The sequence below is a fragment of the Castor canadensis genome, chromosome 9 (assembly GCF_047511655.1).
Source record: "Castor canadensis chromosome 9, mCasCan1.hap1v2, whole genome shotgun sequence".
Lineage (NCBI taxonomy): Eukaryota > Metazoa > Chordata > Mammalia > Rodentia > Castoridae > Castor > Castor canadensis.
In genome coordinates this window covers 145969235-146257592 of record NC_133394.1, presented here as the reverse complement: position 1 = coordinate 146257592, position 288358 = coordinate 145969235, and the positions used below count along the sequence as shown (strand labels likewise).

At 38.5% G+C, this 288358-nt stretch overlaps 2 protein-coding genes and 1 long non-coding RNA gene across 9 annotated transcripts; all 3 read right to left on the bottom strand.

Moving 5' to 3' along the window:
- Positions 1-99668: 99668 nt before the first annotated feature.
- Rab28 (RAB28, member RAS oncogene family) lies at positions 99669-207426 on the bottom strand. 7 transcript variants are annotated; one of them, XM_020177059.2, is made up of 8 exons: positions 207154-207426; positions 202714-202810; positions 197603-197691; positions 180833-180962; positions 144988-145091; positions 140657-140734; positions 133030-133124; positions 130903-131845 (listed from the first exon to the last, which is right to left on the bottom strand). In XM_020177059.2, the coding sequence occupies exons 1-7, from the start codon at positions 207226-207228 to the stop codon at positions 133035-133037; spliced, it is 663 nt and encodes a 220-aa protein (XP_020032648.1). In that variant the 5' UTR covers positions 207229-207426; the 3' UTR covers positions 130903-131845; positions 133030-133034. The 7 variants fall into 7 exon arrangements, with proteins under 7 accessions (XP_073898704.1, XP_073898705.1, XP_073898703.1 ...); XM_074042603.1 differs by lacking the exons at positions 130903-131845; positions 133030-133124 and adding an exon at positions 99669-99719; XM_074042604.1 differs by lacking the exons at positions 130903-131845; positions 133030-133124 and adding an exon at positions 102657-102701.
- Positions 207427-214774: 7348 nt separating this feature from the next.
- On the bottom strand, positions 214775-233249 carry LOC141410783 (uncharacterized). The gene is made up of 3 exons (XR_012435567.1): positions 233109-233249; positions 215123-215239; positions 214775-214862 (listed from the first exon to the last, which is right to left on the bottom strand). It is a non-coding gene; the product is annotated as an uncharacterized lncRNA (long non-coding RNA).
- Positions 233250-258607: 25358 nt separating this feature from the next.
- On the bottom strand, positions 258608-262794 carry Nkx3-2 (NK3 homeobox 2). The gene is made up of 2 exons (XM_020177062.2): positions 261691-262794; positions 258608-260263 (listed from the first exon to the last, which is right to left on the bottom strand). Exons 1-2 carry the CDS (start codon positions 262154-262156, stop codon positions 259728-259730), a joined length of 1002 nt encoding a protein of 333 aa, XP_020032651.1. The 5' UTR covers positions 262157-262794; the 3' UTR covers positions 258608-259727.
- Positions 262795-288358: the final 25564 nt, after the last annotated feature.

Genomic DNA, 288358 nt, shown 5'->3' with positions numbered 1-288358 from the left:
ATCTATTCAGATAATTAGTGTTTTGTTATTATTGTTCCTGCTGCTGCTGGAAATATCCAAACAGAAATACTGTTTTCTCTACAAGGAAAACTATACACTTCTGAAGAAAGAGATTGAGGAAGACTATAGAAAGTGGAGAGATCTCCCATGCTCATGGATTGGTAGAATCAACATAGTAAAAATGTCTATACTCCCAAAAGTAATCTACATGTTTAATGCAATTCCCATCAAAATTCCAATGACATTCATTAAAGAGATTGAAAAATCTACCGTGAAATTTATATGGAAACACAAGAGGCCACGAATAGCCAAGGCAATACTCAGTCAAAAGAAAAATGCAGGAGGTATCACGATACCTGACTTCAAACCATATTACAAAGCAATAACAATAAAAACAGCATGGTACTGGCACAAAAACAGACATGAAGACCAGTGGAACAGAATAGAGGACCCAGATATGAAGTCACACAACTATAACCAACTTGTCTTTGACAAAGGAGCTAAAAATATACGATGGAGAAATAGCAGCCTCTTCAACAAAAACTGCTGGGAAAACTGGTTAGCAGTCTGCAAAAAACTGAAACTAGATCCATGTATATCATCCTATACCAAGATTAACTCAAAATGGATCAAGGATCTTAATATTAGACCACAAACTCTAAAGTTGATACAGGAAAGAGTAGGAAATACTCTGGAGTTAGAAGGTATAGGTAAGAACTTTCTCAATGAAACCCCAGCAGCACAGCAACTAAGAGATAGCATAGATAAATGGGACCTCATAAAACTAAAAAGCTTCTGTTCATCAAAAGAAATGGTCTCTAAACTGAAGAGAACACCACAGAGTGGGAGAAAATATTTGCCAGCTATACATCAGACAAAGGACTGATAACCAGAATATATAGGGAACTTAAAAAACTAAATTCTCCCAAAACTAATGAACCAATAAAGAAATGGCAAGTGAACTAAACAGAACTTTCTCAAAAGAAGAAATTCAAATGGCCAAAAAACACATGAAAAATGCTCAACATCTCTGGCAATAAAGGAAATGCAAATTAAAACCACACTAAGATTCCACCTCACCCCTGTTAGAATAGCCATCATCAGCAACACCACCAACAACAGGTGTTGGCGAGGATGCGGGGAAAAAGGAACCCTCTTACACTGTTGGTGGGAATGTAAACTAGTACAACCACTCTGGAAAAAAATTTGAAGGCTACTTAAAAAGCTGGACATCGATCTAGCATTTGATCCAGCAATACCACCCTTGGGGATATACCCAAAAGACTGTGACACAGCTTACTCCAGAGGCACCTGCACACCCATGTTTATTGCAGCACTATTCACAATAGCCAAGTTATGGAAACAGCCAAGATGCCCCACCACTGACGAATGGATTAAGAAAATGTGGTATCTATACACAATGGAATTTTATGCAGCCATGAAGAAGAACAAAATGTTATCATTCACTGGTAAATGGATGGAATTGGAGAACATCATTCTGAGTGAGATTAGTCTGGCCCAAAAGACCAAAAATCGTATGTTCTCCCTCATATGTGGACATTAGATCAAGGGCAAACACAACAGTGGGATTGGACTTTGAGCACACGATAAAAGTGAGAGCACACAAGGGAAGGGTGAGGATAGGTAAGACACCTAAAAAATTAGCTAGCATTTGTTGCCCTTAATGCAGAGAAACTAAAGCAGACACCTTAAAAGCAACTGAGGCCAATAGGAGAAGGAGACCAGGAACTAGAGAAAAGGTTAGATCAAAAAGAATTAACCTAGAAGGTAACACACACGCACAGGAAATTAATGTGAGTCAACTCCCTGTATAGCTATCCTTATCTCAACCAGCAAAAACCCTTGTTCCTTCCTATTATGGCTTATACTCTCTACAACAAAATTAGAAATAAAGGCAAAATAGTTTCTGCTGGGTATTGACGGGGTGTGGGGGAGAAGGAGTGGGCAGAGTAGGTGGTAAGGGAGGGGTTGGGGCAGGGGGGAGAAATGACTCAAGCCTTGTATGCACATAAGAATAATAAAATAATAAAAAAAGAAACACTGTTTTAGTTTAGGTTTTTGCACTTTTGTTTCTCCCTCCAAACTTGTCCAAGCCTTTGGGTCTCTCAACCTTAGGGGCAGAGCCAATTCAAAAGATGCTTGCAGACAGAGCAGACAGCTTTCCCTGGAGTTGGAATAGAACACCTTTGAAGGGGTGGGATGGTATTTAAACTATAGGACAGAGTGGGGAGATGACCCATTACTGGAAATAAATTATTGAAGATGCTTCTAAGTGATCTCACTGCTTCAGCTATTGCCCTCTACAACCCCACACACCTTTAACATGGAAATCAGATCACGATTCTCATCAGTCCAGAGTCCTCTCATGGCGTCCACTTAACCTCAAAACCAAGGTGGAGTCTGATCTGGGCCAACGTTCTCATCTTGCTCCACTCCAAGCTCTTGGTTCTCCCCAGCACACGTCCAGCATTCTGTTTCAGCTTCTTAAACCTCTGCATGTCCATTTCCTACTGCTTGGGAGTCTCTTCTTCCAGGTACCCCTTTGGATACTTTATCCTACCTTTGGGCAGAGCATGAAGCCCACCCTGACTGCCCCCTTCACCTACTTCCCCTTTCCCTCCTGTACTTTCTCTGTCGCACCAAAACCTTCTAAGGTGTTCTGTAATTAACTTGTTTGTTATGTGCCCCCTGAATCCCCACCACTGCACATCCTCAGGGCAGGAGTTTCTAAGGATTTTTTTTCCTTTGCTATCCTCAATACAAAGATGGTGCCTAGCAACCAATAAATATTGGAGGAAGGAGGATCCCAGAAATCTGAAGAGTGAGGAAAATGTAAAACCCACACTTTCCTAGTCCTAAGGAAGTTGGCAGGGCCTTTGAGGGATGTATGTGTGTAGCTTCAGGCATACCAAGGTCTGAGCTGGTTTCTGTGACTAGTTGGCACTGAATCAGTCAAGAGGTCATCTGACCCATAAGGGGCAACAATAAGGTCTACTGGGTTTCCTAAAACTGTGCTCCACAGAGATGACACTTGAAGTATTCTTAAATTCTAGGGAAGAGAAAGCAGAGAAACAACAGTGATAGAGTGAAACTGAATTTCCTACCAGCATATGAGATGGAGACTTTCGTATCTTGGTACTGGTGAGTGATGGTACTATAAAGAAGTTAATATGTGGTATAATGCAGAAGGGAGTGAACCTCTAGGGAAAGGAAGGAGGCAATGAGTTTACTAAGGCACTCAAGGAAGTCTTCTTAGGGAAACCTTACTAACAATAAGGAGATTGCCATGGAAAGATTTTGTCCCAAGAACAGGAACAAGAAAGTGAAGACAGCCAGAGTTTAAAATGAAATGTCTACATTTAAAAATCAGAAGCAAAGCCAGCATGATTAGATCCCTGTGTACAATGGAGAAATCAAGGACCAGGTACTCAAAGAAGTAGGGTTTTGTTGGTCAGGGTCAGGAAGTGAGTTTTCATTTGAACCATAGTGGAGAGCAAGTGCAGAGTTAACAACTTGAGAAACAATCAATAGTGCTTTAGCCAAGCTAACTTTGAGATGCCTATAAAACATCTGAGCAGGATCATCAAATAATGATTTAATACCAAATCTGCAGTTCAAAGGAAAATTCAGACCAGAAATACAAAGCTGAAAATCATTAACACAGGACTTAAGAATAAAATGTCTTCTTAGGGAAACTTGAATGGCCTCCCTGAAGCATCTACTAGCCAAAAATGTCAACGTTGCTTAAATCAAATAATTAAAGAGATGTTACCATTGGAAAGCATTCCCTTGGGCATGTCATTGCAGAATCAGACACCTTGCCATGCCAAATAGTAAATGCAGAAGTTGTGAGAAGAAATGTGAAAAATGGTGCGAATGGTCTTATCATGAAGATGTGTGAATTTCCAAAAAGGGTAATTTAGTAATCTGAAAACAAGCTCTACCAGTCAGGATAAGTGACATTCTGCTGTGATAACAACCAACCTCAAAATATTAGTGGTTTAAAAAATGGAGGGTTTTTTTTTTATCATTCTACATATCCATCAAGAGTAAACAGAGGGCCCAGCTTATCAGCTCAATCACTGTGGTAGCCAGGCAACATCTGAAACATAACCATCATCTCAAACAAAGCCAGTTGCAAATAAGGGAGTACTGAAGGGTGTTACTTCATAATTTATTTTCCAGCCCACAAGGTCCTCCCAAGTCACAAGGGGACCAGGCAGCATAATCCTACCATGTCTATTTCCCTACATTTCTGTCTCTTGCCCCTCTTGACACCTTTTCTTTTTTTTAACTGCAGACAACCCTCAAAGCTTTCAGCTTTTCAGGATTATTTTCAAGGACAAATAACTCATGATGTCATTTAATTTCACAACAAACTTACTAACTAGTTTTTATCCTTCACATTTGCACATATAGCAATGGAGGTATAGAAACATTTGGTAGCATGCCAAGTCCCACAGCTAGTACATAAGAGCTAAGATGTTGGGCCAGGCACAACTCCAAAGCCATTCTTATTCCTTCCACAACACCACCCTGCCATTTATGACCACCTACTTTCCATTTAAAATGAGTGGCCATTTTTATCCTGACCAAACCAAAAAAACAGGCACTTTATTTGAATAATATGTTTGAATGAGAAAGAATAAGTATAGAAAATGTTGAATTGGCTCAATTTTATTTGTTGTCTTTGTCTTCTGGGAGAGAATAGAGGAAAAAAGGGAAATAAAACATAGGGTAGATAAGAGACCTCTGAGACTGCTAGGGAAGCTTCTGCTTATTTTTAAAGGTTCTGCAGGGATTTGGACATGTATAGTCCTGCTCAGTCTGAAACTCAGGTTTCATAGAATTGACTCCTTGTGAACCATAAAACAGTTTTCACTCCTCTGTCCCTAGTGTCATTTATAGAAATATGTATATGAGAGATCAGAAAATGATTATATGTTGTTTCTTCAAATGGACTCAATAATCAGTCTGCTATATTTCTCGTTAGGGCAGTATATTAGATTGTGTTTCAAGCTCCTGGCATTGGGGCTGCTTTCATGCAAAGCCTTGTAGAAGGTTAGCTTTCTGCTAGAACACAGAAGTATCCATGCTGCTTTGGGGATCTGACTTATACTTTCTACAAATGGATTTTTGAAATAAGTTTTTCATATTTATTTGTGCAATATTTTCTGTTTGTGGCAATTAATCTGCACAACCCTCAGTTTGGGCAAACCCCACCAGAGGACAAACTATAGAAAACAGAATCTTAGGTTATTATGAAGCTATAGCTCATTGAGTTGAAACTACTTCTCTTTTATTTCCCAGACCTGCAAGTGGGTCTTCTAACCTCCAAATTGCACACCAATAAAGCAGAACTAGAAAAATGAATGATCTTGGGTTGAATCCCTCATCAAAGGCAAAATTATCTTTCCACTATGAGTCATACCCACCAAGTGTTTGAGCAGAAGAAAACTTTCTGAACAATGTGAATGACAATCCATAATATCTCCCCTATAGCAGTGATAAACTGAGGGCAAATCTGAACACTGAAGGCAAGTCACCCCACATTAGGAAGGGGGGAAACCTTGGATACTATCATACACCAATTCCTTAGCTCACATAGGGAAAACAAAAAGGAAGCCCATAGAGGTGAAATGACAGCTCTTTTTTTTTAATGTTTATTTTTTTATTATTCATATGTGCATACAATGCTTGGGTCATTTCTCCCCCCTGCCCCCACCCCCTCTCTTACCACCCACTCTGTCCCCTCCATCTCCCCCCACTCCCTCGATACCCAGCATAAACTATTTTGCCCTTACCTCTAATTTTGTTGAAGAGAGAGTATAAGCAATAATAGGAAGGAACAAGGGTTTTTGCTGGTTGAGATAAGGATAGTTATACAGGGAGTTGACTCACATTGATTTCCTGTGCGTGGGTGTTACCTTCTAGGTTAATTCTTTTTGATCTAACCTTTTCTCTAGTTCCTGGTCTCCTTCTCCTATTGGCCTCACTTGCTTTTAAGGTGTCTGCTTTAGTTTCTCTGCGTTAAGGGCAACAAATACTAGCTAATTTTTTACGTGTCTTACCCATCCTCACACCTCCCTTGTGTGCTCTCGCTTTTATCATGTGCTCAAAGTCCAATCCCCTTGTTGTGTTTGCCCTTGATCTAATGTCCACATATGAGGGAGAACATATGATTTTTGGTCTTTTGGGCCAGACTAACCTCACTCAGAATGATGTTCTCCAATTCCATCCATTTACCAGCGAATGATAACATTTTGTTCTTCTTCGTGGCTGCATAAAATTCCATTGTGTATAGATACCACGTTTTCTTGATCCATTCGTCAGTGGTGGGGCACCTTGGCTGTTTCCATAACTTGGTTATTGTGAATAGTGCTGCAATAGGTGTGCAGGTGCCTCTGGAGTAAGCTGTGTCACAGTCTTTTGGGTCTATCCCCAACAGTGGTATTACTGGATCATATGGTAGACCAATGTTTAGATTTTTAAGTAGGCTCCAAATTTTTTTCCAGAGTGGTTGTACTAGTTTACATTCCCACCAACAGTGTAAGAGGGTTCCTTTTTCCCCGCATCCTCGCCAACACCTGTTGGTGGTGGTGTTGCTAATGATGGCTATTCTAACAGGGGTGAGGTGGAATCTTAGTGTGGTTTTAATTTGCATTTCCTTTATTGCTAGAGATGGTGAGCATTTTTTCATGTGTTTTTTGGCCATTTGAATTTCTTCTTTTGAGAAAGTTCTGTTTAGTTCACTTGCCCATTTCTTTATTGGTTCATTAGTTTTGGGAGAATATAGTTTTTTGAGTTCCGTGTATATTCTGGTTATCAGCCCTTTGATGTGCAGCTGGCAAATATTTTCTCCCACTCTGTGGGTGTTCTCTTCAGTTTAGAGACCATTTCTTTGATGAACAGAAGCTTTTTAGTTTTATGAAGTCCCATTTATCAATACTATCTCTTAGTTGCTGTGCTGTTGGGGTTCCACTGAGAAAGTTCTTACCTATACCTACTAACTCCAGAGTATTCCCTACTCTTTCCTGTAGAAATGACAGCTCTTGACTTGCTAATAATAAAGCAGACCTGAATCTGAATATTTCCTGAAAGTTATATAAATGCATTTTAAGAAAGGGCTTCAAGTAGAGGGTTATTTCCCAGTTGTAACTGATCAACATGTGGCCTCAGATAGTTCCAAACTCTCTGAGCCTAGGTTTCCCTATCATTCAAATGGAATAATGATATTGACTCCACAGACCTGGTGGGAGCATGAGAGGAGATTAGGGTTCTATAACGATCTGTTCATATTTCTTTCATTCCAGTAACAGGTGTCATATAAGGGTTACATATAGCTGTCTGCCTAAGAGCCTATCTACCTCACTACACTGACCCAATCTCAAACACAGGCCCCTACCTATTCCCCTAAAGATCCCTCCACTGGCAGAGGGCATGTATGAAACAGTTAACTATTTGATAAATGAACTAATCAATTAAATGGCACAAGTAAATTGTCCAAAATAGTGTCTGATAACTTAGAAGTCACTTAACATATCATTCTAGTTTTCTTTCAATTCTAATTTCAGTTCTTTGCACTCTATAATTCTATTCGAGTTGCCCAGCTATAAAATTCCAAAGTACTTAAACATTTAAAATAGACAAATCTAGCATAGTCTTTTCATTTAGTAACATTTATTCAAAACGGGTAAAGCTACTGACCTGAGTTATAAAATAACTAATTTTTTTTATCTTGGTAATAAATAGCTATTGCTAACCTTATGCTCATCCCCATCGTGGGCTCTTCTACTAGAGCTCTTTGTACATGCAAAGTCACCTCTGCTGCTCCTTCAGTCAACTCCAATACCACCTGAAAGATTCCTGTGAAGGTAGACTTCCAAGTGACGTTCTCCAGTCAGATGGAGATTCTCTAAATTTTTATAGGGATATCAGTCTATACCACACAGTCTCCCAAGCCTTCATACATGTATAATGTGCTCTTTGCATTCAATTCTCAAAAGTCTCACCTATCAAACTGTCTTTTAAACTTATCCAGGTCAAGAAAGTTTCCTATTTCACTTTGGGGTCCACTAATCTCAGAATACCAAGAAGGTTCCATCCTATGAAACAGCCTTGATTATTGGTAAGAGCTGTCTAGGGCTCTAGAAAGCAAGAATCAATTTTAGCAAAAAAGTTAGGTAATTAATTAACAACGTCAATTAATGAGGCATGAGAGGAGGGAAATTGTTTTGACCCTCTCTAAATGATTCCTAACCTAGCACTCTATACAGAATTGTGAATCAAAAGCAGCATAGACTTACTATCATCTACATATCTGTAAGACAATCTTACACACACACACACAAGTGGACTCAGAATTAGTTCATCCTATAAAACAATGGTCCAGAAATCAACTCCCTTATTTTATACACTAAGAATAAGAAATTGAGATAGTTAATCCCTATGTTGATATCCAAAGAATAATCAGATGGAGCCAGAGGTCAAGAATGTAACTCAGCCACTGTCTTTATCCTTCACTAACAAAGTTTGAAGAAAAAAACAAGGGATGGAATATCTAGTGAAATCATCATCCTTACTAAGTTAACTGTGCAAAAACTTGACAGTTTTAAAAAAATCATTAGGGTCTTCTCCCCTTTGGAGAAACATGGCAAGAATATCAATTGGGAGAACTGAGCCCCTCAGAGCTCCTCATCTTACCACACAAGTGTTCTAACAAATTTCTCTCTTCATCCTCACCGTGAATGCCTTGGTCAGCTTTCCACCAAAATAATAAAAAAAAAAAAGTGAAGAGAAAAATACATGGCTGTACGAGCAGAAATTTAAGCGGTTGTAAGTGTGTGTTAAGTGAGTGATCACAGTGATGGAGCACAATCAATTGGAGACAGCCATGCCTCAGGACTCTAGCCCAGACTTTGGGGAAAGGAGGTTCTTAACCCATCTAGTCCAAATCACAGGGTGCTTCAGTAGCCTGGTGAGAATTTGGTCTCCTGGTCTCCTGAAAATCAAGTGTCCGATCTCAAGGGAGCCTTGGACTCTGCCTGCCTATAACTCTGTACCCCCAGATTTCTCTCCTGGTTTTGCCAGTGCAACATGTCATACTTTAACTGTGATAAATTAAAATTTGTACTAAATTTAAAATAAATTATTTCCTAAAGAATAGCTCAAAAGAGCAAAATATCCCAAATGAAGTCACTTCTAAATATTTCTCAATTTTTCCTTCTACGGAGAAAGGGAATTAATCAAGGTGCCCGCCAATGGATTCATTAAAATTAACCATAGTTAACATGATCAGTCACAGTCCCAGGACATATGTCAGCAAGTTTATAAACACTCATTTATTTAAACTTCATGGCAGGTGAGAACATAAACTCACAGGTGAATAAATTGCCCAATGTTGTACGACGAGGCCAGACTGCGGTAAGGAAGTAAGATACCTAAGTGCAAAATTTAAGGAGGCACTCACTCTTGGAAATGTGCAAATACAGGCTCTTCACCTGGGTGTGAGTAGCATTTTAAAACTTCCATCCCATGAGTCTCTTTTGCCTCATCCTAGATCTATCCCATGCAACAGAACAGTAAGAAAGATAAGATTCATAGTACATCACCTGGTGCCAAAACTCTTGCTCACACCACCCATCTTCTTGTGCGAACAAGCAGCTCTACCCATGATATCTTGCTCTAAAATGTAATTCCCTGGGACCTGACTGAAGGACTACTTCAGTCATCTGAGCCCCGTAGAGCAGTGTGGTATGTGCAGCCTATGTGTATCTTCATACATGCACACACACACACAAACACACACACACACACACCACAAGAGACACCTTCTTGTCATAAAAGAACTAACCATAAATCATGTTGAACATCATGGCACAAACCAATACCCTAAAAGGAAAAACCATAGCTATCACCATCCCAGAAAGAATCAGGAGAGCAAAAGAAATCTGCTGTATTTTAAACCTATGTTATTAATCAATTTGTTTTAGCACATTTTACATCCATGTAGAAAGTTATGACTGAGTACCATGCTCAATTCCCCAGCCTCAGCTCTACCCTGCCTCTGGCCTTAGCTGTAAAACTTCTAATTGCTCACCAGGGGTAGAGTAAAACATGTTTCTTAAGAGCAGTAAGCTTGGCTGCCGTGAAGCTCAATACCTTTCTATGGGCTAGAGAGGGGAGAACAGCTTAGACTTGCCTTGTAGACATGGCTTTTCCCTGACCTGGAGCATGGAGGACGTGTGGGAATTCTACAATGCCTGAGTTTGTCAAAATTACTCCAATTATGAGAGATGTTACCCAAATGGCTCTTTTCCCTTGCCAGCCACGATTTCCCATTGTAATTTTCATTTTCATCTGAAAAGCATTTTTACCAAAAAGAAAATGTATTTGCTCTCAAAATGGGTATCAGCCAGATGTTGAACACAATGCCAGGCTTGCATGTCCTGATTAAATTGGTCTAGCACACATCTGTCAGAAGTCACTGACCTCTCCTGAAGATGGTAAAGGGGTAGAAAGATGGAAAATGGGAGACATGAGGAGAAATAAAGTGTGGAACAGCACATAATGGAGGAAAGTTTCTAACATCAAAATGCCAAAGACTAGCCTGTCAAAACTGACAGGAAATTGCCCTTAAAATTTTAATCTAAGTCTAATAAACTAGCATTATGATATTTTAATTAGGGTTTCCATTCCAAGTATCATATTTTCATCTTTTACAGCAAAGAAACAGACAATGGTAGAACTTCCCCGGTATGTAAGGTGACATTTTGTGACTTTGGTTCAAAAAGATTCATTTGAGCTTAGTGTTTCTAGGCAACACCTAGGAGCTGGGTAGAAATTCAGACCTCTAGTCTTACTCCACATCAACTTAATCAGAGACTGCATTTTAACAAGACTCATAGGTGACTCAAGCACTGCATTAACTTGAAAAATTGGGGGTAAAATTGAAGAGGTAACAAAAATAATAATCATTACATTACCAGCTGTGAAATGCTGACAATGTGCTAAGCACAGTTCTATGCCCTTTTCCACATACTGGCAAACGATCTTTAAAGTGACCTGACAGGAATGCATTATCTTCCCCATTTTCAGATAAGAACTTTGACACTCAGGAAAGTTAAATGACCTAGCAAGAGTCATTGTTTAGTTTTTTTTTTTAATGACAGAGCCAATATTACCAAAACCAGCATCATACCTACTAAGTCATATTGCCTTTGGGTATGTTTTGAAATGTTTTTAAGATAAAGAAATGATGAACCTTCTAGAATTTCTTGGATTTGATGATGTGGTTCTTGGGCCTGTGAATAAAATATCACATTTCTCTCTGTAGCTCTGAAATCTTTCCTGTGTAAATAAAACCCTCTTCAAAACTTCCCTAGATGTGGACACTTCAGAAAAAAAAAACCTGCCTGCATTCACCCCACCAAAAAAAAAAAAAGTCACAGGCCATAAATGTAATCAGGATACTCTAAACTATTAAATAAAATGTGATCAGAGAAAATCAGTTCAATGTATCAGTCCACTGAAAACTGTTAGTCCTATAAACTATTTAACAGTTATATCAAAACAAGGATCAACAAAACTGATAAGCTCTCAATAACAAAAAACACATGAACAAACAAACAAACAAAAATCCTCCCTCTACCTCAGACCATCAGCTCCTTGGGGTTGTAAAGGTATCTCCTTTATTTGTACCCTTCATTTCTAAATTATAAGACACAGCACCCATGTCACAGCTAATGTTCAATAAGTATTTGTTGAATAATGAAAGAATATATTACATTCCTTTTCCAATCATGAGTATTCACTTATTCAACAAATATTTATGAAGTATCAAGAAACTAAAAAATTCTGTTAAGTTTTAGGGACATAAAATTGAAAGACTATTATAAGCTTAATTTTATAATGTTTAATAATATATAGAATAACACAGGCTTTATGTTTTTCATAGCCAGGGGCTATCCTTCCCCTGTTACCATGTCAATCCTTTAAATCTTTGTTGAAGATTTAAAGCAATCAACAAAGAGAATAAAGTTGGGACATCACATTACCTGATTTCAAAATCTACTACAAAACTATGTTAATAAAAACAGCATGATAGTAAGATAAAAATAGACATGTAGATCAAAAGGACAGACTAGAGAGCCCAGGAAATACTTATTTATAGTCACATGACCTTGTGCTAAGAACACACAATGGTGTCTCTTCACAAGTGGTTTCGGGAAAACTGAGTATCTACATGCAGAGAATGAAATTGGACCCTTATCTTACCTCATATACAAAAATCAAGTCAAAATGGATTAAAGACTTAAACATAAGACCTAAAACCATTTCTAGTGAAGAAAGCCAAGGAAGAAAGGCCCTTGATATTTGAGCAATGACATTTGAGCAAAAAGATTTTTTGGATATAATACCCAAAAGGCAGGCAACAAGAGCAAAATTATACACATGGGATTACATCAAGCTAAAAGGTTTCCGCACAGTAAAAGAAACAATCAACAAAAGTTTGCAAGCCATATTTCTGGTAATTATTTTTTATATTTCAAAATAAAAGCTGCATTTTTGTTTTTCTTTTTTTTTCAGTTTTCATTTTTGTACAAGAATTCATAGTTACCATATAACTTATACTCAATTGGATCATCTCTGCTGCCCTCCTCTGTGTCACTGCAAGTCCCCAACATTGTGTCCTGATAAATATATTACCACAGTTTGATCTAAATATACATTATATAATACTTGTCTCTGGGAAAAATTGATTTTAATATGCAAACATTATTTTATAATATAGAAATGGAAAAACTACAGTAGACACATAACTTAATTATGACTTGTAGAGATGATTTCTAGATACTCCTACTATAAATGAGCATTTAAAATAGTCTTAATAAGAAGGTTTTATTTATACGAATACTTGTGTCCACATTATCCCATATACTGTACATGTCTACTGACAATGTGGGAATTTAAAGGTGCAGCCCTCAAGAAGTAGTTAAATTGCTTATGAAAAAAGCAACATTTGAGCTCTATTGGACAAGGAAAACACTCACAAAATTTCCAATTTTAAATTTCAGATCAGCAGGAAAATATTAAAAATAATTTTCTGTATATACATATGGGTATATATTGACTTATACTTATGTCTCACATTATCAATACAATTCAGTTGGAGACATTTTGGTGAGTTATTTTCCCATTAAATGACAATTATGTCAAAGTTTAAAAATATTTTATTATATCATTAAAATAATTCACTTACCATTTCAACAGTTTACAGTTATTTTTATTTTTAGATTATTTTAATTCCTCATAACTAAATTCCCTGATCCTTAGTGCTAGTCTCCTATTTAAATTAAAACCTGGCATCCTTTGTTACTTGAAAATTCATGGGTAAAATCATATCTACTTCAAAATTCTATCTATCAAATCAATTTTATTACCTGATTTATCAGAGAAGTATCTCAGCTCTGAGCATGTGTACTTAAATTATTCTCTGTATAATAAATAGATAAGGAAAATATCCTAAAATATATGGAGGCAACTTATATGATATTATTGCACATATAATACATTATGCATGTCAGAGACAACTGAAAGCTCACTGTAGAAACTAACTTTAGAAACAAACCTTGTATTTTTCACTCTAATGTAAATTAGTATGCATGCATTTATGTACATACACATGAATATAAAACAAAATTATCTAGTGTTGAGTATTTGTTTATGAGCGAAAACTGATTACAAATTGATAATTAGCTTAATTTTGTACTTAACAATTCAATCATTGGGGGTACAAACAAAAAATCAGTGCATTCATCGACTCCGCAGAGTGAGATACTCAAGCACACACTAAGAATCCTCCTCAACATCACAGGCATTGTACAGCAAGAATATATGTACTCTGATGCAGTTCCTACTCCATAACCAGACCAGACAGTTACTTTTAAAATAACTTTGAAAAAGAAATATATAAAGAAATGCATATTTGCTAAAAGTCTTTTAAAATCACATCAATGCATTAAAATCTGCTCCCTGAAAAGAGCCTGTTGAATATAATTCCTGTTTTGAAATGCCTAGTTAGCAATTCAGAATATTGCCTTGTGAGGTTTGGATAAGATGTGGTTGATATGAAGAACCAGACAGAATACATGGCTCCATCACCATCTGCTATGGTCACAAGTCAGATACAGTTCTCTTGTCAGCTATTCGATGTAAATTGGATGCCCTTGAAATTATCTATACACCTTAAAATTATCTGTAATAAACAATTCCCCAATAACCATTATTATTCATAAATTGAAATGCATTGATCATTTAGAAAAGATTTCTTGCAAAATATATAAATAAATGTAACTGCATACTTTCTGTAAATATACCTAACATTGCTAGACCAGACCACCAATGACAGGCTGCTGTATTTTAGTTGTGTGTCAAATTTATTAGAAATTTAAAAAGAAAAATTTCTGAGGGACTCAGCTGCCTTTGTTAGTTGGCTTATCCAAAATATACAAGGAATTCAATTCAAGAGCAAAATAACTAACTTGATTTAAAACTAGGCAGAGGACTTTAATAGAAATGTCCAAAAAACACACACAAAAATGGCTAATATATATGTAGGAAAATGTTTAAGATTTAAACATTGGGGCAATGCAAATTAAAATCACAATGAAATGTCATCTCACACTTATTGGCAGATGGATATGGAGAAAAGGGACCCCCATACACTTGATGAGTATAAATTCATGCAGGTATTATGGAAACAGGTTGGAGGTTTCTCAAAAACTTAAAAATTAGAACTAGTATATGATCCAGAAATTCTACTCCTCAGTGCCTAGCCAAAGGAAATGAAATTATTATGCCTAAGAGACACCTGCACTCCCATGTTCACAAAAGCACTATTTATGATAGCCAAGATATGGAATCAACCTAAGAGTCCATAGTGGATAAATGGATAAAGAAAATATGGTATTTATACACAATGGAGTACTCTTCAGCCTTTAAAAAAGAAGGAAATATTGTCATTTGCAACAATATAAATGAACCTAAAGGACATTATCATAAGTGAAATGTGACAGTCACAAAAAGACAGCATGACATTTCTTACATGTGGAATCTAAAGAAGTCATACTCATAGAAGCAGAGAGTGGAATGGGGGTTACTATGGAATGGGGGAATACAGAGATGTCAGCCAAAGGATACAGAGTGTCAGTTACACAATAAGAATAAGTTCTCAAATATTTATTATGCAGCATAGTAACTATAGTTAATAACAATAGATTATACACTTGGAAATTGCTGGGAGAGGAGATTCTAAATGCTCTCACCAGAAAGAAATAACTGGTAAACATGTGAGACAATGCATATGTAATTCATTTGACTTAACTGCTCTATAATTCATACAGATATCAAAATACCCCAGAAATATATACAAATTTTATTTCTCATCTGTAAATAAATGTTATAAATTCATATCCTTCAAAATTTAATTCACTTTTTAAAAGGAAATCATTTCATAGATCAAGAAAATATTGTATTAGGAACTCAAGGTGAAGAGATGGATTCTCAAATGTCATCTAGTGATCCTGGCTTTGGAGAGGCAAGGAAGACTGGGAAATCCAAGGCAAGTTACATGTGGGAAGCGGGGCATCTCTTCATGGGGTGGTGTCTCCTGACCCATGGCTCCAGCAACAGATAAAGTCACCCTTGCATGGGTCTGTCACCTCCCAAGGAAGCAAAACCTTTCTCCATAGGCATTAGCATAATGAGAGGAGGAAGTCCTCTTTACTACAGTCACTGAGTGTGAGCCCGTAAAAGAGGAGCTACCAGCACTATACTGTTTGTTACTGAAATGGCAAACTGACCCAAGTGACTTGTCAGTACTGTGGTCATTTCTCAACAAAAAACAAGCCAACTTAACTCTAAGAGATCAAGAAGACCTCACCAGGAAGCAGCCTTGGGACATAAAGTTTCCTTTGCATTGTCTTCAGATGCACAGTTACTAGACCTGTATGCTTTCCCCTATCCTATACAGATAAGCATCTCTCTGCCTTATGAACATTCACTGTTTCCAGAGCTCCCTCAAAGGAAGTTCCATGAGAGCTACCTCTATAGAGGTATATATGTAAATCAAGATTCAAACAAATCTAGAGATTTTTCATGCACTAGTAACAAGAGTGCATTTGAGAGTGATAATCATTGTATCTGAGTGTGAGTCTGCAATGAATGAGCCATCTGAAAACTCTGGAATGGGAAACTAAGTCACATGCTAGTACTGTGGCACTTTCTCTCTAAAGTTTCTTTAACAAAAAACCAAGCCAACATAAGATCAAGAAAACTGTCAGCAGGAAGTAGCCTCCTTGATACAGTGCTTCCTTGGCATGACCTTCAGTTGTGTGACCTTAAACAAACTATTTGCATTTCTGTGTCTCAGTGTCACCATCTGTAAAACAGGTATAACAATAACATCTAACGATAGCAAAATTTTCAAGAAGTAAACAAACATGGCACATGCAAATATGGACTGGATATCTGCCAGAGCTTTGTTTAACTCATTAATTAGGGAACCAATAGATTGGTAAATAGTTTAAAGGCATTTGAGATGTTATAGGCACTAGAATATGAGGTAAGATTTCAAATACACATAAAAGTGGTTAAGGTTCTATAGGCAATAACTCTATACCCTGTGGAGTTATTTCTTGCACTAGACAAAAAATATGTTGTTTCTACCAAATTCCTACACATTAATGGATGTCTCTAACTTCCCCTTTGCTGTGTCTCTCTAACACCATCTGCCTTAAAGATCTCAAGTAATCACATTGTGCCCACCTGACAGTCCAGAATAATCTTGCAGAAATTCTGCAACTTTTATTACATTTTCAAAGACCCTTTTACCACACAAATTCACAAAATCTGAGACTAGGGCATGGAAATATGCAGAGGTCTATTCTTCTGCCTACTACAGCATTTTCTTAGACAATGCTAAATGTGATTTTAAAAAGATTTCAGTCCTCAACAAACAACAGCAAATTCTGATTAGGATGTGGGGGGAAAGGAACACTTATGCCTGTTGGTGGGAATATAAATTAGGGTAGCCACAATGGAAATCAGTATGGAGGTTCCACAAAAAGAAAATTAAAGATATAACTACCGTATGATCCTGCTATATGACTCCTGGGCATATATCTGAAGGAACGTAAGTCAGCATACAATAGTGACACCTACACATCCATGTTTACTGCAGCACTATCCACAAGGGTTAATCAATGGAATTAGCCTAGGTGTCTATCAGCTGATGGATAAAGAAAATGTGATACATATACACAATTGAGGTTTTTCAGTCATAAAGAAAAATGAAACTATGTCATTTGCAGTAAAATGCATGGAAATGGAGAATTTTATGTTAAGTAAAATAAACCAGACTCAGAAAGATAAATATCACATTTTCTCTTATGTGGAATCTAGCTCTAAAAAATAGGTAGGTGATAGGTAGATAGCTAGCTAGATAGATAGATAGATAGGACATAAATGTGGAAAGGGGAATGACAGGGGTAGGAACCAACAGGAGGGGGAGCAGGAAAAGGTGGAAGGGAGTTAAATATGAGTGAAGTACATTATATGTATGTGTGAAAATAGCATAGTGAGAACTAATAAAGTTATAAAAGTGAGGGTAGGTGGGAGGCAAGATAAAAGAATAATGGGGGTAAATATGATCAAAGTGCATTATATGCACAAATGGAAATATCACAATGAAACTGCTTTGTACAGTTAATATATACTAATAAAAATATGGTTACTAGGGAAAAAAGAATGTTGATTCCCCTTTCTCCTTATTTCCAAGTATTGGATAGCTTTTCTTAACAACTCCTTATGGTTATTGTAAAGATTTAATGCATGAACCCACAGAATGTGTAAAAAAAAATGTCTTTCTGAGTCTCAGTTTCCACACCTGTTAGATTTGGGCAATAATTCTACCTATGGTATAAGATTATTGAGAGAATTGTAAAAGTTAGTACATAATTTAGCATAGTTCTATATGCACAGAATGGATTCAGAATGCTGATAGTACTGGTGAAGAAATCAAAGTGTCCATGCTGGCAAACAGTGGACCTACCTGCACAAAGAGGGAAACAGAAAGTTTTAACACTTCCCTTCTCCACCCAGTCCATGGCATCCTATATTTCAGGCACAGAGAGAGGGAAGATAGTATAGACTGAATATTTATCCCAGTAAAATTCATATGCTGAAGTCCTGACACCCAATGTGACTATATTTGCAGGTAAGATCTTTACTAAAACAGGTAAAATTAAACAATATCAGAAAGGTAGGGCCTGGCCCTCTGGGATTAGTGTACTTTACAAGAACCATCACACTCTCTCCTCAAGCACTGAGAAAATTTGTGTGAGTACACAGTGAGGAGACACAGCTCTTCAAGCCAGGAAGAAAGCTCTCACCAGGAACTAAATTGGTCAGCATCTACACCTTGACTTCCCAGCCCCTAGAACTATGGGAGATAAATTTCTATTGAGTAAGCCTTCCATTCTGTGGCAATTTGTTATGGTAATCCAAGCTAGAACAGACAGCAACTCAAGGCACAAAAGCTCAACAAAGACAACTCAGGGTGAACAACACCTTTCTTAGTGAGTATCTCATGTTTCCTCACCTAGAGATGAGGCCAGTGGGAATCTGCTGGAGTTTAGGCCAGAGAGGGCTGAGCAAATGAAAACTAATGGACTAATGCCTCATGTTTCTTCCTGTGGAAGTCAAAATCTGCTCAGGTAGGTTTCAAGTCATTCTGTACATAGCCTTTTGAGAATTAAAAATAAATGTGCAAAGCCAAGGGCCAGTGTCTCATGCCTGTAATCCCAGCTACTTGGAAAGAATAACAGTTCCAGACCAGCCTGGTCAAAAAACCTTTGAAAGACTCCATCTCAATAGAAAAAAATCTGGGCATGGTGGCAAAAAGCATTGCCTGGTCTATGTACCTGTCATCCCAGCTATGGCTGGAAGCTTAAAATTGGAGAATCAAGGTCCAGGCCAGCTTGGGCAAAAACAAGACCCTATCTCCAAAAAAATCAGAGCAAAAACTACTGAACCTGTGGTTCCAGTGATAGAGCACTTGCCTAGCAAGCACAAGCCCAGAGTTTAAAGCCCAATACCACCAAAAAAATTTTTAAATAAAACTAATATGTGAAAAAGGCAGCTTTTTACTGGCCTACTGTTAAAAACTAAGCTCAAGCCATTTTCCAGTTTTGATCTCTGCCTGGTCTGTGACTAGTTTCCTGCCTCCCTAGGAGAATTCTCATTCTGTCTTTTATGTCCCTGTCACACCCTACTGGGATCTCCAGCAACTGCAATTCTGTCACTCCATTTTATTTGATTTTGTTGCAGATACAAATCGCAAAATACAAACCCACACATGCAAGAAATGTGCCTTTCTTTGATGGAATACAGTGTAACTTCTATTCGGAGCACCTTATTTATACCATGAGGCTCATATCAGTGAATATAGGAATTCCCAGCCCTCTCTGGTGTCTTATGCACAGCTTGAGGTTAATACAGGTCCAAAACTATGTAGGTCTGGGATGATGACAGACAGCTGGCCTTCAACTGCCACCTAACCACACTCCCTCAGCTGATGTGTCCAGCATCCAGAATGTCCCTCAGTAGTTGATTCCTGAAGGACATTCCTGCTTTGATCACTTCTCCCCCCAAGAATGACTTTCCTGTAAGTATGTTCTGTTCTGAGTACACAGAAGCAGTTTGCAATTCCATGGTCATTTAGGTCTCTTCAGAGTCATTCCACACCCATCTTTCCAGGTGACCTATTCAGCCATTTTTATTCAACTCATGAAGCTTTTGCTGGCATTGATCTTCCAGCACTAATACATGCATGCACACCACACTCCACCTCTCTTAGTTTTCTCTAGTTAAGGTGCTGCTAACTAAACCCTTATCCCCCAGCCCAGAAAGGTGAGTGCTCCCAGACTAGTCACATGGATAATCACTTAAAACTAATTCCTTGCTCGTGTCAGAGAGATGGCCCCTGAACATCTGGTTCAGATATTCTCTCCCTCCTCCCCTAGCCAAGTCTGAAATGTTCTACCAAATGTTGCAAGAGGAAAAAATACAACCTGTGCAGTGCTGCAGCTGGCCACTGACCCAGTTCTGCAGACTGACACCCAGGAACAAATTCACACTTGGCAGAGATTTGATTTCAGTGTGCTTGCTTCCATGATTCAGGACTAAACTCTTCTCCCATTTCCTCCCTCCCCATCACCCTGAGAAGAGAATGACTCCTTACACAAAAAAACACAGACCATAGGGAGACTGTCCCGTAGCTCAGTGATAGGAACACTTTGCACCTTTCATGGGACCCCTCCCCATTGTTCATTTATTCAGAGGCCTTTATTGGGATTCCCAATGCCTATCAGACTAGGCCTAGGAGTGATAAAGAGCAAGAATTTCAGAGAAAACCTCAGAGATCACTCATTAAGCCAAATTTTGTTCTAGAATAGTCCCCAGAGGAGATATAACACATCACCAGCCTCAAAACTACTTCAGTGGCATGGCCAGAACTAGAAACTAATGTTGCTGATCACTCACATCACTGTGGAAACTGAGGCCAGAGACTTGAAAGGGAGGGAGAAAAAGAAGAGAGGGAAAGAGAAAGGGAGGAAGGGAGGGAGGAAGGAAGGAAAAAAGGGAGGGAGGGATAAGAGGAAAGGAGGAAAGAAGGGAGGGAAGAGGGGAGGGAGACAAGGATGGGAGAAGAGAGAAAGGGAGGGAGGGAAGGAGGAAGGAGAGAAAGGAAGGAAGGAGGGAGGGATACCCTCACCCTCTGTGTGTATCTGCTACTAATAGTGTGTGTTCGGTGTGTAACTCCTTAGCTTTGGGGACTCTAGATGAAGGTGCTAGAGCAATATTTGCAGTGCCAGACTGAATTTTTTCCTATACACTCCCATTAAGGCCATCAGTAAATTAGATTAGTGGTTTTGACATTTTTCTGCCTACTTGCTGACCTAAGCCTGTACATAGAGCACCTACAGTCCTTTCTCACAGCCCATCTCAGTGTTTATAAGGTGGGAGAAGTTGTGGGGCTTACCTGTCACTGCGCCAAGGTCAGAGGAGCAAAGCATAGCTTTATTAGACTTTGGAAAAGCTCCCAATAGCAGGCTCCTTCTCACCACACAGACGTTGTAACTGGTAAAATACCTTCTAGCAGCTTCTAACCTGCTGAAAGAGTGGGCTGTGGCCAGTAACCCTCACCCAATACATCAACTTGAGTCTTATACCCCTCACCTTTAGTCTCTCTCCTCTGCAGCTGCCATATGAGGTCACCAGGAAGTTGTTCTTGCTCCTTCCCTCAGGAGGGAGGAACACATGTCATACTGTAGTTTTTACTGCTCAGATTCATCACCACACAGGGATTAGGAGTTTATGTCAGTGTTGTAGCAAATCAGAGGCCCTTGGAATCAGAAATCAGGGGAACCTTAAAAAAATCATCTGTCTAATCTCTCAGTTCACAGTGGAGGGGGCAGGAGCATGTGGGAGCATGAGCCTTCTGATGTCATGAAGCTGAAGTGAGCAGGCTGCAGTAGTCCTAGAAAAGCTTACCAGTCAGTGAGCTGGTTTTGCTCACTGGGTACCAGCATCTTTACTGCACTAGATAGCTCTGTGAAAGTAGTGCGGGTGTTTCTACAAGCCAATATGGGGAGGGGGCTTTAATCAGGACCTTGTCATAATAGTGTTCACTGTAAAGGACTCATCCCCACTCTTGCAAATGAAAACTGGGTACAGTTGTCTTAAGTGACGACCTGAGCTTGCATTCAGGGAAAAAATGCAGTCTTTCCTTGTTAAGAAACATATGCAGGTCCTGAGCTGGACAGAGTAAGGGAAGGTTCTCTGGTCTGGTTCACTCTGGACTCATCATCTTCTTGGCTGAGTTGACCCTCTTTGGGCCTCACAGTTTCTCCTCCCTATGATTTGCCACTTCTTTTCCAACATAAATGTCATAATTTCAGCTTCACCTTCTGCTTTTCTCTAAGCTTCCTTGTTAGATCAATAAAAGGTCAGTTTTATATTTGACAGCTTTTTGCAAAGTAGTCAAATAAGTGGGATATGCTCCATAGGCTGGAAGCAAGGAGACTTGATACTTCCTGTAAGTGTTAACAAACACTTCCCCTATGTGGAATGGGTCAGAATTTTCACTGCTTAACAATTTCATACCTCTGCTTCCCTGTCTACATTACCCAGGAAGAATGAGTCCATAGGGAAATGTTGAGACAACGGGATTTCTTTTTCAATATAGCTTGATCTGGTGTAATAACTTTTCAGAAAATAATTTGCTTAAATTAAATGAATGATTTCCCCTAGATAGAGTTCTAAATCCCACTCAAATGAGGTTGGGAAACTTTGAAGTACATTTAACTTACCAAATGCTGGGTATTAACTCCTTTCCCACAAGGCACTTGGGGTCAAGAGTTTACACTATTGCAATCAACAGAGTGCAGAGACAATCCACAGGGAAGGGGGAAAGTTTTCAAATTTTACATGTGGCAAATGTTTGATATCCAGAATATATAAAGAACTACAAAAACTCAACAGCAAAAATAAATAACCTAATTTAAAAATGGGCAATAGATCTAAACAAATATGTCTCAAAAGAAAACAAGCAAATGGCCAACAGATATTGGATAAATGCCCAACCTCGTTAATCTTCAAGAAAATGCAAATCAAAACCACGTTATTCCAGTAAGACTAGCTATTGTCAAAAAGACCAAAGATAACATAAAGATATAGGGAAAAGGAAACACTTGTGCACTCTTGGGGAGATGTAAATTAGTATAGCCATTATGGAAAACAGTATGAAGCTTCCTTGAAAAATTAGAAGTAGAACTACCATATGATCCAGTAATCCCACTACTGGGTATATTTAAAGGAAATAAAGGAAGTCAGAAACATTGACACTCCTGTGTTCATTGCAGCATTATTTGCAATAACTCAGAAATGGAAACAACCTCAGTCTCCACCAATAATAATAACCTGATATACAGATTAAAACGTGACACTTACACATAATGGAATACTTTTCAATCATAAAAAAAGACAGAAATCTTGCATTTGGATGGAACTGTGATTATCATGGCAAATGACATAAGCCAGGCACAGGAGAAAAGCACATGATCTCACTCATGCATGGGACCTAAAAAAGTTCATCTCATAGAAGTTGTGAATTGAATAGTACTTACCAGAGTCCAAGTAGAACAGTGGTGGATGGAGGGCTGTGGAGGGGCTGGTCAATGGATATTAAGTTACAGTTAGGTAGGAGTAAGAAGTTCTGGTGTGCTGGTTGTGCAGTAAGGTAGCTATAAGTAACAATAACATCTTGTTCACTTCAAAACCCTAAAAAGATTTTGAGAGATTTCACCCTAAAAAAATAAGTCAAGGCTGCATGAAGTGGTATGCACCTGTAATCCCAGTTACTTGGGAGATGGAAATCTAGGGGATAGTAATTTGACAGCAACCCAGGGAAAATGTCTGTGAGACCTCCATCTCAACAAAAAAGCTGTGTATATTTGTAATCACAGCTATCAGGGAAGCCTAGGTAGGAGGATTGCTGTCCAAGACTGGACTCAGACAAAAAGTGTGAGACTTATATGGAAAACAACTAAAGCAAAAGAGGGCTGGGGGCATGGCTCAAGTGTAGAATACCTGCCTAGCAAGCACAATGTCCTGAATTCAAACCCCAGTACTGTCCAAAAACGAAGTTAAGTTGAGGATATAAATATGTTTAACTTGATTTAAACATTATGCAATGTATGCATGTATCAAAACATTACATTACAGCTCATGAGGATGATAGTAGGTAAGTGACATCACCAGACATCTCTCCTCAAGAATACACCTTATTGAACTGACTTTCCCTCACTCAACTTTGCAGAACTGCAAAGGAGGTCAGTGCAGGCAGCACAGTACCTGCAATTCCACCAGCATTTCACAGCTCAATGCAGTTCCATAGACAACACAGACTGAGCACAGACTCTGGAAGCCATAGGGAGAGAGCCATGGAAAAGCCATGGGCAGCCAAAAGCTCTGGTCTAGCCAGGACAGCCATATAGTAAAAACCAAGGAGAAAACAAGAACTGCATGATAGAAACCTCTGTGAGACAAAAGATAGAGTCCTGAGGACAAAAACTGCCCTGCCACTACTCACAGCTCCACCTAAGAAATCTTGGTGTTGAACCTATGTGGAATGACAATGGAGAGAGCCATCAAAGTCAGAGCACAGCACAGTAACCTGTAACCTAGAACTGAAGGGGGCCAGCCTGTGGTCATCCATTGTGGTCATCATGTGAACTTAGAACATTAAGTCTAGTTTTCTGTGCTGGGAAACTGAGGGCTGTGAGGGGTCACTGTCCTGCTAAGTGAAGCCTCCAAACCAGGCAGCCCTTAGCAGAATAACTGGTTCAAACTTTACAAAAAAAAAAAAAAGGCAGTTGGGATCAGGGGTTCACACCTATAATCTTAGCTACTAGGGAGGCTGAGATGGTGCTTCAAGTCCAACCTGGGCAAAAAGTTAGCGAGACTTCATTTCAACTAACAGCTGGGCATAATAACATGCACCTGTCATCCCAGCTATGTGGGAGGCTGAGATCAGGAGGATTGTTTTTCCAGGCCAGGAAAAAAAATTTACCAGACTCCACCTCAATGGAAAAAATGCTGGGCCTGATGGTGCATGCCTGTCATCCCAGCTACAGCAGGAAGCATAAAATAGAAGGATCACAGTCCATACCAGCTTGGGCAAAAAATGTTACCCTATCTCTAAAATAACCAGAATAAAAAGGACTGGAGGTATGACTTAACTTGTAGAACACCTGCCTAACAAGGGCAAGCCCTGAGTTAAACCCCAGTACTATTCCCCACCTCCCATAAAAAAGGCTGAACTTCAGGAGAAAATACTGAAGATTGTTTTTGTCTTTGTCTTTTTTTCCATGATGAACAAAAACGAAAGGAATTTGTGATCATTAAAACAGCATTGAAAAAGATACTCAAAGGAATCCTACATACAGAAATGGAAATAAATGCAATCCAGAAAATACAGGAAAGAGTAAATCTCACCAGATGAATAGATAAGCAAGTGAGGTTTAGTAAAGACACAAATATCACAAAGCAATGAAATGAAATAGAAATATCATATAACTTTTAATAACACTGAATGTTAATAGTCCCAATTCTCCACTCACAAAACATGGAATGGCAAGTTGGATTTTTACAAAAAACAGCCATTTGTTGCATACAGGAAATGAATCTGACTGATACAGAGAAACATTGATTTAAGTTGAAATAACAGAGGAAGATTTTCCAAGTAAATGCACCCCAGAAGCAGGCAGGAGTAGCTATACTTGTATCTGACAAAATAGACTTCTAACCAAAAGTAGTCAGAAGAGACAAAGAAGGTCATAAGGGAAAATCTCTTGAGAGGAGATAACAATTGAACACATATAAGCACAAAATGTCAGCAGACCCAATTTCATAAAACAAGCACATATAGACCTAGACACAATAATAGTAGATGACCTTATTATAACCTCACTATTACCAATAGATCTGTCATCCAAACAAAAGAATCAATGAAGAAATCAGATTTAAATGGCACTATATCCCAAATGGACTGAACAGACATCTACAGAATATTTCATTAAACAGCTAAATAATACACATTCTTTTCACCAGCTCATGGAACTTTCTTCAAAATAGATCATATTTTGGCATAGAAAGCAAGTATTAACAAATGCAAAAAATTGAAATGGCCCCATGTATTCTATCAGACCATGATGGAATAAAAGTAGAAATCATCAGCAAAAGAAACTACAGAAAATATTCAAACACATGGGCCCTCAACAACACACCTTTGAACAACTAGTAGATCATCACAGAAATAAGGGGGAAAAATGTTCCCAGAATCTACCGAAAATGAAAATACAACCTATAAGAAATTTTAGGATGCACAAAAGGTAGTGCTTTGAGGAAAGTTTATATCTCTGAGCACCTACATTAAAAAAAGAGATCTCAAATAAATAACCTAATAATACATCTCAAGCTTCCAGAAAAACAAAACCAAAACAAACCCAAAATTAGTAGGCAGAAAGAAATGATAAAGATTAGAGCAGAAATTAATCAAATGGAGACAAATTTAAGAATACAAAGCATCAATGAAAGAAAAATTGGTTCTTTGAAAAGATAAACAAAATTGATGAGCCCTTAGCCAAACTAAACAAAAGAAGGAAGGGGAAGACACAAACTAATAATACTAGAGATGGAAAGGGGTACCTCAACAAATATCAATGAAACCAGTAAGGAATATTTAAAAAACTTACATACTAATAGCCATAAAATTTAGAATAAGTGGATAAATTTCCAGGTGCACTTGACTCACCAAAATGGAATCAAGAGGATATAAACCATTTAAACAGATTTTTAGCAAGTAATGAGATTGAAGAAGTAATAGTCTCCCAACAAAAAAAGAGCCCAGAAGTGGATGAACTCACTCCTAAGTTCTACCAGACCTTTTAAGGAAGAACTAACATTATACTTCTCAAAATATTCCGTAAGCCAAAAAGATAAGAAATGTACCAAACCCAGTCTATGAATCCACTATCACCCTGATGCCAAAATCCAATAAGGATACACATAAAAATTGTAGAACAATTCCCTTGATGAACATAGACACAATAATTCTCAATAAAATACTTGCAAACCAAATTCAGTAAACCTTAAAAAGATCATACACCATGATCATGTTCATTCCATTCCAGGAGTGTGCAGATGTTTCAGCATATGCAAATTAATAGCAGCAAATCAATAACAACAAATCAAAAATAGCATAAGAATAAAATCAAGGAAAAAAAAAACACTTGCTCATCTCAATAGATACAGAAAAGGCTCTTGAAAAATTCAACATCCTTTCATGATAAAGATATGAAGAAATTAGAAATAGAAGGAATGTATGCCAACATAGTAAAGCCTATGTATGACAAACCTACAGCCAACACCATACTAAATGGGGTAAAACTGAAATCATTTTCTCTAAATTCAGGAATAAGACAATGGTGTCTACACTTCCCACTCTTATTCAATATAATGCTTGAATTCCTAGCCAATACATTAACTCAAGATAAATAAATAAAAGTGATACAAATAGGAAAGAGGTCAAATTTTTCTCAATTTCAGATGATATGATCTCTATTCAAAATGCCCTAAAGACTCCACCAAAAATTTCCAGATCTGATAAACTCTTTCAGCCATGTGGTAGGATACAAAAAAATAAGTAGCTTTTCTATATACCAACAATCAATAGGTTAAGAAAGAAATCAGGAAAAAATCCCATTCACAATAGCGTCAAAAAATACATAGGAATAAGCTTAACTAAGGAAGTGAAAGACCTCTCCAGTGAAAACTATAAAACCTTAAAGAAAGAAATTAAAGACACTAGAAGATGGAAAGACTTTCCATGTTCATGGATTGGCAGAATTGTGAAAATGGCTATAATACCAAAAGCAATCTATAGATTCAATGTAATTCCTATCAAAATCCTAATATCATTCTTCACAGAAATAGATAAATCAATGCTAAAATTCATATGGAAACATACAAGACCCTAAATAGCAAAAGTAATCCTAACCAAAAAGGGTAATGCTGAGGCACAGTTTAAAAAACAGCATGGGAAAGGCACAAAAACAGACATGCAAACCAATGAATGAAAGAGAAGAAACAATAACAAATCCATGCACTACAGCCATTTGCTTTTTGACAAAGGAGCTAAAGTCATACATCGTAGAAAAAAACAGTCTCCACAAATGATAAGAAAGTGGATAGCCACATGTAGAAGACTGGAACTAGACCTCCCATCTCTCACCCTGTACAAAAATCAATTCAAAATGGATCAAAGATCTTAAGGTAAAACCTAGACTTTGAAACTACTGAAGGGAAACCACTTAAAGATATAGTGACAGGCAATTATTTTCTGAATAAGACTCTGACTGCCAAGAAATAAGAGCAACAATTGACAAATGGGATTGCATCAAATTAAAAGGCTTCTGCACGGCAAAGGAAACAATTACCAAAGTGAAGAGATAGCTCATGGAATGGGAGAAAATCTTTGCCAGTTCTTCATCAGATAGATTAATATCCAGAATATGCAAATATCTCAAAAAACTAAACACCAAAGGAACAAATATCAAATTAATTAATGGAAAATGAATTGGACAGTTCTCAGATAAAGAAGTACAAATGACAAATAAACACATGAAGAAATGTTCAACATCTTTAGACATAAAAGGTATGTAAATCTAAACTACATTGAGATTCCATCTTATCTGTCAGAATGGAAGTCATCAAGAAAACAAGAAACAAATGCTGGTGAGGATGCAGGGGAGAAAGTAACCCTTATCCACTGCTGGTGGGATTGTGAAATAGTGCAACCACTATGAAATCATTATGGAGGCTCATCAAAAAACTAAAAGTAGACCTACACATGACCCTGCCAAACATGGTTTGGCATATATCTGAAGGAATGTAAATCAACATACAAGATACACATGCATATCCAAGTCCATTACAGCATGATGTACAATAGCCAAGCTGTGGAATCAGCCTAGTTTCCCAACAATCAATGAATGTGTAAAAAATGTGGCTATAAACACAATGAGGTGCTCTGCCACCATAAAGAACAATTACATTATATTATTATGTATTATAACAAATTATGTTATTGTAGGAAAATGGGTGAAACTGGAGATCATAATATTCATCAAAGTGAGCTAAACTCTAAAAGCCAAATGTCTCATGTTTTGCTGCATGTACAGAATCTAGACCTAAAAATATACAATTGATAAATAGATCTTCTCAAAGTAAAGAAGGTGAATATGGTTGATGAACTTTCTATACAAGTGTGAATATGGAACATTCAAACCTGTTGAAGTCACCATAAGAAGAGGACTAAGGTAGAAAGGAGAATAATGGAGGAGAAAAACCATTATTCACAATGAAATGTCACATTGAAATGTCACAACGAAATTCCCCTTATAACCATCATAAACAAACAAAAATGTCATTTCTGAAAAATGAAGAACAGAAAGGTAAAACAGGTCTTATCCCGGGTTTGGTACCAGTAGGAGGGGGAGGGGATAAGGAAAGGGTAAAAAGGGGTGAATATGGTGAAAGTATTATGTATTTATGTACAAAAATGGAATAATGAGACCTGTTGAAACTGTTCTATTAAGAGGGGAGGAGGGATAAAGAAGAATGATGGAGGGGGGTGAATATAACTAAGCTATATTATAAGCACTTTTGTAAATGTTGCAGTGTACCCCTGGTATAACTATAATATACTAGAAAATTTTTTAACTGGGCTTTCTCAGAGACAGTTCTAGTGAATGCTTTATCCCCCATGTAAGGGTCGTGCTTTCTTATTTCTTTGTATATCTCATAATTTTTGTCAAAATTGACTATTTTTGATAATTTGGTAATTTTAGTTTCCCCTCCACCCTTGCCAGAGTTTTGGCTATTGCGATTTGTTGTTTCTATTGCTCATTTAATGACTTTACTAAGCAAATTCGGTATTTATCATGAAGTCTGCACTTCATTAACTTAGTAGTTAGCTAATAATTGGACAGAGAATTCTTTAATGCCTGAATCAATAAATCTTCCATTGTTTGGTAAGGAATTTTGTGTGCACGCTAATCATGTCTTCCACACTCAAGAGTATGGAAGAGTTAGCAAGTGTCTTACCCTTTATTTGTCCCTGAGCAGAAAAAAAGTCAGCTACTGGTGAGAACTTAGAGCCTTGTCTTTACTGAGTGAGTATCATATCCTAAAGCATGTACTTGATCTTCTAGTCTCTCAGAAATTTTCAAAGTTCCTCAGATCCACTACTTCAGGCAGCCAAGACATTAAACAGTTGCCCCTGATAGTTTTCAGTAAATGACTCTAAAGAAAAAGCTGTTCAAATAGGAAATCTCTGATTCAGTTAAATAAGACAAGGGAGTAGTTTCCTGGACAGCCAACAGACTGGTCAATTATGACAGTGATATATCTCTGGAAATAGGAATGTGAAAGAGTTTCAAGCCTGTTCTGACCCCTGTAGTTGCTGCCAGGTTTCTGTCTCTTGCTGTGATTCCAGGCTATTGTTTTTCAAGATTATCATGGAAATGAGGATGGGGAAAGTTCAATTTACACTGTTCATACCAACTTTTCTTACGAAGACTTTCTTTAATAAAGACTCCCTGAATTTCTCCAAGCCTTTGGTTAATTTATAAAGCTTTGAAGATGTTGATTCTGATGACTTTTTATTAGTAGTCTTGCTTTTATGGAAGCACTGACATTCAGAGGTCTACCATTTTCACTGAGACTCAACCCACAGTAATTTTATGTCACTGTTTCTCGGCTCTGTTTAATGCAGTGTTTTCTGACTGCTCCTTTTACTTCTTTCCTCCTTGTCCACTTTCAGTCAGAACATATTTCCTATGTAAAGTCTTTCTTCACTCTGCTGCCATTGTCCTAAGGAGGGGTTTTATTAACTTTTACCTGAATTTCTTCAACAGTGTCCAAGCCAACTCCCTGCAGCATATCTTATTCTCCTCTATTTTCACCTCACAGCCAGATTGATCATTTTGAAATATAAATCTGTATGTCTTCCCATGTTCAAGCCCTTTCTTTTTTTTTTCTTTTATTATTCATATGTGCATACAAGGCTTGGTTCATTTCTCCCCCCTGCCCCCACCCCCTCCCTTACCACCCACTCAGCCCCCTTCCTCTCCCCCTCCCCAATACCCAGCAGAAACTATTTTGCCCTTATTTCTAATTTTGTTGTAGAGAGAGTATAAGCAATAATAGGAAGGAACAAGGGTTTTTGCTGGTTGAGATAAGGATAGCTATACAGGGCATTGACTCAAATTGATTTCCTGTGCGTGGGTGTTACCTTCTAGGTTAATTCTTTTTGATCTAACCTTTTCTCTAGTACCTGTTCCCCTTTTCCTATTGACCTCAGTTGCTTTAAGGTATCTGCTTTAGTTTCTCTGCGTTAAGGGCAACAAATGCTAGCTAATTTTTTTGATGTCTTACCTATCCTCACTCCTCCCTTGTGTGCTCTCACTTTTATCGTGTGCTCAAAGTCCAATCCCACTGTTGTGTTTGCCCTTGATCTAATGTCCACATATGAGGGAGAACATACGATTTTTGGTCTTTTGGGCCAGGCTAACCTCACTCAGAATGATATTCTCCAATTCCATCCATTTACCAGCGAATGATAACATTTCATTCTTCTTCATGGCTGCATAAAATTCCATTGTGTATAGATACCACATTTTCTTAATCCATTCGTCAGTGCTGGGGCATCTTGGCTGTTTCCATAACTTGGCTATTGTGAATAGTGCCGCAATAAACATGGATGTGCAGGTGCCTCTGGAGTAACAGTCTTTTGAGTATATCCCCAAGAGTGGTATTGCTGGATCAAATGGTAGATCGATGTCCAGCTTTTTAAGTAGCTTCCAAATTTTTTTCCAGAGTGGTTGTACTAGTCTACATTCCCACCAACAGTGTAAGAGGGTTGCTTTTTCCCCGCATCCTCGCCAACACCTGTTGTTGGTGGTGTTGCTGATGATGGCTATTCTAACAGGGGTGAGGTGGAATCTTAGTGTGGTTTTAATTTGCATTTCCTTTATTGCTAGAGATGGTGAGCATTTTTTCATGTGTTTTCTGGCCATTTGAATTTCTTCTTTCGAGAAAGTTCTGTTTAGTTCATGTGCCCATTTCTTTATTGGTCCATTAGTTTTGGGAGAATTTAGTTTTTTAAGTTCCCTGTATATTCTGGTTATCAGTCCTTTGTCTGATGTATAGTTGGCAAATATTTTCTCCCACTCTGTGGGTGTTCTCTTCAGTTTAGAGACCATTTCTTTTGATGAACAGAAGCTTTTTAGTTTTATGAGGTCCCATTTATCTATGCTATCTCTTAGTTGCTGTGCTGCTGGGGTTTCATTGAGAAAGTTCTTACCTATACCTACTAACTCCAGAGTATTTCCTACTCTTTCTTGTATCAATTTAAGAGTTTGGGGTCTGATATTAAGATCCTTGATCCATTTTGAGTTAATCTTGGTATAGGGTGATATACATGGATCTAGTTTCAGTTTTTTGCAGACTGCTAACCAGTTTTCCCAGCAGTTTTTGTTGAAGAGGCTGCTATTTCTCCATCGTATATTTTTAGCTCCTTTGTCAAAGACAAGTTGGTTATAGTTGTGTGACTTCATATCTGGGTCCTCTATTCTGTTCCACTGGTCTTCATGTCTGTTTTTGTGCCAGTACCATGCTGTTTTTATTGTTATTGCTTTGTAATATAGCTTGAAGTCAGGTATTGTGATACCTCCTGCATTGTTCTTTTGACTGAGTATTGCCTTGGCTATTCATGGCCTCTTGTGTTTCCATATAAATTTAACAGTAGATTTTTCAATCTCTTTAACGAATGTCATTGGAATTTTGATGGGAATTGCATTAAACATGTAGATTACTTTTGGGAGTATAGACATTTTTACTATGTTGATTCTACCAATCCATGAGCATGGGAGATCTCTCCACTTTCTATAGTCTTCCTCAATCTCTTTCTTCAGAAGTGTATAGTTTTCCTTGTACAGGTCTTTCACATCTTTTGTTAGGTTTACACCTAGGTATTTGATTTTTTTTGAGGCTATTTTAAATGGAATTGTTTCCATACATTCTTTTTCCGTTTGCTCATTGTTAGTGTATAGAAATGCTAATGATTTTTCTATGTTGATTTTATATCCTGCTACCTTGCTATAGCTATTGATGATGTCTAGAAACTTCTGAGTAGAGTTTTTTGGGTCTTTAAGGTATAGGATCATGTCATCTGCAAATAGGGATATTTTGACAGTTTCTTTACCTATTTGAATTCCTTTTATTCCTTCTTCTTGCCTAATTGCTCTGGCTAGGAATTCCAGTACTATGTTGAATAGGAGTGGAGATAGTGGGCATTCTTGTCTGGTTCCTGATTTTAGAGGGAATGGTTTCAGTTTTTCTCCGTTAAGTATAATGCTGGCTGTAGGTTTGTCATATATAGCTTTTATAATGTTGAGAAACTTTCCTTCTATTCCTAGTTTTCTTAGAGCTTTTATCATGAAATGATGTTGGATCTTATCAAAGGCTTTTTCTGCATCTATTGAGATGATAAGTCGTTTTTGTCTTTGCTTCTGTTAATGTGGTTTATTACGTTTATTGATTTTCATATGCTGAACCACCCCTGCATCCCTGGGATGAAGCCTACTTGGTCGTGGTGAATATCTTTTTGATGTGTTGCTGAATTCAGTTTGCCATTATTTTGTTGAGGATTTTTGCATCAATGTTCATTAAGGAGATTGGCCTATAGTTCTCCTTTTTGGAGGTGTCTTTGCCTGGTTTTGGGATAAGTGTAATACTGGCTTCATAAAATGTGTTTGGCAGTTTTCCTTCCCTTTCTATTTCGTGGAACAGTTTAAGGAGGGTTGGTATCAGTTCTTCTTTAAAGGTCTGATGGAATTCAGCAGAGAATCCATCAGGTCCTGGACTTTTCTTTTTGGGGAGACTCTTGATTGCTGCTTCAATTTCATTTTGTGTTATAGATCTATTCAGGTGATTAATTTCCTCTTGGTTCAGTTTTGGATGATCATATGTATCTAGAAATCTGTCCATTTCTTTAAGATTTTCAAATTTATTTGAATATAGGTTCTCAAAGTAGTCTCTGATGATTTCCTGGACTTCCATGGTGTTTGTTGTTATCTCCCCTTTTGCATTCCTAATTCTACTAATTTGGGTTTTTTCTCTCCTCATTTTAGTCAGGTTTGCCAGGGGTCTATCGATCTTGTTTATTTTTTCAAAGAACCAACTTTTTGTTTCATTAATTCTTTGTATGGTTTTTTTGGTTTCTATTTCATTGATTTCAGCTCTTATTTTTATTATTTCTCTCCTTCTATTTGTTTTGGGATTTGCTTATTCTTGTTTTTCTAGGAGTTTGAGATGTATCATTAGGTCACTGATTTGGGATCTTTCAATCTTTTTAATATATGCACTCATGGCTATAAACTTTCTTCTCAAGACTGCCTTAGCTGTGTCCCATAGGTTCCGGTAGGTTGTGTTTTCATTTTCATTGACTTCCAAGAACTTTTTAATTTCCTCTTTTATAGCATTGATGATCCATTCTTCATTAAGTAATGAGTTATTTAGTTTCCAGCTGTTTGCATGTTTTTTGTCTTTACTTTTGTTGTTGAGTTCTACTTTTACTGCATTGTGGTCAGATAATATGCACGGTATTATTTCTATTTTCTTATATTTGCTGAGGCTTGCTTTGTGCCCTAGGATATGATCTATTTTGGGGAAGGTTCCATGGGCTGCTGAGAAGAATGTATATTGTGTAGAGGTTGGATGAAATATTCTGTAGACATCTACTAGGTCCATTTGATCTATTGCATATTGTAGATCTTGGATTTCTTTATTGAGTTTTTGTTTAGATGACCTATCTATTGATGATAATGGGGTGTTAAAGTCTCCCACAACCACTGTGTTGGCATTTATATATGCTTTTAGGTCTTTCAGGGTATGTTTGATGAAATTGGGTGTGTTGACATTGGGTGCGTACAGATTGATGATTATTATTTCCTTTTGGTCTATTTCCCCTTTTATTAGTATGGAATGTCCTTCTTTATCTCGTTTGATCAATGTAGGTTTGAAGTCTACTTTGTCAGAGATAAGTATTGCTACTCCTGCCTGTTTTCGGGGACCATTGTCTTGGTAAATCTTCTTCCAGCCTTTCATCCTAAGCATATGCTTATTTCTGTCGGTGAGATGAGTCTCCTGTAAGCAACAAATTGTTGGATCTTCTTTTTTAATCCATTTTGTCAAACGGTGTCTTTTGATGGGTGAATTAAGTCCATTAACATTAAGCGTTAGTACTGATAGGTATGTGGTGATTCCTGCCATTTAGTTGTCTTAGTTGTTTGAAGGTTTGATTGTGTGTACCTAACTTGATGTTACTCTCTACTGTCTTGCTTTTTCTTATCCTGTGGTTTGGTGCTGCCTGCCTTTTCATGGTTAAGTTGGGTGTCACATTCTGTGTGCAGGATCCCTTGAAGAATCTTTTGTAATGGTGGCTTTGTGGTCACATATTGTTTTAGTTTCTGCTTATCATGGAAGACTTTTATTGCTCCATCTATTTTGAATGATAGCTTTGCTGGGTAGAGTATCCTGGGGTTGAAGTTATTTTCATTCAGTGCCTGGAAGATCTCACCCCACGCTCTTCTTGCTTTTAATGTTTCTGTTGAAAAGTCTGCTGTGATTTTGATGGGTTTACCTTTATATGTTACTTGTTTTTTCTCTCTTACAGCCTTTGATATTCTTTCCTTAGTTTCTGAACTTGTTGTTTTAATGATGATATGTCGTGGAGTAGTTCTATTTTGATCTGGTCAGTTTGGTGTCCTGGAGGCCTCTTGCATCTGTATGGAAATATCTTTCTCTAGATTTGGGAAATTTTCCGTTATTATTTTGTTGAATATATTACACGTTCCCTTCACTTGCACCTCTTCTCCTTCTTCGATGCCCATGATTCTCAAGTTTGGTCTTTTGATGGAGTCAGTGAGTTCTTGCATTTTCTTTTCACAGGTCTTGAGTTGTTTAATTAATAGTTCTTCGGTTTTTCCTTTAATTACCATTTCATCTTCAAATTCTGAGATTCTGTCTTCTGTTTGTTCTATTCTGCTGGATTGGGCTTCTGTTTTGTTTTGCAGTTCTGTTTCGTTCTTTTTTCTGAGGTTTTCCATATCCTGGCAGTTTTCTTCTTTAATGTTGTCTATTTTTGTCCTGAGTTCAGTTTATTCATTGTGTTCTCTCTTTCACTTTGGTGTTTATACAGTGCTTCTATGGTTTCCTTTATTTCTTCTTTTGCTTTTTCAAATTCTCTATTTTTATTGTCTTGGAATTTCTTGAGTGTCTCCTGTACATTTTGGATGACCCTATCCAGTATCATCTCTATAAAATTCTCATTGAGTACTTGTAGTATGTCTTCTTTTAAATTATTCTTGTGGGCTTCATTGGGTCCTTTGGTATAGTTTATCTTCATTTTGTTGGAGTCTGGATCTGAGTTTCTGTTCTCTTCATTCCCCTCTGCTTCCTGTACTAATTTTTTGCTGTGGGGAAACTGGTTTCCCTGTTTTTTCTGTCTTCCTGTCATTGTTGTTGGTGTTGTTACTGTCCCTGTACTGTGTGCAATTAAGTATTTTCTAGCTTGTAATAATAACAATGGTGATATTTAGAATGGAAGGGTGAGCTGAGATGGAAAGCAAGAAGTTAAAGAAAAGGGGAACACAAATATACAGACAAGAGGGAGAAAGCAGAACAAGGTATCAGACAAGAGAGTTTCAAAGGTATAAACAGGGAGTGTTAGTGTACTAATCGACAGTAAGCTGAACAGACATTAGAGAGACAGAGAGAGGATTGAAAATCAAAGATAAAAAAAATAAAAAATAAGTAAATGAAAGAAATATCTATATATAAAAATGAATTAAAATAAAATGGAAAATAGAAAATTAAAAAGAAAAAAAAAAACCCAAAAAACTTCCAAGTTTATATGCAATGCAGTTTCAGTCTTAATAATTTGGGTGTCCGTCTCAATCTCCTGCCTCAGATGTTGTTCTGTAGTTGTCTCATCAAAGGGGATGCATAAAGTAGAACAAAACTACACACACACACACACACACACACACACACACACACACACACACAAAAGCCCCACCAAGTGTCCCAAGTTCAAATGTAATACAGTTTCAGTTTTTTTTGGCTTGCAGGTGTAATTCGGTTGTTCTCTCATCAAAGGTAGGGAGAAAAAGAAAAAAAAGCATCTGGAGACAGTTCTGAGAGTGGTATCTGCAACTGTGTCTTGCCTGCCTGCTGCTCTCAGCCTGTAGCTGGCGGCGTTATTTATGCTGATCTCTGGGGTGAGCTAGCACTCACCTGGTCGCACAGGCTTTGTTTGCTCAGATTTCTCCTGTGCGGGAGCTTCTGCTACAGGCTTTCCCCTTTCCAAGCACTGGGAAAGGTGACACTGCCCCCGCGTTGTCAGGCCTGCGTGTTTATTTACAGTTCATGTGGGAGGTGGGTCTTCCCCCCTCTCCTCTGAAGTTTTCCTCCCACTGCCACTTTCAGAAGCTTTCCTGCTCCTGCTTACTGGGCGGTGCTGCTGCTCCTGCCGGCCGCCATGTTTATTTACAGTTCATGTGGGAAGTGGTTCTTCCCTCCTCTCCTGTGGAGTTTTCCTCCCTCCTCCACTCTCACAAGCTTTCCCACTCCTGGTTGCTGGGCGCGCGCCCCACTCCCGCCAGAGCCTCTCCAGCCGCACGGCTTGTTTATTTACAGTCCCGGGAAGGGTTCCCTTCCCCCAATCTTCAGCGCTCAGTGCGCCCCACCCTCTTTCCAGCATGTCTTAACTGTTCTTATTGCTTATTACTCAGTTTCTCTTTTTTCCCGGTGGAGGTCAGTCTGTCCAGGGGGCTATGCTGCTCTGGCCCAGGCTTGTCTGAGGGGGTACCGCAGTACCGCAAAGCTCACCTGGTCTGCGTCTTCCCAAGCCGTATGGGCGCCGGCAGCCCCGGGGGCCCTCCTCGTTTCTCCATTTAATGTGAAGTGGAGATTCTCTGCACCGGCTCTAGCCGCCATCTTGGAATCCCGGAGCTCCAAGCCCTTTCATAAACATGTATCACCTCCAGTCGTTGCTGTGACAAGAAGACAGGCTGTCTGGGTCTGAATCCACACATGCTCTGGCAACTCTTACCATAGCCATACACAAATATACAATTCCATATTAGTTGTACGCTCACTCATTAGCATTCTTGTCCCTTACTTGCCAGGAGAATCAATTAATTAATAAACTCAATACCTATTTTCTAAGCACAGCATCTATTATATGTGAGGCCCTATGCAAGGCACAAGGAAAATGAAAGTGAAAAAGACAGGCAAGATTCTTCTTTCTGTGGATTTCACATTCAGAGAAAGAAACTGACAATAATTAAGTAAACAAATAAATAAAATTGACAATTACATGATGATGAAACTACAATGGGGGATAAATGGAATAGTAAAAACAATTAATTAAAAAATTTGGAAACAAACGTTCTCTCCAGTAAACAAACATTTTGAGCTGAGACCTGAAGGATGACAAGGAGCCAATAAAGCATGAAAGAAAAGAGATACTTAGTAGAAAAGTCCTCAAACCAAAACGGAACTCCAAACAAAACCTAGATAGAAATTAAAATAGAGAAAAATTGTTCTAGTAACTGCCACATATTCTAGTGAACATATAACACACACACACACACACACACACACACAGTGCACACTTAATTTTGGTTCCTCAAGTGAGTAACTGCTGGATGGACCAGTTGACAGATGGGAAATCCTTGCACAGAGCTATGACAAGGGGAAGTCTGTGGGAAAAGGTGCTGTTATTTAGCTGGCCCACCCCTGCTGAGTGAGTCCAAAGTTTCCCTTGGACTCATTCCCACCTGAACTTCCACCCTCATGAGCTAAAAAGGCCTTTTACATTCATGTTTTATACAAAGAAAGAGAGGAGGATTAAGTAGCAGCTGCTTAGGATTGAGTATAAAGAAGAAACACACATATATGCTTGGTTGTGAAATGATTATATTTTGAAAAGAAACTTGAAACCTCTCATCCACGCTCCTCAGAGTTGTGATCCAGCTAAGGAGTGTTGGGTAAGCAAAGTCCTTTATGGGAGATGGCAAGAGGAATGAGAGAGCATTCCACAAAGAGGGGTGCTGACTGAGAAGAGGATAGACTCTTGTCACGGACAACCCAGAGGCACAAACTCTGCTGACATTTGGGAATTTCTTATAGAAGTGGAACCACAGTCTGTTGTACCTGGAAATGTTTCCTGATAGTGGTACTCTATGCATTCATTTATTTAACAAATAACTACTGAGTGATCTAAATTCAAAAATACATCTGCAAACAAAAACAAGTTGTTATAGAATTATATCCTAGTTGGGGGAAAGAGAGACAATAAGTAAATAAATGGGCATCAAAATGTGTCAGATGTTAATACATGCTATGGATAAAAACTAAAGCCAGAAATAATAAAGAAATGCTTAGAGGTCTGCTTCCAGCCAAATGGAATAACAGAAACCATATTTACCCTTCTTCTTAAAACAACTAAAAATCAAGACAAAGTAAATGAAACAATAGTTTTTAAGTTACTGGCAATGAATGACAGTGATCCCCAAGAGAGAAGAAACAAAGTGAGCTTACTGCTTAGGGAGAGCTTCTAGACTGAAGTTAAGGAAAAGAAACACAGGGAGCCCAGACATACCCTCTGATTTAAGAAGATGATGCCGAGTCTGGAGGGACCAGGACAGCTCAATTTTTCAGGAAATAGTAACAGAGAGGACAAAGCTGTTCAGAGAGAAACTCTGGAGGTCTACAAAGAGTCCATTTAGAGCAGGATACAACTGCTGTGAAGAAATTATTCAAGGCTGAGGAAAGAATGACTTTGACATAGTAGTGTGTCTGTTGTGCTTACGAAGCCTCAAGCAACTTCAATGATCGAAGAGAGAAAAATGGAAAGCAGCAAACTACAGAAAAGACTTTGATTTTTGGTCCAAATGAGACAGGATCCATGGAAAGATTTTGAGCACAGGAATGGCTTAATTATATTTTAATTTGAAAGAATCAGTCTGGATACTTACTATGGTTTGGATGAATGGCTTACAAGGACCCATGTGTTAAAGGCTTGGTCTCCAGCATGGTGCAATTTGGGAGGTGCTGTGAATCATTAGAAGGTGGGGCCTTGCTGGAGGTCCTCAGGTCATTGAGAGTATGCTTTCAAAGGAGGATGTGAGAGCCCAGTTTTTTCTCTTCTCATCTTACTTCTGCTTCCTGGCTGATAAGGCGTGACTTGCTCTGTCATGTGCTTATGCCACAAAGTGCTACCCTCACCAGAGCCCCAAGGATTGGGAGCAATTGGACTGCAACCTCCAGAACCATGAGCAAAAATAAACCTTTCTCCCTGTGGGTTAATTGCTGATGTATTTCATTATGGTCATAGATAGTGGACTAATACATTGCTGAATAGGAAATGGATTTTAGGGGTAAGGGTGAAACCAATGAAACACAATGAAAGTTATTGTTATAATATAGACAGAAGCTAACAGTGGCCAGGACCAATAGAGCTATGGAGGTATTGCTAGAGTTAAGGTGGCATTCTGCAGAATTTGAAAAACCAACAGGATTTGTTAGTGTATTTATTCCTGATCTTTTGAATAGACTTGCCATCTAACATCCCTTTCTATCTGCACAACAGAAGTCACAGCTAACCTGCGCCTCCAAAGAAGACCATCCACCCTCTCTCCTGCATTTTCCTTTCATTGCCATTATGTAAAGATATGAGACCTGGGTTTGGTGGTAAAAATAAAACAGGAAGAACAATTGTCATTGCCTACTTTAACATGAAGTCTAACTCACTTAGGAAAATTTGGTGTTCTCTCCAATACCAACTACCTTATAGAGTTCTTTAAATTAGAATGTGATCTTCCTTGCAGTTTTCTCTTATGCATATTTTCCTTTTAGAAACCTCAGTTAGGGTTCAAGTTAGTAAAATAACTTGAAATAGGATTTAGATATTCTTAGTTCCTTAGACCAATTGCCATCTAGTTTTACTGTAGAGTCACACATCATTAGTAACAAGATACTATTAAGATTTAATTTATCACATCAATGAATAAACAGAATGAATCAATGTACCATTTTTAGAAATTCTTAATGTACGATAAAATCATAACATATTTATTTCTAATTTTAAATCTTTGAAAAGGTGAATAATATTTTTAGTAGGACAAAGAATATTATCTTAAAATTAATTAGAATCATTCCTAAGTGGAGTTATCAGATGAATTCCTATTAAAGTCAAGGATAATACAAGAACAATTGATACCCTTGATTTTATTTACCATTCTTATAGAACTTCTGAACAATGCAATGATAGAAAATAAATAAGGCTTATAAGAATTAAAAGCAGAGGAGGTAGATTTATTTGGAGAATGTATCATTGTATATCTAGAAAACCCAGAAATATATAATAATAAACTTTTGAGCTAATGAGTTCAATAATGTGACTTATTTCACAGCATGTGCTTTATCTAAAATCTAAAATAATAAAAGGATACAATATTTTTAAATCTCTTTTACAATAACAAAAATATTTTAAATTTCTAATGAATAGACCTCAAAAGAAATATACTGGGTTTATATTAATAGCACTTACTATTTATGAAATTTATCCTATAATGGACATGATGCCAGGTGCAATTAACACTTTGATCATGGGGGGAAATCAAAGGAAAAGAGAGTAGAGCCTGGTAGGCCAAGTGAGAGAGCTCTGGTATATTCCAGGTAGAAGATGATAAGGCTCTGAAGTAGGAGAGTGACAATGGGTATGATAAACAGGAGAAAATGTGACTAATATTTCAACCTAGAATTTGACAGAGGGTTATAACAATCAAAAAGAGATGAGGGGAACAGTCCAGCATAATGCTGCTCTCCTAGTTAAGCCTCAGCTTGGAAAATGTGTCAAACTGGAGACGATCAGAGTCATGAGAGTATTAAAGAAAAAAAAAAAGACAGCAGTGAAAATGCATCCTCAAGGTGAGTTTTACTGCCTGAGGTGGACATTTGGGAGAAGGGAGAGCATCCAGGAAGAGGAACAGCAAATGCAAAGGCTGAGAGCCAGGTGTCAGTTTGCTCAGGCTACCATTAAAAAATACACAGACTGTGGCTTTAAAACAACACAATTTTATAGTTCTGGAGGCTGGTAAGTCCCAGAGCAAGATGCCAAGAGATTTAGTTATTAAAGAACCTACCTTCTGGTTCTTAGATGGCACCCACTAACATGATATAAGGCACAAAGCATCTCTATGGGATCCTTCTGTAAAGAACATTAAGCATCGCAGTTCCATCATCATGACCTAATCACTTCCTCAAGACTCCATCCTAAAACCATCACATTAGGGGTTAAGATCCAACATATAGATCTGGGTCCAATCTTCAGACTACAGCAGTGGGAGAAAAAAATGTCATGGGCATACAAAGGATAAATAACAGGTCCACCTAGCTGAAACCAAATTAGACTGAATGATGGACAACTGGGGAGATCAAATTGGAAGCTTAATAGTGGGAAGTCAAGAAATATTTCTGAGCTGATGAATAGCAGATAGATAACAGGACATCCCAGAAGCAAAAGAAACTACAGGCAAGAAGAATTTTTAGAAGGCTAGTGAATCACTAAGCCCAAGGGAATGTACAAGACCTGTGGCAGAAACCATAAAAGTAATACTTGTGAGGTATCTGAAGCAAAGCCTTGAAAGCTCTTAAAAAGGGATTACAGGGAAAGATTAAGAGAAATGTTTTCCAAAAACAAAAGCCTCTATCTCTTGGGCTTTGCCAATAAGTCTATGCATTAGTATTCCTGGAAAAATTAGGACTGTTAATATTATAACTATTTTACACTTCTCCAAGCATTTTCATACCCATTAGTCATTTGAATTTTCATAATCACTATAAGAGGCACAAAGGAGATATTTCACCATCTCCATTTTAATGGTGGGGGACTGTAGCCCATACTGGTTATCTGGCTTCCCAAGATCACATAGTTAATAACAGGATTACATTCACCAGATCATATTTTCTTGGCCAGGGATTCTCTCCCACATAATAGGCCACATCTCCCATGTGTCATTCTCTAATAATGACCCATCAACTTGTTGATTAAAATTATTACAAGAGTTGAATTGGCTTAATATTTCATGAAGAAAGCCCATTCGAAAGGTCACTGTGGCTTGGTGTAAGTTTATTTAATAAATATTTTTCTTATTTGGAGGTTTTAATTTTAAGTATGTGGTCTACTGTTTTTGTATGATTATTTGCTCAAAAAAATTTTAGTCAGCAACACACCTCATAAAAATTTAATATGTTTCAGAGTGCCTTTTACTGTTTAAAAAAGCACAAATCAGGCATTCTTGCATTTTGAATGTGCTGCCCCTATAATTGGGCTCTTTCTGAGGAAGGCCCTTCCAGAATCTGGAGTGAAATTGCTCTTTTTTTAGTGGAAACAACACTCAAATGGAAGGCTGTCTCAGCTTATTTCTCCACTCACATCAGGGTCTGAAGACCAACCACTCAGATATGTCACAGCTTTCCTATCACCTGTGAATTTATTTACCGAATCTGAAGACACCCTGCTCCCAAGTGTGGCTTTCAGGGAAGGAGGACAGGAAGATGATGATGCAAAAGCAGGATATCCCTGAATTTGAGTCCTAGCTCTACCTCACACTAGATATATAACCTTTAACAAGTTAACTCATATTTCTGAGAATTGTTTCCTCAACTCAATCATAAAGTGGTTAAGCTTCATGTCATAGAGTTATAGCATAGAGGAGAATAGTAGAGTGGGTTCTCATTGAATATGTACTGCCTTAGAGTTCAAAAGACAAGATTTGTCAGGAAAGCAATATTGGGCTCTTCACTCCACTTGCTTAGAGGATTAGCACTTTGACCTTCTGGCCACACTCTCTTACCAGGCCCGGAGATGTATCCTCATGGTCTCTTACCTGGTCATATTCCATAATCAACTGTGTTGAGCAATGAACTGGTAAAGTTTATTCAAAATTGAAGATCAACAATCCTGACTTCTTCAATTCCATCAACAACTATCTTGGGGGCAGTTGCTATTCTAGAAATTGAGGGTATGGAAATATAGACCATCACAAATATCTTGTTCTACTAGAACTTACTTTCTAGTAAGCAACATATACAATAGGTAATCAAGCAAATAAATAAGAAAGAACATCAGGAAGTGATAGGTATATTGCAGAATATTAAAATGAGTGGTATGATAAAACACTGGAGCCACTTTTAGAAAGTATGGTCAAAGAAGGCCTGCCTAAAGAAGTAGCACTTAATCTAAGAATCAGCTAATTCAAAGGATTGACTAATGTGAAAATGAAAGAAAAAAATTTCCTCAGACAGAGGGAACAGCTTAGCAAAAGCCTTAAAATGGAAATTTACTTGTGGTTCCCATGGAATAGAAACAGCACTGGTGTGTCTGGTAAGTGTAACTGAGTCTCAGGATGAGCAAGGGGTAATGGGAAATGAGTACAAGGACGGAAAAAAACATATCATGACTTCATGATGGCCTTATGGACCTGGAAAAACAGGTAGGGAGTTGTTCTAAGAGGAACTGAGTCTATTGAACAATATAAACAGAGAAGTGTTACGATTTAAGTTTTTTCAAAGTTCATTTGGTTTGCTCTTTGGGAGGCAAGAGAAGGGCAGGACATCTCTTTAATGACAGTGCACATAAAAACAGACATGAAGACCAATGGATTATCATAAAAGACCCAGACATAAACCCACCCAGCTACAGCCAACTGAGCTTCAACAAAGGAGCCCAAAACACATGATGGAGAAAAGACAATCTCTTCAACAAATGTTGCTGGGAAAACTGGATATCTACATGTAGAAGACTGAAACTAAATCCCTGTCTCTTACATTGTACCAAAATCAACTCAAAGTAGATCAAAATATAAGGCCTAAAACTTTGAAACAACTACAGGAAGCAGTAGGAAATATATTGGAACAGATAGGCATAGGGAATGACTTCCTAAGCAGAACTCAAAAAGCTAAACATCTAAGAGAAAGAATGAGAAATGGGACTGCATTAAACTAAAAAGTTTCTGCACAGCAAAAGAAACAGTCACTAGACTTAAGAGACAGCCCACAGAATCATTTGATGCCCAACACATTGCTGGGAGGGTTAAGTAAGAATTTGTGCACAGAAAGGCTAATGTGTTCAGCACATAGTAGGCCTCCCATGGAGACAAGGGATGGCTTACTAAAAAGCTTAATAGCAAACATTTATTGTACACGTTGTTCTTCAGTTAGTATCTTTTATTTGTTTTGCTTCCTCTTCTGTGCTGGTTTTCTTTTAATTAACCTGGATTGTGCTTTAAGGGGAAAATGGGAAATGACAAGAAAAACTTATTTAAACAAACAAGTCACTTTTAGAATGTGTCTTGGAAGCAGGACTAATTCAAGCCAAAACCGACTTCTAGCCTGGTGGGCAGGACAGGTCTTGAGATCCTCATTTTGTAGTCAAAGAAAGTGAGTCATCAACTAGCCAGAAAGAGGAAGAATCAGGGCCAAACCCTGAGCAGTAGGAGTGGATCCAATACAGTGGCTTTTCTCTTCTGGACAAAACAAGTTGTTCCAAAGATAGGCCAAGTAGACAGAACAAAAGTAGTGTGCATCTTTTCTCATCCCTTCAGTGTGGAAGTGGCAAAGCCACAGCAAGGAAAGCATTCCAACCTTGGAAATGCAAATGGGAATGACATTCCAAATGCACAGAGCTGCTGATTAGTTGGGACAGGAGATCAAGTATCAACAGTCCTTTAAGGCCCAGAGCTGTGTCAGGAGGCCTCCCTGGGATTTGCAAAGCTCTGAAGCAGACCACAAACAAATAAGACTTGGGTCCCCAGGACTGAAGTGCTGAGATGTGCTTCTTAGGGGTGGGGCAAGCAGATTTTATTGCTGGCCTGAGGGGTAAGAGGTTCCCATATATGGCCCCAAAGAGAAAGAGGGGTATGTTGTCCTAGAGGCTTGAATCCCATTCCAGGTCTGCTTTCCAAGAGGAAGGATGTTCTGACATGTGTGTGTCCTACCACTTTCAGACATGAGCACCATGGGCAAGACTTCCACTAGACTATCAGCAAGAGTGGAAAATAGGTCAAAAACATGTTCTTCATTCTTCTTCACCAGAACCTGGAGATGAGCTCAGATAAGTAAGCACAGAGTCTGTAGCCCCATGTCAAACCATCAGAGAGGCACCCATTCATCCTACACACTGCTGATCTACACTCAATTATTTGTCATTCACTCATTCATTAATTCTGCAAGCATCATTGGTCTATGACTTCAAAAGCTATATTCTAGAGTTGCAGAAGCAAGCAAGACTGATCTCACTCATGACCTCATGGGCTGACTGTCTCAGGGCTAGAAGACATTTCTGGGGGCCAGTTTCCCTCAGTTTAAAGCCTTTAAACAAATGGCTTGGTCTCTCTGAGCCTCAATTTCTTCACCTGTAAAACAGGCATTATCAGGCCAGGCTTGGTGATACACAGGCTTGATAGGCAAAGAAAGGAGAATTATAGTCCAAGTTCTGCCAGGGCAAAAATGAGAGACCCTACCTGAAAAATAACAAAAGCAAAAAGGGCTGGAGACATGACTCAAGTGGTAGGGTGTCTGCCTAGCAAGAGCAAGTCCCTGAGTTCAAACCCTAGTACCACCTTGTAGTCATTATTATAACTCTCCCACAGGGGTACCATGAGGTTTAGAAATAAAAAACCTGAATTCACTGGATAAGATCCAATCTAAGACTCAAGCTACTATTCTTTAGGGATAGGGGAAAGGCTTATAAATTCCCTCCGAGCTATTTACCTACAAAGAAGGCACCAAAAAGTTGTATCAAGTTACATACTCATAAATGGAGGAATGGGAATTTTATAAAGAGACCACTGTGAGTGCAGTGACTTATTGAGTGTAGAAGACTGTAAGGCTGGGCAGAAATCACTTCCAATTACATTTGAACATTTGGGGGTTTACAAAAGCATTTTTGTAATACATAGAACACCTCCACTGGAGCTGGCCTTGCTCAGGTGTTATTCTGTCAGAGCAGAAACTGCTTACCTGGTTTGCCCACCTTGAAAATAAGATGAGTCTGCATGATAGAAGTTAGCAAGAATAACTGAATCCATAGGAAAAAGAGCGCCATGTGAATATCACACAAGTGATAGCAGGCAATGTCCAGATGGTGGAAATGGGTGTGTTGTTGAGCCTTTTCATGCCGTTACCTCATTATAAACACAACGCATGTCTATTCGTAATAGCTCCTTTGCATGTAGAAATTTTCATTTCATTGAGGTAAGTGGAGAGGAAGGGGAAGAGAGATGACACAAAGGAAATTTTATTAAAATCTGCCAGGGGAGAGAAGCAGAAACCATTTAGTAAAGACTTCTTGGAAGTTTTGACACTATCTCCCCACTACCCCAAACTGAGAATCACGATAGGATGGAGAAAGTTTGACATAAATACAGTCACTCAGTGGGATTCTGTTCCATTTCCATACAATTTTTTGGCACCTGGACACTGTCTGATGATGCTTTATACTTAGCCTATCTTCATTGGAATAGTCCTATCCTCACTTGGAACAGATATGCCTTATTGGTGACAATTTTCCATCTCTTTTTTGACATTGCTCAGGTTTTCCGGTTTGCTTCTTTTACTGTATTTTTAAGGTTGTCACAATGCTTGCTTAATATCTATAGCACAGCCTCATGTAATGACAACACTTGAGCACACCTGGACTCTTTCAGAAGACACCCTGCAAAGACACCTGCATAGTCACCTGAACCCTGAGAGTGACTTCTCCCTGTTCCTTCTTGTGATGTAGCTGTGAGAGGCAGAATATGGATCACTGTTTTTAGAACTAACAGAAGATTCTGCCCCAAAGCATATATGTCAACAACTCCTATAAAGTGGGGGAAGGGCCCTCCTGTCTGAGGAAGACTATGGCTTTCTTGACCATCTTCTCCCCACTCCTGCATGGACCATTTTTAGGAGGATTGAGGGTTCAAGGACAGTTTGGGCTACATAATTAGACTTTATCTTCAAAAAAAATACTAGTTATGACCCATAAAATTCATTTCACAACCCACCAATGAGTCACAAATCTTGCCTCACTAAAGTGATTCTTTAAAGATGAAGAGGAGTGAGCCCCATTCAGTTTTTTAAAGAAACATTTGCTGCATTCATGCATTCTGCTGACTTTGGGGAGTGAAAAGATGGTAATGGCCAAAGGACTTCATGATCTACGAAGGGCTGAAGGGTTACTCTAGCCAATGACTTTCTTAAGATCAAACCTCACTAGGGCAGCAGCTAGAACTAATACTACCCATAGTTTTTTCAACTTATTTATATGCAATTTTTTTCAAATTGAAAAACATTTGTTTTCACTCTAATAGTATTAATGAAAAATGTATACATTTATGGTATAAGACTTAATGCTTTAATATACATATATAAAGTGATTAGATCGAGTTAATTAACACATCCATGACTTTTATGATAGGAACTTTAAAATCTACCATCTTAGCATTTTCCAAGTGTACCAATACATTATTATTAACTATTGTCATCATGCCACACAACAGATCTCCAAATCTCCTAACTGAAAATGTGCCTTTGACCAACATATCCCCACAGGCTTTTTTTAAAATTTTTCATGGGTTTTGCTCTGTATTTATAAATCTGCTAGAGGCAGAGGACCAACCAGAGTAGCATAGGAGAGAATGTTTGGCCTTCAGAAGCCAAAGAATACAACCTTAGTTTTTATAGTATTTAATAGCTGAAAATACTCTCCAATATAACATTGTTTATTTTGCTGCAATCTTAACTACAATTCCATCCTACTGTTATTCCCCTTTTATGGATAGAAAGCTGAGGCTTAGGCAGTGGCTCACCCAACCTCACCCAACCACAAGTAATATGAATGATAAACCTTCATATGCTTGTGATAGGAAATGAGGCAGCATAGTTAGAAATGGTTCAGTGGAGGTCTGAATTTCTCCTGAGGCAACAGATATGAAATACTGCATAAATTCAAATCATTATGAAAATCCTCTATACATTTCAAAGTATCATAAACTATTCTAAAACTTTCTGTTTTATCATCTGGTTCTTAGCATGAACTTCTGTTCCAGGAGTTGATGCCGGGAAACCATGCTCCAAGACCACTCACAACTTTAAGTCTCAAAACAAGAGATCCAAGACATAAGCCAAAAGTCAACTGACTCCCCCACTCCCTCAGTCATGGCACTGACTCACAGTCTCCACTCTTAGAATGGGTTTCCTTCTTCAAACTGTTTATTTATTTGCAGGAATTCTCACAAGGCTAATGACAAAAAAAAAAAATGACATTTGTCTAAAAGAGCTCAGACTGGGAGAAAATGCAAAGCCCCTGAAGGGACAGTTGTATGAACTTGAGAAAGGGCATTTAAAACCCTAGTTGCAAATCAGAGCAAGAGGTCATTGTTAGAATCAGACAGGAGACAAGTTCAACTACAGTTGATCTTTGCAAGGTCTAGATATTTGCAGAAAAAATGTAAATAAATAAAGCATATACCTCCATTTGTTGGGCTTATAGAAGAATTCTCTCTTAAAGTTCCCTTTGTCAGTCATTAACACACACAAAAGTAAACACCTTTCACACACCCATAGTTGAGAATTTAACATGACTATTCATAAATAATAGTTTGTAAGTTTACAAAGTAGTTTATAAAGGTCACAAGTCCATTAGCCTGTAAATTGTTTTCCACATAGAGGTAGCTCAAAAAACTATTATTATGATGCTAAATGCAAGATTATAATAATTTTAAATGCCAATCATCTTCAGCATTAAAGGGGGAGAAGTCTGAAAAGACAGAGCTTTGTGTATGGAACTGCATTAGAGGAAGATAGTGTCTATTTCCTCCAGAACAAATGGAAGCTTTGCTCACAGCTAGGGAAAGTAGAGATGGAATCTAAACAAACCCTCACCTCCAGCAAAGAGTAGAGATGCTTACTGTCCACTATAGAAGACTTTGGCTCCCTAGGATCAGGGTACCCCTCCCGTAATGTGTGCACAGGTGTCTCCAGCTTACTTTGCATTATCCTGTGGGAATTGGGGCTTGGGGAAATGGCACAGTAATGTTGACATTCTGGCAACTACTATTACTGTGAGCAATAAATTGTCCTTTGTCTTTAACTCATAGGTCTGTGTCTTCTACCAGCATCCATGAAACTTTGGCAGTCTTGTTTGTTTACTTTTGGTTAGGGGAAAATCTAAGTCTCTTAATGGTTCTTAACACTGGGATATAATTGTTACAGAAGGAATGAAGAGAAGGAAATGGATGTGAAAGATATTTAAGAGATTTTGGCAGTAAATAGAGAAAAATATTAAATTTGAAATTAATGCATTTTTCCTTTTCAATGCCTTTCTTCCTTTCCAAGGACATTTCTGTGAATCTACTCAATTTTTAGTTGTTTTGTTTTGTTTTGTTTTGTTTTTGTGGTGCTAAAAAAGGTTGGAGTTGTAGGGGCGAGGAAAAAAGAGCAGAAGGTTATGGATTTAATTTCTATCAGAAAGAGTCCAGAAAAATCATGAAACAACAAAAGAGAAGGGGAAAAACAATCCTTGGGTTTGGGACATATAAAGCCGGGTTCAAAGGGTTTGGGAATGTTTCAGGGGAAAAAGATGAAAGGAGTTATTCAGGTATAGGAAAAATAGAGCTGGGTATGGTGTCACTTGCCTGTGATTTCAGCTACTCCAGAGGCAGAGGAAGGAAGATTGCAAGTTCAAGGCCAGCCTAGACAAAGGTAGCAGCAAGATCCTGTCTCAAAAAAACAAAAACAAAAGGGCTGTTATGTAACTCACTGGTAAAATGCTTACTAGCATATGCAAAGCCCTGGGTTCAATCCCCAGAACCTCAAAAAAGAAAACGTGTAGATACAGATAGGTAGATAGATAGATAGCTATAGATAAAAATAGAAACAAAAATAAGTAAAATAGATTCCAAAATTTGTTGTGTATTATAAAAGGAATCTTTTTTTGTTGTATAGAAATTCCAACAAAGATTTAAGTGTATAATTTTTGTTGTTTTTTGTTGCTTCCACACTGCTATATTTTTTCTATGAATCCAATCCAAGGTTAACATGAAGAAAAGAAAAAAATGGGCCAAGATATATGTGGGTTACTAGTGCAAAACTGATGAGAGGATGATTAATTAGTTGTACCCAATTAATTTTAAATAGGAAGAGTCTACAATAGCAATGAAGTTTCTGGCTTAAGTATATGATTTTATAGGTCATCATTTACTATGCTGGATAGACAGATGGAGATCAGGTTTGGGAGAGTCTTAGGGTAAGAGCTCCAACACGTTGAGAAAGGAGCACCTAACTGGCATGCCATGGTGGAGCAGCTCAGCTGGAATTGGGAACAACGATGGGCACTGTAACCATGGAATTGGATGAGAGACCATGGCTCACTTGCATGGTTCTCTGCAGCGGTCCATGAAGAGACTGAGAAGGGCCAGAGAGGTTGGGAAAACTGTAAGGAATGATGTCACAGCTCGAGAAGGAGCATCACACGCAGCTGTGAGATATATGAAGACAAAGACTAGGATGGTTCCATTACTTTTCAGTCAAGATGAAAATTAAACACATTTTTCTAAAAAGTAACATAACAAAGAGGAGATAATATGTACAAGACATTTAAAAGCATAGCCATATTTCAAAACAAGGTATTCAGCCTGTAGGCTACACAGCGGAGAGAAACACCCCACAATAAGTGGGAAGAGAAGTGAAGTCTGCAGGGCTCTGGGCCAAGAACCACAGCAGGCAGGGAGTTCACAGGTGTGATGGAATGAAGCCCGTGAAATGTGACTGGGCCAGTGCTGAACTCAGTGTGTGAAACCTGGAGCTGAGCAGGAATCTCCCACCCATGAAAGAAGGCACAAGAAGTTGTGATCTGGCCAGAGCAGCAGCAGATAGCAAACTGCTGCCTGGGCCAGCAGGGAGCAGAGGCTACCAGGAGGTCAGCTGGCTTTGCTACAGGTCACCAGCATGCAACTCTCTCTCTCCAGCATGGGCTCTGTTTACCTTCTGCGCTTTCACCTAGGAGACCGCCAGCCTCTGCCCCAGCTGCCCCATTCCTGCACCACACCCTGGAAGCCCTCCAGGCTCTGTACTGCCTAATATGTAGTTTATGAAAACTGGTTTTGTTGTTGTTGTTGTTTGGAGGAGTGTGCAGGTTTTCACTTTCTTCAGTGTGAAGTTGTATCAGGTTCCAATTACTCCATCTTGGCCAGAAATTGCTCCTATGACTTTAAATGGTGTCTGTCTGTAAGCTGCTGATCCCCAAGTTGAAGATTCCAGCCTTGTCTCTTCTTCTTCCTCCAGGGTCTACATCTTCATTCAGATGCCTAATCACTTCCTCAAACACAGAAGGCCTAGTACAACCTTGTTGACTTTTTGATCCAAACTTGTACCTGTTACTCCTTTCCCTTGGCTGTTTCTCCTTTCCACGGTCTGTAGCATCCACATCTTCTCAGTTACACAAGGCATCATGGCCTGCCTATTCCTTTCCCTGTCCCTCTGCACTCATACACCCTCACATTTGAATCATCAACACGTGCCTGGTGTTTCACCAAAATGCTCTCCATTTATTCTCTTCTATCTCTGCTTCCCCCAAATGTCAATATGGCCTCTCACTGGTCTTCTCTGGTCAATCCTTGCCCCTTCCACACACTGTTCCACATTGCAGATGAAATAATATTCCAAAGATATTAATCTAATTAGTTAATTAATAGTAGGTAATAGGTGGTGGGCAGACTTCTATATTTCCAGCAATTTGAGAAGCGGCAACAGGAGGAAGACGAGTTCAAGGCCAGCCACAGCACAGGTAGCAGTGGCAAAACCCTGCCTCAAAAACAAAATATAGGCTAAGCACAGTGGCTCACACCTATAATCCCAGCTATATAGAAGGTAGAGACAGGAAAATTGCCATACAAGTCCAGCCCAGGCAAAAAAAGTTACTCAGATGCCATCTCAACAAACAATCTGCATATGGTGGTACACATCTGTAATCCCAGGTAGGCAGGAGACTTAGGTAGGAGGATCAAAGTTGAAGGCCAATATAGGCAAAGAAACTATGAAACCCCATCTGAGAAACAAAACAAAAAGGGCTACGGATATAGCTCAAACACAAGACCGTGAGTTCAATTCCAGTATTATCAACATAAATAAATTAATTTAATCAAAATTTAAAAAGCATAAGGACTGAGGGCACAGGTCAAGTGATAGAGCACTTGCCTGGCATGGGCAGCGCCATGCGGTGGTAGTTCGATCCCCAACACCGCAAAAAAATATTTAGCATGTAGAAAAATATTTGGCGAATAACCTTGATGACTGCCACATTTCCCTACAGAGCTCACAAAAAATTAAAGGAAGGAAAGGAGGAAGAAGAAAGGAAAGGAGCCAGAAGACACAGGAAAGGAAGAAGAGCACAAAGGCAGAAGGAAAAGAGAATAAAGAGTAGTCATCAGAGGAGGAAACAAGAAGGGAAAGGGGAAGGAGGAGGAAGGCGAGAAGAATAAGGGAAACAAGAAGAAGAAGGGGAAGAAAGATTTAGAAAGATAAAAAGCTTCCTGTGCTAAGGGACTAGAAGGCTTAAATTTTCTTAGCGAGATGGGTGATCTTGGGTGATTTTTCTTTACCTCATGAAGTCTGTTTCCTTATCTATAAAGTAAAACTAAGAACAGCACCTCCCCAATAGGGTGCTGTGGAAGTTTAGGTCAGTAGTCCACAAAATGCTCCCCACACTGGCAGACAAAGTAATGTTCAGTAAACAGTGGTGATTTGCCTCATGGATTATAGTTTTCAAATAGCTTTCAAGTCCATCAGCATGCCTAGCCTGCAAATTCAATAATAGGATTATTACTACCCATATTTTACAGATGTGGATACAGGGATTCAGCAAACTGAGCTGCCAGAGTTGTTACACATAGGATGAGGCCAGAATGGAGCCTGCCTCTCACGTCTTCTTCCTCCTCCCTCTCTTTCCTGGTGTCTATTTAAAAGTTCACTCAATACTAGTGAATATTTAGTCATATATCAAAGTAAATGACTGAAAAATAAGAATGTAAACTTGTGATTTGGCCCAGGGCAGAAGACTTAACACCTGTGTTAGCAGAAGTCAGTGAAAAGCCTCAGGACACACTGGTGGAACGCTTTTCACACATGTTGGTTTAAAGCTCACTCAGGCTGCACACAGCAGACAGACATCCTAAGGACCTCACAGGTCCTCGGTGAGCTCATACCCTCCATGGAAAGAGGCCCTGGAGACTGGGAATCACACTGTTGTGTCTTCCATTCAGGACTGCACGCACTGTTGCACTTGGTAAATATTAAGCCATCATTTGTATATAAGGATGAGCTATGTGAAAAGGCAGTTGGAAACAGATGCAATGCAAATACTTTTGCATTTCTGCTGTAGTTTGATTTCTCAATCCTGAAAGAAAAAGTAGACACATCAACCGAGAATTCAGACTCCCCAGGTGGACAGACCAAGCTTCTTTGCTACCTCTTCTCATTCCCAGCCAGCTGCTTAGTGAGTGGAGTGACTCCAGGCCAGGGCTTAGTAAGATCCACTGAAGTGAGGATCTGCTGAACACAGAGATGAGCGCATAGATTGGTCCCCTACCCAGCAATCCACATCCCCTGAGGAGCCTTTGGAGGCCTTTGATGCCTTCCTGGAGTCCATCTTTAGGACCCTCTACCCCAATACTCCTGCCCTGATGGCCTGCACACACCTTCACCTTTTTTGCATCTGCCTCACAAGGACCTCATAGCTTGGTGGTTTTCACTGTTTGATACAAAAGGGGAAATCTGGGGAAGGCTTGACACCTGGATGAGGTTAATATCCAGGGGGCTATGCCTAGGCAAGTAGACATTCTGTAGTGGGAGATTTGGAAGACAACAAGCCCGAGATGAAAGCCTGCAAGATAAAGAAAAGCTGGGTGCTGAGAGAATTCTTTACTCTCCCATCTTTATTAGCTTACTAAACTCACAAAATTTATCTGTATGAAAAGGGGTTTTTTTAATATATATAACTAAAATGGCAAAGGGACCAGTGTGTTTCCCAGTTATCCCTGGACCAATCCACAATGGTGTACGTAGACCAAGTAAGTAGCAGACACAGAGGAGGTCATGAAGAAGATGATGGAGAATTTACAGAAATTGTAAAGCAGAGCTCTGATTCTTACAAGCAAAAAATTCACAGATCAAATTCAGTCTACCTAAAGCCAAGAGTCTGACAAGATGCTTTGGGTGTTTCTGTTGGTTTAGTCTTCCCAACTGCAATGGCAAGAGCTTTGACGGTAGAAATCAAGTCGTGGTTATCACTGAATCACCACTACCCTAATATCTTTCTCCACGTTTGGTATTAATAGCTACATTAAATTGTCTTTACATTCCCCTATACACCCATGGACTGAGGAAGGGGTAGAATATCTCCCAATGCTCTGACTTAGAAGGTAGACTTCTTGAGTGTTTATTGCTGCTCAGTTGTTTGCTAGTTATGTCAACTGAATAAGGCACTTAGCCTTTCTGAGCCTCGGTTTCCTCCTAAGCAAAATGGCATTAAAAATCAAATTAAAGTACCAATAACTACTTGATTAGGAGAAGCAAGAGTGAAAAAACTGGCTATAGAAAGAGATTTATAAATTGCCATACAAATGATTTGTTTATCATTGAAAATACTGCTAACGTTTTGGGAATGTCACTAGGAAAGATGATTTTCAGTACAAGTCCATCATATGTTTGTATGCCTGCAAGAACATTCTTGCTCAGAATGACCTCTTAAGCACATTGAACACAAGTCCTCCAATGCACCTTCTATGGCCATTCACTGTCACCCTCATGCCACCTCTTGCCTCTCCTGCCAGCCACCCTCTCTGTGTCTCTCTACCTCTGAACCATCTCTATATATGAGCATCTGTGTCTCTTTCTCTCTTGTTCTTTTGTCCTATTTCCATAGTTGCAGCATCTCTGCATCTCTGACTATCCCCCCACCACACCTTTTTAGCCCTGCTTCTGCCTTTTGGTTCCAGTCTTGTTACCTCTTTCCTTCCTCCTATCTTTGCTTCTCTCCCTCAATGGCCCTGTATTCCTCTGTTAATTTCTGTTTCCTCTACCTTCCACTGTCTTTCTCTCTTACCTCTTTCCTCCATCTTACAAAACTCAACAATTTTTTTCTTTTGTAACCTATACTTTCGGTGTTGAGTATAACAGGAAGTTATAAGTCCAAGATCATATAGACTTTTTCCTGTGTTTTCTTTAAAAGTTTTATATTGGCATTCTTGTCTATGATCCTTTTCTGTTACATTTTTTATGGTATAATCAATAACAAAAAATCACACACATTTATCATAAACATCTTGATGAGTTGCCTCCCATCTGTATCTGTTTCTCTCCTTGACTGTCTCATTCATCTTCTCTTCTATGTGTCCCTGTCTTGTCTCTGTGCTGTGACTCTCCATTGGCCCAGCTCTCCCTCTGTCACACTTTGTCAATGGAGGTCTTGGACTCTGAGATCTTATCTGCAGTGTGACTGTTCTTGTCAGCCTATTCCTGAATTCCCCACACTTACCAGGAGCATTTCTCACTAGATCCCCAGGTCCATCTAAATCTCCCTTGTTTTCTTTAGGCAGTAGCTGACCTTGTGTTCAGCCACGTAACATGGCTGAGGCAGAGACGTGAAGGAAGATGGAAGGAAGATGTGACACGTGCCTGCTTTGCACTACATGGAGGAGGAGTCCAGCTGGCCTTACCCTTGAGGAAATCAGCTCAGTGTGGATCCAAAGCAAGGTTGTCCTGGGTCCCCACAAAGCACTGGAGAACACTTATCTTCCATCAACCTCAGGGTTCTTTTTTTTCTATATTTTTCATATTATCAAACTCACATGTGTTCACAATAGAAAAAAATATAGACAGTATGAGAAATAGTAAAGATGCAGAAAGAAAAATTACTTATTATACCACCACTCAGAGGTAGCCATTGCTGTCATCTGTCATAATTTTTTCTAGGCATTTTCTCATGCATTTTTTTTGTTTTTACATCAGTAAGATCATACTGCATACTGAACTGTGCGCTTTTTGTTGTTTTAGTAGTCTGTATATTTGTTTTCTTTTGTCCTTGAATGTTTTTCACAAACATGATTTTCTCTTTTGTAGGAGTTGAAGAAAAAGAAATCTTTTGTTGTTCCCTATTCCTCACAGGAAAAATTTGAACATTTAAACATGGTTTACCACTACAGCATCACACTTTCAGATTCCAAAACTCCCTGAATGACAGCTGGTTGAGCTTTTTCAGTTTTCCAAGTGTGTAAACTCTTCTTGATCTCCAGGCCTTTGCACATGCTCTTCTCTGTATAAAACACAGCACCCACCTTTCTTCTAGAAATCATTCCCTAAACCAGCAAGTTTTCCTCCCTTCCTTGACATTTAGGAATGATGCCCTGTAACCTCTCACACTTTCCTTCCTGGGAAATGTTGTCCTTGTTCACTTAATATTGCCCTCAGTAATATTAAGGTATCTTTACTAAATGGCATCAAGAATATTCATTTCAATTCATTCATATATCAAAATTCATGTATTAAATTTTCCTTCATATTGAACTTTGGGTTGCTTTCAGTTTTTCCAAATGATAATTAATGTTATCAAGCAGCTTATTCACAAATCTTTATCATTTGCATACAGGGAATATTTGCTGATTCTGCAAAATATCAAACAATTCATGCATCAGTATGAATTAATGACAAGAAATATTGGTATTTGAAAACTTAGTATCCCTGCTGTGAATTTCTTTTCCTAAAAGCTCCTGCAGGGATATCTAAGATTACAGATTTTGCAAAATTCAAAACAACTATAAATTAGCATCTTTGAGTGGAAAGACACTTTACAACCAAAGGTTTCAACATGAGAAAAAAGAAGAAACACCAACTTATAGGACTTACTCAAGGTCACATAGCTCTTTCTGTTGATGGCATTTTTAAGCATCCCCCTCTTAGATAATTGTCACACATTCATTCAACTCAACAAACATGATGAGTTTGGCAAGGACAATGGCCAACAGAAGGCATAAGCTGTCTTGAATGGAAACCACAGTGACTACGCCAGCTCCCTAACTCTGTTGTAATTCTAGATTAAATCCTAGACATTGGGGCCATTGATTCAACAAACACTTACAGAACATCTACTAGGTGTCAGGTGCTGTTCTACTTTGCTGAGAGTGAGAAATTAAGAGTAAGAAATAGTGCATGCATCCCTGCAGGAGATCCCTGTCCATGGGGATGTCTCATGGTGTTAAGAAGTCTAGACAGCAGTAAAGAAGATATATTATAAGAGTGCAAGGTAGCACATCTAACTCAGAGGACAGATAGGATAAGGGAGAGACCAGGGGAGATGTCTGGGATGTGTGTTCATGCTTAACAGTAAAGCACAAAAGGGTAAGAATCTCTCTGGAATCCCCTAACATCTGATGACCAGGTGTTACATGAGGTGTTGGATGTGCAGAGTGCATTTTAATCTTCACAACAACCCTATGAGGATGCAATTGTTATCCTCATTTTACAGATGAGAAAACTGAGACAATGAAGATTATCCAAAGAAAGCCCCATGAATGAGTTTAGTAATGAGAATTAAATCAGATGTGTGTTGATCCATGTTACTTTCTAATGTATGCAATTCCTGTTCACTCCCTATAAGGAAGAACCAGACACTTGGTATATTTTTTAAAACACTATAGATTCTACTACAGGTCATGAAATGTTCTTGAACACATAAACCTCCGTGAAGACCTAATTCTGCCTAGAATGAAAGAGGATATGACAAGGAAATTCAGAGTAAAAGGGACATTTGTCTTGGGGCATAAAAGTGTTCTCTACAGAGAAGAAAAGACAAGGCATTCCAGGCCAAGATGGGAGAATTAAAAAAACCATCACAAAAACTGACTTGATGGGCTGACAAGTCAGTTGGATTCACTAAAACATTGGCTGAGAAGAGATGAGGGAGTAAGAAGGGCTGGCAGAAATAGAGAAGGTTGTTTGTCTTTATTTCAGTTATTTATTGCCAAGAATCAATCTACTGCAAAACTTAGTGGCTTCAAGCAGTAGTACATGGTCTCCCATGAATTACAAGTTGACTGGGAGGTTCTGCTGCCCATGGTGTTGACTGAGCCACTGAGGTGGATAAGGTCATCTGGAGGCCCCAGTGAGAGCTCAGCCAGGGCTCAGGGCTAGGTCCTTTGTTCTCCCGCCCTATAGGCATTTCCATATGGCAGCTTGAGCTGCTTCACTGCCAATAGCAGATAGATTCCCCAAAAAAACATTCCAAGAGAGATTTTGGAAGCTTCCAGGCCAGTAAACTTGGATCCAGCACAGTATCAAGTCTGCCATATCAAAGCAGTCACAAAATCAACCTAGAGCAAAGTGGCAACCTCACCAGATAAAAATACTGGTAGATTAGGGCCCATAGTCAAAGTCATAGCAATAGCTATCACTAAACAATGAAGGACATCTTTGGCCAACCCAAAGAATCTGTATTTTATAATGAGGTGGGTAAGGATACAGCTCACCAGTTAGTCATAAAGTTATATGACAAAAATAAAGGAGCAAAAGAGCTTTTTTTTTTAAACAAATTTAAGTGTATATAAGCTAACCTCCCATATGTTACTTGTTTTCACTTTCATTCTGATGTGCTTTCCTTCCTAGTTGTCAAGAAAGTATGGTTAATATTTAGCCTGGCATACCTGAACATCCAAATGCCTTCATCTATATGGTTACCCCATTTCTATAGGCCACTGGGCCCCAAAAGAGCAGTGACTGGTAAGACAGACTTTGTTCTAGAGAGATCAGTCAGACTGCTGTGAGGAGTGAAAATCTGAAAGGGATCAACTTTCTTGCAGAGGCAAGAATGAAGAGAAAAGATGGACTGGAGAGGCCTCTCTGAGAGATACCTCTGAGGCTTATACTCAGTCCTCTTGCCTCATTACTGCCACATCTGTGAAGGAGTTATAAGTCAAGTGATTTCCCACCCCACCAGCAGGGTCTTTCTTAATTCTGTCTTGAGGTCTCTGCCTTTGACAGGGAGCTCAAGAATAGTGGTATCCTAAGGACAACACTTACAGGTATGGATATGTGAGACCCTGAGAGCAACACTCACCTGAGGGTGGTGGTCACACCCTACTGCTCTAGTGTGCAGCACTGCAAGTCGTTCTGTCCATTTCTCAGAGGAGCTGCTGTAATGGAGCTCACATTGCCTGTGGCAGGGACTTTGACCATGTACATTGGCTTTTCCTCTTCCCTATTCAGCTCCCTCTTGTTTTCTGAGATTACCTTCCAAATAAACTTCCTGTTGCCAAGTTCTTATCTCAGGCTCTACTTTAGGGTTCATGAAAATGAAGACAAATCTTAAGATAGACTTAATAGGATTTGATGACTGCTTGGACATGGAGGATGGTGAAGAGATGAGCATCAAAACTAACTTTGGACTTTCAGTGGCCTTTTCAGCCTAATATAAACTGAGCTGTACTTTAAGTTTAGAAGGATGTCACCTGTATGACACTCTACAACTTGAATTTCAGGTAAACTAACTGAAAATTGTTTGTATTTGGATTTGGATCCAAATCAAGACCAACCTGCAATCAACTGGCCTCTTTTTTTAGGTAGTAAACATTCTTCCAGGGAATAAGTACAACATAGAGAAGTATAGCATGGAATACTGCTCCTGGAAAGAATATGGGGTCTTGTATAGTTCATTTTACTTTATTACAGAGAAGTAAATTGAGACTGCAAGAAGCAGCACCATGTCCCAAATTCAGAGGTCTGTACCCTTGCCAGTGAAGAAACGAGGAAGAGCCACACATGAGTCAAAGCTATAATGCAAAAGAGGTTGAGAAAAAGGCCAATAAAGAAAAGAGAGCAGGAGAAGGGGTAGGTAGAGAGAGAAAAACTGATCACATAGTGAGGAGTAAAATTCTTTTAAAGGCAGAATACTACAAGGGAGTCACCATACTACCATACTCATGGTCTCAGGAACTACCTGAGCTCCAGAAAGACCAAGTCATTCTTACTTCTCCAGAAACTTTGTTTGTTCCCATGAAGAATGTAATATAATACAATGGGGTACAAGAAAACTATTTGAATTTTTAATTCTTTACCTAAAAGTAAGACAAAGATTATACCTTTCTATTTAAATTTGGACACAGAGGTAGACATAAGGACACACCGAGGGAAGATGATGTGAAGAGATAAGGAGAAGATTGCATCTACAAGTCAAGGAATGCCCAAGATTATCAGAAGCTAGGAGTGAGTGAGGCATGGAATAGAACATGTTCCTCAGAAGGAACTAACCCTCCCCAAACTTTGAACTAACCCTCAAAGTTTTCAAGCTTTGAGGCAGAACTTTGAGGCAAAAAAAAAATCTCTGTTGCATAAGCCATTCAATATGTGGTACTTTGCTATGATCGCTCCAGGAAGCTGGTACAAGGACCATTTGAAACAGAATTAGATCCTCTGCCATTAATGATGAACCTTGCCCAAAGATAATAGCTAATGGCAATAACTACATTTGTTAATTGTGATGGTCCAAGTTTTCAATTAAGCATACACACACACACACAGAATAAAATATTTATTGGTAGGACTGTGAAGTCAGAACATTTTTCTTGTTTTGCTAAAGGTGGATTCTTGAGATAGACTTTCCTCTGTGAGTTCTTTAAAATAAACCCCTTATTACAAAGTATGATAGTCAGCTTTCATTACTCTAAAAAAATACTTGAGATTATCAACTTTAAAAGAAAAAAGTTTATTATGGCTCAAAGTTTCAAAGGTTCCAGTCCATGATCAGTTAACCCCATTGCTTTTGGGCCTATGGCAAGCAGCCTGTCATGGTGGGGAGCAATTTGGGGAGCAACTTTCTCACCTCATGGCAGCCAGGAAGCAAAGAGAGGGGAAGTGGAAGGTCTGTCCTTTAAAGGCATGCCCTCAATTACCTAACTTCCTTACATTAGATCCCACCTCCTAAGGTTCTACTACCTCCCAGTAGAGTCAAGGGCTGGGGACAAAGCCATTAACATATAGGTCCTTAGGGAACATTTAAGATTCAAGGTAGTCTGGAGAGGCCTCTTTTCCCTAAAACCTAGTCAACCTCCAATCCTCCCCAGATCCTCTATTCCAGACACATCAGGCACGTCTAAAGTTAGGTTGAACTTCTGCATCTCACAGAGGGTATCCCATTCCAGTAACTTTTGTTTAGAACAAACACATCTCATCCAGCAAACAAACTTATATCCTGAGCTAAATGATCCACTTGACAGGACCTGGCCTATGTGTAGGAGTGGATAGTCAAGATGTAGTAGGCGGGGTGGGTTCCTTCTAAGGGCTTTGAAACAGAATATTTTCTAAACCTCTCTTGTAGTTTCTGATTCCTCACTTAAAAATTATTCAGGCAATATATTTTTCATGTTTTCCAGTTTTCTTTTTCCTTTTCTATTTCTATAATATGTGCCTACTCACCTGTTTCTGTAAAAACTTTAAAAAGACCATGTAATGTCAACTAAACCTAGTGCAAACTACCAAAAAATTTCAGATTATGATTCATCCAAATGAATTAGTGAGGATGAGGAAATATAATAAGGTGATACAACAAATTTGAGCAGATATAATAACTTATTTTCACTAATAGCAGTCATATGCATTAAGTCATTGTTGTATGCAAGTCGCTTTATTGTTTTACTTTCAGACATTTTTTTTGACTGGTAAGCTTATTTTAATTATTTTTTTAGTTTTTATTTTATTCATATGTGCATACAATGTTTGGGTCATTTCTCCCTCCTTCCCCCTGCCCCCTCCCTTACCCCTCTTTACCCCTCGCTACCAGGCAGAAACTATTCTGCCCTTATCTCTAATTTTGTTGAAGAGAGAGTATAAGCAATAATAGGAAGGACCAAGGATTTTTGCTAGTTGAGATAAGGATAGCTATACAGGGAGTTGACTCACATTAATTTCCTGTGCATGTGTGTTACCTTCTAGGTCAATTCCTGTTGATCTAACCTTTTCTCTAATTCCTGGTCCCCTTCACCTATTGGTCTCAGTTGCTTTTAAGGTATCTGCTTTAGTTTCTCTGAGTTGAGGGCAACAAATGCTAGCTAATTTTTTAGGTGTCTTACCTATCCTTATACCTCCCTTGTGTGCTCTCACTTTATCATGTGCTCAAAGTCCAATCCCATTGTTGTGTTTGCCCTTGATCTAATGTCCGCATATGAGGGAGAACATACGATTTTTGGTCTTTTGGGCCAGGCTAACCTCACTCAGAATGATGTTCTCCAATTCCATCCATTTACCTGCAAATGATAACATTTTATTCTTCTTCATGGCTGCATAAAATTCCATTATGTATAAATACCACTCAAGAGTCAGGCAAGATACCAAGAAGCAATTATATAGCTAATTAGACTTTGGAGACAGTTCTAGACTTGAAAAAACATATCTGCTCATGACACTAAATCTCATCCAGAACGGACCTCCAGAGGGAATAGCCATTACAGTAGCCTTCATCCTGTATTGATCACTGGCTTCTTTCTTGTTTATTTTGCTGCCTATCAGGACTTAGAAGCAGACACTCAGAGAGGCCAAGGGAATTAAGAAAGAGTATAGGAGAAAGATTTAAAATTAAGAAAAGATAACACGCACAGGAAATCAATGAGAGTCAATGCCCTGTATAGCTATCCTTATCTCAACCAGCAAAACCCCTTGTTCCTTCCTATTATTGCTTATACTCTCTCTACAACAAAATTAGAGATAAGGGCAAAATAGTTTATGCTGGGTATTGAGGGGGGGGAGCGGGAGGGGGTGGAGTGGGTGGTAAGGGAGGGGGTGGGGGCAGGGGGGAGAAATGAACCAAGCCTTGTATGCACATATGAATAATAAAAGAAAAATGAAAAAAAAAAAAAGAAAGAAAAGATAATCCAGAAGAACCCAGGGATTGAGTGAGATCTCCTGAACTTTAATCCTAGTTCTACCACTTCTAAGTTTACTCCATAGCTCAGCTTCATTAGCTGCAAAATGGGGATAATATTTATAAGTACCACCAATGGTTATTAAGAGAATTAAATAACACATATAACATGCACCAGAACATAAGTGTATTTTTAAACTAAATAGTAAATAAATACTAGCTATCATCCTAAACATCATAAATTTGGTTTTCACCAAATTAGAAAGGTCTGCTGCTATTCTCGGTTTGCAGATGGACATCTGCCTTCTGCAGGATAGTATCTGAGGATGTTGCTCCAGTTTAGTTTATCTATTAACATGAATAAATAAAATACTACCAAGGATCGCACTGGTTTGATCTTGAAGATATCAAGTGTGAGGCTAAAGAAGACATTACAGTTTGTATGCAGAATGTCCTGGAAGAGACCACATGTGAACGGCTTGGTCTCCAGTCTGGCACTATTGGGAGGTGGTGGAAATGTTAAGTAGTAGGGCCTAGTGGGAAGGCATCTGATCATTGGGAGCAAATCCTTGAAAGGGATAGTGAGACCCCAGATCCTTCCTCTTTCTCAATTTCATGTTCCATGTGGACCAGCTTGGCTCCACCACATGTGCTGCCTCGCCACAGGCCCCAAAGCAATAAGGCCATCTGACCATGGGCTGACACCTCCAAAACTGTGAGCCAAAACAAACCTTTTCTCTTTATAAAAATTGACTATTTTTTTGGTATTTGATACATTGATGGAAAGCTAACCAATACTGAAGGGTATGGGGAAAGATCATAAAATTTTCTTTCAATAACCTTATTTTTGGCTTGCTGAAACAGTATATATTGCTGTTGAATTGTTTTTAATCTAACAAGATAAAAATAAGGTTACCATGACTTTGAAAATCAAAAAATAAAATCAGGTCTTCCTTTTCACTACATCATCCCATATTCAATAAAGTCAGGGATTAGGTCAATGGAGATGGAAGTGATAATAAGAAGAATGAAGACTGAGAGCACAAGTCACTGTGCAGGATGCATCCCAGGAATGTGCTCATTGAGACCTTAAGAGACATTGTACATATTTCAATATACAAAAACTGCATTGCTGTTTTTGGGGAAAAAAAGTAGAGTAATAACAATAAGATATTTCTGCCTTTCTGACACATGGCTCATTTCTCCTTTATGATCAGTGGGCTTCAATTTCCAGCATCCCCCTCCCTCACTACTTTACTCCCCCTCCCCCTTCAAACAGGATGAATGAGAGAGAAAATGCTCCCAGCACATGGGAGGCAGAGGACAGAGTTCAGCCTGTTAAAAATCATTAATCATCTTGAGGTCACCAGCCCTGAACACATTTCCTTCTTGAAGGCTGTCCTGTGGGCGATCTGTCTCCTAACAGGTTTTGTAATGCGGAGTTGTAAAGTGTTCCTGATGAATTATTGTTGGCACTCAGTCCAAAGACTTGAAGGCTCAAGTCCATGAGAAGAAAAAGCAGACCCTGTCTCCTGTGCCTGCTGTCCATGGGGCCAGCACAGAATTTGCATTGTGCATGCAGGCAGATGGTCTGGGGCCCCTCATCCCTACAGCCTGGTCTCCAGGAAGGGCCTGAGACAGATTGGGGTTTATCACTAAAGTGAGGAATAGCGGTGTTTGAAGGCAGGTCACCCCTAAGTCTATACATCAGTCATAGCATACTTTCAGATAAGGACAGGATTTATGTTTCCACTTGACAGGTAAGGAAACTGAGGCCAGGGCTAGTATATGGTACATTTAAAGCAATCTAGCTACTTGGTAGCACAGCCAAGATTAGAACTTGCATCACTAAACTATTTACCTGTTTCCTTCCTCCACACTGCTTGCTGTGGGCTGTATGGCTTCCAGAGACAACCCTCCAGAGATAAGGGCCTCCCTGAAGGACCAGCTCACACCACCTCTACCTCATTTAAGGCCCCTACTCCAGCTCTTTCTGCCTGGACTGCTCTGCTCCAAGACCCCTCACCCACTTCCTTCCGGCCCATGAGAAGGCCAGTATAAGGTCCCTTCTCAGAGAATATGACCCCCTGATCTAAAATAGACTATTGCTCTGGATCACAGCCCTATTTCATGTCAGCACTCAGCATTGTCCAGTGCTCTCCTGCTGGTTCATTTGTTGTTCTTTGTCTCCTTATTAACCATTGAGCTCCACTCCATCAGATTGTAATATCAATATCTTGTTCTATACTACATGACCAGCATGGACACAGTTACTGGCTTGTGGCAGGAATACAATAAAACTTTGGTTAAGTAATTAAAAAATACTAATCATTAATAATGTCATACCTTCATGCAAAGCTTTTCCAAATATGTGTGTGCATAGATACCTCTCTGACTCTTTAAATGTGTGTGTATGTATATACTTATATTTTATATTTATTTATATCTTATACACTTATATGTTTAATCTATAAAAATATATTTATAGATTATATATATTTTGTATATGAATTATATATATATACATATCGATATATATATTCCAAAGCACTTCCACAAGTAATATTTTATCATTATTTGTCTTATCAGTGATAGGAAAAACAGAATAGGCATTATAATTGTTTTACAGATAGGGAAATCGAGGCTCAGGCACATTTGTAACTTTTTCTCCTGACAGTAAAATTAGGAAACCTGGAGTCTCCCTCAAGTCTCTTGCTGGGTAAACTTAGGAGGGTCATTCTTTCCCCACTGGGACTCAGTAACCCTACAACAGACAATTATAAAATCAAAGATCTCTAAGTTTCTCTCCAGTAATCATATCCTCGGGTAGTATATCCCAAACTGTGTGTTCGGAACTCTAGTATATAAGGAGATGGTAGTAGCTGTTCTGAGAAGCTGTTTGGTAAATACTATTCTAGTGTTGGCTTTAAGTTTACTTGGTCAAGGAAGGGGCTGTCTCCCTGCATGTGAGGTGTCTCAAGACCAAGAAAGTAGTGAAACATGCAGAAGAAACTCAATCTTTCAGCCCCTCACTGTGCCCAGCAGGTGCTAAGTACTTCGTGAGCATCACCATTTTACCTTCAGACCTCTAGGGAGTGGGCATTCTTTTTACCTCGATTTCACAGCTTGGAAACTAAGTAAAACTGAGGGAACCCAGAGAGATTGTGTATATGATGGAGTATGGTTACTCAAAGAAATGATTTTAAATGGTTCATTCATAAACCTTAAAGGGAAGTAAAAAGCTGAGTTGTTAGGTATTTGATTTACTGTCAGTTATGGGGAACTGCTGCTTCACTTTCATGTTCCACATCTCAAGCAGATGTATCTTGTAACTAAACCTAAGTTGTAGCAGCAACAGCTACACAGGAATCTGGGAAATATAATTCTTAGCTTTAGAGCCCCACAGTCCAGAATGGCAAGACTGAGGAGACTGGGACCGATGCTTAGTGCTGTTGGCCACATTCATCATTCATCCTGTGTGAATGTGAATATCAAATTCATTCTACCATGGACTCCAGGTATCTTGAGATGTGAGCTGGGAACTGGAGAGGGGAGAAGGAATGAGTGCAGGAATATATTTGTGATGAGGGTGACAATCAGAGATCAAAATAAAGACACAAAGTGCCTTCCAGGCAAAGGCAAAACAGAGATGAAGAAAAGGAAAAGGAATCAAAGTGGTAACAAGTGAAAGGTTAGTTTTCTCAAAAGTCATCTGAGGAACCCTGCCCTGGCTCCTCCTGCCTTGCCATGTGGTCTTACGCACCTTCTTCATTTCCAGGAGATATAGTTCTCTTATCACATTTCTTTTCAGTCTGGTTTTAAGGAGCAAATGAATCATAATACACAGACATAATTTGTTCACTCCTAATGGATGCACAGATGAGAGAAGCTGGACTCATCTTCCTACCAGCAGTACCAAGTGTCCTCCCGTATGTATCTTTTGAGTTCATTCAACATGAAAAGTCTTGCAAGTGACAGTTGTCTTTCAACATAATTTCAGTTCAGAGGAGCATAATTTCAAATGATTTCTAATAACAAATGTGTCTGATAATCAAGAAAAAAATGTTTTGAGCAAAAGACAAAATGTCCAGATGTAATCTGTAATATAGCTCTTCCCCTTTCTCATATTTTGCAATCACAGCTGTGATTTCATATGGGATCACTGGATGTTTGAGCCAGGAAGGACCTAAGAGGTCATGTGGCCAAGTTGTATCCATTCATGCTCTGAAAGGATCCCGCCTCTTCCCTTCAACAGAACATCTTGGTTTTTGTCTGTTTCATTTTCCATTTGCCTGTAGATTCTACGTGAAAAGATTTCATTGCAACATACACATAAGAATGAGAACCCATGGATGGCTCAATGCTACCTAGCTTCTGACACTTTTTCGGATGGGGAAATCTAAAGCTCAGAGAGCCAAAAAGCCCACTGACAGTTGCACAGAAGTAGAAAAGTAGAGTCTGGAAGTGGAATTCTGTTGCTTAATCTGTTTTTCCCCACTGCAACAATCTCAGGCTGAGCGACCCAGACAGATGGGGCTCTGATCCAAGGTCAGATCATGGTTGGTGCTGTTTGTTTGCACAATATGTAATATTGTTTAAGTGCTGAAGCTCAGAGGCATCCCTGGCAAATCTTGCTCTCGGAGTTGGTGCCCAAGGAGTGCACTGTGGTCTCAGATGAAGAGAGCCTCAGGGAGGACAGGGTGGCTCTTTGCAGGGCTGGTGCAATCTGCTGTTACGCGTCACATCCCTTCCCAGTACTATAAACACAAGTCCGCTGTATGTTTTTAAAACGTGAGAAGAAGCAGGATCTTACCCTCATGTTTTGACATAGCCTGCAGGGAGGGAGAATGGGACCAGCGGATCTTGCCTGTGCAAAATGTAATTGCTTTCCCCACCTGATGGTTAATCTCAGGCAGTCAGGCTTTGGACAGCCTATCGACCTGAACTTCCAGCATCCCGTGCAGAGCAGAGACCAGGGACCCAGACTCTGGGCCATTGCAACTTTGCCACTCCTGGGCTTTGTTCTTCAATTTCCTCTCCTGGAAAATGAGAAAGTTGACCTAGATCATGGTTTTCTAACTATCAGACACTCCTGTTAGGTCCATTTTACAAAGTGGATATCCTGCTAAGATTTAGGTTGAAGTTTCTGCTACTAAAAGGAAGTTGGAAATCCACTTAACTCACTCTTTTTGTAAAGTAAGCCCCAAACATATCACAAATATTCAGGAAAAAAATGAATATGTACTGAACATGTACAAACATATTTTTCTTCTCATTAGTGCCTAACCAATCCAGTATGACATCGTTACATAGCTTTTACATTGTATTAGGTACTACAGTTCATCTCGAGATGATTAGAAGTGAACAGGACGATGTGCATAGTTTCTATGCAAATATGAGACCATTCTACATAGGGACTTGAGCATCTGTGAATTTTGGTATCCTAGGAGGTTCTGGAATCACTGCCCCACAGGTACTGAGGGCTAACTGTAGCTTTTTTGCTCTGAAATATTCTAAGTGAAGATTTCAAGGTACGAAAAGATGTTTTACCTCCACCAAGAGAGATGGAGAGGCATCCTCAATACTTGGAAGGTTAGCTGAGGACCTCAGCGTCTGTAAGGCTGATATTGCTTCCTCTCCAAGCATCACTTCATATCCATGGACTTAGTTACTCCCTCCTCTGTCTCATGACAGTGCTGATATTGTACCACTATCACTGCCATACAGTTAAGATGTTGCTCCAAACCATCCCTCCTGCAACTTCTGCCTCTTACCTGCATTTCCTGTGAGCTGCCTGAAGTCCATGGCTGTGTCTTATTCCTGGCTGAAATCCCAGTAGCCAGAAGAGTACCTGGTATATTGTAGTTCTAACCAATGGGTGTTGCACTGAGTGACATTCTGAACAATTGCCTTTCAAACTTAGCATTCTAGAGTTAGACTTCAAATGTATGCAATTGCAAGAAAAACATACTGGCTTAAAATAGGGATGGTATTTGTTCAATCACTATGCAGATGTTGAGTATTATCTATAGCTCAAATCCTTCTCCAGAGTCTATAGACTTTGAAGAATAAAACTGAGTCAGTTTGTTGGAATGCTACTAGAAGAAGGAACTAAGGATCCAGTGATGGCTGGCAAGGACTGGGTTCCAAGACAGGACATCTGACTGCTGTCATGAGTTATGAGAAAAACTCAGGCCTCAACTATAAAGGATGAGGGGAAGAGATGTCATCAGTGTAGATTCCTTTAATGAGACAAGAGCCTCCCAGAAAGGAACACCTTGAAATAGTAAATAGAGCTCAAAGACAGCACCACAAAGGAAAGATATGAAACAAGAGGGAAATACTGGATACATTCCAACCCACTTCTTATCCCAAAGACCATAGAAAATGGCAGAATGACTACGGACTTTGGCAATACTGGGTTTGAGTCTGGATACTGTCACTTGCTCACTGTGTGATAAAAAGCAAATTGCGTGAATGTTCTGCAAAAAAAGATCATGAATTTGGTTGGTGATGTATTGAGCTGTAAGTGGCTTTGAGATAACCAATGTTGGGGTGCAGGAGGTACATGGAACAACCAGGTCTGGAGTTCAGGAGAAGCATCTGAACTAGGGTACTGGGGGGTTAATTTACACATAATATGTTTCTTGAAACCACTGGTTTTTGTGATGACATCCAGAAAGAAATTGTGGAGAGAAGAATGGAAGTGAGTAAGGGAAGGAAGCATGGGGACACTGCTTAGACCATCAATGGGGAAAGAATTTCTCCTCTGGGCTCTCATAGGACTTTGTTTAGGCTGCTATTATAGCTCCCATCAAATCACCTAGGGAATCTTTGTTTTTATGTCTCTTCTCTCTTCACTGTGAACTCTTTGAAGGCAGAACCAAGATGTAAGCATTCTCTGCATCACCAGCATCTAGCCAAGTGTTTGTTTGTTGAATGAATAACCTCTAGAAATCATGAGTTATAAGAAATAACTGAAACATACGTAAATGTTGTCTTGGAGAAGACTTGCCTTGGAGAACTCAGAAAGAACTAACATATTGAAAATGGCAGAACACCAGGGTCACAGTATTGAAAGAAAATGATTTCAGCTCAGTTCTGGAGCTGCCCAATGATGAAATTGTGAGATCTTCATGACTGAAAGCATAGAAGTGTAGATGGATGACATTCCCCCAGACCTAGTGCCATGTATAGAAGGCTGACTGAAGCTTTTAGGGCAGGCAGCTCTAGATTCTATTATTTCAACATTGCACCTAGGCAGTTCCCTGTCCTGTGCTGACTGACTTCAGAAGGGAGGAATGCAAAATGAAACAAAGGAGAGATATCTGCATACTTTGGTCCTTATTCTATGGAATTTTCAGGATACTCACTGACTCATCCTATCCCTCAGCATTTTGGACCCTCAGAATCTAGCCTCTGCCTGCCCCTCTGGCTATTTGTCCCACTGAGGCTTATCCTATAGATACAGACCTATCTATACATCTGTTCCACTCCTGATGCCAATTTGATGGGAGGAAAGCCTTTTGAGAAGAGGGACCATGACTCATTTATTCATCAGGCAGGTGTAAATGAGAACCCAGTGCCATGATCAGATTATTTCCATTCCTTAGTCTGTGGTTCTGTGACATTCGTTAGACTACTGAAAGGATAAAATGGTTAATACAGATACTGTTCTAGCATGTAAAAAATTCTAAAAATAAGTTAGATGCTACTGTTGTATGAATTTCCTCTGTACATGGAATAACAGCAGTCAATGGTTTCACTGAACTTTAAAAAATGAATATGATTGTAAATAAATATGGATGTTATCACTGCCCAATCAACACATTTTATACAAAAGGGTTTCATTGTGATATTTCCATAAATGCACACACTTTGATCATAGTCACCTGCTCCATTAAATTCCCTTAACACCCCCTCCCCACCTTTCTCCTTTGTAAACAACATTTAGTGTGTTTCATCTTGCTGTCTTCGTGTGTGGGTATAATGTACTTGTACTTCACTCATATTCATCCTCCAATACCCTTTCCTTTCCTCTCTCTCCTCTCACAAACAGTCCCCCTTTTATGCTAATTTCTAATTGTTATTACTATAATTATAATCATTTTAGGTCTATATTCTGCAAAAACCTGTGATATTTGGCTTTTTGAGTTTGGTTTATGTCATTCAACATGATAATTTCCAGTTCCACCCATTTTCCTGAAAGCAATCTAATTTTATGGCTTAATAATTGTGTGTGTGTATAACTTTTTTTATTGTTTTATTATTCATATGCGCATAAAAGGCTTGGGTCATTTCTCCCCCCTGCCCCCACCCCCTCCTTTACCACCCACACCGCCCCCTCCCTCTCCCCCCACCCCCTCAATACCCAGCATAAACTATTTTGCCCTTATCTCTAATTTTGTTGTAGAGAGAATATAAGCAATAATAGGAAGGAACAAGGGTTTTTGCTGGTTGAGATAAGGATAGCTATACAGGGAGTTGACTCACATTAATTTCCTGTATGTGTGTGTTGCCTTCTAGGTTCATTCTTTTTGATCTAACCTTTTCTCTAGTTACTGGTCCCCTTTTCCTATTGGCCTCAGTTGCTTTTAAGGTATCTGCTTTAGTTTCTCTGCATTAAGGGCAACAAATGCTAGCTAATTTTTTAGGTGTCTTACCTATCCTCACCCCTCCCTTGTGTGCTCTCGCTTTTATCGTGTGCTCAAAGTCCAATCCCCTTGTTGTGTTTGCCCTTGATCTAATGTCCACATATGAGGGAGAACATACAATTTTTGGTCTTTTGGGCCAGGCTAACCTCACTCAGAATGATGTTCTCCAATTCCATCCATTTACCAGCGAATGCTAACATTTTGTTCTTCTTCTTGGCTGCATAAAATTCCGTTATGTATAGATACCACATTTTCTTAATCCATTCATCAGTGGTGGGGCATCTTGGCTGTTTCCATAACTTGGCTATTGTGAATAGTGCCACAAAAAACATGGGTGTGCAGGTGCCTCTGGAGTAACCTGAGCCTCATTCTTTTGGGTATATCCCCAAGAGTGTTACTGCTGGATCAAATGGTAGATCAATGTTTAGTGTTTTAAGGAACCTCCAAATTTTTTTCCAGAGTGGTTGTACTAGTTTACATTCTCACCAACAGTGTAAAGGGTTCCTTTTTCACCGCATCCTCGCCTGTTGTTGGTGGTGTTGCTAATGATGGCTATTCGAACAGGGGTGAGGTGGAATCTTAGTGTGGTTTTAATTTGCATTTCCTTTATTGCTAGAGATGGTAAGCATTTTTTCATGTGTTTTTTTGGCCATTTGAATTTCTTCTTTTGAGAAAGTTCTGTTTAGTTCACTTGCCCATTTCTTTATTGGTTCATTAGTTTTGGGAGAATTTAGTTTTTTAAGTTCCCTATATATTCTGATTATCAGTCCTTTGTCTGACGTGTAGCTGGCAAATATTTTCTCCCACTCTGTGGGTGTTCTCTTCAGTTTAGAGACCATTTCTTTTGATGAACAGAAGCTTTTTAGTTTTATGAGGTCCCATTTATCTATGCTATCTCTTAGTTGCTGTGCTGCTGGGGTTTCATTGAGAAAGTTCTTACCTATACCTACTAACTCCAGAGTATTTCCTACTCTTTCCTGTATCAACTTTAGAGTTTGGGGTCTGATATTAAGAACCTTGATCCATTTTGAGTTAATATTGGTATAGGGTGATATACATGGATCTAGTTTCAGTTTTTTGCAGACTGCTAACCAGTTTTCCCAGCAGTTTTTGTTGAAGAGGCTGCTTTTTCTCCATTGCATATTTTTAGCTCCTTTGTCAAAGACAAGTTGGTTATAGTTGTGTGGCTTCATATCTGGGTCCTCTATTCTGTTCCACTGGTCTTCATGTCTGTTTTTGTGCCAGTACCATGCTGTTTTTATTGTTATTGCTTTGTAATATAGTTTGAAGTCAGGTATCGTGATACCTCCTGCATTGTTCTTTTGACTGAGTATTGCCTTGGCTATTCGTGGCCTCTTGAGTTTCCATATAAATTTCACGGTAGATTTTTTAATCTCTTTAATGAATGTCATTGGAATTTTGATGGGAATTGCATTAAACATGTAGATTACTTTTGGGAGTATAGACATTTTTACTATGTTGATTCTCCCAATCCATGAGCATGGGAGATCTCTCCACTTTCTATAGTCTTCCTCAATCTCTTTCTTCAGAAGTGTATAGTTTTCCTTGTAGAGGTCTTTCACATCTTTTGTTAGGTTTACACCTAGGTATTTGACTTTTTTTGAGGCTATTGTAAATGGAATTGTTTTCATACATTCTTTTTCAGTTTGCTCATTGTTAGTGTGTAGAAATGCTAATGATTTTTCTATGTTGATTTTATATCCTGCTACTTTGCTATAGCTATTGATGATGTCTAGAAGCTTCTGAGTAGAGTTTTTTGGGTCTTTAAGGTATAGGATCATGTCGTCTGCAAATAGGGATATTTTGACAGTTTCTTTACCTATTTGTATTCCTTTTATTCCTACTTCTTGCCTAATTGCTCTGGCTAGGAATTCCAGTACTATGTTGAATAGGAGTGGAGATAATGGGCATCCTTGTCTCATTCCTGATTTTAGAGGGAATGGTTTCAGGTTTTCTCCGTTAAGTATAATGCTGGCTGTAGGTTTGTCTTATATAGCTTTTATAATGTTGAGGAACTTTCCTTCTATTCCTAGTTTTCTTAGAGCTTTTATCATGAAATGGTGTTGGAGCTTATCAAAGGCTTTTTCTGCATCTATTGAGATGATCAAGTGGTTTTTGTCTTTGCTTCTGTTAATGTGGTTTATTACGTTTATTGATTTTCATATGTTGAACCACCCCTGCATCCCTGGGATGAAGCCTATTTGGTCGTGGTGAATATCTTTTTGATGTGTTGCTGAATTCGGTTTGCCATTATTTTGTTGAGGATTTTTGCATCAATGTTCATTAAGGAGATTGGCCTATAGTTCTCCTTTTTGGAGGTGTCTTTGCCTGGTTTTGGGATAAGTGTAATACTGGCTTCATAAAATGTGTTTGGCAGTTTTCCTTCCCTTTCTATTTCGTGGAACAGTTTAAGGAGGATTGGTATCAGTTCTTCTTTAAAGGTCTGATGGAATTCAGCAGAGAATCCATCAGGTCCTGGACTTTTCTTTTTGGGGAGACTCTTGATTGCTGCTTCAATTTCATTTTGTGTTATAGATCTATTCAGGTGATTAATTTCCTCTTGGTTCAGTTTTGGATGATCATATGTATCTAGAAATCTGTCCATTTCTTTAAGATTTTCAAATTTATTTGAATATAGGTTCTCGAAGTAGTCTCTGATGATTTCCTGGACTTCCATGGTGTTTGTTGTTATCTCCCCTTTTGTATTCCTAATTCTACTAATTTGGGTTTTTTCTCTCCTCATTTTAGTCAGGTTTGTCAGGGGTCTATTGATCTTGTTTATTTTTTCAAAGAACCAATTTTATTTTCATTAATTCTTTGTATGGTTTTTTTGGTTTCTATTTCATTGATTTCAGCTCTTATTTTTATTGTTTCTCTCCTTCTATTTGTTTTGGGATTTGCTTGTTCTTGTTTTTCTAGGAGTTTGAGATGTATCATCAGGTCATTGATTTGGGATCTTTCAATCTTTTTAATATATGCACTCATGGCTATAAACTTTCCTCTCAGGACTGCCTTAGCTGTGTCCCATAGGTTCTGGTAGGTTGTTTTCACTTTCATTGACTTCCAGGAACTTTTTAATTTCCTCTTTTTTTCATCGATGATCCATTGTACATTAAGTAATGAGTTATTTAGTTTCCAGCTGTTTGCATGTTTTTTGTCTTTACTTTTGTTGTTGAGTTCTATTTTACTGCATTGTGATCAGATCGTATGCATGGTATAATTTCTATTTTCTTATATTTGCTGAGGCTTGCTTTGTGCCCTAGGATATGATCTACTTTGGAGAAGGTTCCATGGGCTGCAGAGAAAAATGTACATTGTGTAGAAGTTGGATGAAATGTTCTGTAGACATCAACTAGGTCCATTTGATCTATTGTATATTTTAGAGCTAGGATTTCTTTATTGATTTTTTGTTTGGATGACCTATCTATTGATGATAATGGGGTGTTAAAGTCTCCCACAATCACTGTGTTGGAGTTAATATATGCTTTTAGGTCTTTCAGGGTATGTTTGATGAAATTGGGTGCGTTGACATTAGGTGCATACATTTTGATGATTATTATGCATTTCCCTTTGCTTGCACCTCTTCTCCTTCTTCGATGCCCATGATTCTCAAGTTTGGTCTTTTGATGGAGTCAGTGAGTTCTTGCATTTTCTTTTCACAGGTCTTGAGTTGTTTAATTAATAGTTCTTTGGTTTTTCCTTTAATTACCATTTCATTTTCAAATTCTGAGATTCTGTCTTCTGTTTGTTCTATTCTGCTGGATTGGCCTTCCATTTTTTTTTTTTTGCAGTTCTGTTTTGTTCTTTTTTCTGAGGTTTTCCATATCCTGGGTGGTTTCCTCTTTAATGTTGTCTATTTTGTCCTGAGTTCATTTATCTGTTTATTCATTGTGTTCTCTGTTTCATTTTGGTGTTTATACAGTGCTTCTATGGTTTCCTTTTTTCTTCTTTTGTTTTTCAAATTCTCTATTTTTATTGTCTTGGAATTTCTTGAGTGTCTCCTGTACATTTTGGTTGACCCTATCGAGTATCATCTCTATAAAATTCTCATTGAGTACTTGTAGTATGTCTTCTTTTAAATTATTCTTGTGGGCTTCATTGGGTCCTTTGGCATAGTTTATCTTCATTTTGTTGGAGTCTGGATCTGAGTATCTGTTTTCTTCATTCCCCTCTGTTTCCTGTACTAATTTTTTGCTGTGGGGAAACTGGTTTCCCTGTTTTTTCTGTCTTCCCGTCATTGTCTTTGGTGTTGTTACTGTCCCTGTACTGTGTGCAATTAAGTATTTTCTAGCTTGTAATAATAACAATGGTGATATTTAGAATGGAAGGGTGAGCTGAGATGGAAAGCAAGAAGTAAAGAAAAGGGAAAAACAAATAAACAGACAAGAAGGAAAAAACAGAACAAGGAATCAGACAAGAAAGTTTCAAAGGTATAAACAGGAGCATTAGTGTACTAATCGACAGTAAACTCAACAGGCATTAGAGAGACAGAGAGAGGATTGAAAATAAAAAATAAAAAAAAGAATAAAAATAAGTAAATGAAAGAATTATATATATATAAATAAAATAAAATAAAATGAAAAATAGAAAATTTAAAAAAAAAAACAAAAAATCAAAAAATCAAACAACCTCCAAGTTCAAATGCAATGAAGTTTCAGTCTTAATAATTTGGGTGTCTGTTTCAGTCTCCAATCCTGGAGATGGTGCCTCAGATGTTGTTCTGTAGTTGTCTCATCAAAGGGAACGCATAAAGTAGAACAAAACTATACACACACACACACACACAAAAACCCCACCAAGTGTCCCAAGTTCAAATGCAATACAGTTTCAGTAAGTTTTTCAGCATGCAGGTGTAATTCAGTTGTTCCCTCATCAAGGGTAGGGAGAAGAAGAAAAAAAAGAGTCTGGAGACAGTTCTGAGAATGGTATCTGCAGCTGTGGCTTGCCTGCCCGCTGCTGTCAGTCTGCTGTTGCTGGAGGGGTTATTTATGCAGATCTCTGGGGTGAGCTTAGCACTCACCTGGCCCCGCAGGCTTTTTTTGCTCAGAGTTCTCCTGTGCGTGAGCTTCTGCTACAAGCTTTCCCCTTTCCAAGCACACTGGGGAAGGTGACACTGCACTCGCTTTCTCAGGCCTGCGTATTTGTTTACTGCTCATGTGGGAAGTGGGTCTTCCCCCCTCTCCTGTGCAGTTTTCCTCCTACCACCACTTTTACAAGCTTTCCTGCTCCTGATTACTAGAGGGTGCTGCTGCTCCTGTCAGCCACCATGTTTGTTTACAGTTCACGTGGGAAGTGGGTCTTCCCTCCTCTCCTGTGGAGTTTTCCTCCCTTTGCCACTCTCACAAGCTTTCCCATTCCTGGGTGCTGGGTGTGTGCCCCTGCTCCTGCCAGAGCCTCTCCTGCCCACCCAGCTTGTTTATTTACAGTCCCGGGAAGGATTCACATCCCCCAATCTTTGGCGCTCATTGGGCCCCACCCTCTTTCCTGCATGTCTTTATTGTTCTTATTGTTTATTAGTCAGTTTCTCTTTTTTTCCCCCAGGTGGAGGTCAGTCTGTCCAGGGGGCTATGCTGCTCTGGCCCAGGCTTCTCTGTGGGAGTACCGTGGTACCATGAAGCTCACCTTGTCCGCATCTTCCCAAGCCATCTGGGTGCGGGCAACTGGCAGCCCGGGGGCCCTCCTTGTTTCTCCATTTAATGTGAAGTGGAGATTCTCTGCACTGGCTGGAGGTGTGGAGGGGTCAAAGTTTTGCCTCTTCTTGGTGATTTTTCCTACAAAGTGTGTCTCCAGCGTCTCTCCAAGATTTCACTATAGGAGGCTTGGTTTCTGCTTCCTCCTTCTAGCCACCATCTTGGAATCCTCGTGTATAACTTTCTTTATCCATTCATCATCTATTGGGCAACTAGGCTGAATCCATAGTTTGGCTATTGCAAATAATACTGCTATCACACTGGGTGTCAAGATATCTTTCTTAAACTACTTTATAATATGTGCCCAAAAATGATACAGCAGAGTCATAACACAGGTCTATTTTTAGTTTCTTAACAAACTTCCATACTTATTTCCATAGTGGTTGGTCTAATTTACCTACCAACAATGTATAAGGGTTCTTTTTTCCTGTGCATCCTCACCAGCATTTGTTGTTTATTTTCTTGATAATAGCCATTCTGACTGGGTTAATATGGAATGTCAGAGTTGTTCTGATTTTTATTGCTTATAAGTAAGGATATTGAATGTTTCTTCATGTATTTATGAGCCATTTGTACTTCTGCTTCTGGGAACTGTTCATTTCATTTGCCCATTTATTAGTTGGATTATTCATACATTTAATTTTTGAGCTCTTTGTATATTCAGGATATTAATGCTTTATCTGTTAAATAACTTACAAAGATTTTTTTCCCATTCTCTTGCTTGTCTCTTCATTCTGGTAATTGTTTCCTTTGCTGTGCAGATGCTTTTTAATTTGGTGGAATCCCATTTGTCAATTCTTGTTCTTATTTCTTGGCAATAGGAGCCCCATTAAGAAAATAATTTCCTATTTTTGTGTCTTCAAGTGGTTTCCTGTAGCAGTTTCAATGTTTCAGGTCTTACATTAAGACTTGACTTTTGTGCAGGGTGAGACATAGAAGACTAGTCTTCCACATGTGGATATCATGTTTTCCATCATTTGTTTGAAGAGGCTGTCTTTTCTTCAACATGTCTTTTTGGTTCCTTTGGAAAAACTGAACAGCTATAGCTGTGTGGGTTTATTTCTGGGTCTTCTATTCTATTCTACTGATCTACGTGACTATTTTGTATGCCAATATTATGTTGTTTTTGTTACTGTGGCTCTGTAGTATAATTTGAAGTCAATTGAGACACCTCCAGCATTGCTCTTTTTATCAGAATAACTTTTGCTCTTCAGCATTTTAGGGTTGATTTTTTATCTCTATGAAGACTGATACTGGGGTTTTGATGGGACCCGTATTGATTCTGTGGATTACTTTTAGTAGTACAGCCATTTTCGTTTTAATTTTGCCAGTTCATGAACATGAATTATCTTCTAGCATTTTTTTCAAATTCTTCAGTGTTTATAGATTTTGTTGTAAAGACCTTTAGTGAATTTTTTTTCTAGATATTTTATTTTTGAGGCTATTGTGAATTTAATGTTTTCCTAATTTCTTTCCCGACATGTTTGTTGTTGGTATATATAAAAGATACTGATTTTTATATGTTGTTGTGTATCTTGCTACTTTCCCAAAAGTGTTTATCAGATCTAGGGTGTTTTGGTGGAGTCTTTCAGGTCTTTTATATACGGGACGTCATATGCAAATAGGAATAATTTGACTTCTTCCTTTCCTATTTATATTGCTGTTATTTATTTCTCTTGCCTTATTGCTCTGGTGAGGAATTCAAGCAATATAATGAGTAAGACTGGGGAGAGAGGACACCCTTCTCTCGTTCTTGAAGTGGAGGAAATGAGTTCAATTATTCCACAGTATGATGTTTGTCATAGATTTATTCTATAGAATTTATAATGTTGAGGTACATTCCTTCTATTCCTAGTTTCTTCAGAGTTTTAACATGAAGAATGTTTACTTTTGTCAAAGGTTTTTTTTATGCATCTATTGAGGTGATGATGTGGCTTTTTTCTTGATTCTGTTTATGTTCTCATTAGTATTACTGATATGCATATGTTAAACAATCCTTGCATTCCTGGAGTGAAACCAATATGATCATGGTGTGTAATCTTTTTAATTTGTTCTTGAATTTATTTGTAAATATTTTATTGAGGATTTTTGTATCTGTGCTCATCAAGTGGATTGATCTATAATTTCCTTTTTTGTTGTTGTTGTGTGTCCTTATTAGATTTGGATATCAGGGTAATACTGGCTTCATAGAATGAGTTTGTTAATGTTCCTATATTTTCTAATTCATGGAATAGTGTGAAGAGCATTTGTGGTAGTTCTTCCTTGAGATCTGGTAGAATTTGACAGTGATTTCATCTGGTTCTGATCCCTTTTTGGCTGTAAGACTATTTTAAACATTTCTGTTTAAATGGTTTTATATCCTTTTGGTTCGATGTTGGAAGGTGAATGCATCAAGAAATTCATCCATTTCTTCTAAATGTTCCAGTTTATCAGAATATAAGTTTTCAAAGTATTCCCTAATGATCCACTGAATTTTATTGGTACTTGTTTTAATATCCACTTTTTCATCTCTAACTTTTAATTTGAGTCTTCTCTCTCCTTTTGATTAGTTTGACTAGGGTCTTATCAATCTTGTTTACCTTTTCAAAGAATAACTTTTTATTTCATTGATTCTTTGGATTTTTATTTCATTAATTTCTGCCCTAATATCTTATTATTTCAGTCCATGTACTGATTTGGGGATTTGCTTGCTCTTGTTTTCTAAGAGCTTGAAGTGCATTATTCATTCATTCATTTGGGACCTCTTTATGTTTTTAATGCAAGTGCTTATAGCTACAAACTTTCCTCTTATCCCAAAGGATCTGGTAATTTATGCCTTCTCTTTCATTTGATTATAGGAATTTTTTATTTTCCCCTTAATTGCTTTATTCAACAATTCAGTATACATGTATTTCAGTATCCATAGGTTTGATATTTTTGTAGCTTCTTTTGCTGCTGTTTTTTTCCATTGTGATCTGAGAGAATACAGGAGACTATTTCTATTTCTTGTATTTGTTAAGTCTTAAAATGTTATCTATTTCAGAGGAAGTTCCATGGGATACTGCAAAGAATGTTTATTGGGCAGCTATTGGAGGAAATATTCTGTAGACTTCTGTCCACTTAAGACATTTGGTCTGTGGTGTAATTCATTATTGAAAGACAGGTGTTATTCCTGTCATTTTGTTGTTTTGTGATGTTTGCTTCTTTCCTAATCCTCATTTGCTTATCTACTCATCTAGTGAAATTATTCTTTCCTGTATTTTCATGGTTACATTTTTCTTCCACTTCTTGTTATAGGATTTCTCTAAGTATTTTCTGCAGTGCTGGTTTAGTGATCATGAATTCCTTTAGATTTTGTTCATCATGGAATGTTTTTATTTCTCCTAGAATTATGAAGAATAGCTTTGCTAGTAATCTAGGTTGACAGTTATTTTTATTCAGAGTTTGGAATACATTGTTCCATGTCCTCCTTGCTTTTAGTTTCTGTTGAGAAGTCTACTGTTATTCTGATGGGTTTGCCTTTCTATGGGACCTGCCACTTCTCTTGCAGATTTCAATATTCTTTCTTTATTCTATATAGTGTTTTAACTATAATATGCTTGAGGAGTTTCTTTTTTGATATTGCCTGTTTGGTGTTCTGAAAGCCTCTTATATTTGTATGACACTCTTTCTCAAGATTGGGGAAATTTTCTTATTTTCTTGAATATGTTATTGATGTTTTAGCTTGCACCACCTCTTCTTCAATATTCATGATTCATAGGTTTGGTCTTTTAGTGGTATTTGAGAGGTATTACATGTTTCACTTGTACTTCTTCCTATTTTTTTGTTTTTCTTTTTCTCAGTATTCTAATTCTTGTACTCTATCTTCAGTCACTGATATTCTATTTTTCAGCTTATTCAATTCAATTAGCAAGGCTTTCAACTGAGTTTTTTATTTCCATCATTGACCTTTTCATTTCCAGGATTTCAGTTTGATTTTTTTGCAGGAGTTCTGCATCTTTACTGAGTTCCTCTTTCATGTTCTACATTATCTTCTTTATTTCATTCAGCTGTTTATTTGAATTCCCTGAGTTCACCTAGCTGTATATCTGTATGCTATTTGAATTCATTCAGGTGCTTATCCATGTCCTCTTTTATTTTATTGATCATTCTTAACATTGTTCTTTTGAATTCATTGTTTGAAATTCCATCCATTTAATTATTGTTGGATTACTTTGTGAAACTGTTGGCTTTTCTAGGAAACATGTTTTTCAGTTTTTTTGTATAACTTATGTTTCTATGTGGGTATTCATGCATCTGAGGCTAATTTTTTGGTTGGAGATTTACCCTTTCAGTTGAAGTATTTATAATGATTAGGTATAACTGGGTAGTAGCCATCTGGTGGTGTATTTTCTAATCACTGGAGAACAGGTGTGGATCAGTTATCAAATAGTCCTCAAGACAGTGCCCTCTACTCTACTCTTGGAGGAGAAGATTAGCTACAGAAGCAATCACACTTGATAGAAACACCCACTATAAGAATATAGGAATCCCTAATTGAGAACAACCACTGCCACTGCTCCAGTATCTTAACAGGATGTAGAAGCCAAGGTAATATTTTGTGAACTAGGTAGCCATTCCTAATAAGGGTAATAAAGGAAAGAATATAAAAAGGATAATTCTAATGAATAGGACAAGATGTATGGTGTAAAAAGGATGGAAGGGGAGGTGACTAAAGTTAATAAAGGAGGTAATGAAAAAGAGTAAGAAGATAGATTAAAAAGAGACATAGATAAAGGTACCATTAGAAGGAAAGGAGAAAGAAACAAAGAAAAAAATGATCTGGTAATCTAACTATCTGCTAAAAATAAAAACAACAAAGAAGGATTGTTGATGGGGGAACAGAGAGATAAGAAAAATAAGAAAGAGATATACTGTAATTGTAGACATAAAAGGTAGAAATAGGGGAGGAAAATAGGAGAGGTAGAGAGAAGATATGGTTAAAATTTATTATTAAAATGTGGGTGTTGTGGCTCACACATAATAACTACAAAAGGAAGGAAGAAACAGAAGAAAAATAGAAAGCAAAAAGAGAGAGAGAGAGAGAGAACAAAATACCCAAAACAAACAAACAAAAAGAAAAATAACAGTCAATAATTTCTTTGTTGCTTCCAGAGTAGTTGTTTTCTTGTTGTTGTTGTTTTAAATTCAGAATCAGTTAGACCAGTAGTGACCATCTTATTTGGAAATTTAGCAGGATAGTGGCTGCACAGATCACTGAGTTGAAGCCCCAGCACAGAAAGGTTCTGATGCCCCAGCACAGAAAAGTAGACTTAAAGTTCTAATTCAAGTTCCCATGCTGGCTCCCTCAGCTGGGCTCCTAACCTCCTAGACACCAGATACTCCCTACTTGACATGTGCCATCCACATCTCCCCAGGCTCCACCAATTCACAGGTTGTTCTATAGACCAGCATAATTGTTTTCCTAAGTCAGAGACCACTGTGCTGTGCTTTAGGTTTGCTGACTCTCTCCATGGTCACACCACTTACAACTGTGCCGTGATTTCTACACTGCTGCTGTGGCAAGAGGCAGGGCCGTCTTGATCTTCATTACTCCACCTTTTGACTCACAGGGGTTTCTGCCATGCAGTTGGTGTGGTCCCCTTGGTTGGAAGTTCCCCACTACAGAGCTAGCCAGCTGAACCAGGGATCTTAATCACCATGGCTTCCCTCACTATGTTTCTTCATACCCTGTGCTTTGTCTGCACTCACCAGGTCCCCAGTTCTGTGCCCTCCAGCATTTGCTGGTTTGCTTGTGATCCAGCACTTGCTGGTTTGCTTGTGACCCAGCACTTACTGGTTTGCTTGTGATATGATAGTGCAATCAAATCTACTGTACAACCAGCTCTGACTTTTTTAGCTATTCTAGAGGAGGTTTGGTGTGAGAACAGCTGTCCAATAAGGTATGTTTGTGAAGAAAAGTGCCAAGGGATGTCACTCAGATGCCATATTGCCCTCAATATCCAATCAACACTTACTACTCTCTATACACCTGGAACTGTGATGTATGCTTAAAAGACAGAAGTAGGGGAAAATACATAGTTCTTATTTCCAAGAATTTTGGATTCTGGTGATAATGAATCATATTATTTTTAAATTAATAAGCAAAAAAACTAGCATACCTTATAAAGTAATGCAAACTGTGTACAGATTTGATTACATTCTAAATTTTGAGGAACCTCCAGTAAATGTGTCAAAGCCAAAAGGAAAATCATATGGACTTCCACAATGGGGAAGGTTTTGAATTTCTTAAAAAGTATCCTTAATTATTTTTTAATATTCTACAAGCTTCACAGAAAGAGTCAAACAAGGCAAAATAGAAAGGTAAGGAAAAGAGAACTCGACCTTAGCAGTGTGACACACATCGGATTTAAATTCTTTATCAATGTTAGTTCATTTGATCCCAACCTTAAAACTATCAAGTGATGGATCTTTTCACTAGGTGAATATAAAGTCAACATTCTCCCTCCTCCCCAGATCCACTGAGATGCTTTCCTGGCTTAGGAGAGAACTCTTAGGGGTCTTTCCCATTGACCTACCCAGAGTCAAGGAACAAACTGAGATTTGGCCAGTTGTTCAGGAAAGATACCCCATATACACAGCATTGATGGATTCTGGTGAACTCACCCTCAGTGTCCTCACAAAAGAAAACACAAGCACCATTGATTACTTTCTAATAACCATTTTACTACACATTTTATATTTATGAAAGGGTGTGGGAAAAGGGCTGTTATTATTTCTCTAATGCAAAGCAGATGGGCCTGACAGAGGTAAAAGGAACTTTCTGGGTGTGGCCCTGAAAGTTTGTGTTTTCCTGGAAGGTTTTGAGCCAGGGCCAAACCAGACCCAGAAGTTCCCATCCAACCCTGCTTCCACACATGACTTTCATTAAGAAAATTGCATTGCTCTTTTCTTCAGAAAGTGGTACCATTATTATAATAAAAACATGTCCATTATGGATCACTTGCCACCTACATGGTGGTGAGGATTCAAGAGGGAAAGAGCAAGAATTCTGGAGAACAGAGAAGGGACAGCCCAGCCACTGGGCCTCCTTCTGAGCACTGGGGTTGAACAGATAAAACCAATATCTATAGCAAAATCACCCTGTGGCTAATCTCCTAGAACTTGACCCCCAGAGAATTTCCTTCCAATCATTAAGTCATTCTATCCCCATACAGGCACTTTGTCAACAGAAGCTAGGACCAGGCTGCTGGTTGCTCTCCCTCCAGGACCTTTCTCTGGGCTTCTCATGGACTTGCACTTTTTTCCTGACTTTGCTTCCTTGTACCATCCTAATAGATGTCATCCAGTTTCCAGCCTCATGCCCACTTTCAAAATTTCTTTTTCTATTTTTTAATGTCCCCTCTCCCACTGGTACCCACTCCCAGACTGGACCTGCTTTACCTTCATGGACCTGTTTTACCTTCCTGTGCTTCATTTTTAAAGTATATATTCAAAATGCTAGTGAACCTTCCATTATAAAAAAAATAACATTTTATCGACATCAAAAAAAATAATAAAGTGTATGTTCATTGTTCAAGGGTGTTTTACCTTATTTCAGACATGCATATATCATACTGTCATTGTATTAGCCCCCCTCTATTATATTCTCTTTCTCTATCACCCTGTGTTCCTATTATTCAACAGGTTACAGTGCATTACATTACACTATCTTTGTACATAGATGCATTGTTTCAAAATTATTTACCATCAATCTCTTTTCCTCTCCCTGTAGTTCCCTTCATGTGTGTATCAACCTCCTTCTGTCTCTCTCTCTCTCTCTCTATATATATATATATAGATATATATAAAACATATATATGTATATATTTATGCATATGTATTTGTATATATTGGGGTTATGGGGTGAACTCATATATGTATTTAAGGGTACATTTATCTCATAGGTATAGCTTCCATACATGAGGGCAACATGTTTTCCATCCTTCTCCCCTTCTTAGAAAAATTTCAACAGGTTTCATTCTTGTATTTTTCATATATGAATACAAAATACATTCATCATATTCACCCTCATTCACCATTTTCTTATGCCCTCCCCCCTCCCACTGGTACTCTCCCCCAGAAAATACTCTCTTATTCTTCATTTTTTAAAAGAGCATATTGATAGTTTTGCCTTGGCATTTCAGATGTGTATATATTGTGCTTTAATCAAATTAACACCCCTATCATTCACTCTATCACCATGCTCCCCTATTATTCAGCAGCTTACAGTGCATTATATTCGTATACAAATGGGATGTTTCAATATTTTTCATTCTCTAACATTTTCTTTCCCTCTCCCACCTCCTGTGGTCCCCTCAGATGGATCCTCTAATACAATCTTGCTCTCTCTCTCTCTCACTAAATATATATGTATGTATGTGTGTGTATATATATATATATGCATATAAGATTATGCCTGTATTTATATGGTCGTTGTACATTTATCTTATAGGTCCAGCTTCCACATATGAGGGATCTCATATGTGATCTTTGACCTTCTGAGCCTGGTTTACTTTAACATGATCTCCAGTTCCAACCATTTACCTGCAAACAACATAATTTCATTCTTTACAGTTGAATAATATTTCATTTATATATATATATGTATATATATAATATTTTCTTAATCAATTCACTAGTTGTAGGGCATCTAGGCTGTTTTCAAAGCTTGGCTATTGTGAATAGTGCTGCAATAAACATGGGTGTGCAAGTGGCTCTATTGTATCCTGGCTTACTTTCTTCAGGTATATGCCCCAGAATGCTATCTCTGGAACTATTATTAGTTTTTTGAGGAACCTACAAACTGCTTTCCATAGTGGTTGCAATCATTTTTATTCCCACCAACAGTGGATAAGAGTTCCTTTTTCCCTGCTATATTGCCAGCATTTGTTATTGTTTGTCTTCTTGATGACCGCCATTCTTACTGGAGTAAGGTAAAATTACAATGTCATTTTCATTTGCACTTCCTTTATGGCCATGGATATTGAATATTTTTTTTTTTTTGGTCATTTGTATTTCTTCTTTTCAGAACTGTCTGCTCAGTCCATTTGCCCATTTATTCAACTAGCTGTTGATTCTTTGAGGGGTTAGTTTTTATCTCTCTGTATGTTCTTGTTATTAATCCCTTGTCAGATATAGAGCTGGCAAAGATTTTCTCCCATTGGGAAAATGGTGACCCTTCAGTCCAGTCATTCTTATGTATTAACCTTTGTGTGCAAGCTGGCATTTTTCTCTTGAAGCTTTCAATATCCTTCCTTTCTTCTCTAATCTTGGCATTTTAATTATGATATAGCATAGACTTGTTCTTTTCTGGTCATGTTTATTTGGATTTTGAAATGCCTCCTAGATGTGGGTGCCTATATCATTACAAAGAGTTAGGAAGTTTTCTGCTATGATTTCATTGAACAGGCATCTCATGCCTTTAGTTTGTATTTCAGCTCCTTCCACACAGTGGGAATTCTTAGGTTTGGTCTTTTAATCACATCCCAAAGTTATTTTATGTTATAATCATATGCATTCTTTTCTTTGTGATTATTTACGTGCAATACATCCTCAATCTTGTTCTCTGTCTCTGATATTCTTTCTTCTGCTTCATCTTGTCTGCTGATAATAATATCCACTGTAGTTTTTATTTGATTTATTGAGATTTTCATTTCTAACATTTCTACTTGGTTACTTTTCATAATTTCCATTTCCTTTGGGAAATGTTGTTGACTGTCTTGTGTAGGTCTTGCACTGATTTCCAAACTTCATTGATCTATTTATTTGAATTCTCTTTGAGGTCACTGATCATTTTTAACAGTAGGCTTCTGAATCTCTCATTCTGGTCAATTCATTATCTTTAGATTCAGTTGTTGAATTATTGTGGTGGGGTTTTGGAGCTGTACATTGCCTTGCTTTTTCATTTTTGAATTTCTATGCTGTACATTTGTTGGTCTACTTCACATAAGTGAAGGACCCTCTGCAGTAACAAGGTTAACAACTGAGCAACAAAAAAATTAAGTATTTGAATGAAGAGAAAACTATTGGAATCCTTGTCTGTCTTCCCACAAAGGTTTTATGTATGGGAGCAAAACTCTGACTTCTAGGATGATGATCTGGGAGCTTAACACCAGTTGAAAGGATTGGAAAATGAATAACATAGGGATGGGCATGGGAAAGGGAGGGAAGTGGGAAGACAGAAAGAAGGGAGGTAGGTATAGGAGATAATAATATGAATGAGCTGTATATATTTATAACAGAGAAATAAGGAATGATTTGGGAAATAAGAAAAACATGAGAAAGGAAAAACATTTCAACAATTAGAAACCAAATTTTTAAGAAGGGAAGGAAGAAAGGAAGGAAGGAAGGGGAAAACAGCAAAAGAAAAACAAACTGGATGAAGAGAAAAAAGAAAGAAAAAGTTTGTATTTTTTCTCTTACTGAAGAGAAGTGTTGGTATTTTCTGTATTTTGTACATATTGGCCTCTCTTGCCCCAGTTGTTATTGTGGGGGGGCAGAACTCCAGGAGGATGGAGCTGCACTTCTAGCTTAGGGTGCAGGTGGAGGCCTCAGCAGGTGGAGGCTGAGACTGTGTGGCTGACACACTCCAGATCAACTCTCTTAACAAAGCACTTTGCTGGTGGAGTTGTTTTGGGTCTGCATGACCTCTGCAGATGCCAGGAGGAGTGCTACTTCCTGTTCAAATGCAGAGAGATCTGAGTGGGGCCACTCATTCCATGGGTAGAGTGCAGGTAGCTGGGAAGTTAAGGACCTGACCTTTGAGGTTTTTTCCTGCGTTTCAGATTGCCCCAGTCAAAAGCTCCTTCTCTATATATCTGCCTCTGGTGGCAGCCTCCCACACAGGCACTGTTGTTCTGAGACCTGGAACTTAAGTTCCCAGAGTTACTCAGTTTCAAAGCCCCATGCATGCTCTAACTTGATTTCTCAGTCAGTGGGGCTCTGGTGCTTTTTGTTTTTTAAATTGACCTTATTCAATGGAGCTGCTGTGGCAGGATTGGGTGGGGCCACCAATGTCTGGGCCTTTTGTTGCTTCCTGGGCTCCTACCAGGAACCCTCAAATTTGTCCTGCTTAGCTCTCTCCCTATGTCTGCCTCTAGTGGCACACTCCCATGCAGACACTGTGGCTGGGCATCTAAGAACTCTCTGGGCTGTGTCTCAAACTAGTCTGCTTGCAAGGAGCTTCAGAAATTTGATCTCTCTGCCACTGAAGGCTAGATGCTTTGTTTTAGACATTTTCCACTAGGAGTTAGGAGTTATAACATCAATGTTATGCTTTTCCCTTCCCCAGTTCACTTTAACTTCTCAGCTCTCATCAAGTCAAAGTCTCTCCCTCTACATAATTCTCTTCAGGTCATCCCCCCCCATAATACACACACACACACACACACACACACACACACACACACACGTACATACACACACACAGTGCAACCAGGTATCTCAAGATGCCCTAAGCAGTGATAGTTGCTTGTTTCCAAGATCCCCTGGGTACTTCGGTTTTAATCAGAAAGGTCCTCTCTCAAGATGGTGCTTTGCCACAGCTCCCTAAGATATGAGGGATGAAGGGTTGTCTTGCCTGCTACTGGCCTGTCATACAGGGGTAGTCACCGTTCTGTCATATCCCTGCACTTGGGTTAGGGCTTGTGGGTGGTATAGTTTTTGTCCTGTAGCTGGTTCTGCCAATCTGTCATGGAAGCCACTTGGCTTACTCTGAGGTGGAAGCTTTGGCTTCCCCTCCATCTGGGGTGCTGGGGCTGGAAACACAAACTGTTTCGTGATTTGCTTTGTCATCTATTCTCCTGTATTTTCCGCCTGTCAGTGGTCTCAGTGCTCTTCCTCTCTTTGCTCTTCTGTAGGTAGTTGCTTCTTTATTATTCAGACTCTTATTAATCACCAAGCCCAAGGGAAAAAGCTTCTACAACTCTGCCATGTTGTCCCTCCTCCCCTCACTTTTAAAAGTTAATTTGGATCTCCTGCTTTGTCTTGGGATTGGTACGTACAACCCCTGATTCACATTCCTAGCATGCTCACTTGACCCCTGACTGACCAATATTCACTCTTGAGCCCCCACCTAGAGGTCAGCCCATCCATCCCTTTCTTAGCCAGTCCTTTCTACATAGTAGGGAACCCAAGATGTGCCTACCTTGGTGGAGGTGTTCCCCCATACCTATGATTCTCAAAGATTTAGGTGTACAAAAATTAGTTAGAGGGTAGTAGAAAATCTACTTCTAATTTTTAGTATCGTCTTTCTTCAAAAGTTCTGATTATACAGAATTTCTTTATAATACTGGGGCTTGAACTTAGGGCCTCATACTTGCAGGTGGGTGCTCTACCCACCTAATTCTATAGATCTAAATAGGCCAAGATTCTGTATTTCTTATGATTGTTGATCTGATGTAGGAAGAACTTGGGGTGCATTTTGAAACACTCAGCCTTAAACTACCTCACATCTTCACTAGGATGTGGTCAGCTGGAGAAAGAGCATCTATGCAATGCTTAACCCTTTCTAAGCATTATCCCACACATTTGTCCTGTCTGTCTTTTCTGATGCTTTCTACTGTATTGTGTCCACTTTACAGGTGAAGAAACTAAGGCTAGGGTGTATGAACTTCCCAAGTGCTACTTCTGGGATCCTACCATAGATACCTGCCTCCCATCCAAAGCATCTCCCCTGAACTCCACAGTACCATACCTCAGCCAACTAGATACAATTATCTCTGCTTACAATGGCTTAAAGGTGTCCAAATGTAACAAATATAGGAGCAACAAAATATCACAGTCTAAGTGACTTTAACAACATATACATATTTCTTTCAGTTCTGCAGCCTGGGAAGTTGAAGGTGAAAGTAACTACATATTCACTTCCCGGTGAGAACTTTCTTCTTGTCATGCCTTCTCTGTGTGTCTTCACATAGCAGAGGGCTCTGGTCTTTCTTCCTCTTCTTAAATGAACACTGATCTCAGATAGTTGTAGTAGTGCTTGCATTCCTGTAATTTTAGCACTCAAGAAGCTGAGGCAGGAGATCATGAGTTCAAGGGCAGCCTGGAATACATAAAGAGATCTTGTCTCAAAAAACAAATAAACAAAGTATAAAACAAACAAAAAAGGGCACTAATATCTTGGAGTCCCTACCCTCATGAGTGCATAAATAAACTAAAGATCTTAAACAGCATTCTACTCTACCTTCCCTCATCTCTCTGCCACTTCACCAAGGCCAGCACCCTCCCCACCACTCCTAAAGTCAGCGCTCAGGAAATAATCTGCCCTGAGCCCTTGACTTTGAGCTCCTAGAGGATAACAACTTTGTGCCACTCACTTCTGTATCCTCCCTAGTATTTAAGATGGGACCCACTACCCACAATGTGCCTGATATCTCTACGTGGAAGTGTTAAATGTGATTTTTGGAAGGGTATGTGCATTGAAATCTAGTTTCTTGCCCTAAATAAGAATCTCCTTGGGGGTGAATTCAAGTATGATATAGTTGGTATATTGTGAGAACCTTTGTAAATATCACAGTGTACTCACAACAACAATAAAAGAAAAGAAAAAATAATCTCCTCTCCGTTGGAAGAATTTCAAGCTACAAAGAATAGAGAGGAGATGGCCTGGTGACCTGAGAAACAGCTCTATTTGAGGCTCATGTGAGCTTAGAAGTGTAACCAATAGTGTGACCTCAGGCAGACAGCAGGTTTTAGGAGACAGGCCGGGGTCAATACTGGCTCTCCCTACTTGCACTCTGTATACATTTACAATGTCTGAGCTTCCATTTCTTTGTCTGCAAAACAGAAACAATCTAGCTCTCACAGATGAACGTTAGGAAACGAACTTTTAGAAAGTCCTAGCACTGAATAGGTACTCAGTCAATGGTAGTTTTATTATTAAATTCTGGTCCCTTGCTTTGAGAATATAATTTGAGGGAGAACAGAAAATGGACGTCAGGACTAAATAGCACATTCCTTGCCAGAAGAGCAGCAAGGACTTGGGAGAGACTAACAATCTGCAAAAATCCTTGGAGGTCATGGGATCCCTCTGAACCTCAAACAATGGGACAATGAGAGTGACTTTGGCCCACGCTATAGCAGAATCACATGTTGATTAAAAGCACTATTTGGGAAAGTTGGCATTATTTGAATTTGTAATTGCTTCAATGCTAAAATGGTTTGAAAAAAATCAGCACTAGAAGGACTTTATTTCTTTCAAGTAGAAGAAAAGACCAAGAATGGGGGAAAAAAAGCCAGAATATTGAGGCCATGAAGGCCACATCACATCTATCTTGGGGGACCATCGATTTCACCCTAAGAGTCTAGCCCACAGGGGAAGGAAACTAGAGGCAGTCTGTCTTTCTTTCTTTCAGGGAGAAGGAAATATATACCCTGTTCTTCAGAAGATGGAATCTCTTTTCCTATTATTGAACTGGGAAGGAAACTTCTCATTGCATACAGTCATTTTAAAGCTTTATAACTTCTGCTATACTCATTTTATAATAGGAGGTCTACATAGTTATAATTAGACTCCTTCTATAACAGAAGGAAATATTACTTCAAGTCCATCAGGACAGAGAGGATAGGAAGACACAGCCACAATTCTATCTTTCCACTGTTTGGAGTAATGTGGCTGGCCTCTTCTTTGTTGTACACTGACAATGGCCCCTAATATTGAGTTTTCAGTGCTTTCTCACTGTTTTTCACTCAGGAAAGTCTGACCTCTTTACCATGGCCTGCAGAGATCATAACTATTTGGGTCCTTTCCACCTCCCAGAGTTTCCTTTCCACCACTCAGCACCACCACACTCCAGGCACACCAGCCTTCAGGAAAAGTGTCAATCTGTCTCCCATCTCCAAGTTCTTACCCTTCTCACTCTACTGAAAGGGCTGCACCCAAAGATTTTCAGGTGGCTGTTGCCTCCATATTCTGCAAGTCACAACCTACAGTCTCTTCTTCCCCTGTGTCTTCCCTACCCAGCCCTCTAAAATAGGCTTCTCCATTGTTCTCCAGCTCATCTCTAGTAGTCCTCCTTCATGCCACCAATCTTTTATTCATGAACTTAATAAGGTATCAGTGTCTCCCTGCTAACAGTAAAGAGCAGGAAGCTTGCCTGCTTTTTCTCTGTCGTATCTCCAGGATCCAGTATAGCACCTGATACACAGGAGCCCAATACATAGTTGTTGACAAATGAAAAACCAAGTGTTCTCTGGTGAGTCCTGAATGACAGGTTTTCCTGCATTGAATTCTGGCTTAAAAGATCCGATCATTCCAGAAGATATTCTTCCAAGGAAATCAAAGAACCCAAAACAACATTCACTCCAAGGACAGCCAGCCAACTTCAGCACAGAGATGGCTCAGAGATCTCTGCTGATGAGCTAGATTTCTCCCAAGAGCTTTTTCTGGGTTGAGCCAAGTTTGTTCTTTGCTGCAGTCTTTGGCAGTGGTGGGGCGGGGCACAGCACACAGAAGGATAGAGGGATTCTTTTCTTCTATCCTTTCCAACCCAACTCCAAAAGAAAAGTTCTCCCAGCAGGATGAAAACATACTTCCAGTCCAAAGGTACCAAAGAGTACTACATGGTGTAACAAAATTAAAAAGAGACACTGTCTGGACATGAATGAAAAAAATCCCTTACTTGGCCCTTTTCTGCTACCTGGGTCCACTGGCATGACTGCATAGCCAAGGGCAGCAGCCTCTCTTGAAGCAAAGCTTCTACCCTGTCCCACAGAGGGAGAGGCCACCCACGGGTGCCGGCAGCCCAGACTGAACTGAAGGCTTATTATCACAGCCGGCCCTCTCTGTTCTTTTTGGTTTCCTCTTTCTTTCCCACACTCTTCTAAGCTCCAAACGGGCCACCTGGAGCCCAAACCTAAATTCCTCCTCTCCAGTCATCTTTTTCTACAGACACCTGGAGCTAGGAACACAACCAGAGAGTTCTCCAGCTAGACACCAGAGCAGTGTGGTCAGGGACGTAATTCCTGCTGGGTGACTCTCGAGTTGTGGGACCTGAGCTAAACCATGCCTTGCTTTGGTCTGTAAATGAAGTGAACTGTTCTTATTCATGTTTCACCTTTGTGACTGTTACTGCTCCTTCATAATGCCTGTTGTGTTTCAAAAGCATGACTATCTAATGTTTACCTTTATACTTGCACACTTTAAACAATAATATCTGGGAACTCACAGGTATTCTATCTATATTTTTCTAGCGTACATTCAAAATGCGGAACTATTAAAAAGCATCTCTCACCACCAAAAAATATTTCATCCATCAGCCCAACATACGCCCATCTGGAGAAACAGTGGATTAATTAAAAACCTTTTAAATAAGTTCTTATAGTGCATGACTCTAAGTACAAATCTAGAACATAGAGGAACTACTTTCATTCTTGAGGGTATAAAGAATAGCTGGGATTTTATCACATCCAAAGTCCCCAAATCTAATGCTGACTATAACATCCCCAAGAGAGAAAGTTCTACTGTTTGCAGGACTTGATTTGTCAAGTCTTTAAATCTCTGTGTGTCATACCTAACGCTAGATTCTGGAAACAAAAACGTTAGAAGGCATAGCTCTTTCTGCAGTAAGGGTCAGGAACCAGGTAGGATGCAGTCTAGGGGGAGATACCATACGTAATAAAACTTGCACTATGCTATGGTAAGAAGACCAAGCTATAAATGCCTTGACTTACCTGTGAGTCCTTACCCTAGCACAGTGCTGAGCACACAATGTGACTTTACTGGCTTATCTGCTGAAGTTCTATAATGGGATATTCACAAGGTACTCCAAGGGAATAGTGCAAGATTCATTCTGCAGGCAAAGAAGGCTATAGAGCGATCTGGGGAAGTCTAGACATATTAGTCATTATAAATGGTGGTCTCTGAGCAAAGGAGAAAATGAGGCGTGAAGACATGAGGGAAAGTGACCACAGGAGAGGCATGAAGGTGAAGGAAGGACTTAAATTCATCCGCTGACCCAACATGCAGAGTGTTAGGCAGTGAACGCTCAGAGACAGAGCTTCTTGGCAACTGGGAGGTGAAGCATTCAAAGGGCCCAAAACCCTGTCAGCCTCTCAAAGTCAATGCATCCCAGTTCTCTTGTGTAAAAGCCATTTCATCATCCATACACTTTGACTCTAACTTTGATTATTTAGTGTGGTGAACATCACTATTAATGATTTAACCGAATTGGCATTTACCACATCCATCAATGTTACCATGTATTTACTTTTCAAGTACATATATATTATTAACTAGAATAGATCATATCTGGGTTATTAAATAAGTGTCAGTAAGTACAAAATAAATAAAATGATTAAATCAGTGTGTTCTCAGACTGTACTGAAATAAAATTAGAATTAAATATCAAAGTTTATCTGGAAAATCCCCAAGTATTTGTCAGTTATTTCTAGATAATCCATAGGTTAAATAAGAAATCAAAGGGAAATATTTCTACCTGCATGATGATTTAAAATATACAACATATCAAAATGCATAAGATTTAGGTAAATACTCCTTAGAGGGAAATTTATGGCATTGAGTAGAAATGCTTAATATCTCTTAAGATTATCAAATAGCTGGATGTGGTGTCTTACGACTGTATTCTGCTCTCAGGAGAATGAGGCAGGAGGAGATCCAGTTCTAGGCCAGCCTATGCTACATAGTAGATCCTGTCTCAAAAAACAAACAAACAAATAGCAAAACAAAAAAAAATTAAGCACATGTACTCTTTCCTCCTATTCCTCCTACTAAGAACAGCCAAAAGTCATGGATAATATAAGCCAAAAAAGAAGAGGAAAAAAGGTGCATTGTCTCAAGCCTCAGGCCCAGGCCTCACCCTCCTGGATGCTGGGATTACAAGTATGCACAGCCACATTCTTCTATTTTTAAAAAAAGTTACATTGCCAACTCAATGAGTAGCAAGCATAGCACTTTTTCACCTGATACACTAAAGAATTAGAGCACATCCACAATATGCACAGGCACAGTGACTGTGTCTCCCAAAATAACATGAGGTTTTGATGTATTTTGACTCTGAGAGATCTCCATTTTCTTTAAACTTTGGTTTGAATAGCTCTATTTGCTATTACTATGTACTTAAACTTTAGCACCTTTTGAAAAGGTAATCAAGAATCTGAGATGTGATTAAATATGGAATTCTTTGGAATTCTATGGAATTCTTTTCTATATTTCTTTCATTATATTACAAAATAAGACCTAATCATCTCTAAGGTCTTGCTACCTCCCTCTCCCCCACCTTGCCTCAAACTCTCTATTCTCCTGCCTTCACCTCTCAGATAGTTAGGATTACAAGTGTACATAACCACACTGAGTCATAAAGTTTCTTATGATTAAATAAAACATTGTTATGTGACCACGGTAACTCCCAGGTTTAAAACAAAACTGGTCATCTCGAGTCCTGGATACTGAACCACTAGATACCTTTTACCTTCCCCTGTAACTTACAGAGTGAGCAGCAAAGCTGTCTCCCGACCAGGGGAAAGTGCTGCTTCTAAGACTAAAAGGTAGGACTAAGGGAAGCTAATGAGCTCAGCAGGAAAGAACAATTAGTAGTGCTGATCAGTCAAGGCTGTGTTTGCATGCTGACTGCCAGCTTTAATGGTTCAACTCCTGTCTGTGTTTATTGTAAGCATTAGTGCCTATCAGTTCTTCATTTCTCAACTGGGAACCGAGCTCAGCCAACATTTTCACATGAGAGCAGCAAAGAGGAACTGTAACAGTGGCCTTTTTGTGCTTCTTCCCAGTGCATAATGGTCTTTGATCTCCTGAGAATCTCTCCCTACCTGGCTTCTCCTGCATCCATGTGTGTCCTCTAACTACATCTCTGGCTATGGTTGCTGGAACAGAAGTGGACACCCTCCCCAAGCTCATTGTTTCTGAACCAGGACTGTGTGTCAGGCAGTCTGCTTATGGTTGCAACTGAGGACATGCAAACTCATGACCTTAAATGCAGTCATAATTATGATCAAGACAAGCTGGGCAGGCAGCCGATAAAAGAGAGCAAACAGATGCACAGAAAAGTAGAAACAAGAGAAGAACGAGGACTGTTTATTCTCTAGTTCTTGGCTCCAGTCCCTCCCAACGCCTAAGGTTCTGGCATTCCAGGAGCTACCTAGCCATCTTTGCCCGCTCAAGCTGGTTACTTGCTATAATTGCAGCTAAGCAAATGAGGTTACACTGCACAAAAGAATTAAAAATAGACAGGGTGTGATAACCTGTGCCCAGGTACTCCAGAGGCTGAGGCAGAAGAATCACTTGAGCCACAGGGTTCTGAGCAGAGCTGAGCAATATGGCAGGACATCTATCTTAAAAAAAAAAAAAAGAAGAAGAAATATAAAGAAAGAAAAAGAGAGAGAAAAGAGTTAAAATAGTACCTTAATTTATTTACTCATTCTTTTTCCTCAACTCATTTAATAGTGTCAAATATAGTTATAAAATTCCTCACAAAGGATTCTGATTACAATAGCCTCATAACTGACCTCCAGGCTCTCCAGTTCATCCTGCCTTTGCTTCTTCCCTAAGTACAAGACTTATCGAATTATTTCCAAGATCCATAATTTTGACCAGGTCCTATTACCTTTAAAATAAAGCTCAGGGAGCCAGGTGTGGTAGTACTCACCTGTAATCCCAGCTACTGGGAGGTGAAGGTACAAAGACTAGGGTGTAAGGTCAACCCAGACAAAACCACAAGACCATATCTGAAAGATAACTGAAGCAAAAATGGCAGGGACAAGGTTCAAGAGGTAGAGTACTTACCTAGCAAGCATAAGTCCCTGAGTTCACGCTCCAGCACTGCCAAAAAAATAAAGAATAAATCTCACAAAAAAAAAAAAAAAAAGAATAAATCTCAGGAGCTGTGGGTACAGCTCAGTGATAGATCACATGCTTAACAAGTGCAAGGTCCTAGTTCCATCCCTCACATACGCAAAAAATATTTAATTAAAAAATAAAACAAAGCTCAAGTTCCTCATGTGACATTGATCACTTGACACCATTGTTCTGTCCCTTTCCTCAGATCTTTGGCTCTCACTCAGAGCACTCACACTACAAAGGAAGGGCTCCCGAAGCCCAAGATCCTGTGGTCAGGATGTTGACCCTCCCCAGGGCTATACTGACCGTTATGGCAGCCTCTAGTCACATGCTGAAATTTACATTTAAATCAGTTAAAATTGAACAAAACGGAAATTCCATTCCCTTGGTCACACAATTCTGGTGTCCAGTAGCATATGTGGCGTTTTGCTGCCAAATGGATAGAAAATATCCCTAGCATGCAAAAAGGTTTAGTGGACATATTCTCAAAAGTCTGCCTCCTTCTCCCTTTCTGCTCATCAGGTCCTATTTATTCTACTGCCATGCTCCTCCACATGAAAGCCACACAGATGTTCAGTGGAAGCCTGGAATCATGAATTTCTTTTTTTTCTTAGTAATTAAGTATCCAGGCTCTGAATTCTGACTGGAAATCTTTCCACTGGTCACTAACTGTGTGACCTTGGTTAATTCAGTAAGCCTAATTGTGTTTAGCTTCTTCATCTGTAAAATAGAGATAAATAATTGTACTTGTCTGGCTGCATTGTTGTAAGCATTGGTAGATAGTATTAATGTATGAAAAGCCTTAGCTTAGAGTCTGACACCAAGTACACTCCCATAGAGTGCCACCAATAAATGGTAGCTGTTATTGTAAATATTATAGCTATTTCCATCATCCAAAGAGATTTTATATAACTTTACTCTCTGTAGTGTATCATACAAAAGGAAGTCATTCTCATTTTCTAGAGGTAAAATTGTTCTAGCATTAGATTTTCTACTAAAACGGCCTGCACCATTGATAGAGCCATTCACCTGGGGCTGGGACATTGAACATCAGGTAGAAAATCTCTTTACATACTATTGTCTAATTTTATCTTCTGAACAGTCCTCTGAATAAAAACAGTTGTTACTTCCAAAGTGAGGTGAGGATGTGTCTACTAGGGGGTCTGGACTAGCCTGGCATGTTGTAGGACCTATTACCTGGTCTTTTTAAAATTACTGTCATTGCAAAACAAAGGAAAAAAATGTAGTACTCATCAATATAGGCAGTTATAGGTTTTGTACTTTGATAACAAAATTCCTTAGATCTCATGAGCTACTTACAACTGCCCCATAAATACGGAGGACTCAGGCGAGTTCAGGACAGAGGGCCTCCTATGGAGACCCAGAGGTTCATCCAGCCTGGATCTTGTGGAACTCCACCTCATGTGGTGCTTCCACCATAGGCACACAGTGGAGGGAGCCAACAGAGTCTCCACTGGTAGTTGAGTCCTCAGAGTGGAGGTGACATGGCTCTCATGTGCTCACAGCCCACAGCCCAAGGACTACCACATAGCTCCACCTACCCCAACGTGGAGAAGGGTAAGAGACTAATACAGGTGACACCAGAAGTCTCTAACTGGAAATTCCATTTGGAAATAACTTTCCCACTTACAGTTATGAGGTCCATAAGTTCTGGGGACTTAACAGACAGCAAGATTACCTTAGTTAATAATGCTGAATTGTATACTTGAAGTATGCTAAGAGACAAGAAAAACAAAGGTAATATGAGGTGATGGACACATTAATTGATTTTTGGTGATCATTTCAAAATGCATACATATTTCAAATCATTACATTGGACATCTCAAATGTGTACAACTTGTATTTTTCAATTACATGTTAATGAACCTGGGGAAAAAAATGACTTTCTCAAAGTCACACATCTAAGCATTAGGAAGATAAATACCTCAACTCCAAAACCCATACCCTTCCCCCAAGCCCCATTCTGCTACAACAGGCTCTTTGGCAAATAAAAACAGTTCCTCTTGAGGGTCTAAATGACTTCTGAATAAAATGAGTCAGAAGCACTGCCAAGGGCATCATATTCACAATACACTCAGAGGAGCTCAAAAGAGCAGAATTGCACACAGAGTATATCAAAGAAGGAATTCTCTCCCAGACTTGGGACCACGGTGACCTGAGCACGTCTTTAAAGCACTACATCGGATGCTCTGGGAATACCTCTTGTCAGCAACATACTCTGCTTCTTGCTAATAACCCACTTACAATTTCTGGTGGGAAATGTCAGTTACTGTCCTCTTATCTCTGATAACATCAAATATCTGGCTTGTGTCTCTTTTATTGGACAGATGCAAAAGACACCATCACTGCTCTGGCATTCCAGCAATTGATCAGAGCCTGAGACCAAGTGGACCCAGTGTGGAACAGCTTCTGCTTGCTTCGGTCATCCACAAAGTATGTTGGTGACCAGTCCTGCAACTAGAGAGCCTGGAACAAGGGCTCATTTCTAGACAAGATCCCTGTAGAAACAAGTATCTTTTGACAAGTCCCTCCAAGTTAGTAAAAATGCTCACAAGGTGTTCATGTTAAACACAAACCCTATCAAATGGAGGTCAAAAGTGTCTGAGGATGTGTATTTTGGTGCAATCTCCCGAGCTGATACTTTGTCACTTAAGAAGAGCTCTTTACTGGAGTGCAACTGTGTCAAGCTGCATTTCTTGTCCTTCATCATCTGTTTCAAATGCAGCACTGGTGGCAAAGAGGAAGAGCACTGTCTTGGCACCAGAGTCCTGAGCTCAAGGGCCAGGTCCCCACTCCAGGCTGTGAGACCAGAAAAGAGTGGCTTAGTTTTTTTATGTGGAAATACTGCTCATGCACGCTTGAATTAAATAAAAACCAAACTGACAGCGATTGCACATCTGGCAGAGTACCTGGTCCAAAGCAGCAATTCAGTATACTGTCCCTGTCTTCTTAGGGACAGTGGCTACACTGAATTATTATTTTTTTTATTATTATTATAGGCAGTGAGAATGAAATGACATCAGCAGGTAACCATCCAGTTGGTAATGCTCAGGAAATATCTTTTTCTGGAATGCTGTTCGCCCAGGTTCCAGTCCTTAGTCTTTGAGGAGCATGCTGAATGAGATTGGCATTTGAATTGGTGGACTCAATAAAGTAGATCCCCTTCCCCAACATGGGTAGGCACTGTCTAATCTGCTGAGGATCTGTATAGAAAAAATGGTGTGGTTGGGGAGGATTTCCACCTTTTGCTTCCTGCCTGCTTGGTTGAAAAAGACTTCTGTCCTAGGACTGAGATTTACACTATCTGCTTCCTTGGTTCTCAGATGTTGGTTATCAGACTGAATCATCACTGTTCTCTTAGATCTCCAGCTTGCAAATATATAAATATAAATATAAATATATATATATAAATATATATATATATATGTCTCACATATTGATTGATTTTATTTTTCTGGAGAACCTTGATGAGCCGATTTCTATGTCCTGTGACCAATTTCTTAATATGCACAGAAGTTCATCCCTTACTTGAATGAGATAAAAGCATTTCTTTCCTAAATGTCAAGGATCAGTCAAGGAAATCATCACAGGGTGAACATGATGATACAGAAGATCGTAAGCCAGATGTCATCATGTCCACTGCTCTCCCAGGATTAAGTTTTCTCTTAAATTTTAGTTGGTAGTCTTTAAAAAGTATATGTTACATCTGCAACACCGGTGGCTACTCCAGTCTTAAGTCCAAATCCCTAAAATGAAAGAAATTTAAAATTCGGTTTTTCCATCACACTAGCTGTATTTCAAATAATCAGTAGCCAGTATGGCTGGAGCCTGCCACTTCACACAGCACAGGAAGACATACAGATGATATTGGTCCAGATCATGTGGATATTGTGTCATCATCAAGTGTCACCATAAGTTTTCAGATTTCCAGTTATGATTTGTGATTACCACTGAAGTAGAGCCAAAGGATACATCTCTGACAAAGATCTCTGAAGAGCACCAAGCACCCAATCATCATGATGTCTTCCCAGCAGCACCAGTGGCTGTACTAATAGTTGTCATAGGAGCACAGTGGTGGCCATTGCAAGGGCAGTAGGACCGTATCTGCAGCCCTGACCACAGAAGCAGCAGCAACAGAGATCTGATTTGTGACTTCTCGGGGCCACCCCAGCCTAAAAGCAAAATAGTGAGCACAGAGAATTGTCAGGCTCTGCGTCCTGAACATTTCCCAACCTAGTCAGGAAGTCTCCACAAGTATTCCCTGTGTGCCTGTGAACAACGGGCTGTCGTTTGAGATGATCCTCACGGCTATGGTACACAGCATGTCATGGCATCTTTTCCTGCTGGGGCTGTTCAGGTTACACCTCTACCATTTGCTGCTCCGGATACAGGATGCTCTGTCTCTCAGACAGGCCCCATGGCTTCCTCACAGCCTGAAAGTTAGTTTGCTGCCTCCAAGGTAGAAGACATATCTACTTCTTACATTGCTTTGTTTCATTAAATGCCATCTTGCAGACATTTCAGTGATGCACATTTATTATTATTGTTGTTGTTGCATCTTCTTTTTACAAGAAGCAAGGCCAAAAGACTAACCAAGAGTTAGGTACCACACCACATTCACCCATACCACCCACATCAAAGTACCTGAAAAAATGTGTGCCATCATTTTATTTTCCTTTGAGGTACACTTCTTTAAACTAAGAAGGGAAAAAAATAATAGTAACTATACAAACAACAATGTAAGATACCTCTATATAGAACTATGTTAAATATATATACAATGGTAGCAGTTAAGCGAGGCAGGCACACTTAGGGGCAAACTCTCATTTTAAAGCACCTTCATCAGTTGCAGCTAAAACCTTTTTGATAAACGAAGCTAAGCGTACCCACAGGTATTTCTGTCTGCCATCTTTCCTTCTCAAACTATGACCTTAAACTGAGCGTGCTCAGTAACGCACATCTTCAATTGAGTACGCTCAGGAAAGTGTGTACTCTCAAAGTGCTTTCCCATGTGAGTATGTCTAGGCTCCCTGAGTAAAATGCTTCCTTTATTGGAGTAGCTGCATTGCTTTGGAAATAACTCCCATTTTCTCCTTAACTGCTGTAGGTAATAAATCTTTCTCCACTCTTATTTCTTGGCCATGCTTGTTTGCCTTTATAGGTGATACAAACCCAATGAGTTCAGTTACAAATTGACCCTCTGTATCTGTGGATTCCATTTTGACAGATTCAACCAATTGTAGCTCGGAAAAATTTTTAAAATGTACCAAACATGCACAGACTTTTTTCCTGTCTGTCCTTATTCCCTAAATAATACAGTGTTATAACTATTTACATTGTTATTTGCATTGTATTAGGTCTTATAAGTAATGTAAGAGGAATTAGGTACAGATGAGTGCTGCTGGAAACAGAGTTCAGGGAGGGCCTTACTGACACAATATTTGAACACAGACCTGAAGGAGTCAAGGAAATAACTCAAGTTCAATGCCATGTTGAAATTCCTCTTCAGCCCTCTCTCTTTCAAACCCTCACAAGTCACCTCTGTCTTCTTGAGTACTACTTCTTACCAAATTTTGTTCTGTATTACTTTCAGGAATGTACATTAACAAAATAAATACCTGCATTGTTTGCTTTGTTTTTTGGCATTCCAAATATAAAATTATGTTATGCTATTAATATGTTCTTGTAAATAAAACAGTTTCTGCCCAGAAGTTCTACCATGCTGTGTCCCCAAATATCTGACTTATCAAAAGCAATTCTAATGGCAGGCTATATTTTTTAAAAGCCCACTTTCAGGCTTCAGACTTTTTGAAAAAAAAAAAGATTTTAGCATTCTCTTTCACATATAGAGGTGTTTGCAGGTATATACCTTTATTGTACAAGAAAAAGAACAGACAAGTTTGTGTTCTGATAACGTAGCAGGGGGAAGGAATGGCATAGCAGAGATAAAACTTAAAGAATTGAAACATGAAAAAGGTCACATAGCACTGGGAGAATGAAATAGCCAATAAGTCACATGCAACCACATATACTTTTTGCTTCTGTAATCTGCTTGCAAGGGTCTATAAGGTGAGACCCCTTTGTTCTTGGGGCTCAGCCTTTGGACACGAGTCCGCTGGGTCTGTGCCGGCACAATAAAACGTTGCTTTCTGCTGATCTGCCTCAGTGTTTCATATCTCACCTTGAGATTCCTGTAACATTATTAGCAGAAGCAAGGTATCGGTCAGAAAAATACACTTCGGGCATTTCAAACAAGAAGGGAAACAGGACAGCTACTCACAGAACCATTAGAAAACAGTGGGGAGGGAGCTAGGGAGAGCTCTGTTAGGTTCACCAGCAGTTTTTGTATGATCACAAAACTGAAGGCATAACATAAGGAACCCTAGTGACAACTGCCAATAACAATGAGTCAGGTCACTTATAAAACCTGCTGGCCACTGCACAGCTTCACACTTGTGAAAATCCCCGTATCTGCCCACCACTGCCAGAAGACCAATAATGTTGATTCTGTCTCAGCACACTAAGTCAATCCTTTACTGCCTGTCATTGGTGAAGTTTAATCTGGAACCTTGGCTGCAAGGAATTCTGGGAAATGCCAATCCCAGGCTCCAGCCCCTGGGATTTAGGGAAGACCATGGACTCTTCACCCTAGATGGGTGGGAATGGAACTAACATTTCCTGCTGACTCTCCTGCACAATCAAATCACTGTGACTTTTAGAAATGTCACTTACATAATAGTGGGATCCCTTTCTATCACCCTAGCTCAGGGTAGGTCTGTGTCTGCCTAGATGCTCAGTTTAGTGCACCAAGTCAAGTACTATAGCTTTTTTTTTCCTCTCCAAGATATCCACAGGTCTCCTGAATCTTACAGTTGTGTTAAAAGAAAGCACCTACCTAGCAAGTGTGAGGCCCTGGGTTCAAAAACTCAGTAACACTAGAAAAAATAGGTAGAATTCTGCCAGTGATAAGACTTAGCTCCCTGGGTGGGTGGGGCATGGAGCAATGTTTTCCCTCAGTTAAAGTAGCTGACCTGCCAAGGAACCAGCACACCTGATGTTTAGGCTCCTCCCTGCTTTTCCTCTCTTCCTTGCAGCTTCATCATCCCATCCCTTCCCACTTGACTTTCCATACAGAATGCCATGGCGTTTCATTAATATTCCTCTCAATAGATTTTAGGTGCCATCAGAAAGTGTCTCAATGGAACATTAAAACAGATTCCCAAAGTAATAGCAATGAAAGCTGGTTCCTTTCATTTCCCTTGAAGGACCCATCTGTACAGAACACTGTCCAACTTCTGTCCATTGTGGGAGACATTTTCTATGAGTCCTGAGAAAGATTAATCCTCACATCTTTTAATTCCAAAACAGGAACACAAAACAAGTCAACTGTCAATGACATGCTATAAAAGTTTAATACTCATGGTGCACACCCTGCTGCATTGGTGTTCCCAGGCACCAAGACTGAAACAAAGAATGATCATTGTGCACTTCAGGTCTTCCTCGTTTGGGTCTCTCCTGGGTTCTGGGTGATGAAAATTGGAGCTGTTATCCAGGGATATGCATTCACAGAATGATTGGCTGTAATAAAGTTCCATTGCATCCAAAATACATTTTGCAGAGAACAAAATTGGTTTTGTTTGTTCCAAGTAAATTGACAATATCCTTATCGGTGACTCTGCAGATGAAGTGCACCTGAACACAATGTGTTTCTTAATAAAGTAGTAGACTCACAAACACATTTGTATTGCACAGTGAATATTCAGAGCATACTTGTGTGGATGAAGCAAAAAATGGGTCCCATGTAAAAACCAAGTTCTCTACCACCTTCAGTCAGGTTAGCAAAGCATTCACTGTCCTCCTCCAGGACAGTCACAATGTGGCCCCTGTTGCTCAGAGATCCTTTGAGAATCTGGTGAAGGGCTACATAATCACCTGTTTGCCCTAGTACTTTCTCCTCCTCATGCCTTCCCATCTCCCTTCTCTTAGTGCCTTTGGGGAACTACTCCCCCATGCCATGTGTTTCTATAAGACTGTTACTATCGGTACTTAGTGATGGGAAGCAGAGGTGACCCAGGTTGATCAACCAGAATGGCTCCATGCACCAGTCCCAATGAATGGTGAAGGCTTTCTATGTGATCCATGGAGGGATAGTCATTTTCTTATCACTAGGTGGTACTAAGCTGGGATCTAGGAGTATTGAATCCCAAATCAGAATTCAGTCACTGTCAAGCTGAGCAGAGAACAAGAAATAACACAGCCAGATTCAGCCAGTGTGAAAGTTGTTAGGGTCCTGGGCATGATCTCCTAGAAAATAAGCCAATAAATTACTATTATTCTCAAAGCTTGTCTCATCCAACTAAAACAGTCCAGATTTAAAGAGACCCTCTCCCTAAATAAAATGCAAAAACATCTCATGCATGAAAAAATTCATATAACAACTTCACGATCTTGGTGCACATAACATCAAAGGCCAAAGCCCTTCTAGGATAAGAGAGCCTGCCCATCAAGTCTCCTATATGGTATTAGAATTCAGTTGTTTTTACCACCAAAACTTTCTTCTTCCAATATGTCACAGTCCTGTTATATGTTAAAATGTTAGACCCTGGGAAAGGAAATACCATGAGCCCCTACTAGTCAGTACCAGCTATTTATTAACAAAGTCTGAGGATAATAACGATAATTCAGAATTACCTGTATACGATAAGCTGTTGAATATTAGGGGAGCATGATGATAGAGAAAAAGTAAGTCATGGGGTGGGTTAATCTGATTAAAGCACAATATATACAGGCCTGAAGTGCCAAAGCACTTGTACCATCAATATACACTTTTTTTAAAAATGAAGGACAGGAGGGTAAAATAGGTCTTTTCTGGGGGTGGGAGGGGGGTGAGCATAAGGAAAGTGTGAATGAGGGTAAAAATAGTGGATGTATTTTGTATTCATATATGAAAATGGAAAAATGAAACCTTCTGAAATTGTCCTAAGAAAGGGAGAGGGGGAGGAGAAAGAAGGATGGAGACAAAGCTAATTATATTATAAGCATATATATAAATATTATAATATATACATACCTCTGTACAACTATTAAATGTTAACAAAAATGGGGAAAAAGAATTTCCTGCATAGAGTTAAGTTCTAAATGCCTGTGCATTCTGTACATAATGCACAAAATAGCACTTTGCTCTTGACTTGATCTTAAACAAGTCATTTTCCCCATCTGAAAAGTTCCCCTATTTATGTAATAAAAAGTTTGGATGGATTTCTAAGGGTCTTTTCACTAATGGATATGTTCAATTAACCATAAGTGCTCCTATTTTTTATCATAATACAATTTTAAGCCAAGTCAAAAAGGAAACTATTTCTTCAATGTGCATAGCACTTTACCCATCCCCCAGCTGTGAGTCCCAGTGTTAAAACAACTAACTTTGGTTTCTTCTCCACCCAAGGAATTTGTCAGAATACTATGCAGAGTCTGTAGCAGAATAGTAAATGTATCATATTACTCTTTAGTGGCTGTTCCTTTAGTTATTCCAGGAAAAGCACAAACTTGATTACATTCTCTAGGTTCCACAATCTCTCTGGGAGGGATGAGAAATGAATACCTTAAGATGTATATGTAAACCCATTAAAAGACAGAAGAATATTTTAAGATAAAATGCCAAAATGTTTTTGGTCCTCATTCTCATTGGAAGAATAAAATGTAAATCTTGCAACTTAAAATATGGAACCACCCCAGTGTGTTAGATTCATCCCAGGAGGAAAATGAATTGATGAGAAACTAAAGTTGAAATGTAGTGGTTTCCCTGGCAAAATGTTGTAGTGGAATTCCAGTCTGAGCCTAATCTGTACCCACCCTGAGATTTATGAATAACTGACAATGATGGAGAAAAAAACCCAGTGGGGCCCCCAAAAATACATTTAATAAGGGAAAGAAGAAAGAGTATCCTGGTAGGAGGATGTGCTGCTTTTTAGGAGTTTGGCCAGAAAACACTATGTTTGCATCAGTAAAAGTGAGTCTGTGGATGGTTCATGTATCTATCCATCAGACAGCCCCTCACTTCTATTGGCAGGAATCATGTCTGGCTTGTAGCAAATACAAGATAGAATGAGACAACATAAGTGTAAGGGTTCCACAACCTTGAAGCCAGGAACCTAGGCAATGACTGGACATTGTGAATTTGCACCCAGGTTCAGCAGTCTTTATGCAGTCCCTGGTGGGTATCAGTAGCTGTTGTGAAAGCTTAGGCAGGCACTTCTTAGCTCCAAAAGTTAGTTAAGTGTAATGGAGGAACACAGCCAAAGCCAAGGATAAGTCGCTAGAGCACACGACAGGTACCTGTTTCTTCAGATTCTCAGAACCATTAAGACACTGAGGGGTGTTCAGGAAGGCTGGAGTAAATAAAGTAAATTTGCTTTATTTTTCATATTACAGGCATTTGAAACACAGAGCCACCCTATTTTTCCTCAAGATGAAATGGCCTGCAAAGGAGAAGTGCCAATAAGGGAGGCCAAGTGGAGTTTGCCCAACAGTGGTCAGAAGATAATTAGAACATGGAAATCTTGGGCTGGGTTCTAGAATTCCAGGCTCTCTTACCAAATTGACATTAGAGATTCAAACTGAGACTAGCTAAAGATTTCCACCTCTCCTCTCTCTTGGGATCCCCTGTTTCTAAACAGATGATCTGCTGTTAGCATGAATGCCTTTGGTCTGAAACTCTGGTGATTGCCAAGGTGATGAAATGATATAGGAATGTTTCAGACACAAAAACCTTGGGCTTGAAATGACGGAATGCCAGGAAGACCTGTTTCTGATGACAGAACACTCTAAAAGCCATGGTTATCACTAACATTTGATCTTTAATCCAAAAACCTGCACTTCATATAATTTAAAAATAAAAAGTAAACAACCTAATCAAAAATGGGCAAAGGACATCAATGGTCATTTCTCCAAAGAAGAAATACAAATGATTGGTAAACACAAGCAATGATGCTCAGCGTCACTAGGCATTAAGTAAGTGCAATCCAAACCACAGCAAGATGATCCAATAACCCCACTACTGGGTATATGGCCAAAGGAAAGAAAGTCATCATCTTGCTACCTGCACTCCTATGTTTATTGAAGCACTATTACAATAGCCAAGATATGGAACCAACCTGTATCCATTGACTGGGGAATGAATAAAGAAAATATAGTATACGTCAGATGGAATACAATTCAGCCATAATAAAGGAATGGGTTCTGTCATTTGCAATGACATGGATGAACCTGGAGGATATTATACTAAGCAAAACAAGCCAGGAACAAAAAAACATATATAATATGATCTCACTAATATTTAATATCATAAAACAGATCACATAGGGGTAGAGAATACAATGGTGGTTTACTAGAGGATAGGATAGGTAAGAGGAGGTAGGGAAGGTAAAGAATCAGACTTGATTGCCCTACGCCATTCATGAGGATGGATGCCCTATTACCAGACATAGCTTTCATCACCTGGATGACTGAAGTTCACACTTTGAAAGCTCTCATTTGCAGACATGCCTAAGCAGATTCATTCACATGGTCTTGTTCAACCTAGGCTAACCAACCATGTGGCAGAAAACAGGAAGGGACAATGAAAAATTAGACATCAATGTCAAAATGTTAAGCCCATGCCATCTCAAGTGGCTGAAGGAGCTATTCAGTGCTTAGCAGAGGGGGAGGGAGGAGCCAGGGATCGAATCCACCAACTTCTCAGCCTGCTCAGCTCTGTCTTAAAGATGTTGCCTGTATATATGCACCACTGATGGTTTACTGAAACACCACACCACTCTGTATGCTTTCAAAGCCAGTGTTTAGAACAGTTTACAAGGAAGTTCTTGGTCTATAATATCTTTCCTAAAAATTCTTTCCAGACTCCCTTCAACCTCAGCACTGGGTAGAGATGACAAGTGTGTATCCAAATCGCTTCCTGTTTTCCGAGGCTCCACCTCTCTTTCTGGATGTGGCTTCTCAGTTCTCTGGCTTTTTGAACGTCCTCACCTCCCTTGAACTCACATAGCTAATTTTCTAGCTTCCTTCTTGTTTACCCATTTTTTAGTTGGTCTCATTTTTACTTCACCTATGTGCCTGAAAGATTTGGTGAAATGCATTTATACATAAAGGTTAGCAAAATATAACTAACCAAGACCAAAGAAGAAAGAGGGAAAGAAAATACATAAGCTGTAAAATTTAACAAAGCTGCAACAGCCAAGTTTCAAAAGGAGAAATATGCCAAGTAGAAGGCTGTAAGTTTCTAAGGGAAGCAATGCTTTTGTGGGTAGTAAATTCTGAAATCTCTCACTTTGTAAAAGGAACATTGAGTGGTATGGTGGATATCGTCAACACCTTTATGGGATGTGAAAATTTTCACATGGCTTTGCCTTGTTCTGATTTCTATTGCATTCCTGTTGGAGCCTTCCATGAGACACTTGAGAGACACAAGACCATTTTCCCTTGGGTTTTATTCTTTTTACAGTGACCAAGTTGGAAGTCAAAAGGTCTTCCCATTACAAACTTTTCTACACCATATTTCCCACCATGTGGAAAAAGTCTCACCCCATGGCATGGCCAGTGGAGAGCTGTTTTGTCAGCCTTACCCATGAAAATCTTCTCCTATAGCTAACTCTACTTTCTAAGTCAATGTGTCTGACTGTCAGATGCCAAAACCCTTGCCCACTGCCCTCTCCCATGACAGGGTCTAACAACAGAGAAAAAGAGCTATGGGGAATAAATTTTCCAACATGATAAGTTGTGGGCTGGTAAGGCAACTTGGTCAAACAAAAAAAAACTCATCCTATGTGCTCCTCCATGGTTTAAACAGAATTGTGGACAACCTCTCACCCACCCCATGTCAGACAAAAAAATGAGCACAGAGACTCATCTCTTTGGTCTATTATATGCCAAACACTGGTTGGGAAACTTGGAATAAGCTTATATCTAGGGGGGAAGGGGACAGGAGGGGATCATACATTAGCAATGACAATAAAGTAAACTCACACATTACCAATTCAAAGTAATAACTTGGTTTGAAAAACTAATTCCAGTAAGTTAAGTAGCAGACTATGAGGTATAGACCCACGTAACTATTTATTATTTCTCAGTGAGGCTGACCCCAGTGTCATTTCCTGCCTCTACTATCTTATCTACATTTTCTATATTGCTCCAAAAGCTAAAACTTGATCTCCCAGTCTTCCATGCAGCTAGGAGTGGCTTTGTGACAGTCCAGCTCCAACCAGTGAGATGCAGAACATAGTCCCTGGAGACTATGGGGACTGTGGCAGGTAGAGTAATGAGTTCCACAATTGTTCTAATTGTTCTAATCTCTGGAATCTATGCATATGTCACCTACTCTGCAAAAGGGACTTTGCAGATGAGATTAAAGTGAGGATCTAGATATGGGCAGGTTAGCCTGGGTTACTCAAGTATCCCAATGTAATCACAGGGTCATCTTATGTGAAAGAGGAACACAGAAGAGTAAGAAATGGAGATGGGGCCACAAAAACAGAGTCTGAGTGATGTGACACGTGACAGACTTAACCAGTCATTGCTGACTTTGAAGATGGAAGAGGTTCACAGCCACAAAATGTAGGCAGTCTCTGCAACCTTGCAGGGTCAAGGAAATACATTCTCCCCAGTGCCTGCAGAAAGGAACTCTGCCCACCTCAGCTTTAGTCCAGTGAGAACTAATTCATTCTACTGCTTTCCAGAACTGTAGGATAATAAATTTGTAATGTTTTCAGCCACTGTTGTTTTTGTGTTAAGTGTTATGGTAATTTATACAGCATCCTTGGCCAAATAAACACACTTCGCTCTTTTTTTTCTTCCCCCTTCTTCCTGTATGCAATGTTGATATGGAACCTGGAGGGAAAGAAGCCATCCTACAATCCTGAAGCAATATCCACAAGGATGAGACCCTTATGCTCACAGAGCAGAGAGAGTCTGGGTCTCTGATGGCTTTACTCTTTGTTACATGAGACAAATACAGTGCATTATTTTTAGGTCACTATCATAGGACTTTGTACAATGGTGTGCTAAAACCAACACCCTAGCTTGTGACAGGAAATCGTTAAGTTTCAGGAATTTGTAAGCCAGTTGTTAAAAGTTAAGTTGTAGAATCCTAACAATTAAATAAACTACATTTAAAATAATGATAATAAATATTCAACATTTATCACTTCCTAAATAGTTTACAAAATGCACTAGCATCTGTGCTGCTGGCTTTAATGTACCTATTGGCTCTGGGTAATGGAGATGTTGTAGATTGTTGTCCAACTCGGTTACTATGTTGTGTAGGACACACCATACAAGATGCATATCAGTAACATCACATTGGTAGTGTGGAACCAGCCATGGCAGGAGAAAGTACACCGTGGACATCAGAAAGCACTGCCAATTAAGGCTTTACTTTTCTACAGAGTCTATTATTGAATATTTACCATCCTGCCACTGTTTTTGTTGTTGTTGTTGTTCCTGAAGTCAAATATATTTAAGACTTTTTAATGGACACATGAAGATTGTATATAACTGTAGGGTACCATGTGATACATGTATTCATTGTGTAATGTTCTGATCAGGGTAAGCGTATCTAGCTCCTCAAATTTATTATTTCTTTGTGGTGAAAACATTAAAAAATCCTTTCTTCTGGCTGTTGTGAAGTATACATTATTTTATCTACAGTCACCCTACTATGCAATATTGCACCAGAACTTTTATCTCCTATCTAACTATAACTTAGTACCATTAACCAACTTTTCACCATTCTACCCTTCCCTCTACTCTCCTCATCCTCCAATAACTCTCAATTTCTATGAGATCAACTCTTCTAGATACTGCATTGAGTAAGATCATGCAGTACTTGTCTTTCTGTGCCTGGTTTATTTTCACTTAACATTACCTCCTCCAGTTTCATCTATGTTGTGGCAAATGAAAAGATTTCACCTTTTTTATGGATCAATAGTATTTCATTGTGTATAAGTATCACATTTTCCTTATGCACTCATCTGTTGATGGACACTCAGGTCATTTCCTCTTCTTGACTCTTGTGAATAATGCTTCAGTGAACATGAGAATGCAGAAGTCTCTCTGACATAGATTTCATTTTATGAACCCAGTTACAGAATTACTGTTTCATGTGGTATTCTATTTTTGAGCTGAATATATACCTAATAGTTTAAAAGTCTCCTTACTGAACATGCTACTTGTAGTAACAGCCATGACTTCATGTCAACTCAAATTATATTTATACACAATTAGATTTTTCCTAGTTTTTCTCTTAAACAGACATTTAGGTACTAGGCATTTTGCAAGGCAGGCTCCTTTTTATTCTACCTAACGTAATCCCTACTATTTTCCTTAAAAGCAAATATCACAACCCCATTTTACAGGTGTTGAAACAAGGCACAGAAGGAGCCATGGGGTATCACAATAACCTATGACCAGTTAGGGACCAAGACAGGATTTGAACACATTTTCATCTGACATAGAAAGATGGGTTTGTTCTTCAGCAACACAATGTGTTTTGAACATGGTTGGCATTGAATAAGTATTTGTTAGTACATATAAACAAAAGATAATTCTTCCAGAGAATTGGGGAACCCCAAATGCTTAGCCCACGAGCAAGGTGGTGTCCTCTTCATATGTGCAAAAGACGTTGGAATCAGGCTATTTTCTCTAAACATCAAAGCAAGCCCTGAAACATTTATGGTTAGAAGATTGAATTTCATAAAAGTATTAAATTTATGTTTTTCCGAACGGCATCTCTGGAGGAGGCACCGTGGTCACAACTCTCTCATCTTGAAATAGACAGAGAGTAATTTCCTCCTTTGCTGGTTGTCAGGCTGGCTCCCAATCATCCCCCCAGAGCTGGCAGAATTTCAATGACTCTAAAATTAATCTGCTGGGCAGAGAGTCTGTCTAGTGCCTTGAAATTCCGGGAGCTTTGCTGTGGTCTCAAAGTCAGTGCCTGGGATGGGAGATCAGCAAGTCAAAGGTGAAATTCAAATTCTTTGCCCAACCGGGGAACCTTGGAAAACCCTGCAAACATATTTTCCCCTGGTCTTATGATGGGAACCCCAAAAATTATTCTGAGTTAGAGTGATCAACAACTAATAGTGGATGGCAAGGAACACTGATGGGGTTCTTTCAATTAATTCTTTGAATTAATGTATTCAACATTAGAATTCCTAAGGTGGACAGAAATAAACAGATAAACAAAATGACACATCTAGTGAAAAAAACATGTATAGGCTGCTAGGATCACAAAGAACATGAGGGTGACAGCCAAGTGAGCTGGGAGGGAGATATCAGGAGAAGCTTTCTTCAGGAGATGGTGCCTGAGGCTGTGTATAAAGTGGAAATGGTTTAGTGAGGCAGTAAAACAGAAGAGTACAAGCAAGGTGGTTAAACTGTGCAAGCACTTTAGAGTTATAAAACATAAGGTATAAGACCCAGAATGGCAGAATATAGCAACAATGTAAGCAAGGACCAAGATCTGTAGGGTACATGGACTTGCTCCCACATGTAGTGGAAATCCACCAGCAGTTTTAATAACATAGACATGCTTATGTTTCAGAAGCATCCTAGAGGCTCTAGATCCATTAAGAGTTTATTGCAAAAGCATAGGCAGGAGAGGAGAACCAAGGACGGAGCAGTGGTAAGAGAGTTGAGGACACCAGCATGTAGACTCATAAGGATTTGTTGACAATCACTGGACATAGGGGCTGAGATTAGAGCTAGTCTAGAATAATTCTTGAGTTTCTGGGTCAAGTAACTATCTGCATGGTGGTATTGCTAATTAAGCACAGCTAGAGAAGCAGGTCTAGGATGAGAGAGGGTCTGTGGAATGAGTTCAATACAAGTTATGTGTGTGTCACCCAGATGGAGGTATACCATGGCAAATGGATGGGTAAGTCTTCATGAAGGACTATGATTTATTCATATTTGAATCCAACAGGAGAAAAACTTTGGCACACAAAATGCTCTTGACAAGTATTCATAAAAATAGAAGAGTAGAGATTAAACAAAGCTCAGAAGAAGGGTTAGTGGTAGAAATTAAGGTTTTGGGATTTAGCAATTTACTGAATGTGATGGCTAAGTGTATGTGTCAACTTGAGTAGGCTAGGGGATGCCCACAAAGCTGGTAAACATTATTTCTGGCTGTGTCTGTGAGGGTGTTTCCAGAAGAGATTATAATTTGAGTCAGTAGACTGTGTAAAAAAGGTCTGCACTCACGAATGTGAGAGCCACACAGAACAAAGAGGCCGTGAAGAGCAAGTTCTCTTTCTTCTTGAGCCCTAGCTTCAGTCCATAGGACAATACTTATATCATCAATTTTTCAGACTTTTGACTCTGGGCTGAATTACACCACAGACTTGCCTAATTCTTCAGCTTAAAGACAACAGATCTTGAGACTTCTCAACCTCCATTATCATGCACCAATTCCATAATAAATTATCTATCTACCTATCTATCTATCTCCTTCAACTATGTCTGTATTAATCTAGAGAACACTGAAGAATACACTGAGAATAGTAAAAACTGAGTATGAATGAAACCTCAAAGACCAAAAGTCTCTAAACTAAAAAAAGAGCCAACAACAGGATCTTTTGGAGAACCATGTCAGGAAGAGCTGAGACAGATCCAAGACAATGGCTGAAGAAACAGAGTCTGAGGTGCACAGAGACCAAAGACACAGGAACATCATAAAATGGAAGAGACAACTCCTAAATAAACCTTGAGACAGGCCTTGAGAAGTCCACAGGGCCCTTTGCAAGACCTGACTTAGGGGGAAAGAAGAGCCAGGAACAAGAATACTGAGATGTAATATGAAGGTGAGGAGCAGGATTAAGGGGAAGAGTGGGTAGGTTCACTTAAGGTCAAGGGATAATGTTTTAGGGAAGGAAACTAGAAGTGTTAAACCAATTGAAAATACAGGGTGGTTCATGCTTGTAATTCCATCTACTTGGTCACATGTTCAAGTTCAGCCCAGGCAAAAGGAGCAAGAGCCCATCTGAAAAACAAACTAAAAACAAAAGGGTTGGGTGCACAGCTCAAGTGGTAGAGCTCTTACTTTTGAGGCACTAGGTTCAAAACCCAGTATACTCCTCCCCCCCTAAAAAAAGAAGAGTTGAAAATATAGGGGGCGTGGGATTGCCCTATAAGATGCCATAGCAGACACACGGACAGGAAACTGAAAGCACAGGGGCAGGAATGGCCTGAGACAGGATGAGTGAGGCAGCTTTGCCTGAGTCTCAGAGAGTGACAGGACTGAAGACTGCTGAGATGGATGCTGCACCACTGACCACAGCCAAAAGCTAGGGAAAGATTTTATGTCAAAAAATCAGGGAAACATTTTATACTCAAGAAAAATAAGTTATGAAACTATATGATCATGTTTTTAAAGTTTTATAAAGTGGTGCTAAATGAAAAGGACAGAAGATTACAAATGCAAGAGCTACAATTATTTTTAGAGGAAATGTCAAAAAAAAGTTCTAGTACAAAAAATATGAATACCAACCGTGATCATGTCAGAATAAGAGAGATTTTGTGGGTGCTTCTTACATGCTGTTTTTTATTTTCTACCATTTTACTAATTTTGAATTTGTTTAATTAAAAAGAGAACTGACTCAATGATAGCCATGTTTTTCCATAAGCAGTAATTCTCATTCTTCTAGCTTACTTAGCCAAGAATTGGAAGTTCTGGTAGCATTTTTCTCTGTGTAAAATCTTTCTTCTCCCCGTCATGTGTAATGTGATGAGGCCTTCCTTTCTGTCTCATAACTTGCTCCTCACTTATTCTTTGCAAACCTTCTCCTGGAGAACGCAAAGCTGCCTCAGCTGTGAATATGGCCTTTCAACTAGTGTGTCCAGAGAGCTGCAGCCAACTTACAGAAAAGCTGCTGTCCACACCACAGGGCAGGTGGCCGAGGTGCCGACCAGCCCTGAAGTCATGACATGTTTCATTTGACACTTTGCCTGAAGTCTCGCCTAATTCTGAAAATGTAATCCAGACAGACTTCAATGGGAGAATCCAGGGATTAGATTGAGACAACTGGGTTGGAATCTCCAAGATTTCTTCTTAGGGAAAGACAAGTATGAAAACAGAGCTTCATTCTATGGATTTGTAAAAAGGGTAGTAATGAGGCCTACTACACTGACTTTTGAGAATTAAGAAGCATCACATATGTAATGTCTTATTATATCTATATATGACTATATCTGTATCAACTGTGCAACACTGGCTTTTGGATATGGTCATTTACAAACTGTGTGAGATCCATAAAAAAGTTACTTCGCTACCTTCTCTCTTCATTCTCTCATTTTTTGGGGAATAAAATTACTACCTTCATGGTGATTCAAAGTGCCTAGCATGTAGAAGGGTCAAAGAAAATACGTGCCTCTTTTCAAAAGCAATACAGTTGTGGCCAGGAACACATCTTGCCTGCTTCTGCTCAACAAATCACTAGAGTTAATAGGCATTCCAAACTTGCTTTGAGGTACCTTTTGTTTCAGAGTCAGCACACTGGCTGTGCTGCATGCCAAAATGTTATATACGCAATCAGAGTGCAGTGAACAAGAATGGAGCCTATGGTGTCAGCCAGTAAAGGCAGAGAAGAAGCATGGGTGAAGGCTTATGAAGGGAAATTTCCCTACAGAAAATCAAATATGGGAGCCTAGCTGCAAAGAACATTACGACATTTGGTATCAATGCCACTCATAATTTATTGAATATCCTTCTACTTACTGATAATCTCCTACTTTAGGATGTCCGCTCCCCAAACCTGAAGACAGAAAGCTTGCCTTCCTAGGCTTCCATGCAATCAGGAACATGTAACCTCAGTTCTGTCAAACACATTCCTTCTATTCAGAAGGAAACACGGTGAGAAATATGACTCATTAGTCATATGACTCATGTGCAATGCAGAATCAATTTGAGGATGACAATAGTAGATGTCTTAGCAGTAGTGTCCTGTACCCATCATGCATGGTGCCTGCTGTGGGGTCTGGGTCCTACTACCATAGGATTGAATTTGCAAACCGTTGAGAAGTATGGCTGGAGTTTCGCTCCTGTCTGCATCATCTACAAGCATGGTTCTCTGGTCCTCTAGACTCTAAAAGCAACTCAAGTAATGGTTTAAGTCACTTAGAGTGAATTATATTGTTTGTAACTGAAAATGCTGATTAATGGAAGAGTGCTTCCATCAGGGCATGTGCCACAAAGCATTTTGCTGTGTTGTGAGATGAGGTTTTGAAACACTAACTGGATTTCTGTTCTGGTATTAATTTTTGTACATGTGCTTTTCCTCCTTACATTCCACCAAATACAACACCTTTCTCTGCCCATTTTATTTTAGGGGAGTTATGAAAAGAAAAAGAGTACATCTCTTTAGGCTTTCAGTTTTAAGATCCTAAGTTATGAGTAAAATGGATAGAATTTAGCGCACAGATAACAGACTGTAGAGAAAATAAAACTGGTGAGAAAAATTACCCACATGTACACAAGCACACCCACATGATAAAAATTCTCCAATTTAGGAACCTGTAGTGAGCCAGAGGGAAAGCGAGGGGGCACAGATGTGGGGTATTTCTGAAAAGTTAGTTTTCTCCCTAGGATGGATGGATCCCAAGGAGGCAGTAAATTCCAAGTCTACCTTGTTGGATCTGAAAGAAGAGGAGGTCTTTTCCTCTTTTCCTGAATCAGACCCACAGTGGCAGCTTCTTACCAGGATGCTGGGCCTCACAGAATTCAAGAACAGACATGTTTGGACTCCAAGACATACTGGAACTAGATAATCAAATGCCACCAAAAATGTTTTGGGGCTGGAGGCATACCCAGTGTAGAGCACTTGCCTGGTGTGTTTGAGGCCCTGTGGTTCAATCTCAAGCACTGCTACCCACCCACCTCCCCCAAAAAACCTCTCTCCTTCTACTTTTATTTCTTAGTCACTGCTTCATTCTTACATTCAGTAATCCTAGGTAAGGTGAATCACAGTGGAATGTCTCTGCTTCCGTTTAAGCATGGTGTTGGTGACACTGAGGCCAGCTGCCTACACTGAGCACAGTTTTTAGTGTTTATTAAGATAGGGCTCTGTGGTAGGTTCTGAGAAAAAGGGCAAGGAAGGATCCAGAAACTTGGAGAAGAGCCAGATATCTCCCTCAACAAGTCTTCCACTTTAGAAGGGAAAAAAATGACATAATAAGGCCTAGGAAGTTGCCATCACCATACTGGGTAGCTAGAATGGAATGTCATTTTGCACAGGACTTGGATTCTGAAGTTAGAAATCCTGATTTTAAAAAAGGCCTATATTTAGATAAGTATATGCTAAATGCCCAAATCAATACAAGCTGTACATAGCGTGAGAGTTGGGCACACCTAAAAGTGACCAGACAGCCCACGTTTGCATCTTCTCTTTTACTCTGGGTTTGTGTTCCCTGAATAGACAGGCAGACAAAACCACCCATTCTATCTCTAGGTCTTCCACCTTCTCACTCTCTTTTATCAAGTGCAGAGTTAAACCTATGGGATTAAAAGCTTGAAATATGACTCATTAGTTTACCAAAGGCCAGCAGCATGGAGCTTGAGAATGAATTTTCAAGCCCAGGATTGCCTGAATTTTCAGTCCAAGATCACATCCCTCACCCAAGGCAGTACCAAAGCCTCCCCCATTCTCTAAGCCTGTTAAAATTGGAGGGCATCTGCTTCTCCATCTTGGAATTCCTGACCCCTATTTGAGGAAGCTGAGCTCTGTGGGTCCACATGACGTGGGTGGAGTTGGGTTAGGTTTAGCTGAGTTAGAAGGTCATCTGGACAAGCAGTGGGTTGACGGCAGCTGGTGGTATGCCATTCATTTTCCTAGGTTGTATATGCTATAAAGAGCTTATCAAGGAGTGTTTACAAATGGGGAGACCTTGCTGTTTTTAACAGATTAACCATAACATATTGGTTGAGTGACCTGACAGCCCATTTACATGAGCAGTTAGTTTACACTTGGCTCTTTTCCTGGACAGTAGGCAGATATAGAGGCCACCGGGTGGACAAGGAGGAGGCTGGCCATGCCTAGAGTTTCCATTAAGCAGTTAAACATGGGCTCTGCGGACTCTGTACACTCTAAAATCCAGCCAGAACTCACATTTCACTCTTTCCTAAGTAGAAATAGAAAACCTGTTTTCCAACCCTGCCCATGGCCTGTTTCTGAACAGCTCCAATCAGAAGCTCATGTACAAACAACATAGAGGAATTTTAAAGTCAAGTGAAACTATCAGCCAATATTTACTTCACAACCAGGCAGCCCCAATTAGATTTTCTAATCTGGCCTAGAAAAATTTGCCCCACAATGAATTTACTGAACATGCCCCATGCCACCACCTGTGTCAGCGACTTTCACTTCCTTGGTCTCATTTACCCTCAAATAAATTACCAACTCTAGGGCATAGGTATTGTTCTCTTCCTTGGGTAGATAAGAAAACTGAGGCTCAGGTGGTAGAAGTGGAGTCAGTCAGCTCTGCCAGTGTCTTGGTCTGGTTTGTCTTACTCTAAACAGAATACCAAAAGCTGGGCAACTTAGAAATAACTGGGGTTTATTTGCGCATGGGTTGTGGAGGCTGGGAAGTCCAAGGGCATGGTGCTAGAATCCAGCAAAGGCCTTTGTGCTGTGTCATCCCTGAGGAGAAGGCAGAAGGACAAGTGAGCCTGAAGACAGAGAAGGGAAGCCATCCTTTTTATCAGGAAGCCACTCCTGGAATGAGTTAAACAATTCATGATGGTGGAGCTGTCATGACCTAATCATCTCTTAAAAGTCCCACCTCTTCATATAATTATAAAAGCAATGAAGATTCAACCTTCCTTTGAGGCACATTTAATCACAGTAGTCAGGTTTCAACATGTATACTTCTCACCTCTGGCCTAACCCACATCTAGGAAAAGAAGGTGTCTGTCCTTTCTGAAGCCTTATGGCAGTGAAAATCCAGTAGCAGATATTATTTTCAGTCAGCAGTGTGCAGAAGAATCAAGTAGGGAGCATGTTGAAACTGCAGACCCTAGACGTTTAGACCATGTATCTGTAGTTCTACCAGGAAAGCTGTATTTGCAATAATTAACAGGTGCACTGGTTCATTTCAGAGCTGCAGGATGCCCCATTCTCTCCAGGAGTGGAGGGTTTAAAGGTCTCTGGTAAAAGAGGCTATTTGCTCCTGTCTCATTCCTTCTTTCCAGAGCTTTCCTAGCTCCCTATTACTGTACCTATGTTGGCTGGTTCTTCTGGATGTCTAATAGCCATGTTCTCCCTTCTAGAACTTTACCTGTTTCAGATTGTGCTTCAGTGGAGTATTATACTCTCCCCTCCTAGGAGGTGAGACATGAGCAGTCTAAATACGACTGAAATCAACCTTAGATGCTCACCTAAGCTCCTTGGAATGTGTGCACATGTGCAACAGGACCTCAAGTGAGCCCAGTGACATCCACCTCTAAGGATGGAACTTAGCCATCTGCATATCTTTTAATGATTTCCTAATCTGCTCTCAGCAAAGATTGAGAATCCTTGAACTTAACTATTTCCCTTCCAACTGGTCTGAGATGAGCATTTGATAAAATTTTGGCCAAGAAAAGGGATACAAAGTCTTCTGGGAAGTGGAGCTTTAGGGAAATTTCTCTTTCTTTAAAACAGATGTGACAATAGACTCGGCCCTCTTTTCTTTTTCTGACCTTTAAATTTTGTGGTGTGAACCTGGAGTTATTGCAGCCATCTTGGGACCATGAGGGAATTAGCCTGATGACAGACTGATGCCAGAGAAAAAAGGAAAGAATCTGGAAACTTGATGGTAACTTGTGACAACTTATTTAAAAATCCTGGAGTCACCATACCCTACAAATACTTGTGATACTCTTAAATTGTTTAAGACATATTAACTTGGACTTTCTGTTGCTTGCATCCAAAAGAATTTCAACACACATTCCCGCTAATGTGTTTCCCCTGCCTACTGCCTGAGCAATTGCTTACAGGGGCAGAAGTACATCAGCAGATGAGCCTTACTGACAGTAAGGCCTCGACTTAGTCTTGCTGCCCACAGGAATTTACGTGCAGTGAGCTCTAGGCATTGGCATTAAATAACTAGTTACTTTGAGAGCTATTCTATTAATGCTCATGACATTTGTGTGTACTCACCTCACGCTGCCAGGAACTGTGCAAAGCAAAGTGCTATAATATGCTACCTCATCCCAGTCTTAAAATTACCCAGTGAATTGAGTAGTCTTATTCATGTTTTGCACATTAGGAAACAGACACAGAGAGGCTGAAGAATTTGACAAAGGTTGCATAGCTCATGAGTGGCAGAGCCAGAATGCTAACTCCAATCTGTCAGCCTCTCCAGATATTTCTTCTTTCCAGGAGGCCATGTTGCTTCATTTCCCTGTGACTTATGGAGCTCTGTGTGTTCACACATTCACCCAAGTGCTTAACGATGCGAATAAAAGGCATCCATCATTGTAATCCCTAATGGAGATAACAGAAATATTAGCAAAGGCTGAAGTGAAAACAGTTCAAGTGAGGCCTACTTTTTTACAAGGCTAAGGAATGATTTACTTAATCACAGCACAGAATTTTATTTGACAAATGCATACTTTATCATCTCTGGTCTGCTGAAAACCTAAGTTTACATTTTTTCCAGCCATAAAATTAAAATAATTTTGGCTCCAAAAACTTAAAAGAAATCCCATTCTAGATTCAAGTAGCTCCCTGGAAATGTAAATGCTAAATATGGAGCCTGAATAAGTACCAGGACTCTGGTGTTGGAAGGAGAATGTTCAAATCCTGGTTCTGCCTCTTGCTGACTATGTGACCTTGGATGAAATATTTCACTGTTCCATGTCTCAGCTTCCTGATCTGTAAAATAAAAATGGCAACTATCACTGCAGCCTGGGTGAAGACTAAGACAGATGATCTGTGTCCTGCATGGCAGATCAGGTGTACTACAAAAGTTGACCATTAACAAAACATACAAAGTGCATAGCATTCACCTGGTGCACAGAGGTTCCTTCCCTCATCCATTCTGCATCTTCAACTACCTTCACAGGTGGGCCTGCAGGACAGCACCAAAGCCAAAGCAGGTCCAGTTGGTTGTGGAGGAAGTAAGGCAACAGTAAGCAAATCTTGGTTTGCTCAGCTTTCTGGCAGCTTTTATGACCTCGTACCCACCCAGCAATCCAATCTGTTAGTGGGCCATCAGCCAATTTAGAAGACAAATTTGAGAAAATCAGAGGATGGTGGGGATAGGGCTGGAGCAAGGGGACATAGTTGTTAGTTCCAAAGCCAAGGTCTCTGGGAAGCTAGAAAGAGACAATCCTCCACGCCTAAGTTAGAGTGGATTTCTGGCAGCTGTAAAGAAATGCAGGCTTTCAAGGGGATATGGACTTCTATGGAAAGCTGCAAAGGCCAGGGCCTCATCAGGGGAATAACTATCCATAACAAAGGAGAGCGTCAGTTCTCACTAAGAGGACTAGTTACCCCAAACTCAGGCTGAAATAAGCTGACAATCCCAGAGTTCACCTACTTGTTTGGAGTTGTTTTGTTTTTGACATCACCCCCACCCCAATCACAAGAACCTCACCTCAGCCCCATAAAAACTCTCAGGGCTGTCACCATGGTCACTGTCCCCATTTTACAGATTTACAAACTGAGGCACTGGCAATATATTCTCAGCCAAAAAAGGGAAAGGGGAGACACTAAGAGGCGAGTCTGTACTGTGATCCCCAAATAGACTCCAGGGCCCTGTGTCTGGGCCTGAGCCTAGAGTTGGAGTGCTGTTAAACTTCCCAGGTGAGTCTGATGATCAAGCAGCACTGGAAACTGCTGTTGTCATCCAACAAACTCACTGCAGGTAAAGAAACAGCCAGAAGTGGTGGCTCAGGGTCAGCTGTTCAGTGACTAGACCTGCCATCTCCTGGACACAGCTCTTACAGCTCTTCTACAAGCTGTTTGACAGCTCATGACAACCTACAGAACACACAGGTTTCATCCATTCGATAAACTGTTATCAGGTGCATCTTCGGTGCAAGGTACCAGGTTTTAGGCTTAGGGACTTCAGTGGGACAAGTTGCCTCCTGACCGCAGTGTGGCAGTGCTTCGAGAAGAAAATGCTTTAGTGCACAGCAATGGGGTGCAGGGAGGGTCAGTGACATCTGTCTGGGAGGCTTTAGGGAAAGGGAGGGAAAAATAAGGAAAACAAAGGCTCCTTTACATGGGAGGTTGGTTACTTTGGTTTCAATAAACCATTGTGTGCTGTGACTTTATACAATTCATGGCAGAATAAATTTTTGAATGATTTCTAAGGATATTTACTATGTGTATAAGAAATAATTTGATGTAACAATTTGATAAAAATATGTTAAAACCAAAATAGAGGCACCAAGAAAACCTCACAGGCATGGGTCTTCCCTGCCTTTGCCCAGACTGTTCGTGAAGCCAGTAATCATCAGTGCTGTGCAAGAGACAGAATCTACAGGAGGAACTTAACTGTTTCTAGCGATGGCACTACAAGTGTTGGAACTTACTGTTTCTAAAGGTGTGATACAAGGTCACAGAGAAGCTGACACTTCATTTATGATTAGCAAGATAACTTAGGGCATTATTTCTGAAGGGCAGTTTGTCAAAATTATGAAAATATACATTTTCACAATACCCTTTGAAGCAGCCACTCTACTTCCTGAGGGTAAATATAGAAAGGAAAATAGAAAAATATACACAGGATGGTCATCCCAGCATAGTTTATAATAGTGAAAACATGGGAGAAAAATGCCCATAGGCAGAATGACGAAATGAATTATGTAAGTATACATTTGAAAATCATAAAGTCACTTGGTGAGAAAGGTAAATTCAAATTATTTATTTAATATAATGCAACTCACATGTAAGTATAGCTTTTGGAGATATGTATGTATGCATAAATGTTTAGAAGATGACTTTTCACCAAAATGTCAACAATAACAAGCAGGGGAGGACATGATCATAATTTCTTTTTTCTCTACATTTCATGATATTTATGTAATTAGAATAAATAATAAGGTCACCTTCATTTGGAGTTTAACATTTTTGAAGAAATTAATTCTAAGCAACAATAAACTCCAGCTTAAAGGAGATTGTAAAAATTATTTTTGGTTTCCTAGTAAATATATACACATATAATTCATTTCTATATGCAGAAATGGAAACCATCTGTTATTTACTAGGAACTGTTTAATAACCACCACCTATGAATCAGGCACAGGGATGCTAAGGAGTGAGGAGTATAGTCAGTCACTAGCTAAGAGGTCAGGCTTCTGTGTCGGGCAGTCTGGGTTTGCATTCCTGCCATAACTCACCAGCTCCACTTCATTGGCTTATTAAACTGCTTCAGTTTCCTCATCTGTCAGAGATAATACTAATATCCATTGTGTTAATTGTATATTGCTGTGATGTAAATTACCCCAAGACTTGGATGCCTAAAACATTTATAGTAATTTATTATTTCTCATAGTTTCTGGGGCACTTCTAGCTCTGGGGTCAGATAAAAGCCAGGGCTGCAGGTAACCATGGTCTGACTAAGGCTGGGGGATTTGTTTCCAAGCTGATTGTATCAAGGGCTTGGCAAATCAGTGCTGGCTGTTAGCACATGTCTTCTCCACATATTCCCATTGCCAACGAAGTGTCCTCACAGCATGGTGTCTGGCTTCTCCCAAGAGGAGCAATTCAAGGGGGTATGGTAGAAGTCACAATGCCTTTTATGGCTTGGTCTTGGGAATCACACACTGTCACTTCTGCAGGGTTCTACCAGGGTTAGCTGATTTAATGAGAGGGGTGACACAAAGGTGTGACAGGAGTTGAGAATGCTAGGGGCCACCTGGAAGGCAGACTACCACATACCTCAAATGAGAAAATGTCTACAAAGAGCTCACAATACCTGCACCACGCCCAGTGAGCCCTGGTGATGATGCAGAACACACAAACAGCACTCACAAATGGGCTCATATCCCTGCTCTGGGGGCCAACCTCTGCTCTGGGCTGGAGAGGTGAAGTGGTCAGACCGTTTGTGCTGGCAGTGGTTTTCAAACAGGAGAAGTCAATTTTTCTAACTGGTCTCTGCAAAGTCTCTTTTTCTCCAGGGAAAGTCCTAGTAAAGCTACAAGTGTGGGACCCCACCTGCTGGAACGAAGTGCTCCCCAAGATGAAGAACAGATATTTTAACAGGAAGGGTGAGAAAGCTGAGAGGATCCTGAAGGTTGCACTGGGGATTCATTTTCCTTTGATGACAAGGGACTGTTGAGGGGTTTTGAACAAGAAAGGATTTAAGGCTGTGCTAGGATCATTCTCCCAGAGACCTGTCCAGCTAATTGGAGCCTTCTTGGTAGAAAGGGGCCAGTGGAACAATGCAGGCCTCAGGGCACGAGAGCAGTGGTCATGGAAAGGAAAGGGGCCTAAGAGACTTAGGTCTATGAGTTCCACTTATGTACAATCTGTGGATTGCATGCTAATGAAAGATTAAAGGGGCAAGTCAAAAGGTGTGGCTAAATTAACTGGCATATGGGTAGTGCCAACAGCATCTGCCTCCGGAGGTACCACATACACTGAGCTATTCAGTCTGCAGCAGGGAAGGCATAGGAACATCCAATTCAACTTGAAATCAGGAAAGACAATCTGCCTTTCCTCGTTTCCAGTGTAGAAAGCTGGTGCTTTGAAAGGCTAGTCAGAATGGAATGTGCATGGTTCTGAGCTCAGTGCCATGGTCCTGCTCCACTCAAATGTTCACTTCCCCATCAGCCTAACAGGGTAAGGTGATCGGTCCAAGCCTCACTTCCCCATCTAATCTGTCCCGACCAGTCCTCACTGGAATTGACTTGCTGTCAGCACCCTGCACACATTTCCCACAGATGGAGTTTTTCTGATATGGAAGATGCATGAGACTGCACTAACCCATCTGCTTCCTCCTCCAAACCAGTTCCCAAAGATAGATTGACATCATGGCTGTGTATCCCATGTCCCTAGGTCTAGCCTAAACATGATTTTGCTCTCTGATAAAGCTTGACAAATAATTTTCTTTCCTGATTTCAACAGCTTTCCATGCAGACTGGGGTTTACTATCACTCAGCTATAACCTGGCCTAAAGAGGTCTGATCCAGGCCACCACAGGATCATCATTCACAGAACGAGTGTTGTAGACTCACCACCTATTCTCCAGAACAATGAAACGCCTTGTTCCAACAAAACAATGAAATGGTTTTCTAAAAGGAATGTAGTGACTTGAGAAAGGTATAGGTATTTTCTAACTGGCATGAAGGTTCCTTCTGGGCCAGAAGTGACTCTATCCATATGTAGGTTTTAGTTGGCCAACAGAACCTTAAAAACTGGATCAGGCCTGCAGTTTATTATCAATCATCACCACTCCTTACTGTCTTATACTCTTAACAGCTTTTTACTCATTTTTACCAGCATAACCCCTGAAGGCATGAGTTTGCAACTCTGAAACATGATACAATTCATTGTCAAGTAATCTCCAGGAAGCAAACTGTTTGTAAGGTTTTCTTAGGGTGTATAGAAATCATCATAGTTTCTTCCTACCCATCCTACTTTCTGGGGTCTGTATGTTCTGTAGCACAGCTAGCCTTCTCATAGGACATACTAATCTATCTGAACATTACCAGTGGAATCTAAGGCCTTCTATCTTCCATATTAATTAAGTATAATGTGTTCCTTCAACTGTCTCATATGGCATTGAATTCCCTCATCATTATCATGTGCTGTTATCCTCCTAAGGGGATAATAAGCAAGAATCACAAAATAAACTAAAAACCACTAGCCTAAATGCTAAAGGAAAATTGACATGTGCTGCTAAACAGTTCAAGGTATGGTTTCACCCAGGGCTCAAACGTGGTAACAGGAACTCAGACACTGCAGAAACCCCTCACACAGCATTCTGCCTCAGCTTCCCTGGAGTCAGCCTGGGCCTTGTCCATGGTCAGGCTTTCTCTATATGGCTTCAAGATGGCTGACAATGTTGTTCAGAGCTATATTCTTTCTCATTCTAGCCCGGGGGGAAAGTCTCTTCTGAAAACTTCTGGGATGAGAGGTTTCTTCTTTCTTTTTCAGAAATGTCAGCAAATGTGCCCTGCAGTTTCATCAGCTCTGGTGGAGCTATCAGCTCATTTCTGACCACTCCTGAAGCAAGGCTGATTTATATCTTAGTATTTTTAAACCAATGAGGATCCACTCCTAGAACTAAGTGTTGGAGAGGGAGGAGGGCACCGTCAGGAAATCAGGAAACTGATGTTGGGAAGTAATGTGGCTGCTGGGAGGCCATTAACAGATGTTTAGCATAATGTTTAACAGATCTGCATTTCTGTTTTCTTTGAATCTTGCAGCTTTTTGGGACATCCAACATCACAGCAGTACTAGCACGGGTCATGGCCAGAAAAAATTATATTTCTAAATGGTACGCAAATTATTATGCTCTATCACATTGTTTCAGTGATCAACTTTAAAGGGGCCTGGCTTACCTCCTCCTGGAATAATAAAGCAGTCACCGGGGTTCTTTGGGCCACTCCAAAAACCACTCCAGAGCGGTTTGTCACCCATAATAGAGGGTGCACTTGAAAGGCAGCATCCAATGACCAGTTCTGGTTGAAGACTTTTGTGTTTTTCAAACGCTCAATAAGCAGAAGTGACCACAATGTGTTTGAAACCTTATAGCATGTGTCTTCAGGAGACAAAGTGCCTAAAACTAGATGGAAAGACTTGTAATTTTTTAAATTAAAAACTGTAGACAGGAGAGGTAATTGTTGAAGTAAAATAAGCATGAATCCTACGTGTTTTTGTTTCAAAAATAAAAACCGAGGTATGGGGAAAATTGTAATATGGAATTCAGAAATCTGCTTTTGCTACTCTGCACGTTCATTGTGCCTGCTTTCCTTGCACCAAAAGGCTCCTACTGACTAGTCATGCTTATCTGAGAGTCAAACCCAATGAGAATGCAGGAGAAGGGGGGAAAACAATTTCTGTCTTCGCTTCAATGGACAGAAGGCAAATAACCACCACAAGCAAATCTGGACATATGCTGCTGCTCAAGGTGGCTGATGTGAGAGAGTGAATGGGCTAGCACAGGCCCATCACTAGTTCTCTGAAGAACCAGTTACATCCAGAACTGCTCAACTCCCAGGACAGATACCAGCCAAATGGAACAATACAAAGCAGCGAAAATCCAGTACCAGCACTATCTCAGAAGCATCTTATGTGGTTCCTGGCTCCACCATTTCCCCAAGGATAATCACTTACTCTCAGCTCCTTTATGAGAGGGGCCATGGATTCTTCTCTCAAAGACTGGTATAAAAATAAAATAGTACAGTGACAAGTGCCTAGAAAAGTTCAGGACAGAATAAGACAAACAAGGCCATTTTTACCCTGCTCCTGCTCAGTCCCTTTCAGTGCTCTAACTTCATAAACATATAACTACAGGATTTTGTTCTCATCCCAGACCTTTCCTTTCACTGTCTTTAGATGCCCACAGCACTCAGTTTGTACAATCATATGTATGTGTCAAGCCATACTGTATAGCACTGTGGTAACTATATTGGGAGAGAAATACTTTTCAAAATCCTAAAGTTTTCACAATGATGTAAAAACAACACAAAATGACCAAAAGGAGCATGGTCCTACCCTTTACTGAATGTAAAACCTTGGGCAAGTTTAACTTCATAGTGGGCTTCAATAAACCACAGAATTTAAAATAACAGCAACAACAAACATCTCTCCTACAAGGCTGTAAAGTCCTTGAAGGTTGAGAACTTGCTTATTCAACTTTATTTGCTCCTAAAGGCCCTAGTCTGTGTGCATGAGGAAGATGTTGAAAGGAAGGGTAAACTGAACTAGTGTGAAAGGCTTATCACCTTGAAGGGCTTAAAAGGGTGCTAAATTACTATAAAATGAAAAAATATGGAAATAAAAATAAAGAGGTTGGATCCACTACCTATTGAGTACAGTTATAATTTTAAAATCTTTAAATTTTTTTTAATTTAATTTCTTGGCCCAGAAACAGGCATCCATCAGGTCTAGTTCTGAGTTTCAAAGACCTCTGGAGAGTTACTTTTTCTCTTCTTACTTCAGTTCTCTTAACCACACCACAATGTGAAATAAGTTTTCTAAACTTAAGATATCCAAAATTTCTGCATACACGTGGCCAATCTCCTGTAAGACAGACACACAGAGAGGCATGTTAAGGGATATGAGAGAGGAAAGATCCACTGCTGCCTTTCAGTGAGTGCCCTCATGGCTTATAAAACACTGAAGGACAGGAACACAATCAGCTGTGGTGCAAGACAGAAAGGGGTAGTGGCCATCTAGGAGGTATGACATGGAACTTTCAGTTGTGGAGATGAGGATGACTTTGGGGACATCTGAACACTCCTGCTGCAGTGAAATAAACATAGCACACCCTCCATGTCATGCACTGGGTCTTAGCACAAAACACAACAACTATGACCAAGACAAACAGAGCCCTGACTTCACTATGTCTGATGTCTGATAAAAGGAGGAAACAGGGGAAGGGAGAGAGGGATGTTCCAAGAGGGGTCTGTGGAGCAGCAACAGGCAGACAGAACATCACAAGGCAGACAGGAATGAGTCCATAATTCTATTTGCACAGAGGTAAGAGAGTAGCATGAGAAAAGTAAAAAGGTAGAGGATTCAGCTGATATGGTACACCTGAAATACTGGCCTATGAAATATGGACTATAATTGGTCCAACCATACAAACTAACAACTCTGAGTGACTAAACTCCACAGGATTGTTGACTATGTGTCCACATACTGTTTTTCTGTAACAAAAAGGAAGATCGCTGAAAAACTGCAAACAAAAATAGTAACTTAAACAAATTTATTTGTAAGAGAAAACATCTGAACATCAGGTACAGTCAGTTCCACAATGATCCAACAGGATGTCATAACTCACGCTGGAAGTACTCTTGTGCAATTTGTAGAAGAAGTTCCATGTGGAGCATCAGCTGAACATTTATTAAAATCCATAAAACATCTAAGCTGAGTATGATACAATATGTAATGACCATGATACAGTAATAAAAATACAATATCAAATACTGCCTACTTTGTGAGTTATAAACTACAATATAAACAATTTAGGTTCCTTTAAAAAAATGAAAAAATACTTCTATTACAGCCTCATTTCAAGCATTTTCATTTTGATATAGCTTTATATGTTTTCACTTTCAATAGACAGCAAAGGAATGCCTTCTTTAAGTAACTGGCGGTAATATATTTTACTTTTTTCAATATTTGCACTCTGAAGTATACTTTGACATACATGAGTTCAGATAAGAGAATGAAACCATGCTGTGATGAAATCCTGGCTGATGATCAGGAGGAGCGTTTTCATATTTGGTTAAAAAAATTTACATCAGGGAAAAAAAGAAGTGAGGACATAAAGAACCAACATCATTCTTTTTCAATGAAGGAGTTTAACTCTAAAGAATGGACTCTCCATTTTGATTTCAAAGTGTGTGGTCCTGAAGTTGAATTCTTTCCAGTCCAAGGAGCTGCCGGCGGCTGTGAGGCAGCACTTAATGATGAGGGAGCTGGAGGAAAGTGTGAGCTGAACTACAGAGATGGTCACTGATAAAACATGTTCCTAGACAGCCTGGGCCCACTCAGAGGTGAAGGGCGGCCACAACTATCAATACAAAAAAAAAATGCGCTCACTGAACTGCACACATCGAGCTTCTAGGCCGGTTAACAGTTCTTGACATAGGTTCCTGGTTGTAGTTTACAATATCTGCCTTCACCACCCTCTGCCATAAAAGAACAGAGTTATTATCAGGACATCAGAAAGCGCTCCTAAAAGCATATTTTCATTTTCTGAACTTTGGTGAACTCCTGATGACAAACTTCATAAATGAAGCAGGAGTTGATATAAAAAGAATCAGCCAGAACTAATGAAGAGTTGGGGTTTTTTTGTTTTCTTGTTTAAGAACTCAGTTATTGAATTACCCTAATTTTATAACATTAACTTGAGGTTATCACAAGTGTCCTTAAAAATTGACAAATCGATATAAAAATTAAACTATGGTTAAAATTTAAGCAAAATAATTAAAATTAGCTACTCAAACATACTTAATTCATAGATAAAATCTCATCATTTCAAAGTAAAGATTTTCATTATTTATTAGTATTTCCATAAGCCATTATACTCAGCCATAACTTTTCTTAGAACATTTATAGCAGTGTGTGAATTACTAAGAAGAAGCATGCTCAAGAGAACTCACATATAAAGCATATGGTTCTTTTTTTCCAGTGTTTAAAACTTTCTTCCTAAATCCCTAATTTACTTCTAAATAGCTCACCATTGGGTCATAAATAATGACTAATAAAATGTGGCATAATGACAAATTCAGAAAATCAAATCATATTCATGTCTTTATAATTTAGAACAAAAAACATTTTCAACTATTCCTTCCTTTCCACTAACGTACACTTAAATATCTGAAACAATGAATTTAGCAAAATGTTCTAACATTCATCTCTAAGTAAAATTTAAATTACAACAAATCCTTTACTGTTTTTAGCTCTTTTTACTAAATCTGCATACATGCAGACAAAGAAGGGCAATTGAAGGCAAATTTTTAAAACACTCTTTCAAATGCTAGGCTATTTCGGGAAAAAATGGTAAGGAATGAATAATGACATAAGTGCCTCAATTCTCCACTTCACTGCACGTGTAATAAACACAACCATAAAGACAATTATGTCTGACAGTAACTGAAATGGTTTAATTTGTTCTCAATTTCTTATTTAATTTTTAGGTCACCTGAACACTGAAAAATATTTCAATGTTCTAAACAGTAGACACATAATAATTCATAAAAATGTACAATAAACATCTGAACTTTCCTATCCATAGGAACAAAAACCAATGTAACATTCACTAGTCCTCCCCTCCCACCTCCCCAAATTTCATTAATTTTTCCATTAATACCTGCACTACTGTACTGAACAGATTTTACTCTGAGAAGAGCTGGCAGGTTGGTTCTCTTCTTCCGGGTACTTCACTATTTCTGCCCTGACAATATGCTGTCAATTCCACACAACGTAAACAAGATGAAGGAGAAAGAATAAGAGACAGACAGACAGACAGAGAGGGAGAGAGAAAATGAAAAGTATGTTCAATGACTGAAAATAGAAAGGAACACCAAAGTAGAAAAAGAAATTAACTCATAAATTTAAACACATCACAAAAGATATAGCAGAATGTATGCACACAAAAGGTAAAAAAGGAATAGAGATCCAATAAACATTGTTCTTTGTAATTCTATTTATTGAAATACGTCCACTGAATCCTAACAAATTATGAGTTCTGTTTTTGGCATTACAATTACACATAACCTACATAATGACCAGTATTTTAGAGAACTATGAAGAATTATGAGGCTTTTTTACCCTAAAGTGCAGCAAAAGTATTAATTCCATTTCCTTTGACAAACATTACTGAAAATCTACTATGTGCCATTCTATCCTAGGACTGCACAGGTAAATCACACAGGATCTACTCACACACAGATCTACTTAAAGCAAGTTAAGTGCTTTACTAAGCACTAAGTTAGTGCTGTAGAAACATAAAGGGAGGAGTAATTAATTATCTTTGACTGTAGGGACAATGCAGATTCAAAAATCAGAGGCAGACATATGCCATTTATAATTTTTATATGTAGTAATACTTATTACTTGTCCATAATTTCCTTTTGCTGCTTACTCCCCCATTCCTCCCAACTCCGTTAATTTCTATACTTCCAAATTTCACAACAGAAATAAATAAGTTGAAAATGCAGTTGTTTGTTTGGGGGAGTAGCAGGAGTGAGAAGAGGGAAGGAGAGGGTGACTGGGGGTGAATATAATCAAAGATCATGCTATTTTTATATATACATATGAAAATAACATAATGAATTATTTTAAAGGGGTGGAAAATAATAGAGGGGGTGAATTTGATCAAAGTACATTATATGCATGTAATAGCACAATGAATCCCCTTTGTACAATTAATGTACACTAATTTTTTAAAATGTAGCTTGGGTCATGTAAAAAGCCAGAAATATTATATTTAAGTACAACAGCTATTGCTTTCAAATATTTAAAATTTTTCTAAATAAAAATCAAATCCATAGTGCTGTTTCTAACTGCTGTATCCTTAGGATGAAAAGACCACATGGGATGAGTATGTATGACAGAGCAACTTTTTATATTTGAAACAATCTTCATTTTTGCATGATTGCACACATTTTATTTCAGAATATATTTCCTTCATAACAGCTTTCATTTCGCTTATTAACACATACACAAAAACATTTTAATATGGGCTGCTGCTTGTGAAGACATTTTTAAATAAAGATCAAACAATTGAGAGAAAAGGAACAGGATGCTGGAGTATACGAGCGTATTACCTTAGGTGGGTTCTGCTTAAGTTCTCTAGCAAATGGAAAAGAGTTATGATTTATTAGGCACTCAGCCTGATGCTATCAACAGAATCATTACCAAGCACTAGATGAGATGAGGAACATCTCAACACTAGTGAAATGTTGTTCACCATTATCTGACCTCCCTCAACCTAATTGTTTCATTCCAAATGAAACAATGAGTTACAATGAAGAGAAGGGATTTTCATAATCATTAAGAAACTCATTAATTCAACAAAAAACGATAGGCTTAAACCCTACCCTATAAACACGACCAGGTTGCTGACATGTGCTCAAGACATTTTGGTCAAAGTACTAACTAACATAAATTATTTGGGTATTCATCATTCATTTTTATCAAATTAATGAAGAATTAACAAGGCAACATCTTTCCTGGGGGTGTTGATTATTTCACATTAAGCTTTGTACAATGTTTCCAAACTTTTAACCATAATGAAGGCTCTGCAGATTCAAAACTTTGCTCACTATGAGTAGAAAAATATAATTTCTATGTCATAAACTACTTCATGGTAGGTATTTCACAGCACCACTTTGTTTATAAGCCATTTACTGATTTTTTTGAGAGACATTGCCTACAAAACACCAACCTTTATTTTTAGAGCCAGAAAGTACACCCAACTATTCTTTGCTATTGGTCAGTGGCGTATAAATAATAAGGTGGTCCTAAAAGGCAAGAAGACATGTAAACACCAGCTTAATTCTGATCATGTCAAAGAGCACTTGCAATTAGATACCAGAAACGGTCAGGATCCAAAGCACAAGCAAGAAGGTAGCCTAAGGGTTGGGTAAAAGGTATAAAGAATATAGATGAACTTGTGAGAAGATACTAAAGATAAATTGGTCAATCATGTAACTTTGCCTTATTCTAGATAGTATTTACTGCTGCAAAAGCTGTAGTTTGTCATAACCAAGATAAGAAGTACATACACACTGAAGACTCAAACATTTACTATCATTCAAAGTCAAACATTTGTTACTGTCATTATTCTACATATTACAGACATTTACATAAACACATGATTTCTGTTTCTGAGATATGTTAACTGTTTTTAAAAAGAATATTTTGATTGGTTGATATATATTCAAAGTGCAGCATGATTATAGAATATCCTGTGAAGCATGGATTACAGCGGGTTAAAAAGCATAGGCTGCACGTAGCAGGAACAAAAGAAAATTGAGTTACTCTTCTTCTTCTTCCACACAATGGGTCACTAACATGTTGCTAGTAACATCGTAACTTTGGACAAGTTATTTCACCTCTTCTGTCTTCACAATCTCCTAATCTATAACATACAAAGTTTATTTACATTGTGTCAAAGATCCCACCTGATTCAAAATTTTGTAAAAAATAAAAAATAAAGGTGCATAGCTTTGCATTCATATATGAAAATACAAGAATGAAACCTGCTGAAATTGTTCTAAGGTAGGGAGGAGGGAGAACGATGGAGGGGGTAAATCTAACTGAGATATATCAGAAGCACATATATAAATATCACAATGTATCCCACTGGATGACTATTATATGCTAGTAAAATTTTTAAGAAGTGAATATATAAAAGAAAAATGGGTATGACATGGAAATCCGCTGGACAATGTTCAGTAGCTCAAGGTTGAGTAGTACATACAAAATGAGTGAATATGTTCTTCAAGGACGGCAAGCAGTACTTAGGAAGAGAATGGAATTCTAGTACATTCTCCAAAAATATAATGGAGAAAATGAAAGAAAGAGCAATATTTGAGTAAAAAGAATCTAAGTGACCTAAGGACTCCTTAAAGAGACAATATTCAACTCTATGGAACATGGGAAAAGAAGGAAAGGAAAAGAGAATGATAGAGCATCAGTAATATCATAAAGCATAACAGCCGTGAAGGTGGAGGATATAAGGGTGTGTGTTGAAAGCTGTTGAAAATGGGGGATGGGAGGTAAAGGGGTAAGGGAGAGTAATGGGAGGGGTTTAATGGACCAAAGTAAAGTATACCCACAGTGGGGATACTGTGAGAAACTCCTTTGAACATTAACTAAAATATTAATAACAAAAAAAGGGACTGTAAAATAGGTACAGTGTGTTTGGGAGGAGGGAGGGTAAATGAAGGAAATTAACATGAGGGTGTATGGTTGATGGATTTTATATACTCATAAGAAATAGAACAAAGAAACTTCTTGCAATTATTTTAAATGGGGCAGGGAAGGGGTGGCCGGACAGATGATGAGGGCAATGAAACTAATGTACAATATAAGCCTATCTGGAATTGTCATTATGAATTCCCTCCTGTATAATAAATATATTATAATAAAAAATTTTAAAAAGAAATAATATTCAGAGAAAGTCGAGGAGCAGGGAAGGGACTTAGAATCAGGGTGCTAGTGGCATAGAGTTATATACTAATTAAGACTCAACTAAACTCTAAAGAATGCCTACTTCATGTTAGACAGTTTCATATATAGCATGAAAATAATCTGAGAAGACAAAGAATACATACTTTTAGCAAGTTTGGTGAAAGTCTCAGATACAACAAAATTTTCCTTTTTAAGAAACTAGTGCATATACCTAATTCAGACCAAAAATAAATTCATAGTTTATTGACTAACAAGTAAAACTATCAAGGCTTCAAATGTATTAAGAACACTTAATGCAAACATATTCAGCCAAATTTAGACTAAAAAAACAGTCTATGCAGTTTCTTCATAGATTACCTAATGCATTATTAAATTGCTGAATACTCGACATCCTGCAAAACAACAGATGCAAGCTAATTTTTTTCCCTGACACTTTGACTATTTTGCAAACAACAAAAACCTGACAATCTGGGAACACTTTTAGGTAATAATTTTTATACTATCTTAAAGGAAAACAGTTGAGGGGAGGGAGGGAGGATAAATTATAGAAATAAAACAATCAACTAAATTCAGAATTGTGAAAATTTGTCTGCAGTATACCTAATTGTTTAATGATTGCCTACCCCATTTATTCTGGGAGCTCCTTGAGGACGAAGACATCACCTTGTTCATTTCTGCATCCTCACGTTCTAGTGGTCACTGGCATAAGTACAGTCTCAAAGTAGATTTGTATGAGTAAACTAAACTCACTTTCTTTTCTCCTTGCAAAGCTTACAAAATGTGCTGATAACTCAATTTTATATGATTCCCAAACAGAAGCAATCTAGGGTAGAACTAAAATAACAGAACCTAAATAATCAGTGAATGGAACTAAAAATGAAACCCTATTGTAAATATTTATCTCACAAACTAAATTACTACAGCATCAATTCCCATGTGACTAGTGAGTCTGCCATTTAACTCCTCTGGATAAAACAATACAAAATACTTTCAAACATTTCCTTGAATCCCCTTAGCCATCTTTCAAATGTAATTGAAAACCAGAAAAGTTGCAAAATATACACATGCACACCACTGGACTTAGCGTATTTTCTTTCTCTCTCTCTCTCTCTCTCTCTCTCTCTCTCTCTCTCTCTCTTCCTCTCTCTCTCTCTCTCTCTCTCCCTCTCCCCCCTGCCTTCCTCCCCTTCTCTCTCTCCCTTCCTCCCCTTTTCTCCTTCTTCTCCCTTTCTTATTCCCTTTCTCTCTTATTCTCCCTTTCCCTCTCTCTGTCTCTGTCTTCAAGTTGGAGTCTCACTTTGCTGACCAGACTTATGGGTTCAACTGGTCTTCCTGCCTCAGGCTCCCAAGTGCTAGGACTACAGTCTCATGCCATCATACCCAAGTAGGACATCTTATTCTCCTAAATGACCTTTCAAAAATGTTTCCACTGAGAAATATCAATTGTGAAAGCAATAATTTAATCATCAAAGGCACTAACTCATCAGGTTCAGGAAAGGAGCCTTCCCACTATACACTAAGAATTCTGACAAACCAAAGAGGATGGCTCCAGTAGCTTAAATTCAACTTCAAATGAATGAATTAAAAATAAATTCTATCAACAGACTGAGGACAGAATTAAACCATAAAGCATAATAAACAAGGCAGGGTATGCAAGGAGGATAGAGAACTATGTAGTTAATACATAAAACATCTCTTTAGTTTAAATAGCCTGGTATTAAGCCCTACCTCTAAAGTCAAGACAGTGGCTTGCTCTTGTGACAGGAAGGAACTAAGAATAGTACTAGTGTTTCCCCCAAATTTTGCCTTTCAAAAGCATCACTTTTCCTCCATTTCTCTGGATGTTTTCTTGTACCTGAGCACCACCATGCAGCTCAGACAGTACACAGAGTTCTTCCTCAGTGTAGGTCACCCCACTGTGAAGTACCAGCTTGTGTTCCATTCTAGGGATGGCAAACCAATCACTAGGGTTCCTTGTCCTCAATCCTTCAGGGAAGAAATCTCAGGGTTAAGGGCTGGGGGGATAGATCAATGGTAGAGTATTGGCCTAGCATGCATGAGGCCCTGAGTTCCATTCCCAGCAACACATACAGAGAGAGAGAGAAAAAGAAATCTGTGTTATCTTGAACTTCTCTCTCCTTTCCAATCATTTCACAAACCCTACAGATTCTTCTTTAAATGGTCTCTAAAATCCATCCACCCTTTCCCTTCCACCTTGACTCTGGTCTTTACTACATGATAGCAGTAACCCAGTCTCATTAGCTCAGCATCCTAGCCATCAAACTCTATGCAAAGATACCCCTTTAGATAAATTCTCTTTAAAAACTGCTTTCAATTACTTCCCTGCCTAAAAATTATTTCCCACTCTGTGTAGGTCAGGTAAAATTCATCCAATTGGCATTCATAAATGCCCATAATCTGTTCTCAAACTCCCTTTTATACTCCAATACAAATGGTCACTTGTTTTAATCAAACTGATCTTCTGTTTCCAAAATACAACTTAAGCTTTTCTACCCAGGTACACTATTCACACAGCTCCTTTCAGTCATTTTTTTCCTCTGCACTCCAAACTTCCCAGTACATCTTCTCCCAATATGGCAGAGGAGAAATAGTAGGGCACCAGTATCATACAAACCTGGGTTCATATCTGACTCCACTACTGCCTAACTGTGACTTAGTGGTCAAGTTACTTAGCTTTTCCACAGTCTGCAGTATCTTGATGATAAAATGATAAAATATCACTTTTCCCAGAGACTTATGAGGATTAAATGAAATAACATAGTACTTGACACATCATACACTTTTTTTCCACTGGAGGTAAGGACTACACTTTAAACACCTGTAAGTCTCTTTTGGGCCCACTACTATACTTCATATAAAATATATGATCAATAATCACTGATTCTTTATCATTCACACACTGTCCAATTAACCAAAGCTAAACATCATTTAGAAAGAGAAGCTGAAAGCAAAGGAGTCACTGGACCTCTATGGGGGTCTGTGTCATCAAGCAAATCTTGGTGACTTTTCTTTCCTATATTCTCCTAACCCAAAGGCAAGAAACTACTTTTTATGTGCCTGGAAGCTATTTACACAACACAAAATATCGAACCACTGTGTTTGGCCATAGCAAATGCTAAAATAAATGTCTTTGAATTATGAAAATTAAAAGTTGAAAATTTTTAGAGTTAAAAACACTTTAATCAAATACTAGAAACAAACACCTCAGTATAACAATTTTCAATTGATATTTATCCTTAATTGCTTTAATATACACATATACACACACACACATATACATATATACAAGTGTCTATGAGAATATATCATAGAACAAACGCTAAAGGAATTAAAGAAAAATTTAAGGATGAAAAAAGGTAATTAAATCTTTTTAGCTTCATGGAATAGGGGACAGGTGAGGGATACTGAAGAAAAATGTTGTTAGTCTGTTGCTTTTAACAAACCACACACGCTCTAGCTGTTCACTGTATTAGACACATGAATTAGAATGCAATTGTAGGGGTGTTTTAAGTTCTTGACTGCTGGTATTCATGTTCGTGAGGCAAAGGCTGTGTAGGAATAGTAAAAGAGTACAGAAATCTTCAATAATTAAGGACACTCTTAAATTAACAAAATAATGTCAATAACTATTATAATTATAGTGGATTTTTTATAGATAAAGAGATTGCCCTGAAAGAACTTAAAAGAATTACAAAGCGATATGGTCAGAACTTTAACCCATTAAGCACTGATAAAAACTTTCAGGGATATGTAAATATAAAGTTCAAGATCATCACCTGTGACTGTTCTATTTCTGCTTTGTTTAATTTGATTCCAAGGATTTCTGCAGCAACTTTCTGAAAACACAGGAAGACCTACATAACAAAAATAGGTTTAAGTGATTTAAAACAGACACACTTAAGTTACCTTCAAATGAATTGAACTTTCTAAAAAAAAATGATAAACAGCAAGAGTTGCAAAAATATGACGTGCTAGATTATTCCACAAAAAGCTTTGTTGTCAAGGATGGTAATATATTAAATAAAATCATTTTTAAAGGATTAAATCATAATTTGAAAATCCATGCAACTTACTGAATTAGTCAAAATTTACATTTGAAAAGACTTAATAAGACAATTACAGCTACCACTTTAAAAAGCAAAATAACATACATCTACCTATAAGCAAAACAAGCTCTACGATTCCTGAAAAATTATATATTAATCTCTATTGCTCTGGTTTTTCAGTCAGTTCTATACTGGTTTATTGAGCTGGCTTTAGTCTATTTTAAAAGGTTTTACTTTCCAACACATTAGTAATCTTTATAGCTTTCGTATCGATTTCAACAAACTCTTCATAGCTCATGAGTAACACTACTTAGCACTCTTTACTATATTCTGTCAGTTTAGGGAAAAGGACCAATACATTCCTTTATAGGTAAACAGAAATTACAAATGCTATAAATAGCCTTTCATACATGGTTAGCTTATGCCAGGTCCACTATGATTGCCAGAGTTCCCATTCTGACATTTGCTGCAGTGTAACTTACCTTTGCCTCATAAGTATCCCACTTATCATGATTACTCACTGAATATTTATCATAACTTTACTAACTTAATTTTTTTAATTAAAGGGACACATATCCCTAAAAGGCTTATGCTATTTTTATCTCCAAAAGCATATGCTTTAGTTCACTGATAGTCAATGTTCAAGGAACAGGAAAACTAGTGTGATGGAGTCGAGAGAAAGAAGGAATTACAAAAGATGAGCCAAGAGATAAAAGGCATACAAATCATGCAGGATCATGCAGGATGTTGAAAGAACTTTGGCACTTACTTTAAGTGAAATGGAAGACATGGGCAGGTGATTTGGCTGGACTTTTATTTTAATAGAATCAATCTCTTGTTGTATTGAGTATCCCTTACAGAACAGCAAGAAAACAAAAAGCAAAATCTGCAAGGAGACTAATAAAAGAGACTATGGATGCTAAACCAAAGGGTAGCAGTGAAGATAGTAAGAAATGGTCATCAGGTTCTAGATATATTTTGAAAGTAAAGCCAACAGGAGTTGGTGATGGATACATATAGGTTATGAGGAAAAGAGAAAAAGTCAAGGATAATACAAATTCTCTTGGTGAGGAAAGAAGTAAGACAGTGGTCAGAGAAATATGTTGAATCAAAAGTTTTCTTGGCCAGGCACAGTGGCTCAAGCCTGTAATCCTAGCTACGGCCCAGGCATAAAGTAAGACCCTATCTCAAAAATAACCAACACAAAAAGGGCTGGAGATGTGAATGAAGTGGTAGACAGCCTGCTTAGCAAGCACAAGACCCTGAGTTCAACTCCTAGTAGCACAAAAAAAGAAAAAATTTTTTCTTGCTTTTAAGATAAGAAAAGTGATAATACTTTGTGTGTTGCTAGAATAATCCAGTAGACAGGGAAAAAATGATAATGGAAAAAGAGTGAATTACTAAAGCAATATCCCTGATTAGGCAAAGAGATTTGGGAGCAGGGAAAGTCTGCCTAGTTAGGAGCATAGATCCCATAGTAATCACAAGAAAGGTAGAAGATATGGCAATAGATATAGAGAGAAAAGGAAAGGGATTCTAGGGTAGATGTGATGGCAGGAGTATGTGGAAGTTATCTTATTTGCTTAAAAAACAGGAAACAATACCATCAGCTGAGAGTACAGAAGAGAATGTTCTGTGAAATAAACAGTCATCTAGGTAAGAGGGAAAAGGTGATAGACTAGGGATATATGGCATTATTACCAAGCAGCATTAAGGGCTCACTTGAAGTTAGTGGTTGTAAATTTGTAGTGAAACCTCTAGCATGCCTTTGTGATTTTCTGTGGTTGCATGTATGGGTGCAGCCTCAGAAAAGTGGAAGCTTGATTTAAAGCAGAATTAAGATTTGTCCAAATCAGTATCACAGAGTGAGAGGGGAAGGGAACCAACAGTACGTGCCTGGCAATGATCTTGTCTGGCCATGAAATCTAAGTTAGGAAGCAGGGGGAAATGAAGACATGAAAGGTTAGGGATTTCAAAAAGGTGTTGAGATCAATGTCTCATAGGTCCCACTAGGGCTGAAGAATGATTGGGACAGGACACTGAGGGTGCAAGCTGGAAAGACAAAGGATGTTTGGTGGTCAGTGATCAGGATGCCAGATAATGAGATTAACAGAAAGGTTGTAGTGCTTTATAATAAGATCTGTGGCATGCACAGGAATGGGCGGTTGAGGTGAACAAATGAGGACACTGAAATCACTAACAATTATGGCAGGTACTGTCAAAGAAAGTACAGTAAGCCAGGCGCTCAGCTCCTCAAGCAATGAGGGGAACTGGAGATGTCTAGAAGTCTTAAACTGATTCTACAAGAACAAACCACTTCAAAGTAGTACTTACAAAGAAAACAATGGGCCTTTGTCATGGTGGTTCAATACAAGTACACAAAAAATGATAAACAAAACACAAGTTAACATAATAATTAAATAACTATTAAAATAATTCTAAAATGACAAAGCAACAAGGAACATGCAAGGATAGAAGCCCAGTCATCCCACAGATTAGCTTATCAAGAAGTACTAATTGGCATAACTGGGTACGTGCACATGTTCCATGTTCACATTTCCCTGCAGGAAAGAGTGCCAAGAGGCTATGTTAATGGGTCTAACCCAAAAATGGATTAAGCACAATTTATATTATTTAATATTTATGCTAGTCATTAAAACTACAAAGGAGATCATAAAGGAAAAAAAATCAAAAAAATTAAACCACAGAAAAATTTCAAACTTCTTTTGTTTAAAAAATATCAAGATAATTAACAGTAAAGAGGAAAGCTCTATATTTGATCTCCAGTATCAAAAGAAAAAATAGCCAAACAAAAAAAAGGATAGTGACAAAAATTGTAACAAATGGCTATTATCTCTAACATAAAAGTGTCTACAGACTTTTTAAAAAATCAGTAGGAAATTGTAAACTAATAATATGCAGAAAATAGATAAGAAAACTTTTTAAATTTCAACCACAATTGTAATCAAAGAAATTTAAATTTAAATATTGGAGGGTTTTTGGTTTGGTTTGGTTTTGCTTTTGCCCACCACTTTAACAAAGATTTAAAAATAAATAAATCCTCAATGTTACAAATGGTACAGTAGTATGGCAAGCATATGATACAAATAATGGTATAAATTAATTCAGCCTTTCTGGTGGTAATTTGGCAATATGTTTCAATCTCCTTTCAAGGAATCTATCTGAAAGAAATAACCAAAACATCAAAAACTTACTAAAAATAGTTACATTAGAATATTATGCTCAAAACTTAGAAATAATCTATATGCCCAGAATAGGGACATGATTAAACACAGTTCTGAACATATGTTTAAGGGATTCTTAAATGTGTTTGATAGTACTAAAAAACATGAGAAATTTTGCCAATAAAAAAGTAAGACACAAAATTCCTTCTTTGTTATGATCTTAATCTTTTAAATAAGTATTTGTTGTGGTTAAGACAGTAAGCCATGGAATGTTGCTAACTGAGCTCACAAGTTCTATTTCCACTACTTACTAGATGTGTAAACTGGGCCCTATTACATAACCTACCTCTCTCTTTTTTTATTATCACATTATTATTATTGTACTGGGGTACACTGTGACATTTACAATAGTGTTTACAATGTATCTTAGCTAAATTCACCCCTTCCATCATTGCATAACCTCTCTAAGTAAGACTCATCTATGAAATGGAATCAGAGCAATACAGTGCCTGTCACAAAGGAAGTACTCAATAAATGCAATCTGTTAGCAGCCACTGCTCTATTACTGTGAACACCAGAAAAAGAAGACTAAACAGAATCATATGAGGTTATGAATGGTCATCCTTGGATGCTGGGATTATGAAAGACTTATATTCTTCGTAATTCTCTGCATTTCTAGATTCCTTAAAGTAATAAAATTATGTTAACTGTAAAAATAACATAACCAGAATACACATGTTATAGCTAATCTATTTCATGCCTTCAAGAGGAATTAATTTGCACCAAAAGTTAAATAAAAAGAAGCGTACTTCCTAGGAATGGTAGCAAACATGTGAAGTATCACTTTTAATATATAGTATTCATTATTTTACTTACAGAGTCTCCTGTTTTAGCTGACACAAAGTGGCTACTAAAACCATTTTCCTGGCAAAATCTTAAGTGTTTCTCAGGTTTTACGGTTCGCATATGCTCCAAATCAACTAGAAAAGTATTAAAGAGAGAACAAAATTCAATATTAGAGTCAATCAAAACATTTTAATGTGTTTGAATTTGACTTAATTTCCAATATTATATCCCAGGTTATTATCATCTATATAAATTTAGGCACACTGATGATGCTCAAAAAAGATTTTCTTTATACAGTGCATTTAATTATAGTAATTAATTGAAGATAAAGTTTAAGTACCTAAGCATATTTGGTTTGAAAATTTAATTACCCTAGTAATTAGTAAAGTTCTACTGTCTTTAAAACCTTTACTAGTAACACAAATACATAATTAATATTCTTCTAAAAGATCAATATTACATTGCATATTTACATTAATTTATTCACAGCTATGGTTTAAGTTCACAAAGATACAGTTCAGCAGCTTTCTAAACCTAAAGTATCCATTTTGAGAGTACCTGGCAAGAAAGACATGTATTTCCTTGAATAGTTGTAGGTATTTTAAAGCACAGCACAGAATTCATACCCATACTGGTTTTATCCAGTACAGTCTATTTTTTCAAATGTGATCCTTTATTAAACAGTTTTTCTTTTTACAAACTACAGACCCTATAAGAGTGTTGACTCAATGCCGTCAAATTATGTGGCAAATATATTCACAGGACTTAAGGACAACTAGGTTCTTTGAGTCAATAAAGGAAAAAAAAACTTAAACTGATTTCCTGAGGGAGGGACCCAACTGACTTGTAAAAACTTGTAAATTTGCAAATCTAGTAAGCCTACATAGTAGTAGCAATTGACTATCAACTAAAAAAAAACTTCTCTCATACTTCACAAAAGGCTTTATTTAAAATTATACTGAAAGTTTTTAGTTTGAAGACTCAAGAGATACTTCTCTGGGAGATTTTTGATCTAAATTCCTGAGCCCCATTTATATTGCTTACCTTGGAAAAAAGGGAGCTTTTTTTCTTTTCTAGCCACAAGCTGCTGTTCCTTAAACATCACTGAGGCCTTATTTACAAGAACAGGCCAAAAAACGTCCAGATGCCACAAGCATCAATTTGTGGAACACTAAAATACTAAGCTATTAGCATTGCCATTTATATATCTAGTTCATCATAATATTGAAACTAAAATACTTTCCTAATTCAATACTAAGAATAAAGCATGTCACTAGGGAAAATCCCCAATGAAATTTCTATCCAATGGAAAAAAAAACATGAAGTTGTATCATTGAAAGTCTGTTTACATTTGTCTTTTCTTATGGAATAGTATATCATCGATTTTCTCTTTCCTCCTAACTCCCCTACTACCACATAAGGTTATCAACAGCTTTGAGACATTTACTACCCAAATAAAAGGGTTTTTTTTCCTAATAAAGATAACCATAAAACACAAAGTGACTAGTATTCTCACTGCCTAATCAAAGCATTTATTGAGTACCTATCATATACCAAGCAGTACAGTTGACAGTAAGAACCCAACATGTAAAATATATAATCTAATCCCTCAAAAAGCTATTTGCAGAACTGTGAACATAAAAAGCTATTAAGAATTATAAAAATAATTTTAAGTAGTTGACATTCTCACAAATGACACAGCAGGTATAAAAGAAAAGGCTCTCACAGCACTTCCCTAAAAAGTTTTTCTCTGATGTGTTAGATTTAGTAGACAACATTTAAAGAGGGCTCCATTACAACACTGTATGGTCTGAAGTATCCCCTAGAACTCTTAAACTGAAGATTTTTTTGCCAATATGATACTATTAATTGGTGTAGGGTCTTATCAGGGTAATTAAACCATGTAAAGACACAATGCTCATCCCCTTTTGCCTTTCTACCTTCTGCCATGTGAGGACACAACATTCAATGTGCCATCTTGGAAGGAGAGATGAGGGCCTGACCAGATACTAGACCCACCAGACACTTGATTTTGAACTTCTCAGCCTCCAGAAGTAAGAGACATAAATTTCTGTTATTTATAAATTACTCAGTTTCAGGTATTTTGATATGGCAGTACTAACAGGTTACTAGAATAATTCATTCTAAATAAGATAGAAATAAATTATAAAGATGAAATTATAGTAAGACACCTGTAAAAATCTTTTTCTTCAGTTTTTGAGAGCATCCTTAAAATTACCTAGTACCCATCTACCATACATATGACAGATAACACTCTCACTATTATAATGATTTAATTTCCTTATATCCTTTAATAATATCATTTTTCTTTTATTTTTCAAAGTGGAATTAAAATTTCTTGCTACATGAAAAACAACCAGGAAAATGCAATTTAAAATGCCATTAACTCAGACAACAACAATTAACATTTTGATGTACATCTTTCCAATACTAAGCAAGTTAAGATAAAGGCATTAATACATGAATTGTTTTTACTTCAATAAACCATGCTTAAACATATGCTCTAGTATTTCAAAGGGTAACTACTCTATTGATCCTTCATTCACCAAATAAATAGTTGAGTGCCTACTATGACCTAGGTGTTACAGATACAATAATGAAGGAAAATAATCAAGAAAGTAAAAATTTAAAGTATGGTGAAAGCCAAGAGACCTTATGGAGAAAAATAAAGGGTACATGAGGGAAAATAGCATTTTCAGTAGATAATCCAAAGACCTTAAAAAGGCTAGGAAGCAAGGAAACCTGGAGAAAACTTTCCAAGCAAAAGGAACTGTAAATACAAAAGTCCAAACACAAGATTAGGCTTAGCAGATTCAAAGAAAAACCGGGAGGCCAGAATAGCTAAAGAGTTAGCAAAAGATGGAAATGGTAGAAATGAGGTCAGAGGTATAAGCCAGGTACCATATCATGCATGACATGTAGGCCACTAAAACAAGAAATGGGAAGATACTGGAGGATTAAAAAAAAAAAGTAATCCAACTCACATTTTAAAGTTCATCTTGGCTGCTTTGTTGCAATTAAGCTACATAGGTAAAGCAGAGAACCAACATAAGCAGGCTTTGATAAAAATCTAGGAAAGAGATGAGATAGACTGAAGCAAATTGGTAGCAGGTGAGATGATGAAAAGTAAGACAGATTCTTGGTATATTTTTGGAACAAAAAGTAAGTAGGATATACTAATGGATTTGATGTGGGATGTGAAAGACTCTCAGAGAAGTCACCTGACAGTTATTCTAGATTTAAAATGAAATGAACCGTGCTGTTGGTTTTGTTTCAGCTCTCATTCAGCTTCAGAGAAAAACTTGCATTTAAGTAGAGCTGAAGTTCTCCCACACATGTACAATACCTGAAAAGAAGGGGGACAGATAAATGGGGATAGTAAAACTAGGAGAGACTATAATGATGGTATATGAAATGTAAGTAGGAAAAGGAGGAGGTTGGAGAAAATTAAAAATTCGTAAGATCAACTGATTTTAAGGTCTAGTGTGGGTTTAAAACATATAGGACACAAGCTGGAGAGCCAATAGATATTGGTATAGAAACTGGTACTGACTAGGTCTTAGAAACAACTGTAAGGGGGTGCAGGTGAAGCAAGGTAACTGAATGTGAACAATTCAATGCAGCCCAATGTATCAGAAGCATAACTTATACGGATAATGAAGTCACCATGAATCACGACAGCAACAGTACTGGAGAGACTATGATCCAACAGCCAAAAGCTTCAAGAAATTCAAGGCAATGGCTTGGGTTTAGTTGATAACTCCAATGTAAATAGCAGGAAGTAATAGCTAATGGCTTGATAATCTAATCTAAGGATTTTTAGGGAAGAAGGAGAATGATCTGGAAACCTTAAGGTACAAGAAGATCACTTTTAATAATGAAAAACAGGACTGCAAAATAGGTAGCATGGGGGGGTGGGGTTATTTGGGAGAGGGTGAAAGAAGAAAATGAAGGTGAGGGAATATGATTGATGGACTTCATATACATATATGAAATAGAGTGATGAAACCTCTTGCAATTGCTTTAAGTAGAGTCTAGAGGAGGATGGCAGTGGAGAGGTGGTAGGGGCAATCTAACCAATGTACAATGTAAGGCTATTCAGAATTGTCACAATGAACCCTTCCTGTACAATGAATATATGCTAATAAAAACTGAAAAAATAAAGACCTAGGAATATTTTCATCTTAAAAAAAAAAAGATTACCTATCCTCCACCTCCAGTCCTTCTGGTAGGTAAGATGTAGTAGGAAAAATTCAACAATTCAACAGCATTAGAAGGTCATGTGCCAAGGCTCAGAGCAAGAAGTTTAAAATTTTTTGTTTGAAGTACGTATTACAAACATAGGAATTTTACTGGTATCTTTACTTATAAACAACCAAAAACCCAGAGGAAGGGTCTCAGAAGTTATGAGAAGACAGAAACTGGGATTTGGAAAAAAGGGAAGACAGAACTGTACAGGAAAAGAATTTGAAGGCTAAAGCAATTACATGAATGTCCTGGGTTTTCTTGTAGAGCTAACATAAATGATGATTTTCAAAAATGAAGATGAGAAAAATCTAAGAGTACATGAGACAGAGCAAGAAAATCCAAATTTTTATTTATGATCAAAAACAACTGCAGAAAAAAATCACTTGGCTCACCTGTCTGTACATTAAAATGAAAAGGAAAAAAGAGTTGTCAAGATGTCTAAACTATCAGCTGTGCTCTTAAAATCACATTGTATATGAAATAGAATTCTTAAGATAATCTAATTAATTTTGGATAAGAATAATTTTGATACAAATGAGAAAATCATTCTAATGAGTATCATGTATAATTTCAATCATTTCAAAATATAAATTATAACATTTTATTTTATAATTTAGTTTTACATCAAAAAGAGATAACCAATAAAAGCACAATGCAGGGATTCATGAATATTAAAATCCAGTAAGAAGGATGATTTTTCTCAGAAATGGAACTTATATTTTACAGAATAATAGACCACCTTAGAGATCTTTTGAAATGTTCATATAAATCTGTGGGGGGAAAAAAACTGTTCAATCTTACTAACATGGAAAGAAATGCAACTGAAAAAAATGTTTAGCTTACAGATTGGCAAAAATGAAAAACTAAGAATATATAATATTAATGAGGTAGTAGTTTTCTGAAAAACAATTTAGAAATATGCATTCAGTCTTACAAATACTTTAGTCTATGACCAACTTAGATGGGTTTATTTTGAAGAAAACATCAGGAATGTGTAAGAATTACAAAATTTAGCCCTTCACAGAGTTGCTTGTAGCATTAAAAAATATTAGAAGTAATATAAATAGATAAATTATAGTAGAATCACATAATACAGGCCATTAAAAATCACAAAACTACTGAGTGAAGTATGTACAGGATATTAAACTTAAAAGTAGAAAATTGTACGTACAGTAGAACTTCTACTTCATAAACATGCTATAAATGTATATATAAAAAACCCAGTAAGTAAATGACAAGGAAAAAACACTAGAGTTTTTCAATAGTTTCTTAATTAAAATTGGGGAGGGGAAGAGAGGAAAGAGTCAAATAAAAAACTGACAGTTTTTGTTTGGGACTATCCTTTCAAGGATATAGTATGGCAGGCAGTCTAGAGACAATGTCTCTCTCTGGATAAAAGGCAAGTTTGTTTATTGTCTGGTATAATAAAGGTGATATCTCCTTCGAGCACACAGATCAGAAGTTTACTTACAGGCCATTATAAAAGATTTGTGTTTCCTAAGCTTAGGGTTCCTCTACTGTGATAAAACCTCTTTCATGTACATCATCTGTCTAGGTCCCCCATGTTTGCCCCATTAGAACCCAGAGAGCTGGGGGAACCAATACAAACATGGAGCTCATACTACATCATCAGTTATAAAGTCCTTCATCTCTCACCCAAGAGTCTCATGCCTTCCATCAGTTTCCATGTAGTGACAGGCTAACTTGTCAGCTTGAAGTAGGTAAAAAGCTCACATCTTTCACTGTTCTTGACAAGAACAAAAGCAAAACAGACATATACTGACAAGAGTAAACTTGATGTATAATGATAAGATGGGCAGACTAGCTAACTGTTTATCAACCCACACTAAATGTTCCCAGCTTGGCTTGCTGTGAGTTGAGAGTATGAGGCAATTTCTGACTAGTGCAATGAAAGGAGAGATGACAGTACCAATCCTGGGCTTGACTCATAGAAACCTTCCATACATGACAGTCCTTGTACTTTCTTTTGGAGTAACCTGTGAAGTCATTTGTTGAAAACAGCAATCCCAGAAAACAGAAGGAATTTGGGCACTACTGGAATTTTGGTAGTGGTGGCAGAAGAGCCACCACTGATAATTTCAACTGGTTTTGGTCCTTATGTAAATAAGAAATAAATTCAAATTTACTATGCTGAAACTTTAGAGATGGTTTATTCAGAGAATCTAGTATTACCTTAACTAATAGAAAAACTATTTAAAATACATATTTACATCCATTCTTGTTGAAAATGAAATTCACACTGCATGTTGGGCCTTGAGTTAAATAAAGTTATTATGATAGCAAGACAATACAAATGTAAGCATTAAGATTGCTTCTGTGATTAATGACATGTTACACACAAATAATCATAAAATTAAATTTAACTATAAATTGAGAAGCTTGTTTTACTAAAGCAAAAGCTTGTTTACTAGAGTAAAAACTGGATAAATGCCACTGAATGGTTCAAGTAATACATGGAAAATAACGTGAAAAAATACGTTCTCCACTGTCAATACATTTTGTTGTAGTGTGGTAGGCTTGTTACTTAGATTATAGAGATGATTTGAATCTCTGTTGGCTTCCAGTGCTCCATCCCTACTGCACTTATTCTCATTCTCCCCCTCCCCTCGAACTCTCCCAGTCTATCTGCAAAACTGGACCCAGGACCTTATCTTGCGCTTGCTAGGAAACACACTCTGCCACCAAAGCCACGCCCCAGCCCTTTATTTTTTTTTAAATTGTTGTGCTGGGGGTACATTGTGGCATTTACAAAAGTTCTTACAATATATCAAATATATCATAGTTGAGTTCACACCCTCCATCATTCTCCCCTTCCCCTGTTCCTGGAGTAGTTTTAACAGGTCTCATTTTTTCCATTTACACATATGCATACACAGCGCACTACATTCACTCTCCTACACCCTTTCTCCACATCCTCCCCTCTCCTACTGATACCAGCAACCCCCCTGGATAGGACCTGTTCTGTCCTCCTGTTCTCCAATTTTAAAAAGGAAAAAAAAATGACATTTTTGTTTGTTTAAGATAGCTATACAAGGAGTTTCCTTGTGACATTTCCATGTATATCTGTATTACAACCTGCATTAGTTGATCTCTGTTCTTCTTCTTTCTACCTGAGTCCCCTTCTTATTGTGATTTCAACAGGTTTAAAAGTGCTATATTCATTCATGTATAGAAAGTACATCAACCATATTCACCTTCTTAACTTCATGGAAACAGCCAAGATACCCCACTACTAATAAATGGATTAAGAAAATGTGGTATTTATATACAATGGAATTTTATTCAGCCAAAAAGAAGAATGAAATTTTGTCATTTACAGGTAAATGGACGGAACTGGAGAACATCATCTTAAGTGAAGTTAGCCAGGTTCAGAAGGCCAAAAGCCACATGTTTTCTCTCATATGTGGAATACAGGCCTAGTACAAATTCAGCAATATTGTGAAAAACAGGTCATACTAAGGGGAAGTCACACATTAGAGAGGGAGAATAAAACAAGCCATTTTGTTTTTGAGATAGGGTCTCACTAATTTGACTGGGGTTGGCCCTTAACTGACAACCTTCCTGCTTTTCCTCCTGAGTAGCTGGAATTATAGACATGCATCACACTCGACCCATCTCTTGTACTTAGTAATAAAATGTGTTGTATTCTTGAAAAATGTTAAGAGAGTAGATTTTAACCTGCGCTCACCACAAAAAAAAATTATGTGAGGTAATACATGCTTATTAGCTCAAATTAGACATTCCACAATGTATACATATTTCAAAACACAATGTTGTACCTGGCACATATACTTTTGTCAATTAAAGTAATTAACAAAAAAGAGTCTTTAATTAAAAAAAAAGAAAACACACTCTCCAGAGCCAAACTTCCTAAGTGTGATCCGTTACTGTCTATAGAACCTTGGGCAAATCACCTTATCTCCTTTTCTCAGTTTTCTCATGTATAAAATGGGGACAATAAAAGAACCTAACTCATATGGTTGTTATAGTGGATAAAATGAATAGATAACTACAAAGCAACCAGAGCCATGACTGGGATACAGTAGGAACATGGTATGTGATAGGCACATACACAGTATGAGCTAGTGTTGCCACAGTTTGCCTACACACTCACTTACTCATCAACTATTTTCCTAGCATCCTTTAAGTACAAAATGTTGGGAGACCAAGAGAAACTGATACAAAATGGTACTATACAATGAAATGCTGAAAGCAAGAGCTCTGTATGAGATAAGAATAACAGAGTGTAGAGAAAGGAAATTTCTGAAACTGCATGGGGGAAACAGAAAAGATTTCAGAGACAGTGGTACTTTAACTACTAAAGAATAAGGAAAACTTAAGATAGACTTGAGAGTAGAGATGACATACATTCCTTACAAAAGGAATATAGAAAAGCATTTGAAAGAACCTGGGCTGGAAGATCTTGTAGAGGTTAAGAAGCTTATATGCACACAGGCAATATGATATATTTTTTACCCAGTCTTACCTCACAGAGTCCAGCTGAAGGATGTGTGTTTGTGTGTGTGTGTGTGTGTGCGTGTTTTATGTGTACAAAAAGGAAATCTTTGTGGGTGACATATATCAGAAAACCTTCACTTTCCCCAATTGATTCAAAGCACTTCCACTGACTACACAGTGACAACTGTTTCTAAATTCAGAGACGATTCAGAAGAAAATTATGTGATAAAAAAAGTTGCACTCCTATAGATGCTATGAATATTATGATTTTTCTGTTTAGTTATCTTTCATAAATAAGTAGCAATCATTACCTATAAGTTTAAAAATAGAAGATGGTAAGTTTCATACTTATACACAGGTTTTTTTCTTCCTCCCAAAAGTCATTACAGTCCTATACATTAATCAACCTAAAATGATTCAAATTAATTGTATGGTTATAAAAATCACAGGTAACAACAATAAGAAAATATAGTTTATACATTTCTCTAGAAGTAAAACATCTTAACATAAATTTATTAAGTTAGCATAATTTATGCTTATAGGTACAAGCAATAAATAAACAAACAAAATACATTGCCTTTAATCCTCATTTGTGAGGAAAAAGAACACAAACATAAATAAATGTGTAAATTAGAACAATTATTAAATTCTGAAATGGGAAGGCAAAAAGGTGAGCAGATAGAGAATAACTGAGTGGGAAAAAAAAGGACAGGTATCAGGAAAGCAGTAATGACAGTTTTATATATGATAGCCATAGAAGACTTCTTGATTTGAGATCTAAAGCATAAAAATAAGCTAAACAAGTTAAGAGGAGGTTAGACGAAAAACCTGTTTCAGTGACTGGGACAACAAAGACACAAGCCTAAAGAGGACAAGACTGAGTACAACTGAGGAAACAGAACCATAATGAGCAACAGTGAAGACCTATAGCATAATGAGGCTATTACTCAACTACAGCAAAAGGAAGCTACTGAAAGGTTGTAACCAACAACACAATACAATCTTTGCATTTTGAAAAAATTCCTCTGACTGCTATAAGGAAGAAAAGATGCTGAAGGGAAAAAACAGAATCAGGGAAACTACTTCTGGAGAGTTCTGGAACAACCTAAACTGTGTTTCAAGTTTTACAGAACCCTTTGAGGCATGATAAGAACTTTGGAGAACAGGTAAGCACTATTCTAATATCAACACAAAAAAACCTAAAGTTTGGTTTTTTTTTAAGTGAATCTGCAGACCAAAATCCCCCATGCAAGTCATTGGTAGCACCAGAATTAGAAAGAGCATTAGTGCTGACAATGACCACTTACGCCTTTTGTTTAGAATCCTAATTAAAATAATAAAAAAATTAAAGTCATTATTTTAAAAAGTGAATTATTACATACCTATTATTTACTTCTTACTACCTTAAAATCGTTAATAATACTAAATCATAAAACTGAGTCCATAAACATTATAGAATATTTATTGATTTACTTTGCCTTAGAAGTATTAAAATTCTTAACTTGATTATATAAAGTGCTTTACAAAAGCTATACATACCAGTTGTGAAACTGCAAAATGTTTTAAAATGATGTATCATGAATAGCCCAAACATGAAAAACTGCCTCAACAGTATATTAAAAAATTGACTTAAAATTATGTATGTCTTAAAATTATGTGTATCTAAAACACACACACTAATTTTAATAAGCCAACTATATAATGACTTCAATTTTTAAGTCCTACTTATTTACTGGCATTTAGGATTCCTTAACCGGAATTTCACTGTACATGCCTATACCATCACTGTAATGTAGTGATCATCAGCAAAGTCATGAAAAATGAAGCATTCAATGTAACAGATTTTAAAAACTAGACATAAATGTATTATGATCAGAGTTATTGATCAGAGTACATGATATAAAATTTTTAAATTCTGAAATACTTTTACAACACCACCTAGTTTTTTTATATTGACCTAAGACTACAACATTCCTATTTTCCCAACTATTTCTCTTTCAACATACTATCAGAACATATTCTATAATGAATATGACTTTTTTCATTCAAAGCAGAATATTACTTCATGTTTTGAAAAAAGGGAAAGTATTATATGATGCTAATTACATTATTAATGTCTACTCTCTATCAATGGAAAGTAAGCTTTAAAAGTATTCTTGCTCCTCAGTTCACATTTAACAGCAAGAACAGAATATTCTTAGCAAAATGATTGTAAAAAATGTCACTGTCTAACTTAAAAGAGGTAAAAGCAAAATATAAATATAGCACTTGTACAGATTTTCACAGTAATTTTTAGGTTATCAAGGAAACATCTAGAGTGTTGATCTGGTTATACTCAATTCAAACAAACTACTTGTCACATTAACTACCTCCAGGAAGTTACTCCAAACACAAAATAAACTGTTTATGCCCCTACTCAGATAGATAACATGACAGATTGTTATTAGTTGAAGACAGATGAAATACATTAATTTGATTGTGAGCATATGTTTAATTTTACCCTGCCATGTAAACTCTAATGCTGTCTTTCTATGATGACACAGTAAATCATGCCGTATTAGAAGAATTGCTAATGCAAGAAAATAAAAAATTACCAGAATTTGACTTTGAGTTTTCAGATTCTTAGACCAACCTTCTTACAAAAATAACTGCCTGAATATCACTGGGTTCCACAAACAGATAAAAGAAAAAAAGACATCATCAAAGAAACTACTTTAATTTCCAGTATAAATTCAAAGACCTCAAAATGTCACTGTTTAATATTTTCCCTACATACCAATTTCTATATTTATGAAAAATCTCATCCTTCTTCTTCACAATTTTTACTGAGTTTCATTTCTTATTTCATCAATTTATTTAGGTGTATTCTATATAAGCACCCTTGCCAATATTTGCTCCAAAATTCCCCTTAGGTAGGATTTTCATTTTAAATGTTCCATGATGTTTTTGAGAAATAGAAGTTAAGACTTTATGAAATCAGATACTCTTGAGATAATAAGCTTTTTATTTCAGCTATGCTTATTTGGTTCTTTTGTTGCATGCATCTAAAAACAAAAACAAATGAACAAAAAGTAAATATAACATCTACTCATGAAGTATTTGTTCGGTGCAGAAAAGTGTTTTTAGGCTCTTAAAATAAATTCAAACCCTTGTGTCTGAAACAATATTTATTCCTCCATTTTACAGGAATATTACATGGGACCAAAAATTAAAGAGTTTCATATCACAGTAAGAATCTCAAAAATATGGCAAGACACAAAAGAATACCCAAAAATGATTTATAATTTTCATGAAAATTCTAAAATGGCAAGACTAATATCTGGTGAAGTATATACAGGTGGTAAAAGTGAAAAGAAAGTATCAGGTCAAAGGATAAAGTTACCTGTGGCTGGGTGCCAATGGGAGGGGAGGTTACACAGAGACAGTGAAGGAGGTGAATATGGTAGATGTACTTTATACTCCTGAATGAAAACAGAACAATGAAATTGTTCGAAGAAGGGGGAGGGGTGTTAAGTAAGAACAGTGGAGGGGGTTAATCTAGTTAACATGTATTGTAAGCATATATATAAATGTCATAATGTATCACCCCATACAACTATTACATTCAAACTAAAAAAATGGCTTACATACATAACATCATAACATCTGTGAAGGTACAGGATATAAGGATATGTATTGAAAGCTGCTGAAAAATGAGGGGGTAGGAGATTTAAGGGAAAGCAAGGGAAGGGATTGAACTGACTAAATGAAAGTATACTCACAGTGGGGATACATCCAGAAACCCCTTTGAACATCGACTTAGAAATTAATAACTAAAGACAGGATTGTATAATAGGTACAGTACAGGGGAGTACTTGTAGGAGGGGGAGGGGGAATGAAGGAGATTAAGGTGAGGGAATATGGTGAAGGACTTCATATTCAAAACAGAACAATGAAACCTCTTGCAATTGCTTTAAGTGGGGCAGGAGGGGGTTGAGGGGTAGTGATGGTGGGAGCCATCTAACCAATGCACGATGTAAGCCTATTCAGAATTGTCACAATGAATCCTCCCTGGACAACAAATATATCGTAATAAAAAATAAAAACATGGCTTAAATGCACGAGAGAGAGAGAGAGACAGAGAGAGACAGAGAGAGAGAGAGAGAGAAGGAAAAGGAATCTGAGTTAGCAGGCTTGCTCTGTCTTACCATGTGATGCCCTTCACCATTTGATACAGCAAGGAGGCCCTCACCTGGCATCATGCTCTTGAACTTCCCAGCCTCCAAAACTATACACTAAATAAATCTTTATTCTTTATAAAAAAGAAAAGATACTATGTTTTTCCCATCAGATAGTAAAAACTATAAAGACAGATAAAATTGAATACTGGGAAGAATGTGAGAGAAAGGATCGTTAATGCACTGTCCACAAATCATTAACTGGTCTAACCAGTTTAGAGGACAATTTCACTATATCATTTTGCCCAGGATGGCCTCAAACCATGATACTCCTGATATCTACCTCCCAAGTAGCTGCGATTACCATGGCCAGCTCTTAGGTGAACTTCAGTAGTTTGTATCTTCAATATAATTTGTCTATTTATCTACATTGTCAACCTAATGGAGGTAATGTTTTTTGTAATATTCCCTTATTCTCCTTTTAATACATAAAGGATTTATTACGGTTTCCCATCTTTTATTCCTGATAATGTAATTTGAAGCTTCTTTTATGTCAAGGTTACTCTGGCTAGGGGGTTATCAATTTTGTTAATCAGTTCAAAGGACCAGCTTTTGCTTTCATATTTTAAGGTTTCCCTTTTTTATTTATTATTTTCATTTCTACTCTTAAGCTTCACTTTTTTCCTTCCTTCTGCTTGTTTTGGGTTCAATTTACCTGTTATTTTCTATTTTCTTAAGGTGAAAACTTAGGTTACTGACTTTGAGAAATGTTTTCTTTTTAAATACAACAAGCATTTAATAATGCTAAACATAATCCTTTTAAGTACTGCTTTAGCTGCATTCCATAAGCTTTAGGACGCAGTGTTTTCATTTTTGTTCAATTCAAAATACCTCTAATTTTTTACAATTTCTTCCTTTCCCATAAGCTATTCAGAAGTGATTTGCTCAATATCTAAATATTTGGGGCCACTACAGATATTTTTCTGGTACTGATTTCTAGTTCAATTCCATTATTGTCGAAGAATGTACTCAATTTTTTTAATTGCTTAATTCTTTTTCTCTAGGTCACAATAGGTTCTCTCATGGCAAATGTCTCATGTGCACTTGAAAGCATAAGTATTCTCTGTCTGTCAGACAGAGTGTTTTATGAACATAACATTAGGCCCAGCTGGCTATTGTCCATGCCTTTACATCCCTACTAATTGTCTGTCCATGTGTTTTATCAGTTACGGAAGAGCAGTACTAAAATCTCAACTGCAATGATGGGTTTATCCATTTCTCCATTTTCTGCTTGTATTTTGAAGTTCTGTCTGAAGGTTTTTAAACACATTTTAAATTTTTAAGCTTTTTTCTGAATTGATACTTTGATCATGATGTCATGTCCTACTTCTGCTAAATTTGTTTCTTGAATTAATATAGCTATTCCAACTTTGCTCTGATGAGTATTTTCCATACTTCTACTTTTAAACTATCTGCATCTGCACATTTAATGTGGGCTCTTTATAGACAGCATATAGCTGGGATTGCTTTCTATGTAATGACTATCTCTGCATTTTAGTAGGTATATTTAAATCAGGTGTCTGCAAACTTTTTTCTATAAAAAAAAACAATTTTAGGCTTTATGTGTCATACATCCTTTGAAGCAAGACCTCAACTCTACCATTTAGTGAAAATGCAGTCATAGATAAGATGTAAGTAGATAAAAATGTGGCTTTCTTCCAATAAAACCATTTATGGACTCTAAAATTTGATTTTCACATAATTTTAAATGTCATGAATTATTCTTATCCTTCTTTTGATTTTTTCCAACCCATTTTTAAAAATATTAAAAACCATTCTTTCTTTGTGGTACTAGAGTTTGAACTCAGGGCTTCACAACTTGCGTTACACCACCACTTGAGCCACTCCTCCAACCCTTTTTTTGTGTTGGATAATTTTGAGATAGGGTCTCACAAACTATTTGCCAGGGCTGTGAACCTCAATCCTGATCTCTGTCTCCTGAGTATCTAAGATTACAGGCGTAAGCCACCGGCACCCAGAAAAAAACATTTGTCAAGAGTGGGTCATACCAAAGAGATCGTGGGCCATGGTTTATTGACCTTTTGCTCTTCAACACTGCTCAAATTACTTCTCTGTTGAACAACCTTTAGTGGCTTTCTATATTTCTTCTGATAAAGCCCAAACTCCTTACAACATTTTGTCTTTTTCTCAACTCTCCCTGACTTGCACCCTATGTTCCAGCTGTAGCAAAATATTGTAAATTCCTCTTACATTCCAGACTATTTCCTAACTTCTGCAGCTTTATTCATTCATTTGCTTCTTCTTGGACTGCCCTTTCTCACCCGTCTCTTTATGGCACATTCCTGAATATCCCTTAAGGTGCTGTTAATTACCTCTGCTATTAAATCTTTCCTGACCATTTCTTCCTATAAAGACCACTGTGCATCAAGTACATTATTCTAAAACAATACTATCATGCTCTCTCTCCTATCATTGTATTTGATACGTAAAAGGTATACATTAATGAGTGGTGAATGAATACTTTAAAATAAGAAAGGAGACTGTGTACAACTGTTTACAATATATAAGAACCAAATTCTAAAATGTAATCCATGTGTTTATAATAACCAAAATGCACCTTAATCAAACTAACTTTAGAAAATTTTTTAAATTCAAAAAAGCTGAAGTCATTTTTGACAATTATAAAATAACCGTAGATTTTAATACTAAACTGTAATGTAACAAACACGCAAAAGTTGGTACTAGATCAATATGTCAATAAGGCAGGAAAAAATTAGACAACTATCCAAAATTGTTCTAAAAAAAAATAGTGGCTCTACTTAAGGAAAAGGCATAAAGAGAGATAATTCCTAAAAGAAAATCTCTTTTGGAAAAAGAAAAATCCACTCCCGCATGACCTAAGAATAAACATAAAATTTAATCAATTTTTACCAATTCTTATAAAAATATAGAACAGTGTTCAGGAAATTTTAGTTTTTAAAAAAGAAGAGATCTTGAGTAAACAGGGAATTTAATTTCAAACCTTAAAAATATTCTCCACTGCTAAGCATTCAGTTCATAGGTCCAATATATTAGCATATCAAATTATGACTCTATGGATATAAATGGAGTGGTGGGAACAAGCTGGAATCAAGGAGGGAAACAAAATTATACCAACCTTCTTTGGTGTTCAATTTTAAACTTTTTTCAGAAACTAAAATGGACATGTTTAGTTGATAAGTTTTAACAATACTAACCTGTGTTTTGCTTATTTTCAGATACCTGCCATTCTGTTACACTTTCCTGAAGACCGAGCTGGTCACTCAATGCTTTTTTGGTTAATCCTAAATTACAGAAAAGCCTAAAACAGAATTTGAGAGTTACTCCTGAGGAGTTTTAAAACTGCATGTTCAGGTATTCATTTTCAAAAGATTTAGTATTTATGTGCAGAACATCCCTGTCTGCTAAAGAGTATTTAATATTTCATATTTGGAAAATAAATGCTTATGCTGAAAGACTGAAAATGTTCAGACCTGGAAGAAGACATACATAGTCTAAATCTCAGGCCAAGAATATCTGACTTAAAACTAGCAGTCTTTCTTTTACTAGAGGTATTACTAAATGATATACTCTAACTTTGAAATACATTCAAATATAATACCTGATGCTTCTTATTTAAAATAAAACTCCAGAAGTACATCTCATGGATGCAATATGGTCTCTGAAACTGTAACAATACACATATGAATTTATACCTAAAAGAAGCAAAATTAAGAGGTCTTATGGAATTCATAGGAAGTTAAAGAGATTGTTGAAACTATAGTTCTTTGAATAGGCAGCTTTTCTGGTACTAATGGACCACTTGGTTCTAACTCCTGCTGTCATATAATAGACTGCTTTTCCTGACTAGTGCAAAAAAAATAACTTTTAATCAAAAAAGTTGACAAGCTTCCTTCCATTATATGTCAGAAACACAATCAGTATTTATGGATAACATTCATAAATTTCATAATGAATACTGTATTCATGAGGGAGCAATGAAAAGGGAACTACTGAATTCTTATTCATATTTTTTCAGAATATTCACTATTTGAAGAATAGAGGAAGACTATACTATGGGAATTTAGAACAAATAAGCATTATAGCTTTTCAGGTTACAGGACTAACAAGAATTTTCCACTCCTCAACAGCCAATTCTCTCACTTTCTCAGTTTACTGATCTATTATTTATTGAAGTGTGACTCCTGATTCATTTTGCCCCTTATAAGGCATTTTAAAGTCATTTTTAATTCAAAAATAATCATAAACACAAAAATGAGTAAACTATCAGAAATCCAATCAATGGAAATTTTATGTAGTTCTTCAAAACAAACCTTTAAAAAATTCTCCGTAACAAGAAAAATATGTAGTCGAAACATATTAAGTGAAAAAATATGCATGCGGAAAAATACTACACTCATGTATTAACAAGATAATTCTGTGCAAGAAAACTGAGAGGATTTTTTTCATTCTTTTTACATTTTCTAGATTTTATAAATATGCAGTGATCATTCTCTACATTAAAATCCTTATATGTACATACATGTAATAGGAAAATTTAAGAATTCCTACTGCATCAATGTTTTATAATAAACTACATCCAAACTATTTTATATAATTCGCTATGCTAATACATTATTATGAGATGTAAACATGAAAATAAGCATTTTTTAAAAAGCATATCAATGATATTATGAAGTCTTATAAAGTTACTCCACCAATTTTTAATAATATTTAAAACAGTATGTTTGGCCCTACCAATTTGGAATTAATTTGTTCAATAATTACTGCATTGTCTTTTGTGCATAAGTGCCTCTGAAGAAAATAAAACATCATTAATAAAATCTTGGAGGAAAAAAGTAGCATAATGTCTATAAACAACTCTGTTTCCAACAAACCAAACTATAAAGCAAAAATATATACACATCTGATAGTAAATAACTAATCATGCTGAAAAACAAATGATGCTGAAACCAATTCCAATGAAAAATCATATGTTACTGGAACAGGTGTTCAAGCTTAAAAGGTACCAGAAGGAAAAAATTTAAGATATTGCTTTATAATTGGTCACATCATTATTATATTGTATGTCTGTAACATAACGTGAAAATATATTCAAATACTGTCTTTCAAACATCTTTTCTCTATGCTTTTAGAACATTGCTGGCTTAAAATGACACTCTGGCTGGGCACTGGTAGCTCATGCCTACAATCTTAGCTACTCAGGAAGCAGAGATCAAGAGGACTGAGGTTCAAAGCCAGCCTAGTTCTCAATACACTAAAAAAAAACCCATCACAAAAAAGGGCTGTTGGAGTGGCTCAAGGTTTAGGCCTTGAGTTCAAACCCCAGTACTGCAATAAATAAATAAATAAATTAATTAATTAATTAAAATAAAATGACACTTCTGTCTCAATCTAGCCCATTTAACTGTAAAAATCTCTTTGGGTTTCTTTTTTACATCTCCAGCTTACTGTTTTGTCAAATGAGTCTTTACAGTAAAAAAGACTTCAATTGTTTTTAAAAGATTGTTAAATCTGTTTAAGTGTTTTTAAAACTAATATCCAAGCACAATAAATTGTTTCAAACTATTATTTAGTCACCAAAATACTATTGATAAGCCAAATGAAATAAATGAGAAAACACAGCAGCGCTACATAATAAAAAGGAAAGAAAAGATGCCAAGAGTAGAAGAGAATTATAGAAAAATTTCTAGAAGATAAAATGAGCCAGTAGAACTAACTTTCTAAATATGGAATCTAGTATTTAAAACTTACAGTATGAACCCTATGAACAGGGCTTGATTAAAGAATCAGAATCACAATGAGTGACAAATAAGGATATATTATAGGAGTTAGACCTTCCTATCTATAGAAGCTGGTGGAGGAGGCATAGGCTACTGCATCTTCTTCTACTCTTGATTGGTGTCACTACAGGTAAGCCAGAAAGGCACTCCAGAAGGGAATAGGGTAAGGAAAAAGAGCAAGGGCAAATTGGAGCTTACAAGGATAAGCTAGAACAGATAAAGACACAAGAACAAACTAGAACCTATAAGGACAACGGGAACAAATAACAAACTAGAATTCACATCTGTCTCTCACCAGTTCCAACCCTGTTGCCAAGAGTGAGAGATGGGAGAAGCTTTCACCCTCCAATAAAAAGTCATCGAAGACGGGTAAGTCCTCAGAGAACCTGAAGGGGGACATGTGACAGGAGCTGGAAGAACTACTGGCTCACATGCTTTCTCACACCTTCAAGTTGAGCTAGTTAATCAGTGGCAAAGTGTGAAAGGTGCTATAGCCTGGTACTCAGGTCTGATCCCCACAGAGTCAAAAGGTATGTCTAACATACTAATGCCTCCTTACAAATCTTGTGTAAAATGTCTCTTGTGGCCAATGCAAGGCAGAACAATGCAGAGAAGGAAATGTGGGGCAATGTATTTCTATTTTAGCCAAGTTAACCTAATGCAGTGCCACCATGCAACGAAACAAGTGAGTGCCTCCATGCAGCCCCAAGCTGTTAACAGGTGTATGAAAAGAGAAAGGCATGGTAGCCAAAACCTGCAGCAAAATCCCCTATGTCCACAGCTATTCCTTCCTTAGTTCTAAGGGACAGTCTACCTAATGTCTGCCTGCATGCCATATTAGAAGCCTGATTAATATACCACCAATACTTTATGGTCAGGGTGAAATGTATCAAAAACCCTTAAGTTTACACTTCAATAAGAACTACAAAAGTAATAACTTAGACAGTTCATGTTCTAGGTAAAAACTATTAAGAAAATTCAACAGTGACTTTGTAATATATTTTAAAACCCAAAATAGTTACTAATACTATTCAATTCTATCTTCATATATAAATAGGAAGAAGTTGAACAGTTAAAAATATGAATATAAAGCCACAGAGCTCTTGAAATTTTTAGACATCAATAAAGAAAACTGAAAGATAAAGAAAAAATGTAAGCATATGTGTGTAGTAGCCTTAGGATCAATATTGTAAAATTATACCAAGAATAGGCTAAGTTAAGAAAAAGAATAAAAATAAGTAAGAGTTCCAAAATAACCAATATAGTGAGATGATATGGCAGAAACTGTACTATTCCAGAATCAAAAATTGAGATTTTTTTTTTTCTAAAACACAAAGAAAAATAAAATTCAAAGATGTAGTTGCCATGACACATAACCTAAGAGCTGTGGAGAATATATGAGGCAACTCATATATTCACCAATTAGAAGCTGGGAAGAGAGGAAGAAGGTAAGAAAAAAACACAACTAAACTTTCCTTAGCTGCAAAGAAAAAAATTCTTAGATTTCTAGATGTTTCTAGTTTCAGCACTCTATGATTCACTGAGATTTACTCTAATACATTAAATTTCACTGACTCTGTTATGGTCTAAGTTGTGCTCCCCCCACCCCCAAAATTCATATGCTGACATTCTTACACCTTGTACTTCAAAAGGTTAATATATTTGGAGATAGAGCTTTAAAAAGGTAATTAGGGCAGAATGAAGTCATATAAATGGTCCCTAACCCATTATGAATGTGTCCTTATAAAATGAGATTAGGACACAGGTGTGCCATGATGGAAAGACTGTGAGGACCAAGGGAGAAGCCACTCATTTACAAGCCATGCCACCAGCACACTCATCTTGGAATCAAATCACCCAATCCAAAGTGATTTGTTATAGTGGTCCTAACAAAATAATACTGGCTCTAATATTTTTCAGCTATTTAAGTTCTCTAACCTGTTAGTAACATAGCAACAAACACCAAAATACAAAAGTGGACCTCATATTTCAGGAAACTCTAAAATGAGTTCTTTGGAGATATAAATGTGTAAAAGAAGTCTGGATCTCCTTTCTAAAAGGCTGAATCACTTTGGGTGCAGAAAGACTTGAAGAATAGGAAATTACACATTCTTAAAACAAAAGTTACTTCTAAGGACTTATCTCTTTAAGTCTGTAAGTACTCTGTGAAAACAATAGTTAATTTCCTATTAGCGATTTAAACTATGGTATATGTACATATGTTTGCTTGTTTTGATTGCAAAAGAGCCACTACTAAATTCCAAATAGAAGTTGCTTGAATTTGCTTAAGATTTGCCTGTAACAAGATGGAAAGTAGATATGCTTTGGAGGGGAAACAAATCTTAGCTCTGTCTCTTACTAGCTATTTAACAATAGGCAAGTTACTTTCTCAGTTTCCTGAGTTTTACAAAGGGAAGTCACTGAGCTTGATGGCTAGCATGTAACAAAACATATAAAAAAGGTGACATCATGGCCAAGTGTCATGGCTCAAGCCTGTAATCCCAGCTACTCTGGAAGCAGAGATCAGGAGGATTGCAGTTCAAGGCCAACCTGGGCAAAAGCTTGGTGAGACCCCCCATCTCAATCAATAAATTGGGTGTGGTGGTACATGCCCAGCTACTCAGGAGATATAAATACAAGGATCTCTGTCCAAGGTGACCCAGGCAAAACTGGAGACACCCTATCCAAAAAAAAAAAATGACTAAAGCAGAAAGGGCTGGGAGCATGGCTCAAGTAGTAGTGCAAAGCCCTGAGTTCAAACCCCAGTACCACCAAAAAAAGGAGTGGAGGGGGCACATAACTTTATCACCATATTTAAACAATTCACCACGGTTACCCACCTAATTGTACCAATATGCCTTAGTGCTATTATCTACATTTTTATTATCATACAGTTTAAATAACAAAGCCCAAATAAAATCAAAACACAGTCACTTATATTAAAGCCATTAAAAATAGTAAATAACTGACATGGGCTCTAATGGAGCAAACATTTAAAAATGATTTGCTATTTCTGTCTAGTTCACTCTAATTAGGCCTTATTTTAAAATGTAACAACTTGCTGTGTGCCGGTGGCTCACCCCTGAGCTAGTCTGGAGGCTGAAATCAGAAGGATCGTGGTTTGAAGCCAGCCCCAGCAAATAGTTCACAAGACCCTATCTCAAAAAAACCTTCACAAAAAGGGCTGGTAGACTGGCTCAAGGTATAGGGCCTGAGTTCAAACCCCAGTACTGGAAAAAAAAGAAAAAAGTAACAATTTGCCTAAAATTCAGTACTTCTGCTTACTTTCCAAAGTTTTATTCAGTTTCTAAAGATATAGTTTTGAGCTCCACGTTCCTCTTAATCCTTAGCTGAGCATTTTTCCCCCACTGTGATACACATAAGTTTAAAGTAGTCTTTCATTTGTGGATTTACTTACTTCTTGTAGAAGTAAGATGACCATTTTAGTCCCACTACATGACTTCTTACGTCAACAATAAGACTAAGTTTCCTGAAGGCAGAACTCAAGACATAAAAAGCATCTATGTACTTACAGAGAGGAGACAGTGCTTTAGGCAGTAATGCATTAAATAATTACATATAGTTTGATATTCTTTTCTATACTGTTTAAGTTAAAGGTTTTTTTAAATTATGGAGAACTTTGAACACTCCTTTAATACATATACAGAATCACACACAAAGTTGAAAGCATTCTAAGGAATTACCTCATTTAGCTTAATGAATCACCTAATCGTTATTTAAAAGTAATTATTATACAAAATACAGATCACAATAATATTTATTCTTATTTTTCCATTGTTAGCAATATACCTCTTTTATAGTCTACCATTCCCTAAATGATAATGAGAATATATTTTCACAGTAGCAATTTGTGACATTCCTATAAATCAAAGTGGTGCAGTGATACCTAAATAAAAGCTTATTTCACTATAATGATGCTTCCAGGCTTCCCTCAAGTCAGGTGGTTACTTGCAGTTAATGATCTGTGACATACCACACAAGTAGTCCTAAAAAGACTTATTATCCATTGCATGTGCAACAATATTTGCTTTATGGATGGCTAAATGAATGAAGACATTCAATGTAACTGTAAAAGTGAAATCAAAAGAAAACTTACAAGTAACATGTTTTCTTTAAGCAAAAGGGCTGTGACCATTTTCCATTAATACTTAACCTTTTGCTGGAGCAGTGCAACCACATACAATGCTCAAATCCATAAAGCCCAGGAGCTGTTCTGGGTTAATGCTAATTAACTGCCCCAATCAAAAGAGCAGTCACTTTCCACAAATGTGAGATCACCAATCTCTATTGTTGGCATCAAAGTAACATTTCAAAGCTTAATAAACAGTTAAAAAAAAAAAAAGGAAGTGTTTCATACATAACTGTAGAGCACACGTTTTAACCAAATTTATATATATTCAATACAAACATGCCCCAAAAAGAATTGTGCCACACACAGTATGTGCTAATCTCAAATACTTTATCTTTCATAACTGCCAGATATTTTAGGCATTTGCATGTTTACCATTTATAATTTTATTTCATTTACCAGACTCAGCTTTTGTCCACCATATGTCCACTGTGGATTAACTATTCCCTTAGGTACAATTAAGGACTTTCCATTTGTTGTAAGAAGAGCTAAGTATAAAGGACACAGCCAGAAATAACATTTATACCTCAACCAAAAACAGAAGCACATTCAAACTCAAATGATGGTTTATGCAGCATCTTTTTTTATTAGACACATGTCTGCATAGCAAAATAAACTGAAGATAAAAATTCATGGCAACAGTACAACAGCTTTCACCATTCAGATTGCATATCAAAATTCTATTACCTCTATCAACTGAATTTAAACAATTTTTCAAAAAATATCCTTCAAAGTACCAGTTAAAAGGAGGCTTGGTTTCCAAATATTAATTATAGTCAACATTTTAATCATTATGTATTTCAAAGATATTTTGCAAAATTTTCAACTTTTTAATTTTAAATTCTTACACAAGAAAAATATATACAGGCTGGGGGTACAGTTTAGTGGTAGTTACTTAGCATGTGTTAAGACCCTGGCTGGGTTCAATACCCAGCACCACAAACAACAATACCAAAAAATATTTTTAAAAAAGGAAAAACATACATTTACCAAAATCTCTTCTAGTTACTTGTAAGTACATGAAAGAATATGAAGTAGAACACGAAGGACAATAAAAACAATTAACAGATGTAACAATATTATATAAGTCATGGTTCTAGGAGTTTTACATAGAATTAATTCTCACAAAACCTCCTTATGAGGTAGGTGCTATTATTAGTCCCATTATAAAGATGAGAAAACTGAGGTATGAAGAGATAAGTACTTACCATAGTCACATAGTTAATAAATGAGTCCACATCTGACCTAAGTGGTCTTGATTAGGTGTCTGAGTCCTTAACTACTACACTATACTGTCTGCTTCTATTAAACATATTAAAGTGGTAGAACACACCATAAAATTAACATCCTTAAGGGAAAATACAATGTGTCATCTTTTTTAAGCTTGAAATTGATAATGAAAACTAAGAGATTAATTAGGGATAAGAGTTTAGTTATCAAAAAAAAAACTATGTGTGTGCAGGTATAAAATGGGAGATAGTTTGGGTCTGGAAAGCAAAGAGAGAGTAAAGGGGAGATGGTGAAGGGGATGGATATGATCAAAGTACTTCACAGGCATATATGAAATAGAATAATGAAAACCATTAAAAACTGTTCAAAAGGGGAGAGAGGCGGATAGGAAAGAGTAACAGCAGTGGTGAATTTGTTCAAAGTACATTATAGTCATGTTTGGGAATATCACAATGAAACTCCTTTACACAAATGATATACACTAACAAAAGAGAAAGAAACCTATGTGTGTAATAACAACTAGATTTTTAAATAATCTTACCTGGTACTAACTCAAAAGCATCAAGTGAAGCTGTTATTTTTCCTCAAATTAAGGTATAACTGGCAAATAAAAATTGTACATATTTACATTGATGTGTGACATATGTATATTTGTAAATGTTAAAATCAAGTTAATGTACCCATCATATCACTTATTTTTTTACGAAGAGAACATGCAAGACTCTCTGTAATTTTCAACTATACTCCTCACTATCTGCTGGGGTCTGGTTTTAGGACCTCCTGAAGATATCAAATTCTAGTATGCTTATGTCCCATACATTAATATGGTGCAATATTTACATACAATGTGTGAACACTCTTCTATATATTTTAAATCATCTCTAGATTACGTGTAATAGCCAATACAGTATAAAGGCTAAGTAAATAATTATTTAATTGTACTAGTTAGGGGATAATGACAAGAAAAAGCTGCACATTTCTGGCATGGATAAAATTTTTTCAAATATTTTTGATCTGCAGCTGAATGAATCTGGGGGTACACAACACCCACAGTCACAGAAGGCTGACTGTTTACATTATTGCTAACTACAAGTGCCATGTTGCATAATAGATCCTCATAGAATATGTCCTCACTAAAAACCTCTAGCCTTTGACTAACATCCCATCATTCCTCCCACCACTCCAGTCCCTGACAACCACTATTCTACTTTTTGCTTCTATGAGTTAAATGATTTTAGGTCTACATGCAAGTGATATCATATAGGATGTGTCTGTGCCTGGCTTATTTCATTCAACATATTGTCCTCTTAATTCATCCACATTGTCACAAACAACATATTTCCTTTTTAAGGTTAACTAGTGTTTTATTTTGTATGTGTAGGTATACACATCAAAATCATATTTTCTTTATCCATTCATTCACTGATAGACACTTAGATTGACTCCATTTCTTACCTATTATGAATCATGCTGAAATGAACATTGGAGTAAAAGTATCTCTTCAATATAATGATTTTTAATTTCCTTAGGACATATACTCAAAAGTGGGGCAGCTGGATCACAGTTTTAATCTTTTGAGGAATCCCCATACTGTTTTCCACAACAGATATACTAATTTATACTGACCAACATTACACAGGGGTTCTCTTTTCTATACATACTTGCTAACACTTAGCTTTTGTCTTTTTGATAACAGCCATTCTAAGAATTATGCAGTGATGTCTTACTGTGTTTTAAATTTGTATTTCACTGAGGATTAGTAATGTTGAGCATGTTTTTCCATATACCTATTGACACATTTACTTTAGATAAATGTCTGTTTAGGTCCTTTGCCCATTTTTTAATCAAAACATTTGCTTTCTTGCAATTGACTTTTTTGAATTTCTTATACATTTAATATATTAACTTCTTATCAGGTTATAGTCTGTACATATTTTCTACCAATCCATAAATTGTCTTGATTCTTTTTTATTTTTTTATTATTGTTGTGCTGGGGGTACATTGTGACATTTGCAAAAGTTCTTACAATATACTACAGTTGAATTTACCCCTCTTCTCTTGACTCCTGGTTGTTTGCTTTGCTGTGTAGAAACTTTTACATTTGTTATAATCCCATATGTCTATTTTTGGTTTTGTTGCTTGTACTCTTGGGGTCATATCCAAAAAACTATTGCCCAAATAAACATCAAGAAGCTTTTTTCCTATGTTTTCTAACAGTAGTAGCTATTTAGCAATTTTGTCTTTTGCCACTGAGGGTTCTGAGCAAAGTGAAATGATTTAACTTGTACTTGAAAAGGAACTGTACAGTTCTTACTGTGAGGATGTAGTATAGTGGACAGGAGTGGAAGTAGGGGGACCAAATAGTTTTTCACATCATCTAGCTGAGAAATAATGGTGACATATACTAGGGTGATAGCAGTTGAAGCAATGAGAAGTGGTTGACTTTTGTGTTGATAGATTTTCTGATAGAATGGTTCAGAAGAAGAAAAAAGATAATGCTCAGATTTTTGGCTTAAACATCTGAAAGGATGAACTTCCATTTACTGAGATGAAGAAGGATATGGGAGGAATAAGTTTGGGATCAAACCCAGGCCATTGCTCATGCTAAGCATGTCCTCTATTTTTTTTCTTATCTGTGAAAAATATCAGTAGAGTCTTTTTCTTTTTTACAAGAGATTTTTGTTGTGACAAAATATACATAAAACTACCATTTTGACCATGTACAATTCAATGACATTAACAACATTCACCATGTTGTGTAACCATCACTTCAGTGGTGTATGGATGGGGATCACACTGAATCTATAGATCACTTTGGATAGCACAGAAATTTTTATAGTGTTGATTCTTCTAGTCATGTGCTCACAACATGATATCTTGACATTTATTTGTGCCTTCTCATTTCTTTCATCAGCGTTGTATAGTTTTAGTGTATCAGTATATTCTTTCCTTGGTTTACCTCTTTATTCCTAAGCATTTTATTTTTTGATGTTATTGTAAATAGGATGGTTTCTTAATTTTTTGGATAGTTTGTTCTTAGTATATATAAGTGCTACTGATTTGAATATGTTGGTTTTGTATCTTGTAACTACTGAATTCACATATTGGTTTTAACAGCTTTTTGTTAAGAGTTTTAGGGTTTTCTATATATAAAAACCATATCTGCAAACAGAGACAATTTTACTTGTTCATTTCCAATTTTAACACCTTTTATTTATCTTTCTTCTTTAATTGTTTTAGCAATGACTTCAATACTCTATGAAATAGAACTGGTGAGATTGGGCATCCTTATCTTGTTCCTAATCTTAGAACAGCTTTCAGCTTATGAACATTGAAGTATGATCTATAATACTGTCATATATTGTCTTCATTACATTGAGGTACATTTATTATACTTAATTCCTTGAGTGTTTTTATCCTGAAAGGATGTTTAATTTGCCTTTTCCACATCTACCAAAATAATCATAGGTTTTATCCTTTAGTCTGTGGGTTTTTTTTTCTTGGGGGGGTGGGCGGGGAACTGAACCCAGGGCCTTGTGATTACTAGGCTCCACCATTCAAGTCACACTCCAGTCCTGTTTTTCTTTTAGTTTGTTTTTCAGATTAAGTCTTGGGCTTTTGACCAGCCTCCAATCTCTACCTCCATAGTGGCATGGACTACAGGTATATGATGTGTGCCACCACACTTGGCTTGTTTTTGAGATAGGGTCTCATAAACTTTTGCTAGGCTGGCCTCATCCTCACAATCCTCCTGCCTCTGGCTCCTGGGTAGTTGGAATTACAAATGTGTACTACCACATCCAGCTGGGTTTATTAGTTTTCATAAATTGAGCAATCTGTCCATCCTAGGAATAAATTTTACTTCATCATGGTATATAATCCTTTTTATGTGCTGCTGAGTTTGGTTTTACCAGTATTTTCTTATGGATTTTTGCATCTATGTTCATCAGGGATACTGACCTCAAGTTGCATTTTCTTGCAGTCTGTCAAACTTTGGCATCAGGGTAATGCTGGCCTGATAAAACAAGTTTGGAAGTATTCTCTTGATGTTCTGAAAGAGTTTGAGAAAGAGTGACCCGATTGTTCCTTAAATGGCTGGTAGTTTTCACCAGTGAAGTCCTCAGGTTCTGTGTATTTCTTTATTAGGAGTCTTTGATTACTTGATTCAGCTTTAACTTACTGGTTTGTTTAGATTTTCTATTTTTTCATGATTAAATCCTGGTAGGTTTTTATATATATAGAAAATTTCCATTTCATACAAGTTTCCAATTTTATTGGCAAATAACTATTCAGAATAATCTCAAATAGTTCTTTGTATATCTGCTGTGTCAACTATTATGTCTCCTCTTTCAATGATAATTTTATTTCTTTGACACAAAATTTGAAAAGGACAGTCTCTTCAATAAATGGTTTTGGGAAAACTAGACATCCAGATTCAGAAGCATGAAAGTGAACCTTTATTTCATACCATATACAAAAATCAACTCAAAATGGATTAAAGGATTAAATGTAAGAAAAGAACAGCCATTCTCTTCCTAAATCCTTCCTTCTTTTTATATCTCCTGAGTAAAGTCATTATTCCCTACACATAGATATACATATGCAAATACTGCTTGCTACACACGGTTACACCATGCACCTGCACACGTGAATACACACACCCATTTGTTTATAATGCTAAGTGAAAACACACACACACACACACACACACACACACACACTCACAAAATACTGCCCAAAGGCATTTGTACCTGCTGCTCCCACACACTTGGACAACTCATCTCTCAGGTACCTATATGGCAATCTCTCTCCTCTCCTCTCCTCTCCCTCTTCCCAGCAGATACCAATTTATATATATGTATATATAAATATTTCTATGTTCCCAGTATCTTCCAGTAATTAAATAGCCATAGCTCTATTTGAATAAGTTACATGTCAAGAGAATAAACAATAAAGAAGCAGCAACAACAACAAAAAAATAGGTCCATATGAAGAACAAAAAACCCACTGGAGTCTGATGCTTTGGGATTCCTACTATCTGAAACAAAAAAGCAGCAAAGTATTAAAAGAAACAAGGGAAGGGCCAGAATGCTTTGGTTTAGAATGTATAAAGAAAATCAACCTTCCAAATATTCAAAAGAGCTGTTTATGCTTTCTAAATTACAGCTTTCGTAAATAAGTTTGTAACAATGACCTTTTCATTTTGGTAGGCTATTATAGGTGATAAATTTTATAGGAACTGACATGAATCCTTTAGGAATCTGTTTCACATTTCTACTCTCTAGGTAAAATCGAATTTTTGAAGACTCAATAGACAGTATAGGCAAATACTTTTGTGTAAATTCTAGTGAAGTTTTCAAATTTGACATATACCCATTTGTTACTACTCTATTACTGGAAAAAAGAACAGTCCTTAAAAAGCCTTGTGATAATTTTACTAAGAGCAGAAGTAAAATTTTCAACTTGCAATTTGCTTGTTTTGCTAGTACATTTCCATGGAGTTTAGGGGAACACAACTTCCAGGGTACATTAAAATGTAACCTTTAAACTTCCCAATGTAAAACATCACTTCCTGAGCAGAGATAGTACTCCAAGAACAATCAATCACTGCTAGGAAGAATATACACTCAACGTTGTTAATTAGTGCTGATGCACTCTTCTCTATGCCCTCATCTGTCATGAAGATTGTTTACAAATCTGAGTTATTAGTCTTTATTTGGGAAAGGATCTGGTTAATATCCTTAAGAGTAGAAATCATTCATCCATCCACTCTATAGTGGAGCATGATAATTCCTACCCCCAATACAAGTTACTGATAACCACCACCCCTCCACCAACCAAGAAGCTATAAATCAGAAATAGGGCAGCTCCTATGCAACCCTTGTTAATTCTGTTTACAATCTATCCAACAGAGAATGTTAGCAAGTCAGGGAAGAAGCTAGGTGATGGATCAGATGGTAGAAAAGCATAACAGATTAAAGAAAGAAAATAACAAAGTGACAAATTAAAATGCCATATGATTATAAAACATGGACTGAATTTAATAATCTTTAAAACAATAACATTACTAAATTTTCATATCATTTCAATTATACCCTTGACTGAAACACTGCAGAAAAATTAAAACTATGCTTCAGTGTGGGTTATGAATTTTTAATTAAACATAAAAAATTTAAACTTTGTAAATTTTAAAAAGTATAGGTTTCTAATATTAAGTAAAAGTCACACATTAGAAAAAAGCAAACTTCCCAAATTTTTTATATTTACTTAGGCTAAAACATGACATGAAATCTGTATTTTATATCAAATATGATTCAGCATTGTACACCTAAGATGTAGTTCTTTAGAAACTCCCACTGACATCATTTGCCTGGGAGGAATTCAATAAACCAGTTGACCCTGAAGGCTACCTAATAGATATCGTAGATCTACATATGTATTTTCCTCATTAAGAAAACCATTTTCCCTCACTAACACATTGTGGGCCATAAACACTTCTAATTACAGCAGTCTTCATGAAAAGGTTTTTATGCATTCATTCAATATTCATACATTCAGGTACTGTTTTAAGTGACGAAGTCCTTGGCTTTCATAAAGCTTAGCTTTTAATAGCAAAAGACAGACAAGAAACAAAATCAGGTGGCAATGAGACTATATAGATAAATTGAAACATAATGACCTAACAAAAAGGACTGGGTGGCTCCTTTAGATTAAGTGGTCAAAGAAGGCAACTTTGAGGTGCAAATGACAAAATGGAGCTAGCTAAAAACTAAGATCATAGGGGAAAGCATTTCACAAGCAGAAGAAACTAAGGTACAAATGAACTTGGAATGTTTTGGAAAAGGAAAAAATGATCAACAAGCTTTGAGAGCACGTAATGGGTAAGAAGGCATGAGAAGATGCCTGGATGTTATTTACTGCATAATCTGTCACTGGCCCAGTTCCATGTGATCATGTAGGTAAAGACAGGCAAGAGCCAGATCACATAGACCCAGTCAACTTGGATAAAGAGTTTGGATTTCATTCTAAATATGATAAGAAAGAACTTAAGGCTTTTAAGTAGAAGAATTATGTGATCTGTCATTTGTTATCATAGGATAACAAAGTTTCAAGCAAGAAAAACCAGTTAGGAGGATACTGGAATAATTAAAATGACAGGTGACAGTGGCTATGTTAGGCCATGGCCATGTCCACCCATGAAAAGCCCTTAAGTGCACATAAATTAAATATCTCTAGGTTTTGCAAGTGACAGTGGCCCAAAGATGGAAGAACAAGACTCCCAAAGAACTCAGTTCCCTGCCTTGCAGAAGCTGTGGTTTATAACAATGTAATAGTTTCCAGGTGCTTATGTGGCTGAATCTGTATCCTTCAGACATTCACCCTAGGTTGGCAGGTCTTAGTCACTCCTTAAGAACTTTTTCTAGCTCAGTCTTTGAGCAATTTGACAATGGCTAGCTTCACTAGCAATTTCACTAGAAATCAATATAGAAGTTGCTGAAAAAAATTAAAAATAGAACTTCCATCTGATCCAACTATACCACTTCTGAATATATACCCAAAAGAATCAAAGGCAGCTTACTATAGAGACACCTGCCTACCCACATTTACATGGCACTATTCACAATAGTCAGGTTATGGAATCAGCCTGGGTGCCCAACAGTGGGTGAATGAATGAATACAGACAATGTGAGACACACACACACACAAAATGGAGTATTCAGCCATAAAGATTAAAGAATGAAATTATGACCTTTGCAGGAAAATGGAAGCAACTGAAGATCATCATGTTAAGAGAAATAAGCCATCTCACAAAGAAAAGTATCACATGCTTTTCTCACATTTGAATCTAGGAGAAGCAAAAAAAAAGCACATGATGGTAAAGTAGAAGGGGGATTTAGAAATGCAGAAGGGGAAAAGGGGAAAGGAAATAAGAAACTGTAATAGGGTGAATAAGATCAAAGTACATTATATGCATGTATAGAAATGTCATAACGAAACTCCTTTGAATAATAAATAACTTAAAATTTTTTTAAAAACGAAAACACTGTTGACTTAATATCACAGCTGGCATTTAAAATAGTTTGCTGAGTGACAAGCCCTTCCCAACAGATATAGGATGAAAACCAGCAATATAAAATGGTGACAAAGGAGTTCCCTAATAACTATTTCCTCCATCCAGTTTCACAGAACTATTTCAGCTCTACCAAGCTGTAATTTGTGATCACTCCAATTGAAACTGCTATATATACTCTGTACTTTTTTAAAGACTACTATAATTAACAATAGTAACTAATCGCTATTAAGCATCTGCTACACACAAGACCAAATTTTCACAAGAATCTCATTTAATCTTTAAACCATTTATCAGAGATAGCTACTACTCTTACTTTCAGATGAGGGAAGTTAAGTGCAAGGCCTGAGTTCAAACATCAGTACCAGCACCACCAAAAAAAAAAAAAAAAAAGCCAGATGAGCAGATGAGGAAAGTTAAGACTTAAAGATGAACAATCACGTACATACTCTGCTAAGAAAATGCGAATAACTGAGGGGGAGAGATAGTGGGGGCAATGTAAATAATGTACAATATAAGTCTAATTGGAATTGTTACTATGAATCTCCCTTATAATTGAATATTTCCTAATAAAAAATTTATAAAGAAATTGTGAACAAAATCTCTCTAAATTCAAAGGCCTATGATCTTAACAACCATGCAATATTTCATGTGACAACTTAAATTGAACAAAGAAATACCACTAATATCTGATAGACTTTCAAAATAGAATACAGGTCAAAATAATCTTATTTATCATATACATTTAAGTCTTATATGTTGAAATAACTAATGTTCTAATTGGTGATTATTCTGACCATTTCATTAAAGTGAGTCCCTTCCTCTACTATTTCATTAATTTAGTTATACTCTATATTTAAACACAATAAAACATAATTTTTCACAAAAACAAACCCGTAATTCATCTTTGTATCAAAATATCCTCTATTGTCAGCCCAAATTTCTGAAAGTTTAATATTTTGAATAAAAAACAAATTATCTTATAATTTACTAATTAGACTCATCGTATGGAATAATTTCACACATACACTCTCCTAACTTTGGCTAAAACTTGACAGAGTACATGTATTTCTTTTCAATGTTAAGTTGCAAAACTCAGAACACAATGATGAATTTAAAACACATTTAAGCAGAAGATGACTGTGTTTATATAATAAGCATAATAATCCAGTTTTCATTTCCCATGTTTCTCTTGTTTTGCCAATGTATGAAATCTTTGTGAATTTTATTGCTATTTAACAAAATTATATCCCCAAAAAGAAAATGAATTCAGTCTACCATACTCTACTAATGTAATATCAGTTTGGAAAAAGAAACTGTAAAATATTCAGGAGACTCAGAGTGAAAGTCCTAATAGGCTTAACTGTAGTAGGATCTTTACCTACATGATCACATGCAACTGGGCCAGTGACAGATTATGCAGTAAATAACATCCAGGAAATTGCTCACCTACAATCTCTTCATTTTACAAATACAACATTTTATGTGACTACCTACTCTGCTACACGATGTCATTCTGAAAGAGAATATTGTAAATACAGGCAAGAAAGGGGTTACATCAAAGTCAAAAGTGAAAAAAACCCGATTCTTATACTATTAAATCTCACATAACACCATATTCACTTTCTGCAAAAATCAAATAGCTTATATAAATATTTGTTTTTAAAGCCTAGACATGGCACCACCAGCCCAGTCTGATAGCTCATCTAGTCTGATATTTGATCTTTGACAGTGACCAATGATAGAAGCCTCAAGGATCGCATAAACACTAACATAATGTATATAATTATGCACCACTATGCTATTATCGCATATGGTGGCTAGACTATATCCCAAAGAAATGAAAATTATTCTCAATTCCTCTTCCTCCTCTACAATTTCCTAAGATGATGGGAAACCTCCAATAAAGCATAAATTTAACTACAGACTTAAGTCAGTGCTTTGGTAACAGGACAACTGATTAAGAAATCATCTCTGAAAATGAAAAGTTGAACCCATAAATAGAATCTAAACATATTAAATTTTATAATTTGTAAAAGGGAGATTTCAATGAACTGAAAAGCAGCTGATTAAACCTTAAAACAAGAGACTACAATTTCTATCCATCATGCCACTCTGTGATACAGAAACAACACTGTTCTCTAGAGAATATGACAACATTAATAGTTTTAGTTCTTCAGAGAAATGGCATTCATACCTATATTATAATGGCTTCAAATTAAGGTTTGTATTTATTAAATGCTCATCTCAGTGTGCAAAACTACGTAATGCATAAATCTTGGTTTCCCCTTCAGGGAAAACTATTTCCTAAACAATTACCAAGGACCTTTGGAAAAAAAGTCTCTTGGCAGTATATATGGGTATTGATTTAACAACTCTTATAGTCAGGAAACAATTCCTGATCTAAATCCTCAAGGTGTAATATGAATTCCTTTTCTCTTTTTCTGACCTCAAGTAACTTGGCAAATAGCAGGTCAAATCATAATAATTCATATATCTGAACACCTTTATTAATGTCTCCTTCTCCAGATTACTGCGTTGCATGGGAATGAATGAACAGCAGTCCAGTATTGACTTCAATTTTATTTTTATATTCCATATCATAGCCCAAGAACCATCTCAAAAATCACTTTTCCATAATTCTTGCCAAGGATTGATCTTCCAAATATAACTCACTCTTTGTCAAAGAAAAATTATCTGAAATTCAGAACCCCAAAAATTCAGAAAAGGAAGTTTATAAGAGATAGGAGGAACAATGTATATAAAATTCCATGTAGACATTGCTTCCTTCTCTAGGATATAAGATTATTTAATGAAATATATCTCAAAACCTCTAAGACAGAGATAAAGCTACAATGTAGTATCATAAAATCTATAGCTCTATTGCTGCTGTCAATAATCCATGCTGCTTCCTCAGACCACAGAGAGCCAAAACACACATGATCAGAACTGAACTTACCTTCAAGGAATTAGCCAAAAGCAGTGAGCAATTATGATCGAGCAAGCATCAAAACAGTTACTGAACAGCATATATTCAGTGAAGGCAGGTCTTTACCACACTGCAATGCCTGAAATGGGGGTTTAATTCACATGTCTAAAAGATGTTTCTTAGAATGTGATGTACACTAAATTGTTCAGAGTGAATTTCAAAGAATCAATACCACTTGTGAAAAAGTCATTAAAAAATCATTCATACCATTAATTTTGTTCTATTAAATCTACTCACTCCAGAAATGCTGTTTCCAAATATTAAACCTATTTTCTTAGGAATAAAATCTGTCGGCTAGGCAATGTCTTAGGAAATTTTCAGTTCAGAACACTATACCAAAGTACCATATACTGATGTACTAAACAACCAACATTATTTCTCATGATCAAGGTGCTGAGATTTAGCGCCTGGTGAAAGCCCTCTTCCTGTTTGCAGATGTGCCACCTTCTTGCTGCATGCCTCATGTGGCAGAGAAAAATATCCTCTCTCTCATGTCTCTTCTAAAAAGGTAATCCCACTCAAGAGGGCTCTACTCTCATGATCTAATTAACTCCTAAAAGCACCCATCTCCAATACCATCATATTGGGGATTCAAGCTTAAGCATAAGGATTAGTGAGGAGACACAAACATTCAGTCCATAGCAGCAAATAAACTTTACTATACATAAATAAGTAGTAATAACTTACTTTTATTTCCCACCAAAGCAATCAGTGGCTGAGTTTCTGACTCCTCACTCACTTTCTTCACCACAGTATACCAATCTTCTAAATTCTCAAAGCTTTGATAATTTGTAATATCATATACCAAGAGGATTCCCTGTCACAAAAGAATTACAAAGTATTTGTAATGTACTACTTAAAAATATTAGTAACAAATACTCTTCAGATATGTCAAGCAGTGTAAAAATCCAAACACGGAATATTTTATGTACAGACTGATTTCAATTTAATTTAGTTCTTAGAAAATAAACAATACTAAATGTTTCCGTTCATGATAAATCCAGCAATTAAGATCCAATGTAAACAAATGTATATTTTTTATCAAAATTGTGTTTTCCCAATATGATAGCTGAGATATGCTTGGTAAACTGTAACAAATAAAAGAAGATTATATCACAGAAGTGAGAAAGGTGCAAGGTCTACAATCTTGCCTCTCACTTTCATGAGGTCAAATATTTAAACTTTTCAATAAATAACCATTTGCTCTACTCTTTATAAATATTTTCAAAAATGGAGATTCCACAACATCCCTTGATAGTCAATTTCAGTGTTTAACTCAATTAAATGAAATGCTGGCTTCCTCTTTTTGTCCTCTGTGCATCTGGAGAACAACTTGATACTATACTCTTTATAATAACCCTTCATATACTTGAAGATAGTTAAGTAACTTCTTTACAGACTGCTTTCCAGAGTAAACAAACTCAGTTCCTTAAATTTACCTCAAAGGGTCTATTTTCTGTCCCTTTAATCACAGTTGTTGATTCTTCCCAGGACACTCTACATAGAGTTTTTTGACATCCTCTTTAAAATGAGCAATGTAAAACTGGACATAATACTGTAATAAGAGTCTGAGCAAAGCCAAATACAACAAAGGGATTGCTTCCTGCCTCATATATCATATTCCTTTTAATTTATCCCATTATTTTGGGGAAAAGAATAAGAAATATATACACACACAAAAATGACAGTACCACATTCTTGATTTTCATCCAGTCTGTGGTCAAACACTTAACGTAAAGCTCTGCATATAGTACAAAGTCTAGACAACTATGGCATTTATGTCTACTTCTTAGGTTATAATAATAAAAAAAACTACTTTTTTTTTTTTACTACTAAGTATCAAGGTCATTAATTTTCATTAATCCTCACAACAATCATGAGAGGCTGGCATTATTATTCCCATTTTACTGATGAAAAGAGGTTACAATAACCAAAGTCACACACATAAGAGATGGAGCCAGGATTTCAGGAACACACTGACTAAAAACATTTGTCTGTCAATTACAAACTATGCATTGTGCTGGATCCTAGAAACACAAGTTCCACACGTCAAGGAACCAGACACATAAACAGGAAAGTGCATGTACACCAGTAATGCGCTGGTATTATTTGTCAGCTGGCTTCATGCTCAGTGGGAGGTTAGGATGGGTATATTATTTGAACCATTTGCCAAGATTCATGGTGTAAATGCTCCCCTGTGGCCATATTTGGGAGACATCACTGAGCACAGAGCTGGACAGGAGACCATTTATATAGCATTTCTACCATACAGATATACTAATTGTAAATAGCCCAGGAGCACAGATAACAAATAAGATAGTAAAATAATTAGCAAGTAATGCATGTTGAGCAACATAATACCTTTGTTTTCACAAAATTTCTGGGTTTATATAAATTTTAATCATGAATATATTCAATAACTGGCTCATAAAATTGTTGCAAATTTAACAGCTGATTTTCTGAAGCTAGAACAAGCTGAATTTAGCATAATGAAGTTACTGGTCTTCTGGTACTGTACTCTTTCATTAAACCACACTGACCCTTAAACTGCTTAGCTTCTCCAGATCTTAGGCTTCTTGTCTCTACAATCTTTAAATTAGTCTCTAAGAGCACATTAAATTTAAATGTTCTCTAATTTTTATAACAAGCCATTTTTCTGATTCATTTTTGGTAACTAGACATTATTTCTATTCCAAGATGCTTTGGAATTAGAATTATCTGAAATAAGAAATATAATTTTACTTTCCTTAGGAACAAAGCTCCAAAACTAACCTGTGAGGTTGACTAATCCTGAATTTAGTGACCCTAACTTCATTACTAACTCCATCCTAACTTTATTGCTTTGGGTAATACTATACTGCTTACTGAAAAGAACTCTATCCTTGGATTCCAGTCCTGCACCTACATTTATGTGGATCTGAAACAATGCTTCTATTATCCCATATTTAAAATACCTAGTAAGTCTATGTGACAAGGTGAAATAATAACAATACATAGTAAATAATTTAAAATATATTATAAAAATGCACAGAATTTTTTATTTTTCTGAGTAAACAAGAATCACATTTTCATGGCAACTTTGAGATACTCATTACTTTACATTCATTAAATAGAGTCTAGACCTATGATGCCTAAACCTTAAAATTTTTGGTACCCTTCAGGTCAATATATGAAAATCTTCATCTTAACATGAAGTAACACCTGAATATGACAAAATATACATAAATAAAACATGGCCGTCATCTACTGGTGATCAATACTAGATTAGTGATTCAGAATGAAAATTAAAGACCATGAATCTAGAACAGAGATTAGTAAACTATGGCCCAGGTGTCCAGACTACATGTATTTGAAGATAAAGTGTTATTAAAACACTGTCATACTTGTGTGCCTAAGCATTATCAATAGCTTCTTTTGATGAACAGCCACAACAGAGATAATAATGGCTTGCAAGGCCTAAAGTATTTACTATCTAGCTCTTTATAGGAAATATCTGCAAATTCCTGGACTAGACCAATGTGTCCCAATTCTTTTCAGTCAATGATTCTTCCAAATCTTTCAGGTAGGATAAACTCTTATTCACTAATCTAGTTATCCAACAACCCAAATGTCCTGTCCATGTGCTCAATACAATTCAACATAAAAACTATTATTTTTTCTTTGTTCTTACCATTGTAATTATATCAGTTTCTACCTTTACCACTATGGTAAAAATTCAAGAAGGAAAGATAAGAAAACCAAAAATATTAAAATACAAAAGGAATTCTAGGACTTTTGGTTTCAACTCTAACAAGCAAAGAACTTAGAAGTCATCACACCTGTCCTTACAAAAAAGAAAAAGCCTAAACACAATGAAAATCACTGACTTTTACTGAACTCATCAGAGAACTGAGGTTGCAGGGCAAATGAACATCCTCAAATGTAGACAAAAGAGAAAAATCCAGAGATTCATAGCCAAGAGCTGCTTACATGGAGCAGAACCTAGTGGAGGAAGTAATGATATAGACATCTAAATGGTAACTGTGACAAATTGCTAAAAGCTACTGTCTAGTTTGGGAATAAGAAACTCCTAGGAGTCTTCAGGTCACCCCCACACTTTCATGGATTTACTTCTGGGAACTTACTGAACAGTCAAGAAATATCCATTCGTGGCGAAGGCAAGGAGAGGAAGAATACATCTCATAGCAGGGAAAAAAGTTCCCAACTTTAGACTCACCTATCCATTCTGTCTCATTAAATGAGAGGAGCTAAATTATACTTGTGAAGGAACAGCTCAGTGACACAGGTCCACCTAAAGACCTTTTCATAAGAATATATAATTTTTACCTTTACCCATACTTTACCACAAAACCAACAGGGCTTGAGTATAATAAGCAACTGATGATCATTCAAAGAGCTACAAGAGCAGAGTGCCAGTGGCTCATGCCTGTAATCCTAGCTACTCCGGAGGATATTGATTCGAAGCTAGACTGGGCAAATAGTTCATGAGACCCTATCTAGAAAAACCCTTCACAAAAAAGGGCTGGTGGAGTGGCTCAAGGTGTAGGCCCTGAATTCAAACTCCAGTACCACAAAAAAAAAAAAAAGAGGTACAAGACATAGTTTCAACTAAGAAGGAGGTTTTTGAGAGCAATCCAAAAATGGATATGTGGGGGAGGGAGGGAGATTAACAACGCTATAGAAATTTAATGCCTCTGACACCCATACCTACAAGGCAGCACAACCAAAGCCAAAGTAACATGAAACCTCAAACTAAAATCCCATTTACTTGAACTCTTATTAAAATAAATTCATCATGTCCATCTTCCAATAGAAAATTACAAGACATTTCAAAAGGTACTCTGAAGAGAAAAAGCAAGCATCAGAACCAGATTCAGATATGGCACAGATTTTAGAATTACTAGACAGAGAATTTAAAATAACTATGATGTGTACAGGAAAGCAATGTGAGTCAACTCCCTGTATCTCAACTAGCAAAAACCCTTGGTCCTTCCTATTAGTGCTTATATTCTCTCTTCAGCAAAATTAGAGATAAGGGCAAAATAGTTTCTGCCTGGTAGCGAGGGGTAATGGTGGGTAAGTGGGGCGGGGTAAGGGGAGGAGTGGGGGGCAGGGGGGAGAAATGACCTAAACATTGTATGCACATATGAATAAAAAAATAATAAATAAAATAAAATAACTATGATGAATATGTTAAGGATCCTAATGGAAAAGATGGACAACATGCAAGAACAGGTGCATTACATAAACAGAAACTCTAAGGAATAATAAAAAGAAAATGCTAGATATCAAAAAATACCATAACAGAAATGAAGAATTCCATTGCTGGGAAAGTAGTAAAGTGGACACAGCCTAGAAAGGAATCAGTGAACTTGAAGATAGATCAATAGAAACTTGCAAAACCAAAATGCAAAAAGAAAAGAGAATGAATGGAACAGAATATCAAAGAACAGTATGATAATTCCAAGTGATACATCATATGCATAACGGAAACAGCACAAGAGAGATTCAAGTTTCAGAAATACTTGAATAATGCCAAGAAATTCTCAAAATTAATTATGAACACTAAACCACATATCCAAGAATTTCAGAGAATACCAAGTAGGATAAATACTAAAAACTCTACATGTAGGCATACCACATATTTAAGCCACACAAACAAAAAGTAAACAAGTCTTGAATGAAGCCAGAGAAAGGAGGGGTAATACCTTATTAATAAAGGAATAAAGGTAAAAATTACAGAAAAGTCCTCAGGAACAAAAATAAGAATTACAGAGAATTCCTCAGCAGAAAGCGTACCATATATTCTGAGCTCTCCCTCCACTGTTATTATCCTCTTCTGGGTGAGCATCTACTATTGCTTAAGTTCATCTTTGGCTCCGAAGCTATCCAGACCTTGGACTTAGTGGATCAACAGTCTATCCTCATCACCGAGAGGATGGTGTATTTACCAGGTACTTGGAAATTCTGGTAAAACATACATACGATGTTTGCCTTCTGGATATTATTGTTAGTGTCCTGCATTTGCCTTCTCAGTGGCAGAGAAAACTAACAGCTTGCTATGCAAGCTTCTCTTGGGTTTAATCTTAGTAAGGTTCTAAGGATCTGTCAGCAGTTTGGTGTCTCTGACAAGAAACTGACTGAAATATTGATGGAGAAGAAACAAGAAGCATAAAATGTGCAGATGAAACATCATTATCTTTCAAAAAAGAAGCCCATCAAAAAATGTATTTAGCATGTCATGGTTCACAAGGAAAAGAAGTAAAATGGATCTTCCAGAGACTTCTTGTTTTCCCTCTCTTGTTTCTCCCCCTGAACTGCAGTAGGGACTTTGGGTTGGAACTATGGGCTGTAGAGGGTACGTACATGCATGGTTAGAAGGCCTGTGCAGTCTTCTCATGAAAGAATGTCCTCAGGTGGTGGAATCAAGCATTAGAGACTCAAATAAAGCCTTAATTTCATGGCAGGGGGTGGAGGGGGGATGTTGGAGAAAACTCAGAAAAAACAAATACTGAGGGAATTCACTGTCATCAAACCTGCTCTGGAAGAAATATGTTTAAGGTCTCTTCAAGAAGAAGGAAAATGATAAGGAGTCAAAAACCAAGTTGTACATAAGAGAAAATAAATAACACACAAAAAAACATCAAATAACCAAGGCAAGAGAGGGCAATCATGTGGAAAAAGAACTAAGTCACTGCCTGACTTTAAATTACACTACAAAGCTACAGTAATTAAAATAGCATGGTACAGACAAAAAAAAAAAGATCCATCAACCAATGGAACAAAATACCCAGAAATGAGCCACATGTGTACACTCCATTGATTTTTTTTAAAGTGCTAAGAATACATAATTGGAAAAAGATAGTTTCTTCAATAAAAGGTGTTGGAAAATTGGAGATCCACATGCAGAAGGATGAAATTGGATACTTATCTCATGCCACACAACTCAAACAGATTAAGACTTAAGCGCAAAAACCAAAAGTGTAAAACTACTAGAAGAAAATAAAGGTGAAAAACTGTATGACATTGGTCTAGGCAATGATTTTTTTCTGGATTTTACTCCAAAAGCACAGGTAATAAAAGCAAAAATAGACAAAAGGTATTACATCAAACTAAAAGGCTTCTGCACAGCAGAGAAAACAACAGTGGGAGTGACAACTTACAAACTGGAAGAAAATATTTGCAAGCCAAATATCCAGCAACAAGCTGATGTACAAAAGATATAAAAAACAAAAAACTCAAGAGCAAGAAAAAAATTAAGTGGATAAAGGAACTGAATATGCATTTCTCAAAAGATTTAAAAATTGTCAATGGATACATGAAAAATGCTTTGTATTAGTAATCAGATGAATGCAAATAAAAACCACAATAGCTGGATGTGGTGGTGCACACCTGCAATCCCAACTAGTTAGGAGGCTGACACAGGAAGATTACAAGTTTGAAGACAAACAGGGCAACTTAGTGACATTCAGTCTCAAAATAAATTTTTAAAAAAAGAAAAGGAACTGTACTCACTGGTAGAGGACTTGCCTAGCATGTGTGAGCCCTAGGTTCAATCCCCAGAACCACAAACACACACATACACACACACATGTGCATACATGCACACATGCACATACACAATCAGATAACATCTCACATATTTCAGAATAGCTCTTATCAAAATACTACAGATAACAAATTTTGGAAAGAATGTGTGAAAAGGTTCCTGTACATGGTTTTTGGGAATGTTCATTAGTAGAGCCATTAAAAAAAAACTATATGAAGGTTCCTCAAAACACTAAAAATAGAATTACCGTGATTCATCAATTCAACTTTGCAGTATTTACCCAAAAGATTTGAAGTCAGTTTGCCAATGAAATTTCTGCACTCCCATGTTCATTTTAGCCTTATTCATGATAGACAAGTTATGGAGTTTATAAGCGGATGGATGGATAAGAAAATGTGCCATGTATACACAATGAAATACTATTCAGTCATTAAAAAAGGAAATTCCTTTTCTGTCATTTGACAAATTCCTTTTGTCATTTGTGACAAAATGGATGTGTATTAAAGAACCTAACGCTAAATGAAATGAGCCAAGCACAAATATCCTGTGTTCTCACTTACATGTGTAATCTAAAACAATCAAACTCATAGAAACAGAGAGTAGAATGGTAATAACAGAGGTTTGGGAGAGGGATGAGGAAGATGATGACCAAAGGGCACAAAATCTCTCAAAGGGAAGGAATACTTTTCCTTTTTAAAAACTATTGTACAACAGTTCTGGTGCACATAGTTAATGACAGCCTATCATACACTTCGAAATTTCCAAAAGAGTAAATTTGAAATGCGCTCATACCAAAAATGGTATTTGAGATGCTGGGTAGGTTCACGGGCTTTAACTATTTCCACTTGTATTCATAAATCATAATATCATTTTATATACCATAAATATATATAATTATAAATTGTCAATTTATAATAAACTTTAAAATAGAATCATACAGGATGAAAAATGAAGGCGGGAGGGAGAGAGGAAGGGAGGGGGGAAGAGGGGAAGGAAGGAACGAGAATGTCAGAGAAATATCAGAGAAGGAATAAATGAAGGCAAATAAAATCATTTATTTTTCTAATTATAAATTCACCTAAAATACATCTGTTTAAAATAATAAAGGTAACAATTAACTGGATGATTATGGCATATGAATATGTCAGATGAATCACAATAATGACATAAGGGAAAGTAAGGATGAATTGAGAATATTTTCTTCTGAAGTATCTACACTACATGTGAAGCAATACAGTGTTATTTGAAGACGGACTTAGATTAGTTTTAAAATGTATATTGCAAACTCTAAGGCAATCACACACAAAAAAAAGCTTAAAGAAGTATAAAGGGTGTACTAAGAGATAAAATACTCAAAAAATCAGGAAGGCAGGAAAAGAGTAGAAAAGAAACAAAGAACAAGTACAACCAACAGAAGATGAACGTGACAAATTTTAACTCAACTGTATCAATACTCATTTTAAATGTAAACAGTTGAAGTATACTAATTAAAAGACAGATTATCAGCAGAGATGAAAAATTACAATTATATGTTGCCTGTAGGAAATTAATTTTAAATATAAAAAACACAGGTAGGTTAAATGTAAAGAGATGGAAAAATACCAGCTATACATTAATATAAAAAGTTGGAATAGCCATATTAATTTCAGACAAAGCATACTTCAGAATAAGGAAAATTATCAATTACAAAGACTGGCAGAATGTTAATGAGGTCATTTCTTAAAGAATACATAATAATCCTCAATGGACATGCACCCAAAAGCAGACCATTAAGATATATGATTACTAATACAAAGCATTTTTCATGTATCCATTGACAATTTTTAAATTTTTTGAGAAATGCATATTCAGTTCCTTTATCCACTTAATTTTTTTTCTTGCATCTGACATATCAAAACCGAAATAACAGGATGTAAACCATTTGAACAGATCTATAACAAGCAACAAGATTGAAGCAGTAATAGTCTTCCAACAAAGAAAAGTCAGTACCTGATGGACTCACTGCCAAATTCTACCAGACCATTAAAAAGGAACTAACACCAAATACTCCTCAAGCTTTTCCATGAAGTAGAAAGGGAGGGAATATTACCAAACTCATTCTATGAAGACAGTACTACACTCATTCCAAAAACCAGACAGAACACAATGAGTGAGAGAGATAGAGATAGAGAGAGAGAGAGAGAGAGAGAGAGAGAGAGAGAGAGAGACCACCTATAGACCAATCTGTTTGATGAACAAAAATTCTCAATAAAATACTTGTAAACTTAATTCAACAGTGCATTAAAAAGATCACACACCATGACCAAGTTGTATCATTCCAGATATGCAAGGATGGCTCAATATATATAAATCAATAAATGTAAAAGAATTATGTAATAATCAAAGACAAAAATCCCATGATCCTCTCAATTGACAAAATCCAACATTCTTTTATGATAAAAGCTCTGAAAAAATAGTAATAGAAGGGCTGTCCCTCAACCTAATAAAGGCTGTATATGACAAGCCTATAGCAAACATCATAATAAACAGGGAAAAACTGAAATCATTTCCTCTAAAGTCAGGACAGAGACAAGAGCATCCACTCTCCCCACTCTTATACAATAGAGTACTGGAATTCCTCGCCAGAGCAATGTGGCAAGAGAAAGAAATAAAAAGGATTCAAATAGGGAAGGAAGAAATCAAATTATCCCTATTTGCAGATGATATGATTCTATACCTAAAAGACCCTGAAAATTGCACCACTTTCCTCAACATAGCAGGATATACAATCAACACACATAGTAGCTTTCTATAACCAACAATGAACAGGCCGAGAAAGAAATCAGAAAAATAACCCCATTCACAAGAGCCTCAAAAAATGAATAAATAAAATAGCTAAGTATAAACTTAACCAAAGAGGTGAAAGACCTCTACAATAATAGCTATAAAACCTAGAAGAAAGAAATTACGAAGCCACCAGAAGATGGAAAGATCTCTCATGTTCATGGATTGGCAGAATTAATATGAAAATGGTGACACTAATGAAAGCAAACTACAGGTTAATGCAATGCTCATCAAGTCCCCATGTCATTCTTTGCAGAAATACAGAAATCAATCCTAAATTTCACACAGAAGCCCCTGAATAGCAAAAGCAACCCTGAGCAAAAAGAGCAACACAGGAGGTACCACAATACTGGACTTCAAAATTATACTACAGACCCACAGTATCACAAGCAGCATGGTACTGGCACAAAAACAGACATGAAGACCAATGGAACACAATGGAAGACCCAGAAATAAAACCACACAGCCACAGCCATCTCAGTTTTGACTATGAGACAAAAACGTACATGGGAGAAAAGACAACCTCTTCAACAAATGGTGCTGGGAAAACTGGTTCTCTAAATCCAGAAGACTGAAACTAGACCCCTGTCACCCTCTACAAAAATCAACTCCAAATGTATCAAAGATATTTACTATAAGATCTGAAACTGTGAAACTACTACAAGAAAACATAGGGAAAACTATAGGTAGGTTTAGGTAATTACTTTCTCAATAGAACTCCAATTGCCTAGGAAATAAGAGCAAGAATTGACAAATGGGACTGTATCAAATTAAAAAGTGTCTACACATCATAAGAAACAATTACCAGAATCAAGAGACAAGTCACAGAATAGGAGAAAATCTTCCCCAGCTATTCACAGATAAAGGATTAATATCCAGAATACACAATGAGTTAAGAAAATTGAACAGCAAAAAATAATCCAATTAATAAGAAATACAAATGGCTAATAAATACATGAATGGTCAACATCTTTAGTTATAAGGATGCACATCAAAACTGCACTAAGATTTCATCTCACCCCAGTCAGAATGGTAATCATCAAGAAAACTAGCAGCAACAAATGCTGGCAAGATTCGATGAGAATATAAACTAATACAATTCTATAAAAATCAACATGGAAGTTTCACAACAAAACAAAAACTAACCTATCTTATGACCCCACCATACCACTCTTAGGCGTGTATCCAAAGGAGTTTTAATCAATACACAAGAGAGAAACCCGCACATCCATGTTTATTGCAGCTCTGTTCACAATAGCCAAAGTCTGGAATCAGCCAAGGTGCCCAACAACTGATAAACAGATAAAAAAAAAATATTTTACACAAACACACACACTCCTACCATGAAATATTACTCAGCCATAAAGAAAAATGAAGTTATATCATTTGCAGGAAAATAGATGTAACTGGAAATCATCATGTTGAGCAAGATAAGACAAGCTCAAAAAGCCAAATATCATAATTTTGCTTATTCACAGACTCTATACCTAAAATGATGATGTTGAGAATAATGCAGCATGAATATAACAGGAGGACTCTAAGTGGGGAAGATCAATGAGCGGCGGGAAGGAAAGGATACTGAGGAGTGAAGAGAATGGAAGCCTGTTACGCATATGTAGACAGAAATCAAACCCACCAAACACTTTGAAAGAGTAAAGAGGAAGGAGGGCGGGTACAGGAATATAACATAGGAAGAGATCTGTTTAAAGTACACTACACACATCTATAGAATTATTACAAACAAATCCCTTTGTGTTACTATAGTATGCTAATTTAAAAATAAAATAACATAAATACTTGTGAGATGCAGAAAAAGCAATGCTTAGTTACTGAGTGTGGTGGTGTGTACACTATAATTGGAAGGCTGACGTAAAAAGATCTCAAGTTCAAGGCCAGCCTGGGCTACATAGAGAGACCCCAGCTCAGTTAGAGAAAAATAGGGAGGGGAGGAAAAGCAATGCTTACTAAAAAATGTTTAGCACTGAATACATATATCAGAAAAGAAGAAAGCTCAATAATCTAAGATCCTGTTACAGGAAACCAGAAGAAGAAAATAATTACTAGAGTAGAAATCAATGAAACTAAAAAAGAGAAATACAATACAGAAAACCAACAAAACCAGAAGCTGGTTCTTCAAACGGATCAATTTTTTAAATGGAAAAACAACACAAATTAACAATATCAGAAATAAATGAAAGTCATCCTACTGACACCACAGCTATTAAAGGATAATAATATGAGCAACTTTTTGAGCACAATTTCATACAGATAAAACAGATCAATTGTTTGAAATGCATTCCTTACCAAAACTTTTGATACTTGAGGCCTCTACATGTCAGCCTTGGCCCCAAGAAGCCAAAACTCTTTAAGAACTCATCTCTGCAAAAGCCTATAATAAAAGCACCTTCAAATCTGAGTCTCTTAACCACAATTCAGAATTCTCCTGACTCCATCCAGAAAACTATTGGAATATTCCTACCCACAAACAAGTTGAGTTCCCTCAGAAATGCAACATGTAACCTCAACTGAAATCTGAAGCAGTCTCCTTGGGACTGCGGGATCTAATTTTATTCCAATCTTTGTGGCCATCTGAGCCCATCACTAGGTCTTGTGTCCCAGACAGCTCTTGTTATCACCCACTCACAGGCCATTTATCTTCCTCCTATGTCTTCATCCCTATATAACCCTATGTTTCCTCTAATTTTCAGCCTCCAAGTGCTCTTCTTCTTCTCAAACCTTTTTTTATGACGTTTGGAAATCAGATTTCAAGTTTAAGAAATCTTTTTGCATCTTCAAATTCTTCAATGAAGAACAGCTTCTTCAAATTTAAACTCAAAAAATATAAACACATTTGATAGCCCTGTTCAGAACTGATGTAGGATACATAGATACAGAACATCTCTATTTTTATGCCTTTTACTGTACTTTTTACCTGCCCCTCCAATTCCAAAAAGATACTACCACACCTTCTTTTTTAAGACTTTTATACAAATATTACATAAGATTACTTTATATAGTATTTTGTTTTCATCTGCTTTATCATAGTAACATCAAAATATTGCATAGATTTCATTCTATAATTTAACCGGCATTAAGCATACTTCACATAATATTGAATCTCAAAAATGAAAGGTTCCCTCATTCCCAAAATGCAGATTATTTTTTTCTTCCTGAGCTGCAAGAGAAATAATCTACATTTAGTTCTTAGTCACATACATTAATTAAAGCATACAGACTATACAATATCTGTAACATAGTATCTTGCTATATAAGTGTAACCTTCAAAACACACAGATGCAAAAGGGCTATAAATATAGCTATAAAATGGCAAACATCCAACTAAAAAATTCATAGTAAAATAGAACAGTTGGTTTCAAGGAGGCCAGTTTTCAGATGTGCTCTCTTCCCAGGTGTCACACAGGCCCCAAACCCTTTTGTTAGCTCATCCTTGTGGGGCACTGACACACAATAGTAGTTGTGTTCTACCTTACAGATGACTACACTTCATTGAGTGTATGCTCAGTAAGGCAGTGTTTGCAAACCACTTAGATTCCAGGATGGAAAGAGCTACAAAAATGAAACATCCAGTCCTTCTCTGAGGTTTGTTATTAGCCTCTGTTAGCCACAGGTAACAGGGCACTAAACACTATGTACTGTGTGTTTGCTCCTAACCACTGAGAAAAATAGCCTATAATATCTTTCAGAAGACTCCGAGAAAATTTCAAGTTAATTTAAAATCTGGGAACTTAACTGGACATATTTCAATTCTTAGAACTAGTTCTTGACAAAATATCTGACTAATTCTTTTTGGGTGTCAATGTAACTTAGTTTTAGCCAACACTATTCAATAGATTATTGAATTTAATGTTACTGGGAGAAGAAGTGAAAAGGCTTTTATTTGGACCAAAATTAACTTCCAGCCTACAAATAAACTTCTTCCTGGATGTTAAGAAATGCTTTAGCTTATTAGCCCAGACATATATAATTTTTTCTATATACCACACAGAAGTTAGAGAACTTAAACAAAATCCTAAATAACACATTAAATTGATGTCCTCAAAACAGTGTGCCAAAATATTACTTATGAAGGATTTCTGTCCTGTAGCACACAGGTACCAAATTTGAGATTCATGAGTCAGGCAATAGAAAGTATCCATCTCAACTCTTAAAGCAATATAGATCTCCTTTGAAGAATAGTTATATAATTGTATAACACAAAGTCATTAAATATATTAGAATATTTTTGAAAGAATTATTTCTAAAAAGTAACATTCAAAAAATGTCATTTGTTTTTCTTAAATGCCCTTTCTATTCTCCTGCTAAGAAGTCAATTTTTCTCCATCTGCCCTTCTGCATCTGCTATTAAAATGGTATATAAGCCCCAAGTTCAAATCAACTCCTTGTCATATTCTTTTGTGAATACCTGTGGAGTCACATGTATTTAAATGTTTCTTTCTTTTGGTAATCTATCGTCAGTTTAATTCACAGTCCCCTCTCATAAGTTAATATGATACAGTAGAAGAAAACTTTTTCTTCCCCAACAAATTTTAATAACTAGGGAAAGGGAATCTGAAGACACTATAAAGGAAGAAATAGGAATTATTGCCTTTTGTCAACCACTGTGCTAAGACATATTGTCCAACTAAGAATAAAAGAATTGGAACTTCAAAAAGTTCCAATTTATGGTAACAATGACTCAGCGTTTCTCTGGTCTGAATATGCCATTTATATAAATTTTAACAAAATGCAAAGTAAAAGTACTTCTGTGTATTTTATATAACATTCAATTAAGAATCTACAGAAAGTAATTTATGGCAGTTTATTTCATTATCTCAGAATTCCCTGTTTCCTAGGACAATTTCACGAAAATGTTCATGAATTTCTCAGAAATACTATACTACTTTGTTGTTTAATGTAACAGGTTATGTGCTTACAACAGTCAAAACAAACTACAAAATATAAGCAACATAAAGCTTCAGTGAAAGAAAAAAATCAAATGTACCTTCAAGATAAAGGCCTTATAATATGATAAGTTCTAATAAGGTATAAAACATTCACCTTCTCCCAAGAAATGAAGTACATTAAGAAAACAGACATTTTATTAAACCCAAGAACTCTAAGATCGAAATTCTTAAAATGGTTACAAATTTTCACATTAATGCCTTCTGACTGATTGTAAGCAACAATGCAACTATATAAAATATACACTGATTTAAGGGAATGTTTACCTAACATTGTGAACATACTAAATTCCACAGCTTATGCACTTTAGAATAGTGAATTCTATATTATGCGATTTTCATTATCAATATTAATTTTTAAATAATACTAATGTATTTTAAAATTTTTAAATAGATTAAATAATAAATTTTAAATAAAACAGAATTAACAGAAACCAATTCATGAGCACTGTATTCCTCTAATTTTTAAGTGAAGAAAAAAGACTTAAATTAATTTTATATTATTATTTACCCTGAGATGCATAAAGTACTCCTGTTCTTCACTAAGTAGCTGGACTGTTAAAAGCTGGCTACTATTAAATCTAGAGTCAAGTATCAGTAGATGTTATATCAGTATGATTTTTCATTAAAAATAAAAAACTCTGAATGTGGCTTGAATATAGCTCTTATGGGGCAAAAAGGGAGAACAGTGTTAATTTCAAATCCAGTTTAATCAGTCCTCTGAGTTAAACAAGGACTATGTCTTCCTACATATCTCTGTCCAGCCAGTTTTCTTTAGATTAATATCTACTTTGAACCTAACCAGTTTAAAACAGCAACAAAAGAGGCAGACTCTAAAATTTTAGGTAAACCTTTTAAAAATGAATGTGCATAAAATATCATGACACATAATTACAAGCATAAATGTTATACAAGAACAGAAAGATTTTGCAGGAGACAAAAAGAATGTAGAAAAGACAAAAAAGAAAGTTATTATGAGTAATAAAAACTCTCAGGCTTTTCTACATGACTCAGAACCTAATTAGCCTTATTTATACTTCTCTGAATATTTTACACAATAAATGAGAATGTATTTGACAAGAATCAAATTTTGGACTGTACAGTACCAACATTCTCTCTGCCTATAGATTCACTTCTCATAAGAAAGAGTTCCACACAACCATATTATGTTCCTCCTATTTAAAATGCCAAACTCCAATATAGAATTAAATGAAGATTTTGAATATTATCCTTACAATGTCTCATGATGAGGAGGCAGGTAAACACTAATTAAAAATGTTAGAAAAAGAAATAATAAAGAAATAGCACATGAATAATTACTGCACAGAGTTCAGTAAGCACCATGTCTATCATTTTCAACTACATGCCACATACTCTACTCCATCAGACCATGACATTCCGAGTCTCAGTCATTAAATCAAAAGCAAACAGCCAAAGCATTAAAAAGGCAATTATTCTTAATTGAATATGTTCAGAGAGAAATAATTTTTGAAGTATATTACAACCATATATACTTTTTATTTACATAATCTTATTTAAAAACATAAATTATGTCTATTACAACCCAAGAATTTTTATGTAATTATTTAGGTGACTTTTCTTGCTCTACACAGATTTCTTCTGGAAGTATATTATTATCATATTTAAAAACTGTATGTTCTTCATACACATAATCATATTGACTATTATTGAGTGTCTACTAAATAATTCACAGCCCAAAAATATAGACACAAAATATAGGTGAAGTTTTCACCTATATTTTTTCAATCAGTTTATATGGCAGTAGTCACTGTAACCAAATAAATAATACCAAATATCATTTATCATTGTATTTATTCAACTACTGACTACACTATCTAGTAATATAAGCAGTACATGAAAGCTGTGAAGGTTTCCAACTCCCACTAGTTAGTATCACCAGTTCCCTTACCCAAACCGTTCCAAATATAGTCTGGGAAAGATGAAATCAAAGGGAAATTAATCAAATTAATTTTACAAATGAAAAATTAATCTCTCTACATGTCAAATAAAAAAATCAAATTAGAAAAAAACATACATGTGTGCACTGTGTATTTTTATAAGAGTATTTTTGATCTTAGAATAATCATAGAATTCACATCATACCTGTGCTCCATAGATATATTTATCCAACATCTTGCCTCCTATTGTCTGCCCTCCTATGTCCCAAACTTGAAGAGTAACATTCAAATTTCCTAGAACATAAAGAACAAAATATAAAATAAAAACACAAAAAAGTTTAGTAACATTATAACAATAAAATGATGAACACGGTTTCATAGAACACTAAGTCACAATGATAAACTCTGACCCCAATTTGCCTTTTATTCTCCAAGCCCACATGGTCAGATATTTGCAAGTCTAAAAATACTGTTGTCAAAAAAATCATGCAAGGACATATTTACAATCACCTCCACAACAAGAGAAAATAAAGTAACCTTTAATTAATAATCTTAAACCCTGGGGGCGGGGAGCAACATTCTCACAAAACAGACCAACAAAGCACATGTAAATGGAGTAAAAAATGTACTTTAAAAATAAAAACTGAAGCTTGATGTGCTAATATACCCATATGAATTTTGCTATTGGTTCTAAACTCTAAATTCACAGAATAACAACAGACTATAAAAATGCATCTATTAAAAATGCACCAATAATTTCAAATGAAATGAATGAATCTTTTATAATTTGAAAGGCAGCTATTACATATATCAGTAAACAATAAAAAATTACATATTTTTAAATTTAACCTCTAAAAATATAAACACTTTTGATAATTCTGTTCAGAACTGATGTAGGATACATATGACATATCTCTAAATATTATGATTCACCCCTGTTGAGCATGTCCATTAAGAGACTTTTATGCTCCAAACCCTGACAACATACTGTAATTAAACTTCTTCCCCATACAAGCATTTATAAAAGCATCCTAAAACACTGAAAGGCAATCTTTAAAATTCATTTCTGCATTTTTCAAAAATATTTAGATGAAATAAATATATGAGATAAGGTCTTTTCTCTTATCAATGCAATTAGTAATTTAGTTACAAAAGTCAAGGACTATGTCCAATATGCATTTTAGTTTAACATTTCAAATTATTTCTCTCCAAAGTCTCAATTGGCACCTTCTGCCTGATTCACAAATTACAAAAATCTATAATAAAACTTAGCAACTGAAAAAAAATGATCTTACTTCAAAAACAAAAAGAATTAAAAAGACGTGAATTTTTATACCAATGTAAAAAGACAATACAGTCAGAGAATGTTAGTCACACCATTTAACTACACAACTGAAAAAAAAGTACAATGCTGGATACCAGCAAAGTTTTATCCTTAAGCCTAAGTTTTGGTGAGTTTGTATTACAATCGTTCCATATTTTGGATGTAGGTCTGGTCCATCTGCCACTGTGTAGAGGACTTCCAGGAAGAGCTTCCATTAGCATTAATGAGAGCTAGTAAACTTTATCTCCTATCACCACTCCCACAGACACACACTTCCAATGCTCAGAGTAATGATCAAAATGCTCTTAAAGCCTATAAATGTAAAAACAAAATGGACTAAGATTTGTCCAACAATTTATATAACCCAATTTCTTAAAAATCTAAATTCTGTGAGATTTAAAGCTGAAATTATTCATTTATAATACTGTCTCAGATTAATCTAGTGAGAAAGAGCTAGCTGTCGCTAGAAGTATGTGAAATAGTTTCAGAAGTCAGTGGATAATAGGTTCAGGAAGCCATCTATTTTACTTGCAAAACTCTACAGTCATTTGAAGGTTACTCTTCACACAGAGCAAGATTTTATGCAACACTTAATAATTATTAAAGGTATTTAGTCCCACCTCTTCAAGGCCACTAATCCTTATCGCTTAACCTCACATCAGTATGAAGCTTTTTTCCCTTTCCTCTTCTTTCTTTACATTTGGACTTTCAGAGCCTATCTGAATTAGGCATTGTGAGTGCTTCAACTGTAAATTAAGGAACACAGTCTTCATTACATGTTTCCAAATTCTGAATACAATCCTTTCAAGACCCTAGTTCTCCTATTCAATTATCTCCCAAGTAGGAGATTTATATTCATGTGCTGAGGATATTTTTTTTAAATCTATACTTTTGCAAACAAATACTGCTTGCTATTTGCTTTTTTTTTTTAAGATACAGGTTATAATGACTCAAAAGTAAAGATTCCACTAGAATTATCAGTAATGCATATTTTGTTAGAATACTAGCAAAAAAAACTGTCATTATACTTGGACAAGTGATATTAACTTGATAGTTACTTCATATACTTAGAAATATATTTTAACTTCTACATTTGAATCTTAAGGTAATTAACACATAAGACTAAAAATAAAATGGTAATTCCCTGTTTGAGAAACAAAATTACATAAAGATGTGATTCAAATTGATTTTCATTTTAGTTTCTGCAGGCCTCAAGAGTTTCCTACTATAGTTTCATGATGGCATTCCTATAAAGCTATGTAAGAAGAGTTAAACAATCAATATTATAATTTTTAAATCCAGAATCCATCTAACACAAATTTCTAACAACTAAAGAACACTAAGGAAATTGCCAGCAACCTAATCCCAAATGCAAGCTGTTACAGAACTTCTGTTACTCTGTGAAAAATGACATGTAACTAGGGAAAAAAAATAAAATGAATGAAGTGACAAAATACAGGTAAGTTGTTCTTGGTATGAATCAAAGCCACCAAAAGGATTCAACACTGACCTTGTAAAAGTACACTTGGTGCTTTGGTTAACCTTAAAGTGCTGCATAGTAAAGATGGAACTAAAAACACAAGACTACCCACTTCTCGTATTAAAGACTTAGAAATCCTTTTCACAGTAGAACGCTGTTTACTGGACTGTACCCACAAGCTTCCTGAAAGTATTTTGACTGAGGCTCTTAAGAAGCTCTATCAGCAAAATCTCTGACTAACAGATACACTATTTTAAGCAGTAAAATCTGCACAGTGGTTGCATCCAGACTATACAGCATACCAGATCATGAAACACACTAAAATGGATGAGTATTTGCAAAGTAATGACCTTGAAAACTTTCATGAAGAGAATGTGAGTAGATGGACAGGAAGTTTACACCCTAATAACCGACTGGGCAGATACTCACTAAACTAGTAATATATATTGGAGTTATATACTATGCTGTCCTGTTCTAAATTTAATAATGCTGCCTGCAATGTTTTACTTAGCAAATGACACAAATATTAATCATCCTAAATTTGACCCTTATAATGAGTTAAAATTAGAGTTAAAGGATATAAAATATGATATATTATGAATCTTGTACTTTATTCATCTCATCTCTTAATATGCCTATCAATTATATAAAGTCAAGATACACTAAAACAAATTTTTCATATTGAAATTTCTGATAATTTTGAATCCACTACATAGTGTAAAACAAACTGTCTTTAAGAAATATGGAAATTTTTTTTGGAACTCTGCTCATCGAAATAAAAACTTCATCAAAAAAATTAAAATATATATTCATTGAGAATACACATTCCCAAATATCATTTTTTAACCTAAATAAGTTCTAATCTAAATATTATACTATAAATCTGGACTTCAAGAATAGCAACATTTTTCAACAAAGTAATCACAATTTTAAAACTGGTAATGCTGTGCAACAAGTCAGAAATCATCACAAATATCACAGACATAAAAATATCCAAAGCCAGCCTTTGTTTATAATATTTAAGTGTTTGTTCCTTTATTTAATTCTTTCAACTAAAAAATTAAATAAAATTAATGAGATAATAAGTTGGTGCTTTTGCTAATTAAGCATCAAAACAAAATGGTTGATAGCTAAGTACTATTTTGAGGTTCTCTGTGTATAACAACTACATCTCTGAAAAATGTTGCACAAGTAAGTTTCAGCATGTGTACTACGTAACTGGTGCGTGTATTCTACTAGTGACTATTACTAAGCATTCTGAATACAGCATTAACAAAGCCATAAATGTAAATCTAATTCAGCTAAAATGTTATTTTCTGGCTTGAATATATTAAAAGAAAATATAGATGAAATAAAACATGCATATGTTTCTCATTAAACCTCTTGTTGAACAATAACTGAGTAACAGAAAAATTAAAATTCTTTTCTTCATGCTGTATCTCCTAATCTGTTTTCACTGAGAGCTGAATACAAACCATCACAAACATACATAACAAAGTATATTAGCAATGACATATGAAGAATACCTCCATTACCAAGCATTTTCTTTAGCTCCTCTATAACTTTCATGGAGACTCTTCCAACAGATGGGGTATTTGAGAAGTTAACATATTTCAATAATACTGGAATGTACCAAGCCCTTTCCTACTATATCACTCATGGTCCAATATAACATTACATTTGCAACCCTATTATTCAATTGTGTTTCCTTACTTAGGAAAGGCTAGATGGTTTATAAAGTTAATCAAGATAAACTGCTTTTAATAAAAAACTTTAAACATAAAACTTAACCATTGAAACTGAATGGATAGAGCATTTTAAAGCCCCAATTGTTCAGAAACTAACTTAAAACATAAACCACTCTTTTTGTGTTATTATTTCCCTGTATTTCCCACAAAATGTGCTGTAACTGGCATCTAAATAGTTTCTTTGCATGGTGAACTGAAACATCTTGAATGCTCAAACTGTATTTTTATGAGTGCCTAGGGACCCTAAATTTTAGTGGTCTATTAAATGCCAGCAATTTCATGCTGCCTTGCATAAAACAGCATTCACGTATTAGAGCACAGAAGTTCCATGGCTACATTATACTTCTGCTCCAACTTTCAAACAAAAAAATGAAGTAGAAGCTAATCAAAATAATATTTTAAAAAATAATCCTTCCCAATCTTTTCACATTTAGTTAACATAGCATCTGTTAACAACATATAGCATTTAATTTTTTAAAGCCTTTTGAAATTTTATAAGCAACTATTGTTTATCCTCAAAAAATGCATTGTGACCAAAAATAGTGCAGGGGTTGGGGAGTATATAAACTTTGTCTCACATCCATGGACAATATGCTTCATATTCATAGTAGATGCTGATGACAGCTAACTTCCCTAAGATATTTACCGATTACATGTAGTTTCATGCAGAAGCAGCCCCAAAATGTATTTAGCACATTTCTGCCATATGCTTGTTACTGCAAGACTTGTATAGTCTTCCATGTTAAGACTTTTTAGTCTCTTACCTGGCAATGTTATTCTTCTCATAAAGAAATCCAATCCTATAGTTTGTTTGTACTGCTTCCCAAAAGTTTCTTGAGCAAAACACGTAGCTAAGGAAGTCTAAAAAAATTGGTGCACAGAAAATTAATTTCTTTAGGAAATGTAAATATAAGAACACTACTAAATGTTAAGTAATCTTCACAATTATATTCCAATTAATCCAACAAGCAACTGTAAGCAGCTCTATTCATCTACAATGGGAAAAGGGACCTGACATCACCGTTAAAACTTCACTTGCTAGCAGCCAGGAGTAGAGATAACATCATCATCAGTTACATCTCTTTAAATCCCGATCTCCTTGATGGAAATTAGAATTTGAGAATTATCAGTAGAAAAATTAAAGTGACATGATTAAAGATCTGAATTTTACTTATCAGTTCAAAAAACATTGCCGAGAACTCTAAGTTTCACTTCTAAGGTTATACGTTTTGAAGATGGCTGTGTCCTCAGCTAATAAGAATTAATTAACAACAGGAAAGCTATTTATAAAATCTTTTCTCTTCTTCCTATAAGAAAAGCATCTTAATTATCTCATTTTTCTCTATTTTAGAGATGTTAAATAAAAACTAGAGAATGACCCTGATAATTTGCATCTTTAAATGAAGAAGCTAGTATTTTTAAGATGAATATGAAGCAGACAAAATAAAGTTTCCATCCAAGGATTACAATACTAAAAAATTATAAGATGTAATAATCAGAACAGATATTCATCAACATTTTTAAAAAAATAAAAGTTTCATTCAAGAACTAGAGATTTCTTTTGAAGTATCATTTCGTATCAAAGCAAAAGAATAATCATTCTGGTAACAACTGAAATAATTCAATAATTCAGAGTTCTTAAGCATTTTAAATGCAATATTATTAGTTGAAAACCTCCAAGAAAGGAGAGGAACGCAGCTAAGTTTTTATATTCTTCAAGACAGATTGTCAAAGTTAGGGAAAAATGACGCTTTTTACTTTAAAAGTTAAATTAGATGTCAACCCTTAAAATAATGAAAACTAAAATAAAATTTCCAAGATAGCTCATTATAGTTAATTATGATGTAAGTATAGCAGTGCAAAAGAAAACTTGGCCAAATTTCAATTCCTTTTAACATGATGGCCTAAAATTCCTTTTATACATAAACCATATTTTTCACACAAATGGCAATTCACACACCCTTAACTACAAATTTGTTAATATTTAAATACTCAAATTTTGTAGTAAATTTCTAAGATATTTACTTTCTTGCAGCATATAACATTATCAAAACTGAGAGATTAGAATAAAGAGTTAAGCATTCCTTTTGAAGGACTTTTTGGTTTCCAGTTAGCCTTAACTATCCATTGAGCTTACGTAACAGAACACAAAATCATCTGTGAAGAGGTTTAGAGTTCTAGAGAAAAATAACTATCACCAAATATACTACTACAGTATTTCAGACGTCCAATACATTGATACTTGAAATGTTTAAGTCAGAGTACCTTGAGGCATACATAACATCATCATAATGTCATTTGACGTAACTTTTCACTTTAAGATTCTCAATTTTTAATGTTTTATATTAACTAATTAATATTCATGAAAGAAAACCTGAGTTCTTGTCTTGGAAACAGGGCATCCAAATTTTTTAAGTCCTGCCCTCAAAAACATTTGAAACAAATCTAAAGCCTTAAAATACAGAATTTCCAATTGAAATATAGTAATAAACTATCAAAAGTATAGGCCATAGGAAACAGAGTATTAAAACAGGTTCTTGTTATATCATCTGACAACTCACCATAAAAAGTACACAGAGAATCAACTAAATCAGTGGGAGGCACTTCCTCTTCAATTATCTATACTTTATGGCATCTTTCACAGCCAATAATTTCATATAAGTTACTAAATAATTATCATTCTTAATGAGAATAATCAAGCTACCATATCTGAAACACTTTATCTGTATATACACATACAAATATACATATATATATATATGTTTAGAAAACTTTTAACAAAACTACACTAACACTGATAATGACTCCAAAAAATAATATTTTGCTTCAAAAAGTCTCAAGAAAATATGTAATAAAAACAAAAGTATGAATCATTACAGGAAAGAGACAGAAACACATGTTTCTGAACCATGGATCTAAATTTCTCTTGAAGACACTGTTAGTGGTTATTCAAATACTATTCTCTACTGTATTTGTCAGTGTATATAAAAATGCTTAGTTAAAATCAGCCAGAAAAACAACCATAAGAAAAATGGCAGAGTTAAATATAAGAATGAAAGAAAAACTGAATTCATAAAATAAAAGGACACTAAAAGAAACAGAGTAAGGTAGAGATTGCTGCCAATAATTTCAGAGCTGGCGAGAATACGGAGACAAAATTGCTTGATACAACAATAAGGGAAGGTTAGGTTTCAGATGCTCATTTTCTGGCAGAAAAAGCTGTTATAGTTTTAAAATAGATTAATCAAGATGATGAAGACTAAGTCAGCGCACCATAAAAAATATCATTGTTATTTACTCTTTGAAGCAGAATGACAGTCCTAATTCAACAGTGTGGAGGTGAAAAAATTATGCTTTGTCCTACACTAGACAGAACTTTAAACAGAGATGAAAAACCGTAATTATTCACACTAAATTAGCAAAGGAGAAAAAAATAGGTATAACATCTAAATTTAAAAAGGAACTTAGATACAAAATTATAAATAAATTTCAACTGAGTACATGTACAACAGAAAATACTGAAAGAAAACAAACTAAAGTTTAAAGAAACATACCATGAAGGTTAATGGAAAACTTGGGCCTTTTTTTTACAAATGTATTAGTATTATAAGAGTTTCACTATAATTCTAAGAGGAAAATAAATTCAGTTATTAACTAAATACAATAAAATACAGGAAAGAAAAAAATTAGGTGGCCTTCAAAAGAAAATCAAAGTGATGAGAAAACTATAATAAAAACTAACTTTTTACTGAATCAAGATCATTAAAAACAATGCTGAATTTATTATCTATGACAATTCAGTTATTCAAAAAGCTTTTAAATGCATAAACTCTCACATAACACTTCCTGAAGAAAAGTGACCCCAAGTTCTTTTCTTCCCCAAAATATTTAAAGGTAAAATCACCACTTATACTATTACTAAAACATTAAATTGTTTTCCTCAGAATAAAACTGGGTAACAATGTATGCTCGGAAGACAATAAAGAAGTTAAGAGAATACTCCAAATTTTGCAAATGAAGGACATCTTTCCTAGGGACCCTAGAAAATCAAATTTCAGAACCAAGAGCAGGGGCAGCTTGGACAGTGCCAGGTACCAGGAAGGATGCAAACAGAGCCGTCACCAAGGAAACCAGGATCCAAATTACACCAGAAACACGCACATCTGAAGCCTAAAACAGGAAAGTGCCAGCGTTTCCGAAGACTCCGGCTGGGAGAAGGGAAACAAACTTTAGCAATATTCCCAGGGTTGCGCCTTTGACAGAAGCGACAGGTGTGAGGACGCCCGGGGCAAAGGCTCTTCCCTTTTATTTGGAGGGTGGGTCACAGTCCCTCTGAGGTCCTAAGGACCCTCTCCCCAGGGAAAGTACCAGGCAATGTTTATCCCAATTTCATGAGCTCCACAACTTCGGGTCAAAAACCACTGCCTGAGAAGTGAAGTATGTCAACTGGCTGCGGGGTAACCTCACTTTCCGCACGCGTTCATTCATTCGTTCTAGATTTTAAGACAGGGATCCCTTCGCCCTGCGAGCAGCTGCACCCTCGGCATCCTGCCCCACAAAAGGAGCTCAACAAGTATTTATGGAAACAATGTTGTACTGACAGGTGTTAGGCTGGGAACAGATACTATACTAAAATTGCAACGCAAGTTTACTAAGCGCACATCGCATTCCAAAAGCTTGGCGTGTCTTTTCACCTTGCACCCCGGGCGGTGGACCTCTACGGATACCACGTTACCGAAGCGGGCCTGGGCAATGACCAGACCGGGGGGTGACCGAGCCCCCATTCGCACCCAGGCAATCTGATGGCTGGGCCGAGCTCCGCTCCGGGGAGCTCACTGTGCAGCGCAGGCCTCAGACACCGGGAGGGGCGGGGGCGCACGGCGTGACCTGGGCTGCAGGTGGGAGCCGGTCAGACGCCCGGGACATCCTGGCCAGGGCACAGCCCACAGCTGAACAGCATCCCAGAGAGGCGATGCTCGCCTGAGTCTTGCAGGAGTTCGCGAGTTGGGAACTGACTTTTATTTTTAAGGGGGCGCTGGACAGCTCTAGTCGGCCTTTCACCACGCGCCCTCTTCGTGCCCAGCCCGGCCACCACCAGGAGGGCCGGGCCTACAGGCCCCCGGGTTCGGGGACGAATGAAGTGGCGCCGGGGCCGCGCCGGGGTTCTTGCAGGCCTGCGACGGCGGGCCCGCTGGAGGACTGACCTTCCCGGAGGTGCCGTCCCCCAGCACGACGACTTTCAGTTGCCGGTCCTGGCTCTCCTCCTCAGAGTCCGACATGGTGTCCGAGAACCCGGCCCGCCCCCTGAGGTGGAGGGAGGAAGGGAAGGAGGAGGCCTCCGGGGGCGGGGGAAAGAAGGAAAGCAGGCAAAGGAGGCAGGACCCCCCGCCCCGGCGTCTCCGCTGCCGTTGGAGGAACCCGGGGAGAGCTACTCGCCGGGCGCCATCTTGCCCACTCACTCCCCCCCGCCCCCTTCGTGACCCCGCCCCTAAGCGTCAGGTCGTGCGCGCACCCCGCCTCGGAGCCAACCCGCGCGCCTGGCGGGCCGGACCATCAGGCTGCAGTGGGGATGCACGGACGGAACGGGCGAGGCCTTGCGCCGCCTTCGCGGAGGCAAGTTGGCCAGAATAAAAAAAGAAGTGTATCTTTCCAGCTGCAAAATATTGTGAGCAGAGTAGCTTTCGGTAACGTTCTACCAAGTCCTCTTGTTTCTGACCACGCCGGAGAAAGTCCCTAAAACGAATGGGTTAGCCCAGAGCGGTGGAAGGGTGCGGACGCCTGGTTGCCATGGAAGCCTGGCGTCGGCTGTGAGGCGGCGGGGAGGCCGGGTCTCTGGGACGCGCGTTGCCGGGAGCTGAGTGCAGAAGAGCAGGCTGAGGAGTAGCAGTGGGCTCGGGAGGTTGCCCAGGGCAAGAAAGAGCGCGAGCTGGGACGAGGGCAGGCGGAGCTGCGGCGCGGGCGGTTGCTAAGGTGGCGGGGAAGCCACTGTGGCGGCCGAGGGTTGCAAGGGAGTTCTGGTCGTTCCTCTGCACAACCAGAGTGCGATAGATCGTCCATCCAGCAGTACCGAGCGCCAGCCTCCTGGCACGGAATCCTCGCCGAGGGCAGCAGTTGTCAAAGTGGGGTCGGGGAGCCTGGGGTTCCCACGAAGTCACAACCGTTTTCCATAATGGTGCACACGCTTGCTTCCCGTTTTCACCTTCCTGTCTCTCACCTGGTGTACATGACGTCATCACTCCAGCAGCTAAGGGAGCTCGAGCTGACCGCTCTCGTTTTGGAACATTTCTTGTTTTCAATGTCAACACGGTCCCGAGAGCCATACACACAAGCTCTTTGCGGTTCACAGTAATTCTTGACAGCATAGACAAATTTGAGAAGTGTGCGGGATTATCTCAGTCCAGGAGCACCGGTAAATGAAAATTATAATGCAGTGAGATTCTGTACGACAGAATTGCAGGGCTGGCCTGCAGTGTTCGGCTCCCTGTTAATCATTTCACCTGGGTTATCACATTCACTCCTCAGAGGAATGCTGTGAAGAAGAATCATCCCCTTCTCAGAGACCAAGAAGCTTAAGTCACAAAAAGCTTAACTCAAAGGCAATAGTCCTGGAGAGAACATGAGAATAAAAATGGGAAAGCAATATAGTGTAAAGAAGTACCCGACCTTGGAGACAGCTCTGAACAATCACAAATCTGAATTTCCTAAATACATGACATTAAGCCACATCAACGAAGAAATTTCAGTTAAGCCACCATAGATCCAAGAGACTTAAGAGACTTCTACAGATTATACAACAGCTCCCAAACATGTATTCCTCTAGACGCCCATGGAACGTTCTCCAAAACAGATCACAATTTAGAACCTAAAGTCTAAACAAATACAAAAAAACTGAAATAATTTCTTGTATCTTGTCAGATTATAATGGAGTAACACCAGAAATCAATAGAAATAGAAATTATAGATACATGCAGATTAAACAATATGCTTTTGAAAGATCTGTGAGTCATTGAGTAAATCAGGAGGAATTTTTTAATTCCTTGGATGAAATGAAAAATAGGACTTCCAGAACCTATTGGATACAGCAAAAGCAGTTTTAAGAGTGAAGTTTATAGCTCTGACTTCCAATGTTAAAAAAAAATCAGATCTCAAGTGCATAGCCTAATTATACACCTAAAGGCCTTAGAAAAATAAGAACAATCCACCCCAAAATTACTAAACTGAAAGAAATAATAAAGATCAGAGTAGAAGTTAATGAAATAGAGACTAAAAGAACAATACAAAAGTCAATGAAAGAGTTAGTTCTTTGAAAAAATAAATAAGACTGACAAAACTTTAACCAAACTAATAAAAAGAAAGGATCCAAATTAATAAAATTAAAGACAAAAATAGAGATATTACAGCAGATGCCACTGAAATCCAGAGGCTCATTAGGGAATATTTTGAAAACATGTATTGCAATAAATTGTAAAATCTAGAAGAAATAGGTAACTTTCTAGACATATATTACCTACCAAAATTGAACCAAGAGGATATAAACAACCTAAATAGATCAATAAAGAGCAATGATATGTAAGCAGGAATGATCTCCCGACAAAGAAAAGTACAGTAATGAAAATATTCTTTCTGAATTCTGTCACACCTTCAAAGAATTAACAACAATGCTCCTCAAACTATTCCATAAATACAAAGGGAATGAATGCTTCCAAACTCTATCTATGAATCTTGTATTATGAAAACTGGATAAAGATACAAAAAGAGAAAACTATACACCAGTTTCCTTAATGAGCATAAATAAAATCCTCAATAAAATCCTTGCAAACTGAATTCAATAACACAAAAAAATCAAACACCATGATCAAGTTTGTTTCAGATCAGAGTTGCAAGGTTGGCTCAACATATCCAAATCACTAATATAGTATATTACATAAATAAAATCTATGATGAAAATCGTAATGATAATCTCAATAGATGCAGAAAAAGCCTTTGACAGTATTCAACAATCCTTCATGATAAAATCTCTGAAGAAATCAGAAATAGAAGGATCATACTTCAACATAATGTCTATATACAACAACATTATACTAAATGGAAAAAAAACTAAAAAGTGTTTCCACTTAAATCAAGAATGAGATAAGGGTATCCACCATCACCACTCTTACTCAATGCAGTGCTAGAATTCTTAGCCACAGCAATAAAGCAAGAGAAAGAAATAAAATGGATACAAATAGGAAATGGGCAAGTCAAATTATCCCTATTTGCAGATTCTGTGATCATATATTATGTATATATGATCAAATATATACATATATAGTGGAGTTTCTCCACTGGAAAACTAGATCTAATGAACACTTTCAGCAAAGTAGCAGGATACAGAATTAATGTACAAAACCCAGTAGGTTTTCCATATAACAATAACATTGAGAAAGAAATCAGGAAAATAATTCCATTCACAATAATCCCAAAATAAATAAATTAATTAAATACTTGTGGGGAAAAACTAAGTAAGAAGATGAAAAACCTCTACAAAGAAAATTATAAAACACTAAGGAAGTTAAAGAAGACAAAAAGACCTTACATATTAATGAATCAGCATAATAAATATCATTTAAATGGCCATATTAACAAAGTAATATACAAAAATCAGTGCAATCCCCATCAAAACTTTTATGCCATTCTTCACCAAAAATCCTAAAATTCATACAGAAACACAATAGACCCCAAATAGTCAACGTAATCCTGAACAAAAAAGACCAACACTGGAAGTATCACAATACCCAATTTCAAATTATACTACAGAGCCATAGTAACAAAAATAGCATGGTACTAGCACAAAAACAAATACATAAGGCAAATGAAATAGAAGATAAAGAAATAAGCCCAAGCAGGTGCAACCATCTGGTTTTTGACCTAGGCACCAAAACATACACTGGAAAAAAGACAGCCTCTTCAACACATGGTGCTGATATCCATATGCAGAAGACTGAAACTAGATCCCTATTTCCCATCCTGTACAAAAATCAATTCAAAATGGATCAAAGGCCTGAATGTAATACCTGAAACTTTGCAATGACTATAAGAAAACATATGGGAGATATTTCAAGATATAAGCATAGACAACAACTTTCTGAATGAGACTTCAATAACTCAGGAAATAATAGCAAGAATTGACAAATAGAATTACATCAAATACAAATCTTCTGCATAGCAAAGAAAACAGTTACCTGAGGAAGATATAGCCTATGGAACCTTTGCCAGCTATTCATCCAACAGGTGGTAATACCCAGAATATATAATTAATTCAAAAAGCCTGCATGGTGGTATACACCTATAATCCCAGCTCTCAGGAGACTGATGCAGGGGGATAGAGAGTTCCAGGCCAGCCTGGGCTACATAATGAGTTTGAGGCACAAACCCAGTTGTTAAGAAGGATGTGGATCAACAGGAATTCTTATACATGTATTTTAGAGAGTGTGTACAACTACCTAACAAAACAAATTGTCATTACTTTGTACAGTTAAAGGTGTGTGTGTACCCTGTGGGCCAGCAATTCCACATATAGGTATGTACCCTAGAAAATAAGTACAGCAGGAGAAATGAACAAGAACTGTGATATGCCCATTTTCATTAAGGAAATAATCCAAAGATCCTTCAGCAACAAATGATAGATTTTTGTCAACTTCACTCAAATACTATAGCAGAGAGGAATGTATGGACAATAGCTGAGTGGGTTTATCTTAGAAACACAATATTGAGTAAAAAAAAAACAAGTTTATCCCGAAAGACATACAGTATAATACTATAGTTTAAAAGCTCCAAACTAAATGGAAGGATTGGGATGTAACTCAGTGGAGAGCACTTGCCTCATGGGCTTAAGACCCCACATTTGATTCCCCAGTACACACACATGCACGCACGCGCGCGCGCACACACATATACACACACACACACACACACACACACACACAACTATAAATGTATACATATGTATGTATGCACATGTATGATTTTTAACTGTCAAAAAACAGAACAGTAAATATAAAATTCTAGTTAATGGTAACCTCAAAATGGGAAGAAGAAGGTGGATGAGAGAAGAGAGGAACAGAGAGACAGGTACAGACTACAATTGTTTTATGTGGAAGATATCGCATGGTGATTTCACAAGTATTCATTAAATCGTTTTGTGATATGTAACTCATTTATATCTTAAATCAATTGTTAACATATCTAAAAGAAAAAGTAAGTGGTGCTGCCTAAAATTTTAAGTATTGAAACGATAATATCAATTTTTTTAAATTATTATACTTCCATAATTAAAATTATGTGGAATAGGTACTGGAATAGACAGATGAATTCTTCCAACAGAAAAATTTTGAGAGGTACCAATACATGAAGAATTTAACCGGTTAGTACAGGTGGTATTTCTGATCAGTTGGACAAGCAAAGGGGCTAATTTTTTTAACTATTTTGGGTAGTTTTTATTAGCATATACATTAGGGGATACATTGTGATATTTACATATGTGCTTGCAATATATTCTAGTTAGATATACCCCCTCACTGTTCTCTTCCCTCCCTCCCTCTCCTTTCTTAGAACAATTTCAACAGGTTTTATTCTTCTACTTACATATATGAATACAAACTACATCAACCCACGAACACCCTTTCCTTATGCACACCCCCTCCCATAGATATCCACCCCAGGTAAAGACAAGTTTTACCCTCCTGTCCTTCATTTTTTTAAGTGTATATTGATAGTCCAAGGGGGTTTCACCTTCATATTTCAGGCCTGTATATATCATGCTTTAATCAAATTAACCCCCCATAAGGGGTAATCTTTAAAACTGAATATGTACCTCATTTTTTTATCCCAAAGTAAATTCCACATGAAATTGAATCATATTTTCAATGAATCCATATCATGAATTCATTGAAAAACATGAATGAATATTCATAACCTGGAATGGAAATAGCTTCTCTAAATACAACATGGAGCTCACGTCACAAAATTAAAGACTGATTATTTGTATACATAAAATTATAAACATTCCAGAGGCAGGCGGCTCACACCTGTAATCCCAGCTACTCAGGAGGCAGAGATCAGGAAGATTACAGTTTTAAGACAATCTCAGACAAATAGTTCAAGAGACCCTAGCTCAAAAACACTCATCACAAAAAAGGGATGGTGGAGTGGCTCAAGGTGTAGGCCCTAAATTCAAACCCCAGTACCACAAAAAAAAAAAAAAATTAAGCATTCAGCATGGTTCCAGTGGCTCACAACTGTAGTACTAGTTACTTGGGAGGCTGAGATCAGGAGGATCATGGTTTAAGGCCAGTCTCAAATAAATAGTTAATTAGACCCCAATCTCCAAAATAACCAGAGCATAATGGAACAAAGGTGTGTCTCAAGCGGTAGAAGGCCTGAAGCCCTGAGTTCAAATCACAGTCCCACCTCCCCCCAAAATTTCAACATCTACGTGGTCAAAAACCTCATTAGAATCTTATATAAATGTTCAGCAAAGACAAATTATTTGTACCAATCTTTCTACTGAGGAAATCTAAAAAAAAGTAGACCTAATGTTTCTAAAATCAATTTCATTAGAGAGTTTCTATATTGTGTTGTGAGGAATTCATGGGTCTAAGATCTAGGTGATGAAGGAAGATATCTGGGGTCACTGTCCCCAGATAGTATCTGCTGAAAGGTAGAGTTGAGTGAAGAAAAACAAGAAGCACTTTCAACAGCTTCATAAACCTGGAGAAGAGGAGAACACTGGCACTCAGGATGCAAAGAGGTGGAGAGACCTGAGTAACCCAGCCCCCATTTTTTGGACTGAAACTCTGAAACTCTGCGTCTAAAGACTAAGGGTGAGTGAACCAGAAATACATTTTCTCCACAGGAGCAGAAGACAATTATTGAGTAATTTCCATTCCTCACTAAACTATGATGATCTGGAGTTTCTGGCCTCCCTACAAGACCCACAAGCAAAAAGAAAGGTAAATTCTCTGTGGAAGAAGAAGATACCAAGTTCTCTCTGAAACTCTTCATAATCAATATATGGCACTCATTCACACACTTGGCAAATGAAGAGCAAAACACTGTGACTGAAAATCGAAGGAAATCACAAGCAAAAATATGCCATGAGGATCCAAATAATACAAAACACAGACTTTAAACAACTAATATGCTGATAGGATTCAGTGACGAGAGAGATTTTATCAGGAAGGGTAAACCATAGAAAAGGGGTGCATGGAAATTAGCAATGAAAATATAGTGACTCTAATTAATCCAAAAAGTTTTATATCTGTATAGACTCAATTGAAGATCAAAATAATAGGGTAGAAGTGAATGGAAGGAGATATTTAGGCTGAAGGATCTGAAGAAAATAGTACAGAAAACACTGGAAGACACACATGAAGAACATTCAAAATGCATGAGTTCTAAGAAATTTCTTTTTCTTGATCATCACAAAGTGATGAAAGTGATTCTCCTTTCAATAATAGTCTTTAGCCAATCAAATAATCTTATTTTAAAAATGAACCTTGAGTCCTACCTTAAGCCATATATAAAAATCAATTCTAGCCATTTCATAAAGCTAAGTGTAAAAGTAAGAAAGCTTTTAAAAAATATGTAGAAAACTTTTTTGGCAAACTCAGGGCATTATGCTTGGTAGACAAGCATTCTAGCACTTGAGCCACACTCGCAACTAGAAAAGCATTCTTATGACCATGGGGCGGGGGGGCAGAGATTTCTTCAGAAAGACATAAAAAAAAAACCCAACCTTCAAGGAAAAGTTGATGAAATTAGTTACATTAAAATTTAAAATTCTGCTCACCAATAGATGCCTTTAGGCTGGGATATGACTCAGTGGTACATTGCTTGGCTAACATGTGCAGAGCTCTGGGTTTGATCTCCAGAACTGCAAAACAAAATACTTTTAAGTAAATAAAAATAAAAACCTCAGACTGGAAGGAAATGTTTTCAACACCTATAACTCATAAGGGATTTGAAGCTAGTGTTGGAAAGTAACTTGAATCATTAGAAACTGATTCTAATAGCCCATCAGAATATTAAACATTAGGCTTGAGTCGGCCTTTCAGAATGATCAATAACATGAAAACATTCTCAGCCTCATTAATAATCAGATAAATGGAAATGAAAACTTCAATACAAACCTACCAGAATTACAAAGGCTGAGTCTGCAGAGTGTTGGAGAAGATGTGGAGTTATTAAACTTTCCAGGTACTGCCACAGAGTGCAAATATCTGTAACTTCTTTGGAAGTCTGTCACATCATCTACAAAAGAGGAATGTATGCATCCTATAAACTAGCAACTTCATTTCTTAGTACCTACCCAACCAAACTGCATCCAAAGGCATGCACAACAATATGTATAGACATTATCTGTAATACCCCCAAAACTGGAACCAATCAAAATGCCATCAGAAGTTGAATTGTATCATACTCATATGATGGAATACTATGCATCAGTGAAAATGAATAAATTGCTACATGTTACAATATGAAAGAATCTCATCAATATAATGTTGAATGAAAAAAGCCAGACATCTCCTATGATTCTATTCACAAAAAGGTTAAAAAAATCAACTGATATTAGGAGTCAGAATAGTGGTTACCTCTAGGGAAGAAGCTTTTGGAATACCGGTGATTTTCCATTTCTCTTTATTTTTAATCTCTTATTTCTTGACTTGAGTGGTGGTCATAAAGACATGTCTACTTTTTTGGGGTAGTAATAGGTCTTAAACTCAGGGCCTCATGCTTGCAAATACTCTACTACTTGAGCCACAACGCCAGTCCTTTTTGCTTTTAGCTTAACTTTCTCACTTTTACCCCAGCTGACCTCAGACTGTGATCCTCCTACCTCTACCTCCAGAATAGTTGGGATTAAAGGCATTCACCACCACACCCAGCCCCTATACTTTTTGATAATTCATTGAAGTATAGACTCATTGTGTAAATTTTGCATGTTTTACTTATACCAAAATTATAAATACTTATATATGTGGTTGATAGTAAATACAGAGTAAAATTAAATATAAAGGAATATATACCAGATTATTAATTGCTATCAATAGTAGTGAGATAATAGGGAACTATCCCTTTCCATGTTTTTCATTGTGGTAGTGTATGAATTTTGAACAGTGACTTAAAATCCGTAAAGAAAGAATGAAAACAGGACAGCAATAACAGAAGATTAATAGTTAACAAAAACCTTTTCAGTGAGAAGATGAGAATTTTGTCATCTGAATAGTATACTAATATACAGAAAACTTGCGAGCTTCACACTCATCTAAAAGCCTTTGTTTGAAGAGAAAGAAGTCGTGCTTTTAACAGCAGACCAGGCGGGTTTGCAAGCTGCAATTTCCCAGCTGTCTACAGTTCTGCCTCATTTCTTGGGGATGTGCTTCATTGGTTCCTAAAGCAAAGCTCCAGACAAAACCAAAAAATCATAGAACAGGCGAATTCTCAAATCTCCTCTACAGCTGTGAAAAACAGACCTATCACAACTCACCAGCCAGGCTGGCCTGGTTAAATAAGGTAATATAGGTGAAAGTGTTTTGAAAAATAGGAGTTGGGGTGCAAATGCAAAATATTATTTGAAGCTTGATCAAGGGAGCTTTTAGGACATGAATTTGCCTGACCAGCAAGAGCCAGCATAAAGAATTACGTAATTCTAAGGAAACTGCATTTCCAGATTCCATGGGATGGTAGTGTGCTTTCCAAGACATAACATCCTTTACTTTGATCTCCTCTGAAACCGTGTTTGATACAGATCACCCCTTTGCACAACTGCTGGACCTTTGATGGCCTTTAGTTGTACCATCTGGACTTCCAGTTTATCTGTGTTGTTAAGTTTAGTTTTAAGACACTCAGACAAGTGAGATGCTATTACCAAGTGTTAGTTTAACCTTTGGATATTATCTCCCAGAAGTGAGTTCTTTGGGACACTGTTCCCATGAATTGCTTTTCAAATAAAGTTTGAAAATAGCTATAGCTATCCCACTTTTGAAAAGTGACAGCACACTGGAATACTTCATACTCAGAAATTTTGCAATAAACAACCTCTTTGGATCTTTTTAAACCCAATATTACTTGGACAAAGTGTTCTTTGGTCAAAAAGTGTAGAATTTTTTCAGGTAATATTTACCAGTGTCATATAGAACTAAAGTGGTGGAAATCACTATTTCAGAAACTCTACTTTAAAACTAAGGGGAAAAAAAATCTGTCAAACAGATAACAGACTAATTCCAATACTTAAATCCTCATTATGGAAGGACTCAGATGCAATAGACCTCAATTTCTCTTTCTGTCTTATGATAGACAAAAGTTTGGACTCGGAATGTTGAAAGCTTTCTCAGTGGTTTAGTCCCTATTACAAAAATAAATTAGTATCACATGAACACGAAAAGCTGTTCTATACAGTGTTGTTTTAAAGCAATCTCCTAGATTTGAGTAGACTTGATCTTCATTTGTAGTCATGTTTATGAATGTGATTAATTTAAACTCTGAGTTTTAGTTCATCATCTGTAAAATAGGCTACTTATTACATAGGGTTGTCATGAAGCTTAACAGTACTTACAGAGTGCTTACACTAAGTCTATGTTAAAGTCTCTCTCTCTTTCTCGCTCTCTCTCTCTCTCTCTCTCTTTTTCCAGCAGTACTGGGGGGTTGAACTCAGGGCCTCACACTTGCTAGGCAGGTCCTCTATATTTTGAGCCACACTGCCAGCCCTTTTAGTGTTAGTTATTGTTGAGATAGGAGTCTCATGTTATGCCCAGGGCTGGCCTGGAGTGCAGTCTTCCTGTTTGTGCATCCCTGCATAGCTGAGATGACAGGCACATACCACCATACCCAGTCACTGTTTAAAATGGGGTCTTGAGAACTTTCTGCCTAGGACGGCCCCCAATTGCAATCTTTCCAAACTCTGACTCTCAAGTAACTGAGAATATAAGCATGAGCCACTTCACCCAGAAAATGTCTCCTTTTGTTATCAAGGAAGCACATTAGAACATACTTATGGGGAGAGGTGGCAAAAACAATGTATATACATGTAAGTAAATGTAAAAATGATAAAATAAAAGGAGAAAGAAAAAATGATAAAAGGAGAAAAAAAATAACATACTTGTACAAATGAGTTGTCTGTAAAACAGTCACCACAACAAACAATCCAGTGAAACCAATGATGCTAATATAAAAATTTTTTAAAATAAACTTTTGCCAGATGAGTTAAAGGAGAGAGAGTAAGTTTCTGGATAAATGTGGATTAAGGTTTAGTGTGACAGGGGGGAATCACTTTTCCAAAGAAATTTAACCTAACTAATTTGAAGTATTGGATTTAGCTTAGACTAATACTACCTATGCATGGTGATTCATTTTTAGAAATTAAGATGTCCTGGAGAAGAAATTCTACCTTAAAACTGTCATAGCTTAGAAATCTTGCCTGAGTTGCCACCCAGCCAGCAGTGGGCCCTGCAAACTTCAGACTTAGCAGTGTCCGCAGTCACAAAACCAAATTCTTTAACACACTCTCTCTGTCTCTCTCTCTCTCTCTCTCTCTCTCTCTCTCTCTCTCTGTCTGTCTCTCTCCTCTCCACAAACAATGTACATTCATGGTTCTATTTCTCTGTTGAACTTTAACTGTGACGGATACAGAGATATTTGATAAACATTTATGCTACCTTTGCCCATACAAGAATTTCCTAACCCCTTTTTTTGAACACCCATTATAAAACAAATACCTCAAGAGGAATCTTTACATACATTATCTAATCATACCTTCACAATGTTCCAACAAATGTAAGAAGTAGATCTTAAATTATCATAAATTGCAATTTATAAATTGCTTAACAGAACATGAGATCCTAAAGGTTGGAAATAGAGAAAAAACAGAGCAAGAAGGGAATGTAGAAATGAAAAGAAAGTTAGTAGGAAAAAAGTTGGCAAATAGGTTTTATTTTATTTTATTTTTGAATTACCATACATTAATAATATGAGGGAATTTAATTGTAATAATCCCATACATGTGTACAGTGTACCTTGTACATACTCACCCCCTCTGTTAGGTTTCCATTATCCTTTTTTCAAACAGTGTTTGGTGGATTTCATTATGCTGTCTTTACATATATATATAGCCTACTTCAATCCTCTTCTTAAAAATCCCTATCATTTACCCAGTAAATCTTTTGGGTTAGCTGGAACTAAGCCTAATTATCTTTTTCTATAGAAATTTCTATTTCTATATAATGAAATAAGGCACATTTTCCCTTATTATTCAAACTTCAACCATCCCAGGGCATGTTCATGAAAATTATTTAATTCTCTATACTAGAGAATATATGAATGTAATGAAAGTAATAAAATATGGGTTGCATTTGAGCCCCCTACTCATTATTGACTTGGTGGCCTTCAGTAGGGCCTGTAGCCTCAGTTTTGCTACATGTAAAATGGAAATAAGAGTAATGTGAAAATAAAGTTAAATACTATTATTTTAAAGAACTCTGTAAACTATACAAAGATTTTCAAGTATTTGTTTTTATTCATTTGTATTTCCTAGCTATTACATTTCCTTTTTCTATAGTTTAATAGATGGAGACTTGGAATAAGCTAAATTTCTGCTTATAACAGTTTTAGGAAACTATAAACTCTATAATAAAGTCCTTCCAGCACAAAACTAAAGATTTCCAAAAAACTAATACTCTGGGTCTTTTCATAAAACTTTTAGAAATTGAAATTAAAATCTTAGCAAATGGCTCAAATAGACATTTGCAACAGCTCAGGAGCTAGAATATAGATTAAAAGGAAATTATACAGAAAATAAAACAAATATGACAAGATATTAAAAGCATGAAATAAGGATTTATTTTTTTAATAATTTTTATTTTTTTATTATTCATATGTGCATACAATGCTTGGGTCATTTCTCCCCCCCTGCCCCCACCCCCTCCCTGAAATAGGGATTTAAAAACATGTAAAATAAGCTAGGTACAGTGGCTCACATCAATAATCCCAGCTACTTAAAAGACAGAGATCAGGATTACCATCCAAGGCCAGCCCTAGGCAAAAGTATAAGGCTATACCTGAAAAACAAAGTAAAACAAAAAGGGCTGGGGGTGTGGCTCAAGTGGTAGAGTGCCTGCCCACCCTGAGTCCCTGAGTTCAAACCCCAGTAATGCGGGCCGGTGGAGTGGTTCAAGCACTAAGAGCACCTGCCTACCAAATAGCAAGCAAGAGGCCCTGAGTTCCAACTCCAGTGCTGCCAAAAAAAAAAAAAAGCAGAGAATAGGAAGATGGAACATACAACTAGAATTGGGGAGAGAAGATGTGGAAGAGATAATATGCTAAAAGGTAAAGCCTTTTTGCAGAACTAATAAGAGACATTAACATACATACATAGAAAACAGAATTTACTGGACTGGGGATGGGGCTCAGTGGTAGAATGTTTTCCTAAAGGCTTGGGCTAAGACTGGAGTTGTGGCTCAAGCAGTAGATTACCTGCTTTACAAAGTCCTGAGTTCAAACTCCAGTCCCACCAATTAAAAAAAAAAAGAAAAGGCAAGCTAAAGGCCTGGGCTTATCCCCAGCAACACACACACACACACACACACACACACACACACACACACACACACACACACACACAAACACTATGTATATATCAGAATAATAAAAAGTGATTCCCAGATTCAGATTCACTATGGTAATACTACAAAACCTGCCGAAGACTGGAAAAAAAGTGTTTTTCATGTTATATTTTGCATATACTAATCACAGGCTCTAATTTATTTTCTTGTAATCAGAAAAGTGCAAAATAATAATATGTATCACAATGATACATTTAATTGCTACTTTTATAGCATTTGGTGTTTTTTATTTCTCTCTTTCTATCAGGTGATTCATTACTTGCTGGAAATCATGCCACAAAGCATTTTTGCCCACTATTTATGTTCTTTCCTTACTTAGGTAAAGTAAATCCCATACTTTCTCAGTGGGGTTAAGGTCAAGACTCTGAGGGGAGCCACTCCTTCGTAATTAGTTCCCCAGACTCCTCTTTTTTTCTCCCCTTAAATGGCCACACCAGTCTAGAAAAATGTTTGGAGTCATAATCCCCCTGATAAATGAATCCCTGATCAAGCAGCTGGTTACCAGAGGGACCCCTCGCTGTGCTGCAATTATGTTGAAGCTGAACTCCTGTAGTTCAGGTCACAGCTGAAGTACTTCAGGGATAAATACCTATCTCTGTGCTCCATTGTATGACACACTGAGCCAAAAGACTCCTGCTTCTCACCTCCAAGCCCTCACCGAAAGATCAATATTCTTGTTAGCTAATGAGAAAAATACTTAATGATGTGAATGCGTGTGAAGGTCCTCTTCTGGTGACCCATGTCAGGGAACTATCCATGCTTTCAGAGAGTACTGGCATTTTAAAACCTGCCTAGAAATCTTGAAAATGATTTTCTGTTTATTAGACAATTCAATTTCTGAACTATTGAATAGTCATTTATAAATGGTTAGTGCAACCATATTATTTGTTGAGATTTATCATATAAAATTATTCTAAAGGGAAAAATATATAACTGCAATACTATATATCAGGTTGGGGAACATAGATACAGGAAATTAGAAAAAAACTATATCCTAAATACTAGAAACAATGGCAATTTAAAACACATACACACAGAATTTTTCATTTCAGCACTAGCTGAAGGTACAGATTTAGGCCACCTTTCAATGACTTAGGGATTTATTTTCCCTCCCTGATACTTCTAGGGTAATAAAAATGCTGTGCTCATTTCCATGTCAAGATGCAGTCCTTCCTCCTTTGAGACTGTCAATAGTTTGCAGCAATTATGAAGTTGCTTTGTGTTTACGCCAAGAGACACTATTAACTTCCCTATTGCAAGTGTCTCTAACTAAAGATATCTTTCCTTGAGACAACTATGACCTTACCATTACATTAATTTCAGAAAAAAAAAAGTTCAAGTATTCCTGGAAAAGAATAGCATGTTTTAAGAGACAATGAAATTCTTATTATGTAAGAAGAGTTGTCAATCGCTTCTGTTCAAAGTTAAAAGACAAGAGACAGAGTCACAAAAGAAGTCTGCAACATATAAAATAGAAAATTGATCATGAGAATAAATAGAGAACCTACTCTGCCAGGATTCTAGTAGGATTTTCTAGGGTTGTTATAACAAATTACCACAAATTTGGTAGCTTAAAGCACAGGAAATGTACTCCCTCGCAGTTCTGGAGGGGAGAAGTTCAAAATCAAATTTTCAATAGAGCACCACTTCCTCTGAAGGCTCAAGGGGAAATCCTTCCTTGCTCTTAAGCTTTTGTTGTTCCAGGTATTCCTTAGCTTGTGGCTGCATAATTCCAACCTCTTTCTCTATCATCACATGACCATCTCCTTCCCCAAATATGTTCCTTCTCTGTGTCTTTTAGAAGGACACTTGTCACAGGATTTACAGACAACATAAATAGTCTAGGGTGATCTCATTTAAATTACATCTCAAAGATGCATTGTTAAATGAGATCATATTCACAGGTTGCAGAGATGGGGACATGAACACTTCTTTCAGAGGACCCCCCTGATTCAACCCACTATACTTCTAACCATATTTCTACTTAGGATAGGTCTCTGAGCTTTTGATTTGAGATGATTTTCTCTTGGTGGAACATATGCTATTGAATAGATAAAATATAGAAAGAAAACTCAAGATACTAACCATAGTGAATCAGAAGATTTGATCAATAAATGGAACTAAAGCCATATGTATAAATGACTTCATGTCTTGAAAAAGCAAAAGAATTTAACTCAAATTAGAGAGGCCAGTAATACTTTTCATGCAGTGCAGTCTCCAGAGCAGGCATCCCAATATCAGAGGGAAAGGTTTCAACTTAAAATTTTTCTCTCTAGTTCCAGTTCTAAGTAAATGATGCATTTTGTCAAAACGACCGGGCTCAGAAGACCAAAAATTATATGTTCTCCCTCATATGCAGACTTTAGGTCTAGGGCAAATGCAGCAATGTGGTTGGACTTAGGTCACATGATAAGGGGACAGCACACACGGGAGGTATGGGAATAGGTAAGAAACCCAAAACATGATAGTATTTGATGTTCTCACTGCAGAGGAACTAATACAGAAACCTTAAAATGACAGAGGTCAATATGAAAAAGGTATCAGGAACTAGAGAAAAGGTCAATTAGAGATGAATCAACTTGGGATGTAACATTTGTACATGGAAGCAATGCTAGGGATCTCTCCGTATAGCTATCCTTACCTCAGCTAGCAAAAAATGCTTTGTCTTTCATATTATTGCTTATACTTTCTCTTCAACAAAATTAGAGATAAAGGCAGAACAGATTCTGCCTGGAAGTGAGGGGGGTTGGGAGAGGGAGGGGGTGGGGGTAGGGGGAAGAAATGGCCCAAACAATGTATGCACATATGAATAATGAATTAATAAAAAAAAGAACTGAAGAAAAAAAAACATTTTTTCAATGAGAATTTTTCCCATTCATGTTCTTTATGCAGTACATTTAGTTGATCATTTCTGAAAGAAAATCAACCTGGTCATAAAAAGATTACAAAGACCAAAGTGCATTTCACAAGTCTATATTCATTCATGATTTCTTTAAAAGTCTTGGAAAATGAGGAATAAAAAGAAATGTTCTAACTGGAAAAAATCATCTCAAGTGAAGTTAGCCTTGTTCAGAAAGCCAAAGACTGCATGTTTTTGCTCATAAGTGGACTATAGACCCAATACAAATACAAGCAATATTATATTTTTTTTTAAAAAAGAAAACAGAAGATAAAAGAAGGATGTTAAGAAGGTGAATATAGTTGATGTACTTTCTATACAAGAATGAATATAGAATTTTTAAACCTGTTGAAATCACCATAAGAACTGGGAGACTAAGGTAGAAAGGAGAAAAATAGAGGGGATGAACCAATTCGAGTTATAATACATATATACATGGAAATGTCACAATGAAACTCCCTGTACAGCTATCTTATACAAACAAAAATGTCTTTTTTTCAAAATCAAAGAACAGGAAAGTAAAATGGGTCGGTCCCTTCTGGGGGTTGGTACCCTGGGAGGGGAAAGATATGGGAAAGGGTATAGGAAAGTGAATGTGGTAGAAATGTCATGTACTCATGTATGAAAATGGAAAAATGAGACCTACTGAAACTATTCCAGGAATGGGGGAGAAGAGATAAAGGAGAATGACGGGGGAGGTGAATTCAACTATGATATATTGTTAGAACTTTTGTAATGTCACAATGTACCCCCAGTACTAAAATAATATGATAATTTTTAAAAGGTGAACGAAAAATAAACTCAAAAAAAAGAAATGTCCTTAATCTGAATTTAAAAAAAAAATAACTCTTCAGAGCCTTCAGTAAATATCACACTAAATGATAAAATAAATGATAAAACCTTTGAGGCATACTAAGTTCATCATTACAAGAGGAAGAAACATTGGAAGAGAAAAGATAAAACTGTCTCTGTAGATTATATGATCACCTACATATAAAAGATAAGAAAATCTAATAAATTCATAGACATAAAAAGTGTTCTGGAAGCCAAATCACTCTACAACAATTAATGGTATTTCTAAACACCAGCTACATCAGCTAGAAAGTATAAAGAAGAAAAAATGCTACCATGATAAACACAAAAACTACTGAGGACCAAAAGGTGTTCAAAAGCTTCACAGGGGTCAAGTGTGGTGGCTCATGCCTACAATCCCAGCACTCAGAAACCTGAGGCTGGAGGATAGAGAGTTTGAGACCAGCCTAGGCTACAAAGCAAGACTCTGTCTCAAAAAACAAGTCATTCTTGTGCTCATTCTAGAGATGACCCACTTTCAGTCTATTGAAAGTATATTCCTTTCCTGATAAACTTTACTATCACTTTCACCACACAAAAAAAAAGTTTCACAGGGAAAACTATCACATATCATTAAAGAAAAGAATGGAGCAGCAGGTATGGCTCAAGTGGTAGAGCACTTTCTTAGCAAGTGGGAAGCTCTGAGTTCAAACCCCAGTACCAAAAAAAAAAAAAAAAAAACCCAGAAGAAATGAATGATGATGCTCCAAAACTATATTAAAAATCTGTAAAATTTCAATTGCAGTTAGTTTCAAAAAGGGTTTAATGTGGTATTTGACAGGATGATCTTTAAAATTCTGGTTGCCAAATAAGTTTTAAAAAGAAGAACAAAGCATGCAAACAATGTAGAGGCAAAGGTACCAGTGGAACAAAATAAAGACCCCAGAAATAGACAAATACATATATGGGAACACGATATTTCAATTCTGCAAGAAAAGATGAAGTAATTAGTAAATAGAGCCTGGAAAACTGCATATCCAGATGGAAAAAATAAATAAAATTCTATTTCACAGTGTAAATAAAAATAATTTACAGATAATGAAGATCAAAACTTTATAATATTCTAGATCAAAATAAAGAATATAGAACTTGAAGTAGATGAAGAGTTCTTAAGGCATAAAAACAAAACTATAAAGGAAAATGTTTATTTTAAAATTGAAAAAGCCTTGAGTGCAATTTTTAAAATCTGTAAACAGAGGTAACAGGCAAATTATAAGCAAAGACCTGTGTCACTTACATAACATAAAATTCAATCTAGTAGTTTAGCTTATTGGGTCTCCAATCTTAGTGCAAGTGGAAGAAACGAAAACAGTCTATAGAAAAAGTTGTCTTTCTCCTATGTCATGAAGACACTGCAAAATTAGTTTTATAAGAAAAATAGGCAGTTTATAGATAACATAAGGCAGCATAAATAAGAATAAGTAAGACCAGGCACCAGTGGCTCATTCCTGTAATCCTAGCTACTCAGTAGGTAGAGATCAGGCGGATCGAGGTTCAAAGCCAGCCAGGGCAAAGAGTTCATGAGACCCTATCTCAAAAAAACCCTTCACAAAAAAAGGTGGGGAGGGCAGGGCTGGAGGAGTGTGGCCCAAGGTGTAGGCCCTGAATTCAAACCCCAGTACCACAAAAATAAATAAGAATCAGCTGAAACTTAGAAAGCATAAACAGATCTAAAAATGACTAACTTAATGGAATTATTACCACAAATTATGAAGAAAATGTGATTGTTATGTTTAGAAATAAAAGGCAATCTATAATATATTTGCAGAAAAGAGGAATTTATTTTTTAAATATAGCACCTATTAAAAAATCAAATGCTATTTCTTAACACAGAAATTTAAGCACTATTCACAATAGCCAAGTTATGGAAACAACCAAGATGCCCCACTATTGATGAATGGATTAAGAAAATGTGGTATTTATACACAATGGAATACTACTCAGCCATGAAGAAGAATAAAATCTTATCATTTGCAGGTAAATGGATGGAACTGGAGAACATCATCCTGAGTGAGGTTAACCAGGCCCAGAAGACCAAAAATCATTATGTTCTCCCTCAGATGCAGACTTTAGATCAATGGCAAATACAGCACGGGGATTGGACTTTGATCACATGATGAGGTGAGAGCACATGAGGAAGGTATGAGGATAGGCAAGAAACCCAAAAAGAACAAGATAGCATTTGATGTCCTCAATGCAAAGGAACTAATGCAGAAACCTTAAAGTGACAGAGGCCAATAGGAGAAGGGGACCAGGAACTAGAGGAAAGGTTAGTTTGAGAAGAATTAATTTAGAATGTAACACATATATACAGGAAAGCAATGGGAATCAACTCCCTATATAGCTATCCTTATCTCAACTAGCAAAAACCCTTGTTCCTTCCTATTATTGCTTATACTCTCTCTTTAACAAAATTAGAGATAAGGGCAAAATAGTTTCTGCCTGGTAGCAAGGGGGCAAGGTGGGGGGACCCAAACATTGTACGCACATATGAATAAAAGAAATTAAAAAAAAGAAAAACAGATTTGATGGAGATGAAAGAAAGGACTTGTGAATAGGAAGGTGATCCAGATGACAGTATCCACAAAGGAGCACAAAAAGGAAGAAGATAAGAAATATGAAATATATATTCAGAGATGTGTAGAAAAGAAAAACATATAACACATATATAAATTGAGTTCCAGAACACAATGAAATAGAATACAAGACAGATAAAATAGTTGTAGGTTAAGGGATCTGAGCTTTTGAAAAAGTGATGGAAGACCTTCATCTACTGATTCAAGAATCACAATGAATTTCAAACAAGTTCAACAATAAGGAACCCACACCTAGATGCATCCAGTGAAAATGCAGAGATTCAAAGATGTAAAGAGGGCCTTAGATTATCACTAAAGGAGTGACATTCCAGCCCTTGACTTCTCAACTGCCACCATGGAAGTCAGACTAGGAATGAGAATTCCCATGGGACCTATAAGAAAATAACAGTCATGCTAAACTTCTGTAGACAGAGAAAATATTGTACAAGAAAACTGATAAATTTTCAGTCAAATAAAAATTGACTTACTACCACTCCAAAGGAAAATTTACAGGTACTTTTGGGAGGAAAAAGGTAATCTCATGTGAACTGATACGTAAGAGGAAAAAAGAAAATGATAGCTATGTGGTAAGTAAGTGAACATTGGGTGGATAAGATAATAATAACCTGCAGTGTTTAAAAGGGTAGACTTAGGACTGGAGATGTGACTCGGTAGTAAAGTGCTGACCTACCATTTGTGAAGCCCTGGTTTTAATCCCCAGTACTGCAAAAATAAGGGGTGGGGGAGTAGAATTAAAATACATAATGACAATAATATATGTGTCAGAGAAAGAGAGGCATAAATAGAGTAAAAGTGCATTAAAGTCATGATGGAGGAATGCAAAGCTGGTTTGACATAAAATTAAATAATGCAATATACTACATTTGAGGATTAAAGGATAAAAATTATGACCATCTCAACAAATGGAAGGAGGAAAAGATTACAATCCAATAGAATTCAAAATTAAATCATTTTCGCAAACTAGAAATAGAAAGGAACTCCCCTAATCTGATAAAGGAATTTACACAAAGCTTACAGCAAATATTATACTTAGTCATAAATATTGGAAAGCTTCCCTCTGAAGTTAGAAAAGATATCCTACTATTTCACTGATATTCCTCATTGATGTATTGGGAATCTTAGCTATCACCATAACTTCAGAAAAAAAAATGATAATACCTGTCATTATATGAGCTTGATATCATTATGTACAATGAAAATCCAAAATACTTATAGATAAATTAACTTTAATAAGTGAATTTGGCAAGTTTCTTGATTACAAATTCAATATTCAAAAAATCAATTGTAGTTCTATATACCAGTGACTAACTAGAAAATTAAATAAAAAGAAAAAGCTAACTTTCACAATAGCATAATAAATATAATAGATTAAGGAATATGTCTAACAAAAGATATAATGCATTTAAGAATATATCTAGTGATGGGTATTGTAGTACATGACTATAATTCCAGCACTTGGGTAGCTGAGGCAAGAAGATTTCTAGTTGGAGGCCAGCCTGTGCTACATAGATTATCTTGAAAAAAAATCTAACAGGACTACTTTAATAAATACTTGAAATTTTCTATAACAAAAAATTTAAGTGATATAGGCTGTTATTAAGAGGGGGAAACTTATAGTGTTCTAAGAAATGGATGGAAATATGAATCCATGGAACAAGTCAGAGAATCCTGGAACAGGTCCACACGTACATAGAAATTCAATAGCTGCTAGTGGAGACTTTGGTGATCAGTAGGGAAAGAAAGATTCAACTTTTGAAATTTTGGATATCCAAACCAATAAAAATGGAATAGAATGAAGCCCTTAACTTAGGCAAAATGAATTCGATGTGGAGTAAAAAGATGTGCTGAAGCCCCAATCCTGTGTGCCTGTAAATGTGATCTGATTGGAAATAAGATCTTTGAAGATGATTAAGATGAAGTCTTTAGGGCAGGCCCTTAATTCGATATAAATGGTAACATTTAAGAGGAGGTGAAAATGCCTTATGAAGCCACACACACATACAGCACACACACATGGAAAAAGACAGACATTAGAACTGGAATAGAGATTGTGTGGCCACACACCATAAGCTAGAAAGGGAAAGAAGGATTCCTCTCTAGAGCTTTCAGATGTAGTTCATCCTAACTTACAACTTCATTTTGCACTTCTTACCTCCAAACCTATGAGACAAGTTTCTTAAGTCACTCTGTTTATGGTAGTTGATATAGTGGCCCTAGGAAACTAGTACATTTTGCTTTTGTCACATATATGTGCTCATATTTAATCATATTAAAATGAAATTTTGCTTCATTCCTTCCACATTTCTTTCACTGAAGAAAAGCCACTTCCCAAACATTTTTCCATGATAAATACTTGATTTTTCTTTCCATTTTTAATTTCCATGTTTGGTTTCTATAGGACCTTGATAAATGGTTTTCTCTTTGTATTTTTCTTCTACCCATTCTGATCATCATTAGCCAAATTTGTATGGTAGCAAGAAAGAAAATCAAGCTTTGTCCTACTCTGGAAAAAATCTTTGTTATTCATTTCCAACGTATATCACCTCAAAAGAGTCAACTCTGTGTTCTTTAAAGGACTATGATTTACAATCCAACTCCTGGTATCTGTATCCTTAGCTAAAACATTTTTATTAATGTAGTGAAATGGAACTTAAACTAGATTTTGCAATTTGTTGCTAAAATACAGGAGTGTCCCGCAGAACCAAAGGATAAGAATGGAGCTAAACTTCACCTAGGGACTTCAGCTAGGAACTAGATACCTATAGGGAAGCCGAAGTATGCTAGCTCTCATACTAATTTTTCTCTGTATGTGTTATTTATTCCATTCTCTCTTTTAAGCCTGATATTCTCTACTTCCTTCTCCCATCCTGAAGACAACCATGACCCTGCACTCAGGCTTCCATAACTACAGTTCTAGCTGCATATAGAAATAAATTATCTACCATTGAGTGAACCCCAATCCCAAATCACTGACTGAAAGAATCTGTCTGACCAGAACTGGGGGGCAGGGTCACTAGACAGGGTCCTGGATTGTACACCTTATTGGGAACAACCTAACAAACCTTTTATGCTTTCTCATCTTTCAAAAACTATGCTTCTGCCTCCCATTTTACCTAGTCTCTCTCCTTAGACCTGTTCTCTCTTGCAGTAACTAGTTACCCAGCTTTCTTGTTCTTCTTCCTGATCTTCCTTTATAGCATTATATTCCTGCACTTCCCCCTTGTCTATGCCCTGGGTGCTATTCTATACCCAAGTATTGGGACTAGGTGTGTCCATATTGGGATGGGCAATAAGGAAGCATCACACATGTCTTTGCATGATCCACAATAGATAGTACTATCTCTAAAAAAAGCTCTGGTGGATAAAATTTCTTTCCCCGAATACATCAATTCACTTATTTCTCCTTGATGCTTATTGTCTCTCTTGTTGAAAACAATTTGAAACAGCTGCCTTCATTTTCACATCTCCCCTTCCATTTCTTCCTCTTTCTGTACCTTTTCTTCTAGTACTAACAACATAAATGCTTAGCCTTCTTAGTGGCTCTGGAATCTACGGACATTATTCACCCCAATAACATCCCCACTTCTGAACATCATTTCTCCCTCTGCCTCTGAGCTTACAAATTCACATGTGAGAAAGGTAATAGGGAAGCCATATGGCATCTTGGAACAGGTTCCTTAGTGTAGGAGACCAGAATATGCCATCTCAAAATATGACTGTGTGAGAATAGACTATGGCACCCAAAACATTCTTCTTCAGGATAAGAATTGTTTTGAGATGGTTATTTTGAGAAGCAGCATACGTAAGTAGAAGCTCTGAAAGCAGAGTATTAGTTATCCTTTTGTGAAAGGAATTTGTATCCATAAAGGAAGTCATTGCCATTTATATGGCCTTTGCTGTACCCAGAAGAGAAAGAAAATTCTAAATCACAAGAAGGGCTCTGGGAGCCTGGCTTGTAATCCCAGTTATGCTGGGCGGAAAAGATCAGGAAGATAGTGGTTCAAGGCCAGCCTATAAAATAAAGTTAGACAGACCCCATCTCAACAAATAAGCTAGGCAGACATGGTGTGCACCATGTAACTAAATGGGAAGCATAGGTAGGAAAATCACAGTCTGAGGCTAGACCAGGCAAAAATTATGAACCCCCATTTCAAAAATAACCTAAAATCAAAAGGGACTGGAGGTGTGGCACAAGGTAGAACCCTTGCCTAGCATGCATAAGGACCCTGAGTTCAATCCCCAGCACTACCACCACTACTGTAACAACTAAATCACAAGACACTCATCAATAGATAAGGCACTGACTACATCTTCATAACAAACCTTACTCTTATTTTCCTGATTACTTTGGCATAACTTGCACCCTTCTTTCGTTTAACTAAAGATGGCATTTAGCCCAAATTCTAACCACCTCATTGAATTACACTCCTCTGAGCTTCTCCGACTGTATATATAAAATACACATGTTAATGAGCTTCAGTTTTTCTCTTGTTAATCTGCCTTTTGTTACAGAGGCTCCAGTAAGAACCTAGAGGAGCAGAAGGGAAAGATTTTATTTTCTTCCCTACATTGGAAACAGACTGAGGCAGAGAACCACTTGTGGAATTTTTATTGGCAAATGCTCCTGTGAGATATTCCAGCAAGGAAATCTGGAAACACAAGAAGCTAACTCTGAATGTCACAGCAACGGAGGCCTTGGCATATCCTACAAGGTGCTCAGAGCTGTGGTGGTCCTTCAGAGTTGTCCCAAATTGAGCCAGGTCTTTGAACTGTTGCACCAGTCATCATGGGCAACCTGTGGGAGGAAGCGTGGTCATGGCCAAAGCAGTACCCTGCGGCCAATAGCAGTTCTCAGTGAGGGTCACCACAGTGAGCTGTCAGAAGTCGATAGGAAGAGTGGCCACTGTGTGGAATGTCAAATAGATCAGTAAACCAAAAGATGGGAGACCTGGGATTTGAGCTTGGTTTTGCCAAGACTGTGTGTCCTAAGGTTACTTTATTTCTATAGACCCTAGTGGATTTAATTATAAAATGAGATAACTGTAGCACAAGTATTTGTTCTAGAACAATAACCCCACATGTACATAAAAAGGAGTGTGCAAAGGACATGGTAATAATAATGAAATGTACTGTGGGGGTTCCTAACAATATGGATTTACTTCTCCAATTTAAGAGAATTAAGTATATCCACATGGACTAATACGAAAAGCTCTTTAAGTAATACTACAAGGCAAAATAAAAGCTTCAGAAGTGTGGTATGACTCCATTTATGTATGAAATAAATCATTAAAAAAAACTCTGAGTGATGTCTCACATCTGTAATCCTAGCTACTTGGGAGGTGGAAAGCTGGATGATTGAGTTTCAAGGCCAGCCCTGACAAAAAGTTATCGAGACCCCATCTCAAACAATGAAACCAGTGCTTGGTGGCATGTGGCTGTCATCCCAGCTATACAGAAAGCATAAATGAAAGATAAAGGTCCAGGCTAGCCTGGGCACAAATGGGAGTCCCATTTGAAAATACTTAAAGAAAAAGGGTTGGGTGCATGGCTCAGCAGTGGAGTGCCTTCCTAGCAAGCACAAAGCCCTGAGTTGAAACCTCAGTACAACCAAAAAAGAATTAAAAATGTCTGTATGAAAATGCATTTGTGCCTGGAAAGACCAATACCAAAGCAGTATCAGTAAGGGATGGGTCTAGAATTGGGGCTAGGGCCAGGGAAAGAAAGAAGAAAATTGAATTATTTTACATTATGTAGTTTATGACTTGTGATGGTCAAATTTATTTGAGAGGAAAAAAAGATATAAAGTAGATTAGAGTAAGGTGTCTAAATATAAACTCTAAAAATTCATGCTTTTAAGGACCACCACTCTATTTTTACTGTACCTCCCTTCCACAGTGCTCCACGAAAATACTGTTGTCCCTTGGTATCCATGTGACTTCAGGACCACTTAAGCATATCAAAATCTGAGTATCCACATATAACCTGTGCACAGCCTCCTGTATGTTTTAAATCCCTAGATCACTCATATTACCTAATAAAACATCAACACTATGTAAATAGTTTGTGTGCTGCACTGTTTAGGGAATAATGACAAAAACAAAAAGTCTGTTTGTACAGATGCACTCCCCACTCACCCCCCAATAATTTCCATTTACCATTAGTTGAATCCATGCATGCCCAGCCTGCACATACAGCCAGCCTGCTGCCTGGCTGACTGAACTAGCAGCAGATTCAGCCAGAAGTGATAGAGGAAGGTGAGAAACCTGAAACAAAAATGTTCTTAAAAGTGACTTCTCTAATTTAAGCATGTTAGCTAAGAAAAGTCTTGAGAACTATTTAACTGGGGGCTGGATTATAGCTCATGTGGTATGGCTCTGATTAGCAAGTGTAAGGTTCTGAGTTCAAAGTCCAGTACTGCAAAACAAATTAAATATTAATTGCTATGTCCTCTGTTCTTAACTTGAGTTTTGATTCAGTGGCTGTAGAAATAGCAAGAAGTACTAAACTCGCAATAGCTTCAAGTCAGTGTTAGCTAGTCCAGACAGAACTTTGAGAAAGGATTTTGACTTTTCATATGAGAACCAAAGTTGCCCTTTAAAATGTGATTGTTGCCATGGTAATTACATTCTTTAAGTATGTATAAATTATTATAAGGCATTCTTGATGTCTACCATTTTAAAAATAAGATGTTGAGTCTCTGCATTGAAAATTGTCGCTTTACATCATCCTTGAATTTACTCTAAAGATGAAAGTGTTTGAGGGAAGAGTCTAGGCACACATTGAATAATATTTGTAATTACAAATGCTAAAAGTTGTACTTACACAAGGACAGCATTGAAATTCACTTTGTTACTGTATAGAACATTATAATACTCTCCAGGACTTGAGAGAAAGAAAGGATGATTGTCTCCTCTCTTTCTACCAAAGAGGGAATGTTTCAGTGAGGAAGGCCCCTTAACGTGAAGAAAAGGGTCGAATCCAATTAAAACTGCAAAGGAAACTTTGAGAGGATGAATGCCATTAGCCCAAACTGGAATGTGGCCAAAATACAGGGTACTACCTCAACTCTTAGAAAAAGTGCCAGGGGGGTAGTTAACAACTGCAGGTGGCCAAATGCTTTCTCCGAAGTCTCATCAGAAAGCTTATTTATAGCAACAATGTTCACCAAGGTAAAGTAATATTAATTGACAAACTGCACATTCAGGATTATGGTTGAACTCTGACACTTGGTCAGGTTATCAATTAAAACTGCTTCTCTACAGATCAGTGAATACAGAAATTAAGCCCTTCTGTTATTAAGTAAGGTTAGTGCATAGGAAAAAATTATTTACATCTAGCATTGGAAATGAAGCGCCAATTATTTACATCTAGTATTGGAAACTGAGCTGTGATATATTCAAGTTTTTAACTTTCCTTCTATGCTTTTAGAATTCTTTGTGAAGCTCTAGCCAAAAGTTTATACTCCACAGTATTTCCTCATGCTGTGCCTATTTTATATGACTTTACTCAGTTTTCTAGGACTGTAACCTGCTTGAGAATGAGCTTGGCTGTTTTTAAAATGTCAAAATCCATGCTGTGAATTATTGCATGATACCATTCCTTCTTTCTTTCTTAGTTTTTCTTTTTATCTCTTTAATATTTATTTCCACTTAGTGCTCTCTCCCACCTCCACCAGGGTGGTAAGAGAAACATTTTGTGGACTGTGATATGAAAGTGATGGAAAATGCAGGCCTGTAGGTGACATAACATTCATCCTGAATCCTGCAAAGGATATTATGTGAACAAACGCTCATAATGAAACCTGAAAAGGTTCCATCTTTTTTTTTTAAATGCTGAATGCATGAGAACGCTGCTTTTGCCTGCTGTGATTTAAAAGGCTAAAGGCCTCATTTTGAGCCACTAAAATTCAAAGTGACAGAAACCTACAAATTTTTATTGCTGTGCATTTAATAAAATTTACATTTACAAGCTGTCAGTTTGAAATGTTGAATAACTGGTACTTTCGCATTCAGAGGAGCAGATTGGGTTGTGCTATGGGTTCATTACTACCTACTTACACGTTCCTTAAATACTCAGAATAATCCTTCAATCTGTGACTTTTGATATCTCTTAATTCAACACTGCACAAAAACACCATTGAGTTAGCAGCAAGGTCAACAAAAGGAATTTATTGTGCTCCCATAAAGCAAGGCGTAATTAGAGCCCCTTTCTGCTTGTTTTAATGTGCTAATATGAGAACATTAGAACCAAGGTACAGCCCATTGCTAGGTGTCTGCAGCAGCTGCCTAGGTTTTTGGTAATTTACTTACTCAATTATGTCGACTCTCTTAAATCCACAACACTGGTGGGTGGTAAGGTAGAGGGATAATAAAAAAACATAGAGTAGGAAACCCCTTTAATGCATGTTTTATGTGCATCTTGGGTAACATTTTTTTGTTTGTTTGCTTTTGAGAACAAGAATTAAAGATTGTAACTTTAGGAAATTCACCATAGGAATAAACATGCATGGGTTTAAGACACCTCTAAAAATTATGAGATGTCTAATAATCCTATGATTATGTGTTCTGATCTGAAAAAGAATATTAAACTGAATGTTAAACTCAGTATTTAAAAAACAGATTATCTAATGGCTTCCAAGATGGAAATATGAGAAAGACCATTCACTAAGTTGCTAAATAGTAATAAATTATATATACTTTCTTATTCTCCATGTAAATGGAAAAACAAAAAGAAACTCTCAAGAGATGTGTTCTCATAGCTTTATAAGGATCACCTTTAATAATCTTTTCAAATAGTTTACTACCAAAGTAAATACAATATTACTGGACATCAGATAAAAATGCTCACTACACTTACAAAACATTTATTTTTTCTTCATATTCAAAGAAGTTTTAAATGCAAACTTCAAAGTTTTAAATTTTGGAAAGCATTTGCTTTGTAGTCAAGTCAAAATACAAACTTGGGAAAAAGGGCCAAAGTGAAAAATTCAATCTGGTTTACCTAGTCATTATTCTAACACAAAAAATTAAATTATTGCACCAAATAGAAATTTCTGAGTTAATCTTAGGAATTCAAATTGCCTTGTTTTACATTTAATTTAAATTATCTTTAGGATGTGGCATTCATGTAAAAGGGCAAATCATAATGTATTGATACAAATTGCAACTTGGAGAAAAAAGAGGTAATTTTTTCAAATGTCATATTTTTATAGAATTCATCATCTATTTTTTCAATATGCTAAGTGTCACAAAATGTCTTTGATAAATTGATGACTTCCATTTTACAGTTAAAAAATTGCAAAAGAATTTACAAATATCAACTGATTAGTTTTGATCACAAATTAGATATCCTTAAACTTTCATTAGCACTCTGGATCCTCTGCTAAACAAGGTGCAATAATTAAAATCCGAGAAAAAATACTCTGTTTTGTATAATTATCTTTTAGTCATTGTCATTGATATAATTTATATATACATTTTGTTCCCAAGGGAAATTTATTTCACTTTGGTCTCAAGTTAATTGAAGGTATAAAATAAAATAATATGTTATGGTATGTCCTGTGCAATAATGTGTTCAGCAATACAGATATCTAAGTTTCCAGAAGCAATTTTTTGCTTCATTTTTTATTGTTAACTGTTAGAAGTGATTTAAGTTCTTTGGAAATAAGAGTGTGAAATTTTATTTTTAAAATGAAAAGTGAAACTTGAAAATGACTGAGAGATTATAGAATGACAGAAGAATGTATAAAAGCCACCTTTTCTCTCTCCCCACCCCATAATAATGAAGTAACTAAATTAGAGCAATCTACTAAATTTTCACTGAGCATAGATCACTGAAGTAGTGTCTGTATGAAGTGTGTATGTTCACTGCGTCCAACATGAGGTACATGACTTCCCATTCATAAATCCATCTGAGAGAGTATACACAGCTCAGGAAATGAGATCAAAAATAGTATCTATCACAGAGTAAAATAATTTTGTCTCTCCAAAAACCTAAAAACAAGTTTATGTAAACATAGTAGTGATAGATTTAAGATAACAAATGCCAATGCTTTGCCTACTAATTTCAAATAAAAATAGAATCTTTTGCCCTGTTTCAGCAGCTCAGAGCAAGCTCAGGCTAAACACTGTATTTCCACATTCACCCTTTCTCAAACACTTAATTTCGATGTCTGTTAAAAGGCTAGGCTATTGGTGCAATGTATGCATTGACTTTATGAGGTCTCCATTAATCTGACTGGCTCTCTGCAAGATAACTGAACACTAAGTAACTAAAATAACATCGATATTAATATAATTGTATTTACTAACCTCTAGCTACTCCCTCCTGCCTGGCATAAGTGTTGGAATTACAAGTCAGACAGGGCTGAGCAGCAATCTTCAAGAAAATTGCTTTAAATTGGCCTTCATTAGCTATCCCAGCACTGAAAAACAACTCCAAGTGCATGCGTATGGACATTAAGCCAGTAGCAATACCTTGCTATTAAAAAGATAGCACATTAACCTGCTCAGACAGCATTCATTATATTCAATAAATACTATTACATAAAGAATTTTCAACCACAAAATAATTCTGCTATTTCTAAGTATTGGGACTGTTAAGATCATATTTAAAATCCAATTTAAAATGGCATGCATATTAATTACAGGATTTTTTTTTACAACTGCAGAGAATTAGAGATTATAGCTGACCTTTCAAATACTTTTTCATAATGTCCCTTATTTATAACCGATCAATACTACATGGTAAAAGAAAAAATAATAAAGAAACTAAAACTTTCATAGAAAACCCAAATGTAATTTAGGTCTCAAATGCCAAAAGGAAAACATATTTCAAAAGAAGAAAATTTCTATTTCATAGCTTTGCTTTGAAGACCATGTTCTCTCTTGACATCTGCATAGTAAAAGGGAGTTTAATTTCCTTGGTCAACTATCCTTTCTGAAAATCCTACATTGGCAGACTTGGAAATGGAAGGAATTTTTCTCAGGGATTAATTCACAACTCTTCTTAACACTCAAAATGCTGAATATCTTCAGTACACAAGCCAGGGAATTTGGCCTTTGGAGTTACACATTTTAGCAAACAACTGTTTAAAAAATACATATTTTCAACAGACAGAGCGACCACACAAAATCTATCAGACTTATGAATTGTCTGATATGAAATTGATATACATACTAACTTCCCCAACTTAGTTCCCTCTGGTTTACAACTTGAAAATGTTCCAACATTTCATCTTTTATATTGGCATTTCCATTTCTGAACCTTACCACTGGTTTTGTTCCAAAAAATAATATTTCAAAACAGAACAGTAAAGTAAAACATTTGGTCTAGCAAGTAAGACCACCTTCTTGAAAGCCAGGTAATTTTTCTCAAAGTCCAAGTTCATAGCCAATCCTACCATTTTGACTTGAACTATTTTAATTTAGCAAACATTTTTAAATAGAAGGTTCTGTGAATTCATGCATCTGTTCAGGAAAGCATAACCATGTTCTATTACTGGAGGAATATAGTGTAGAGTAGTGACTAAAACCTGGGTCTTAATGTCGAGTGTTCCTAGTTTTACCACTTACTATGTATATGAAGGCAAGCAAGTCACTTATATTCTCAAAGCTTTGATTTCCTCATCTATTAAGTGGGGATAATCTGTTAAGTAGATGACATGAAATAACATTTGTAAGGAATTAAGTGCCTGGCATATAACAAGATTTAGCAAAGGTGATGGTTATCTACATGTTTGATATTTTTTTATTAAATGGAAAAGTTTTAGATCAAAATGACTGGTAACATCTTCTCAACTATCAATATTCAATTTAGATATCTATTGAACTATCATAAACTGTACACAAATTGTACTTGGGTCATTTGTAAATGCTTTTTCCAAAAAAAAAAAAAAGAACAAAAGGCAAAAATATCCCTCCAAACTGTCTGATAATCTATTCCTATAAACAGGACATTAAAATAACAATGACTTTTTTTTTTACTTTTCTTCAAAGTCATTTTCCATTTAAGAGAAATACAGTATTTCTTTCTTTAGCTACTCACATATAATCCAAATGGTATTTTAATGCTTATTTCAAGATTCATTTTGAAGCTGATTTGAAATTTTCCTTACATAGTCTGCAGTCAAGCACGTTTCTAAAGCCTTGTTCTTTTTTCTAGCTCCAGATTCAAACAAGCTACTTCTTTTGCTATATTCCTATTTTTAAAAAACTAAGAAAATATGCGTATGTGAGAGGTAAGAGTATTCACAGTTTTTTCTTCATTCTCTTAAACATATAATCAAGTTTTTTAATGCAGGTAATATAAATTAATTCTCTTGCAACATCCATCAGGACCCAAGATTATTTATTTCTGTGTCAGGATACCTGTTCTTTCTTTGCTGGGCAATCCATTTGTAGGAATCTAATTATTCTATTAAAAATATTTTCAATTTTGTGATTGAGAATAAAGGAGTACAGAAATCCAAGGTAAAAGCCACAGTGGCTCATTGTGTGGGGAGGGGGTGAGAATTATTTCAAACACATTTGCACTAAGGGAAAGAACTGAGTAGTCTGTTAAGGAGCAGGGCAGTTTCAATTTAGGTTTCATATTTGTAACAAGTGTGGGAAGACAGCCCAGGCAAGCCAATGGCAAACAAATACTTCCAATATAATAATGGACTTGCCTTGTGGCCTCTGAGAAGGCCACTGGTTGAAGAAAGGAACCCCAGTCCAACTTTATGAGAAGTCAAGATCTTCCTTCTGTCCTGAAGCCAAGGCCATTGTGGGATCCAGCTAACATTAGGCATATATAGATACTTAGATTTGACTTAGTTACACTTAATTGTGTCATTTTCTCCTTGCCTCCTTCTTTCCCTAGAGGTGGAATTCTAGAAGTCAGTGGGAGTTCAGGGCACGTGAATATATATGTAAAGCATGCCCAAACAGCTTAACCAGGCCCATAAAAGTCAGGAAATGAATAAGTTCAAGTTCTCATAGTGTGTTAATGTGCCCACAAATGTACCTCCTTTATACATTTAACAGTTCATGTAGTAATGAAAAAATATCATGTAGAACACAGAGCTGCATGTGCAAGGTGGGCTAATTAATACGCCTACTTGTGCTCTCTAATTGTTTCATTCCTTGTATTTTTGGTTAATGTAAGACTGCAAACATTTATATAAATAGTTTATATTTTATATGGAATTCCATATAAAAAGAAACCAAGGGGGAGCAACAAATAAGGGAAAACTGTAATGGTATTCTTATTGAATTTCATGAGCTCGATATTCTACCATTTTCCCCTATAAACTGCCAATATATTGACCAAAAACGTTCAATCCTGGCATGATTTTATTCAGCAAGCCAGTGGATGGCTTAACAAACGAAGGGGAGAGTGAGACTTTGGATTCTATTGGAGTTAACATTTTACAGTTTCAGTTATTCTGCTGCCAAGCCATCTCTGTAAAACAGCCAGATATCAAGTCTGATATTTGGAAGTCCAAACATGTTTGTCGGTTTGAAAACTAGGGAAGCCTGGGATAAAGACTTGAATTTTTAAATTTTCACTATTACTAGTGAGCTCTGGGTTTGGGTTGTTTTTCTAGGAGAAGCCAAAGCCCACTGAAGATGTTTTCCATCAATTTTTCATAGGCATTTAAGCTAAAGGTGGGGAGGGAGGATGGAAAGATGGAAGGATATGGTTTTCTTTGGGGAAGGAAATTAGAAGTCACCGCAAATAATTCACCTGGCTAGGTAAAGGAGAGAGCAAACATTGTTTGCTTATGAATCCCTGACAACTTCATTGCCTCCTATCCAAGGGAGGGCAGAGCAGGGAAAGAGCTTTGAGAAGGGAACTGAGGAGGAGGACGTTCCAGGTGTGGGTTCAGTCAGCCCCAGCCAGAGGCCTCCGCAGGTGGCTCTTGCTGGCAGCACGGCCAGGCGCAAACCCGCCGGCCTGGGAAGCCTGACGTGAACCCCACGGAGACTGGCAGAAAGTGATGCCCCAATTCTCCGAGAGAAAAATGTGGCCTCCGGGGCAAACCGCTGCAAGGTCCCAGAGAGACAAAACTCGACTTTCACCCTTTGCAGCCGCTTGATGATCTCCCATTCACCTTCTCCTCCCCAAGGTGGCAGCGGCCCCAGCGCCCCTATCCCCAAACCACGCCCAGACTTGTGGCTGCAAAAACCCTCACCAAAGCACTCAGAGCCGCATCAAAGCCTCGGCGCTCACTCCTTTATCTTATTATCCCACGATGGCCCTGATTGCTGATGGTTCAGGGATCTCACAACAAGAAGCCCAGGTGGCGGAGCTAGAAGGGGAGGAGAGAGGAACCCGACCTCGGTTCGATGAGCAGCTCCCTCCCTTGAGAGGACCTGTGGGTGACTGGGCCCTGTGCCCAGTGGGGCATTCGCCGCCACGAGACTCGAGGGCGCAAAAGCTGCTTGGAGGCTGAGAAAGGACCCCAGAGCAGGGCCTGAGGTGGCACATTGACGCCGTGGACTTTGTGTCATGGCAGCCTCTCAGGACGAAATGGCTTAAATGGTCCCAGGCCTGACACTTAGCTGCTAAGTTCTGTGGTCATCTCTGTGTTCCCAGCGTCCCGGGCACAGTGGCCTCCAGGACGTGCTGATCGAACCGAAGTCAGATTGCTCTCTCCTCTCCTCTCCGCAACGCTGGGCGTCTTGTGAGTTCCCTGAACCATCTGCAACCAGTGCCACCCATTGGATAAAAACTCAAATACCTACGGCCTCACCCTCATTCATTAAAACTAAGCACCCTCTGAAGTTAATTTTCAAGCATGCTGTTGTTTGAAATAGGCTAGGCCCTGACACCTGGAGCTTTTTCATTTTGGGTGCGCGTCTGCCCCTCTTGAGCTTCTCAGGGAGGTAGACTTCACCAGATCTGTTTTACAGAATAACTAGTGGTACGAAGAGTGTTGGGGCTACCCAAAGTCCCGCGCAAGAAGTGACCCTACAGAGCTGGGGCTCTCCCTATAGCAAGCGCAGCGTCAGGAAGGTCGACGCACTGCGCAAGATTTGGGGAAATCACCACACCTCTTGCATACTTGAAATTACTGTCCCTCCACTTCAACCTCCACCACCACCACCGCCCCTCCCCCCGGATTGCTGCCGTTCCAGGAAACGCTATAGTTATCACCTAGGTGAGAAGGGATAGTTCAGAATTGAGTACAGAGTCCAGATAAAGTCGAAATCTCCTTGGGCTGCCCCTGGCAAGAAAGGGAGGGGGAAAAGGGGACGCTGACCTGGATCTCAGCCCAGGTGGCCTCGGCGGCAGTCAACTCCGCGGCGCCTGTGCCTCAATTCCCAATTCCACTCAACCTGAACTGAACTGTCGCCTGGCTCCCTGCGAGTTCCACTCCACCATCACGAGGCCTATACACCTCACCCACACATCCCATCCGCTTTGCTACTCCCGTCACTCGGATCTGGATTCCCCATCTCATCCATTTTGCCGGCACTGCGAGGGGATGGTGACGGCACCGGTGCCCTCCCCCCAACTCCGCCCGAGACAAGCACCCCACACTCCAGCCTCGCGCCCTTAGGCCTCATAAACCGTTGATAATTCGCAAGTTTGGAAAAGGAGAAGGGCCAGTCAGTTGTGAGTAATGGGATGGCCTTCCTATCGGAACACGCCAGAAGTAAAGCAAATTCCTCTTCCACCAAACCAAGAGCTCTCCAAGCGCTGAGGAAGGAGCCCAGGCACCAATATAACCAGCCCTTTCTCTACTCAGATGAAACGGAGTGGATAATTCAGTGCTTCTCTTGGGATGGAAGAACCTGAATACCCACGGCAGTGTGTGTCTGGCCAGTGACCTTGCGCTACCCCAATCACCGTCCCACTGTCCACTTCAGACGGGGAAGATGTGCATGAAAGCGACCTCGGGCAGCTTCTACACCTCAACCCTTTGGAGCCTGTGGGGGATGGGCCAGCTTTTCCTGTCGTTCGCTTTGTGGACTACAGCAAGCGATTTTCTCTTTGCAAGTTGTTTGGTGTCACTGTCGGTAGCACTAGAGTAACCCTCCTCTTTCTACAAATAACCAGAGTAGCCTGCCAGACGCCAAGCACTTCTGGGTCCTGGGAACACTGGAGAAAGCAGCTAACAGGCAAGGTTAGGGCGCTAATTCTCGAGCCGGATCTAAAGTTCAAATTTCAGTTCCATCACTCGGTTAGAGGTAGGACCAAGTGGGAGTTGTTAACTTTGTAGTTCAGCTCCACCAACGGTGTCCCTCATAGCCTGGATATCACACGTTATCTAGTGGACATGGATAGCTTGCCGTGATGTCTGGCTTCAGAAAGCTCAACAATTGCTGTCTGTCTCTCTCAGTACCCTGTTTTAGACTGCTAGCGAAGCCCACCCGTCTTTCCAACAACCTGTCCTTGACATCGAAGGTAAGGAAGAAACCGAGGAGGCGCCAGCAGACTGGGAGCTCCCGCAGAAGCCCACCGTAGGTCCTGGTCGCAACTCAGCACGGTGGCGATTTGTCCAGGAGTTCCATCGGCGGCTGCGCTGACCAAAGTGCCCCCTCCCGCCGCAACTAACCACGCAGACTTAGAAGGGTGGAGAGAAGCCGCAGGTGCCACAGATCCCTTGCAAGTTTTTTCCAGCTTTCCCCAACACCAGAGCTGAGCACTGGAGAGCTGGAAATACCAAGGAGCCCCTTACTCACACCACTTTAAGAAATTCCAGTAGAAAAGGCCTCTCAGCCTCAGGATATCCTTCCGTGAAATGGGCAGAAGTTGCCCCATGGGTGCTTCAAAAGCTTTTTTGGACGGTTTAAAAATACACCATGAGGTCGGGGCGGTGTCTCCTGCCTGTAATCCTAGCTACTCAGGAGGCAGAGGATCACAGTTGGAAGCCAATCTGGCAAATAGTTTGCGAGACACTATCTTGAAAATACCCAACACAAAAGAGGGCTGGCAGAGTGGTTCAAGTGGTAGAGCACCTCCCTTGCAAGAATGAGGCCTTAGTTCAAACTCCAGTACTGCCAATAACAATAATAATAATAATAATAATAATAATAATACACCATCTGCTTTCTTGTGAATATGTCTTGGTGCTTGGTGAGGCCTTTTTGTTTTTTAGACATTTATGACATGATTCAATAACAGGGGCTCCCATTTCCCAGTGCTGTGTGCCAGGCACCTTTTCAGCCACTTTACATGCTCTAAATCTAAATCTGCAACAACCCGCTGATTTCTCAGTGTCTTGCATCACAGTGGTTCATAAGCTGTAGGGAGTGATCTGGATTTCTGGTCAGGATTGCCTTTCCAGAAGGGGCCTTTGTGAACCCCAGATGAATTCTGCCCAGATTCCACAGGCATTTTATGAAGGATTAAGCACCAAAAGCCTCACTCAATTTCTCATTCAGACTTTAATCCAATCTTTCTGCCCCACCCACAGACCTAGGGAATTAAATAGGAACCTGGGAAGGTAGTTTGCCCTTTATGAGTATATTGGCCTGTATTCTGGCAGCTAAAGCATCTCCAGCATATCAGCAGCACACATCCAAGTGAAGAGCCTTTCTCTACCTCAACAGACTTCCAATTGTCCCCGACAACCCTTGCTACAGGAAAATTCTGGAGCCTCATCTGGTAAGTGAAAATTGTTACCCTCCTTGGACTGTGGCAGCTGGCTCATTGAGGCTGTGACTGATGATACTAGGCCACCCAGTTAGTGAGGGGTCTTGCCAGTCTTGAATTCAGATCATCCCTAAAGTCCTTGTCTCTGAGTAATCACACTCAGTTACCTCATCTTCTTCTATGCTAGGATTTGCAAAGGCAGTTTAGGAAGGAATAAGAGCCAATAATATGAAGCTCTTGGTGAGTATCAGGCACTGAGAAAAATGCTTTACATAGGTTTAGTTTTATTTCTGGTTTGGGGGTTTCATTTTTGTACTGGGGGTTGAACCCAAGGTGAGTTTGCTAAGCAAGTGCCTACTACTTGTGCCACACCCCCAGTCCTACTGGAGTCATGTCATTTTAAAGTAAAGAGAAAGCACTCACTTCATGCCAGGTATTGTTTTAAAAGCTTTGAGAATATTTATTAAGCTTTGTGATAGCCTTAAGATGTAGACATGAATCCTCATTTTACACAAGAGGAAACAGAGACACAAAGAGATTATCTATCCATTACTTCAAGTAAGTAACAAACCTGAAATTTGACATCCAGACCTCTGGCTGGGGTGGCCACCCCCCAAACTGTCCTCCTAGGCAACACTGAGTTATCTCTCTGCAATTGTCATCCTAGGCAACACTAGGTCATGTCTTTGCAATTGTCATCCTAGGCAACAAATCTGCAAGGCTCCTTCAGGCTCCAAGGGTCTACAATAACCTCCATATTTGTTTGAATACAGTCAAAGACCTGAGATTCCTTCCCAAATAAGCTGTGATGTCTTTCAAAAATAGCTAGCATGTATTGAGTTCTTAGTATATTTCAGGCACAAATAATGAAGTACTTACATGTCAGGCACTGTTCTAAGTCATTTAAAACTTTTAACTCATTTAAAGCTCAACAAGACCCTACAGAATAGATGCTTTTGTTACAACCAATTTATGGATGAGCAAACTGAGGCCTAATGTTATACAACCAGCAAAAGGCAAAGTAGGGGTTGACCCTCAGCATGTGTGGCTGCAAATGACTTTGTACCGAAAACAGGGGCCCTCTTTGCTCAAATGCCTCTATGCCAACATCTTTTTTTTTCCAATTTATTTTAGGGATGTCTTTGATGGAGTTTGCCCACTGAGCTAGAGCTTCAAGCAGTCTAAAGAAAAGCCCCCACCAGGCTTGGCATTAGTCTCCACATTGGTCATATGCACAGTTAAAGCAAGTCTTAAAGGACTGAGGGACTCTGTCTGCAACCTGAACAGCGGCTCTGCATGGTTTCTGGCATGTTCTTATAGGTCAGTAGTGCTGCTACAGTCACAGTTCTTTGCATATTCTTTGCCAGTTACAAATCGCGTTCACAAGATTCTTCCTTGGGAGAAAGTAACTGGGAACCCATTATTCTTTCACTTAAGGAAGCAAAAATCCAGAATCACAAAGACATTACCAACTTCTGCTTCCTAGCTGCCCAAAAGAACACACCAACAGGCTCCTATAATGTCCCCAATTGTTAATGGAGTCTTCAGCTTCCCTCCAGGGTGTTTATATCTAAAAAAAGTATGACCAAGGCATTTCTTTTTAATCAACAAAGCCCCATTTTGGGGGTGGGTTCGGAGTAGGTGCTATAGAGAAACCAAATGCTTTGTACTGGTTGGCACACCCCGGCCTCATTCTTTCACCATCCTTTCAGTAGGCGTCCAGAAGCCCTTGGATTTCTGACTGCATAAGTCACCACAGCAGGTGGGAAGAAACTTGCCACACAATGGAACCTGCGGGGTGTCCGATTGCACTGCGAGGAGCAGAATGTGCATGGAGGATGGGGAGTTGAGGGGCAGAGAGTCCTGCTTGGCTTTCTGAGCTTGGCAAAAGACACTGGAGCCTTTTGTGGTTTTGCCCAGTCTCAGTTTCTCTACTGGGCACCTGGTCTCATTGACCCTCCTGGGTCAAAGCGGCTTCAGTGCAAGAACCTGACGTGAGGTCTAAACGCATAGTGAACTAGGGGCTCAGGCCACACCTTCCCCACCAAACCCATCCTCCGCCCTACTCAGATCTCTGCCCAGACCACAGAAAACCTGCTGAAATTCACCTGCACCTTCACCGCACTGCAGCTGCTTCCTTGTCTCCTTGGGGTGCGCGCGCACTTTAGCACCTCAGCATTCCTGCAAAATCTCTGCAGGCCTGCGCCAGCTCTTCTGCTTGTTGTGCGGGTGAGTCCCGGGAAAGTTGGCGCCTCCTGGATTCCTTCACAAAAGGCCTATCAATCTCTTAACCATTTTTTTGGAGGCGGGGATTTTATACCCTTTTTACAGAGGTAGAATCAGAGATCCTGTGACGTATCCCTAAGGCAGTGTTATTAAATTCTGAGCTGACACTCCCCTGGACCTTTGTTTGGAGCTGTTTGGAGCGGTGAACCTCTGGTGTTCTGGGTTCCACTTCTCTAACCCTAGGACCTCGATCAGACCTGAGCCTTAAGTAGGATCTGTAGATTCTGCTGGTAGATAATGACGTTCACTGTGTCCCCAGGTTTGTGAACACGAAAAGGCTTGGACATAGGTGTCTTGGTTTAGGCTTTCCACATATTTGCTCAGTTTCCTCACACCTGAAACAGCAATAAACCACACCTGGCTGATGTAAATGCTGAACGTTCGAGTTTAAAATGAATTAAAGTCACATCACCAAGAAAGCCTTAAGAACTGGGTTGGGCCACACTCCATCTGTATCAGCGCTGTAATCTTGGGCAAATTACATAACCTCCCGGTGCTTCAATTTCTTCCTCTGCACGGAGCCCACACTGGTCATTAGTGGCCCCCTGAAACCTTTGTCTTTCGTATGGTTTGAGGCTTTCAAATAAAAGAGGAAACTAGGGTCTCCCTTTCTGGGGCTGAAAGATACAACAGTCTCACCACTGTGAACTGCAGGAATAATCTGAGCAAAATGTGCCTGCCTATTATCTGTGAGATCCTGCACAAACTGCAGTCCCCTCTCTGATCCCGTGTCCTCATCAGTAAAATGGCTCCCTAAAGATGCTCGGGCTCTGCCGGAGACCCCCTCCGAAGCCATGGATTTTGCCTTTGGTGGTAAGGCCACCTTAGGCTGGGGGAAGGGGCCGAACGGCGGGCAGCATCCAGCCTGCGGGAGCGCCCCTCCGGCTCCACACGCTTGGGCGCGGCTGGCTGGTGGAAGCTCTGGACTGCAGAACCGCTGTGCTGCGGCGCGGAGGGAGGACCGCGGGGCCCAGAGTTCCTGTCTCCACATATGGTCTGTGGATTTAGGTGTCAAAAACCGGAGAATTAGAAATGGTAATTTTCCGTCATTATGGCTGAAATGCGATCTGTCACAACAACTGGAACATGTCTCCGCTGTAGCGAAAATAATGTTCGTGATTAGGAATCATTATGCACGTCAAGCCGAGTCCATTAAGTTGTAGGGAGAAATTAGCCTTGACGGGCGGAATCAAACTACAAATATACAGGCCTCGCCTTCAGGAGGCCGAGCAGCAGCCCTAGGGAGAAGGCAGGCCAGAGTTGGGTGTTTTCTTAATAGGAAACTGCCTAGAGAATTAATACCCCTTCCCCGCCCCCTGGGGGAGTCTCCCTTCCTCTCCTGACAGCCAAGTCCCCACCCTAGGATTGCATGTGGGGCACGGAGATGGTTACAACCAGTAACTGGAAACTTTGAAATTCCACAGGCCCCCTGGCCAGTTCTCTGCCACCACTTCCAAGCTGTGTGACCCTGCCTAAGTCACTTGGCTCACCAGTCTGTAAAAGAAGGACAATCCCATCCACTTCATGGGGGCTCTCCCAAATGAAATCAGGTATGGCCAGTACCTGGCAAAGGCCTCAAACCTGCGAAAAGGCCTGTCCTATCTGAGAGCTCCTCCTCTGGATTTTGGGGACCCTGGTGAGGTGATGGGGGAGGCACTGCAGTGGGTGTATAAGGTGTTGGGGAATTGGGATTGAATGGCTGGAGTTGAGAAGTTTGTCAATTTCTCCTGAGAAAGGCAACTAGAATCTCTGAAAAGAGCAGCTAGTGAGACTTATTAGTCTTCATACCCCCTCCTATCACCCCAGGTAAGAAAAGGGGCACCTTGCTCAACCTGCCCCAGCTGCCAGCCCACTAGGACCCACAATATACACTGTCACCAAGAAGTGGTAAATGTAATTGGGCAAAATTAAGATGCCTTGCTTTTCAGGTTGCTGCCTTCTCCCCCTCCCAAGTACCACAGTATTTTACTATATTCTGATGCTCCCCACACCCCCCCAGCAGTGAGTTTGGGGAAGATCTCTATCCTCCAACCGCTTCCCTTCTGCAGATGGGGAAGACAGAAGAGGGAAGGAATGAAGGCCAGTTCCAGTCTTAGGGCCCAAGAATCTTTTCAGGACTTGCTCTGTGCCAAGTACCAACTGGAAGGACTTTATCTCCATTATCTCCTTTATCTCCAAGTAAACCTATGTGTCTCCCTAGCTCCATGGGGAGACCAAGAGCTGGGAAGAGACACAAGTGGAAACCAAGCCCGGCTCTGCCTCTAAAGCTTGAACACCACGCAGCCTTTTCTACCAGCACTTTCGCCAACCTACTCTTCCTTGTTCCTACCTGCCAGTGAATTCCATCTTTCAGGAGACTTTGAAAACAAAAGATCCACATAGCAGCGACTTTGTGGTGGGGAAACTTAAATGAGGCCAACGTTGAGTAATTTGGAGCCAAATAAGGCTAGATTCGAACCTAGCTCCACCAGGAACAGCCACAGCATAGGTCCCATCCCCAAAGGGAATGGGGAAGTAGGAATGCAGCCGCCTAAAGAGGAGAGGAGACAGTAATTCACTCAAAGCACTCACCACAGCGCCAGGCAGGTTAAGCGCTAAATGAGGCACTGGTTACCGACAGTACTGTGACTGGTACACTCGGGTTTGGAAAGTTGCCTACAAAAGAGAAAGGGGAAGTTGCCCCAGTCGCTTGCAGAAATTTCTCAGCCTTTCAAGCATCTCAGAGTGCCAGTTATCTAGAGCTCAGGCTCGGGCTCTGGAAGATGCCCGGGTCTTGAGGCAGCCTTTCACTGAATACCCTCACTGTGGCCTCCAGAAGTGGGAGTGGGAGTGGGGGAAAGGGATAAGAAAGAAGAAGGGGAAACACGACAGGCACTTAAAGCTGTATGCCTCATCTACTGCCCCCTGTCCAGCGTTTTGCACACCAGGGAGGGGCTCAAAAGAAGTGACTTGCAGAGGGACAGAAAGTGAGCCACAAGTAGAAATCAGCGACTGGTGAGCACACACACAAAAACGATTTGACATTCGAATGACCTCAAAGTAGTATTCCCCAATCATGAGCCAACCAGCCGCCTGCTTTATTTTTCTTTTGGCATTGTCATCCTTGTCTCTGGATGGATGATAACCTCCACCAGAGAGGGAATTTTTTCCTTGTATCACTGGCATGGTGTTGGTGTTCAAGTATTAATATTATCTGTATAAATAAACAAACAACGAGGGAAGAACATAGATTCCACACCAAAGATTTTTCTCACTTTAAATCTCTTTGCTTGCCTATCAAGTGCCAGGTGCTGAGTTACAGCCAAAAAAAAAAAAAAAGCACTCAGGCAGACTGAGATAGGATATCTAGAGTTCCAACCAGGGCTACATAGCACATTGGAGACAAGTGTGGGCTATATAGCAAAACCCTGTTTCAAAAGCAATCAAACAACAACAAAAACCTACAAACCTACTCTGTGCTTCTCCTAGGAGACCAACTTTGAAGATATCCTGCATTCAGCACCTGCCAAAGACTCCACTTGGTCTCAAAAGATGGCTGACTGTGTGACTGTCTCTGCAAGCCCGATATGACTGTTTCACAGTGTATCCTGGGGTTGAATTCTCCTTAGGCTGAACCTTGAAGGAAGGAGTCAGCCTTCTATAGACAGGAGGATCAGCATGGCCAGGGAGTGCCTAGCAGTGGGGCACTATTGCATGCACAATACTTATTGTAAACCAAATAAGTATTAGATTTTTTTTTTTGTAGGAATGGGGTTTGAATTCAGGGCTTCTCACTTTCAAAGCAAGAGCTCTACCAGTTGAGCTCCACCCCCAGTCCATTCTACTCTGGTTATTTTGGAGATGGGGGTCTCAGGAAATCTTTGCCTGGGCAGGTACTGAACTGTGATCTTCCCAATCTTAAACTCCCAAGAAGCTAGGATTACAGGCATGAGTCACCCACTGGCACCCAGCTAATATCAGACATCAAGGAAGTAATTATCTTTAAAGAATTCTGTGGATACTTTTGGACTGTATGACTGCACTGAAAGAGAATTCCCCCTCCCCAAGAGCATGTCTTTCCTAAACCTTAAAAATATATACACATATATATATTTTCAATGAGTGCATGAGAGAAAGGGAGGGAGGCAGAGAGAGAGAGAAAGAACTAGGATCCCAACCCAGGGCCTGTTGAAAGCACTCTACCACTTGAGCTACACCCCCAGCCCTCTCCATCTTAAAATCACAACAGCAATTGCAAAAGACTGACACCTGTGTTGCTTTGAAGAACAGTTGCAAATGTAGGCTGACTATTCTAGCTGTTTTGGTTGTTAACTGTCACTGGATGCTTACTGGTCACCTCCATAAAATCTTTTAAATGGCATATATCCTTGCTTAACTTTGCAAAGTTATCAGCTTCTCTGCAAGCATGCAGTGCCACAACTAACTACTCAAGCAGTGTGTGGTTCACTCACCATCATTTCTGGGAGTTATTGTTTTTCAGCAGAATAGTGCTAGCTAGGACTTCATGAAAGCTGGGCTCCAAATCCAGGCACCTGTGCCCACAGGGATTTTTAGGATGAAGCTGTCACTGCCTTTCCCTTGAAGTGTCAAGAAGACCTGTGCCCTGAGTCTTTGGATTCACTCTAGGATGAGTCACCAGCTTCTTCACTTCTGTAACCTTTTGTGGAACCAAGGCTACCTTTTGTGGGATTAAAAGGAACTATGTAGAGACTCTGCTTTTTGAAATGTAAATATATCCACAGTAAGAATCTTTCCTGGAAAAACACTGGAGTGCTTAGACTGGGCCAGGCACTGCACTGGAAATCCAGAGAGCAAGGCCAGTTGGTGGAAAGCAGCTATCCCAACCAGTCTTTAAGTCAGATTCCTTGCTGCACTGGGGCATTAGCCATGCTCACCCCAATAAGGGGTCTGGGTAAAAGCGCTCTGCAGGGACTGCTAAGGCCTATTCCCTCTAAAAGCAGTCTTGCGACCTCACTGACCATGGTCCCCTCACCAAGGCTGTCTCTCGGCATCCCAGCTGGGTCTGGGCAGCTGGCTTACTCGGAATCACAGTACCTTTAGTTGTCAGGGAAAGTCAATGTGAATTTTAATACTGCCAAGTATAAGATGATGGAATGTTCAATGGAGTTTGCTTCTGGTGGAGCCGGGTGCCCAGGAGCCAGGAAGAGTATACTGAGGCCCCAGAAGTTGAACCCAAGGAGACATTGGCCCAGAAGATAGATCCCTTTCCATCTTCACGCGGGTCTCTACGCACTTGGAGTCTGAGGTGCAAGAGTCTTTGTTGTACAGACAAGTTGGAGAATCCTGGCCCTTATTCCTAAATTATCCCAGTACGTACTGTATTAAATGCCAAAGAGCAACAAACCTAGTGGTAGGCGCTGGAGCCCCCGCCACGTTCACGCGCCAACCTGCACTGCCCAGAAGCGCTAGCTCAGGCACTACACCCAAGTACCACTTTATCAGTATGCTCGGATGACAAGTAGTGAGAGCATGCGACCTACTCAGGACGGAATTTTAAATTCAAACGATATATGGAGTAACTCAATGAAGGTCCAATCCCTTAAAGCGGAAACCTGAAGGACTGCAGAGAACGTGGACTTGATCAGGCGAAGTCTCCTCTTCAGTAAGTGTGTTTCTCACTAACTCTCTGTGGGCTTGTCTCTATCCTCCTTTCCCAAAGTCCAGGGGGCCAAGGACGTATTGCTCAACTAGGGAGGAGGTAGGGGGAAGAGCAGCGTTCCAGGACTCCTCCTAGAAGAGGGACTGCCTGAGGTCAATTACCAGGGTTTCAGCTCTTCACCCAATCGGGGACACGAACTGGGTCCTGCCTGTGTCGACACTGTCAGGATTAAGTGGCAAACAGGCACAGGAGCCAGGTTAAACTACTCGATTTTTGAAGAGTCAATTGTATCGCACCCTTTCCATAAAGAAAAGCGAAAAAGTAGGCAGACCAGGACAAACCACAGGCCTGTGGATCCCTCAAAGCTGTGGGGACAATTCGGGACTACTTCTAGGACACCAAGGCTCCTCCACCTCTGAACACACCCAGTCCTATAACCTCTGATGGCCACCGTCCTGCAGCGGCACCTCGCAAGGCTGAACAGATGCGGGACGCAGAGGCCCTGAGTAGGTTCGGTGGGCGCCGCCCAGCGGCTCTAACCCAATGAAGCCCCACACAAAGAGCCACGAACCCGCACGCACGCGTTTGTGGGTGTTGCTGAGCAAAAACCCCAGCGGCACAGCTCTGCCTCACCTCCCAGGGAGTACAGCACGCACAAGGAAAGGCATTCAAAAATGTTAATAGGCTTATTAAAATGAGGGGTTTTACTGGCTCTTATTTTACAGCGCCGCCCACCCTCGCTTTCTGGTGGACCACGGACAAGAAAGCACTATAGTACTCCCTCGCCCACCCCACCACCCTCGCCCTTAACGCGTTTTCCATCCAAGGGCAGGGGTCTCTCGAGTCCAGCACAGCCTAGAGGTTGAACAGCCCCAGGTCTCCTCCCTCGCGAACGCGGTGGGTGGGGAGAATCGTAGGTGAGGAAAAGCTGGACTTTCCAAAGCAGCTTCCCACTCAGACAGTGGATCCCAGCAATAATGACCTTCTGGTAGAGGCCTTCAGGGCAGCAATTTGGAGCGACCCAGATCCTTAAAAACAAAACAATCGCCCTCCCCACATAAACACCGAAATTGCTCATGAAGGATGTGAATTATTATTTAAAGTAAAAATGCTTTGTCCTTCACCTCCACTCAGAGCCAGAGGGTGTGTGTGTGGACTCCAGGAGCCTTGCAACTGAAAAAATAAAGATACTTAGAGAAGTTAGTTATTGGAGATTCACTAATTCAGTGGCAGAGCTGCCACAGGCCCGTGGAATTCAGACCTCCTGGCAGCTTTACTCTATGGACCCTATAGAGCCACTGAGCACTTGGGCCACCAACATCCTGGCCCACGAAGGAAGCGGAAAAAGCTGGAGCATCGTCCTGTGGTGCCAGGGCGCACGCCCAAGTGCTAGGAAGAAAGCCTGCAAAGCGTGAATGCTGCGATGGGAGGGGGTCGGGACCTAGTCGGGACCAACTCACCGAGAAGCCCAAAGGCCGGAACAGAATTCCTACGCTAGATCCTCACTCCTGGGAGTTCCACGACGCAATCGCACAGATCCGTGTAGGAGACCGGGAGCTCTGTGCAGCGATTAATGATGCACTTTTCGTTTCATGAGCGCACAAACCTCTTGCCCGCGCCGCACGTCGCAAACTGCCGGGGATGGGGAGCGGAGAACAAGGGTGACTGTGAGAGGGAGAGTGAACGCGAGCCTGTCTTGGGCCAATGGAGCTTATCATACACTCTTATGCAAACTTGGAGGAAACCTTTGAGCCCAGCGGCAAGGATCTTACCTCCCCGAGGCTCCAGGGAAAGTGTCACTCCCACCCCTGCAGGTATAGTGTGTTCTCTTTCAACTGGACATTTCAAGGGGAACAGAGAGACGATATTCGCCGGTGGCCAGGGATTACAGGTTGGCTCAGAGTGGTCCAAAAGCCCGGCTCCTGCTGGTAGCCTGCCTCAAAGCAAAAGTCTTCAACAGCAACCTCAGGATTCTGGCCCTGTGTGGGGCTTCAGGGTCGTTTACCCAGATCTTACACTCATGAATTACCCCAAATTTAGACTTCCGAGTTTCCTTCACAGGAAGCCTCAGGCATATACTCAACAAGTTTGAAAAAGGTTCAACATTCAACCTAAATCTGTACCCTATACAAGACCACCCCTGCTTGTAGGGCCTTGGGAATCAATCTTTTATAAATGCTTTAATGATTTGAGCGATCCAGTTTATGTTGAATAACTCCTATGTGTGGCTATGGTGAAAAAACCCCAATTTATTAGATAATGTAATCATTTACAATATAACACAATTTGTTTTGCAGTCCTGCTTTGGCATTTTTTCATTTTAAAAACATTTACATCAGAAGATCAAAGACTGCCCAGAACTCTGTAGGCGTCTCACAGACCCTAAGCTCAACAGACCACAGGGTACTTGGAACTCCCTGAAGGAAAGCAAAGTAGATTGTTACAGCTCAGCGATTCTGCATTCCTAGAAGTTTAATAATAATAATAAATAATAATCTCAACAACAACAATAAAGTCATACCAGTTGTGTGCTGCTTACTGGTCTTCAAAGTGCATTCACACCTTTGTGATGCAACCACCCCAGAGTCAAACTTGGAGCCAGTGCTAAAGGAAACCTATCCTGCTGCGTGAAACCTAAAATATGCTTCTGGGTTTTAGCAACCGTGATTCCACCTCTTAATGGCCTGTGGTGGTGGAAAAGTCATGCTACCTTTTTGAGCCTCAGTTTCCTCTTCTGTCAGACGGAGGTCATGTGTGACAGGCTGCAGGCAACCTCAGCAGGACAGGATCTGGAAGCACTTCTTCAGTGTAATGCCCCAGAAAAATGAATGGTGTTGATTTTGCTGTCCTTGTTATTATTATTCTTAAACAGTGTTTGGTTGGCTGTCGGCCTCCTTCAGATTAGGAGTTTCTATTATTGCCTCCATATTCAGTGGCTTCTGCAGCTGCCTAATGCCCTGAGGTGCAAAGGGCATTTAGCACTTTGCAACTTTGAAATCGCTGTCAAGCATTTGCTGCCTCTTGCAGTCCCACTGAACTCTGTGCTATTCCCAATTAGGAGAGTTGTTGAGTGAATATAGTGACCCATGAGGATGAAGTCTTAGAGCCCATTGTCAGCAACCTCTGCCCCAGCACTGGATTACCTTATTCTCCCTGAAGAGAATGCTCCCTATCTTTCCTATGAGCCCCAGGACCTTTTCTGCCAGTTTTGAGATTGTGTGGAAATGACTGATTCTCCCAGTAGCTCTGGGTGACTTTCTCTCCAGCAACGCAGGAATCTTTCTGTAAGCAAGTTGACTTCTGTGAACTTTGCAGAAAGAGGCCAGGTCCTCATTTCCTCTGGAATATGGACTAAAACTTGAATGGAGGAGAGTGGATTGTAAGTCTGTCTGTAAGCTCTGAGCTGTGGTGCTGATGGTGGCAATTTAGGGAATTAGATACACAGGACCACCACTTGGTGAGATATGAACTACTTGGGATGGGGTTCTGACCCTCTGGGTAGTTGGCCTATTTGTTGTGGCCTTCATCTACTAAGCTGTTCTCCCTCTGAGAGGAGGGAGCTGGAACCAGGACACTCTCCACTCCACAGAAGTCTCCAGATGTTACTCCTCCAAGGAACCCTGTCTCTTCTGGTTCTGGTCACTTATACTAGGAGGCCAAAGCTCAGAGGTACCAGCACATCTCCAGTGAAACCTGACTCTCCATTACCCTCTCCCCTTCCCAGAGTGGGAGAGCTACAAAGATTCTGGGATTCACCATGGCCAAGAAGTGGATAATTTTTGAAAATGGAACCCAACCTCAACTACCTGCTCAATGGCTACATAGCCAAGATACTTTCCAGAGGCCTGAGAACTCCAGAAACCTAAGCTCTTAGAATCAGGACATAAGCAAAACTAACAGACCTAGATGCTTCACACACACACACACACACACACACACACACACACACACAGAGAGAGAGAGAGCCCAAAGCTAGTCACATTTGATGTCCAACTGATTCCAAATTTGCTGCCCAGAGCAAAATTTGTGAAGTAGGCCTGAATCCTTGCGATCAAATTCAGTGCAGATCACAGCATATTTGGCCCCTTTTCCAGCCATTTTCATGCCTTGGTCTATGTAATGTAGGTGGGTCAGATCTTAAGATCCCCAAGGCCTGCTTGAATGTTCTTTAAAGGAGAATGGACAGAAGGATGAAGACGTCGAAGGACACTGGACTCAGGCCAGTGACTGCTCTGGGCAACCAGGCCCGGAGGAGGCAGAGAAGGTTCCATGCAGCAAAAACCCCAGAGATTGGACAAATCCAGACCCTTTGAGCTAGGAGCTATGTGGTCAGAGAGCATGACACTGTTTCATCTTAAAAAAAAAAAAAAAGGCCAGAGAGGAAAGGTGAATGGCAGAGAAAGAAAAAGGAAATGAAGAAAGTAACAGTGAATTTCCAACGAAGCCACGGAGTGGCCCAGGACCCCAAGTAAGGACACCCGGGCTTGGGTAACAAAGCGAGTTGCAAAACCCGGCAGACTGAGCTGGACCTAGATTTTGCCTGGGACTCCCCGAACCAGACTGAAAGGTATTCTTGCCAATGCAAGGTAAAGGGCAGCTGGAAGGAAAGGTGCCACAAATATAGATAAAACTGAATTTATTTGAGTCATTTCCGCTGCAGCTCGAGCTAGCCCTGCGGAGCCTGTCCAGGCGGGGAGCCCAGGAGTGAGAGAGGAAGAGAAGTGACACTGCCCCACGCTGGAGGAAAGGAAGGTGGGGTCTGCTGCGGATGAGACATCCGTTCATTTTCCTACTGGGAAGAAACTCTCTGGTTCTCTCTCCTCCAAATCCTCATGCACGGAGAACATACTACCCTCTTAGGACGCTGCAACAAGCGACTGCCATTTTCATATACGGGGAAAACATCGACCTCCCCTTTCAAAAAAAAAATCTTTAAGTGGTGATCTCTGGGGAAAGGAAGGGAAGAGATTGTAGAATTAACGGAAACGCTCCAACTTTCTACAAGGAAAAATGCATTTATGATTAATTATAAAGTTAAAATGGAAATTTAAAACGGTTTTAAACAATGCAAAATGAATGCAGAACCCAATAGAAAGCAGTAGGACAGGAGTGGTTGGGGCGCAGTGTGGACATCCCGAAGGCGTTTGTCTTTCACTTTTCGCTGTTTCCGGAAGCTGGAATCTTTGTAAAGCGCTTGCCGCTCGCTGGGCACAGCCCGTGCTGGTCGCAGGAGGTCCAGCACTCTTGGCCTTGGCCTTCAGGATCTTTAGGCTACCAAGGCCTGGAGACTGGGAGACTGGGAAAGGCTGCGGCTAGAAAATGGCTCAAATAGGCCTTTCGGCTCCCTGTGAAATTGAAAGAAGCCTGGGTTTCCGTGTCTCCGGGCCTCGGCGCCAGTACTGTGGCAATAACTCTTCCTTGCTCGCAGGAACCCGCGAGGCGAGGTCGGTGGCGAGCGAAGGGAGCGGTATTCTTGGGAGACCTGAACGCCTGCCGGCGTTCATGTGCAAAATGTGATCAATGACCTTGTTCCGCTCATCTCTGCTCCCCCGATGGGTTTCAGTACGCATCAAAGGACGCCAGGTCATCGAGGGATCAGAAACGCTTTGAAACCATGTGGAACACCATTCGCACCTTACAATGGTAAAATCTCAAGTGACCCTCCTTGGCAGGTACGTTATTGGCGCCTAGTTCACCTCTAATCGCTTCGGAATTTCAGCGTGAATTTTTATTAGCCTACTCCTGGAACAGAATAAAGACCGGACCGCTGAAGAGAAACGATCCGAAAATCGAAAGCAGACCGGAGGCGTCAGGACGTGAAAGAATCAGCAGATTAGGGTGAATTGGCTGTGGATTCAACTAGGCGCGCTTCCTAGACTCTGAAGCCCATGCCCTCAAGAAAACAAGGAATCTTAGAAATCTGCTTCCGAATTCAGTGGAATTCATCCGTGACTCCTGCAGAATCCCCAAATGGTGATTCCCTGAGCTGCACTGTTTAACCCTTTCCTGTGGTTGGGCAGCGGGGCTGCTGGGGGAAGGAGGTGGCAATGTCTCCTGGGCCCAAGACAGAAAAAAGACTGAGAAAATGATCCCCAAGCTACTTCCAGACTGCCTTCCTCCCCCCCTCCACCCCCCGCAAGCCGCAGCGAGAGAGCTTCAGAGAAAACACGGTATCTAAGACGGCATGTTAAAACTAAAAGTTTATAAATTAAAGAAAAAATACAGCGAATAGAGCTTCAAAACTTCACAAATCTTTTAAAAGGTAATACTCTAGTTGAGTGCACAGTGCCCTTCAGGAGGCGAAGAACGGCGAAGTTGACAAGACAGGTGGGATCACCTGTCTTAGAAACAGATGAGGGGCAAAGGCGGGGTCCTGGACCTGGCCAAGCACAGGAGTCGCGGAGGGTGTAAGGGTAGAAACAGAAGACCAGGCGGCGGGATTGCAGAGGACGCCGGAAACGGTGGCCAGAGATATTCACATTGAATACAAAAATAACCGTTATTTGAATACAAACAACTGAAAAGTGCTACAAGTCTTAACCTCCTTCGAAAAATATAAAGAAATAAAGGCAAGTTTCTGCGCACTGGGGGGCTCCCAGGCACTCCCGGTTTGAGTGCGGCCTTGGCCTTCAGAAAGGGAAGGTGTGGGAGTCCCTGGTAGGCCCTGCGCTGAGAGGCACCCAATAGGGCGCCGCCTCCTGAGCTCTGACACTCGGGAGGGGTGGAGCGGAGGTCCCGAAAACCAAACCACTCGCGGTTCAAACCAACCCCTGGCCTGGAGCTGCCAGGGTTAGGAACTCCTTCGTCACAAATGTAATTTCCAAAAATAAAAGATATGTAGATACACATAGATTGGTAGCATGGATACCATGAACTAGTGTGGCCTAGCGCACGAAGCTCCCGGCAGGCCTGAAATTCTGGGGATTCAGGCTATGTGGTCTCCAGGAGTCCTCTCTGCTCCGGGGAAACAACATCCCCAGGCAGACACAATCCAAATCCAACATTGGCGTGGCAATAAATAACGTCCAGGGGCTTACAGACAGGTAAGCAAGGGTAAGCAGAGACTAGGCGGTGCCCCCCCTGCTCTTATCAGAAAAGGCGCCCCTTCTGGGCAGACTCAGTTCGGCTGCCAGGTCACACGTCCTGGGCATGGGAACCAGAGCTGGATTTCATCCTCCACTTGCCCCTTGGTTGAGCCCCACTGCACAGAAAACTACCTACACATTTGTCAGCGGCTGTCGGAACCGGTGCGCAGGAATCACTGGTGCTGGCCCCAGGAGGCTCACTGGGTGCCCGCAGCGGCCGCGCACGTAGACAGCGCCCAGCCTGGGAGGCAGTAGTAAGGATAATAGTAGGAAGGCTGCAGTGGCAGAAGCGAGGGTGGCCTCAGCACCTCGCCGGGCAGATACTGTCTCTGGTCGTCACGCACCAGCACCTTTACTGCTACTTTCTTGGCTGCGGGCGCTGAGGCCAGTAGATCTGCGGCCATCTGCCGACGTTTGGTCTTGTAGCGACGGTTCTGGAACCAGATCTTCACCTGCGTCTCGGTGAGCTTCAGCGACGCTGCCAGATCTGCGCGCTCCGGACCCGACAGGTAGCGCTGATGGTTAAAACGACGCTCCAGCTCAAAGACCTGCGCGTGGGAGAAAGCAGCCCGGGAGCGCTTCTTCCGGGGCTTGGGAGCAACAGGCTCTTCCTCCTCCTCCGCGCCGCCCGCCGGCCTGCCGCCACCTGCTCCGCCCGCGCCGCTGCACAGCCCAGGCACGCGTGCACCTCCCGGGCCAACACCGTCGTCCTCAGCTCTGGGGCTGCGGTCGCCTGCGGACCCCAATGGAAACAAAAACAAGAGACTGTCAGCGTCGCAAAGGTGAGACTGGGTCTCAACTGCAGGGGTTTCCGGGGTGGGTTTGGGGATCGGAAATAAACTTTGATTTGACGGTAGCGGAGGTGAGGTCCCCTCTGGAGCTGGAGATTTGTCTTGGAACCCTGTCCTGCTATCTTCTCGAATCTTTCTGCCTTTTCTGGCAGACCGGACCGACTCAGCAGCTATGTTAAGGGGTGCAGTTGAAGACCAGCACCCAGCTCTGTCTGGGTCCCAGAATTCCCTTTAGTAACGTGGGGGCACTGGGTCTTAGCATCCCCGCAAGACCTTCTTGCTCTCAGCAGTAAGACCTGGAGTTCGGGACTGCGTTTCTATCTGTCTACTGGGGTCACCCGGCTCCTCAAAGTCAGGCTCACACATTCGCGTTGGCTGTATGCAAGGTGAAGGAGGGGGATCAATCTTGAGGCCAGGAGTATATGGAGTCTTTCGCCCCAAACAGGCCATGGTTGCAGGAGAAGGTAAGGCAACAGGCAATGCCAAGGTCTTGGTTGGGCTTTCTCCTCTCTTCTCAAGGAAGTGAGAGGAGAGCTAAGGCTGGGTGGTGAAGAGAAGAGACTGTCTTGTCTTGGGTCTTTGGACCCTGATTTGACACCACTGCCTGGGCCCCTTCCTTCGCTCTCCCCGCTGACCCCACAGAGAGGTCCTTCGCACTAGCTTGCCTCCTTTGGGCTAGCTGCTTGAGGCCTTCAGCAAAGTGCACCCAACTGAAGTGGCCCGGGGTCTTTCCAATCAAGAAATGTTCCGATTTTGGCAAAGGATGCCTCTATCCTGCCTGCCCCCAGGTAACCTAGATGGAGCCCCCACCCTCCCGCTTTCGGGTAGCTTCTGGGTTTTCCTCCAGCACCTCAGTCTTCAGCTCAACTCTGGTCTTTCACCCGGGGCACTGGAAAATTAAAGCGTCCCTTTCCTCAAAGCCCTACCTGTGCATCCTTGGCACTGGCCCATTTGAAGGTGTCCTTCACTGCCTGTTTCTGTGCTTCAAGGCTGGGTCCTGGGACCTCCAGCAGTTAGGGCCAGGCCACTGTGTACCTGAGGTCTCTGGTCTCTCTTTGCTAATTTGGGGGAGTTGAAGACAGACGCTGCTAAGGCACTGGCAATGAATTCAAAGGCCTCGGAAGGCAGAAAGCAGCGGTTCTCTCCCAATCTCATCCAAGAGCACTGTCCTGGGATGCAGGGCTCCAAGGAGCTTCTCATCTATTAGAGGCTCAGGTGTTTAAGGGTTGGTGCAGCCCGCGCCAGCGCGCAGAACTTCGGGACTTGGCCCGAACCTAACCCTGGACACAGGTTGCTCACACTAGGCCCACCCTATTCCGCGTGGTTGACCTCTTTGTCCGCCCCCTTTCCCCGCGAAGCCGCGGCAGACCTGAAACGCTGGCTGACATCTCGCTGTCGCTCCGTCCGGCGGCTTCCTCCTCCAAATCCTTGGTTGCATGCATCTCGCAGACTGGCCGGTCAAGGCCCAGGGTTCCCCCTGCGCGGCCGGCCCCGCTGGCTCCCGGCACTTCGGCGCAGCGCCTCCTGCCCTCGTTCTCTTCGCTGAGAGCGGAGTCCGAGTCCCAACCTCCCGGGCTCTCCGCAGTTTGCCCCGCAGCTGTTCTGCTCCGAGCAGGAGACGATAGCAGAGAGTCCTCAGCGCCTCCCAGTGCGCCCGCTTCTGCCTCCCCAAAAAGCCGCCAGCAGCAAACTGCTGGCGAAGCGGCCACCGCCACCGCTGTGCCCCCAGGCACCCGGCGCCCCTCTGGCGCAGCCAGTCCTACGCGCTCCTCTTTCTTGTTGAGAATAGCCTGGATGGAGAAGGGCGTCAAGGTGTTGGCGCCGCGCACAGCCATCTGCGCCGCGGGCCGGAGCGGGCGGCCGGCCGGGCGGGCAGCTGGGGCAAGGGGCAACTCTGAGCCGGATGGAGAACGCCGGCGACCGCAGCGCGAGTGAGCCGGGTGCGCCAACACCCTGCAGCCTCCTGCTGCAAAGCTCAGCAGCCCCCGCCCCCTCCCTCCTAGGATCTGCGCCGACCCTCGCCCCCAACTCTGAGGCCCACTCCGCCTGGAGACCCCCTCCCCCTGAATCCAGCGCCAGACGCTCTCCGATTGTAACTCAGCTGGATTATCTCATTGCCTCTCGCCCGTAGGGGCGGGCCGGGGTCTGCCCCTCGGGTGGGGGAAGATGGGGGACAACTGGCGGGGTCCCTTCGGCCGCTACAGTTCCCTCCCAAGCGCCGCCGGGAGCACGGCCCAAGTCACTTCTTTGCGCCTCTGTCTCTTCCCCGCCCGCAGGATTTCGCTTCAGGTCAGCCCTCCCTCTTCCCCGCTGGGCTGGCTCTTCCGGATCCCACTGAGGCGGCGACGGCGGCAGCCGCTGAATTTGGTGAGGAGCGGGGCACCTTTTTACTCTCTGCTCTGGTTTTATCTGTTTCTTCTCTTTCCTTCCCCTGCGTTCCCCCGCACACCCCCCTCCGGTATGAGTGTCATTCCTCACGCCTGAGTGACAGCCTCAGGCCACGCCCCTTCACTGGGCTGTCCAGGGCTCTCTCGGCCGTTGATTGGCTGGCTCCAGCTGGGGGACGTTGACTTTAAGAGACAAAACTGGGCAAGTTGAGCCTTAAAAGACAGGGTCTGACTTAACCCCTTCCCTCCTAAGCCTGATCCTCGAAGCACCCTGTAAGAACACGAGAGTCATCCACCCTGCAGCCACGTTTCTTACTTCTGCAGATACAGCCACTATTCCAGCGCTTTTCTGGAACGCTGATATGAAGTCCAGGCAAAATCTGCAACGGAAATTCAAGATAATGCAGTTTCATAAACGACACGCTTAGTTTCTGTTCTCTAGGAAGGAACCAAAGCCGAAGAACAAATGCATCTTTTCATCTCTAATATTTCTCTGCTTCTTCACTGCTAATGTTCTTTACTGAAATACCCGTATAATTAAAAGCACCCTAGAAATGTTGTTCTTTCCTTAGCGTCTTTGATTTGATCGATTTTTTACTAGAAGAATCGCACAGATTAAAAATGTTACAGTAAAAACTAAAGTCAGGCGAGGAACTGGAAGGCATCTTTGGGAAACTTTCTGGAATTGTACAGTCATTTTCCTGAGCGGTCGACACTGAACGTAACTGGAGTTTGTTCCAAGTTTTACATCACGAAAAACAAAATCCTTTCAATTTGTTCTTAAGTATTCTGTTACTTATGAAGTGAACAGAAAAAGATATTTATTTGTTTAAAACATTATCAGTGGGTTACATAGTATTGATCCCAAGCTGACACTTAATGCTCTTAAAACATTAAAAAATAAGAAATACATTGTTTTATGTAATAGGAGGAACCAAGAAAGAAACACAAATATTTTGAGTATATCAAAACATGTTGCTTATTTATGGCATTTATTTTTAAATAAACTTTTGTTCAAGTAACATATTTTACTGTCTTTCATACCAAATGCACAGACTTGAACCATTAAATATATTTAAAGAACTGTGATTTTCATTTAAAAATTGCCGGGATTGGTGTTTTTGGTGTCACTAAAATAGATACCATTTCCCCTGCTGCTTTCTTTCTAGGTGTTCTGCACTGCAGGAGGAAATAGATGCACTGCCCATTGTTTTCAACCCTAGAAGGACGTTTGCAGCATCCAGACTTTTCAGCATTTTAGCTGCGTAATGTTTTCTTGCTCTGTGCAGACGCTGTACTGTGCCTTGGCAAACAAACTCTCACCTTAAGAGGTCATTGCCCTTTATAGTTCATCATAATTCTATCAGTTTTGAGAGAAAGGCGTTTAAATTTGGTGTATTAAGCAAGCGTAAGAAGGGCCTCTCAGACTTCGAGATTCAGAATGGGAGAGAGACAACAAAATGCTTAAGAGATTTCAAAAGAAAGTGTTCCTCTCCTCCCCCCAACTTTTTCTGTGTTTAAAAATTGTCCTCTGTTCTCCACTCTAGGCCAGGATGTTGGAAATAAATACAGATGCCACTATTTTCTAGGGGCTGGTCGAGATTGACATAGGTTGCCTGGAAGGTAGAGAGAGGCAGGTGTTGAATATGTGTGCCCCACAGGGCTATGACTGTGGGGCCAGGACTTGGTTGAGCAAATAATAAAGTGACTTCCGGATATATAGGCTGTAGAGACGTTTGGAGATTGAATGACCAGAGAACTAGAGTTAAGTTTGGGGGCTATTACTTACTTGAAAATAATAATACTTGGTTAACAAAATTTTTTTTTGAAAAAAAAAAATCTCAAATCAGTTGCCACAGTCTTGGGCAGAGGTTTTCAAAGCACGAGAAGATGAGTTTCAGTGATTCTGAAAGTTACTAGCGTTTTTGGTGTGTGCCAGGGGAATGGAAAAGTGGTTACATTCCGCGTCTGCAAGGAGGCGCTCAGCGACGGTGGCTGGTGGTGTCATCTCGGGCAACTGCAATGAATGGGTAGCTGATCTTTAGGTCTGGTGAGTGGCTGACTTGCAGGCAGGGCCCGGGGGTGGGCCCTGGATAAACCACCAGTTTTGAGCGACAACTAGATTTGGGTGGGGAGGAAAAGGCCTTTGGGGAAGCCTGGGCGGAGGTCGGAGAACAGAGATAGGCTGGGATATATGCAGAGTCCGGGTCAGCAAGTGGGGTGTCTGGCTAGGGACCTGGAGGTCCGCGCGTATCCTGGGGCCGGAGACTCCGAGCGCGCCGGGGCTCCGCTCCGAGCCCATCGACCGCGGTTTCCTCCAGGCGTAGCGGGGGCTCCCGGAGCCCCGTGGGCGCCAACGGCACTGGCGTCTGGTGTTGCATTGGCGCGGGGCTCCGGCCTGGGTTGGCCAGAAGTCGGCAGAGTTGGGAAGTCGGGAAGAGAGGCCGGCAAGGCTTCCAGGCGGCGTCCAGCTCACGCGGCGTCCGCGCCTTCCTCCCGAGGGCGCACCCCCTTTTTCCCTCCAAGCCCCACTCTTTCCTAGTCTTCTCCCCCTCTTCTTCTTCCCTCCCTTTCTCGTTCTGTGGCCTCCTCTCCTTCCAGGTCTTCCTCTCTGCAGTTCGGTTCCTGCGCGCCCCCTACGTGCTGCGCCCTTCGGTCTCCAACACAGCCTCGGCCTGGAGCGCTGCAGCGCGGAGAGGCTTCCGTGCGCCACGGGCAGATCGGGCCGGAAAGCCGCGGGGGCTGGCAAGGGGGAAAACGCTCAGAATATTGCGGCGCGCACCCGAGCTCCTGAGGCTCCCAAGGGTTACAGCGCAACGCGCGGTTGCTGCAGGCCACCTGCCTGACCTAGAGGAAAGAGATTGTCTTCTCTACTGGAGCAGCACGCGAATGCAAACCACGCCAGGCTCACTTTTCAGCGCGGGTGACCATGACTGAAGTCACCTGCTCTCTTTAGTTTCCACTCCTTTAAAACGTGGGTTTAGACGCGGTGCTCTCGGAGGCCGCTGCTGAAATGCGTGAGCAAGAGAAAGGGAAGGAGATGCTCACCAAAGCCGGGTCTAGGTAGAGGTCGCGCAAGGGAACCAATTGTACTCATCTGAAGACATCTGAGGCCTCTCCAGCCAGCGGAAGTATCCTGGGCGTCACGTCCCACGCCGCTTTCCCGCCAGCAGACACAGGCTGAGTCATCCAGCCCACAGCAGGGTTTTTCACGCACGTGGTCCAGGTAGATCAGACTGCATTGCTCTTACAGGCCAAAATAATTTCACGTTTATGGCTCACTGACAGTGAGCCAGTGCCTATTCTTTCATTTAATGGATACATCCGTGGGGTATGATGTAGAAAACACCCCCATTTTACAGATAAGAAAACTGAGACCCGTGCCCCATCAGTGGGTGGCTAAATCAGGATTCCAATTTAGCTTTGATGTAAAATCCAGTTGAATTTACCGCTTCTGCTCATTAACGTTCAGGTTTATTCTCGTCGTCCTTATCCGTTTCTAACCTCTCACGAGGAAGGAGCTTCGTTCGAGTTTGAGAAATCAAAGAAAAAAATCCAAGAAGGCAAATCTAACGATTTTTTTCTATTCCGTGTATTTTCAAATAAAACACGTTAAGGCCCACAGATCTGAACTTAAACTTTGTTAAGTGGAAATATTTTATTATAATCAACAAACTAGACCATGTGTGCAAAGGGTGAAGTAAACCCACTGGTTTCAGAGATCAGATTATGCTCTCTAGGCTGGGACGAAACAAACGACCTCACGAAAGCACTTTCCCTTTGGAGCTTAGTTTTCTCACATGCAAAAAGCCAGGCTTGAAGATTGATCACTTCTCAGGGTATTAAAAAGAAATGCACAGGCTCTAGAGCCAGGCTTGGTACAGTGGAGAGCGAGCGCCACCTAGCGGGAACTCTTCAGGGATGCCTGGAGTGCCCACATAATAACCAAGTACCTGTGTGGTAAATAGAGTCCAAAAAGAAAACGTTAGATTTCCCAAAACGGAATGTTTTTGCTCCCAATTCTATGTTTTCACAGCCTCCCGTTATTAGTGATCTAAGAGCGGAGATGTTCCACGTTAAAATTCTCACCCAGACGCCATCAGAACCTCCACTGAAGACTGCTCAGTCAAGAGCAGGAGGAAGGGGTTGGGACAGGGCGGGCTCCTGCCTCCCTCCTAACCCATCCCGATTCTGATTCCTCAGTACAGGTTCTGCAGACTGTCTGCTGTAAGTGCTCCAGGACCGCTGTTCCTGGCTGATGACGGGGCGCATAGACTCCCAGCGTGTTTTATTGACGTTACAGGAATGTTTTTCAGAGACTAATTTATTCATGATACTGATGAGGTACTCAACCTCATCAGGATGTTCTTGTGTTACTGAAAAACTCATTTCATCTCCGGATTTTACTTTCTCATTTGGGCTTTAGACCGTGGGTGGAAGGAGGTGCTATCTGGGGATGATGGAGCTAACTGGAAGAGGAGCAGATTCTGTGCTGTTGCTTGTGTTGAGTTTGAGATGCTTGTAAAATACAAAGAACGTCTTCAGAAACTACCCAGAGCCCTCTCAGTGTTATGCTAGGTTCTCCTTGGGAAAATTTCCAACTTATGTCTATTCCATCTCAGGCACTGCTCTAGGTTCTGGAATTCAAGGTCTTGTAAAACTCTACTCTCAACAGGCTAACAGTCTAGTGGGGGAATACCATCAATAAGCAAATGCTTAACTGAAGCAATGAAGAAAACCTCACCACGGAGAAAATTAAAACAAAGTGATGTGATAAAAAGAGACATAGGGGCTATTTTCTATAGAGTCAGATTCAAAGCAGAAACGTATCTTGGGAAACAGAGAGGGAATCATCAGAAGAGACAAGAAAGAACCTTGAGAAAGCAAAGAGAAGAAAGTGTTGCCACAGTGAAGGATGGTCCACTGTAAAGTGAGCTGCAGTCAAGCGAGAAGAGAAAGAGAGATAGCCCTTGGGTTTATTAACGTGGACATCCTGAATTACCTCATCTCCATAGGAACTGTCTTGAAGGGTGACAGGAAGAGACCAGTTTTTGATTCGTGGCAGTGGAACCCAGGGCCTCTCACATGCTAGGCAAGCTACAGCCCAGCCTGGGGAAGAGACAGGAAAGCAGTTTGGAATGCATTGAAGTGAGCAGGGCAGGAGGAAGAAGTGGAACTGGTGAATATAGATGACTCTTTTAAGAAGTTTGGTATGGAGTAGATCAAAGCAATGAGGTGGAAGATGGAGGGGATCCTGAACCAGAAATTCATTAGCAGATAGAATATATGAGATGTTCATATAAGTAACTCAACAGAGAGGGAGAATTAATCCAGGAGAGGATGGTCCAGTAGCAAAGTCCTAGGGAATGTGAAGAAGACTGGCCTCTGGTCAGGAGAAGACAATACTAGTAGGTCAGTTAGTTAGCCCAGTGACTAAAGATGAAGTAGTAACAGATAGCTAGTATTCCCTGAGCACAAGTGTTGAGCCAGGTAGTGTTCAAGTGATTTCCACATATTAAACTCTATGCAACTTTCTCAACAAGTGTGAGGTCAGCTGGGCACGAAGAGCAAGCAGAGAGGATTAAGGAGGCAATGCTGAGGTAAGAAATAGTCATTTGGTCAACAGGAAAGGAAAAGATTAGGGAAGCCTGGTAGAGCTGAGCAAATCTGAAATTCACCTTTTCTCTAGGGACTTTCTCCTGCTCTGGGTGAAGCATAGGGTGGTGAATAGTTGGGTTACTGTAATTGCTGAAACATTACAGACAACAAGAGCAGTTAGGGCTGTTTTGCAGGAGAGTTCATAACCATGTACTTGTGGAATTGAAGGTGAATGTGGGTAGAACACACTGGAATGAGGAAAGGGATTGAAAATTGTAGTGTCAATGGGTAAGAAGTCCTGGAAGAGTAAAAGCCATTGCTGGAGTGTGAACATTAAGGAAGTAATTGAAAGGAGACTGGTCAGAGAGCTGGGTACAGAGGTGTTCTGGCTACTGGTGACACCAAAGCTGATGGAGATGAGTGGAGAAATTGATTCCTGCAGATGCTTGCCTGCCTATGTGCCTCGCAGTCACGTCATTCTCTGGTGTTCATGTGAAACCCTTGAGAACCTTGGCACCTGTTTATCACATTTTCATTCTGTCTACTCTCTTCTTCCCCTGGAAGTCTCATTGACTAGAAAGGTCTGGTTAAGAACATGAAATGTGATGCATTAAAAAGACACTGTTCTCCATCCGCAGGCTTAGTTCACCCATCAATTTAGTTCTGGGTCCTTCTAGAACTCCTCCTACCCCTATCTATTGTTACTTTTTCTCCTGAAAATGCAGAAACTCAAGGCCTTGGAATACCCAACTTGAACATTGTCTTTAATTGAATTGACTAATGGAGTCAGATTGCCACTTCATAATGATGAACAGAGATGCTTAAGTCAAAAGTGTGCTTTTTTTTTTTTTAGAGCAGCATGCCCTAAATTACAGTCTTTGTATATCCCTTTTTATATCTTTGGCACCTGCATGTATCCACCTGTCATCATGAGTAATTAATACCTTTCTTTAAATGACTAACTTTTTAAAACTTGAAAAAAGCATTTCTTCAAAAGAACATCTATACACAATGGAATTTTATGCAGCCATGAAGAAGAACGAAATGTTATCATTCACTGGTAAATGGATAGAAATGGAGAACATCATTCTGAGTGAGGTTAGCCTGTCCCAAAAAACCAAAAAATCGTATGTTCTCCCTCATATGTGGACATTAGATCAAGGGCAAACACAACAATGGGATTAGACTATGAGCACATGATAAAAGCTTTAGCACACAAGGGAGGGGTGAGGATAGGTAAGACACCTAAAAAACTAGCTAACATTTGTTGCCCTTAACGCAGAGAAACTAAAGCAGATACCTTAAAAGCAACTGAGGCCAATAGGAAAAGGGGAACAGGTACTAGAGAAAAGGTTAGATCAAAAAGAATTAACCTAGAAGGTAACACCCACGCACAGGAAATCAATGTGAGTCAATGGCCTGTATAGCTATCCTTATCTCAACCAGCAAAAACCCTTGTTCCTTCCTATTATTGCTTATACTCTCTCTACAACAAAATTAGAAATAAGGGCAAAATAGTTTCTGCTGGGTATTGAGGGCGGGAGAGGGAGGGGGCGGAGTGGGTGGTAAGGGAGGGGGTGGGGGCAGGGGGGAGAAATGAACCAAGCCTTGTATGCACATATGAATAATAAAAGAAAAAGGAAAAAAATAAAAAATAAAATAAAAAAACAAGTAATCAATATTAATATATTTATAAATATATAGATAAATGAAGCACTAGCGACTCTTGCCATATACAATCTTAGAAAAAGATCATATATGGTAATACAATTTTTGTGAACTCTGGCTAGATGCAGTAGGCTGAGGGTGGCTTTCTGTTGTAAGGATACTGGAATGAGAACTACAGAGATATTCCAGTGTGATGACACCAACTTGAGACTTTCTAGTGTAAAAGGGAATTAGCTCAATAGAAAGGCACATGTAAGTCCACTAGGACATATGCCAGAATGTTCCCACTTCATTTTTTAAATTTTATTGTTTTTACATTTACTCACATGTGTGTTCGTTGTTTGGGCCACCTCTGTGTCACTCCCCAAAAAAATTTCTTTTAGGTGATTGTGGGATTCGAACTCTGGACCACCCATCTGCTAGGCCAGTGTGCTAGGATTTGAGCCAACCTGCCCATTTTTTCTGATTATAGCTAGATAATTAAGAGTAGACTGGATAAATCAACTGTGGCATTTCTCAGAGGAGGATACTGTACAACAGTGAGAAAGGTCAGTACACAGCCACATGCAACCATTCTGAGAAGCTCACAGAGCTTTAAATGACTTATCGTCATGTCCCTAGTGCTATATTGGGCCTGGCACACGACAGCACTTAGCAAATATTTATGAAAACACAACCCTATGAGGTCCACAGGGCAGGTGTCAAAGTTTCTCTTTACAGATAAGCAACTTGATTTTCTGATTTTCATTTGTTTTTGTTATTTTGTTTTGTGGTATTGGAGTTTGAACTCATGTTGTTGTGCTTGCAAAGCAAGTGTCCTAACACTTGAGCCATGCCCCAAACCCCAGATGAGGAACTTGAGACATAGGAAAGTCACTTGACTTGTTCCAGGTCACCCAGAACATAGCTGCCACAGTAGGACGCCTGTGGAACAGCCTGTTTTGTGAAACGCATTAGGTTATCATAATTCCAAGTGATGTGGTTGCTCCCTTAGCCTTTTAGCACAAATAACATATTTCAGTTTCTTTTGTTGTTGTTAAATCATCTTCTGAGACCTAACTTGCAGATGTTTATTTCCATGACATTTTGGACTGAGTTTTGAAAGGGAAAGGGACAGAGGGCTGTGACTTCAGAGAAAGGGCTTAAGGTAGGGGAGAAAGCTTCCTGGAGAGATTTATGCGAAGAAATTACAGCAAACGTTGTCATTCTGTCTCTGTAAGTGTGGCAAAGAACAGAAAGGGGAAAACAGGATATCTTTGTTGCGCTTGGCTTAGTGGCTGTCAGGGACAGATGGGGCCGAACTGTCCTGGGAACTGTCAAAGGAAGCAGTTAGAGGAAGCTTCAGAGAAATCCCTGCATAAATGCAGACAAACTGGGGATGGGGACATGTGCCTCCTGTAAGCTCAAAATGGGTTGTTAGTAAGATAGCCAAGGACAAGCAAACACCCCTCCTGTCTAAGTCATATCCAGAAGAAATCCACACTCAAGTCAAAGGGAAGTAGAGTTCCAGGAGTAAAGGGCAGATACATTAAGAAAATATGACTTTCAGAGAAGAAAGAATAAATGTACTTTAAAAGAGAATCTGAAATGATCGATGATATCTTTTAAGCTCCAATAATGGTTACTGGGGAAAGAATTTTTTGGAGGATCAGAGGACCCAAAAATGACAGGGATGAAATTAACAATGTTTGAAGGAGAAGAGGGGAACATGTACCACGAACAGGGAGGCAAGTTCTTGTTGAGTACTTCTTTCTGGTTGAAAGGATTTCAAGTTAAGACTTGTTGAAGACTGACAAATTGTTTCCCCAAATAAAACAACTGTAAGTGTTGATGATAAGCTTATTTTGAGAAGACACCATGTTAAAAAAAAAGAGTACACAGATTCTGTGGATGGTCACAGGAAATGAATTTATGAAAAGCTGACTGAGATTGATTCTTCCTTCAGGAGAGACAACCAATGAGGACATAAATCATTTCTTCAGAGATTTTAAACTGCATTCAGAGTCTCTACTTTAAACAGTTGGGCATATTGGATGTTTCTATAGGCCCTACTGTAGCCAAACATACAGGTGCTAGACTACTTACTGATTTGGATTGGATGCTTCAAATGCACTGCTGAGATTATTATCAACTAAGGAAAATCCACTAGCTAAAAGTTGTTTTTGTTATACTGAAGTTTAAAAACATAAAGCATGGTGAGATGATGTGGAGTCAGAATGTGGCTTGCACAAACCTATTCTTTCTATATTCTGTTAGGTTGGGAACTCTGCACGTTTCTCCTTTGCCAGTAGGCTTCTTGTTAAAGTCTATCAAAGGAGGACTATCTGTACTAGACAGGGTTATCCAGAGAAACAAAATCAAGCATTAGATATAAGAGAGAATGATGAGAGGAGATTTACTAGAGAAATTAGCAAATGTGACAATGTAGGCTGTCTTATGATAAGCAGACACCATGTAGACTGAAAACCCCAGGATGCTGGCAGCATGGCTCAGTCCAAGTCCAGGGGCCTCAGAAAACCAAGGAAGCTGAAGCTGATGACGTAGCTCTCATTGAGGGGTTGAGAACCCAGGACTGCTGATGCAAGTCCTGGAGCCAAAGGCTAGGAAGCCAAGGACAAGAGAGGAAAAATATACTTCAACTGGCAGAGACAGAGAGATACATTCACCTTTTCTCAGTCCCCCTACCCTCAGCCAACTGGGTGACACCCACCCACATGGAGGGTGGATCTTCCCCACCTAGTCCACCCAAACTGACACACTAATCTTCTGACCCCTCCCAGCCCCAAATAATGCTTCACTTACTCTCTAGGTATTCCTTAATCCAGTGAAGTGGACACCTAAAATTTACCACCACAACTTCATCCATTGTCTACATGGTACCCTATCTCCTTAGCCTGTACTTAATGTACAGATAAAGACAATAAGAGAGAATAGTTCTACCTAACAGGATGCGCTTATCTTTACAACCAAAATGCACTGCTCCTACTACTCTTTGTCTTTAGTACTACAATGCAAAATTAATAGTGTTTAAACATTGACAGAAAGTCAATCAAACTTATGTTATACGATAAAGGAATAAGAGAAGAATGGAAACAAAGATGGTTGCTTAAAATATTTACAAATTTATTTAGGTGTATTCTTAACAAAACAGGGGAGAATAATCTGACATAGGCCTCATTTCTGTAACTGGGCATGTGTTCATAGATGATATTGATAACCACCTTCTTCTACTACCCATTCTGTACTCCCTTTTGCCTCCAGCAAGCACTTCAGCTAATCACAGTTTTTTGCCTTGCAGGGTGATGATCCAAAATTCATTCTTAAAGGGTCTGAACCATTAGTGGTTCTGCCTGGTTGTAGTTTCCTATTCACCCTCTATCTTTCAAGTCCTGCTGCCTCTAGGGATATGGTGGTGTTTTTGTTTACTATTTTTCTCGGTAGAAGAAACTCTGATGATTTCCATTCAGTCCTTCCCATCATAATAGCCCTCACTCCATAGGTTAAGGAACCAGTGAGGAGTTCTGCCAGCTGCTAAGTATGCCTGTTTTAGTTACATATTCTAAAACTGGAGTAATGACCACCATGAAGGACCATGAATCTGTTTTTGTGATTCAGTTAGATTTCTTTAATATGAAAGCTTTCTGCTTATACAGATGAAGAATTTAGTAGGTTTCCTACCTATCTAGTAACTCCAGGAGTAACTAGACAACACCATAGATCTTCAAGAGCGAAACTATTTTGATTGTTGCTTTGCCTCTGCTGTCCAGTATAGTAAGTAAGCCCACCTTGGTCATGATGGATGAGTGCTGCCACTTGGCTCCTGCCACTCTGTGATCTAATTATCCCCAATTGCATTTAAGTTTTACTATTGAGTGACTGTGGCTCCCACTTTAGGGTCTGGACTATAGAGAAAAGCAATTCTGGGGCTGCCTTCCCAAAATCTATTTCCCAAAAGTTTGGTGAAAAGTATGTCTTCTGCATCCTCCCAGGATGAGTAAGTAGGTCTTATGTGACAAATCCACTATCATGCCAATGCTTTAAGCCTTTGAGTTCCTTCCTCTGTAGTAAACGAAGGGAGACTGGACATCTCCAACTTACCTTTTGATCCATGTTTCAGCCAACTAAACAACAAACTGTGAGCACCTTTTCAAACTTTCCAAGCTATAATATTAAATGCAAAATTTCTGCTTTGTGTGCCAATATCAATAATTTTTTCCTGATACGATTTTGTGCTTCTTCATATTATCCTACACCATTAACATCCATTTCCATACATGTTCTCTGGACTGATGCCTGTATAAATTAGAAAATTCAAATAGTTCTTATTGGGGGTATATGACACCACTTCACAGATCACATTTTGTACCTGAACTGCACAGGTCTGCTGGGACTTGTGTCCAGTTATAGGTTTAGAAGCAAGGAATGGTTATGGTGATGGATCCCAAGAAGAGACACCATTATCTTATTTGACATGGCCTCAGGAGAGGTCATTACCATTGCCTCAAGCAATGCAGAGTTAATTCCCTCAGAGAGAAGTGGAAAGGCCAATACCAGTTAGAAAGGCAAAGGATAGTCCTTCAGGGAAACCAGATTCCCTGTCTTTTTCAATTGATAAGTAAGGAGACACAAATGCATTTGCTTTCTACTTCTCAGTGTGAAAGAAATGCAAAAGTTGTCAGGATCAAAATGGAGTCACTTGTGTCTACTCTTCCAAAAAAATGGCAAATAAAGTCAGGAGATTATAAAGGAAAGATTCTTACACATGATTGCCTGATAATGACTATCACAAAAGACTCTGCAAGAGCCACAATCCTGCATAAGAGCCACCTCAACCTAGCACAAAAAATGGATATCTGCCCAGCAATTGTCTATTCAACCTTGGACTGACACCATTCATTATTAATCATTGTGGCCAAAGATTATTGGATTATTGTTTTAAAACACCTGATGGAATCATACTCATCTTTGCTTTGAAAATCTTACCCTTGCCTCATCCTTTTCAAATATTCCCATAGTTAACTCTGGCATGTGTGTTTCCATTACAACTTAATTTTTTTGGGCGGTACTATGGTTTGAACTCAGGACCTCACGCTTGCAAGGCAGGCACTCTACCACTTGAGCCAGCCCAGTATTTGCAGTATTATTCTCTGCTATTTCCATGAAATACTCTTACATAAATGAATACCATTATTCTTTGAAGAAGCTCTCTGTAATGTCTTTCTTTTCTTTCTTTCTTTCCTTCCTTCCTTCCTTCTTCCCTTGGTGGAACTGAGGCTTGAACTCAGGGCTTCATGCTTGCAAAGCAGGAGCTGTACCACTTGAACCACACCTCCAATCCATTTTGCTCTGGTTATATTTGCTCTGGTTATATTTGGAGATGGGGTCTCCCAAACTCTTTGCCCAGGCTGGTCTGAACTGCAATCCTCCAAATCTTAGCCTCCCAAGTAGCTAGGATCACAGGTGTGAGCCACTGGCATCTACTTTTTGATTTTTTTTTTTAAAATTTAGGTCGACATTTATAAATAGTTCATGCCATGGACTAACAGTGCTCTCCTTACTAGTAGAAGTAGAATCTTTAGTATTTATACATCTAATTAGATTAGAGAGCCAATTCCAGAAACCCCAAGATTAATGATGGAAACTTATCCTTAAAATTCCTCTAGAACCATTCCTGGTACCATAATCTGTTAGGGTTCTCCAGGAAGACAGAATCAATAGGTATAAACATAGGAAAAGGGATTTACCAGGGTCTGGCTCATGCAGTTATAGAGTCCTACAACAGGTGGTCTGCAAGTCTCAGACTAAGTCTGAAGGTCCCAGAAGCTGATGGCGTAAGGTGATGGCATAATTCTTAGTTTGAGGCCAAAGTCCTGAGAATGTGGGAGAGTACTCATGTAAGCCTTGGAATCTACTCACTGGGGAGTCAAGGACAGGAAAGAGCATATACCAGCTCCAAAGCATATACCAGCTCTAGGAAATAGACACAGGCACCTAGACACATTCACTATTTCTCTTTTGTCCCCTCATTCCAGCTGACTAGATGGGGACCATCCACATTGGGGTAGATGTTCCTTACTACTCAGACTCATTTGATAATTTCCTCTAGAAACACCCTCATGGACACATGCAAAAATCATGCCTTTCCAAGTTTTATTTTCAGTCCAGTTGATGACTAAAGTTAACTATTACAGGTTCAGAAGCAGTCTGGAAGGGTGATACTGCAATATAGAGTCTTCTTGTTTGGTCACCTAGTTAGCATTATCCAGTGATGGTCCTTTCTTCTAACAATTGCAGCTGATTACAATTGCAGGTAGTTACAGGCTCCAATTTCCCCCATTCTCCTAGGAAAAGTCACATTGTCTGCCTAAGTCATATAAGTAAGAACAGGAGCTCCACTTCTAGTAGGTATGGGTCCCTCTTTACAGGGGGGTCCCAATTTTAGTAACTACAATTTTTCTTTTTATTTCCTAAGCTCCAAAGTGGCAATGGCTACTTTCTGAAATTATTCTATTTACATCAGTGTTACCCTTTTGCTCTGATTGTTTAAGCTGATTTCCAGCATTAAATTATTTGCTAAAATAATGGGTGCAGTTTCTAACAACTAACTGGATCATGATTGAAACAAAGTGCAAAAATTAATTGCTATAACAGACAGGAAGAACATGTTTAAAATCAGGCTTTCAATCCTATACCAAGTGATGTCCCTGGGAAATAAAGGTGGTCTATAGTAACAAACCCTTATAAACTTGCTTATAAGAGGCCTCCAGAAAAATCATAGTGTATTCTAGTGGGAGAGTCAGTACTTATGCCTTTTGCAGGATATACATGGTTATTGCATAGGGCTCTCCTCAGAATCTGGTGGTGCTTACCCAGAAAATGGGAGTAAATCTGTATTTCCTTCCTCACTCTCCCTTATTTTTATGACATATGTTTTAACACCTATGCAAACAGATTTTATTTTTCCAACCTCTTTCTGTATCATTCATATATAATGTGATGAGTTGTATAGATTATACTGCCAGTGGAAATTTACTTCATGTAAATATCCAACTTGGTATTGAATTAGTGAATTTGTTACTACTGAATTATTCCCCTAGACCAGTGGTCAGAAATGGCATATCAACCCTGCCACTAGCCAGTCCTGCTAGAACATGGAGAATAATTCAAGTGAAAGAATTTAGTTGACTAAACCCCAAATCCAACTAATCAAGTAGAGATGAGCAAATCTAAAAGTAGAGGCACAAGACATATGAAAAGAACATTCCAATTTCATTAAATGACCAAACCTACAAATCATGGGTATTGACTCCTAAAATTGTCAGTAATCACACAATAAGGGATCTGATTGATAGTGAAGGGGATAAAATCTTAATTTATGAATGCAAAAGAATGTTGATGAGAATAATTAATGAGATGAAAGAAGGTATGCATAAATACCACAATGAAATCAAAGAGTACACAAATAAGCAGCTAAATGAATTAAAAGAAGTTATAAACTGTTGAATGAACTCGAGGAGAATACAAATGAACAGCTAAATGAAACAAAAAAGACAATGTAAGACATGAAAGGGGAATTCAATAAATGTAAAACAAACCTGAAAAAAAATCAAATTGGAGCTCTGGAAATAAAGAGCTCCATAAGTCAAATAATGCCAGTTGAGGGCTGGCACAGTGGGTCAAATGTTAAGAGTACTTGCCTAGCAAGTGCAAGGCCCTGAGTTCAAACCCCAGTACCACCAAAAAAATAAATAAATAAAAGGGCACAAAAAGGGTGGAGTGGCTCAAGTGGTAAGAGCATTTGCCTAGCAAATGTGAGGCCCTGAGTTTAAAACCCCAGTAGCTAATATAAAATGAAAAGTTCATGTGAAAGCCTCTCCAGCAGACTGAATCAAGTGGAAGACAGACTATCAGGGCTTGAAGATATAATAGAAAAAAATCAGCTGGATATATAGAAAAAAGAAGGAAGAAATATGAATAGAATATGCAAGAACTTTGCGGCAGAGAATCTCCACTTCACGTTAAATGGAGAAACAAGGAGGGCCCCTGGGGCTGCCAGTGGCCAGCGCCCATATGGCTTGGGAAGACGCAGACCAGGTGAGCTTCGCAGTACCACGGTACTCCCACAGACAATCCTGGGCCAGAGCAGCATAGCCCCCTGGACAGACTGACCTCCACCCGGGAAAAAAAGAGAAACTGAGTAATAAGCAATAAGAACAGTTAAGACACGCTGGAAAGAGGGTGGGGTGCCCTGAACGCTGAAGATTGGGGGAAGGGAATCCTTCCCAGGACTGTAAATAAACAAGCCGGGCGGCCGGAGAGGCTCTGGCGGGAGCGGGGAGCGCGCCAAACAACCAGGAGCAGGAAAGCTTGTGAGAGTGGAGGAGGGATGAAAACTCCACAGGAGAGGAGGGAAGACCCACTTCCCACGTGAGCTGTAAATAAACATGGCGGCCGGCAGGAGCAGCAGCACCGCCCAGTAAGCAGGAGCAGGAAAGCTTCTGAAAGTGGCAGTGGGAGGAAAACTTCAGAGGAGAGGGGGGAAGACCCACCTCCCACATGAACTGTAAATAAACACGCAGGCCTGACAACGCGGGGGCAGTGTCACCTTTCCCAGTGCTTGGAAAGGGGAAAACCTGTAGCAGAGGCTCCCGCACAGGAGAACTCTGAACAAACGAAGCCTGTGGGACCAGGTGACTGCTAGCTCACCCTAGAGATCTGCATAAACAACACTGCCAGCTACAGGCTGAGAGCAGCAGGCAGGCAAGCCACAGTTGCAGATACCACTCTCAGAACTGTCTCCAGATGCTTTTTTTTTCTTTTTCTCCCTACCTTTGATGAGAGAACATCTGAATTACACCTGCAAGCTGAAAAACTTACTGAAACTGTATTGCATTTGAACTTGGGACACTTGGTGGGGCTTTTGTGTGTGTGTGTGTGTGTGTGTGTGTAGTTTTGTTCTACTTTAGGCATCCCCTTTGATGAGACAACTACAGAACAACATCTGAGGCACCAACTCCAGGACTGGAGATTGAGACAGACACCCAAATTATTAAGACTGAAACTGCATTGCATATAAACTTGGAAGTTTTTTGATTTTTTTTTTTAATTTTCTATTTTCTATTTTCCATTTTAATTTAATTCATTTTTATATATAGATATTTCTTTCATTTACTTATTTTTTATTTTGTTATCTTTGATTTTCAATCCTCTCTGTCTCTCTAATGTCTGTTCAGCTTACTGTCGATTAGTACACTAACACTCCCTGTTTATACCTTTGAAACTCTCTTGTCTGATACCTTGTTCTTCTTTCTCCCTCTTGTTTGTATATTTGTTTTCCCCTTTTCTTTAACTTCTTGCTTTCCATCTCAGCTCACCCTTCCATTCTAAATATTACCATTGTTATTATTACAAGCTAGAAAATACTTAATTACACACAGTACAGGGACAGTAACAACACCAACGACAATGACGGGAAGACAGAAAAAACAGGGAAACCAGTTTCCCCACAGCAAAAAATTAGTACGGGAACCAGAGGGGAATGAAGAGAACAGAAACTCAGATCCAGACTCCAACAAAATGAAGATAAACTATGCTAAAGGACCCAATGAAGCCCACAAGAATAATTTAAAAGAAGACATACTACAAGTACTCAATGAGAATTTTATAGAGATGATACTGGATAGGGTCAACCAAAATGTACAGGAGACACTCAAGAAATTCCAAGACAATAAAAATAGAGAATTTGAAAAAGCAAAAGAAGAAATAAAGGAAACCATAGAAGCACTGTATAAACACCAAAGTGAAAGAGAGAACACAATGAATAAACAGATAAATGAACTCAGGACAAAAATAGACAACATTAAAGAAGAAAACTGCCAGGATATGGAAAATCTCAGAAAAAAGAACGAAACAGAACTGCAAAACAAAACGGAAGGCCAATCCAGCAGAATAGAACAAACAGAAGACAGAATCTCAGAACTTGAAGATGAAATGGTAATTAAAGGAAAAACCAAAGAACTATTAATTAAACAACTCAAGACCTGTGAAAAGAAAATGCAAGAACTCACTGACTCCATCAAAAGACCAAACTTGAGAATCATGGTCATCGAAGAAGGAGAAGAGGTGCAAGCGAAGGGAATGTGTAATATATTCAACAAAATAATAATGGAAAATTTCCCAAATCTAGAGAAAGATATTCCCATACACATGCAAGAGGCCTCCAGGACACCAAACAGACCAGATCAAAATAGAACTACCCCACGACATATCATCATTAAAACAACAAGTTCACAAACTAAGGAAAGAATATTGAAGGCTGTAAGAGAGAAAAAACAAGTAAAATACAAAGGTAAACCCATCAAAATCACAGCAGACTTCTCAACAGAATCATTAAAAGCAAGAAGAGTGTGGGGTGAGATCTTCTGGGCACTGAATGAAAATAACTTCAACCCCAGGATACTCTACCCAGCAAAGCTATCATTCAAAATAGATGGAGCAATAAAAGTCTTCCATGATAAGCAGAAACTAAAACAATATGTGACCACAAAGCCATCATTACAAAAGATTCTGCAAGGGATCCTGCACACAGAAAGTGACACCCAACTTAACCATGGAAAGGCAGGCACCACCAAACCACAGGATAAGAAAAAGCAAGATAGTAGACAGTAACATCAAGTTAGGTACACACAATCAAACCTTCAAACAACTAAGACAACTAAATGGCAGGAATCACCACATACCTATCAGTACTAACGCTTAATGTTAACGGACTTAATTCACCCATCAAAAGACACCGTTTGACAAAATGGATTAAAAAAGAAGATCCAACAATTTGTTGCTTACAGGAGACTCATCTCACCGACAGAAATAAGCATATGCTTAGGATGAAAGGCTGGAAGAAGATTTACCAAGCCAATGGCCCCCGAAAACAGGCAGGAGTAGCAATATTTATCTCTGACAAAGTAGACTTTAAATCTACATTGATCAAATGAGATAAAGAAGGACATTCCATACTAATAAAAGGGGAAATGGACCAAAAGGAAATAATAATCATCAATCTGTACGTACCCAATGTCAACGCACCCAATTTCATCAAACATACCCTGAAAGACCTAAAAGCATATATAAATGCCAACACAGTGGTTGTGGGAGACTTTAACACCCCATTATCATCAATAGATAGGTCATCTAAACAAAAAATCAATAAAGAAATCCAAGATCTAAAATATGCAATAGATCAAATGGACCTAGTAGATGTCTACAGAACATTTCATCCAACCTCTACACAATATATATTCTTCTCAGCAGCCCATGGAACCTTCTCCAAAATAGATCATACCCTAGGGCACAAAGCAAGCCTCAGCAAATATAAGAAAATAGAAATAATACCGTGCATATTATCTGAACACAATGCAGTAAAAGTAGAACTCAACAACAAAAGGAAAGACAAAAAACATGCAAACAGCTGGAAACTAAATAACTCATTACTTAATGAAGAATGGATCATTGATGCAATAAAAGAGGAAATTAAAAAGTTCCTGGAAGTCAATGAAAATGAAAACACAACCTACCGGAACCTATGGGACACAGCTAAGGCAGTCCTGAGAGGAAAGTTTATAGCCATGAGTGCATATATTAAAAAGATTGAAAGATCCCAAATCAATGACCTAATGATACATCTCAAACTCCTAGAAAAACAAGAATAAGCAAATCCCAAAACAAATAGAAGGAGAGAAATAATAAAAATAAGAGCTGAAATCAACGAAATAGAAACCAAAAAAACTATACAAAGAATTAATGAAACAAAAAGTTGGTTCTTTGAAAAAATAAACAAGATCGATAGACCCCTGGCAAACCTGACTAAAATGAGGAGAGAAAAAACCCAAATTAGTAGAATTAGGAATGCAAAAGGGGAGATAACAACAAACACCATGGAAGTTCAGGAAATCATCAGAGACTACTTTGAGAACCTATATTCAAATAAATTTGAAAATCTTAAAGAAATGGACAGATTTCTAGATACATATGATCATCCAAAACTGAACCAAGAGGAAATTAATCACCTGAATAGACCTATAACACAAAATGAAATTGAAGCAGCAATCAAGAGTCTCCCCAAAAAGAAAAGTCCAGAACCTGATGGATTCTCTGCTGAATTCTATCAGACCTTTAAAGAAGAACTGATACCAATCCTCCTTAAACTGTTCCACGAAATGAAAGGGAAGGAAAACTGCCAAACACATTTTATGAAGCCAGTATTACACTTATCCCCAAACCAGGCAAAGACACCTCCAAAAAGGAGAACTATAGGCCAATCTCCTTAATGAACATTGATGCAAAAATCCTCAACAAAATAATGGCAAACCGAATTCAGCAACACATCAAAAAGATAATTCACCATGACCAAGTAGGCTTCATCCCAGGGATGCAGGAGTCATTCGACATACGAAAATCAATAAACGTAATAAACCACATTAACAGAAGCAAAGACAAAAACCCCTTGATCATCTCAATAGATGCAGAAAAAGCCTTTGATAAGCTCCAACACCATTTCATGATAAAAGCTCTAAGAAAACTAGGAATAGAAAGATAATACCTCAACATTATAAAAGCTATATATGACAAACCTACAGCCAGCATTATACTTAATGGAGAAAAACTGAAACCATTCTCTCTAAAATCAGGAACCAGACAAGAATGCCCACTATCTCCAGTCCTATTCAACATAGTACTGGAATTCCTAGCCAGAGCAATTAGGCAAGAAGAAGGAATAAAAGGAATACAAATAGGTAAAGAAACTGTCAAAATACCCCTATTTGCAGATGACATGATCTTATACCTTAAAGACCCAAAAAACTCTACTCAGAAGCTTCTAGACATCATAAATAGCTATAGCAAGGTAGCAGGATATAAAATCAACATAGAAAAATCATTAGCATTTCTATACACTAACAATGAGCAAACGGAAAAAGAATGTATGGAAACAATTCCATTTACAATAGCCTAAAAAAAAATCAAATACCTAGGTGTAAACCTAACAAAAGATGTGAAAGACCTCTACAAGGAAAACTATACACTTCTGAAGAAAGAGATTGAGGAAGACTATAGAAAGTGGAGAGATCTCCCATGCTCATGGATTGGTAGAATCAACATAGTAAAAATGTCGATACTCCCCAAAGTAATCTACATGTTTAATGCAATTCCCATCAAAATTCCAATGACATTCATTAAAGAGATTGAAAAATCTACTGTTAAATTTATATGGAAACACAAGAGGCCACGAATAGCCAAGGCAATACTCAGTCAAAAGAACAATGCAGGAGGTATCACAATACCTGACTTCAAACTATATTACAAGCAATAACAATAAAAACAGCATGGTACTGGCACAAAAACAGACAGGAAGACCAGTGGAACAGAATAGAGGATCCAGATATGAAGCCACACAACTATAACCAACTTATCTTTGACAAAGGAGCTAAAAATATACGATGGAGAAATAGAAGCCTCTTCAACAAAAACTGCTGGGAAAACTGGTTAGCAGTCTGCAAAAAACTGAAACTAGATCCATGTATATCACCCTATACCAAGATTAACTCAAAATGGATCAAGGATCTTAATATCAGACCCCAAATTCTTAAGTTGATACAAGAAAGAGTAGGAAATACTCTGGAGTTAGTAGGTATAGGTAAGAACTTTCTCAATGAAACCCCAGCAGCACAGCAACTAAGAGATAGTATAGATAAATGGGACCTCATAAAACTAAAAAGCTTCTGTTCATCAAAAGAAATGGTCTCTAAACTGAAGAGAACACCCACAGAGTGGGAGAAAATATTTGCCAACTATACATCAGACAAAGGACTGATAACCAGAATATACAGGGAACTTAAAAAACTAAATTCTCCCAAAACTAATGAACCAATAAAGAAATGGGCAAGTGAACTAAACAGAACTTTCTCAAAAGAAGAAATTCAAATGGCCAGAAAACACATGAAAAAATGCTCACCATCTCTAGCAATAAAGGAAATGCAAATTAAAACCACGCTAAGATTCCACCTCACCCCTGTTAGAATAGCCATCATCAGCAACATCACCAACAACAGGTGTTGGCAGGGTGCAGGGAAAAGGAACCCTCTTACACTGTTGGTGGGAATGTAGACTAGTACAACCACTCTGGAAAAAAATTTCGAGGCTACTTAAAAAGCTAGACATCGATCTACCATTTGATCCAGCAATACCACTCTTGGGGATATACCCAAAAGACTGTTACTCCAGAGGCACCTGCACATCCATGTTTATTGCGGCACTATTCACAATAGCCAAGTTATGGAAACAGCCAAGATGCCCCACCACTGATGAATGGATTAAGAAAATGTGGTATCTATACACAATGGAATTTTATGCAGCCATGAAGAAGAACGAAATGCTATCATTCGCAGGTAAATGGATGGAATGGAGAACATCATTCTGAGTGAGGTTAGCCTGGCCCAAAAGACCAAAAATCGTATGTTCTCCCTCATATGTGGACATTAGATCAAGGGCAAACACAACAAGGGGATTGGACTATGAGCACATGATAAAAGGGAGAGCACACAAGGAAGGGGTGAGGATAGGTAAGACACCTAAAAAACTAGCTAGCATTTGTTGCCCTTAACGCAGAGAAACTAAAGCAGATACCTTAAAAGCAACTGAGGCCAATAGGAAAAGGGGACCAGGAACTAGAGAAAAGGTGCGATCAAAAAGAATTAACCTAGAAGGTAACACCCACGCACAGGAAATCAATGTGAGTCAATGGCCTGTATAGCTATCCTTATCTCAACCAGCAAAAACCCTTGTTCCTTCCTATTATTGCTTATACTTTCTCTAAAACAAAATTAGAAATAAGGGCAAAATAGTTTCTGGTGGGTATTGGGGGGGAGAGGGAGGGGGCGGAGTGGGTCATAAGGGAGGGGGTGGGGGCAGGGGGGAGAAATGAACCAAGCCTGTATGCACATATGAATAATAAAAGAAAAATGAAAAAAAAAACTTTGAAAATGGTACACTTGGAAAAAAAAAAAAAAAGAACTTTGCAATTCCATTAAATGACCAAACCTACAAATAATGGGTATTGAAGGAGAAAAGGTACAAACTAAAGGCATAGGAAACATATTCAAAATAATAGCAGAAAACCTCCCAAATCTTGAGAGAGAGATGCCCATTCAGGTACAGGAGGCTTGCAGGCCTCCAAACAGACATGATCAAAACAGAACATATCCACAGCATATTACAGGTAAAACACTAGGTACAGAGAACAGGAAAGAATGTTGAAAGCTACAAAGGGGTTATGCTAAGTCACTTATAAAGGCAAAACCATCAGAATACCAGCAGATTTCTCAACAGAAACCTTAAAAGCAAGGAATGCATAGAATGAAGTATTTTAACCATTAAAAGAAAATAGCCAAAGTCTTAGATTACTCTTCCCCAAAAAACAATCATTTGAAATTGCAGGAGAAACAAAAACCTTCCATGATCTACAAAAATGAAAGCAATTTATGACCACTAAACCAGGACTCCAGAAGATAGTCAAAACAATTCTAAACATAGAAGATGAAAATAAACATAACCATGAACATAGAGGAATAAATATATCTCATCAAATGAAAGATACACTTTTTTACTTTTTGTAAAAAAAGTAATAGAATGGCAGGGATTACTACATATTAACACTAAATATTAATGGTATCAATTCCCCAATCAAAAGACAGATGGTGAGCTGGGTTTAAAAGAAAGACCTGACCATTTGTTGCCTACGAGAAATACATCTCAGTGACAAAAACAAACATCGACTTGGGGTGAAAGAGTGGGAAGAGTTTCTAAGCAAATAGACCCTAAAAATAAAGCTATATGTATAACAAATAAAGTAGAATCCAAATCTAGATTAGTAGAAGTAACAAAGAAGTTCACTCCATTAAAGGGATGCAAGGATGGGTCAACATATGCAAATCAATACATGTAATACAGCATATAAGCAGAGTTAAGGACAAAAATCACATGAACATCTCAACTGATGCAGAAGAAGCCTTTGACAAAATTCAACAACCTCTCATGATAAAAGCTCTGAGGAAAGTAGGAATAGATGGAAAGTATCTCAACATAATAAAGGCTCTATGTGACAAACCTGTAGCCAACATCATAGTAAATAATTTCCCTTAAAATCAGGCAGGAACAAGACAAGGGTGTCCACTCTCCTCACTCTATTAATATTGTGTTGGAATCCCTAGCCTGAGCAATAAAGAAGAGAAAGAAATAAAAGGAAATAAGAAAACAAATCATCTCTATTTGGAGATGATATTACTCTATACTTAAAAGACCTCAAGGATTCGACAAAAAACATGCTAGATCTGAAAAACCACATTTAGCAAATTATCAGGATATAAAATCAACATACAAAAAGTCAGTAGCTTTTTTTTTTATCAACAATGAATAGGCTGAGAAATAAATCAGGAAAACAATCCCATTCACAATACCTTCAAAAAATAATATCAAGGTATAAACTTAACCAAGAAGGTGTAAGACCTCTACAGTGAAAACTATAAAACCTTGAGGAGAAATTGAAGAAGACACCAGATGAAAAAATCTCTCATGTTCATGAATTGGCAGACTTAAAATTGTGACAATGGCTACATTACTGAAAACCATCTATAGATTCAATACAATGCCCATTAGAATTCCAATGTCACTCTTTGCAGAAATAGAAAAATCAATCTTAAAACTTATATGGAACAATAAAAGATCCTGAAGAGCAAAAGTAATCTTGAACAAAATGAGCAATACTAGAGGTATCACAATGCCAAACTTCAAATTATGCTACAGAGCTATAGTAACAAAAACACCTACCACTGGGACGCAAACAGACATGAAGACTAATGGAACAGAATAGAAGACCCAGAAATAAAACCACATAGCTACAGCCATCTGATCTTTGACAAAGGAGCCAAAAACATACACAGGAGAAAGACAGCCTGTTCAATAAATGTGCTGGGAAAACTGGTTATCTACATTCAGAAGACTGAAATAAGACCTGTTTTTCTCACCCTGTATAAAAATCAACTCCAGGATCCAAGATGGCAACTAGGGCGCAGAAGCAGACAGCATGGGCTCCATGACTCCAAAACCTCGCTGAGACACTGGACCCACACTTGGCAGAAATAAAGCAGCAAGAAGAATCAAAACTTTTACACCCTGAACCCCTAGCCTGTGGAAAGCTTCTCCATGCCATGTTACACTGAGAAAACAGGAGGACTCTCACCACCACCAGATGCCAGCTCCAAGCCTGCTTGGGAGACATTTGGCATACCAAACAGGTGAGCACCAAGCATCACATGGTATTCCCCCAGCCACTGCTGGGATAAACCAGCATAGCCCCCTGGGCAGACTGACCATCCCAAAAAATAAAACAAAACAAAACAGAAACCTGAACAATAAACAACGAACTGAAAACTAGCACATAGCAGAGGGGACAGGAATGCTGAAAACCCACTGGAGAAGAGGGGAGGGGCAAGGAGCTAATCTTTGCATGAACTATCAGTAAACAAATGGCTGGAAAGGCGGGAAGGCTGACAGTGGTGGGTGATAAGCCACTGCCTGAAGTATGGCAGGTAGAGGTCCACAAAACCATCTCCTGAGCCAGTGAGCAACATCCAAAGTCAAACAGCCCTGCAAAATTGAAAAACAATCAGCAAACCATCACAACATGCTGACAGCAGGAGGCCAGCTGACAGATCAATGACCTTGCCCCAGAGAAAGGGGGTGAGGCAAACAAACAAGCCCCCAGTAATCAAGCACAGTGAAAACCCAACTCCAAAGTGGGACAGCTGGTGGGCTAAAGAGCTGATTCCAGAACCTGAGGACAACATACAAACTTAAGCTGCCACATCCCATTGAGGGAGGAGCTGACCAAGCAGCTGCCACTGAAAGACAGAAGAAAAAAACCAAAACACTACCCAACCACCTGTCAAGACTACTACAGAGCTTCTGCTTAAATACCAACACCAGGATTGGATGCTGGAGGAGTAACACCACAACTCAAACTAAGACTGAAATTCTATTGTTCCTGAACCTGGAATATTTTGTTTGTTTATTTGTTTGTTTGTCTGTTTGTTCTGTTTCTTGTTTGTTTGTTCATCTCTCCACGTTCATTTTTTTTTGTTAGTTTTATTATTGTGAATTAACAAATACTAAATTACACCCAGACCAAGGACAGAAATAGCACACACACACTTAGCTACAAACTCAATACAGTCATAAAACAAAATTAAGCCAAGAGAAAGAAAACAGGTGACTAAAACCACTAACTAGTCTATCAAGAACATAGTTGCACAGTATTAAGTGGAGTGATGGGAAGAC

Excerpts from the sequence above, each read along its gene's own strand:
- Nkx3-2 (XM_020177062.2), bottom strand. The coding sequence starts at position 262,156 with ATGGCTGTGCGCGGCGCCAACACCTTGACGCCCTTCTCCATCCAGGCT. Across the intron at positions 260,264-261,690 it reads GATGTCAGCCAGCGTTTCAG|GCGACCGCAGCCCCAGAGCT; the intron begins GTCTGCCGCGGC and ends TGGGGTCCGCAG.
- Rab28 (XM_074042602.1), bottom strand. The coding sequence starts at position 207,228 with ATGTCGGACTCTGAGGAGGAGAGCCAGGACCGGCAACTGAAAGTCGTC. Across the intron at positions 202,811-207,153 it reads GGGACGGCACCTCCGGGAAG|ACTTCCTTAGCTACGTGTTT; the intron begins GTCAGTCCTCCA and ends CAATTTTTTTAG. Across the intron at positions 197,692-202,713 it reads GAGAAGAATAACATTGCCAG|GAAATTTGAATGTTACTCTT; the intron begins GTAAGAGACTAA and ends TTTATGTTCTAG.